This window comes from Lissotriton vulgaris, chromosome 7 (genome assembly GCF_964263255.1).
Source record: "Lissotriton vulgaris chromosome 7, aLisVul1.2, whole genome shotgun sequence".
Lineage (NCBI taxonomy): Eukaryota > Metazoa > Chordata > Amphibia > Caudata > Salamandridae > Lissotriton > Lissotriton vulgaris.
The window spans coordinates 1047471567-1047759924 of NC_141695.1; positions in this window are offsets into that span (position 1 = coordinate 1047471567).

Consider the following 288358-nt stretch of genomic DNA (forward strand, 5'->3'; position numbering starts at 1 on the left):
CATCTCAGATAACACGCGCCTATTTTTTGACATCTTATGTAAGTCCTCTCATATAACTCACTCCCAAGCAGCTACAGCCCTGGATGCAAAGAAGGCAGTTGATCGTATCAACTGGCCATATATTTTCCAAGTGCTCAAGTGGTTTGGCTTTGGTCCAAAGATCATATCTATGATTTTGCTCTTATTCTCTAATCCTCGAACTGCAGTTTTTGCTAATGGTAATACATCTTCTTATTTTGACCTGGGACGAGGCGTACGTCAAGGCTGCCCATTATCTCCATTTCTTTTTAACTTAGCTTTAGAACCTTTCTTATCCAAAATACATCAAAATAATGATATCCAAGGCTTTAATGTTAATGATAAACAAATTAAATTAGCAGCTTACGCTGATGATATATTAATATTTATATCCAACCCACAATCCTCTATCCCCGCCTTTTTAAATGAGGCGGAACTATTTTTTTCTGTCGCTGGTTATAAATTAAATAGAGATAAATGCGAAATATTACCTCTGACTAAATATACCTTTAAAGAAGATTTTGCCGTTTCAAATTTTACTTGGAACTCCAAATATATTAAATATCTGGGATTACTTTTTGCTCCTTCCATTCCAACAACACTTTCTTTGTGCTTAGAAAGTTGCATACAGAGAATTTTTATGTTATTTTTCAAATGGCACCCTCTCTATTTGTCATGGTGGGGGTGTCTTGACACCATTAAAATAATACTTTCCGTTATAGTGTTGTATACAATTTCTAATATTCCAATATCTATCTCCTCAAAATATTTCAAGAAAATTAACTCTATACTGTCATCTTTTTTATGGAGTGCCAAAAAACCTCGTATATCATTACTATGACTCACAAAACCAAAGTCAGAAGGTGGCACTCATTTTCCTGACTTTCCCACTTATCCCAAATCCTTCCTACTTTGTCAATCCTCAAGATGGCTTCCTGATATTCAAGTGGACTGTCCCTTGTGGGTGGAACTTGAAAATTCATATATGCTCTGAGCCTCACATCAATAATAAGGGTAATAAAAAGAGCAACGGTCTATCCTCTATTAGCGATGGCCATCCTAATTTGGTCTACACTATCCCACGTACTAGATGATTGCGATCTCCTTTAATTGACAGGGCAATCGCGCTTTGCTTACTAGAATCACCCACCCGCCCTTCACAGATTAACAATGCCCCCCTCACTCATCCCCCCATTTCACTGGATGCTCCTATCACTAGGCATGGCCTAAACTCTTGGGCCATCCTCTTTCCCCCCTACCTCTCTAAAAATGCCAAGAAAAACTTTAAACACAAACTACTAATTCTTTACCAAGAAACACTATTTGTAGATAACTACCGCAGTCTCACCTCTATCGTAAAAACCAACTATATCTTTTACTCCAGCTCCCCTCTAAATGGAAAAGCACCTCCCTTCACCACCTCCCTGTTACAAAGTCATGCAAAATCCCATATAGCTTGAAACTATATACCTCCCCTTCCCCTACTTTTCGTGGCGAAATAGACATCTCCATTTTCAAATCTGGAAACATCCTCATTCAAGCCTCAAAAAAAAAATCTCACCATCTTTGAACTCCATTTCAGCGCCTTAACTTACCTACTCTCGAGACCATCCTCTGACCCATCACCCTCCCATTCACTATCTGACCTCACACCTCCTTTTTCACCTACTCCTTCCCTCCCTCTTACAGATTGTGAAAAGAAACACCATGGAAGTCTCCCAAGCACTGACTCTCAATCTTTCCCATAACTTAACAACTGTCCCTCCTAATGATTCACCAACTAACTTCGCATCCACCCTTACTCTCTCTCCCCCGCTTGAGACTCCAACATCTTACAGCAGTCCCCCCATTCCATCAGCCTTCCTATCGCAATCGGACCCTACACCACCTCTATCACCTACTCTAACCCCCCTCTAATAGACTTTGAAAACACCATGGAAGTCTCCCAAGCACAGATTCCCAGTCTATCCCCTACCTTAACTACGGTCCCTCTTAATGATTCACCAATTGCCTACGCAGCCACCCTTACTCTCTCTCCTCCTATTGAGGTTCCAACATCTCATAGCAGCTCCCCCTTCCATCTTCTTCTTCCTCCCAGCCCCCTCAATTTGAACTCCCTCCGACTCAATCACCTGCTCCAACTCATATCCCCCTAGCTGACCTTTCTCTCCTTAACCAGGAGGTCTACCCTCCTCACTCCCACCAAGCTCTCTTCCCTTCTCCTGACTCTCCTGTGCCCCAATTGACTTCCTCATCCTACTTCACCTCCCTCCTTTCAGCCATAAATCTGAACTCCCTTCTACACCCCCCACCCGGGCTCCCTCCTCTCCCTCTCCCCAGGCCTCTCGTCTTGACCAACATAGATCATCTTCCAAGTCCCCCTGAACTCGCATCCCCCATACCGTTCTCCCTCATTCCCCAGATGCTTTTTAACATAGAACTCCATCTCGCTAACCTATCGTTTGAACTCACCTCTCTCAGACAAGATGTTAACTCCCTCTCCTCACTTAACCGCCCCAATCCTTCTAGTCCCCTGTGCACTGATCAAAACTACTCTACATTCATCCAGCAACAGGATACTACCTCCCTCGATAATGATACACTAAGAACCTTCTGCGCCCGACCCTCCTCCACGCCTCAAATCTCCCTGATACCTGTAATCCTTACCCCCCTGCTCTTTATCTCCCGACCCTTTGAACTCACAGTCTCCTTTCCCCGTGATCCTTGGGACTAACAGAATTCCAACTTCCCCAACTTCACTAAGACTTCCCCAGCAATTGTGAGGGGGCCTCCCTGCAGTGTACGTAGAGGGCCTCCTCCAGGCTCAATCATGAGCTCTCTGGCCAGAGTGCAGTGCCGAGGTGGCCTCTTGGAGCTTGCCCCCCCCCGCACCGCGTGGGCTGTGGGGGCCTGTGTTACGCCCCTGCCAGCAATTGACCACAATCCACCACTGCCCTCCCCCTGCAATCAACCCTATACCTTTGAATTGCATGCTGGTTAACTGTCGCTCGGCAGTCCGACATGCGATTGAAATTTCGGAAACCATCCTTAGCGAATCCATTGACATTGCCTTTCTTACTGAAAGTTGGCTTAAAGATCAATCCTCTTCCGTTCTTGATATGCTCTCCCCCCTGGCTACTCCATCCTCAGAAAAGATAGACCTGTCAAAACTGGGGGCGGTCTAGCAATAATATATAAAAACGAACTCCAACTCTCCCCTGTGCCTATCCCCGATCTTTCTACTTTTGAATACCTCGGAGTAGAACTTAAAGTGCTAGGCTCCCCTCCAATTAGATTACACAACATCTATCCTCCTCCCTGCGACCCTCTTCCTTTTGTAGAAGAATTGTCTGACCTTCTCACCCAGTCCTCACTTTCCAACTCTAAAAACCTCTTCCTCTGAGATTTTAACCTCCATTGGAACAAAAACGACGATCCTATGGTTAACCTCCTCACTGATCTACTCTACATCAATGAACTAAAACAACTATGCCACACTCCCACTCACTCCAAAGGAGCCACTCTTGCCTCTATCATTACTAACAATGAGTTGGCCTCCCTTTCCTCCATAGTTGCCATCGACTGGTCCGACCACCACCTCATCCTTTTCACGATCACCAATACGGTTCCACCCCCTCCACCCAAAACCATCGAACAAATGAAACTGACCAGGAATCTTCACCTTATCCCCCAAGGCGAACTTGAGGCCAAAGTCAAAGCTCAACTTCAACTCTCTTCTCCCTCCCAAATTGCCAATGACCTCACCGAACACTTTAACAAATTCATCGTTTAGGTCCTTGACTAAATTGCCCCAGCCAAACTAAAACGAAAGAAAAACTCCTCCAATTCCTGGTTCAATCCAGAGCTCAACAATGAGCAGCGTTCACTTAGATAGACTGAACGCTTATGGAGGCAAAACCCTTCCCCCTTTAACCTCTCTCTCCTCAGAGCCGCTAGATCCAACTATAAAAAACACATCCTCAATGCTAAGACATCATTTTCCCAACTCGACAGGGCTAAAAGCAGACCCAGGTAACTCTTCAGCATTGTGAAAAACCAAACTTCCTCTACAGCCCCCAAGGTGATTGCTACCACTGAGAGATGAGAGGAAATTGCCAATTATTTTTCAGAAAAAATCTCCAAAATTGATTAATCCTTCACCCTAACCCCCCTCCTTTTTAACCCACTACCCTTATCAGACATTTCCTCAAATTCTCCTTCACTCTCTATGCTCCCTCAAGACTCCTTATCACTCACTCTTATCCTCCCTATTATTGAACCCGACCCCATCGTACTTGAACTGAAAAATAATGCTTTTTGCCACGACTTCCATCCAATCACTGAACTTGATGTCCTTAACGTCATTTCCAGACTGAACCTATCATCTCACACTAAAGATCCTCTACCTTCCAACCTTGTACAAGATCTAAAACATATCATTGTCCCTCAATCATCAACTACTCTTGCATCCTCAAACTGGGACAAATCACTCCCATCATCAAAAATCCCGCTGGTGACCCTAATTACCTAAATAACCTTCATCCTACCTCCAACCTCCCTCTTCTCTCAAAAGCCCTTCAAAAATGCGTCCTGCTCTAACTAGATAGACACATTGATTCTTTCAATCTTCTAGACCCGCTCCAATCAGGCTTCAGAAAGGGCTGCAGTACAGAAACGGCAATGCTAAACATAATTGATGACATCCATCATGCCCTCGACCAAGACAAATTCTCCCTACTCATTCTCCTTGATCTCTCCATTGCTTTCGACACTGTTAATCACTCTAAGCTACTTAACACACTTAAAGATTGTTTTGGCATCAATGGTTCAGTCCTCAAATGGTTCACCTCCTTTTTCCAACATAGAACCCAGCAAATTAAAATCCACGACTGCCTTTCTAAACCTCTGCCCGTCTCCCTAGGGGTCCCACATGGCTCTATCTTCTCCCCCTCTCTATTTAATCTCTTCATGGAACCCCTCACCCTCATCCTTAAACAAGCGGTGATCAGTTACCACCTATACGCCGATGACACACAACTTTACTATAAGATTCAATCCCGCTCAGATGTCCTTCACCTTAATGATGCCTTGAGTAAGATTCAAGCCTGGTTCCACCACAACCACCTCAAGCTCAACCCAAAAAAGACTGAAATCATTCTTTTCTTCCCTAAGAACAGCTCTCTCCCTATTCTATCCTGGATCTCTGACCTTACAGCACTCAACTGCTCTCTCACTATTTCTAACTCAGTTAAATCCCTCGGTTTCAACATGGACCAGAACCTCACTCTTATTTCCCACATAAAAAACTCGACCAAAAGCGCTCTCTTCACACTCCATCACTTAAAGAAAATAAAACCCTTTATTCCAGCTGACGACTTTAAATGAGTTGTCCAATCGCTGGTGCTGTCAAAAATCAACTATGGTAAGGCCATCCTCGCTGGTACTCCTAAAGCCCACCTCACCCCAATCAAATCGGTTCTAAACCTTGCAGCTAGGCTCATTAGCGACCTCAAAAGGTGTTATCATATCTCCCCTGCCTTTAAAGCCCTTAAATGGCTGCCTGTTGAAAGAAGAGCTTCCTACATGACAGCTTGCATTACGCACAAAGCCCTGCATCAATGCACCCCGCAATACCTCACAGATAAACTTCACTTAGACCTTTGAGAAGCTTCAACACCCTCGCTCTTGTCCCTCCTCTATGAAACAAGACTACCACTCAATCTCGATCCTTTCTGGGAACGCACCTTAGTTATGGAACTCCCACCCCAAAGATCTTCGTTGCAACCCCTCTTACGCCAGCTTCAAAAATGACCTTAAACTTCTCCTGCTTTCCAAATACTGGGGTCCTTAAATGCTACCCTAAGCTCTCTTCCCTCCCCTACCTCCTATTGCTCCCCTCCCATCTCTCATCTTCCTTCGCCCACTAACTCCTCGCTCCAGTCTTTCCTATATGACCTGTCTCGTCACACCTGGTATTACCGAAACCCCCCACCCCCTGCCCCGGCCTCCCTCCATTCCCTTACAGTTCCCCCCTCTTCTCCATCTTCTCCCCAACCTTAGTTGGGATTAGAACCTAGCTCGAAATCACCTACCACAGATCTACAATCCTTTCTTAACTCCAAACTTTGACATAATGATTTTTTGTCAATCCGGGGCAAACCGTTTTATTGGAAGACATGGAGACAAAAAGCCTTAATTTGGGTACATCAACTTTTTATACGCAATGAATGTATGCCTTTTTTGCAGGCTAGTCAGCTTTTTGATTGTCCACCTTCTTATCAGCCTTAGTACATACTCTTAAAACAAGCCCTATTGAGTGCTTATTCTCAAGTTCTGTCTCTCAATCACCCCACATCTCACTCAGTCAATAGGTTACATACATTTTTAATATCCAAGAAGTGATGTTATGCTGTTCCTCTAATGGCAGAGTCACAGAGTCTACAAAAGGCTAGGTCCAGCTACGCCCACATAGGGTCTACAGTTGGAAATCCTTTTGTTGGATTTTAATGCCCTCACAAACCCTCTCAGGTGTCATGCTTCATCATATGGGCTGCTCCTTGTTGCAATACCCAACAGGCTCCCTAAAAAGGGGCACTTTATGGGAGATCTTTTATCCAACAGCCATGTGGTGAAGTGTGGGTGTGGGGCCAACACCGTGTAGATGTGTGGTGGTGATTTAAAATAGGATTGGGAGTACCTGGCACAAATTAATTTTATCCTGGGGGTCTCCTATCCTAGTTAAAAACAGTGAACAAGGCGCTCATCCAAGTGTAATGTCTCGTATTAGAGTGTCCTTTGTTAGAAGATATAGGTCAACATGTTTCTTGCATAATGTGATTGTACTCGCGATTCTTCAGGACCGAAAAAGGAGAAAAATTTCTACACCTGAAATCTACTGATAACACAGTTTATCTATAGCAGAAATAGTGTCTGCTAACAAATGGGGATAGTGATTGGTGCTTTCATGTCTTTTCTTTTTCTCGTTATCTTCTCTCGCTGTGTCTTTCTTTTCTTTTTGTTGTATTATTTTGAAGGGAGGATGGGTTATATTTATCTGGATTTTTTCATCTGTCGTTTCTTCCTACTCCTATCTTTTTGTTCCTTCCTTGCAGTTCATTTCTTTGCTTAGTTTTTGCTGTTTCTGTTTTTCTCTTTTTCTTTCCTCATATATGGTTCTCTCTTTTCACCTCATTTATGGTTCTCCCTTTTCGGTTTCCATCTTATTTGTTTTTGTTATATAAGCAGGGGGGATATGTAGTATCCTAGCTTCCTGTCCATGTTTATGTAAGCCATTTTCCACCACATGCTCAGCTAGTGAAATGTTACAGTGATGAAGCGTTACAGAATGTTGGGAGTCTGTGCAAATCCAGTGGTACAGCAGAAATGCAGGACTGGACTCACCCAATTCAGTAAAATACCCAGGCGTCAACAGTACCCGGTGGTCCACGCATAAGGCTTTGCTCCTATGTGTGTAGGACTGGACATGAAGGAATAAAAATGGTTTAAAGGATGCTAGTTCTTGTCAACTGTAAAATACAGTGAAATAAAGTAAAGCCAAGGAAAAGTGGCGTAAAATTCAACACAATGCATCTTGTTTTGAATTGGGTGAGTCCAGTCCTGCATTTCTGCTGTATCACTGGATTTCCACTGGGGAAATTAGTCACGATAGCTTACTGTGGGGGTTCACCACCTGTTTTTATGAATTGTATTGTCCTCCAACGCACTGGCGTTCACCACAAATAGTAAAGAACAGAGTTCAGAGTCAAAGAGATTCTATCAAAAAAAGTGAATGAAGTGATGATTTTTATTTTAATTTTTACTATTAGAGGTGGTACTAGGCTCTCTCTTAGAAGTGAAAAGATGAGAGCACAATGTGCTTGTTAAAATACCCCTCACACACTAAAAAACCGTTAGTGCCATGCTTCATCATAGGGGTCTTCCCGCACCTATAACGGGACGGGGCGTGCTACGACCAGACGACTACGCGGGAGCACTTAAGTTGTGACAGAGGCTATGTGTGGGTGCATGGGTATCAGTGAGAGTGTAGGGACCTAACACTAGTGAGTGTGAAAAAAGTCAAAAAAGTTAAAAATTCCCTGGCATAGTAGAAAAAAATACACTTTATTAACTTCTCTAGCTGGGAACATTAAGAAGGGGTTGTGAGGTAGAGCAGTAGCTAGCTACCAAGTCAACATGTTTCGTAAGCAGTCCCCTACTGCTTACTCATCAGGACCAAATAGTGATCCCTACTTATAAGTACTCAGTTCTATGAAGATATGCCTACTGTCCTACAAACAATTCAGCAAAAATCGGCTGACTGTTTGAGCTTCGGGGCATGAGTTGGCCCAAATGAAGCAAAACCAATTCAATGAAAAATGGACCCGATGTGGTCTTTTTGTCAGTAATTTTCAGAGCCCCATGAGTTTGCAGGCGAGGGGTATTCTGCGCGGTTTAATGTCCGGCAGATAATGAAATCATTATTCCTACCCCCGTGCTACTCCGAGGAGTACCACTCCTTGGATACATATACTGTTTATGCTGGACCTCCCACTCCCCTGTAAGTGGAAAAAGCCCCACCGTCCCTCTTTTTTGTATACAGTACATACATTTTTACACTTGTGTCCTAAAGCATCTACTATATGCTTACCTTCGTACTTTACACACTAATAGGGAGAAAATCTAGGTAGAACTTTCCTGGGAAGAAGATTTGGATTGAAGTGGCCATTTTCCGTTTGGAACAAAATATGGTCTAAAATTAGAAAATCATCCAGAGCAGCAAACACCACACAGACATTATTTTTTATTTATAATAGACTCCTATTACATCCGGTCACTCTGCATAAGAGACACTCTAATGTCCCTGATACCTGTTGGTCTTGTTCATCCCCATCTGCTGATTTGAAACCCTTGCTCTTTACATGCCCACACGTCCATACCCTCTGGAGAAGCGTCTGGTCTCAACTTAATTAGCTTTTTGATACTAGAATACCTTTTTCTGCTGTTGACATTGTAGTATTGAAGTCCAGATAGGTAGATGTACTTCAAGATGATTTATTGTAGTTGGTTACAAGATATGTAGATAAACCCCACCAGGAGCAGCTAGCATGCTGCTCAGCCCAATCTCAACTGTGGCTTTTCTTCACAGACTCCCAACATTCCGTAACGCATCATCACTGTAACATTCCACTAGTGAGCATGTGGTGGAAAATGGCATACATAAACATGGACAGGAAACTAGGATACTACATATCCCTCTTGCTTATGTAACAAAAACACATAAGATGGAAACCGAAAATGGAGAACCATAAATGAGGTGAAAAGAGAGAACCATATATGAGGAAAGAAAAAGAGAAATGCAGAAACAGCAAAAACGAAGCAAAGAAATGAACTGCAAGGAAGGAACAAAAAGATAGGAGGGAGTAGAGGAAACGACAAGAGAAAAAATCCAGATAAATATAACCCACTCTCCCTTCTAAATAATACAACAAAAAGAAAAGAAAGACACAGCGAGAGAAGATAAAGAGAAAAAGAAAAGACATGAAAGCGCCAATCACTATCCCCAAAACACACCTACTGGCCAGGCAGGCATGCGAAGAGGCAAAGCATAGCACAACACAACAAAACACTGGACTACATCCAGACACACACAAAGTGGTGAAGGAAGAGTAACCAGAAAAGGTAGGAAGAACCCAAAAACGTAGTACGATAAGGGAAAGACAGAGAAGAAAGAAAGACTAACAACAAGAATCAAGAATCCATGCTTGACAAGAAGAAAAGACATCACTAGGAGAACTGAAAAATCGAGAAAACAGAGAAGATAGAGAAAAATACAATAAGATCACTCATACTTCCTCGTTATAAAATAACATTGTAATAACAAATATAAATATAACATTCCATTGCAAAATTGACATTGTAATATAATGAAGGCAAAACATTGAGTAAAATGGGACTGGGACCCATGAGACACACTCTATTTAAGAGTATAAACGTAACCAACATATGTAAAAATGTGAAAGGGAGTAAAACCCATGAAACATCATGTAGAGGTCACAGAGGGGAAACCTCATGGTTGGACTACACCCATTTAACTGCACCTCGAATAAGAAACACATGCAAAAATGGGACTGAAACCCATAAGGAAAGCTGTGAAAATGGATCGGAAACCTATAGAGGTAAGTGCAGCGCACAAATACTACACAACAAGAACAAAGTTGCTTTGCTGGTTTTTTGGGAAAACATGGAGGCCGCTTGCTAACGCGGTGCGCTCGTCCCCGACGGAGCCTCCAGTCGAGATGCCCCGGCTGATTGACTAGGTGTATCGGTCACAGGGTACCTCTCTGTGCTGATTTCTGGCAGCTGGTAGGAGACGGTAGAGAGACGGAATCCGAATCCGAATCAGACCTTTGCGGTTAGACGGATTGGCGGCAGAGCGGCGGCCGAGCCGAGCAGCTTCGTGATCAGCGGTCCAGAGACGCCGGCACACATCAGAACGCCAGAGCGCTGCGGTCACGGTCGGAGCTGCCAATGTGTTGGGGGCGGGCTCTCCTTCCTGCGCCCTACCGCTGGAGAGACGCAGCCGTGGAGCTGCGAAAAAGTTGAAGGGCTGCCACACACAGCGTTTCTTTGAGGAGAGTATCCTCGCTGGCAGCAAATACACGGTGCGGTAAGGGGGATCAGCAGGGAGGGAGCTTGCTGAAGGGAGAAATACAGCCTGCATTAAACTCTGGCTCCGTAGATAACCAAGATTCTAGTTCTGGGCAGAGTATTGAAAAAGAGTTTTACCCAGTTCTTACACCAAATTTGTTTAGCTTTAAGGGAAACCTGCAAGTTCCCCCTTATGTAGCTCCCGCCCAGACAAACAGTAAAGTACTGCCTCTGGAAGAGATTTCAGGAGCAGAGACCGCTGGAACCCTGGGGAAACGAAAGGCGAAGGGGAAAGGGAAAGGGAGTAACAAAGATAAAGATTTAGGAGCCTCTACGGAACTTGGGGGTATAGGACAGTCACAAGAACCCGAAAGAAGCTCAGGGGAACAAACTGTCACAGAGTCAGAGATAGAAGCTGTGCTTGAATCAACACAACCTCTGTCCCAACGGGCGCCGAGGAGGGGCAAGAGACATCAGCCACTCTACACCAGCCCGAAGGAACTACCCCATAAGGAGAGTCAGAACAAGGGCAACTCCAAAAAGATTAAAGCCTCCCGGATTACACCCTCATTGAAGTCTTATTTCAAGGTCCTGCCTCAGGTTCTTAACATAAATCAAGAGCCTCAAGGACTCAATAATACGCAAAACGCGCTTACCACAGTTGAAGTTTTTGACTCTACACTTGCACTCAGTAACCTCGGGGGAATAGCAGTGGAGGCAGCTGGGACGGAGGTGCAGCCTGGTGGGTAAAGATGGGCGATCCAGTACAGCAGGTTACAAATATGACGCCCCCTGTAGACCATCAAGCCCCTAATCCAGTTGAGGCAGAAAGGGTAGCTAAAGACCTAGATCTATGTGCTGGAGGGAATGAAGAAACTGATGGCGATGACACCCTCCAACATATACTTCTTAGTATGCGGAAAGAGATTAGGAATGGGTTTGAGGAGTCAAAAAATGCTTTGAGGAATCGAGACAAAATCAGTCAGAGATCCGTACAATGTGTGAGAATTTGGAGACCAAAGTACACAGGCTCTTTTTGAGAACTGGAAGCTTAGAGGATACTGTTGGTGAACTCAAAGCAAAACTGGATCATGCAGAAACTAAGATCCAGACTCTACGAAGAGAGGGTGAGGCTGTTAAAGAAAGGGTAGAGTCCCTTGAAATTTTTTCTAGAAGGAACAACCTGAGGCTGCTAAAAATTCCGGAGGGGAAAGAGGGAGGGGAGATTAAGAACTTTGTGGCAACCATACTCAAAGACTCCCTTAATCTGGAAGAATCTGTGTCTGAACTGGAGTCTGATATACAGAGGGTACATCGTGACCACTTCCGTCTCAACCCAAGCAGAGCCAAACCTAGAAAGATCCTGGTGAACTTCCTAACATATTCACTGAAAGAAAAGATACTGAACTTAGCACTTAAAACCAAGACCCTGAAAACTTCAGACTTCCCTTTCGAAGTTAGATCTGACTTATCCAAAACCACATTGGATAGGCAATGGGAACTAGGCCAGCGGATGGAGAAGTTTAGAGGACTGGGAGCTACCGTACAGATGCGATTTCCCGCTTTCTTAAGGATAATGTACAATAATAAAATGTATAACATCAAGTCTCCTTTCGAAGCGGATGAGCTATTAGTCTCCATCAGTGAATTCGCAAAGCTCCCTTGACACTTAGTTGTAGCTAGCAAATAACAAAGGGAAAAATATAAGAGACAGAATCACGAACATACAAAAAAAAAAAAAGAAGGGGAAGAGATAAAACATTAAGGCAAAAAAAAGGGGGGAGAAGTAATGAGCATCTGGAAAAAAAATAATAAATACATTTTTAATAGTTTACAAAAAAAAAAAAGAAAGCTAACTGTTAGAGGAAATGAGGTGAAAAATGGGCGGAAAAGAAAAAAAAAAGAAAGGGAAGGGGGAGGGAAAAAAGGGAAAAAAAAATAAAAATCCCATTATCGGATCTCCCTCTCCTTTAAAGTCAATCTTGATAAGAAGTCTCATGCAAGACCAACCCTTTCTATGACCTACGCCTCATTACACTTCTGAAATCCAAGGGTGATTAGAAGTAATAACATATTTAACATAGTTAATATATAATAAATTCAAACTCTCATTACCTATAAAACATTGAGTATATCGACCGAAAATGGAGTAAACGAGGGCATCAGACAGGAGCACGTTGGGGGACGACAATCTGGCAAGACATCCAGCCAGAGTAAGTTGGGGGGGGGGGGTTCCAGGGGTGGGAGGGGGGGGGAGGGGGGAGGGACAAAAAAAGGTTCTCATAAGCTAAATCTTATAATCTTAAAAAACATGGATCCAAAGGCGCGGTACAGTTATTGTTTGGTTAATATAGGAAATGGTAGGCAGATAACTAGCAAAAAAGCACTAGAGCAGTGGGATGATAAAACAAGATGATAGATATTAAATTTTTATCCTGGAACGTCAATGGTCTGCGAGTAAGGGCGAGAAATTATACAGTACCTTAGAGACTCACCCGCGCAGATCATGGCGATCCAGGAGACACATCTAAATAAACAGGAGATTACTGATATACTAAAAAAATTGAAATGGGTGGATACATTCGTAAGTACTGACCATAACGCCAGTATTCGCGGGACTGCCATCATTTTCAAAAAAGGAGCAAGGGCTCAGATTACGGACTGGAAAACAGATGCGAGTGGTAGATGGCTGATAGTCAATGTCCAACTGTACTCAAGGAGTCTCACTATTGTTAGCTATTATGGCCCTAATCAGGATGACTCCTCTTACCTAAACATATTACACAACCATCTGATTACCTGCTCAGACCCCATAATATGGATGGGAGATTTCAATCTAGTGCTAGATCCAAAACTAGATAAATCTCCCAGCTCCAGAGCCGTAGTGCAAAGTAACATGAGGGATACGCTCCGGTGCTGCATGTTAAACCTTGGGCTAAACGAGCTTTGGAGGCAAAGAGCTGGGAAAACCATGGGAGTCTCTTTTCATAACTATAAGTACAAGCATAAATCGCGGATTGATTATGCCTTGTTTAGCCTCTCTCTTAAAGACCAGATAAAAAATGTAACATACTTACCTCTGCACCTATCAGACCACTCTGCTATTCTCTTCTCGCTGAAATTAGAGCAGGAATCTACTCATGCATCATGGTCTTTTAACCGAACTATACTGTTAGAGGAAGAGGAGAGAGAACATCTCATACGTGAAACCGCCTCCTTTTTAGAGTGGAATATAGGCTCTGCCTCTTTGGTAAATGTATGGGAGGCTTGGAAAGCTTATATAAGGGGCTGTATTACTAACAGATTCAGAAAAGGTGGTGGTGATGAACAGAGTGTCTGAATTAAGCAGACCTCTCTTACCCAGTCCAAAGATCAGGGCTTGATCCATCACCGTTATTTAGCTCACTGCACCATCCCAGCTCAGAACTTGGCTATATGCAAATCAGTCTGTCATTGCACCATCAGGATTCAAGCAAGCCGGGTCGACGACGGCTGAAATGCCAGAAACCGGTCCCCGGAAGCTTGTTTCCTTCCCAGTATAAGAATTGGCTTGGTAGTTTGGTTTGCCCTGTTCCCATCATGCACTGGGACAGGAACAGACTAATTTGCATGTAGCCAGGTTCTGAGCTGGGATGGTGCAGTGAGCTAAAAAACGGTGATGGATCAAGCCCTGATCTTTGGACTGGGTAAGAGTGGTCTGCTAAATTCAGACACTCTGTTCATCACCACCCCCTTTTCTGAATCATTTTGTCCACCATAAGCGTGGAAGGGTATACTCAGATGTGAGTCCCTTGCTCATTGCACCATCAGGATTCAAGCAAGCCGGGCCGACGACGGCTGAAATGCCAGAAACCGGTCCCCGGAAGCTTGTTTCTTTCCCAGTATAAGAATTGGCTTGGTAGTTTGGTTTGCCCTGTTCCCATCATGCACTGGGACAGGAACAGACTAATTTGCATGTAGCCAGGTTCTGAGCTGGGATGGTGCAGTGAGCTAAAAAACGGTGATGGATCAAGCCCTGATCTTTGGACTGGGTAAGAGTGGTCTGCTTAATTCAGAAACTCTGTTCATCACCACCCCCTTTTCTAAATCGTATTACTAACAGGGCTTCTTATAGGAAAAAGAAATACAGAGAAGCGATATTAACAATAGAGCAAGATTTGACTCGCTTGGAGTCTGTAGATCAAGTTCCCTAGATAATCAAGAGGAGAAAAGAGAATTAAAAGGTAAATTAGATAAGTTACTGCAAGAAAGATTGAACAAAAGATGGCAGGCCAGCAAACTCTCGCACTTTGAATACGGTGAATCTGCTGGGAAATTGCTAGCCTGGAAAATAAAAGCCGACCAGACTAGAAATTATATTAAAGAGTGGCTGGGGAAATGGTCAATAGGATGATGGATTTTGACATCGGGGAAGCTTTTAGCGATTTCTTTCGAAACATCTACACAGAAGAGATTAACGCTAATTTTGAGGAAAGTTCTGAATGGCTGAATAAAGTAACTCTCCCAAAGCTGAACAGGTCCCAAAGAGAAAACCTCGATAAAGAAATAACAGAAACAGAAGTTGAAAATGTCATCAAACAACTAAAACAGGGGAAGGCCGCAGGACCAGATGGTCTTCCAGGAGAATTATTTCGGGCACTTAACTCTACTCTCACCCCGGTTCTTACGATCCTATTTAATAATATATTAATCAGAGGCTAGACACCACCTAGTTCCTGGGGGGAAGCAAATATAGGCCTAATACTAAAAGTCGGCAAAGATCCAGTTGAGTGCGGATCATATCGTCCAATCTCGCTTCTCAATAATGACTACAAAATCTTTGCGTCAATTCTGGCTGCACGATTGGGTAGCGAGATTGGATCAATTATCCATTATGATCAAAAGGGGTTTATTAGAGGCCGACAACTGGCTGACTTAACATACGATTTAGTGGGAGCCGCTGACATTGCCTCAACTTTTTCTTTGCCCCTGGCAACTATGACACTAGACGCCACAAAAGCTTTCAACAGGGTCAACTGGTCATATTTAAATACAGCAATGGATAAATTTCAACTTGGTCCTAAATTCTGCAGAGTCATAGGCCTACTATATAATAACCCCAGAGCCTGCCTGTTAGTCAATGGTACGCGAACAAATCCCTTTAAAATCAGCAAAGGGACAAGGCAGGGGTGCCCCCTCTCCCCCCTCCTTTTTAATTTGTACGTAGAGCCATTTGCGCAGTCCATAAGAGAGGAATTAATATCCTGCACTTCTCTTTTTATGGTTGGGAGAAGAAAGTCGGGCTATATGCCGACGATATCCTCATCTACACAACGGACCCGGCCCTGGCATTTCCAACGGTTATAAAGAAGGCGGAGGAATTTGGGAAATTCTCTGGATATGAAATAAATGCCGGGAAGACGGAAATAATGGCCTGGAATATCACAAATCTCCAACTCCCGGTAAAAGCCTCAATGAGATACTTGGGAATAACAATCACCAAAGACTTGGATCTTCTGGCTCAAAACAACCTGGACCGGATCTCCCGTGAATCCAAAATCTTGATGAAATCCTGGTCCTTTCTCCCGTTTACCATCTTCAGGAGAACCAGTCTGGTAAAAATGAGTATTCTCCCCAAATATACATTCATTTTTAATACCATCCCACTAACGTTTGAAACCAAACAACTTGCAAAATGCCAACAAAATATTAATTCATTTATCTGGGGCTACAAGTCAAGCAGACTGGCGTGGAGGAAACTAAGAAGAAGAAGAGAAAAGGGGGGGCTCGCCTTGCCAGACTTGGAATGCTACGCCTGGGCGTTCCATTTGACTCACTCCAGGATGCTACTTAAGACCCCCTTGGACAATGCAAATGGCAATATGTTTAAGACAAAGCTATTGGGTTCTGGCCTTCCACTGAATGACTTCTTATTTAAGTTCGGCCACCAGAAATTCATTAAAAAAGTCAGACTAAAGTCACTACTGGGCCCCATAAAAGAATGGACTAAAATCAAATCTAAGGCTGAGATAGGGTATTTGTCTAACCACGCACCGATTTGGGAACTACCTGGGCTCTCACCACAACACTCTAATACAGTCAAAATGGTCCTACAGGACGCTGGTATAACACGGTGAGGGGAATTAGTGGTAGAAGGATCCCTTATGAAATGGGAAACATTCAAGCTCAGGGTAACAACATCACTCTCCTGGCTAGTATATATACAACTGGCCAGTTGGCTTCGAACTCAAACAAAGAAAAAAGCAATAATGGGTGAATACAGCTCCCTAGAAAACAACTTAGTGGAGAAACCCGCGGGAAGGAAGGAAGTTGCACTCTACTATTGGAATATCATAGAGGATGGAGAGGGCGACCTCAACCTGCCGGTAAAATTATGGGGAGGAGAGGGAGAACCCCAGGTAGAAGATATATGGGTGGAATCTTTTACCCTCCTCTACAAAATCATTAAGCCAGCATGGTTGAGGCGCAATCATTTCTTTACACTACATCGGGCGTACTACTCCCCCAAGAGACTCTCGAAATTCCGACCCGGGAAATGTTGTAGTAAATGCTCTTTCCCAGCAGCCTCAGACCTACACATGTTTTGGGAGTGTTCGAACATTGCCACCTATTGGCAAGAAATAAAGGTATCACTCGAATCAATTCTCAGAATTCCTATCCCATTGTCATGGTCTTTAATCATCTTTGGCCTAAACGCGAAATAAAGGTATCACTCGAATCAATTCTCAGAATTCCTATCCCATTGTCATGGTCTTTAATCATCTTTGGCCTAAACGCGAACATCAAGGGATTAGAAAGAGAATTCTTATATTATGCTATTCTACTAGCAAGAAGAGAAATCTGTAAGAACTGGGTCAGTACGAACTCTCCGACACATGCAGAGTGGCTGTCTTCACTATACGTAACATCGAAGGTAGATCTAACTAGAATATGCAGTCGTCGTTCTGTGAGATTCTGGGACTTCTTGATTGAGTGGAGATGGTATAATTAGCCAACCCGAGTTTTTTTTTTTTTTTTCTTATTGGGATCCGATGATTAGGCCTAAATCTCCTTGTCCAAAGGGAGGCACCCCAAGCCATACAGCTGTTGGACTACTTGCCAATAAATGGCTCGAATGGAGACAGTTCGTGCAGGGTTCTTCATTGCCTGAGATACCTTGTTTGCCTTTCTGTGTACTAGGAGACCATTTATTGGTCTCTTGGTGTTACAGTAGAGATTGGGTCTCGTGGTTGGAGCGCCCCTGGATCGACTAATGGCTAATGAGGACACAAAAAAAAAAAAAACAAGAACAAAGTGCAGCAGGGGGCATACGCACAATACGTGACGCACAGGGCGACTTACATACAAACACACGTGAGGCGCAGGGCGAATACACACAGGAAAGAAAAGCGTAAGGCGTAGGGCGACCTATACACAGAACGAAAAATGGGAGGCGCATGGCGACCTATACACAGAAAGAAAAACGTGAGGCGCAGGGCAACTTATACACAAAAAGAAAACCGTGAGGCGCAGGGCGACTTATACACAAAACAGAAAAACGTGAGGTGGAGGGCGACTTCCACACAGGACAGAAAGACGAAAGATGGAGCGCAGGGTGACTACGCATGATATGTCATTATGAAGCACACATGCTTATGTCACTATCTTGCAACATTAGATAGTGACATAAGCATAACTAGTGTCAAGAAGGGACTACTACCCATAAAATGTGAAAGCTCCAGTGAACAAAAATCCACAAGCATCCCTGGTGAAAGGGAGAGTAAGAGGAGAACAAACCTCTGACAACCACCCAAAAAAAAACTAGGACCGCCACAACGGTGGATTCACTAAACAAATGTGCTATAAAACAATTATTGTTGTAATTTGTTAAACTTGAAACACACGCCAGTGAACGACATCTCACCTGAGTCCTACAAGACAAGAGACACCCTTGCGTAAGGGAAAACAAATCATGAACATGCCTAACGGTAAGAACACCAAAACTACTATAAATAGTAAGCATGACACAAAAATGCAATAGTGAAAACATTTGCAGCAAACAGACTGAAACAACTTCCACAAAGTATGCCCTTATAAACCTCCCCAGACACTGTAGCTGCAGACACAGTACATTGGAAATTGGAGCTTCCGAACTCAGACTTGCTAACTCCAGAAACACAGGCAGTCAGAAAAACATGGTGTGCCTGTCACCGAGATAGAGTGGACAAACTACACACCAAGGTTAAGTGCAAGTAGAAATCCTTGGAAAGCATCAGCCAGTCAATTTTGGCTCAAACACAAGATGCCAGCCGAAGGAAAGAACCCCCCAAAAAAACAATCACTCACCACAGGAACTAAAGGCAGTGTCCTCTGACCTCCATGCGTAGAACCTCCATTTATCAGAGATCGTAGTAAGAACCTCAAGTGCTGCTGGAAAACATAGATAAACAAATCCAGCAGAGCATGAGAAACGTTTCACATGTGGGACAAAAGAAGAATAGATCCTTACACGTGGAAAGAAACACCACACTCGCAAAGAAAGACATTGTTGGCAGAAGGCAATCTGAAGACTTCTTGGCTACAAGGTCTTTGTGGATTAAAGACTGCACCAAACGTAAGTTGGAGGCACGCTAGATGATGCAAACCGGATGTCTCACAGCACGTTAATGCAAGAAAGCATCTCTTAGCAGCTTGGAGCGGCTTGGCAAACAAAACAGAGGAGACGGACCTCCAAGTGACAAAAGACAGAAGGTGAGACATGCATGGATTGTCTCATGGTCCCGTTTGAAAATACATCACGTGCTAGAAACGGTCAAACTCCCAACCGCGCACCTTTTAAAACGAATTGATGAAATGTGACTCACCAAGAAAGTGTGTATATCACTAGAATCAAGGAATACGTCCCAATAAATTTAGCACAAATGGCCTTATCACATCTCTTTTGATGATAAGAATGATACCAGCTTGATCCCCAGCGTGAGGAGACTTTATACATAAGATGGTGACAGGAAATATGATCCTGTGGGCCCACATTGACAAGACAATATGAGTGTAGATTGGCTCCAAAATTGCAAACAAGTCAAAGTAGACTCAGTAGAAACACACCAGTGACCAAATCCAACTTGCCCCAGACAAAGTTGTGCACTGTTACAAAGTTGTTATGTGCACACACACTTGTCACAGCGTACAAAAGCATCATGATCCAGAGGACAGCAAAAACACTTAAAAGAGTACTTCATTGTAATGTCCTCTTCCCTTGCTCGTGTCACAAGCTCAGTGGTAAAATAAACGTATACACTCGATCCAGTGTGTGCTGAGCTGTTGAAATAGTTACACTGAAAGTACTACTGGGCAGCTCTTTAAGTTGCACTTTCCCCCAGAGGCTCTTCACCATGCAAACAGAGCAGACTGCAGCTCCAGTACCTCTGAAATAGAAAAAACAAAAACAAGAACTAGCCCACTTTGGTTGTGGGCGCCCAATGTAAAGGTCACTGGTGTGGCTCTGGGGCGCCAGTTTGCTTCAAGATATGTAGCTGTTAGTTACAAAAGAAGTTCATTTACCTTAAGTTTTTCCTGGCTTCAAATTTTTGTAGAAGATGATTCCAAATGTCCAAGCTTTGATCATCAGGGTGTAGCACGCATGTTCTTTCAAAATCGTCGCCAAATAATTGTAGCACTGAAGTACAGACAGGTAGATGTACTTCAAGATGATTTATTGTACTTGGTTACAAGATATGTAGATGAACCCCACCAGGAGCAGCCAGCATGCTGCTCAGCCCAATCTCAACTGTGGCTTTTCTCCACATACTGCTAAGATTCCGTAACGCATCATCACTGTAACATTCCACTGGCTGAGCATGTGGTTGAAAATGGCATACATAAACATGGACAGGAAACTAGGATACTACACACACATTTTTAGGAAGTATCTCACCTGCGTGGGATAATCATATTTGTAATGTCAAGATTGTAGACTTGTTAATAGCTGTTGCCTTTCAGCCAATTACCTTATATTGGAAAGATTTGGCCAAGCTGTCCTTTCAAGCTTGGTGGTACGCCGTGTGTTATAATCATAGATTGGATGCAGCCTTTGTTCATCCTATTCACCCAGCTACAAAGCGCTTAATTTTGTGGGCACCAGTCACAAGATATATTGAGGCGAGTGCTAAACAATTTTCCTCTAAGTCTCCTATCCAGCAGGAAGTTGCTCAACCTCTATGACATTCCTCAATGTATTATTACAGTATTATACATTTTTTGCATCACATTTCTGTATATTGTTCAACAAGGCTATAATATTTTATGAATAATGTGATTATTTTTATCTTTTTTTTCAGGCATTCAATTTCGGGCATGTGTATCTGATATTTTTACTTAAACGTTTTATCTAATGTTTAGTTACTTTTTTGTATTATTATGTTGTAAATATTGTGCTAATGTACATTTTCACTTTATGTTTTCTCAATAAACTCTTTTTTGAACTTAAAGTGTTACTGTACAGTAACCATGACAGTCATGGTTCTCTCCCGTATTCATCTCCTTGATTTACATGCAGGGAAATATCTTTTCCAAAGTAACTAGTGCTAAGACTTCCAAATTATGTTGGTCACCAGCCCAGCTAATATGCTGCCTTATTTTCGCTCTTCAGTTTTCTCTTGCTAGTTTAAATGCATACTGTTAAGTTATGAAACAGTCAACTTACTTCTCTTAAATTACTGCTCCCGAGAAGGCAGATTTTTCCCATTCACTGTGTGATTATCTAAGGTTATTCCCTTTTTCTGCAACTTACTCTCCTGTCACACCACTGTGACACTGCAAGCATGGTCTAATCTCAGTAGGAGAGTCACAGAGGCGAGGCTGGTGTCAACCATGGTTGTAGATACAATGCTCTATTACCAAAGGAGCGACCTTCCAAATAAACATCTTAAGGAAAATTAAGCCCTTCCTTCCCTGTGATAACTTCAAGTCAGCTGTTCAAGCCCTAGTGAGTCCCAGTTTGGACTATAGAAGTACAACCCTCTGTGGTCTTCTTAGATGTAAGCTTGCTCCACTAAGGGTCTCTCTTAACTCCTCTGCTAGATTCATCACAGGATCCAAAAGAATCACTCACATCACTTCTGATCTGAAATCTATAAACTGGCTCTCTTATGAGTCAAGGATTCACTTAAAATTGAGTGTAGAACTCACAAAGCCTTACACTGCAACGCTCGAGATACCTAGCACAAAAGTTGGATCTCTCAGGTGGATGCAGAACTTCTAGGGGAAACAACACCCTACTACTAAAACCGCCGAAATTAGTGAAAAAGATAACATCTAGCAGAGCATTCTCAGGTAGTGCACCAAGAATCTGGAACGCCCTACCTCCTGAAAGGAGAAACATCAGACTGAAGCCCTCAACTGTATAATTCAAGAAATAACTTAAAGTGATACTGATGAACAGATTTCGGCCATGGAATCCAGGATTTTCATACCGGAACAGTATGGGGCATATTTAGAAGCTTTTAATGCCACTGGAGCATCACTCTTTATGATGCTCCAGTGTCATAAAAAAATTCCCCATATTTACAAGGTGGGGTTAAGACACTTAGGGCCCGATGTAGGTAATTTAATTTGACCACTTCTTAAATACCGAATGATACCGAATCGGTATTTAGGAAGTGGTAAAATAGAGGGGGGGGATGTAGGTAATTCAGATTCGGTAAATACCGAATAGTTAAGATTCGGTATTTACCGATTCTGTAAATACCGAATCGGTAATGCCCATTGATTCCAATGGGCATTGAAGCCCATAGGAATCAATGGGCATTACCGAATCGGTATTTACCGATTCGGTAAATACCGATTTCAGCAAGGGTGCAGGGGGTGTCACTTTGACACCCTCTAGCACCCCAATTCCGGACTTGTGTGCCATGTGGCACACATACATGCCCTAAGGGCATGTCTGTGTGTCACATTGCACAGGTGTGCATGCACAGATGTGCATGCACACCTGAATTCGGTATTTTACCACCCAATAGGATTGGGTGGTAAAATACAGATTCTGAAGGGCCAGTGGCACTCTTAGGAGTGCCACCTACATGTGGATTTACCGAATCGGTAAATATACTGATTCGGTATTTTACCGATTCTGTAAATTTACAGATTCGGTAAATTTACAGAATCGGTAAAACATAGGCCCCCTACATCTGAAAACCCATTTACCGGTCGGTAACGGCCGAATTCGGCCGTCACCGGCCAGTAAATGGCCACCTACATCGGGCCCTTAATGTGGCAACGCCACCTTGTAAACATGCCCCTTTTCGCTGCAGTCCTGTGCGGCAAAGAGGCGAGCAATTGGTGTTGCAGTGGGCATTCCACCGCAACACTCATTGCTTTTTGGTGCTGTCCCAGATTTACTATCCTGGGGCAGCGCCAAAAACTAAGACCAGGGAATACGAGGAGAATTTATTAATTTCTCCTCGTTTTTTGCTCTTTCTATGTTTGCTGCATTCTGCAGCACACATAGAAAAACCAAATCGCCATTATTGATTGTGTATGTGCTCGAAGGTTTCCCGTCCTGCACAGTAACAATCAACCCTGCAGCGCAGGCACCCTTGCCACATGGTGGCAGGGTGCCTGCGTTGGAATTAGGCAGCTTTTTTAGAACCAGCACAAGGGGAAACACAGCGGTGCACCATATTCTTGTGAATACAGCGCATCCCTGCGATTTAAAAATGTCATAACGCGGCGTTGCCAAATTTGGCGTAATACCCCGCTACGACATTTTTTGGCAAATATGCCCCCATTTATCCACTTAGTCTTGCACGCATGTTTATCCCTCTCTTTTTTTTATTGTTTCTTATTGTTTTTGGATTCTGGATTTTTGTATACCTTGGACCCTGTGGTGCTCTCTTAGAGGCTTCTATCATAACTTGTTCCCCCCTTGATAATAATGCTGTTCTTTATATTCCCTATCTCATTAAACACTGAAAAGCGCTCTGATACCCGCAAGGATCATGTTAGCGCTATATAAAGCTTTGTAAATAAATAAATAAAATAAATGCCAGACGGATGTATTTTTCATTTGCCAATTTGTGTCAAACTATAGCGTTTGTAGCCAAGAGATCTGTTCTTTTTGCTTAATGTGATTGTATAATTAATCATTTCATGTTTATTCATTCTGTTCTTGTATTTCTTGTCTTCTGTAGAAGGTGCTAGTGTTTTCGGAGTGGATGGTTCTGTGACATTCAGATGAACATTAAAGGCTAAGTGAAAGTTAGAAACTCATGCTGCTTTAGTCTTGCAAGTTGTACTCCCTCAAGGTATATTATGAAAATCTTATTAGTGTTGAAACACACTGCATTAATGGCTTTCATTATATCTGTTCGTGCTTAAGGGGATCGTTTTGGATGCGGCTGAGCAGGAACTCCGTTACTAGTTGGCGCCCAGACGGGGCACCAGACCTACGATGCACAACCGATAGGCAAAGGGCAATATAATCGACAGTCTTAGTCCAAATTAATCTACATTTTCTTATTTAATCAATTTTTCTTCTTCTTTCACTATTTTCTTCAATACTTATTCAGAGACATCGTGATTCCAGTATTCAACAGCATGAGAAATGCCAATCCAGACTTGTTTCTGCAACATGTAAAAATTCACAATTCACCATAAGCAACCATGATTGTGTAAACTAGGGGTCTCCAAACCGGTCCTGGAGGGCCGGATCCATGCCAGATGTTTTGGATATCCCCATTGAGATACATGTAGTAATTTTAAAAATCTGGCATGGATCCGGCCCTCCAGGACCGGTTTGGAGACCCCTGGTGTAAACCCAAGGCATTTCGGGCCAGAGCCTTTAGTCCGGGGTAACTGAAATGTGCAAAAAGTCACATCAGAACCATCAATAATAAAATAAAATAAACCTGGTAACTTGTCTAGCTTGCTTGTGTAGTTAAGCCATGAAACGCATTTGAGTCGTGACTAAAATATCCCCTATGCTATCAGTTGTGTGTAAAAGACATGCTCAATGCCAAAAAACACAGTGAAAAGACTACCAAACATAAAATCACTGTAAACTCGCGGTATAATCATAATATAATTCCGCTGTAGTGTAAAAGCCTTTGCGTCAGCATTGAAACACCGGACATGCCCACCTCATGCGTCAACGATAAATCGAACAAGATTCTCCAGTAATCGAAATGACCAATAACGATCAGCCCATATACAACCCTCCATGAGGAGAAGCAGGTGAAATAAATACTCCTAAATATACCGCGAGGTTAAACTGTGTCACGTGATCCAGAGCCACTACGCATCTAAATGAATAAAGTGCAATAGAACACATCAAAAAAAAATTGGAATTAAAACGCACTAAAGATGGTGACATAGTTTAAAAAAATGCATAATTCAAATGACAAGCGATTTCTGAAATACCTTAACAACCGTTTTCAGAATTTTTGATACATCATTTTCACATATTAAACGTTTATGTTGCAAGTATACATATTTGTTTAATCATTAGCAGATTCATCATTAAAGAAAAAATGTTCAATTAGTAAGTGCTAGTTGTTTGAATGAAAATGAAATGTGATGTAATGTAACGGGCATTTATAAAGTGCTCTTTTAAGGGCCAGATGTATCAAAGGTTTTTACCCATTCTGTGTCTATGGGAAAATGTGTTCAAACATAAGGCCCTTACTCCGGGGAGTGTCCTGTCGCTATGCATCCGAGGTGTGAAGCTGAGTTCTGTTTAAAAAGCCGAGCTTTCAATTTCTTCTGGAAATGGAACTCGCTAATGTACTAAGCAGCCACTATGCTGCAATCCGTAATCATCTATCCTCCAATCAATATTGCCTCGCTGAGATATGCTGTGAGAAACTTAGTGAAAGGTTGCAAACTATCCAGGCAGGACAGAAATATAAACATTAATTGCATAAACGGTAGAATGCACTCCAAAGAATCATCAGTAAATGTGGCTGTCGGTTGTGCAACGTGGGTCTGGTGCACCATTTGGGCACCAGCCTGTAACAGTGTATAATTGCGTGTTTTTGGAATAGAGCACGCACCAGGGTTGCACACCAAAACGTTGCCTTTGATTATTTGCCAGATTTACTGATAATTTTTTGGAGTGCATTCTACCATCTATGCACTTAATGAGCAGGAGCTCATCCATACATCGGCGTGGCTCCCTCCCTGCCAAAGCCCCAGCTTCTCAGCCCCAATAGAGGTGCCATTTTTATCATTTTTGAAACACAGCGGGAGCTTGTCTTAATGAAACCATTGTATCTGCACTCTGTCTGCCACAGGGCTGCTGAGTCACAATGGCACCTGCCTCACCCCAAACATCAAATAAAACACAGGAGAGAGACGAAGGAGAACACAGGACGCTCCTCTTTAAAAATACATGTATTCAAGGTTGGAAATAATGAAGCCTTGAATCTCTCACCTTTTCACGAAATATTGTCAAAGACACCTTTTTTGCAAATGTATCGCCAAAAAGAATAGATCTTATCAGGAATCAATTCAACACTTACATAAAAATATGTGATTCTCAATTTCTTTGAGCTGAAAGACACACATTAACTCGAGAAAACTCTGAATCATCCAAACATCCATAAGTAAATCGAAATTAAACAAGACATTTTTGGACAATTCTGTGATTATCTATTTAGAATCCTACATACTGCATACTTCGTTGCTATACGTGGCATGGTGTGGTATGTCTATTCCAACAGATTTCTATCAGGATTATCATAAAGTCGAATCCCTGTGCGTATACTATAGCACTGAAAGAGTAGCTTGGGACGATGGTAATAAGTGGCCGCTGCTAACATGTGCAGATCCCATTCAACATCCAGTAGCGTAACGGAACATGAGGGGTCCCGCTGCAAAGTACTTGGTGTAGCATCTTCACTTCTAGCTGCCAATGCTGGTGCAGCATCTGCACTTCGAGCTGCCAATGATGGTGCAGCATCTGCACTTCTGGCTGCCAATGCTGGTACAGCATCTGCACTTCTAGCTGCCAATGATGGTGCAGCATCTGTACTTCTGGCTGCCAATGCTGGTGCAGGATCTGCACTTCTGGCTGCCAATGCTGGAACAGCATCTGCACTTCTAGCTGCCAATGCTGGTGTAGCATCTGCACTTCTAGCTGCCAATGATGGTGCAGCATCTACACTTCTGACTGACAATGCTGGTGCAGCATCTGCACTTCTAGCTGCCAATGATGGTGCAGCATCTGCACTTCTAGCTGCCAATGATGATGCAGCATCTGCACTTCTAGTGGCCAATGCTGGTGCAGCATCTGCACTTCTAGTTGCCAATGCTGGTGCAGCATCTGCACTTCTAGCTGCCAATGATGGTGCAGCATCTGCACTTCTGGCTGCCAATGATGGTGCAGCATCTGCACTTCTGGCTGCCAAGGCTCTTGCAGCATCTGCACTTCTAGCTGTCAATGCTGGTGCAGCATCTGCACTTCTAGCTGCCAATGCTGGTGCAGCATCTGTACTTCTAACTGCCAATGATGGTGCAGCATCTGCACTTCTGGCTGCCAAGGCTCTTGCAGCATCTGCACTTCTAGCTGTCAATGATGGTGCAGCATCTGCACTTCTAGCTGCCAATGATGGTGCAGCATCTGCACTTCTAGCTGCCAATGATGATGCAGCATCTGCACTTCTAGTTGCCAATGCTGGTGCAGCATCTGCACTTCTAGCTGCCAATGATGGTGCAGCATCTCACTTCTGCTGTCAATGCTGGTGCAGCATCTGCACTTCTAGCTGCCAATGATGGTGCATCATCTGCACTTCTAGCTGCCAATGATGGTGCAGCATCTACACTTCTGGCTGACAATGCTGGTGCAGCATCTGCACTTCTCGATGTCAATGCTGGTGTAGCATCTGCACTTCTAGCTGCCAATGATGGTGCAGCATCTACACTTCTGGCTGACAATGCTGGTGCAGCATCTTCACTTCTCGCTGTCAATGCTCGTGCAGCATCTGCACTTCTCGCTGTCAATGTTGGCGTAGCATCTGCACTTCTCGCTGTCAATGCTGGTGTAGCATCTGCACTTCTAGCTGCCAATGATGGTGCAGCATCTACACTTCTGGCTGACAATGCTGGTGCAGCATCTGCACTTCTAGCTGCCAATGCTGGTGCATCATCTGCACTTCTAGCCACCAATGCTGGTGCAGCATCTGCACTTCTGGCTGCCAATGCTGGTGCAGCATCTACACTTCTGGCTGACAATGCTGGTGCATCTTCTGCACTTCTAGCTGCCAATGCTGGTGCATCATCTGCACTTCTAGCCACCAATGCTGGTGCAGCATCTGCACTTCTGGCTGCCAATGCTGGTGCAGCATCTGCACTTCTAGCTGCCAATGCTGGTGTAGCTTCTGCACTTCTAGCCGCCAATTCTGGTGTAGCATCTGCACTTCTGGCTACCAATGCTGGTGTAGCATCTGCACTTCTGGTTGTCAATGCTGGTGTAGCATCTGCACTTTTGCTGCCAATGCTGGTGCAGCATCTGCACTTCTAGCTGCCAATGATGGTGCAGCATCTGCACTTCTGGCTGTCAAAGCTGTTGTAACATCTGCACTTCTGCTGCCAATGATGGTGCAGCATCTGCACTTCTGTCTGCCAAGGCTCTTGCAGCATCTGCACATCTAGCTGTCAATGCTGGTGTAGCATCGGCACTTCTAGCTGCCAATGCTGGTGCATCATCTGCACTTCTAGCCGACAATGCTGGTGCAGCATCTGAACTTCTGGCTGCCAATGCAGGTGCAGCATCTGCACTTCTAGCTGTCAATGCTGGTGTAGCATCTGCACTTCTAGCTGCCAATGCTGGTGCATCATCTGCACTTCTAGCCGCCAATGCTGGTGCATCATCTGCACTTCTAGCCGCCAATGCTGGTGTAGCATCTGCACTTCTAGCTGCCAATGCTAGTGTAGCATCTGCACTTCTAGCTGCCAATGATGGTGAAGCATCTGCACTTCTGCTGTCAATGCTGGTTCAGCATCTGCACTTCTAGCTGCCTATGATGGTGCAGCATCTGCACTTCGAGCTGCCAATGATGGTGCAGCATCTGCACTTCTGGCTGCCAATGCTGGTGTAGCATCTGCACTTCTGCAGCCAATGATGGTGCAGCATCTGCACCTCTGGCTGCCAAGGCTCTTGCAGCATCTGCACTTCTAGCTGCCAATGATGGTGCAGCATCTGCACTTCTCGCTTTCAATGCTGGTGTAGCATCTGCACTTCTAGCTGCCAATGCTGGTGCATCATCTGCACTTCTAGCCGCCAATGCTGGTGCAGCATCTGCACTTCTGGCTGCCAATGCTGGTGCAGCATCTGCACTTCTAGCTGCCAATGCTGGTGCAGCATCTGCACTTCTCGATGTCAATGCTTGTGTAGCATCTGCACTTCTAGCTGCCAATGCTGGTGCATCATCTGCACTTCTAGCCGCCAATGCTGGTGCAGCATCTGCACTTCTAGCTGCCAATGCTGGTGTAGCATCTGCACTTCTAGCCGCCAATGCTGGTGTAGCATCTGCACTTCTGGCTATCAATGCTGTTGTAGCATCGGCACTTCTAGCTGCCAATGATGGTGCAGCTTCTACACTTCTGGCTGTCAATGCTGGTGTAGCATCTGCACTTCTGCTGCCAATGCTGGTGCAGCATCTGCACTTCTAGCTGCCAATGATGGTGCAGCATCTGCACTTCTGCTGCCAATGATGGTGCAGCATCTGCACTTTTGGCTGCCAAGGCTCTTGTAGCATCTGCACTTCTAGCTGCCAATGATGGTGCAGCATCTGCACTTCTAGCTGCCAATGCTGGTGCATCATCTGCACTTCTAGCCGCCAATGCAGGTGCAGCATCTGCACTTCTAGCTGCCAACAGCGACGGCTCGTGGAGGGAGTTACGGTGGGGCAGGAGGGCGGGGAGGGGGAGGGGCAGGGCAGAGGTTGCTAAAAACCGGCATATGGATAATTTGAGGTAAGTAAACAATTTAATTAATAAAACGAATTTCGTAGCTCGCACTGCATTGCATTTTGCGATGCTGTTAAAAAGGGTTCCAAAGACAACCGGTAACCAAAAACCCTTTTATGTTGCCCGGCGGTATCGCCTCTATGACCCACCAATATTAATCAATGAAGAAGCAGGCGCTGGAGACTGGAAGGCGGGAAACGAGGATTTTATTCTCTCCGGAGGAGAACACATCAATTCAGACAGCAAGTATCGTCACGAGGTGCTCTAACCACATCTCTGAGGCCGGGCCTCTTATACTAGAGTTTACGACCTTTATTGCACATAACACATTCTCGCAATAATTTAGAACTTGAAAGAACATCCTCGGAATCTCCCCTTCAGACCCGTTCCCACACACATTTACAGTTGGATTCCCCACCCTGGTCACAACAGGTGATGGTCGTCGCACAGCAGGGCATTCCGCCGATTCACGGAATGCATGGGGTTGATCGGATCTCATGGGGTGGGGGCTTTGATCGGTTCGGGGGTCTTTTGATGGGGAGGGGAAGCTTCCTACTGTATGGGGTAATAAACAGTATCCGCAGGGTCAGGTGGCGGCCTGGGAACGAGGAAGACAAACGGGGACACAGGAAAAGGGGGTTTGCATCAAAAGGGTTTGAGGCCATGAAAGGAATGAAGGGAGGTGTCGCGCTGGGAACAGGATGGGATTCCGTGGTGAAGCTGCGCTGGAGAGGGGTTTATGACCCAAGGCATGAGAGAGCGGGGGTTGTCAGCGTGCGGGGGAATGCTTGCGAGGTTAAGAGAGAGAGAGACGCGCTGGCTATTAGTGAGGGGCAGGGAGGCCATGGTGCTCAAAATGGCTGCCGCTTACGCGCACGAATGGGCCTGGAAAAGGGGGCAAGATGGCGCCGATAATGTTGACGTTTCGCAGTCTAATCTTTAACAGTCCTCCCTTTTCAACATATCTTAGCCAACTTGCTTACTCAATGTCAATCTTCATCAAATTCCTAACCTCGGCATCATATATTGCTCTCATACGTTCGTTTTCGCAGTCCACAGTCTTAGGGCAAATACAATTTACACATAATGTACACAGGGGTGGTAGACATTGAATTCCTAAACATAAACCGCATAGTACAACCACAGGAATCAGGATAATGGTGAATAGTCTCCAGCCCCAGTTTTTAACGGTGCTCCAGAACCACCCACCCAGCGACCATTCTTCTTGTTCTTGGTGGACTTCTGAAGAGAGTCTATGAAGATGTTCGATGGCCTTGTACACTGAGGGTGAGTTGTCCGGTATGTACGTACAGCAGCTGGACCCAATAATGCGGCATGCTCCACCACGGTCCGCAAGAACCACATCCAGGACAAGGCGGTTCTGGAGGGCCACCAGGCGGACCGCTTGGAGTTCAGCGGTGTTGTTAGCAAGGATACCAGCCGTGATGTTCATTGTTGTCTCAACTGCTTGAGTCAGATGTCGGATGGCACGGCTGTTTGCCATCGGGCCCCAGAGGGGGACCAGTCCTTTCATAGCATCGATGAATTGCGCTCCTGTTGAATCGGCTTGTTCGATGTCCTTGGCTCGTTTTTGTCTATGATGATTTGCTGGTGCCACATAAGTCGGAGGCAGGATGAAGGAAATGAAACAAGCGCCCCCCCAGCCTTTGGGGAGCCAGGTGTAAGCCTTCGTGCCGCAGACGAAATACATGTTTGGAGATGCCACAAAGGAAGGTGGGTCGGCAGAGTCCAGAGTTCTAGAAAACCGGCAGGCACTGTGGCCCACCAACTGAGTCCCAAGCCCTTCCAGGCACATGTGGCCGGTGACGTTGATGACTGACAGGGCCACAGTCAGAGTGGCAGCCGTTCGTTTTCGCAGGTAGGAGAAGGTGGTTCTGGTTGGATTATTGAACACTTGCATTTCAACTTGTTCTTTAGCAGGGATGTCCAAGTGGATTGTGTTGTTGCTGGTCTGCGGGCAGAAGTGTGTCTTCGTTCTGTTCCGCCAGACACCGTGGTAGAAATGCGTTACCGTTTTGCTGGAGGTGGCATTGTCCTTAAAGCTTTCTTGCAGAAGCATCAGCCAGGCAAGACAGGAGCCGTGAACTGAGAAAGGTGAAGGGATGAATGGTATCGAATGTCCAGTGGCGTGGGGTAGCAACCCACAGATCCAACAGTTGGTGGCGTTGGTGGCAAGGTTGTGCTGGTGAAGTAGTTGCACGAAGGAGTTATTCCAAAATTCCTTTCGCCTCTCTCTGAGTTGGGGAGAGAGCGAAATCAGATAATGTTCCTTCATGGTGGTAGGCTGGACAGTGGTCAGGAATGTTTCGTGAGCAGGTGCATTTTCTTCCACAATCCAAAGTGTGGTCATGAGGAGAAAGCAGAAGAGGATTGTGATGAAGAGCGCAATAGTCTTTGGGCTATGGAGTCTGTCTGCCTTTGGGTTTCTGCGGTGGGTATTTCCTGTTTCCTTCATCATCTTCTTATTTGGCGCTTCCATCATCTTCTTATCTGGCGCTTCCATCATCTTCAAGGGGCTCGGTAGCGGGCAGAACCACAGACTTTGTTTTGCTTCTCTCCGGGTAACCTTTGGTAGTGTTTAGGTCACCGTTCTGAGATTTAACTCAGTCCGTGGTCTACTTAGCCGAGACTCCCTCCTTTCGACGTAGGAAATACCCTTCTCTCGATGGCACTGTGGGATCAGAGAATTTTGAAAGTTCAAGTGTGTCGGTATCAGGATAGCAGGTTAGCGATGGTCGGTCTTTGTTCAGGAGCTCTTCTTGGTTGTCGATGTTTTCGGTCGAGGTCAGGGTGGGGAGATCTTCTTACAGTGGTGTGCATGCAGCCAGTTGCGTTTTCCCTCCACCCGTAGTGCTGTTCGGGTGGTGATGAGGACTTGCCAGGGGCCCGTCCACCGGGGTTCCAGACTCTTGGCACGCTGAAAATTCCGGATTAGAACGAAATCCCCAGGCTGAATGGTGTGTCCGGGACCCCTGGAAGTGTCAGGGATGGCATGCAGCACCTGTTGATGGATAACAGACAGTGTTTTAGTCAACTGACATAAGTAATCAGACATTAGGACGTCCGGGACGTCATGAATGGAAGTTGGTTTCGGCGCAGACCAGACATTCATAGGTCGGCCGAAAACAACCTCGTATGGCGTTAAGTGGTGTTTGGTGGGGGTGGAACGCATTGAAAGCAACGCCAGGGGGAGTGCGTCTGGCCATTTCAGTCCTGTGGTAGCCACTATTTAGGCCAATTTTAGTTTCAGTGTGGCGTTATGTCGTTCAACTAGTCCAGCAGATTGGGGGTGGAAGACTGCGTGGAACTTTTGTTTTACACCCAACCCCTTCAAAATGAGTTGGATAACTTCGGCTACGAAGTGGGGGCCATTGTCGCTCCACAAAATTCGACAAAGGCCGTAACGGGGGAAAAACTCCTTTAACAGTACTTTTGCTGTGGCCATAGCAGTGTTGTCACGGGTTGGATATGCTTCCACCCATTTGCTAAATGCGCATACCACCACAAGTACATATTTCAGGCCTTGACATCTGTCTAGTTGGATGTAGTCCATCTGCAGGACTTCAAATGGGTGATTCGGGACCCCGAACCCTCCCCGGGGTACTACAGTTCCTTTCCCGGGGTTGTGTTGCAGGCATATCAAACATTGTTGGACCAGGCGTTTGGCGGACTCTGTGATCTTATCATTGTGCCAAACTCTGGAGACAAGTTCAATCATGGGGGCTGATCCTATGTGGGCAGGGGAATGTGCCATAGTCAGTATGGGAATCAGGTATGAGTCAGGTAATAACCATTTGTTTGTGTCTTTTGTCCGCCAGCAGCCTTCTTCATCTTTCAATCCCACCCGTGTCCATTCAGCCAGTTCGTGTTGTGTGCTAGCCATTTGAATGTCTCTGATAGTGTCCCTAGCGTCAGACCATTTTTCTGCTTGCGACCTGGTCACGTACATGCGTGTTGTCGTCCTATTTTCGGCTGTCGCTCGGGCGGTGAGGTCGGCTAGTGCATTTCCCTGTCCGATAATGTCTGTCACCTTTTTGTGTGCCTGGCATTTGATGACTGCAAGCTTTTTGGGGAGAAGGACGGCTTCGATCAAGGCGGAGACTAGGTCCCCGTGCAAAATGGGGGTGCCGTGTGAGGTCAAGAATCCCCTCTCCCTCCAAAGGAGCCCAAAATGGTGAACCACCCCGAAGGCATACTGGCTGTCGGTGTAAATGTTTGCTGTGGTTCCTGTTGCTAGGATACAGGCTCGTGTCAGGGCAATCAGTTCCGCTGCCTGGGCAGATCGTTGCGCTATGCGGGCTGTCTCGACTACAGTTCGAGCTGTGGTGACTGCATAGGCAGCTGAAGTGGTGCCATCGGGGAGTTTGATGCAAGAACCGTCCACCCACAGCTCTCCGTCGGGGTCAGGGAAAGCCGTGTCTCTGAGGTCAACCCTACTTCTAGTCTGTTCGTCTGTGAGGGTCACACAGTCATGTACAGGGTGCGCATTAGGATCGTTTTCTGGTAAGGGCAGCAGGGTTGCTGGGTTCAGTGTGGTGCATCTTTTCAGAGTGATGTGGGGTGCGAGCAGAGTCAGTTCGTATCCTGTCAGTCGTGCACTCGTCAGGTGTTGCGTTTTGGTTTGGTTTAGGAGGGTGTCAACTGCATGGGGTACCAGTACTGTGAGGGAATTCGAGAGCACGATCCCCTCACTCTGTCGGATAGAGATTGCAGCAGCAGCTACGGCTCGAAGGCAAGCAGGCAGGGCTCTGGCTACAGGGTCAAGAGTGGCTGAGAAGTAAGCGCATGGTCGTTGCTTTGAGCCGATGGACTGGGTCAGGACAGATAAAGCGCACCCCCCTTTTTCATGGGTGTAAAGGGAGAAGGGCTTTGTGTAGTCGGGGGTACCCAACACAGGGGCCGAGCAGAGGGCATCTCGTAGTTGCATGAAAGAAGCCTGACACTCAGGGGTCCAAGGGAGTGGGAGAGGGATGTCCTTTGCTAACAATGAAAGCAGTGGTTTTACTACAAGACTAAAGTTGGGCAACCACTGTCGGCAGAAGGAGGTGAGGCCTAGTAGGGAGCGGACCTGTTTCTGGGTCTTAGGGACGGGGGTGTCGAGAATGGCTTGGATCCGGTCAGGAGTCAGTTTCCTTCCGTCTTTGGACAAAAGGTGGCCTAGGTAAGTGACCTGGGGTTGGCAGAATTGCAACTTCTTCTTAGAGACCTTGTGGCCATTTTCTGCAAGGAAATGCAGGAGTTGAATGGTGGCTGTGACGGCTAGTGGAGTGGTGTCGGCTGCCAAGAGGATGTCATCGACATATTGCACTAATACCACTCCATCGGGTAACTGGACTTGATCCAGTTGTCTCTTGAGGGCCTGGCTGTAGATGCTAGGGCTTTCTGTGTAGCCCTGGGGTGCTCGGCAGAACCTATATGAGCGGGCTTTTAGGGTGAAACCGAAGAGATATCGGCTGTCTGGGTGGATGGGGATGGAAAAGAATGCGTTTTTGAGGTCAATGACAGTGAAGGTGGTGGCGGTGGAGGGAATCAAAGTCAGGATGGTGGTAATGTCCGAGACCACAGGGTACTGGGGCACCACCACTTTGTTGATCTCTCGAAGGTCAATGATGAAGCGGTATGCTTTCTCATCTCCTTCTCCCTGTTTCTTAATGATGGGCAAGATTGGGCTGTTGCAAACGTTGCTAACTACTTCCTCTACCACTCCTGCGTCTATCAGTGATTGGATGATTTCTACCAATGCCTTCTCGCCTTCGGGCGATATCCGATATTGTGGAAGTTTTGGGAGTGTTGCATCCGGTCGAACAGTGATGTGCACTGGGTCAATCATCATGCGCCCTACATCCGAATCCGTTTTGGCCCACAGATACGGAGGCAGAGTGTCAAGCAGGGAAGTGTCAGCGTCGGTGATGGAAAACATGTGTCTGGGGGGGCAATGTCTAAGCAGAACAGGATTGTCGTAAAGGAAGACTCGGACTCCATCTTGAGAACATCTAATCGTCGCTCGGAAGTGTTTCAATAAGTCGAGTCCCATAATTGCGTCAGGGCTATTGGAGGAGAGCAAAAATGTGGTGTCAGTGGTGTTGTTTTCTAAGTCAAAGAGGATTGGGGCGGACAAAGGGTTAGTGGAGGGCGTCCCATCGAAACCCATCGATGTTATTAGTAAGCCAGACAAGGGTGCCCTTGGAATCAGTCGTTTAGATAACGCACTACGTGTTGCGCCAGTGTCTACCAGGAATGGTGACTTTGTACCCAAGACCTTAGCAGTGACATAAGGGCCTTGCTGGTCAACATGGAGCTCGACTGGATCCCTCCCTTGCCCTAGGCAGTCCTATGCGAAGTCATGAACGTCATCGTAGTCAGATTGCTGGCATTGGTTCTGTCGGGGTCGATCAAATGTGTTTGGTCTACTGGATCTATCATTAGTTGCGTTGTTTGGGGGCCCTCGCTGTGGTCCCCTATTCCTTGGTTCGTTTGCTGAATCTCTAGGATCTCTATTTCTGGTGAGTTCCAAAAGAACCGGGCACTGAGATTTCCAGTGGCCCGATCCTTTACAGAAAGCACACTGGTCCTCTCTAATGTCTGTACGTCCAATGTGGGGAGTTGAAGCACGGTCTTTGGGAGGTGCCGTTTTAGGGACATTCATCTGATGGTTTCCTCAGTATTGGTCTCGTCCCAGAGTCACCCCTTGCAGTTGAGCTATCATCACCCTCTCTTTTAATTCTTTCTTCTTCCTCTCTGTGGTTCTATCGTTTTCGTTTTTCTGATGTTCATAATATTGGGCCATCTGGAGGATAGCCGTAGGTTTGGAGGCTGCCCAACTACTTTCACTGGCCTGCAGTTTCTGCGAGACCTCCGGTGATAAGCCCTTAACGTAATTCTGGACAAACAGATGGTGTCCGGTTGCAGTGGTCAGGTCCTGGCCGCTGTAATCGGAGAACACCGTTTCAAACCGGGAGAAGTATTCCGATACATCCTCCTGAGGTTTCTGGCGACAAGCCGTTACTATCGACCAGTCCACTTTCTTTTCTGGGATCAGGGTTTTTTAATTTCTGCACGATTTTATCCGGGAGGTCTAAAATGGCTTTTAAAGGCTTTTGTCCGGGTTCTCGTTGTCTGTCTATGCCATCAAGTTGTGACCAGTTATGTCCAAACAGCTCAGAGTGGTCGACTTTCCGGATTTGCTTCCACACATCAGCTGGTAGACATAACCCGAAAAACAAGTCGATGTCAGCTAGAGTCATAATCGTCGAACCTAGGGCCGTACCCAACTCAGTATAGAAGGCAGTGGGGTTTTTACGTAGGTCAGGCAGAGATTTCCGGAAGGTCAAAATCTCTTGCCGGTCCCATGGTTGGTAGACCCAATTGTATACTACCCTTCCCTTTGCATCTTTGTTATTTGCGTCATCGTGAGTCCCTTCACCTCGTGGAGGAACCCAGTAAGGGGCAGCCTCTCGTATCGGCATCATAGTGTTAGGTCGTTCAGTTTGTGGGTCGGTTGCTACAGATGTAGTGGATTCGAATTTTGATTTTTGTTCAGTGAGGTGGCGGAGAACCTTAAGCGTACGCGTAAGGAGGTCCGTCACATCACTCTCACTCTCATCCCCGATATCAACCTTCCGATACAGAGTCGTTAGGCTCTGTGGACCTTTTTCTTGATATCGGTCCTCGTACGCATTTAAGACGTGGTAACACAGTTGTACAGTAAAGTGTCGTCTGTGACTCCCAGTATAAGAATTAAACACATCCGTGACGGACTCTTCATCCTCCCTCTTCTCTACCAGTATCTTTGCTATCTTGTCAACCCCTGCTTGTTCATGTTTGTTTAGTCTATATGCTCTAACAGGACCAATCCTTCGGGCTTCTGGGTCGCCCGGCGTTGTTGTTTGCGTAACATCTAATACGAGGAGTTCAGCCGGCACGGAGGCCATGGGGGCTGAAGCCGTGGGGCTACTCTCGTTGGTATCTGGGGATAGTGGGTGTTGGGCTAAGGGTTGGGAAGGGGCATATGGAGGGGGCATGTGGATGATCGGAGGACCTAGCAGCAGATCATCGTTGGTTCGCTGTTTTGAGTGTAATTCGGGGTAGAGCACGGAGGGGGTTCTAACCAGACACTGGCTTGATGTTTCTATTTCTAGCTTCTGTTTGGTATCCTCTCTTTCTTTTATCTCTTTCTCTAGTTTCTGAGCCGCTAGGTGGGCTGCTTTCCGCAGCTCTTTTTCCAACCTACTCTCAGTTCTCTTTTTGCGTTGTTCGGCCTCTTTTCGCCACATGCCGAAGCTGTCAAGCATAGTGGACGTCGTCTTGTTTTTACCAAGGGCTGTTTCTAGTGCGATTATTCTATCGTTTTCGAAGGATCCTATCAGTGGCCACTGACTTTCTCGATCCTTTTTTGTATATTTATGCCACAGCTGGCTATAGGCTATAGCGACTAATCCATGCTTTGTGAACATGTCCTTATTAGGGGTACCTTCCAGCGGAACCGGATGGTTCATCTCTAATAAGCGGTCCGGGCTAAACAGGCTACTAACCAGTGGGGAGAAGACAGGCATGACGGATCACAATGGGATAATAGTCAGCACTACCTATCTTATCACTGCGCGCAAAGACTAGACAGAATATTTCTATTCTACGTTGTTTGCACGTAGTGAATACCTCATGAATCAATTCTGAGCGATCAATGTTAGGTCAAAAAATAAAAAATCAATATGGTCAATGGGGAGAATAAGTAGGCTCGCAAAGGTTCGCGTCACCTACCCTTTCACTATCTGCAAAGAGGGGACCTAATCTTCCCTGTTTGTAGACAGAGAATCTCCAGAAAACAATCTATAACAGTTAATCAATGGGGGGAAGGGGCAATTGTTCAGTGGGGGAGAAAGATAGGTCCGACGGGTGCGTACCTATCCTTCGCTGTTTATAAAGGGAGAGCCTGTTGTTTCTCCGTTTGTAGACAGTGAATCTCCAATAAATTAACAAAAAGTAATACTAGTATTTTCTCAACAATTATCAATTACTTTCAATTATCTATCACTTTCGCAGTTCGTCGTGTTTACACGACCTTACCCGGACCGCATGGACAGTTTCTCGTCTTCCGAATCCAGCGCCCGATCGTCCTCTTCTCTTCGTACTTCTCGTGGCACTCCTGATGGTTCCCAGTCAGGACCGCAGATCACTCGAGAGAGGTCTGTTCGGAACCAGTGAAGTTCGGATGATCGGCTGTCAGACGAGGGTCTATCGGACAGGGTACCTTCCGATCGTTGCAGTCGTTCACTCTGTCGTCGGGACCTCTCCCACTGGATCCACGAGTCGCTGATGGGCCCCACGTTTGGGACGCCAATTGTTAAAAAGGGTTCCAAAGACAACCGGTAACCAAAAACCCTTTTATGTTGCCCGGCGGTATCGCCTCTATGACCCACCAATATTAATCAATGAAGAAGCAGGCGCTGGAGACTGGAAGGCGGGAAACGAGGATTTTATTCTCTCCGGAGGAGAACACATCAATTCAGACAGCAAGTATCGTCACGAGGTGCTCTAACCACATCTCTGAGGCCGGGCCTCTTATACTAGAGTTTACGACCTTTATTGCACATAACACATTCTCGCAATAATTTAGAACTTGAAAGAACATCCTCGGAATCTCCCCTTCAGACCCGTTCCCACACACATTTACAGTTGGATTCCCCACCCTGGTCACAACAGGTGATGGTCGTCGCACAGCAGGGCATTCCGCCGATTCACGGAATGCATGGGGTTGATCGGATCTCATGGGGTGGGGGCTTTGATCGGTTCGGGGGTCTTTTGATGGGGAGGGGAAGCTTCCTACTGTATGGGGTAATAAACAGTATCCGCAGGGTCAGGTGGCGGCCTGGGAACGAGGAAGACAAACGGGGACACAGGAAAAGGGGGTTTGCATCAAAAGGGTTTGAGGCCATGAAAGGAATGAAGGGAGGTGTCGCGCTGGGAACAGGATGGGATTCCGTGGTGAAGCTGCGCTGGAGAGGGGTTTATGACCCAAGGCATGAGAGAGCGGGGGTTGTCAGCGTGCGGGGGAATGCTTGCGAGGTTAAGAGAGAGAGAGACGCGCTGGCTATTAGTGAGGGGCAGGGAGGCCATGGTGCTCAAAATGGCTGCCGCTTACGCGCACGAATGGGCCTGGAAAAGGGGGCAAGATGGCGCCGATAATGTTGACGTTTCGCAGTCTAATCTTTAACAGTGCAAGGCGCACTACGAAATTCGTTTTATTAAATAAATTGTTTACTTACCTGCAATTATCTATATGCCGGTTTTTAGCAACCTCCGCCCTGCCCCTCCCCCTCCCCGCCCTCCTGCCCCACCGTAACTCCCTCCACGAGCCGTCGCTGGCTGCCAATGCTGGTGCAGCATCTGCACTTCTAGCTGCCAAGGCTCTTGTAGCATCTGCACTTCTAGCTGCCAATGCTGGTGTAGCATCTGCACTTCTAGCTGCCAATGTTGGTGCATCATCTGCGCTTCTAGCCGCCAATGCTGGTGCAGCATCTGCACTTCTAGCTGCCAATGCTGGTGCAGCATCTGCACTTCTAGCCTCCCTCCCCCTACCCACAGGTTACTTTTGTGAACTGAGGAAAACAACTGTGAAACAGAAGTTGCCCATTTGTAATGCACAAATCATCATGCCAAAAGCTACCACAAGTTGCCCAGGGAAGAGCTCTGGTAGCCTCTAGGATCTCATAACAATAGGTTGCTGTCTCGATTCAGTAGATTGGAACACCCCCGAGGCGAAGGTCCGATTTGTCACAGTCAGTCTCGGGAGTGGTCTTGATAATAAAAAAGAGAAAATAGTTAACTTACATGTGAAAAAGGGAATGTTGAGAAAATAGAAAATCATATTACAGAGCATCCAAGAAGATGCTGACAGTACAGAGCAGGGGAACTGTTTAAAAAGGTGACGTGAAGACGGGGTTAAGAATAATGAGGTGTAATTGTTTGAACTTGTACTACTCCCTCAGCTTCCACTGATTCACCATACCCTGTTTTATATTGCAAATGAAGATGTATTAAGCAAATGTTTATTAAAAATAATTGATTTTAAAAAGAAGATGCTGACAGCGAGCGTTTCCCAAACATGAGGAATTCATGTATAAGCTGTTGAACGAAAATGGCATCAGCTATTAAATACTGAAAGAACAACACGCATTGGAGATGGGGAACGTCCACCCTTCAGCTCAGTGGCTACCAATTCGATTATCGATTATATGAATGTGTATACTCACAAGTGACAGCATTATGCAGATTTCAAACTAGTCTGAAGACTGGAAAGCGACTGTAACCCAAAGGACTCATCAAAGACTGTATTAGAGGAACCGGAGAAGGCAAAAACATTGCACACTCGCAGGTAACATGACAAAAAGACTACAGGACTATGGGAGCCAAAAACCTTTAAGCTTCAAAAAATATTGGCTTAATCTATACCTAATGGTGCAAGAGAACAATGACAGAATGAATCTCAGAACTATAAAATGTCACCATAATCGAGTTTATTCCACATAAAATACATTGTATGCAACATACTGCAAAGAAAATGTATACAAACAAGTTTACTTACCTCAAATCAATCAAAACGTGGTGCACCAAGTCGAACCTGGGGTCACACAAAACACACACCTATTCATTCAAGAGTACTAATTAGCCAATGTGTTTTCCTGAGTGTAGAGAGAAGAAAGAGTTGCTCCTGGCAGTCTCATAAGAGACTGCCCGGTGAAAAAGTAAACAAAAATACAGGTAGCTGAAAGTTGTCACCGAAAGAAAGAAGGCACCCTACCGGGATTAAAAGTAGTCAATATTCAGGCAGACAGCTGAAGTTTCTAACACCAGAAAAGTCTGTTCAATTATTGTGCAAGTCAAGGGAAACATTAGAGATAAGATCAAAGAAGAAAAAGGAGGACATTTCTTCTGTTAAATCTTCAAATCCACACAAACAATACACTTGCTTCAAATCCCAGATCTGACTGCAGTCCTTTGCACACAAAGGCAATGTAATGCGTGGCCCAGGATAAGCAGTAAGGTCATCTTAAAAGCAGTAGAACGGATCACCCATTGTCATCTATCACAGGCACTAAAAGAACTAAACGCAGGTACAGTTCCGGGTCATAACTTGCTTGCTCAGGTATTTTAGAGGAAATCAGAGCATGTCTTGAGCCAGTGATGTTAAATAACTTTACACCCTTCACAGCATTTATACATGAGAGCACCTTACATCAATGATGTATCACAGGCAGGGATGATCCTCTTTACAAATGCCTCAGAGAAAAGCACTGAAGCTGCAGAGAGAAACTCAATCAACGATAGATCAAGTTATCATCAAAAGTACCACGCAAGATTAAGCAAATGAATTCATATCACCTTCCTGGATTTCATTTTGCCACAGGGGGCACAGCGAGAATTTTTAACAAAAACGAAGGGCTCAGATATGGAAACCTGTCATCTGGAAGCTATAAAACTCTCAAATTAACTTCAGTATTTCTTATCTGGGTAGGATGCAGCGGGATGCAACCTTCAGCAACTTAATAGAAAACAAACTAGCACTCCACACAGAAAAGTCACAAAAGCGTTAATTGAGACCATAAGAAAACAAGCTTCCATTAAGAAGTATCCAAAATCGAAAAAGTAAAATAATTCACACTGCTGGTAGACTGAATGTCAGATATTCTCACTCTGGATGCAAAAAGTCAATCAACCTACAGAAAAGCAAATATATTCACTAGGGAAATTACATGCTCTATCAAGAGAATGAACTCTCGCTATATATTCAGCATCACTACCAAATACTAAAGCAGCAGTACATATGGAGTGTAGAAATCAAGTTGACCCTCCCAGAGCATATTGAAATATTGCGTATCAAACAAAATGCCACTAACACCCACTGTGTTAAATACATTTATTTACACTTAACACCAATGTATTCAAACTATGCAAACAATTATTACATACATCACAAAGACAAAAAGAAACATTTTGTATATAGCATGTTGCATACAATTACTTAATATGACCATGTTCTTCAAAAATATTATAAAGGTTAATATATCCAAATAAAATTAATGACTATACCCATCCCTCCTAATTGCAGCAGTTGCATCACACAGCCGCATGTATGCAAGCAAAAACTTGTCAACATTCATGCTGTTAAACTGATTAGATCATCCTCAAAAATAACATTCAAAGAATCATCAAGAGACAATACTTTTTCCTTCAAGGTTGGAAAAATATGGTCAAATCCATAACATACACAGCTGCAAATAGTTTGCATAAATGTCCTGCACTGTTTCCACTCTGCTCCCACATAATCATCACATTTTCACCTTCTGCAACCGGAGAGCTGCTCACGGCCGGGCTTTGCTCCGCTGTGCGCTTGTGCTGGGCGGCATCATCGTTGTGGTCAGAGGAGGGCCGGGCTTTGCTCCACTGGTGGCCTGGCCGGGCTTGGCTCCGCCGGGTCACGAAGAAACCACAACTCCCAGCAGCCCCTTGCGGCAAGGAAGCCGCCGATGCCCTCGAAACCAGGAAGTGCCTGGGGGCATAAAGGAGCACCTGCGAGAGAGTGCTGCAGGAGCCTTCTGCAACCGGAGAGCTGCTCACGGCCGGGCTTTGCTCCGCTGTGCGCTTGTGCTGGGCGGCATCATCGTTGTGGTCAGAGGAGGGCCGGGCTTTGCTCTGCTGGTGGCCTGGCCGGGCTTGGCTCCGCCGGGTCACAAAGAAACCACAACTCCCAGCAGCCCCTTGCGGCAAGGAAGCCGCCGACGCCCTCAAAACCAGGAAGTGCCTGGGGGCATAAAGGAACACCGGCTCCCTCGTCCCGCGGGACGCGCCCGGGTCAAGGGCGGGGCCATCTGCGGCCGTCAGAAGCCAGAGGAGGCTGGGCTGGGCCACGGACTTTGGCTCCTTGTGTTTGGTCTATGGACATAGAGTAAGCCCTACTTTTTTAATCATTGATTTATGTTTTGTTGTAACAACTTGGTCTTATTGTCCTGATAGTTCTTTTTACCACAATCAGGCTTGACTCTTGCTACCTCATATACCCTAAAAATTTGCATCTGTAGGGCCTCATTATGTCTAAGCTCAGGTCGGCTACACCAGCGGCAGCAAATGAGGTCCGGACAATGGATAATTATCTTGTTAAGATTGTAAGCAAAATTAATAAAGACAGGAGATTATCACTAGGGAGGGGTAGTCCAGATAGTTCACCTGTAAAGCTGAGTGCACCTTCCACACTGTTGCCCCATATTGACAGTGGTTTGCCCGCTGCAAATAATGATGACATAATTAATGACGATTCCATTATAACGCCAACAGAGGAGCGGGAAATTGTAACTGAAACTACCCCTAGTCAGAGATCATCACCCTCCCCAAGGCCCTCTCCACCTCAAACACCTGTACGGAGGATAGTGCGTGCTTGCAGGAAGGCACCTGTCAAAAGGGTGGTGGGTAGGAAGACTAAAAAGACAGGTCCAACACCACAGAATAGGGAAGATAGCCCGGAGCCTGCAAATTCAGTGGGTGGGAGCACTTTACATCCAGCCCACATTGAACTCTTGGTTTCCATTATGGAGACTAAACTAAAGGCATTGATTAGACCCCTGGAGGAAAAGATAAATTTAGTTGCCAGTGAGGTCTCTAGACTTGGTAGTCTTATAGATTCCCACATGACCCGGCTCCCTACTCAGATGAGTCCTTAAACTGGCCTACAAGGTCATTCGGGTAATACTGCAGAGGGACCCGTTGGCCTAGTATCAGTTAGCCCTAGGGATAATGGCCTAGGGGTTACTGCTCAGGTGCCCACAGTTGTACATGCACCGAACATCGCAACTGCAAACCCACTAATAGTGGCAACACCTATAGCACAAACACCAGCACAACCCCAAGTAGCACTAAATGGTACCCAAAATAACCTAGCAGGGGGAGATACGGCCGGGCGAAGTAGGATCAGGAGGAAGAACTGTGTCAACCTCCCACCAGAGTGTGTTCCATACACGGTGGTTTTAACAAATGTACCTGAGGTTGACTCCTGCCTAACAGACCCTAGGCTAGAAACACATGCAGCCTTAAAAAATAAAACCCTTGCTTGGTTGAATAGGAACTGTGGCTTTCCATATGCCTTTTCTAACGATATAATATCTACACGCAGAGTCAGTTGGATTGGCAATGGTAGGAAAAATACAAGTGGGGACTGTATTATTATAAATTTTAAACATCCGCAACACGTTGCAACTGTCCTCCTTAGAGCTGCCTCCCTACCAAACCTTGATAACTCAGTATGTGCTAGACCTCTTGGTTTTTTCTATAATCATCTGGACAACTCCCAACATCGAGTGCCCCATAACCAAAGGTATCTTGCACATGGGCATGGGAGGGGAATGACTGGTTGTGGGTCGAATGCTCCTTTAAATGTACCCCTGCAACACATTAGAGCGGACTCTTACTGTTATCAGGTGGCAAACAGGCAGTTTGATCAGAGTCTACCTCTCTATAATCGTTTTTCTGCCCTGTCATCATTAAAGGAAAACGATTGACTGCCTGTTGTTCCGGAGAATTCTAGTCAGACATTAACTCCGTCTTTTAAAATTGCTACTTGGAACATTGCTGGCTTGAAGAACAAAATTGGGAATGACGATTGGCTACAGACATTAAAATCCTATGATATCTTTGCCCTACAAGAGACTTGGGACCAAACAAATAGTTTTTCTTTGGATGGATTTTGCCATTTTTTCAACCCAGCCAGTAGTAGTGTGGCAGGAAGATCTAAGGGGGGTCTGTTAACCCTTTTCAAATTGGACATAAAAGGAACATTAACTCAATGTTCTTCGGGCTCGGAAAACTGTCTGAATGTTGAACTATCTATTCAGGATAAAACCAAGATTATGTTTGTTAATTTTTATAATTCACAGGCAAATGAGCATACCAGTCAAAACTTGAAACTATTGGATACATTTTTGTCAACGTACAGTACTAATGTAAATGCCTTTGAATTGATATTACTAGGGGACTTTAACATTCACCCATGTACACTACCCTGCATTATTCATGATGCTGATGGTCCCCCCCTCTCCACACCTGTCCATCTGGAACATACTAGGCGAGGAGAGCTCCTCGAAACATTTCTTGCAAGATGGAACCTACATGAATCAGGATGTGGGGATGGGAAAGATAGGTCCCCTACTTTCAAGGGTAAAGACGTGAGCACTATTATAGATTATATTTTTGTGTCTTCTTATTTGTTAAATAATGTGACAAAATACTATACAGAGGTGTCAGTTTTTAGCGATCATAACCCTGTTTTAATTGAAATGATGCATTCGGATTTAATTTCTTTAAAATCAGTAAAAGTTAGAGGGGGACAAAATGTTATGGTAAAAGATCAAAACCATAGGCTGAAATGGACAAAAATAGTCCCTGAAACTTTTCTTCACGAGGTCTTGTCCAAAGTGGAGGATGAAGTTGCAATATGCTTAGCGAATAGAATAGAATGTAAGGATGTTATAGCAGCATTTGATAATATCTGTATTGAAATTAACCAAAGTCTTCAGAAAAAATCAAGGCAGCCCCCGCTACTGGGAAAAAGATGGTTCGATAGGAAATGCTCAAAAGCGCATGGCGTGCTATTAAAAACTCTGAAAGCCATCCCTAAGAACCGCGCAGATATCGCTAATGCTAGGACTGCTTATAAAAAAACTATCCTGGAAAGGAAGAGGGTCCTAAAAGACAACGCTTTGGCCCAGCTTCTTGAACCAGAAACTTTAAAAGATAGTGGCCTTTTTTGGAAAATTATAAACCAGCCACTCTTTTCAGATGAAGAAAATACCCCCCTAGAGGCAAATATTCCAGATGAGGGCTGGATTGAACATTTTAGCCAAATTTACTCGGAAGCTAGCAGTGCCACCACTTCTATTCCTATCACAGAAGCTGAGGAAATCACACCAGCTACCCCTGTGGATGCCGTCATTTTTTTTGCCACAGAAGTGGAAAAGGCGATAGATCTGACCTTAACAAATAAGGCACCGGGTCCCGATGGGGTACCAGGGGATGTCTTTGAAAGTGCCCCGAAATTTTGGTCTAAGGTCTTATGTAATGTTTTTAATGCTCTTTCATCTGATAAAATCCCGGATTCCTGGAAAAAATCCATCATTATACCGGTCTTTAAAAAAGGTAACAGGCAAGACCCATCCTGTTACAGACCTATTTCATTGATAGATTCATCGGTGAAAATACTGGGCTGGGTTATTTTATCAAAACTGAATGATTGGTTAATAGAAAATAGGGTCCTATCAAACGTTCAGTATGGCTTTAGATCAAAAAGGAGCACAATAGATCAAGGCCTTAATTTGCACTTGTTGGTAGAAAAGTATACAAGGGCTAAAGAGGGGTCCATGTACTTAGGTTTCATGGATCTCTCGTCAGCCTTTGATCTGGTAAACCGTGCTAAATTATGGAGAATTCTGCTTGAGATAGGATTAGATAGGGCACTTGTTTGCCTTTTAGCAGATTTACACACTGACCTAATAGCCTCGGTCAGAGTTACCCAGGAGGGGCGTTGCACGAGCCACGTTAAATCAGAAAGGGGGGTTAAGCAGGGGTGTATTTTGGCCCCTCTCTTATTTACAGTCTACATAAATGCCCTGGAACCAGCAGTTAGAGAGGCATCCATTGACATCCCACGTATAGGAGAACTGGGAATCCTGGTTCTCCTATACGCGGATGACGCCGTCCTGCTCTCGCGCACTGGTGTCGGTCTCCAAAGACTCCTAGATGCCTTTGAGGACTTCATGGGGTCATTGGACCTAAAAATTAATGTAAAAAAGTCTCAAATAATGATACTGGGTAAGGGTACAAAAAATAAGCTCACAAAAACATTTACTTGTGGCAAACAAGAACTTTGTAGGGTTGCCACTTTCCCTTATCTAGGTATCACTTTTGATGACAGAGGCACATGGGGCCCCCAGATAAAAAATAGGAACATCTCCCTTGCCAGATCTTCTTCTGCATTGCAGGGCTTTTCAAAAAAACTGGGATCAAGGCCAGTAGCAACTCTTTTAAAAATTTATAAAGCTAAATGGCTTGTCGTTGCTACATATGGAAGCGCTATATGGGGCTATTGTTCCATGGAAAATTTACAGATTACTGAGAACAAATTTTTAAGAGCTGTTCTCTCTGTACAACAGTCCTCCTCAACATATATAGTTCACACTGAACTTGGTTTAGGTTATATTTCAGACCTGATTAAAGTGGCTCCTGTTCTGGCTTGGTTAAAGACATGGCTGAACCAAGAAATTCCCCTTAATCATATTATTCTAAAAGACTGCTTGCAACTGGACAGAGTAAATAAAATCCAGTGGCTAGCCTACATTAAGAACTGTCTTGTTAAAGTGGGGAGACCAGATCTCTTTTCTTCCCCGGCCTCTATAACTGTTAAAGATATTGAGCTCATTAAAGGCCTGATGGGAGAAGCTTTAAGGCTGGAAAGGGAACAAGTAGAGCTCGAAAAACCAACAGTGCGGACTAGTATTATTCTGAGCACTCATGCTGGACCAGAATCATACTTAATTACTGTAAATCAACCTTTTCATCGCTTTCTTTTGACGCGTTTTCGGTTCAATTTGATACATTTAACTCTCGGGCATTTCTCAACTTGGAGTACTCCCGAAAATGCTACGCCGTGTACCTGTGACAATTTTTCTATCCAGAACACTCTACATTTCTTAATGTTCTGTGATCACTACACGGCACCAAGAAGGAAATACTTGATCCCTATCTTAAAGGAGGCAGGTTTTATGCAGGTTAGGCCAGCGCTCCTGTTCCTACAGTTATTACAGACCCCCAGGATTATGTTGCGAGTTTTCTAGTAGGGGCTGTTAGGATCAAGAAAAGGATGTTGCCCGATAATATAACAAATATGACCCCATAAGTGATGAAATCAAATACTGGCCATAGGAAAATGTTTTACAACATGAATTAATATCCTGAAATGCAATATGTATATATGGTTTTAACTTACTGACCTCTTTTTAATACTTTTTTAAAATATTTGAGTCTGTTATATGATAACGTGTTTCTTATCTTTTTCCTTTTGTATAAAACTAGAGAATGTAAATTAATTAAGATCTGATCATGTATAATTATGTGTTGTTGTTTGTATATGATTGCATTTTTGCCTATGTCTTTTTATGATATTAATTTATCGAAAATAAAGTATTTTGACTGACTGACTGACCTTCTTGCTGATACCAAACTAAACTCCTGATAGCCATAAAAGAAGGACGCCCAGCCTAAAAACCATGTTTATGTGTCCGATCTCGTCAGCTAATCCGGTGTAAAGAAAGGGCATGATCTCAGTAGATTGTAAACAACAAGCCTACATCTACAGCATAAGCATACATCTGCCACATACATCTACAGAGGTGTGGTGCTGCGGCCAGGGTGACTGACTTTTGGAATCTGGGGATCACGGTTCAATCCCTGGTGCTGGTGGCAGGTTAGCCCAGCACCATGTGACTCTGGGCAATAGCTTGCTTAATCTTCCTGACGGCCCCAAGCGCTTTCACGCTTTACAAAAGTGGATTATTATTTCTCACCAGGGAAGCCAACACAGATTCCCAGGGAGATCTAAGGAACAACTTTAATCTAAGTACCTCAAAAGGCAGTAAATTATGGTGCACGCTCCATCATACTGAAGCCACTAGTACACCAAGGGAAGAAACTTGCAGTTGGGATAGAAACGTTCTCCGCATGGTAATGAATGTGTACCCCTGCCCTGTGTGCCCAACTAAACTATTGCCTGGATCCCTAATTCTGATTTTTGCTGTCATAGGCAAACACCGACTATGCTTATGCGCCATGACATAAACCTGTCTCAAGGATTGCGGTCTTGTTGGACAAGAAGGGTTACCCAAAGCACTACCATCATAGTGGTGAAAGGCCACTTTTGACTGTTTATTAAAAGTCAGATTGGACTCTCGAGCATGGCCTACTAGTGAGCAATATTTGCATGCGGCCACCAGTGAACGGGGGATAACCCCAACCATATTAAGAGAAAGAGGGTGGGACAAGTATTTACCAGTTAGCTGCCACTAGAGCCAAGACCTTAAGGTGATTGTGTTATTGCTTACGGATGTCGTACTACTTCTCTGAATGCATAGAAGTAGAAATAAAACACTTCTCTTTAACACCTTTGCTGCAGGGGTAATTCCCCCACAGTGCGGGGGGGGGGAGACCCGGTTCTGCTGTGTTCGTGATGAGCCAAGCTCGTCATGAGTCACAGTGGAGGTGTGCTCATCACAACCCCGCCCACTGATTAATTCTCCGCACAGGCGGGGAATCAATCGCGCGTGGGCGGGCCACGGCCGTTATGACGAGCCCAGCTCATCATGAGCACAGCCCCACTGCTGGGCTCGTCATGAGCATGGAAGGAGTTATTATAAAAACAAGTATTTGACTGCCCATTCATTTATTGACATTGCTGAGTTCATTTTGAATTATGAGCCGTGATCACTAGCCTGTTATGTGTTATGTTATGTTAAAAATGCTCTTTTATAGCGCACGGCTACTCCTGGAAGTGTCCCGGCGCTTCATGAGTAAAAGACCTCACCCCCAGGGTTGGGCCCAGTAGCCCCTGTGTTCTGTGGCCCTCTGAAAGTGGTTCTGACACGTGCTCACCTTAACTTTGGCTGGCGGACGTTTCACAAATCTTCTCCCTTTTATAGATATTAAAACGAGAGGAATGTGCACATAACCCTGTCTTAGGCCAGAATTACTAGGCTCCTAATTATGACCACTTTTACCAGCAAGTCTTAACATGCAACCACTGCCCTTATAAAATTAATTATTGATAAGAACCAGCCATCTTGCTATACCCCATTTCAGTATTTTGGCCCAGAGATTAGTTCTGCCAACCTATCAACAGTAACAAAGCCATGGAGAAGTCCACAAATGCAGGATACAATTACCCCTTGTTACCACTGGTCGACTGGCCACCCACTAGTGTCAAAGCCACAACACTGTGCACTGTTAATATCCCTTCTCAGAACACTGTCCGTACAATATGGACAATATAACAGCAATCTAGTGATTTCAGTAGATGATTAATTTCTACGTTTGTAAAGATTTCTACAGAAGGCCACAACATTGATTTTAATCAGTACAGCGAATGCAAGTACACAATTTATCATGCTTAGATATGAGAACAGACTTTTCACACAGGTGACACATTACCAACAACCAAAAGCTACTGAAAAAGAGCAACTAGCAAGGGCAGCCATCCAACCACTGATTAATATCGTGCAAGGACCCATCATCCGGCTCAAAAGCCATTGAGGTCTTCAGAACATTGCACTTCCATAATACCAGTGGAATCACCCTCTATACATAGGGGAGCCCAAGGAGCTAAATCTACCAGTGGACAAGTAGTATTAGAGCCCAGGAATGATTTCACTTGTTCAACCCAAACCATATTAGTAATCCGACCATCAGAATGCATTTCCACATTCTTCTCAACTCCTCTAGTTACATTTTTCAATAACACTGTGTCTCGTGCATTAATAATGTTGAACATCCAGCACCAGTTATTTTATTGAACCTTTTGTTTCCTGCAGATACTGAAGTTCTTGTACCTTCGTCTACTCATCCTGATCTTATCACAGTTAGCCTACTCACAGTTTTGCAATTTTTCTGCATTGTTGTATCTTACAGTAATAAGTTGCATGCTTAGCCCAGACCTACTTATCAAAGATCGGGTGATTCTTCATTTAAGTACTGTGTGCCACCGTATCAGAACTGCACCTTTTTGGGCTACACGACCGAACATCATTAAAGTAGCCGCATCTTATCAGCTGCTGGATGATTCAATAGGCTAATTTGTTCCAAACAACGTTGGGTCGCAAAATATCTGCAAGACTGCTTTAAATCATCATACATCTCAATGAAAAAAATACAGGGCGAGGCATTACGTGGAACGGTTGGGGGTTCACTCACATATCGGTTTTTAGAATTTAAATGGGTGAGAAAGCTGGAACCCTTTCTTGATCTGATAACCAAACCCTTAGACAGAGCGCTATATTTAAAACTAAGGTACGGGACCCTCCCGGTGCATGAATTTACCACGAGGTGGTCCAATTCTGGTGCCCCCTTGCGCTCGTGCCCTGGCTGCTCAGCACCTAAGGAGTCTGTGGCCCACCTATTTTTTGCCTGTCCCGCCTACAAAGTGGCCCGGAAGATCTGGCTGAAACCTATATGCAGGGAGTTGGGGTTGAGGTGTCATAGTTTGGCCTTAAGTGTACTCTCTACCGACTCATCATCCGCTGTCATGATTTGCGGGGTGGCAAAATCTTTGAGTAGTGCATGGCTGACACGCTCACGGCTACTGAAGTTGTACTCTAGGTTACCAATTGATTGACTGCATGTAACTGAAGGCTCCTTTACTTACTTAATCTAGTGACTGTTGAGTATGCTTCATCTCAGGTTTATATCAATTATGCTGGTATATTTTATCACTGTTTTTAGCGGGGGAATTGTATATTTATTGTGTATATGTATTCTTTTATGGTGAACAAATTTTACTGAATAAAGATATTCAAACAATATCAGAACAGACTTAAAATGTTGATTAAATGATCTTGATGATAGGATCAACGTTGATGACCTTAAACAGATGTACACTCAATAATGAGCATGTTCATTCTTCCTGACTTGTCAGCCACATTGTAGTCCCTAGACGATACAGTTCTTCTTCGCAGACTTAGTCAATGACCCTTGACTCAGGTGAAACTCAAAAATAGTTCTGTCCTATAATGTCTGGAGAGCCTTACAAGTTTCTGCCCATTTAAATGGCCTTCAGGTCATCGAAACCTAGAGAGGCACAATAGCCTAAACAGAAACATTCTTCCTAGACCATCAGAATCTCCTAAACCAATAGAATTTTCTGGCCCTCTCTCACATTCTGTGGCCAAATGGTCCCCACCAAATGTAGAACTTGGCTTCTATTAGGATGCAGGCCGCAACTTACATTTATAGATCAGAAAAGTAGCCAAAACCACAATCTTTCATCTAAATCTACTAAAAACGACTACCAATTATATCACCAGAAAATCACCAGTTATTAGATGTGTCCAAGTTAACTCCTGCAAAGACTAGATCAACAACTCATATACCGGCTCTTAGCTTACTGGATTAAGATACTACAAAATCCAAAAATGTCACCAAGTGACAGCCTATTAAAATGACTTGACTGGCTTCCAGTACAGGAAAAAATCACATTACTGAGCGCCTCTGGGCAAGGGGGGCTGAAGTCTAGCTCCAGGTTGGAGCTGGGGAAGGGGAAGGGGAGGGTGAGAGCGCAGAGGGAGGGAGGGGTGGGGGAGGGGGGGGAAGGGAAGAACATTTTGAAAAAGCATGAGATGGAAAGAATACGTTCTATGATGGATATCAGACACGGGGTGAAATGTCAATTTAGGAATTGTAAATATTGTATCAATGTCAGACATTAGGATATGTACTATCAATGCAGGGGGGCTAAATGATTGGAGGAAACGGCAGAGATTGAGTTATTTGGTAAGATCTAATAACATAGATATAGTATGCATCCAAGAAACCCACATTCCCTGGAATAAAAGAAAGCTGTTGGAGATAAATGGGTATACTTTGGTTGGGTGTTCATCACAATCTTCAATGATTAGAGGGGTGGCCATCTTGGTTAAAAATAATCTGTGTGGGGTGAAGCGTAGTAAAACGGATGGCTCTGGCCGATGGGTACTAGTTGAAATGAATATGGGCTTTACGCTCTGTACAATATATGGCCCGAATGAAGATGACCCAATGGTATTCGATAAGCTAGAGGAAGAGCTGGCGAATTGGGCTAACCCGATGATAGTGTGCGGCGATATGAATATCTTCGCAGACTGGCAACTGGGGAGTAACTATACAGGTCGGAAACGAAAAGTCAATAGGGCTGTAAACGCTATGATCCAGTCTCATGGTTTGGTGGAGGTATGAGGGGAAAAAGTTCCCGGTGACCGTGGCTATACATATTTTTCCCATCCGGCACAGAAATATTCTAAGCTAGATTACTTTTTTGTTTCTGCGGGGGAAATCGGTAAGGTTAACATCGCTAAATTACCAAGAATAATATCCGACCATAACCCTTTAATTTTGACATATAAAATCCCTAAGGTACAGAGGAAAACTTCTAGATGGACCTTTGAAAGGAAATTATTAAATGATGAAAGGTTTGTAGTACACATTAAAAATTGGGCAAAAGAGTTTTTTGACTGTAACAGATATAGCGCTTCCAGAAATGGAGTTTGGGAATCCTTTAAAGCTGCATTAAGGGGGGAGACGATCAGTTATGCTGCTAAATTAAGAAAAGAGGATAAAAGCAAGACAGAGAAACTCATTTTAGATCTAGCCGAAATAGAGAGGTGTCATATTGAGGAAATAGCACTTGGCAAGGATAGTGGAGAGACGGTTAACAATATGGCTCGGATTAAGGGTGAAATCTTAAAAATAATTACACAGAAGGAGATAGCTGAATATCAAACACAGAGAGCAAGGAGATACGAGACTGGAGAACAAGCGGGTAGAGCTTTAGCGCTTCGTATTAGGCAAGAATCAAACAGTAATAGAATTAGAAAGATTACATACAATGGGAGTGAATATACAGATCCAAAATCTATAATGGATGTTTTCCAAGACTTCTATCAAAAACTTTATGATCAAGAGCCAGGGGTAGTACCTTATATTCAAGATCAGTCTCCGTCAACCCCAACTCTGAAAGATGATGATAAGGCTAGGCTAGAATTGGGTATAACTGCAGAGGAGATAAAAGCCGCTCTGAATGAACTGGCAGTGGGTAAAGCGGCGGGACCAGACGGGCTACCATTAGAGGTATACAGGGTCCTGGAAGATGAAATCCTCCCTTTGTTTGAGGATCTTTTTAATGGAATAATATGGTCAGGCATTATCCCAGATACATGGAAACAGACCAACATCGTCATATTTCATAAAAAGGGCAAACCAGAAGAGAACCCAGGCTCGTACCGTCCGATATCCTTAATAAATACTGATGCCAAACTGTACTCTAAAGTGTGGGCAAACAGATTAGGACGGATCATTACCCAACTTGTTTCACCTTGGCAGCATGGGTTTGTCCCTGGGAGAGGTACCACTGAACACACAGCAAGGGCAATTTCATTATTTGATGCAGCTAACGTTACGGGTGGAGATATGGCTATGATACTGTTAGATGCCGAGAAGGCTTTTGATCGTGTGGTCTGGGACTATATGTGGGAGGTATTGGCTAGAAGAGGCTTTGGTGAAAAGTGTAGGAAAGCCATCAAAGCAATGTATATGGATCCAGTTGCTAGAATAACTACAATGGGTTTCCAATCAGATGAGGTAGTGATTAGAAAGGGCACCCGTCAGGGGTGTCCATGTTCACCCCTACTCTTCTCATTGTACATCGACCCGCTTATAAGGAAGATTCTTGCCTCTGAAAAAATACCCCCGGTTGTATCTCATGGTCACACCACTAAGCTATTGGCCTATGCGGATGACTTGGCAATTGTTACTACTAACCCGCAAGTGGCAATGCAGGAACTAAGTAGTTTGGCTCAGGAGTTTGGGAAATGTTCAGGTTACAAACTGAATACTGAAAAAACTATAATAATCTGTTCTACCAATATTCAGAAAAGAGATCAGAGGTATGTGGACTCCGCGGTCTACTTAGGAATTAAAATAAATGCAAACGTAGGAAAAATTAATCAAGAAAATTATGGGCCCCTATTAGCCACAATTGATAAAGAATTAAGAAGGATTAATGTACTACATTTGTCATTGATTGGGAGGGTCAATGTGCTGAAAATGTCAATGTTTCCCAAGCTATTGTATTTATTCTGTGCCATACCACTTTTAATTGAGGAAGGTTTGATGAAGAAGATGGAAGCAGTGTTTTCACAATTTTTATGGCAATATGGCAAAGTCAGAAGATCTATAGCCCGACTTTCTGTACCGTTAGAGGGAGGTGGGTTATCTGCTCCTAACCTACGGTTATACCATTGGGTTTGTTTATTATTACGTATGAACCACTTATTGGATTATGATGTCCCTGAAGCATTACATGATACTGATAGAATCCCCACAATTTATGAGCTAGTAATGGGCCAAAAGGCCAGGGGGGTGCTAACACGTGAAATTAATGCATTGCATTTTAAGAGGAGTAAAAGCAAAGTGCTGCTATCTGCCTGGGGGACATGGAAGGCGGTGCGGAAATTTCTTAAGATCCCTAAAATTAATGGTACAATTGATCTTTGGAATGCAGGTCCATTTTTGCATCTTGGACAAAATAGGAATAGTAGGTGTTGGAAAAGGTTGGGCATTAGATGTTTAGGGGACGTCATGGAGAAAGATGACCTCCTGGAGTTTGAGGCTTTACAACAGAAATTTGGTATCCCCTCGAATCACTGGCTGTTATACAAACAGATAGAACAATCAGTGAAGGCATTAAGACCAAGGGTGTCTGTTCAGGAGCCAAATCCATTTGTGCACTACATAATGAGGGGGGGCAAAAAGATTAAAATAGGGTACAATCATCTGTTACAGGGATTGGAAGAGGATATTGGACAAGTAGAAAATGCCTGGGCTGTAAGATTAGGAGATCCTGACATCGATGTGGATTACGCTTTGGCATTAAATAGGAAAATATTAAGAGCGACTAATCTGAAGGCACAACACTATAAGATGATCTTCAATCTCTACTACACCCCGGCTAAGCTGTTTCAATGGGGTAAAAGGGATACAGATAGTTGTCCAAGGTGTAATCAAGGCCCTGCAGATCTAATCCATATGTTCTACTCATGCCAAAATCTCAACCCTGTTTTGAAAGAAATGGAGAAGTTTTTATCAGGGCTGTTAGAGCGTCAAATCTTTTTATCTCCAACATCTGTTCTGATCGGCAGGGATGAAAATCTTAAGGTTGAGCAGGAAGCCGAAGCTTTTATCTTTCTCTGTGTTGCTGTTTTTAGAATTCTAATTGCAGCGGCCTGGAAAGATCCGATCGCTCCCACATTTCAGATGTGGCTTACAAGGTTGCTAGGGACCCATAATATTGAAGAATGTTTATATAAATTTAAGGGTAAGAAAAGTAAAGAACTCGGTAAAAAGATATGGGCTCCGATAAGCAACTGGAGGAAGATAAGATGAGTGATGAGTGTCACTATACTACATATTATGATTTTTAATGTAAGATTATGTAATGCTGGCAATATATGTTTAAGGCTTCTGCAATGTGTTCTGTAAAGGGGCCGCGTAAGAATTACCCCGGATATCTTTGAATATTGTTTTAATTGTTTTAATCCTTTTTCTGTTTTTTTCTTTTTTCTGTTTAAAATTCTGATATGTCAGCAGGTCCAGCTGATATCTGTATCATGTAAAGTTGTTCTTGTTTTTCATTTTCTGATCCATCTCAATAAAAAATAAAAAAAAATAAAAAGGTAAAAAAAGGAAAAAATCACATTCAGAATATTCTGCATAGCCTACAAGTGTATTGAAGGATTCATTCGGAATACCTACAAGATGAGCTAACAACACCAACTATCCTGATTGTCCACTGTACAGATGAACACTTTCTGTTCATATTGAAAAAATGTTGTCACATCAGGCAGATTCTAATCTTCATGAGCATCACAGAAAGCCAATAATTCACACGTTACGGACCCATCATTATTTCTCACAGGAGCCAGACAGCATTTTTTTTACAACTACTGATCTATTACCGCCTGGCGGCACTCTAACTTCATATCAAATGATGAAGTGACCCAATCGAATGTACGAGCAAAACCCATCAAAAAATGAAACATCAGTTTATTTTCCACTGTCAATTTGTTAGCGGTCCAGGCTTCTTATTGCAGGATGACATCAAATTAGTGATGAAAAGAAAGAATGTCTGAGCGCTCAGTATGTCTCTTGACTCCATCTGAATTCTATGAAACCAGGTTAATTCCTTTTTCTCCGGTACATCATAGGTTTGCTACCAATCACGACTTCTATCGATAGCTCCAAATAATACAACCAATCATAATTGGAGGCTCCAAAATAACCTACATAAGAACTTCCAATGAGATCATCCTGAGCCAACCTGACTCACTGTAGTGTTCAGAGCAATACAGTTTTTACCCAAACTGGACAGCAATCAAATTTTAGTCTTTAACAGGGCAAGAGACATCCCACAAAACTCTAATCAGCCTAGTACAACTCTCCGATTTAGGTTTGTACTTGACAGGGACTGCCTCCCACCACAAAGGCTCTCACCACCTGATTTCATCCCAGAGGGCTGTCGCTTGATTCCTCGGAACAGTTTTTACAGAGAACAGGTCATCACCCAATGCACAAATGGGGTCAGTGCCCTCATCTAGGAACCTCCTAATTGTCAGTGACACCACTTTCACTTCAGTTAGCTCAGACCTAGATTTCACAAGGCAGTTTACAAAGCCAAGTGTTGGACTTGGGCCTTTTTGGCAGGTTTATTTATTTATTTATTTAAGGTTTTTGTAGAGCGCATAATAACCCGTGAGCATCCCAGCGCTAGACCTAGTAAATCAAGAGGAGGCGGAAGTCAAGGTTGTGCAAAGAGATCAGGGGAAGAGAAGGGTTTTCAGAGATTTTCTGAAGTGGAGGAGGTTAGGTTCTGTTCTCAATTTCCGAGGTAGAGAATTCCAGTGCTTCGCTGTATTCACAGAAAAGCGTCGTCCACCGGCACAGGCTTTCCTCACGCTGTGTACTACGATGAGGTTCTCGTGGTCTGATCGGAGTGCTCTGGTAGGTTTATAGGGGGTGATACAGCTTTTAAGGATGGGAGGGCCTTCATTATGGAGTTTATGTGCCAGGCAGAGAGCCTTGAATACCACTCTTTCTCTGACTGGCAGCCAGTGAAGTTTCTTCAAGGCTGGCTTCGCTGATATTCTGGCCGGGGTGTCCGTGAGCAGCCGGGCAGCGGCATTCTGGATTTTCTGTAGGGTGTGAAAAGTGGCTTCGGGGGCTCCTAGGTAAATAGCATTACTATAGTCCAACCTGGACATGATAAGGCCTTGGATCAACAGCTTCCGGGAGTTGGGGGGTAGCACTTTCCTACAAGACCTAAGGAGTCCGAAACAGATGCCCGCCGTTTTCTTTGCCTGCGTTCTGAAGGTTAGGTCTTTCTCCAGCCATATTCCCAGGCTCTTGACCTCCGTCTTGGGGATCGGGGGTTCACCCAGACAGGCGGGCCAGATGTTGGGAGGCAGGGAGGGCCCTTTTTGTCCTAGGAGCAGAATTTCAGTTTTAGACCCATTAAGTTTGAGTGCTGAGTTGTTCATCCATCCGTGTATTTTGGAGAGACAGCTGTGGGGGTTGGAGGGTTCTTGATTGGGGTGAGAGAGGGTTACCACCAGCTGGGTGTCATCAGCGTAGCTGATGATCGTCACTCCAAACGGGGTGACCACCTCCTCCAGTGGGGATATGTATACGTTAAATAACGTGGGGCTCAGTGACGAGCCCTGAGGCACTCCACACCGGAGGGGAATAGCAGAGGAGCGGCTGTCATTCTCCCAGACTTGGAAGGAACGTTGGCAGAGAAATGATGAGAGCCATTTCAGAGCCTTGCCCTTCACTCCGATATTTCCCAGGCGCTGAGTTAGCACCTGGTGGTTGACAGTGTCGTAGGCCGCACTGAGATCTAGGAGGATCACTGCCACTGATCCTCCTGTGTCTAGAATGTCTCTGGCCTTCTCCACTGCCGCCAGGAGGGCGGTGTCCGTGCCCTGACCTGGGCGGAAGCCCGTCTGGGAGCTCTTGAGCAAGTTGTTGGATTCTAAAAATAGTGACAGCTTTTTGTTCACTAATTTCTCCGTAACTTTACTGTTCCCTGGGAGGAGAGAGATTGGTCTGTAGTTTACTAGGTCCTCAGGGTCCAAGGAGGGTTTTTTGAGAAGCCCTTTAACGACAGCCGCTTTCCAGCTGGGAGGGACTTCTCCTTGGAGTAAAGAGGCGTTGATAAGAGCAGTAAGCGGGGAAACGATGGTGTGGGTGACTTTCTTGAGAAAGCGCATGGGGACAGGGTCACTGGGGGAGCCACTCTTGATTGAGGCAAGTGTTGCAGCTACCTCATCTATGGTTACTGGACCGAAGGAATCAAGGTGTGGAGCAGGTGGTTTCGGGGAAGGATTCATCCGAGGGGGGGAGTTACCCTTGTCACCTTCAATGGAATCAGCTTCGGTTGGGGGTAGAGAGGCGAGAATTTTTTTAATTTTTTCATCAAAAAAGGTTGCTAATTTATTACATTTGTCCTCCGCTGCGTTGGAGTCCAGATATTTCACTGGAGGGTCGGGGACATGGAGGAGTTCTTTCAAAATGAGGAAGGTTTCCCTAGCAGAGCAGGAGGAATTTTTTATTTTTTCCTCATAGAATGCGCTTTTGGTGTTAAGAAGTGCAAGTTTGTATGTTCTTATGGATGTCCGGAATACGTCTTTTTTGTCTGCAGACTTGTCCTTCCTCCATATGCGTTCCGACCTCTTACATTCCTTCCTTAGAGCATTCAGTTCAGGGGTGTACCATGGGGCAGGATTGATCCTCTTGGCATGTTTGAGGGTGCTGGTTCGGGGTAAGAGGCTGTCTAGTGACTGGATAAGCCAGTCATTGAATTCCATGTCCGCAGTTTTAGGATCCAGGGAGAGGAGGGGGGTGGATTCCCTTAGCTTAGCTGCCCAGTCTTCCGGTACAAGCTTGTGCCAGCGTCTAATGGGGGTCCTAGCTTTGGGCGGCTGAAGCGGAATAGTCTCGAGATGCCAATCCATGGGGATCAAAAAGTGGTCTGTCCATGGAAGAGGAAGGGGCAACCGGGTTTTAAAATTTCGAATATTCGTGAAGATAGGATCCAAAAGCTGGCCTTTGTCGTGGGTGGCTTGTGAGTTCATGAGATGCAGGCCAACCGAAGAGAGGTCCGTCAGCAAATCGACTGCGGAGTTGTCGGTGGGATCCAAGAAATGGAGATTGAGATCCCCTAGGAGAAGGAAGTTAGAGGCTGTGGTTGCTCTCAGGGAAGCGTAGTCAATAAGCGTGCTGGAGAACTCACCGAGTGGGCCTAGTGGCCGCTAGACTTATAGCCCGGAGAGAGAGATTGCAGGCGAGATCTGCAGAGTGAAATGGCAGCTTTCACAGTCTTTGATGTTACCATTATCAATCCTGCAGGTGAGGTGATCCTTGTATACGATGGCTAGACCGCCTCCTCTGCCGAGAGGTCTGTTCAGGAAGTATATTTTGTAGCCAGGGGGTACGGCATTAACGATGTCAAAGTCGTTATTGGGCGTCAGCCATGTTTCTGTAAGAAACAACATATCCATGGTAGAGTTTTGAACAAGGATATTTATCTCGTGAGCGTGTTTGACGAGGGACCTGCAATTGAGAAGGCCAAGTTGGAGGGCATGTGGGTGTGCCTCAGCACACGGCGGGTTGCAGAGGGTGCAGCCCGTAAATGGGTTGTCTCCAGTGAAGATGTATTTACAATTGGGGTGTTTAGTCGGGTTCAGAGCTCGGAGCCTGTCTTGGGTATATGTTACATGGCGCCTTTGAGAATCGGGCATAGTGCTTGGGCCTAGTGCCGTCTGGGCCCGGACACGCCCAGACGGGCTTGCCTTAGGCGCGCCTTCGGCGCGCAGACGGCGCGTCCGCTGCGCGTCCGGTGAAAACACATGATAATATGGGGAGAATAGGGGGAGTGGCCTCAGGAGCGAGGGCGTGTCCTGAACCGGGATTCCCTCTCCCGCGTCAGCGCTGACCTCGGCTGCGCGGGGGGGTCAAGTCAGAGTAAGTGCCTGAGTTAGCAGCGTTTTAGTGCAAGCAGCGAGTAAAAACACGGTATTACAGCAAAATTAAAAATTCAAATTAGCCCAACAGTTAAAATCTCCCGGCTGTGCCTCAGGAGTTTACCAGGTATCTGAGCGCGGCTCGTATTCAGCGCGTTAAGTACTGGTAGGGGGCGTGGCTTAGGTTGAGGGGGCGTGGTTCCTCGGCGGGCGGGAAACTGTGCCAGCACCGGGATTCCCTCTCCCGCGTCAGCACTGACCTCGGCTGCACGGGGGGGTCAAGTCAGAGTAAGTGCCTGAGTTAGCAGCGTTTTAGTGCAAGCAGCGAGTAAAAACACAGTATTACAGCAAAATTAAAATTAAAATTAGCCCAACAGTTAAAATCTCCCGGCTGTGCCTCAGGAGTTTACCAGGTATCTGAGCGCGGCTCGTATTCAGCGCATTATGTGCTGGTAGGGGGCGTGGCTTAGGTCGAGGGGGCGTAGTTCCTCGGCGGGCAGGAAACTGTGCCAGCACCGGGATTCCCTCTCCCGCGTCAGCGCTGACCTTGGCTGCGCGGGGGGGTCAAGTCAGAGTAAGTGCCTGAGTTAGCAGCGTTTTGGTGCAAGCAGCGAGTAAAAACACAGTATTACAGCAAAATTAAAATTCAAATTAGCCCAACAGTTAAAATCTCCGGGCTGTGCCTCAGGAGTTTACCAGGTATCTGAGCGCGGCTCTTATTCAGCGCGTTAAGCACTGGTAGGGGGCGTGGTTTAGGTCGAGGGGGCGTGGTTCCTCGGCTGGCGGGAAACTGTGCCAGCACCGGGATTCCCTCTCCCGCGTCAGCGCTGACCTCGGCTGCGCGGGGGGGTCAAGTCAGAGTAAGTGCCTGAGTTAGCAGCGTTTTAGTGCAAGCAGCGAGTAAAAACACAGTATTACAGAAAAATTAAAATTCAAATTAGCCCAACAGTTAAAATCTCCCGGCTGTGCCTCAGGAGTTTACCAGGTATCTGAGCGCGGCTCGTATTCAGCGCGTTAAGTACTGGTAGGGGGCATGGCTTAGGTCGAGGGGGCGTGGTTCCTCAGCGGGCGGGAAACTGTGCCAGCACCGGGATTCCCTCTCCCGCGTCAGCGCTGACCTCGGCTGCGCGGGGGGTAAAGTCAGAGTAAGTGCCTGAGTTAGCAGCGTTTTAGTGCAAGCAGCGAGTAAAAACACAGTATTACAGCAAAATTCAAATTCAAATTAGCCCAACAGTTAAAATCTCCCGGCTGTGCCTCAGGAGTTTACCAGGTATCTGAGCGCGGCTCGTATTCAGCGCGTTAAGTACTGGTAGGGGGCGTGGCTTAGGTCGAGGGGGCGTGGTTCCTCGGCGGGCGGGAAACTGTGCCAGCACCAGGATTCCCTCTCCCGCGTCAGCGCTGACCTCGGCTGCGCGGGGGGGTCAAGTCAGTTCACCCCTAAACTTTTTGCATTTAGCCTTTGGCATAGTGGTAGTGATTTTAGGCCTCTGCGCACTATAGCACTGTGGCCCAGTGTAAAGTGTGAGCGCACTCTGAGTGTGTGTGGTGAGCTGGCCTGCCCTCCCATAGGAATGCATGGGGGATATGTGTGTCCATGGTAGTTCCTGATATGTGGGGAGTGCAGAGGCAAGTTTGGTATGTGCAAACCTGTGGTAATAAATGCTGCGCGATGGTGTGCGCAGATTTATTGTGTCTAGTATAGAAGTGCCACTTTTAGATTTGGCCTTTCTGTGTGCTGTGGGATGTGAATTGCCTGTCTGGCGTGTGAGTGACAGTGCATGGCTGGTGTGCTTGGCTCCAGTAGCCAGGGTGAGTCTGCCCGGTGGTGAATAGGAAGATCTGCATCTAGATGGGAGGGAGGAATTACACCTGGAACATGAATAGGGCTGTGCCTTCCCTCCACAATGCTGGCTCCACCCCCTGTGGTGCATCTGATGTCCCTGGCCTGACTTGTGAATAGGAAGAGGGGCTGAGCAAAATAAAGTGCTCCAGAACCAGATGCATCTGGTTCTCCCCTTGCCTGAACCTTTGAGACAAAGGAATTCTGTGTATAAAAGAGGGGCTCTGACCCCAAGTAAATGCTCTTGTTCTTGTCTTGGACTGGAATCTGCCAGGGGCGTGCTGCTGCTGGAGCTCAGGGGAAGGCTTGCCTCCCTGGGCTCTGCCCTGCCCCTGGATGCCCTGGAGATTTTATTCCTTTGGGGCCCTTCTGCCTTGCCCTTGATGCCTGGAAAGACTTCTGGGACCTTTTGCTCTATTTTCCTTGACCCCAGGACTTTGGCAAACCTTTTAGTGCCCTGGGAAGACTGGGCTTATTTCCTTGGTTAGCCCTTTAAGAGGAAATCCCCAGCGTAGGGATCGCCCCCTTGACGATAATGGCAGCGGGTGCCCACCCCACTTATTTTAATGTTTAATCTTGCAGGTGCCCACCCTGCATTATGCCTGCTTATTTGTTATTGCCCTGTGCGCAGGTGCCTACCCTGCGTCTTCGTTTTATTACATAATTATTGCAGGTGCCCACCCCGCGTATTTGTGTTCCTTAGCGGGTACCCACCCCGCATGCCAACTTATTTTTAAACTCGAGGGAGCCTACCCCTCGCTTTTCGCGCTAAAAGATCACCGCGGCGGCCCGAGTCTTGAAGGGGGTGGAAGTCAGGCAGCAATGTGTCTGACGGGGGCGGGACTTCCGGTTTCATGAAGGAAGTCCCGCGCATGCCGCTGCCGCCAGAGAAACCCCCAGGAGGACCAGGAGAGGAGCCGGCCTGCGCAGGGCTCCCATGAGTGAGGGAGAGCCCTGCAGGTGCCATCAGGTACAATGTGGAGGCGGCGAGGGCTCGAGGCACATTGCAGGTGCCTGCCCCCACCGCGTGGACAGAGTGCTCCGGCAGAGTAGGAGAGCCTGGTAAGTGTGGCTCACCGAGCGAAGGAGGCAGTACTTCAAGTTCCCGAGTGGAACTGCCTACTGGTGCCAGTTTCTCAGAGCGGCCCCGATGGCAGCGGGCCACTCCGACCTTTACGGACATTAGTTAATAACCGAGCCCCGAGTGGCTCCAAGGCGGGTGACATTTGTTTTTGGGCCCCAGGCGTGCCCAGAGCCTGTGCGTGGCCCCATCACTTGGGACATATTTACTTTAAGGCCCATATTCTTTGCCACATTCTTGCTGCATTGTTCATAGAGCCTGCGGGCTCCAACAAGGCCCCAGTTGATTTCAGAGCCTAGATGGCTCCCCTGGGCACATTAGTTATTTACTGAGCCCCGTGTGGCTCCATCACATGGCATAAGTTATTTACAGGGCTACTGAGAGCCCCTGCCACATTTGCTGACCTTCGCAACTGCCCAACAAGTAGTGGGCAGCTGCACCGTTTAGGTTCTTTCTTTTAGGGGACATGTTCTTTTAACCCAGGAGTGAGACGCACTCCTTCATCCGTACCTTGGCCTGCACAGCTGCGCAGCACTTAGTGCCAGCTGCAACATTTAGGCCCTCATTGAGCTTCCCAGCTGCCCAGCAAGTAGTGGGCAGCTGCCACGTTTAGGCTTGCGCCAAGTGCGCCCCCGTGACTGTCTTAGCATTGGCAGCGCGCCCTGACTTTGGACAGAGGGCATTTGAGCCCTTTATAGATGGACAGTTGGCCCAGGGGACTATGAGGTTTTATAGGCGCAAGGCCCTAATGTCATTTTTATAGGTGCTAGGAAATATCATGTTTGTAGTATGATTTCTGCACCTTGATTTATGCTATAGATGTGCTTTTATGCTTATTAGGTTTTACCTACTGTTTTATTTCTCTACTGTGCTCTAGGTTTGATTTATTCCCTACTGCAGGTTATGTTATTAAGTTTATTTCCTAATACAAGATATGTTTAGGAGATTGTGGTTTATCCTACTTTAGCTTATGAGGGTGGCGCAGAATAGAGTTCTTGCCTTATGTGATACTGTGCCTGTTATGATTTATTTTATAATACAGGTTGACGCTAAGTATAGTGTCTGCCAGTGATTACTGGCTGTGTTCTAAGTTCCTGATTTATTCTTACTTTTACTATTCTTTACCAAGTGCTAATTCTGTCAGTGGCACCCGTGGCCCTGTCATGTGTAAATAATCCCTTGTAAATATTGCCTGTGCCAGTTGGTACAGTGTACATTGTGTGATTACTACCTGATGTTTTTTATTATAATACAAAGGCTATTTTTATATATAGAACAGGTCAAGGGGTGGTGTGTGGCCATACAAGTGACTAAGGGACAGTAGGCTACATATGTGAACCAATGCTGCTGGGGATTATTGGAAACACAGGGCTAGTACAAATCCCATCACACCACCCTTCCGGTGGAGTTTGCGTCACGTGGGAATTGCAGATTAATCCATATCTTGGCCGGCCATATAGTGCCGGTGTAGAACTGGATGTCAGAAAACTAGCCATGATGTTTACCAAGTAGTGGACTAGATAATATGCAGTGCTCGAGTGAAAGTGATTAATAAAATTGACTACACAGGCTCTGAAAGAACATATATACAGACGTCCGTGTGTCAAGGGATAAAAACCGCGCCTGGTAGAACGACTACCCTATGGCGCTTGTGCAGTACGGTCAACATGTTTCAGCCAAAGGGGCTTTTCCCCGGCATTCTTCAGGACCTTAAATGTAAACTAGCTACTGCAACTATAACTACAATTGTTGTGTTCAGTGAAAAATAACGATATGTTTACTAGTAGAAGGATACATATCTACCAGGAACTTTAACGGTTAAACGTCCACTGGTGGAAGAGAAGCACGTCTTCTTCCTATCAATAAACAAAAAAGTATTGTTCAACAACACTAAATTGCACATACACAACCACCTGCATACAAAGAGACTGTATAGACAAGACACACCTGCATGAATAATTGACATTCTGCATATATGAAAAAAGCATAATAGCTTTATCACTTCGAGGCATTTCCTCACAGTGATACTCACCCAGCTTTGTGTGGGTGAAGACCTCACCTCACCCGGCAACCGCTCGGGAGTATGAGGCCCCGCTCTGTGGTGTAGAAAAAGGACACAGTAAACACACAGTTCTACAGTGCCCAAGCCAATTGCTCTACACACAAACCCAACGGACGTGTGATAGGTACCCTTCTGTCAAGCTAAAGTTCACACACAACGCAGCTACCCATGTGTCTTTGATGCTCCATACTCCTTGATACTGAAAGGGCTCCTAATTGAGAGTAGCCCAGTCAACCTTTTTTAGACCATTATCAGCCCCTCTCACTAGTGCCACTAGACTGCAAGTTTCTAGTACAGATAATTGAATGAGAGGTTTAGATACCATCACCAGAGTTATTCATAGGCACTCTTGAGTGTCTGTATTATGCTATCTTTAATGTGACACATGGGTACCTGCGTTGTGTGTGAACTTTAGCTTGACAGTTGGGTACCTATCACACGTCCATTGGGTTTGTGTGTAGAGCAATTGGCTTGGGCACTGTTGAACTGTGTGTTTACTGTGTCCTTTTTCTACACCACAGAGCGGGGCCTCATACTCCCGAGCGGTTGCCGGGTGAGGTGAGGTCTTCACCCACACAAAGCTGGGTGAGTATCACTGTGAGGAAATGCCTCGAAGTGATAAAGCTATTATGCTTTTTTCATATATGCAGAATGTCAATTATTCATGCAGGTGTGTCTTGTCTATACAGTCTCTTTGTATGCAGGTGGTTGTGTATGTGCAATTTAGTGTTGTTGAACAATACTTTTTTGTTTATTGATAGGAAGAAGACGTGCTTCTCTTCCACCAGTGGACGTTTAACCGTTAAAGTTCCTGGTAGATATGTATCCTTCTACTAGTAAACTTATTGTTATTTTTCACTGAACACAACAATTGTAGTTATAGTTGCAGTAGCTAGTTTACATTTAAGGTCCTGAAGAATGCCGGGGAAAAGCCCCTTTGGCTGAAACATGTTGACCGTACTGCACAAGCGCCATAGGGTAGTCGTTCTACCAGGCGCGGTTTTTATCCCTTGACACACGGACGTCTGTATATATGTTCTTTCAGAGCCTGTGTAGTCAATTTTATTAATCACTTTCACTCGAGCACTGCATATTATCTAGTCCACTACTTGGTAAACATTATGGCTAGTTTTCTGACATCCAGTTCTACACCGGCACTATATGGCCGGCCAAGATATGGATTGATCTGCAATTCCCACGTGACGCAAACTTCACCGGAAGGGTGGTCTGATGGGATTTGTACTAGCCCTGTGTTTCCAATAATCTCCAGCAGCATTGGTTCACATATGTAGCCTACTGTCCCTTAGTCACTTGTATGGCCACACACCACCCCTTGACCTGTTCTGCTCTCTTGTATGTTGTTTCTGATAATTGGGGAGCGAGCAGACAGGTCGTTAAATATTCCCCCCGACCCTCCACAAATGTTTGTTTTTTAGTATTTTTATATATAACCTTGTGTGGAGTTCCTTTTGTGGTGTGCTTAATGTGCTGTTACTGTGTCTGTTGTGCAAATGCTTAACACATCGCCACCGAGATAAGCTTAACTGCTCGGGCCAAGCTACCAAGGGGGTGAGCAGGGGTTATCTTTGACGTGTAACTCCCTTTACCTGACTAGAGTGGTGGTCTCTGCCTGGCTTTGGCACAAGCCTTAGCCAACCAGAGATCACCATTTCTAACACCAAGCATGTCTATATCATGTGAGTCAATTACCCTCAGGTTAGAGACATGATGAAAATTCTGCAATCAAGTAGATCTGTTGATAGGCATAGCCTTGTTATGTAAATGGCGGGTAGAAGTATTAAGGATTAATTTCCAGAGTCACATTGATACAGACTGACCTACATATTGTCAAAGTCTTCATCTTAGGTAAAGCTGATTGGAATGCAAGTGCAGTATTTAATTATTCCACACTTCCCCATTGCATATCCAGCTTCTATACTTTAATCTACCATTGGATACCTCCCTGCAAAGAACTTAATGCATAGCTACCACATAATTATGCACAGCAAAATACAACTGCTGAATGGGCACATATCTAATCAACAAATTCTTTCAAGAATAAAGTATTAGAAGCTAAAGAACAGTTGGTCAAATATTTAACCACCGAATTATCCCCTGTATCAGGGCTGAAAGCTTAAAACTGCAACTGGCCTTAGGGTCAACATTAAACATGCATTGACAAAGTCATTATAGCTGGTTTTATTTCAAGTATGTGTATTGGTTGTACTCACCATATGTTGCGTGATCTGTATCTATGCACAGAAAACACACATACAGGCACTCCTGGGCATAGACAGTGCACACATACACATACACACAAAGGAACAGACAGCATCCAAACAGACACACATACAGAGAGACAGCATACATACTGGGACGGGCAGACTCGGTTTGAGAATGGTTGAAAGCATTCATACATTGATGACTACCAATGGGACTACAACGGGCTCTTGATAGTTATAATGAGTTTATGAAAAATTTAGGCCTGAGAATAAACACTACTAAAACTGTTATAATGAGTTGCGGGACAGGTGATAGGAAGCAAAGGGACATCTACATAGAGAGTAAAAAGGTGGAAACTACTATAACGTACAAGCTTTAGTGAATTTCTCAAAAAAGCTAGGAAAGAGACCCCCAGTAGAGTTGATCCATATCTACCAAGCCAAGTGCGTTTGCACGGCCATCTATGGCACTGGGATATGGGGATACTGCGATGTAAACGAAATCCAGAGGGTGGAGAACGCATAAGGTATTTGTTGGCAGTCCTACTCTGTACATCAACATATATCTGCCATACCGAGTTGGGGCTGCCATACATCACAGACATAATAAAGGTGCAACCAGTTCTGTTATGGCACTGGATCTGGTCCTCGATTAAAACCACATTTAATCGAAATGTATTAAGTGATAGTCTTAAACTAGAACATGCATTAGAGATCAGGTGGTTAAAGTACAAAGAAGTATTTATGTCCGACTTGGGCCAGACAGAATATTACCACAATCCTTCTTTGATGGGCTCCATCCCTAGAAAGGCTTTCAAAAAACGCATGACCCATATGGAGGCAAATAGATTTGCTGTTGAGGCATCACGGCCATCGGTTCAAACCAACCAAATGATGCCGTCCACCATCAGCATGCACCCATACTTAGCACATAAATTAAGTGGGTACGATAGATTTGTTCTTGCACAACTTAGACTCGATGTATTCCATCATTTGGTAAGCTTTACGACCATACGACTACGATTAGTCTAAAATCTTACCAAATTGCCCCTGTGACGGAGTCTCCCCGCAAACATCAATACACGTAGTCCTGTTCTGTAACTTTTATTTGGAACAGAGGAGGAGGTGGATCAAACCTATACCGAAATTATGGGGTATGAGGCAATGTCGCCGGCCTATCTTGCATTGCAGCTCTTAGATAATGATTGTTTTGTGAGATCCATCGCCCTATTCTTGAAGCGTACGATCAAACGTAGGAAACATCTATGAATTTGGCCCCATTTCAAAGTATGTTGCTATGCATTAGTTTTTAACTATTTGTAGACTTTTAAATGTTGTGCCAACTTTTAAATACATTTTTTTTAAATATTGTATAGTAATGTGATACATAATTGTAAAACTGTGCTTTTATAGTTTTTCTTTGTGCTAAATTGAAAACCGAATAAAGCTACATTCTGATCTGATCTGATCACTATGTGGTTATACAATTCCATCATAAAAGGTGATTCTACAAAAAGATGCATAGGTCTTCGGATGGCTGTTGGTACATAATGGGGTGAGAGGGGACGCTTGCTTTAGATGAACAAGTCTAGTTGTAGATGGGGATGGAGTCAAGTGTGGGTAGATGGCTGAATACATGGCTGTGGGTTGATCAATGAATGCTTGGGCGTAGATGGATGGATGGATGGATATGTGTTTGGGCGATAAATAGAAAAGAGCATGGCTGGATACATGTGAGGACAAGTGTGGTATAACAGATGAATGTGGAAGAATAGATGAGTCTATACGTGTGGGAAGAAGAATGCATGTCTGCGGTAGCAGGGCATAAGTAAGCCATGTTCTATGGAAATGGTCTGCCAGTGACCAATAAGCATTTTACGAACAAGAATTTGAAATTTGCTCTGGCATTGGGTGTGAGAAACACTAGCTAAACACATAACTTGCTGTGCCCGGACTGGAAAGTTTTGCAAGCCTTACTGCATGTGAACTAACTGCTGGTATTGTCAGCTCTGTGCACCTCCGCTGCGCCTACTGTCCGCAGATTGCAGAGACATACACAAAAATAGCAGAAATTACACAATCGGATACCAAGACTCTACCTTAAATACTGGGCGACTGATATCTTCTCTTTTGTGTTTTCTCACTCTATCTGTAAGACTTCTCTGGACCTAGGGAAAAGTCCTGAGTCACATGGTGCTGGTGCTTCCGCACTAATAGTAAAGGATGTCAGGAGTATATTGTAAACACTGCACTGGACAAGGTTCGGGCCAATGTAATTGCAAAAGTGTTTGATTGTGAGCGAGGACATCCCAAGCTTCCCAGAGATTTGCTTGCTATCATCTCAATAAATAATGCGAATAAAGTTTTGTTTACTCACCTATAGGCATGTCTAGATGCTGGTTTTACCTAGTGGAGAAGTGTGGCTCAAATGGTTAGAGCAGCAGACCCTGATGCAGAGGTCTAGCCCGGGACCAGGGTTCAATTCCCCGCCTCGGCGGGTCTTGGGCTCAAAATTCCACGGACCTGATAAGTCTCGCCTCGGTGCCTGTTCCAATCAGGGAGTCCCACTCTGCAACTCTGGGCAATAGCTTGCTTAATCTCCACAATGGCCCCCACAACGCTAAGGATGCCTGGCCTCCACCTTGGGGGTGCCCAGGAGTGGACGCCTCACAGGGAAAGCCAGGATGGGTTCCACAGCGGTATTCGTACAAGCGCCTTGAGACCCTTGCGGGTGAGTAGTGCGCTATACAAGTATCAATTTACATTTTACATTTACCTACATGTGGTCTAGGGCTCTCCTATTAGTAGGATTGTACTCTTAGACTTGCAACACTTCCGAAAGGGAAGAGTGGTTTATAAGATTTCTAGGAAGCATCTAAACTAATCTCCATTCCCCTGTGGTACTCCTTTCATATTTTTGCACTATCAAGAAACAAGACACACATCAGGACCACTCCCTATTATGAAAAAAATCGGCCTTACTTGACAAAGTGTTCCCTATGCCATCCATTGATTGAGGGAAGTCCTGTTTACATGTATGTTCATCCCACACAAATGTAGAGATGAACCTGCCCTAGACACATAGGAGTCATAGATGTCTCTACAGTATAAGTGGTTAACGAGCAGCCATATATTTTAAACCCGAAGGAAGAATACTCTTGGCACAGAGGGATTCTGCATTTTAGTAGAGCCTACTATCCATATATGTAGACCAGACTTAAAAAGTATTATCATCTATGGTGGTTTTGTATGTAAGGCAGTGTTATAACAGCCCCCCTCATCTCTGTGCCATCCTTCTTCCCCATCTTCCTACTTCAGGAGGCCTCAAAGAATCAGGCTATCCCATACATGCTCAGGATTCAGAATATTGGTCTATTCGTCTGGTGACCCAGAAGGTACAGACTCAGACTTCACACAGCAGAGCTATCTCTCAGGTTACAATGTGAATGCCTGTGCCCTTTAGCAGCAGAGATATACAATAAGTTGCACGGTTTCCTTTTCATGCTCAAATATCTCTTAGATCAATCAGTGACCTGTGCTGGACCACTCCAAAAGCAGCATATCGCTAGAAAAGCAGTATTTGAAACTATGCCTCAAGGCATCTTCCAACCCCCTTACCCACCTGAAACACAACACATATAAGATGGATGATGAATCATGGGTTTTCAATAGTCACATTTTACTTGATTTGTTTAGATTACTATTATTATGACTATACCCACTACTGGACCTGCCCCTCTTCTTGGTGAAGACACGCGTCTTCCCAAGATTTCGTATTGGATACCTATCCTTGGATATCCCCTATGGTGAATACCTTTGTTCAGCTACTAGTGTGTACAATCATATCACATTTTATAAAAAAATATATAAAATTATAAATGTGTGTGCGTGTGTGGCAATGGAGCCCTTTTTACCCTCAGTGTGCATGAAAGACCAGTGCAAAAAAGGGGGAAGGGGAGTTGGCAGAGCCTCATGGGAGCAACACCAGGCAGAGGAGTAGACAGACTGGTACTCGCCTGTGTCCTACCGTTCTCATCATCAGCTTCTGCCAACTGAAACAAAATGGGATATAAAATAGTGTAGAAAAAGAAGAGGTAAAGTACGTGCTCTTGTGCTGGTGACCAAAAAGGTGTATTACAACAAAGGGAGAGGTAGGGAGATTCAAGGACACTCTCTCAGTCCCCGGTTAAATGAGGTCTGGTCAGTCTTAGAACTGCCACAAAACTGGAGCCCGCTCTAAACCTTCGGATAGCCTCGAAACCGGACCCCGGCGATGGTTAATTTTTTTCGATACCCTCTTAGGCACTTTTAATTGTAGTTACTCTCACATCACGCCCTTCTCACACAACCAGCTCCGCAGTCTTTCTGGCGTCGCAGCACACCAAAGAGGCACTCGGCCTCTTTGGTGGGGCCCAGTGATGAAGCATGACACTGACTAGGTCGGTGTGTGAGGGCCTTCCTACTCAACTTGAGTGAGTGTGTGACTCTTCCAAACTTTGCTCCAGTTTTGTGGCAGTTCTAAGACTGACCTGACCTCTCTTTTTTTGTTGAAGTAGACCAAAAAGGTGTGCCAAACTCAGTGCATGAGGATGGAGCACCTATCAATTAAAAGGAGCTTGGCTTCACGGGCTATGTTACTTTATTCCTTGCTGTGAGCCCACTCATTAAAACCATTAAAACCAACATGTTTCATTGCCTATTCAATTTTACCGGCAACTTCACCAGGGTTTGGGTCTGCGTCTTGACTGCACCTTATTTCTCCATTTATTGTACCTGTGGTAACACACAGACACACAACACATAAAACACAAAACACACGATTATATTACACATCTATCAGTGGCTTGCCTGCAACGCCTTCAATGGAAAGTTACGTGTAAAATACACGTGGCATAGATGGTGATGTGACAATTATCTGTCTTACAAGGTTTCTTCAATATTTACCGGGTGGCCGCTTTTCATGCATGTACCGCGGCCCCCGTAGAAGAAATGGGTGGAACTTCAGTGTTTCTATCTATCTTGATTGTTATTGGAAACTGCCTTCGGTCAGTCTACAATGTAAAATGACAAACGTTTATAAAACCATACATCAGGAATGAATTAATGATGCTTCCTTGCTCCCTGGTCATTTTTAAATATCATAAAATCTGGGACGCGAGGAAAGTAGTCCCTATTCCTCGAGATCATGCATCGTGGCTAGTAACCCATTGTAGTTTCCCGATTATGAGCCATTATGCACAATACACATTTTGCTAAATGCCCTCGGACTATATAGTCCCCAAAACACACTGCTATGTATTTCGGACCATTCATCCTTCATCTTGGGGTAATTAATAACGTCCCATACTTCAAATGTTTCAATTTATTGTCATCGGCAGTGAAGCATGGTCCAGCCTCGGCGATGGTGGGCCGTGTCCTTCCCACGATGAACTATTAGGTCGTTTGGTCTAAAATGCATTGGGGATTATGCATAAATATGAACTAGGTCAATATTGAGTATTGGTTATGCCACTAACTCATCCTATGAAACGAAGAAGACATTTAAAGAAAATTACAAAAGTGTGTGACTAATAAATACAGTCAATTGGATGATAAAAGAAGCGTTTTTTCATAAGAAACAATGGTTTCTATATAATTTGACACTGAACTCTGCAATACATATCAGTGCGTTCTGGGACTATATTGTCCAAGAACAGATAGTACATTTTGTATTATGAAAAGATTCCCTTTAAATAGAGGGCTCAGTAGCTCAGCACGCTGAAAAAGAGTTAAATGCCAAGAATTATTAGCAAGCTGCGAAAAAAAGCAGAGTGCACAAGTAAACCATAACTTGCAAAAACCATTACGCACAATTTCACTCCAGATATATTCACCTTTCGCATCTCTTAATCTTTTTTCTAAAAGCCTCTTTACACATCTTCGGCAAACCCAGAAGCTAATGAAACACTTGGTGGATAAACTGGATACCAATACCATCGGAAGCGGTCTTTACTGGGTGCGTAAAAAATACACGATTCTGTTCATCTGAATGTGGATAAAATAGTAAGGCTATGGTATTGCCATTTGTTTCCCAATCAAGTCTATGCGAGTATATCATGTTTGCACAAGGTTCAATGAATTCTGTGAGAAATTGGGTTGTTGGTTGAGTGGGTGAAACCCTACTCAACCAACAGCCTTGTCAGGGTTCACCATAAAAAATCACTAAATCAACCTGTGTCTCACCCTCTGGTAGCTTGGCACAAAAGCTGTCAGTCTTAACTTAGAGGCAGCGTGTAAAGTATTAATGCAGCTCGTAAACAGTTCTAAAGTGAAAATGCAACGTAAGAATTTTTTTAACCCAGTTTAGAAAAATTGAGTACATTTTAATAAAGAAAGTGAAAGTTATGGCCAACCGTGATGGAGTGGAGTTCAGATACACAAAGTGAATTAGCCTACAGCTTTGTCCAGCTTAGGATGTTCAACTTCCATAAAAGAGACTAACCCACAACATCTGCCCTGCCTCACTGAACTTTACATTCTCATGCTCTTACCTTTGCAAAAAGTTAGGAAAAAAATGCATGAGAATGTAAAGTTCAGTGAGGCAGGGCAGATGGTGGTGTCCGAGGAGGAGGAGGCATCGTCAGGGTGGCTCTAGATGAAGTTGCGGTGAAGAATTATATGTTGTGGGTTAGTCTCTTTTATGGAAGTTGAACATCCTAAGCTGGACAAAGCTGTAGGCTGTAGCTGACAAGGGCTCCCAGAGGCCTGATGCCCCTTCTGCGAGGAGCTGCTGAACAGGATTGGCTGCTGTAGAGTAGACCACTTTTTGACAAGACACACGTTTTAGATTTGGCTATCTGGACACCTTTAGCATCACCACCAAAGACTGGAGAGGCACCACTTGGAGGGCCAGTACTCACTCAGACTAGGACCAGGTACAGGTTCAAGATAGTTGGAGCCCAGAAGGCAACAATAAATGTGTGAGACTTGCAAATGTATTGCCTAATTAAAAGGCATGCTAGCCGTAATGTGAGACATAGATTGTTAATGCTATGTAATATGGGACACTGTAAGTAATAGGTAAATACCAGGGTGACGGTATAAGGTTTTTCTTGTTGTTCCTCAGACTGTTTAAGAGAAGATGGGGACTCGTGATGGCATTGAACCTATTTTAATTTGATGTGTATGTCTCAAGTCGCTTGAACACTCTAAAAGATAGTTGAAGCCTTTTCTGTCCCTGAGGCTCTTATCAGAAGGCCAGCCACCTAGCCCCTGGAATGACTGGAAGGTTGGGGTTCAAGCAGGAAAGAAGGTCTCAAGCAGCAGTGCAGGCCTCTGAGAGCACAAGGCAAGCTTCAGGTTCCAGAACAGTCCTCTAGGTGCAGCATTGCAATCCTCTAAAGTACATAGTAGGCCACAGGCAGCAGGGCAGTCCTCTGAGAGTCCCTCTGCAGATCCAAAAGTGAACAGAAGAGTTGTCCAGAGTGTCCTATTTTCATACTTGATGCCAGCACTGAAGTGGAAGAAACAGTGAAAAATTAGTTTGTGAGTTTTTCACTACCAGGACATGTACAATTTAAAAGTACAAGTCCAACTTTTTTAATACAATTCACCCTGCCATATGGGTTGTTTAGGGCATCCTTAGTGACAACTTATATGTATTAAAAAGAGAGGTTTAGGCCTGGCAAGAGGTTAATTTTGCCAAGCCAAATCCGCAGTTAACATTGCATACAGGCTGCAGTGGCAAGCGGCCTGGGGCATGTGTTAAGGAGCTACGTGGGTGGTACAATATGTGCTGCAGGCTCACTAGTAGTTTTTAATTTACCAGCATTGGTAATTTGATAAACCAATTTACTAGGATATTACAAGTTAATTAAATATGTGAGTCAGGTGTAAGCGGATTATACCATGTTTTAGGGAGTGAGCACAATTATTTTAGCACTGATTAGTAGTAGTAAAGTGCACAGAGTCCTATGGCCAACAAAAACAAATACAGTGAAACAGGGGAGGATAGGACATAAATGTTGGGAGAAGACCAACCTAGGCTGACCGGTCTAACAATTTTGCACTCACGGTACCAGTATTGCACCCTTACTTTTTCCGAAACATGTGGCAAGCACTTTCAGCTCTATGCAGAAGACAATCCTTTGATGATTGACCTGGAGAAAATAGTGAGGCCAAAAACAGCTTGATAGGTGCCTAAGTAATGTATATTGGGTAAAGTGAGTGAGCAAATTAGTCCTCAACCATGGAAAGACAGAAATATCGCAAATAGAAATGGACATTCGGAACCCCATCTCTTTTTTCTTAGCCAGTGTTCTTTGGGCCATGAATCAGCCCTACAATTCAGGACTATGGTGTATGTTGACCATAAGCTCTTTATGCATCCATAATTTTTGGTAGTTGTGAAAAGTTCTACGTTTTTGTTCAAATTGTCCAGCAATTGCCTTCCTTTCCTAGGCTTGGCAATTAGTGCCACAATCAGCAGGGATATAATGTTACCTTTTCTAAAGGAAGTCAGTGCCCTTAGCATGGTCATAGGAGCAGGTCAGATTTGTGGACTCCCAGTTGCTGTGCGGAAGATGTCCCTATTAAAGACACTGCTCATGTAATGGGTAACCTCTTTGTTGGAGCAATGATGAGTAGAATTTAGGTTTAGCCCATAGACCTGTTTATGGACCTTGTGCCTTAAGAATCTTTTTTAAGATTTTGGCCTAGAAAATAATGGAGCTCATTGACTCGGGTGGAACTTACCTTCCTCAGGGGAGCCTTGTGTGGCCCTTCTACTCTCCGATGTGCTTTTCTAACAAGTTTGTCCTTATATCACCTCGCTGTCTCTCTTTCACTTGGCTTCCCATTTGTGTTTCACTGTCTCCCTTAGTCTCTGTCTCTTCACTCTCTCTTAGCTGTTTCTATCCCCTGTGTTTGTGTCGCCCATTTCTCGTTGGACTCAAACAGACCTGTTTCCCTCTTTGTCTCTAAAAGCTGTCCTTTTGTCATTTCCCTTTTGTTTAAAAAATGTGTCTCTCGGGGCGTGGCCTGATCAGCAATGGAGTAAGACTTACAACCTGGGAGCTCCGGCCCGCCATCAGCGTTTTAAGCGTTCTTTGAGCAGCCTAAGGGAAGGTACAGGGGAGCTGACCGGGTCCCCCGAGCAGAGGAAGGCGCTGAGGTCCAGCAGCAGACTGTAGTGGTCCCGGACTGATGAGGTGGCACATATCTCCCCAGACGAGCGGGCGACCTCTGTGCGGTCTGGTCGCCATATTGCGGACTGGGGCCAGGGAGCCCCCAAGACCCTGTTGAGGCACCTGGTGGCGGGGGGGAGCGGCGGAGGAGCTGCTGATGTGGTGCGGGTCCCGGGCGGTTCTGAAACTGTTGGTGAGGGGCGGCGATACCTCTGAGCCCGTGACTGCTGTCCCCCGGGGCCTCCATGACCGGCTGCTGGTAATGCTTAAGGTGAGCGGGAACCGAGGCCGGGCTAGACGTTGGGGTGCCCGGCCGCACCTGCAGACAGCCTGTTTGTTGACAGGTGCCGGAGGCCGGCCCACCGGAGACCGAGAGAGTTGCGGGCGGAGGCGGAGGAGCCCTGTTTGCCCTGCAGGTACCGGGCGGGCTGGGGGGACTTAATTGCTGAAAGGCACGCCCGCCATATTGTCCCTGATCGGAGGCGGCCATTTGAGTGCCAGACGTTGCGGTTGCTGTGCGGCGTGGGACTCCGGCCTGTGGTGGCTCAGGCTGTGGTGACCGGAGGACGTCCCCTGCAACGCGAGGGGGGTGAGGAGCTGGGGGCCCCTATGACTGGTGATTCGCCTAGAGAGGAGCTGTCTGCGCCACTTTGCTGCCCATTCCCCACCCGGGCCTGCATCAACTCCCTCTTGGACATTGCCTTAGTGGGGAAGCTGGGGCTGGAAGCGGGGTCAGAGCCCGCATAGCCCCAAAACGCGGAGACGCGGAGTTCGCTGTGGTGTGGAGGCTGCTGCACTGCTGTAGCGGGGGCCGTTGCCCCCTGTGGCCTGTCTGTAAAGTGATCGGTGCAGCTGAGTGTGCCCGGGCACTTTCGAGAGCAGCACGCCTGTGGGCTCCTTTTGGCAGCAGGCCTGTTTGAGGCCAGGAGGAGAGATGCGTGCAGCGGGGGGCCCATGGTCAGCCTGCGGGCGCTGAGGGAGTTGGAATGCCTTGGCTGCTTATGGGCGCACCCGCCATCTTGGTGACCTGTGCTGAGGCTGCTGCACAGTGGAGATCCCTGCCTGTGGCTGTATCAGCGACGCTGAAGGACATCCCCTGGTTTGTGTGGTAGGCGGAGAATTGGGGCCCCCAGATAACTGTTGCTGTGCCTGGGGGGGGCTGCCCGCGCTATTAGCTGTCAGCCCGCCATCTGTGACCTAGGCAGCCTCTCCCTGACCTGTGCATTGGCTGGGGCGCCGCGAGCGAGAGCAGTATCCTCGCCCTTGGGACCCCCCGGGCAGAGGTGCACTGCGGGGCCCCGGGTAGACTCACCCTTTTATCCTGGTTGGGGACATCTCCTGTTGTTGTGGTTCCGTGAAGAGGCCCTCTGGGAGTGTTGGGGCCAACGGAGGGAGGTGAGGGCTCCTCGAGCGCTTGCTAGCACCTCTCCATAGCTGGGGCCGATAGCCTGGTGGTGTTCCCTGGCCACGCCTGAGTAGCGGTTGCAGCCTGTGACCGGGTTCAGGTTTGATCGGCTGGGGGGCCCGGAGGTTGATAGCACAGGCCCTTTCGTGTGACACCTGATCTAGTGAGCGTTGCAGTGGTCCTCTGCTGTTCTGAACGGTTGTTCTGCTGAGGGGTCTCTCCCGTGTAACGATGACACTCTCTAAAGGGAACAAGGATGCCCCGGGGGCAATTCCCAAGGATAACTCTGTAGTGGCAATGTGGAGCAAGATGAATGCACCCGCCCCGCTCGAGGTGGGCCCTCTGCCCGTGGAGGACTCGCCACCCGTCACGCAAGCGTTCATGTCCTCTTTCATGTCGGAGCTCAAAATGGAAATTGGATCTTTGCGCATCGAGGTGCACTCTTGCGTCAAGGAGCTGCAAAAAGAAGTGACGGATCTGGGGGACTGATAGCCTAGAAAGGACTATGGACACCCGCACGGAAGACCAAGAGCAGATATGGCAGCGCCTGACTGCCTTAGAGGAGCAGCATATCGAGCTGCAGTTAAAGCAGGAGACCTTGGAGAACCGGAGTCGTCGGAATAACCTCCGCATCCGGGGGGTTCCTCTCGGGCAGAGGGGAAGGACGCCCTGACATACATGGCTCAGCTTCTGCATGAGGTCTGGGGTGATGAAGACGCCTCGCCGCCGACCCTGGACCGGGCCCATCGGGTGTCGGGTCGGCTGAGAGACCGGGAGTTCTGCCGGACATCCTTACCAGAGTTCACTTCTTTGTGGAGAAGGAATCCATTCTCAAGGCGGCGCGCGCCAAACAGGACCTCACATATGATGGCCACAAGATTCAGATCTTTCAGGTTCTGGCGCCCAACACTCTGCGGTGACGGTGAGCCTTTAAACCAGTCACCAACAAGTTACGAAGCCTGAACATTCCTTATCAATGGGGGCACCCGTTTGCTCTCATCTTTGAGTGGGAGTCCAAGCACAGGGTGGTGCGATCCTACAGGGAGGCAGCCATATTACTTCTCCCTTCCTCACCACTGACCAACCCGTCACGGCCCCCTGTGGTGACGAGGCTTCCTGCCCAGCCAGATTGGTCCACTGTGCGCTATCGCCGCAGATCCCCGCCTATTGACGAGCAAACAGGGTCACAGGCCAAGCAGGACATTATTGCACATATTAGGTCTCTAGAGGGTGACTCGATTGGGTCTGCACAGAAATCGGGGACCCCTTGATTGAACCTCATTAGATGTAATCTGTTCACTGTAAACATCGGGGGCGGGCTCTCCCCCTTAGTGGGGGGGGTCCCCTGAGATACCGGTCCAGTAAGTGTGTTGACTGCTTAATTGCACTGATGAGGAGGCTGGGGCTCCCGTTCGGGATGCGCTGGTTCGGGAGTGCTACCCTCCTTTGCCTGCTCCTGTGAGAGTGACATCTCGGGGACTATCTAACTCTTGGGTGTAGGATGTCCAGACCCTGGAAAAGGACTGTATGGCCCTGTTGGCCACTCTTGAGTTTTTTCCCTTTCACTGCTGTGTGGCCAGGTTGGCCGCCTTTGGGTTTCTTGATCTTTTCTCCTTCCTTCTGCTTCTTACTGGTCCCCTTCTCCTTTCCCTTTCCTTTTTCTGTGCGCGATGGGTGGGGGGTCGTGTGGCTGCGGCGCTTTGAGCGGGGTGGGGTGGAAGGAATACCCCTTGTCTATGTGTTTCTGATGGGGCAGAGCGGAGGGGAGTGGGCGGGGCCCGTTTGGACCTTAACATGACTGCTAACTTGTCTAGCCCCTTAAAGGTCTTAACGCTTAACGTCAAGGGCCTAAACTCCCCCAATAAGCGGAGGGAAACGTGGCGTTATCTCCTCCAGCAGAGCCCCGATATCATATTTTTACAGGAAACCCATCTTTTGCAAGCTGATGTGAGGTGCATGGCACACCCTAAATACACTCTTCAATTTTGGGCAGCAGCAGACACCAAAACGGCGGGAGTTGCGATACTGTGCAGGAATGGCATCAGGCTGGGGGAAACCAAACCCTTTAGGAGCAGGGACGGGCGCTTTCTTAGAGTACATGTGAGGATTGGCAGGCGCCTTGTCACTCTGTGTAATTTATATGCACCCAACCAGATGCAGGACAGATATCTCCGGACACTCCTGAGAGAGCATGTCCCGCAAGGTGATCCCTCGCTGATATGGGGGGGGATTTTAATTTAGTTTGGGACCCGGAAGCGGATCGCAGTGATGCCTCGTTCAGCGGATCAGGGGCCATGTCCTCAGCATTACGTACGCAGATTACAGAATTAGGGCTGCTGGATACGTGGCAATATCACTCTGAGGGAGTGAGGGATTACTCGTTCTATTCCCACTTCCACCGCTCATACTCCCAAATCGATTATTTATTTATCCTGCACGCTCTGATACGGGACATGTTGGGCGCCTCCATATCTGCCATTTCGCTGTCTGATCATGCCCATGTCGAGCTGCTCCTGCAGGACCCGGCCGCTTGCCCTGCCCGAGAGGTGAGGTGGCGCCTGCCGCCAAGTATTCTCCAGGATGCAGCCGGCGTAGAGAGCATCCGGACTGCCATTGACTCTTACTTTGCTAGTAATGATTTACCGGAGACGCCTTTCCCTGTGGTGTGGGATGCCTTCAAGGCCACGATCCGTGGTCATATTACCACTCTCTCGATTGCGCGGGCACGTGAGGCTCGGATTCTGGAGGATAGCCTGGCGAAGGGCATAAAGTGAGCTGAGCAGCGGGATCAGGAACACACTTCACTGGAGTCTAGGCGGCGGCTCGCCAATCTTAGGGGGCAGCTTCGGCTCCTGCGTACCAACAGGGCAGAGAAATCTTTGCTGGCATTGAAACAGCGGTACTTTGAGGGAGGTGACAAGGTGGGCAGGCTGCTGGTGAGGCGGTTGAGGACGCAGGCGGCCAAGGCTCATATCGCCCATGTTCAGCGGTCGGATGGGACGAAGGCTACCTCAGAGAGGGATAAGTGCGAGACGTTTCGGGCTTACTACACTGCATTGTATCAGGTGGAGACACCATCCCCGGAGGTGGTGGCTGACGTCCTGAGTAGATATACGGGGACGCCATTCCACCCACAACATGCGAAGACCCTGGAAGGCCCTATCACTCAAGATAAGGTAACAGCAGCCGTTAGGGACCATCCCCTTGGGAAGACACCGGGGCCGGGTGGCCTACCCCTGTCTTTCTATCGCATGTTCCAGTCACAGCTGCGGCCCCACCTTCTGAGACTGTACAACTCTTTCACTGATACAGAAGGACCGTCAGCCGACATGGGGATGGCGGAGATAGCACTGATCCCGAAGCTTGGGAAGGATCCGACGCTCTGTGCATCCTATCGCCCCATAGCCTTGTTAAATAATTACCTTAAAATGTATACTGAACTGCTATCAAAACGCCTAGATCCCTACATGCCGGGTCTTGTGGACCCAGGTCAGGTCGGCTTCATCCGTAACCGGCAGGGGGCGGATAACGTGCGTAAAATTGCGCACCTAGTGGGGAAAGCGCACCATTGGGGGATCCCAGCCTGCCTTCTGTCGCTAGATGCGGAGAAGGCGTTCGATCGGGTAGATTGGACCTTTCTCCGGGCGGCTCTGCAAAAAATTGGACTAGGCCAGAATATGATCACTAGGGTCATGGCACCATATCTTACCCCACAGGCCAGGATTCAAGTTAAGGGGAAACTCACGGCGCTGTTCTCCATCCATAGGGGTACTAGGCAGGGGTGCCCCCTCTCCCGTCTGTTATTTGCCCTTGTAGTGGAGCATTTAGCGGAGATAATCCGTCAGGCACCTGATATCCACGGTATCCCTCTTGGGGGACGTGAGAATAAGGTGGCGCTGTTTGCGGACGATCTTATCCTAACTCTAACGCGCCCCAGGTGTCCCTCCCGGTACTGCACTCAACGCTGTGCCTTTTTGAGCGGGCCTCAGGCCTTAAAATCAACCATAATAAATCCTGGGCCCTTAATTTCACCATCCCGAAGGAGGAGATCCCCCAAGTGGAGAAACTAGTGTCGTACCAATGGGCCTCCCAACACATTTGCTATCTCGGCCTCCAGTTGACCCCCTCTTTGGACACATGGACACAAGTGAATTGGCAGGAATGTCAGAGGGCGGTTCTTGGAGACTTACGGAGATGGAGACCCCTGGTATTATCGTGGCTGGGCTGAATCAATGCCATTAAGATGTCGATCCTCCCTAAAATTCTATATTTATTTCAATGCCTTCCCACACCCATCCCGCTACACTGTATACGAGGCCTCCAGAGAGAACTATCAAACTTTATCTGGCGCAGGAAACGACCTCGGCTCATGCCACGAGGCAGGGGGGGCTGGCTTGTCCCAACCTTGTGGATTACTACTGGGCATCGCACCTACGATTTGTGGTGGAATGGGTGGTGATGGAGAGTGAGAAGGGATGGCTTCATATGGCTCGGACAGCGACCGGGCGAACCATTTGGGACCTCGCATGGCTTCCTCGGGCGGCTTGCTCTAGGTGTGCTTACATAGCGGTACCCACACGAACGGTCTTGGAGATATGGGATAAAATAGCTGTGTGCAGAGGCCTCACATCGTTTCCCTCACCGCACATCCCAATAGAGGGGAACCCGTTTTTCCCACCGGCTTATCGCACACGTGCCTTTGCTAAGGAAATTGCAGGGTGATTTGCGATCAATATGAGAGGGGCAAACTCAAGACCTTTTCCCAAAGTAGGGAGGAGTTCTGCGTCCCAGCGGAAACGAGATTGCAATATGCTCAGCTGCGGCATTGGGTGTCCGAGGAGATGTATCAGGCGGCTACACGCACCTTCACTCCCTTCGAGTGGCTGGCCCGCTCTTATGTTGGATCAAGGGGGCTGACATCTCAGATCTATCAGATTCTGCAGCACCCACAGGCACTACCATCTCATCCATACCAGCGCCAATGGCAGTCGGCGTCTGGCATAGACATTATGCCCTCACAGTGGTGTTGATTATGGCAGGATATTCCCAAAATTTATCGTAGCATTCCACAGCGGGAAAATGCCTACAAACTCATGACCCAATGGTATTACACGCCCCAGCGTCTCCACAAGATGCTCCCTACATCCTCTCCTCTGTGCTGGAGGTGCCAGTCTGCATCTGGGCACTGTATACATGTTTGGTGGGCCTGCCCATGGTTGACCCTATTCTGGAAAGAGGTCCTTAGCCACATCAAGGGGGTATTGGGGTTCCCTTTGCCTGAAGCCACGAGTACAATCTTACTAGGTGTCAAACCTGCTAGCCTGAAGGCACTCACCCGGAGCGATTGGATTCTGACGCTCCAAATGCTAGGAGCGGCCAAACAGCTTATAGCCCTACACTGGAAAAAAACAGAAGCCCCTCCAATTGCAGCCTGGTTTGTGCGTTTCTGGCATGTTGTCGCGATGGAGCTCTTCACAGCGCGATTGCAAGGGCGAGACACGCGTTTTAAGGATGTTTGGCAACCTCTGGTTAAGTATCTATGTGCTATTGAACATGCGCGCCACATGCCTACCAAACTTAGGACACTGCGCCTCTTCGAGGATGCCATTGTTCCACCTGACCCTGATAGATTGCTCCCGTAGTGGCCCGGTGCATTGAGGTCCCGTCAGTGTGGGTGTTGGACCTAGCCTTCTTTCCTTCCCTCCCCCCTCGCGCACATCACTCCTAGTCTTGCTGTATTGTTTCCCCTTCTATATCCTTCCTCTCTTTTCACCTTCTATTTTCTTTCTTCTCTCCACAATTTCACAGGTTATTGGGCCTTGTTCGGCTGCCTGTTGTTTGAGGGCTGGTTGCCTGTTTGTTATTTATTTATTTATTTAGTTTCTTATATAGCGCAGGAATTCGACCCCCGCAAGGGTATCTCCGCGCTTACGTTCTTACCATAAGCTGAACTAAACAAGGATACACAGGCAGAAATACTGGAAAGACTACCAGGTCAGAAAAAAATGAGTCTTTAGGCATTTCCTAAATGCAGTCAAACTAGAATTTAGCTTAAGGGTGAGGGGCAAGGAGTTCCAGAGAATAGGGCCTTTATAAGATAGAGCTCGGCCTCCCTGTCTCTCCTTTTTGATCCTAGGTACTTGGAGCAGAGCTTGACTCTTAGAGCGCAAAGAGCAACCTGGCTCATAGTCTGAATATTTCGGATAGGTATCTGGGACCAACTCCAAACAGGCATTTATGAATAATGCAACAAATCCTACATTTCACCCTCTGGCGAATGGGTAGCCAGTGTAACTTGTTTAGCAAAGGGCGGGATGAAGATCTGGCTGGGACATTTAGAATCAACCTGGCAGCTGTGTTCTGAGCTACTTGTAGCCTGCCTAACTGTTCTTCATTGGCGGAAATGAACAGACCATTGCAATAATCAAGCCTGCTAATTACCAATGTCTGTACTAAAGTTTTTCTGTGGCTATCTGCTAAATAGGGAAATACCCCCTCAATAGTCCAATGACCCTCAGACAGGATCCTGTTACCTGGGTAGCATGATCTTTAAGTACCAGAGACCGACCAAGCGTGACCCCAAGATTTTTCACTGTCTCCATTGGACATGGGGCAGGGCCTAAGTCAGGAGGCCACCACTCAGGTGACCAGAGGAGCGGGGCATCTCCGAAGAGCATGACCTCCGTCTTGCCCACATTGCACTGTAGGCAATTGGAGGTCATCCAGCTGGATATGGCTCTCATTCCTGCAGCAAAGGAGCTTTTAACTACTGGTGTCATGGTCTGGAAAGGGAACAAAAGCTGGGTGTCGTCAGCGTAGGATATTGGTGTGAACCTGTACTCTCTCACAATTTCAGCCAAGGGGGCCACATACACATTAAACAATGTGGGGCTTAAAAATGAGCCCTGTGGAACCCCCTTGGTGAGCTCCCTAGAGATGGAAAAGTGGGAGCCTAATCGAACACTTTGTGAGCGGCCAGTGATGAAACTCTCTAGCCATGATAAGGCCACTCCATCGATCCCTACCCTCTTCAGAGGACTGATAAGAATGTTGTGTGACACTGTGTCGAAGGCAGCTGACAAATCTAACAGCACCAGAATTATGGAGCCTCCTCTATCCTGTGCCATCCGGATGGTATCGGTCACGGAGAGGAGAGCTGACTCTGTGCTGTGATTTGGTCTGAATCCAGATTGAGAAGGGTCCAGACCGACCGCTGCCTCAATGAATTTGGACACGTGTGTGTTGACATGCCTCTCAGTCATCTTACTCAGATGGGGCAGGAGGGAAACCGGATGAAGGTTGTTAAGGTCTGACCATGGTAGCGCCGTATTTTTACGAATAGGGTTCACAACTGCCCTTTTCCAGACACTGGGAACCTGCCCTTCCTTAAGGGAAAGGTTGATCAGGGTTTGAAAGCTCAGGGCTAGTAAGCTACCCAGAGGGGCTATCATCTTTGCAGGCAGGAGGTCTGTGGGTGATCCTGATTTAATTTGGCTATATAAGGCAGTGACTTCGGACAGGCTAACCTCTGGAATCGAGGTAAACCGGCAGCTTTCATTCGTTGGTAGTCGAGGACAGGAAGAATTAACATTGTTCTTGATATTTGATGCCTTGGTGATTTTGTCATAAATAAGTTCAATCTTATTCTCAAAGAATGCGGAAATATAATCGCATAGAGTTTGAGGAAAATCATCAGGGCTTTCGCACGCTGTGGGCTTAACGAATGATTGGAGAATTTTATAAAGTTCTCTTGCTGAGTTACCTGCTTCTGTTATTTGTAACGCAAGACTATTTTTCCTAGCTTGTTTTATATGTTTGTGATAGTTTGATTGGGCCTCCAGATATAGCTTTTTACTGGCAGGTGTATGTGTTTTTCTCCATGTCTTCTCCAGTCTTCTACATTGCTGCTTCTCTACCTTCATATCTTCAGTATACCAAGCTTCCTGCTTAGAATTGGGATACTGTTTATGCAGTTTCAGCAGTGAAAGTAGGTCCACTGCCTCTAGGAGTGCTTTGTTAAACTTAGTCAGACCTAATTCGATATCATCGTCTTCAGAGAGGGAAGGTTCATTCCAGACTTTTTGAAGTTCTTCTACAGTAATTTTGTGCCATTGTCTTCTCCATACTGCAGGGAGTGGCTTTTGATGTGGTGGATGAGAACCTAGTAAGGTAAATCCTATCACATAATGATCCGACCAACTGACAGGAATTGGGGGACAACATATTATTTTAGAACAATTAGTTAAAATTAGGTCAAGTGTATGTCCACCCGAGTGCGTTGGACCCTTGTTCTGGATTATAAGTCCTAAACTTGAGAGGTCAGCAACCAGGGCCATAGTGTCTGAATGATTAGGTAAATCAATATGAATGTTAAAATCTCCAAGGAGAATAAAATCTTCCTTGGCTTTAAAATAAGGTGCTAAAAGCTCCATAAGAGTAAGTGAGAAATCTGAGCATGGGCCAGGGGGTGCGATATACTAATCTCCCTTCCAGTGAGTTTTGGAGGAAAAAGAGATTTTCAAAATCATTATTTCCATATGAGCATTGCATCTTTGGTCACGTATAGAGACTTTCAAGCTCTCTTTATATACCACAGCTACACCCCCGCCTACCTTGGTAGGACGATCTAAGTTGAGAATCTTATATCCGGCGGGGATGCCTAGCATAATGGCGGGGACTGTATGAGGCTTTAGCCAGGTCTCCGTGAGGAAACAAATATCTGGCATATCTGCATTAATAAGGTCCCATAGCTCCTGGAAATGTTTGGGCAGGGAGCGAATGTTCAACATAAAGCTTTTTAGCCCTAATGACCCCTTTTCTGCAGAGTAGCTACCACGGTGTCTACAAGTTGTTTGAGACAGAAGGGGTATTTGAGGGTGCTGCCCTACCGAGGCTGTAGTAAAGGCGGTTATATGGTTACCACTAACTGAATATAAGGGAGATGCCTGGAAGCGGCAATTTATACATGAGAAAGGACCCTCAAGGCTCGGCCAAGTCTCATGAGTACAAGCTACAGGAAACACTGGTTCTAGACTACGTAGTAACTGACTCGAATAAGAGATTGAAGTGCTAACCTGTAGATCAAAAGTCCTAGGTATGGAGGCCATGGCTCCTTGCCCCGTCCTGTCGCGAACGGGCGCAGACGGGCTTTTCTTCGGCGCTTCTTAGGCGCGCTCGTAGGCGCCCGCCTGCGCGCAACCGCTGCGCGTTTATTGTGAGGGCGTGGCTAAATAGCCCTGAGTAAGGTAGCCACTAGAGCGCTAACCTCTGCTCTAGCGGAAGTGCCTGGCTCTTACCTGTCCGTCCTCCTCTCTACAGCACTAATTGCTGAGTCGGAATGGGGTGGGCAGGCTGCAGTATCGAGCCCAGGAAATGCAGGGAGAGTGTCAGGAGAATTTGAGACAATTGGGCAAGTTGGATTTTTAAAATCAATCACAATCAATAATACGGCAACATTTTTAAAAAGAGCTATTTCGTAACTCCTCGCAGCCCACGCATCAATGCCTGGTAATCCTGTGTCTTTCTCTGCTAGCGGGTGAACAGCGGGTTGGGGAGACACTGCCACCGTCTCCCTACCGCAATCGCCCGATGCTCCTTACGATTTAAATAGCCCTGAGTAAGGTAGCCACTAGAGCGCTAACCTCTGCTCTAGCGGAAGTGCCTGGCTCTTACCTGTCCGCCCTCCGCTCTACGGCACTAATTGCCGAGTCGGACCGGGGTGGGCAGGCTGCAGTATCGAGCCCAGGCAATGCGGGGAGAGTGTCAGGAGTATTTGCGACAATTGGGCAGGTTGGATTTTTAAAATCAATCACAATCAATACGACAACATTTTTAAAAGAGCTATTTCGTAACTCCTCGCAGCCCACGCATCAATGCCTGGTAATCCTGTGTCTTTCTCTGCTAGCGGGTGAACAGGGGGTCGGGGAGACACTGCCACCGTCTCCCTACCGTTAGAGAAGTAGACTTCAGGGGCCTTGCTTTACTGCGGGTCCAGATGGTATTACACTATATACCATGTGACGCGGTCGGCCCCTCAGGGGTCGTAGGCGACAACGCTGTGTACAAACTTACCTGTAAATGTGGCGTATTTGTAAAGCGCGAACAGTGACCCGGAGGTATCCCGGCGCTTGTACTCCTACCACAAGGGAACCCCTCCTGGCTTTTCCTTGTGGGGTGTCCACTCCTGGGCATCCCATGGTGAAACCAGGCATCCCTTGTGTATCAGGGGGCCTTTGTGGAGACTAAGCAAGCTATTGCCCAGAGTTGCAGCGTGGGACCCATGCTTAGAATCGGCACTAAGGCGAGAATATCCGGTCAGAGGAATTTAAGCCCGAAACCCACCGAGGCGGGAATCAAACCCTGGTCCCTGGCCAGCGTTCTGCAGCAAGGTCTGCCGCTCTAAGCATTGAGCCACACTTCTCCACCTTGTGCATTGATCTCTAATGACGCCAGTGAAATGTTGAGTCATGCGGCCGGCCCTGTATAGGGTTGTAGGCTTAACGCTGTGTATCAAATTGACCTGTGTTATGTGTATTTGTCTGGAAAATAAAACAGATTTGAAACAAAAATATGTCTCTCGCCTCAGCTCTCTCACTAGACTCATCATCACTTATCTTTTACACTTGGCAGTTGTATTCTTCTTATAACTGTATCTCTGACCTCTCTGCCTCTACTTTGCGAGTCTTTAATGGGCTTTTCCACGCCCCTCCATCCTGTCTCTCTGCCTCTGGTGTCTTTTCCCCTCTGCTCTTGTGCCAGGCAACAGAGACACGGAGCTGAGGGGCCTCTCTGCTTGCAACAATTATTTGGCAGCATTGTTGCCAATGCTTTGTTTTCACTAGCTGAGGAAGCCCCAGTGATGGCAGGAGACAGACTGGGGCTGCAGAATTGGATGAGGCCCCCCCCCCTCCAGACCAGGTCTGTAACGTTGGCCCCAGCAGCCCATGTGGTGTGGGGGGGAAACCCTTCAGGGCCCTCCAATTCTTCGGGGGCCCATTCCACTCCAAGGTACGGGGGACTCAGTGGCCCCTCTTCACATTCTGCGGGGGCATTATTTTCCGTTCTGTCACTGCTCCAGACTGGGCACCCACACACCATGGCGGATGATGCAGGAGCTTATGTTACACCCTAGGAGTGTATTAGGCAAACGCTCATGAGATATAAGTTCCCAATTAATAGTACCTGGCTAATCACCCTGTTTACTGTAGCACTAGGTTCAGACATGCATTTTGGTTCTCCTTGCTTAACAAGCAGCAGCTACATTTATCATAAATAGAATGAAGTGAGGATTTCTTGTGCGCACGAACCATGACTAAAGGCACTATAAAACTGACAGGATATATCACAGTATACATGTATAAATATCCTACATTTATGACGATGTTGACTTTTGGAAATGTACGTAGGGAGTCTTCTTCATCGGCATCTCCATAGTGGACAATATGGTACCCTTCAGAGAACGCTTTGGTGGACATTATGAGGCGGTGATACCTCCTGAGAGAAGCCAATCACTTGATACACCGAAATCATCTCAGACTGAACTTTGGCTGGGTCAAGATTTGTGTTTCCTTACAACACAGGGGGTTTTGCCTAATGTGTAGCTGTCCTGCACGTATGTTCCAACCTTCTTGAAAGATAGGAGACTGTGATAACATCGAGTAGAACTGGCAATACTTAAAACTGGTGTCGGATGAACAGAGCTCACTGCCAATGCCACCAGCTCAAACAACACACTGCTGTCGTCCAGCAGACAGACAAACTATCAAACCCTCTCTCCCAACCATCTGCAAAACTAACCACAGCTCCTTTTACAGCAGCGGGTAGCCACCAGGAAAGGCTGCCATGCAATGATCACTGACAAATTCTCTAAAGCGGAGATGCAAAAACATGGCAAGAAAGTAGACTTTGCTCATCGTCCATTTCATACCCTATATTGTGGTCTGAATGTAAGTAATACAACATTTATTTGGCAAAGCTGGTTGACTGACCCCCTTTTGCATATTTCCAGGCTGTTCTCTAGCAGGGAAATAATTGGCAAGATCTCACTTGGACAAGTGTCTGCTAGACTCACTGGTAACCCTCTGTAAAAGAAATAGGACTTCCAAACCCTTAATAAATCATGCATTACTCATACTAATTGGTCTATCCGCTACGTTCAACACCATCTCCCACCTCATTCAACACCTGCACAAAGCTGGTATTAAAAGACTTGCACTCCGCTGGACCTATAACTTCCGTACAAGTCTCACCCAATCAGTATGCCTGAGGCCTTTCACGTCAGCCGCCGTCAACCTCATCTGAGGAATATCACAAGGATCCTTACTCAGTCCCACGTTGTGTCACATCAATATAGACCCACTCACTAACATCATCCGTGCCTACGGCAGCAACATTATATCTTACACAGATGACAGCAAGCTCATCCTCTCCTTCTCTTGCAATACACTAAACACTGAGGTCAACTTCTCTTAATGCATTTCTGAAGTTGCCAGATAGATAAAACAAAAACTGCCTCAAGCTCAACACAGACAAGATGAAATTAGTTCAGTTCAGTTCAGTTCAACTTTATTCGGATACAACGGTACCCATAAAAGCACAAAAACAAGTACATCATAAAAAAATTGACCATTAAATTTAAAATAGTTTAAAAATATTCATTATACAATTCTAAAGTGACTTTGTGCAAAGCTATACATCATGACAGTACAGATAGATTGTTAGAATGAAAAGACTATAAAGAAGCGATACAAAACTGTTTATAACAATCTCAGGCATCAATCATAGTTCTGCGCACCCTTACTGCCGATTTTTAAAAAGTGCTAGTGCGAAAAATAAGGTCCACATCGTCTAATGCTAATATAGATCGAAATGCTGCCTCTAGAGTAATTGGGCTTCTTTTGTTAAAATAAGGTCATAAAAACTGTTTAAAATATTCAATATAGTATTTGCAGAATAAATATAAAGTGCTTAATAGTTTGCTCACTCTTCCCGTCACAAGGGCACAAGTTCAAATTTGAGTTAGGACTATGGCCAAGTGGGAAGCAGAGTGCAAAGCGAATTGTGCCAGCTCTTAAACGGAACAAAAAGCTTGTCTCCCATCGACTCATTGGTAAGGACAAATACATGTGGAGTGGATGACTGTACTGTTCAATATCCATGTAGTTGCGCACAGTTATTTTCCTAGCCTCTGCTGCCTCCAGCTCGATCTTATATAGGGAGTACCGAGCATTCTGCATTTACTTTTTTGCGACTGAGGTAGCGAGTGTAGGGTCCCAAAAAATACTTTCCATATTTATATTGCGCAAGCTACTCAGCACACCACTGAACCATGGGATTTCTAGACGCTTAGCACAACCTAGACAGTCCTTGATATTCGTCTGTGTCAAGGAAGCTGCTTCATTCTTCCATACTGCAATCCACATGAGTGCCGGGCGAGCACTAATAAAATCAGTAATAAAATGAATATTGAGCTCTTTATGACATATGTAATGGGAGGTTGAGTTTGGAACATTCAGTAGTTTCTTGCAAAACCTATTCTCCTCCTGCTGTATGCCGGAGCAGTTGACTGTTCCCCATATCTCGGCGCCATATGTGGCTACCAGGGTACACTGTAGTTTGTAAATCTTTTGTACGGCTAATACTGTGCCCGTGGTCTTGGGGCGAGGTATGCTTAAGATCGAATTGGTGGCCTTTGAGAACTTGCTCCTGGCGAGAGCTAAGTGCTCACTCCGGAAGCTGTTCGCAGCAAAGGCCAATCCCAAGTATAAGATGAAAGTAGTAATTTGCGTATGGAAGTAGTCATCTTTGGCTGTGACACCTCTCTATGGGACTCTGCCTGGTGGCCGGCCGAACCCAGACCTGGCCAGACATGCGAACATTATTGGAATAGTAGTTGACAACCAGCTCGCCATGATCAGCCAAGTAAATGAAGTCTCCGCCTCCTGTTCCACACACTCAGGCGCCTCATGAAGATTTTCAGGTGGTTTGCTATCAACACTCGCAGAACCCTCACCCATGCCTTCCTCACCTGCAAGCTAAACTAAGGCAATGTGCTCTGTGTAGGAATCAATGTGCAATGGACCATAAGACTGCAGACCATACAGAATTCAGCAGGCAGACGCACATTCAAACTACTCAACTGCAGCCACCCTCATCCTACCTGCACCTCAAAGACCTTCACTAGCTCCCAGTCCACAAATAGGCACTCTTCAAACTCTTCACGCACACTCACAAACCCTTACACAACATTAGCCGAGTTACCGCAACAATCGCATCAACTTCCACAAACATACTAGACACCCCCGCTCAGATGAACTCCTAGTCAGTCACACACATCCCCAGAATACTCCGAACCAGATCCAGTGTCGGTGCCTTCTCCTATCTCGCTCCCAAAGCCAGAAAGGACCTGCCCCTGCACTTCAGAGCCGCCTCCTCAGTTCTTGAAATTCTAAAGAAACAGAAGATCTAGCTCTTCACCTAAGTCACGCCAGGATATCCTCCTGTGTGAGTCGTGCGCTCTATAAATAACACAACATGATATAACTGCAGTTTCAGTCCATATGGGCATTAGGAGCCCTCTTGCATTGTGTTCCTTATTGCATCGTTGTACAGGGACCCCATGCCTTTTACTGTTTCCGACAATAATGCAGCGTTTGGAAGCGCCTTGAATCACTTTAAACCATTTCATTGTATTTCATTATATTGGTAGTGGCTTTCAGCAGGCTTTTAATGCATTCTTCATTAATATGCAACCCTAGTGCTCATGACATGCCATTTCTGCTCTTTTTGAAAGTAAAGCAGTGGCTTTGTTTGGCCTCTGCAGGTTTTTAAAAGGATTCTCTTTTCTGGCCGAGTTTGATTTACAGACCCTGGTTCCTAGTTGGCACCGGCAGGAGCTCCGAGTCATAGATATGCGGCTCGGCTTTTTGCAGCAGAGGCTTAGAAACAGGCTTTGTCCTAGACGGATTCATTGACACAATGCGAGCTTTCCGCTCCAAGACTGAGCAGGGATCTGCCTTCTGAATCTGTGCTCAAAATAAAATAATGCTTAGATAAACAGAGATGAAGGGCTGTAGCTCTGCACTCGGGACAATAAGCCGAGATGAGGAGTCATTAGCAGGCTCTTTGGTGCAGCCTCCTGTAAAAGCTGCCACTGACAACTTCATTTCAAAATTAACCTAAAGAAAAGCTGAACCCTTTAGTCCCTCTCAGGCTCACAGAAATAAATACTAAAACTGGAGTCAGTTCAACAAAACATGTGCAGTATGGATGTATGTAAGCCTAGGACCGTCCCATGAACACAGAACCCAGCCGCAGAAAAGAGCTTCGAGGGGATCATGCTGGGCCCAGAGCAAGCATCAATTCCTAAATGCCGAAGATGACTAGAGTTTGAGGCAGTTGTTCCTCATCCATCTGGCAACTTCAGAAATGCAAGTAGAGAAGTTGGTCTTAGTGCTTGGTGTATTGACCGAGAGGATGCACTTGCTGTCATCTATGTAGGATTTGATGTTGACTCCACAGACGTGGATGCCTGTATTACTTGCCTGTAATCATTATTCCATGGCCTACTCGTGTCCTCTCTGTCATTACTTATAAGGTGAATACCTGCTCAAGACAGGAAACTCTAAACGCATGCTGAAAATGTATGACTCACTTCCCCTACTGGATACCAGACTTGGGGTGGCATTCCCAGCATCCTCCTGACATATCCAATCCCAACGAAAAGGCTGATCCAGTCAAGGGATTGCGGGGGTGGGGCTAGTAATCACTGAGAGTAGGATGAGAAGGATTAGGATCAATGAAGATTATGGATAGGTCATTGAGGCATTGCTTCTACATCCTTTGTCATAGTCCCAGTTATTACTTTAAAAGGATACCATTACCGCCAACCCAATAAGCAAGAAAGGCACAAAGCCATAAAGAAATCCCAATAGAATGGAACTGAAGGCACCAATGCGAAAATTCGTTCTTTCAACATCCCACCGCTGAAGGAAGCAGTGCTGGACAAAAGTATTGGAAAGGCCTAAGTGCCCATCCAAAGATTTCAGCTGAAGGGATACTCTGAACTTCAGCCCAAGTGGCTGTCAAACTACAAGCTAAACAGTCCTGGATCCCTGCCTCTAGTGCAACACTGGCCAAGGAGTAGGCATGAGCAGTGGTGGAATGGATCTGCCGATTGATGGGCATCAAGGTGACCTGTCAACCCTGCCCAGACACCCCAAAAGTCACAAAACAATTGTTGAGACTTGTGAAGGGGATGGGACAAGTCAAACAGTAGAACTCTGCACATATTCTGTAAAAGTAAAAGTTCTGCTTCTGGACCGAAAGGAGAATTAAACATCATGAAATATCACTTTATGCATCCTACTCGGTCCAGAGGCAAACTTAAGGAAAAGTCCCAGGCCTTGATGAGAACCACCCCACATTCCAAAACCCAAGCAAAGGAAGCCTTGGATAGAACAGGCCCAACTCATCAATCTAGAAAGCTGAGGGCACCAAACATTCCACCATCTGAGTCAATAAACTTAGGTCCACTGAGGACGAGGGACAAGTCCCAGCCATCCATTGGACAAAGAATACCGTTACAAGAGGCGAGCATCAAGATCTCACCAGCCTGCACCCCACCCCAAGGAACCTCAAAAACCTGAATGGACACCCATTGATACTTCAGAGTAAAAATTGAAAGATTAAGCCTGCATCCCTCCCAGATGAACTGCATGAGCAATTGAAAACCGCATCCAAGAGAAATACGGTATTGCTCAAACACTACACATAAAAGGCCCCCATTAGTTAACTTACAAATTCAATGTAGAAGGCCAGCATGATCTTTGGAAGGCCTTATTTAAGCATCATTGGGGACCTTTGTACTGCAAACTCATCCTCTCAACCTGCAGACCAAAGACATGGTTTCCCCAGCAGAATGCAACCCAGGAAGCAAACTGGGTTTGGTACCAACTGCAGTTTCTGAAGGAGATGAATGGACAGAAATTGAAGTGGGTGAAACCACAGACAGTAAAGGCAAAAAGTAATGACTACAACCACTACCAACCTGCTTCACGCGTATCTTCTGGTGGCCAACGGAAATGGTGTAAAAACACAGACAAGCTTCTTAGTCCAGACAAATGACCTGGCTTCCAGCCCAGAACTCCCCGGAAAAGGAGGGCGTGAGCACGTGAAGTGAGCATGGTTTGGAGAGGCAACAGGCTCCAGAAAGAGTGCACTGAAATGGCTGCAGACATTCTGGAAGCTCAGGGTGTAAAGGTGTGTCCACCTCTGTATCAGAGTTGGATTAGTGGTTGATCTTTACTATCACGTACACCTCAAGTACTTCCCTCTTGTCTGAGGTACTTTGCCATTCCCGAGCATAGCTTTGTATCCATTCATCGGGATGTCTATGCAATAGCCATTTGGTAAATATTCTGGTGAGCTATACGTGTTTTGCCTTTCTCTAACCTCTTTTCCCGACCTCAGTAACAGATCTGTCTTGGTGACTTGTGAGAGGTTGGGCGACATGTTTGCAGTGTTTAGTGAACGAAGTCATTTTTCATTGTGAGTGTTCTATGTCGGTAGGGAGATTTTGTTAATCAAAATCTTTGGAAGAATTTTAGTTTTATATTTGTTTGTGAACAGATTCGGATTTGGGTTGTACCAAAAAAAGGAACAATAGTAGCCTAGGCAAACATCTGACTAGGTTTTGCATCCCTCCACCTGTGGCATGCCTGCCATTCGGTGCACTGGCAGGTGGGTTACTCTTAAGAACAGGAGAGTTTAAAAAACAGATAACTGTAAAACCTACTGCATAGCCTGACAATTAACTTTGCGATCGTGAAAAGGGAACTATTGAAGACTAAGGGGGCGGTGGTGGTGCTCCTTTGTACCTCACATTCCCTGACATATTCGTGTGCTTGTAAAGGGAGTGTTGACACCTTCTAGGATCACGTGGACAGACATGAGTAAGTGAACAAAGTGATTTTTGATTATGGATGTTCTTGGTCGGTTTTGCGATTTTTTTATTCAAGATCTTCTGGAAGAACATTCATTTTAGGTTCACTTATGACCAGATTCGGGTGTGGTTGTGCAGAGCTCAGTTTTTTGGTTGTTGATGAATGTGCTATAGAGTCAGAAGGCTCTGTGGTCAATCAAGGAGAGTACATAGCAATAACCACCTCAGCATCCCATCGGGGTATCCAAAGCGCCTGTCGTCCGCAGTCATAGTGCGCCAAGACTAGTGGTGACTTAGCATGGCAGTGTTCCTAGCCGAGTCCCAGAACAAACTCGCAGCTCACTATTCACGTTTGTCAATGAGGGGGAAGTGCAGTGAGATGAGATCAGGGACCGAAGGACACTTTGACCAAGAAGAGGGGCATCAATTCTGCAAAGCGAAGGAAAACGAGTGCTCGCCCTGGCATGTACTTTTCCACACTCTTTGTCTCAAGGGTCGTGAAAGCAGGAGACCAACTATCTAAAAGCCCTGATGGACGTAGCTACAGCAGGTGCAGTGGCTCAGTGGCCCTGGTATATGAGGGACCCTCTTTACGCAAATTCTGGCTATATTTAACTACCCTTCTCCTCCCCCAGAGTAGGAGGCCATTTTATTTGCTTGCTTTCAAGTCCAGTTTACTTTTTGTAGTTTCAGTCGTTGCTCTTCCCTAACTCCCTGAACAACAAATTGCAGGATATTGAGTGCATAAAGGTGGCGCAAGCGATCAACCTTTGTCAAATGACATGTAAGTCACTTGTGCTACACCTGGTACTTTAGTGAATCAATGTCCAGCGATGAAAGCTGGAGCAAGAAAGGGAAACGGAGTAGAGACAGCTGAGGGTGAAATGGGAGAGGGAGAGCTGAGAAGGCCACAGAGAGAGAGACGAGGATGAGGAGAGACGGCGGTGGGCTGAGGTGAATGAAGATAGAAAGGTTGGTTAGAGACTGTGGGACCTGAGAAGAGATAGGGAAAATGAAGAAGGATAGAGGTAGCTACAGGGAGACAGCGAGATAGAGAAATAAAGAGAGTGACAGAGAGAGAGATCGCAAAATGGCTTCTCATGTCATTAACCGGGGCTTGATAAGGGGGGAGGGGTTATAGGTAGTCCCTGGCCATAGCGTGTTGAGAGAGAGAAAAGCAAGGAGAGACAAGATGGTTGAGGAGAGAGTGATGGAGCTGAGGATGATAACTTGCAGAGAACAAACTGAAAAGAGAGGATATTCAAGAAGTGATAACGAGCAGCTGAGGAACTTTCTCACTGAATTTAATCACCATGGCTAATCAGTACAATGCCTCAATGTACATGTCTTGTAACCATGGGGCCAGTTGTGTCTTTTATGCCATGTAAAACTATGAGGATAGGTCATCTAACTTAGATGCAGGGCTGTCTTTAGGGCAGGCGACTGGTGTGGCGGCACTGCGAGCTGACCTGTGAAGGGGCGCTGACTTATGATTAGAGAGATGAGGGGCACCTTTGCCCGGTGGTAGTGAGAGAATACGAGGTGGCGGTCATAGGCTGCGGGGTGCCAAAAATGATTGCCGCACTGGGCGCCACCAGCGCGAAAGCCGGCCCTGTTCAGATGCCATACCCATCAGTAACTGGTCTGTCTCTCCCACAATTTTGTCAAGAGACATTGGAGCCCTTAGTGCTGTCACCTGCACTGTGACAAGGCACAGAAGCATCAGCTGGTCTTGTTAAGTGCTTCCCAAATGTTTTAGACCCACAGCCCAATTTGTAGAACAACAATCTTTTGCAACCCACCTAGCTTTAATAGACATAAGGCAGGCAATTATTTACTATTACTAAAGCTTTGTGTACAGGGCAGTATCATTTACAGACAGCACCGTTTTAAATGAAATGGCCACTACATTGCACGGACATGCAGTTTTAGTGACAAACCTATATTGTACACAAAGGATATTGTGTGGAAATCAGGTTACAGTAAATATGTATCATTTGGGCATCACCAAATAAAGTGTCTTGATTTGTATTAATACAATTAAAAATGTTGTTTCCATCACACTTCTGAATTACAAAACAAAGTGTTTCCGTTTTGCTTTCCTAACAATTGATTTTGCACAGTTTATTTACATGTATTTAGATGTTGTTGTGTGCTACAAAAAAAATCATCCTACAGCCTTTCCTTGCACAATCTCTGTACCCCATCAAGATTGTTACCTAATTCCGTTTACTTTTCTGTCTGACTGCATTGAGAGAAATGTATAAACACCAATCCCATTGTTAAAAAAAAGCTGCAACTTATCATAAGAAGTAGCCTGACATTTGACCTCTGTCTTTGGAGCACAGCAAAAGTGACAAGATAAATGCAGAATTTAAAGAAATCTTTATTTATTGCTTGGACTTTCTTGACCCACCAAAAACGGCACGCGACCCACCAGTGGGTAGCAACCCACAGTTTGTGAAACACGGGTCTAGATGCTGTGGTTTATCAACATCAGTCTTCCCTAGTGTAGGGGTATAGAGGCACCTATAATAGTGGAAATATGCTCTATTAATATCGGTTAGTATCAGGGTATTCAAGCACATCCCCATGGTCCAAGACTGCGTATATTGGGGTTCTGGGCGCCTCTGATTTCAATAGCCAGGTCAGTAATCACCCCGCTCTGGCCCCCTCATCATGTTGTATTGCAATATATTCTTGATAATTAATGTGACGTAAATGAGCCAACTGCACTTCATGGCGTCTCTATATGTCTCTCAGTTTGGGAGATGCGAGAACAGTTGCTGCAGCAGCCAATATCTCACAGTCTAGCATTTCAGGTGATATACCACATGACCATATCCCGTTTCTTAGCACTTTTTTCACTCCATATGAAGTCTGAATAAATTGCCCCTAGATCAGTACATTAAAGGTGTCCTATTCAATACCCCCAGAGATGTGTGAAGCCATTGTTTTACTCAAAGTACCAATCGATGTGTTCACCTATCATTGTGTGCAACAGTGAATCACAGAGCACAACCACAGAAAGCTGCCAAGTGGAGATCTGAGGCTGGGGCCAAGTCCACATCAAAAACAACAGTGAGTTATGATTGGTTACCATCCACCCCAGATACTTCACCTCATTTAACAACAGGGTTTTGTCTCCACCCCTTACAAATAAATCAAGTATATACCACATGCACTGGGGAATAAATTGGGTGGAGTGCCCTTCAAACAGCTGAAAACCGCCACTGCTGGGGGCAAATAGGACATTTTGTGGCAAGAGAAATAGTTTGGGATCAGTGCAGAGGAGGATCTATATTTCTCACAGTTGTGTACCATATTAAAGTCGCCTGTCCACAGACGCGCTGTCAGAGGGTATAGGAGACAAAGAGGACCCAGTCCCTCCAGAAACAGCACCTGGTGAACATTGCATGCATATCAGCTGGCGAGCACCAAGGATCTACCATCCAAAGTGGCCTCCAGAATTGTATATCACTTCTCAAGGTTTATATTTTGGAATCTTGCAACACATACAGAACTCTTGAGTAAGGTTTCCCATAGATCTGCCCAATCCTTTCATCTTCAATTTAGCTAATTCTGGCAGTCATGTGAGTATGCTCAGACGTGAGTCCCATGCTCTCCACACCACTGGATTCAAGCAAGCCGGGCTGAAGACGGCTGGAATGCCAGAAACCGGTCCTCGGAAGCTTGTTTCCGATCCAGGGAAGGCATGGCTTGGCAGTTCGGGCTGGACTGTTCCCATGAGGCACAGGGTCAGACTGATTTGCATATGGCCATGTCTGAACTGGGGTGGTGTTGAGTGCAAAAAAACCGATGGATTTGGGCCCAGATCTCTGTACTGGGGTGAATGTATGACATTGTTCTGCATTCTGTCCATCAACTGTGGTTTTTGCATTTGTCACCCCGAGTGGATGGGTATGCTCAGACGTGAGTCCCATGCTCTCCACACCACTGGATTCAAGCAAGCCGGGCTGAAGACGGCTGGAATGCCAGAAACCGGTCCTCGGAAGCTTGTTTCCGGTCCAGGGAAGGCATGGCTTGGCAGTTCGGGCTGGACTGTTCCCATGAGGCACAGGGTCAGACTGATTTGCATATGGCCATGTCTGAACTGGGGTGGTGTGGAGTGCAAAAAAACTATGAATTTGGGCCCAGATCTCTGTACTGGGGTGAATGTATGATATTGTTCTGCATTCTGTCCATCAATTGTGGTTTTTGCATTTGTTACCCCGTAGGATGGGTATGCTCAGACGTGAGTCCCATGCTCTCCACACCACTGGATTCAAGCAAGCCGGGCGGAAGACGGCTGGAATGCCAGAAACCGGTCCTCGAAAGCTTGTTTCCGGTCCAGGGAAGGCATGGCTTGGCAGTTCGGGCTGGACTGTTCCCATGAGGCACAGGGTCAGACTGATTTGCATATGGCCATGTCTGAACTGGGGTTGTGTGGAGTGCAAGAAAAGGATGGATTTGGGCCCAGATCTCTGTACTGGGGTGAATGTATGACATTGTTCTGCATTCTGTCCATCAACTGTGGTTTTTGCATTTGTCACTTCGAGTGGGATGGGTATGCTCAGACGTGAGTCCCATGCTCTCCACACCACTGGATTCAAGCAAGCCGGGCTGAAGACGGCTGGAATGCCAGAAACCGGTCCTCGAAAGCTTGTTTCCGGTCCAGGGAAGGCATGGCTTGGCAGTTCGGGCTGGACTGTTCCCATGAGGCACAGGGTCAGACTGATTTGCATATGGCCATGTCTGAACTGGGGTTGTGTGGAGTGCAAGAAAAGGATGGATTTGGGCCCAGATCTCTGTACTGGGGTGAATGTATGACATTGTTCTGCATTCTGTCCATCAACTGTGGTTTTTGCATTTGTCACTTCGAGTGGGATGGGTATGCTCAGACGTGAGTCCCATGCTCTCCACACCACTGGATTCAAGCAAGCCGGGCTGAAGACGGCTGGAATGCCAGAAACCGGTCCTTGGAAGCTTGTTTCCGGTCCAGGGAAGGCATGGCTTGGCAGTTCGGGCTGGACTGTTCCCATGAGGCACAGGGTCAGACTGATTTGCATATGGCCATGTCTGAACTGGGGTGGTGTGGAGTGCAAAAAAACGATGGATTTGGGCCCAGATCTCTGTACTGGGGTGAATGTATGACATTGTTCTGCATTCTGTCCATCAACTGTGGTTTTTGCATTTGTCACTTCGAGTGGGATGGGTATGCTCAGACGTGAGTCCCATGCTCTCCACACCACTGGATTCAAGCAAGCCGGGCTGAAGACGGCTGGAATGCCAGAAACCGGTCCTCGAAAGCTTGTTTCCGGTCCAGGGAAGGCATGGCTTGGCAGTTCGGGCTGGACTGTTCCCATTAGGCACAGGTTCAGACTGATTTGCATATGGCCATGTATGAACTGGGGTGGTGCGGAGTGCAAAAAACGATGGATTTGGGCCCAGATCTCTGTATGGGGTGAATGTATGACATTGTTCTGCATTCTGTCCATCAACTGTGGTTTTTGCATTTGTCACCCCGAGTGGATGGGTATGCTCAGACGTGAGTCCCATGCTCTCCACACCACTGGATTCAAGCAAGCCGGGCTGAAGACGGCTGGAATGCCAGAAACCGGTCCTCGGAAGCTTGTTTCCGGTCCAGGGAAGGCATGGCTTGGCAGTTCGGGCTGGACTGTTCCCATGAGGCACAGGGTCAGACTGATTTGCATATGGCCATGTCTGAACTGGGGTTGTGTGGAGTGCAAGAAAAGGATGGATTTGGGCCCAGATCTCTGTACTGGGGTGAATGTATGACATTGTTCTGCATTCTGTCCATCAACTGTGGTTTTTGCATTTGTCACTTCGAGTGGGATGGGTATGCTCAGACGTGAGTCCCATGCTCTCCACACCACTGGATTCAAGCAAGCCGGGCTGAAGACGGCTGGAATGCCAGAAACCGGTCCTCGAAAGCTTGTTTCCGGTCCAGGGAAGGCATGGCTTGGCAGTTCGGGCTGGACTGTTCCCATGAGGCACAGGGTCAGACTGATTTGCATATGGCCATGTCTGAACTGGGGTTGTGTGGAGTGCAAGAAAAGGATGGATTTGGGCCCAGATCTCTGTACTGGGGTGAATGTATGACATTGTTCTGCATTCTGTCCATCAACTGTGGTTTTTGCATTTGTCACTTCGAGTGGGATGGGTATGCTCAGACGTGAGTCCCATGCTCTCCACACCACTGGATTCAAGCAAGCCGGGCTGAAGACGGCTGGAATGCCAGAAACCGGTCCTCGAAAGCTTGTTTCCGGTCCAGGGAAGGCATGGCTTGGCAGTTCGGGCTGGACTGTTCCCATGAGGCACAGGGTCAGACTGATTTGCATATGGCCATGTCTGAACTGGGGTTGTGTGGAGTGCAAGAAAAGGATGGATTTGGGCCCAGATCTCTGTACTGGGGTGAATGTATGACATTGTTCTGCATTCTGTCCATCAACTGTGGTTTTTGCATTTGTCACTTCGAGTGGGATGGGTATGCTCAGACGTGAGTCCCATGCTCTCCACACCACTGGATTCAAGCAAGCCGGGCTGAAGACGGCTGGAATGCCAGAAACCGGTCCTTGGAAGCTTGTTTCCGGTCCAGGGAAGGCATGGCTTGGCAGTTCGGGCTGGACTGTTCCCATGAGGCACAGGGTCAGACTGATTTGCATATGGCCATGTCTGAACTGGGGTGGTGTGGAGTGCAAAAAAACGATGGATTTGGGCCCAGATCTCTGTACTGGGGTGAATGTATGACATTGTTCTGCATTCTGTCCATCAACTGTGGTTTTTGCATTTGTCACCCCGTGGGATGGGTATGCTCAGACGTGAGTCCCATGCTCTCCACACCACTGGATTCAAGCAAGCCGGGCTGAAGACGGCTGGAATGCCAGAAACCGGTCCTCGAAAGCTTGTTTCCGGTCCAGGGAAGGCATGGCTTGGCAGTTCGGGCTGGACTGTTCCCATTAGGCACAGGTTCAGACTGATTTGCATATGGCCATGTATGAACTGGGGTGGTGCGGAGTGCAAAAAAACGATGGATTAGGGCCCAGATCTCTGTATGGGGTGAATGTATGACATTGTTCTGCATTCTGTCCATCAACTGTGGTTTTTGCATCAAGTCTCGGCAATGACATTCAACATCCTGTAATTCTGGGCAAATCACTTAATCTCCCTGTGCCTAACAAAAAATGAATGTGTCTTTGTGTACTGCAACTGGTGCTCATGTAAAGCGCTCTGATACCTGATTCCTTCGGGTCAACTTCACGCTATATAAAACTCCAGAAAACAAGTGTGAGAAGTTGGCCTGATATATAGTGCTCACTATTCTAGTGATCACTGTGTATCATACCAAACGACCCTTATTGATGATTGGACTCCTACAGCAAGACGCGTAAAGGGTAAACGCCACGCTTCACTCCACGCTTCACTCCGCACTCCGGTGACTCTAGGCGCTGTAATAAGTAACAGAGGTTACTACTAGCAGAGTTAGGGGTACTCAGCTGACAGATCTGTGACTGACGGGACCTAGAGCCGGCCTCGGCAAGGAAAGGACATGTGACATCAGCAGCCGTGAACTATTATTAGTCGTATTATTATTACTGTTTTTATTATGAATATTATAATTTGTAATATAATGTTTCTTTGCAATTCTATGGCAGGACAGGAGGCTCAGATTATGCTTTCTCGATTTCTTTACTACAAACAGCAGCCAATAGGAACACAGTAAAGAAAAAGTAAACTACAAATCCCATGAGCACTTAGGCAACCATAGAGACTACATCCCGATATAAACAACCATAGAGGGCAAGACTTCCTCTTTCTTTGCTGCTTCGCAGCCAGTTAAGTCTTTTTCTATACTTCATGTGTGCTTATTGCATGTTCATTGTATATTTGCTTAATTACATTGTTGCGCCGCTTCCGACGCATTGCCTAATTGCTTTCTGCGCTTGTCTGGATTTTGTTTGTCCCGGTTTGGGGTTGCTTGCTTGGCCGTTTATCCGTGGAGAGCGCGGGTCGCCTCTCCTTTCTACTCGGGCGCTTTGTGCCCGCGTTTGCTTTTGTGGAGTGGGACTGGGACTCGGGAGGTCACGCTCTGCAGTCGCGCATCGCTCTGCTTCCGGGTATTCAGGCAAACTAACGCGCATGCGCGTTTGCTGTATTGACGCTCCGTGTCCCTCGCGGAGCCCTGACACGCTAGGAGGCGGCGTTTTCACCACAGCCTGGGCCCACTGCCTGCCGGAGAGTCCCCATTGACGCCCTTTTTTCCAAAATAGAGATTTGGCTGTATAATCAATAGAGGCATTGCCTAGAGTGGCTGTCTGTTGCAAGCCTGTCCCTCCATATTCAATTTCATCTGTTGTTTGGGTTGAGTGTTACTCTGCCTGTCTGGCTTGCTTGGGGTGGTCACTCCCCCTGACAGGGTCATTTTTCTTTCATATCTGACCATTGATTTATTATTCTGTGGGCATTATTTCCTCAAATTGTGCTACAATTCCTTCAGCCATGGCTGGTTATGACGATTCTGAGGAGTAATATTATGATGAGGAACCTGAGGAGTCCTTTGAATATGCTTTGGTTGACGCCCTTGACCAGGGGGTGCAACACTCGGTCAATACAGCGCTGGTCCGCGCTATTGGACCATTAAAACATAATTTGACCGATTATGCTCAACAGCAAGGTTGGATACCGTCTTCCTCTGGCAAGCAATCCTCTAAATCGCCTAAAAACCCTCATAAATCTGACTTTGTTAAGTTGGCCAAGTCCTTATCTGCCTCCATTGTTTCCAAGAAGTCTCGTCTGCCTCCTCCGGACACTGATGATACCTCCTCCCCGTCTTCTTCAGGTCCCTCTGGTCCTCCCCCTGCTAAAAAATCTAGAAAAGAACATTTTGTTGACGACTCTTCCCATCCGCCAGTCCTTACCTTCGAGCCAACTGACATAGTTCACCCAAATTCAAAATCTTGTCTCCCTGCTCCTGAGGTTGCGGAATATATCCAGGCACACATCCGTGAGCCCTTTGATCAGGAGGTTCGATCTCGTCTCCATTCCAAGTGTCCTCGCCCGGAGTTGGCGGATAAACTCGCGGACACACCGGAGGTGGATCCCACTATTCTAACCTACCTGAAGAAATTCACTAAAGACCCCAAAAAGGGCATTGACCGATCTTGGCGCCTGTGCCAGGATAAATTACTAGATCTCCTTGGCCCACTTACCAAAATTTTGGATTTAGGTTACCAGGCTCAGGGGTCTGCGTCTGGCATCGATCCCAATGAACTTATTGGTTGGGCCCAGCGGGCTATTTGTCAATTGGGGAACGCAAATTGTGCTCTATCCACGAGCGTCGGCGTTCCATCCTGTTGAAGATGGACCCCAGATTGACTGAGCTAGCCACGTCGGAGTCGGGGCCCCCTGCTCAGGGTCTCCTTTTTGGTCAACCCTTCCTTAAAGAGTTGACCAAATTTGTGGCCACCTTTAGCGGCCTGGACAAGGCGCAACCTTCACTCCGCAGAGCATTCCGCCCGGTTTTTGGCAGGGCCGGACGTTCCAGGGGACGTTCGTCCGGCCGTGGTTCTGGCCAGCAGCGTGGCCATCAGTCCCAGCAGGGAGGAGGAAATCAACAGTCATCCTATTCCGGAGCCAAGTCTAATTTCTACACCTCCCGCAAGGGTCGTGGACAGGCCAACAAAGGAGGCTATGGCGGAAACCAAGGAGGTCGCCAGGATTTCTCCTCTACAGGTGAGATTGATTCCCTACGACAGTGTTGTTCTGGGGGGCAGGGTGCAATATTTTATTCAAAATTGGCGCACGATCTCCAACGATGCATAGATATTACAGACTGTTCAAGGGTATCGCATCGAGATTTACCATCCTCCCCTTCAAAGTCACGTCCCTTCTCCCCTTGTTTTTTCCCAACTAGATCGGGACGTGATATCCACAGAAATCGAGTCCCTTCTTCTCAAAGGGGCCATTGTGCAGACCTCCCTGCATCCTCAGGGGTTCATCAGCAATGTCTTCCTGGTGGAGAAGAAGGGGGGAGGCTCTCGCCTTGTACTCAACCTCAAAGAATTCAACAACGGAGTGGTTTATCGCCACTTCAAGATGGAGGGCATCCATCTTCTCAGGGCGACTGGATGGTTCACCTGGATTTGAAGGACGCTTATTTGTCGGTCCCGATCTTCCAACCTCATCACCGTTTCCTCCAATTCCAATGGTTGGGAACGTGGTCCAAGTACACGGTTCTCCCGTTCGGCCTCTCATCCGCTCCGTGGTGTTTCACGAAGCTTCTGCGACCAGTGGTGGAGTCGCTGAGGGCGCGCAGGGTTTGTCTAATAGTGTATCTCGACGACATGCTCTTGTTGGCTCAGTGTCCTACCCGGTTACTGACCCATTTGTCCTGGACGATCGAGCTCTTACAATCTCTAGGATTTCTAGTGAATCCTCAAAAATCTCTTTTGCATCCCTCTCAGTCGATGGAGTTCGTGGGCTTCCTAGTCAACTCCCAGAAGATCAGGTCTATCAAATGGGAGTTGACATTACTGTTATCCAAACAGAATGTGTCTTTGAGGTCGATCGCTCGGACTGTCGGCCTCTTGGCTTCATCCATTCAGGCGATCTTTCCGGGGCCCTTACATTATCGGGCCCTTCAACGTCTGAAAATCAGGCATTTGCAGAAAGGTCTTCGCTATTCCGATCTTGTTCCTCTGTCACCCGATGCCCGGTCGGAGATGATGTGGTGGAATCGGATGCCAGTCTTTAGGGCTGGGGAGCCCGGTGCGGGTCCGTGACGACGGGCGGCCGTTGGTCACGGGAAGAACTGAATCTTCACATCAATTGTCTGGAGCTCCTGGCGGGCTCGTTTGTGATCCGCAGTCTTGCTCCTCAGGTTACCAAGTGTTGCATACTCCTCCGCATGGACAACGTCTCTGCGGTTCGGTATGTGAACAAACTGGGAGGGACGAGGTCGAAACTCTTGGCCGAAATTGCAAAAGACTTCTGTCACTTCTGCCTCCGGAGAAAGATCACTCTTATTGCAGAGTATCTCCCGGGTCGCCAGAATCAGGTGGCAGATTGGAACTCTCACCACCTGCTGGACTTCAGCGATTGGCGGCTTCACCCCAGGGTATTTCGGAATCTCTCTCGCATGTGGGGTCTGCCTTGGATGGACCTGTTCGCCTCTCGCCTCAATGCCCAACTACCCAGGTTTTACAGCTGGCGTCCGGATCCGGAGGCTCTGGCCACGGATGTGTTTCTTCAGCTTTGGCCTCCTCATCTCTGTTATGCGTTTCCCCCGTTCGCGATGATTCTGCGGGTTTTGGCTCGGACAAAGCAATTCCAGTCGGAGATCATTCTGATAACTCCTCTTTGGAGGGCTCAAGCTTGGTTTCCGGATCTCCTGGAGCTGAGTTGCTCGACTCCGTTCCTTCTTCCCCAGAAGTGGAACCTGTTGTTAGACCCTCTGCTCAATCCGCATCCTCTGATTCTGTCCGGTCAACTCCGGTTGGTTGCGTGGCGAATTTCGGGGAACGCTGGAAAGTCCCAGGCTTATCTGGAGACGCTGCACGATTTATCGGTGAAGCTTGGGCCCCCAACACGCACAAGCGTTATGCATCAGCTTGGAGGCGATGGTGTGGTTGGTGTTCTGAACGGGACTTGGATCCCGCTTCAGCAGATGTTCCTTTAGTGGTTAATTTTCTGGCTTCCATCGCCTCTTCTGGTTCTACTTACAGAACGGTCAATTACTTTCGCTCCGCAGTTTCTGCTGGCCACGATTTTGTTGACGGAAAGCCTGTTGGGGAACATCCTTTGGTTTCCAGGTTGCTTCGTGGCATTCGGCTGGTAAAACCGCCTTGTCCCAAGTATGTTGCTCTTTGGGATGTCTCCATTGTCTTACGTTTTCTAGAGGCTTGGCCTCCCAATTCCTCTCTGTCTCGGAAACAACTTTCAGCAAAGTTGACGATGTTACTTTGTTTGGTGTCTTGCAAACGCATTTCGGATGTGCGGGCGTTGGATCTCGCAGGGCGTTCCTTCTCGCCGGACAGGGTGACTTTTACCATTTCCCGGCGCACCAAATGTAATATGTCTTCTGTGACATATCCCTCTTTTCCGCAGCGTCCACAATTATGTGTGGTCCAATGCATAAAGGATTATGAGGTAAGTACTGCTCCTTTTCGACAAAATTTGTCTGGTCAATTGCTAATTGCTTTGCAAAAGCCTTTTAAGCCTGTGGCCCCAGCTACTCTGGCACGCTGGGTGCGTTGGCTTATGTCTGAGGCTGGAATTGATGTCTCCATTTTTGGGGCCCATTCCGCTCGAGGAACCATGGCTTCCAAGGCTTTTACTGTTGGGGTGAGTCTGAATGACATCATGAAGGCCGCGGATTGGTCTTCCGACTCTGTGTTTAAAACGTTTTATTTCAAACCCATTGTAGATATTGCTTCTGTTGTGGTGGCTCAGCTTTGAACAAGCATAATCTGAGCCTCCTGTCCTGCCATAGAATTAAAAATTTGCAAACATTCGTGACAAGAATTTTCAATTCTATTAAGGACACGGAGGCGAGGATTATCCCACCCAAATGTATTCTACTGCATTGCTTATGTATTGTATCATTGCTATGATATGGCTCTAGACTGTTTCTTGCATTGTTTTTTCACTACCCTTTGTACTTTTACCTTCCGTGGTACTGGGATGGTGTAGAACGGCTCTGATTTTCTTTCAGGCTCAGACCAGAAGTGAGTTTTCATTGTTGCTCTCCTGCCTCGGTTCCAGCATTTTGGATTTTGGCTCTGCAGTGTTTTCCTGCTCCGGTCTCCTGGTCCTTGGATCGTTGGGATGTCTCCTGTTGGTCGTTTCGCTGTTGCCTTCGGATGTTGCCTCCAGTCTGTTCTTCGGTACCACTTGAATTGACTTTTTGACTGATTCATTTTACTGGACAACGAAAGAGGAAGTCTTGCCCTCTATGGTTGTTTATATAGGGATGTAGTCTCTTTTGTTGCCTAAGTGCTCATGGGATTTGTAGTTTACTTTTTCTTTACTGTGTTAATATTGGGTGCTGTTTGTAGTAAAGAAATCGAGAAAGCATAATCCTCGCCTCCGTGTCCTTAATAGAATTGAAAATTCTTGTCACGAATGTTTGCAAATTTTTAATTATTAATGAGATTATTATTTCTATAGTTAAACAATACTTTACGCCTTGCTGTTAAATTAACAGCGCACTGACAATCACCGGGCTTAGAGCCGCGCCGCTCTAAACATTTTAACGAAGAGCAAAAAAATGCATTTGGGATAAAAACGAAAAAAAAATTCAACTGTTAAACAACTCCGATGGGAATTGACCTCTCTTTTCAATAAAAAAAACACGATGAAGGGGCAGAGGGTGGTCCATCACCGAGCGCCTCCTGAAGGGGAATATGTCAGAAATAACAAATAATGACCGCCTCGAAGTGCTTCTTCGGGTTCGTCAATAAAGAACGGAAGCTTCGGGCACAGAAATTCTTTCAATTCACTATCGTCAATAACAGTATTTATTTGCGTTTTGTTGTATTCTATTTGATGTAAAGTGGCAACTAGTTTTATTCCAACTCGTACAATGTTTTACTAGATTTATTTGGGAGACGCAAACTCTACTTTTTAACCCCTTTACTCTGGCTGGTACCACAACTGCGTGAACATGAAGGTAAAGTTCTGAATTAAAATTTGCGAGAGTCTTCAAATCCACCGGTCGCTCATTTTGGGTCCGTAAAGGATACCCCACAATCACATTTTAACTTCAAGCAAGAGAGAGAAAGGGAGAGAGAGTGAGAAAAGATGAGCACTCAGCTGGGGCAGAGGACTCGGCGACTTCTTCCGGCGACGGTTGGGCGGAAATGGCCTCACAAAAGCGGCGCCATTTTTGTGATTCGGGGGCGTGTATGTTTTGCCTCCTTTCACGTTGCTCTTCACACATTTGCCCCGAGTTTGTCCACACAGTGTCGGTGTTTAGCAGATGGCTGGCATGCAGGGATGGTGATCGAAGCAGAATAGACCGATGATGTTTAACACATATTCTCATACGGTAGGCTTCCAGTCAAAAGCATTTATTCGAATCCATGGACCTCGGTGAGAGGGAGGGTGTAACGCCCACCACTAGAAAAGGGCGGGGCTTAAAAAACTAGAGAAAACCGCCCCCGAATCTGCTCAAGCCGGGGCTAGAACCGAGTGACGCCCCTCTCCTCCAATGGCTGGCCAGCATTTACGAGGCCAGCCAATGGAGGAGAGGGGCGGGTTCAAGCCTCCATTTTAGACATCATTAAATCTTCGGCTCCGCCCACCACTGCTTACAGCAGTACAGACGAGGCCTCGACCTAAAAAGGTACTGTCCTGGGCACTGCCCTTCTGCTACCTCCAGAAGCACCAATATGTGTATGTTAATTCACTGCTATCTACTTCTGGCGTCTTTGGTCTATGCTTTCAACTTAACAAGTTTCCATCCCTACTCCTCCACTGTGCCTTACAGAGTATCAGTGGCTGGCATGACTGACGTCTGTCTGGAGGATCATGTTGGTCAGTATTTTTCCTTTGAGGTTTTTATGATCATCTTGAAGGAGACTAATGTCAATAGTAACTGTGGCAGTTCTTGTTTCCAGGGCCCCCTTAGTGCCCAGTAAGTATCACCTGCAAAAGGCTGCTGCCCGCGACACACGCAGTGTGCCCTTGTAGGAGGGCGGCCCTCTTAGTGCTGCATTAGGCACATCCCAGCACACCAGTCGCTGGGACCCCTTCCCACTGGAGTCTCTCCTATGTCCGGCGCCTCTGCTGTGTCATTTTCGGCATGCAGTGATACAGCCCTCAGGTCACCCGACTCTTATTTACCAAATATACGCTCCTGGGCCCATAACGTTGTTTACCACTATATTTCCTAAATCAGGTAACCTACACACCCCTATCAGTAATCCTTGTTCTTTTCTATTTATTTCCGTGTACCTGACTTACCACTCCTTGTCACTTTTATGATAACCACAGACGCAAGAAGTTTTAAACACCTTTATCTAATTAATCTTCATCATCCAATGCCATGAGAATGAAATATACACAGATCAGAACATCAATAACTAAGATCAGAAATATAGTGTAACTATGAATCAAAGTAAGAATCATCTATAAATGGGAAAAAAGGAAAGGGAAAATAAGGAGCACGCTAATAGTGTCTAACAGACTTTCACGACGTTACTAAAGGTGGGTAAGGAAAAAGGGAACATACTAAGCAATGCTGATTTTTTAATATACTAATCGATTTAGAAGAAAACGATACTTTTCAAGATGTACTTATTTTCTATAGGGAGGGTAAGAGTGGAACATACTAGATATGCCAACAGTTCAGTGTTTGACTAAAGGGAAAGAGAAGATATGGAACATGCTAGAAAAATACTTTACGTGAGAGTCAAATGTCAGAGAAAAGGTACATAGGCAAGTTTGCTTTATTTTAGAAAATGGGAGAGAAAAGATTTAGATAGACAAACACGCACACAGAGATTATATTTACCTAGGACAGAATGGAGACTAACCCTGGCCACGGGTCAGTTGGGAAAGACGGGAGAAGACCCTCAAGGACTTTGGATGCCGGTAGGCAAGCAGGTACAGCTCATGGACAGTCAGGACAGGATAACCCCAGGAGTTGGATCAGGACTGGGCTCACCAAAGGGTACGACCAACACCTGCAGCTTCGGATGCAACGCCTGCGCTACGTCCTCTCTGCAAGGAATCTGCCAATAACCCCGATTGGGTTCTCGAATCTCCCAACAAAGTGCTTCACCTGCACTTAAGGTCTCTCCACCCCAGACTGAGTTTGTGGAAATTTCGGACAGAGTGCTCCGCAGCTCTCTGTATCAATCACCTATCGAGTTCGTAGTGTCAGTGACAGGTCAGCTATTCAGACAAGTTGGACAATTTCTCTAGCTGAATCTAGGCTAGTTAAACTGTTTTCGGGTCAGTGTACCACCCACCAATGTTGCAAGTGAAATGATCCCCAACTTCGGATTGAACAAGAGAGGTGGTTAGGTCATGACACCACCTATAATTTTAACTTTCCCATACTAAATATTCAATTTTCGAACCCACCCCTTACATTCCAGTTCCCATGGCATAGAAATTCAGAATACAATAGAGCATACAAAAAATATCGCAAAATGTAGCGAGTGCAGGTACGATTTGATGTCTTTTCGCTGGGCATGGGTCACTTTCCCAGGAGCATCTTAGCTTCAGCAGCCAGCTGGCTGATTTCCACTGCTGCAAGACTCTCTTTTCCCTCATCACGTGATTAGTACCGCACAGGCTTCAAAGATGGAGTGGCACACCTCTCCCAGGCCCGCAAAGATCGACACATGAAAAGTAAGCGAAAACAATTTAGAAACACAGAAAAAATGAATACACTGTATACCATGATTGGCTATACTACATCCCTTACTTTATAAAAACTATAGCATTAGGAGTTAAGCAGAACGAAACGGCTGAGCAAAAGCAGCAGTGCAAGCGAAGAGCATGTGAGAAACAAAGCGGCCATTTTAGCTGTACTGCGCATGAGCGACAAGTTCCCTCCAGAACTGCGAGTGCGTCACATCACATGGGTATAACCGACGCATACGCAGACTAGAATCCCGCATAGCAGCGACCATTTTAGGTGCAAGCGTAGTTAGGATTAGTAGACACATAGGCAAGCGTCACTGGGACACCCCCGTGTAGTGTAAAAGACCAATATTAATAAGACAAAACGTGTTGGTTATGACGTTAACATTATTCGAGGTTCATGAATACAAGCAAGTCGTGTAACGTGCAAATCCTTGCTCCATCTATCCCCTCTTTGATGATATTTACTATCATCACTATTAATGGAACCAGATGCCAACTTTCTCTTTCACAGTTCACCCATTTCAATTTCTACAAACTTTTTATTGAGCCTTTTTTCTGCATCCTTATTAGGATGGGAATTCTTTGTAAATCTGATTATTCAGTTCTTCTAATTCAAGCTCATCAACATTCTGTTTCACTCCTCTCTTATTCACAGCATACTTCTTTTTGCAGCTTTGACATTTACAGCAAATTATTATTATTAGCACAATTAAACTTATTCCTGCTATTGGCATCAGTATTTTACTCACAAGACTTTTACCTATGTTAGAAAACGAACTACCTACTGAGGAGAGACCATCAGTTAGTCTCTTCCAGGCACTGTCAACCTCCAGTGGTTTGAGCTCCTTTTCCAAATTAGTTATGTTTCTCACATATTTCTTAATTTCAACACTCTTATCGGGAATGTAAGTGCAACAATGTTGCGCTTTCAACATTCTGCAGACTCCGCCCTCTTTTGCCAACAAGGTATCAAGAGCAAGTCTATTTTGTAAAACCATTGATCTGATCACAACCATTTCAGTATTGACCAGTAGGAAACCAGCAGCAGTGTCAGTTGATAACCGATCCACCACTGTAGACAATTTGCAAAGTCGGTGTGTATTCAGAACCACTCCCACTCCAGGTATCAATGCACTAAATATATCACCTAGAATTTCTCCTACACTTTCTCTTCTACTACACGCTAAACCATTCGTATTTTCATTGCTTCCAGCGGCGTCATTCACATGGTATATTTTCCGGAAGACAATTCCAAAATAGCAGCTTCCATACCAGTGATCCGGCAATTTGAAATAAGCCTTGTTTCCACATATATAATAAATTACGGGAAACACAGGTTCTGACCCATTTTTAAAACCCCAACCTCCAATTACCTTGTAATTGTGTTCGCATTCACTGGAACCAATGAATATATTATTATAATAATTGGTCTTTTCTCTATGAAGACAAAGTTTCCCTTTTCTTTCGAAATCCAGTAACAGTGCAGGGTTTGCTTCACCATTTGAGGTGCTTTCCATGTTTTCTGCCCATTTAGGAGTTTTCTGTCTTTTATCATTGGCCTTTCTTTGGAAACTTTCCCTTCTTTTCTCTGCCATATTGGGAAACATTTTTTCTTGTTCATGTAATGAACAGGTCAAGTTATCTCGGTGTGCTTCACCTAAATCTATAGTACCTATTGTCAGAAAGTATTCTCCCATATAACGTGTCACGTCACTTTTAGTATGTACAATATTCAGGTTTCCACGAATAGGAAGTTCAGAAACAATTACGTCAGAGTTAGAATAGTAATACTGTAAAGTTCCTCTATAAAATAAGCTTGCTAAAATACTACAGGAAATTCCATAGGTTAGGGGTAAATGGTGATAGGTCACACCTTCAGCTACAGAAGTGGGTAGCTTCATACAGACATAGCAGTCTTCTATTTCCATGGCTTCTACATAGTGTACTAAAAGGTTTGCAAATACATTTAAATGTGTTCTATTTCTGATTCTATAATAATGTAGTCTTCCCTCATCTGATGCATCTACGTCCATTTTTGTCTGTCTAAGACTAAATGTTTTCTCATGTCTTTCTACACTTCGTGGTGTCTCTTCTGTCGGCAGAACTTCGGTGTCTTTTGTCACTTGTTTAGTAGGATGTAGGTTAGAGTCCTTACTTATCATGAACGGTATTGTAATTGTTAGTCCTATCCATAATATCAATACTATTGCTACACTACACAAACATATTTTACAGCATGTTTTACAGCAATTCTGTCTAGGTCTTACATTCACATTAGAATCAGACATTTTGGCTCAAAAGAAGTTTTCCAATCCCTCTTTGTAACTTTACACTGGTGGCTTACGCAGGGTAACTTTTCAGGTTGGGTCTTCTTCTTCGGAAACTTGGTCAGTAATCAGTTCTTCATCACTCTCGACACTTATCTCGAGGTCTTCAAATTCCTCTAGCACTAGGTAAGTCCACTCGGGACTCCGATACTTTTCGTTTTGGCTTTTTATTCTGCCACTTCTTCTTTTAGGCTTGGCTCCAGCTTTCTCTTTTTCACTGGAGGCCCTTTTTCTGTCTTCTAGCTTTTCCTCTACAGTTTTCAATCTTAGTCTCAGTCTTTTTATGAATCTTGGTTCACTCTTCTTCTTTTTGAGTCTTTTAACTGGCACTGTGGTTTTGCTTTCCTCTAATGGTCGTTTATTTTCGTTTAGTTGTGGCACATTTGTTTCAACACTATTTTCTTCCCTTCCTGTCTGACTAGTTCCAGGTCTTATTTCAGTCTCTTCTGCCTGGTTCCTAATCTGGCCTTGTTCAGGTGTAAGCTGATTGTGACTTTCGTTTGTTTCAAATTCAGTTTCCTGAACACATTCGTCTATTTCTATCTGATCCTGTTCATGCACTTCGAACCCTTGATTTTCTTCCGCATGAACTTCAGCCCTAATTTCTAACTGTCCCTTTTCAGTCTCTGGAGTTCTTGGAGGTGTGTCGATAACCTGCCCTGTCCCTATCTGACCTTCCTCCTCATCAGATTTGACATGGATTTCGATTATCTGATTATCTCCCTCTAGTCCTGTCTCGTCCTCACTCTCCCACTCTCTATCTAAGTAGGTGTATCTTCGGGTTCTTATTGGATCGAGAGTCAGATCGTCTGCTGGGACCCACTCGTCTTGACTGGTGCTCGGTTGTTCATCATCAGCTATTTCAGGACCAACGTCTGGAGACCCTTCAGCTGCACAACCTTCAGCCTCAGTTGCTTCTTCTTCTGTCACCCTCTTGGTATGACTGGCATGGATCCACTTTGGCACACCTGCACACTTCACCGCGGTTGTGGTGACAAGAATCACTTGTCTCGGTTTCCCCCACTTCGGTGCCAGGCAACTCGACCGGGTGTGTTTCTTTAGAACAACCCAATCACCTGGGTTCAGATTATGGACTGGAATTGTTGGCCTTGCGACGGCGTCTTCCCCAATCTGGTGAGAGATAGAACGCACTTGGTCACCCAGTTGCTTGCAGTACTCTAGTACCAAATCATCAGAAATACTTAGTAGTTTGTGTCCTGGTACCCATGCCTGTCGCATCACTCTTCCCATTAGTATCTCATGGGGACTCAGGCCTGTTTTTCGGTCTGGAATACTTCTTAGTCCCATCTGGACAAGGGGTAAAGCGTCTATCCAATTCAATCCAGTAGAGTTACACATTTTTCCCAGTCTTGACTTTATAGTGCCATTCCGCTGTTCTACTACTCCAGAAGCCTCTGGATGATATGCACAGTGCAGTTTTTGTGTAATTTTGAATGCTTCACAGAGCTGAGTTATTACGTCATTGGCAAAATGCCCACCTCTGTCTGATTCAATTGTGACTGGAAAACCGAACCTAGGTATCAGTTCCCTTAGTAACAATTTGGCTACAGTAATAGCATCATTTTTCTTAGCTGGGTAAGCTTCCACCCATTTTGAGAATAGGCAGACTATGACAAGGACGTACTTCATTCCTTTACAATGGGGTAACTGTATAAAGTCAACTTGTAGTCTGATAAAAGGGCCCTCTGCTTTTCCAATTGTACTTGGCAACACCACTGTTTTCTTCCCAGGATTAAACTGCTGACAAGTTAAGCACCTCTGGCAGAGTGCCTCTGCAATGTTCCTGAATTTCGAATTGTACCATTCCTGTTTGAAAACACGGATCATTGCATCTCTTCCAATGTGTGTGTCCCCATGTATCAGTCTGGCCATAGGAGCAATCAAGCTGTCTGGTAACACAGGCATACCATCACTTCAGACAATGACACCATCTTCATTCCTTGGTCGACAACCAGATTTTTCCCATCTTTCCTTTTCCTCTGGTTCTGCTGCCTTTTGCAACTCTTTCAGTTCCTCCCAAGTTGATACATCCTCAAACACCATAAGTTGGCAGCTGTTTCCGATTCCCCCCAAATTGATATTCACTGACATTCTATGTCTTGCACAATGTTGGGCTACTTGGTCAGCATATCTGTTTCCAGCTGTCACATCGTCATTGCCAGATTTGTGAGCAGCACACTTGACCACTGCCAATTCTTTTGGTAACTGGATTGCTTCCAGTAGGTTCTGTACCACTTTTCCATTCCTGATAGGGGTACCCGAGGAAGTCATAAATTCTCTTTGCAGCCACAATTGGCCGAAGTCATGCACAACCCCGTAAACATACTGGCTATCAGTGTATATGGTTACTCTTTTGTTTTTCCCATTTTTACAGGCTCTTGCCAATGCAACCAATTTGGCTACTTGTGCAGACTTTACTCCAAATAGGTAGGATGCTTCTATTGTCTTTTCTAGAGTGCACACGGCATAGGCAGCACTTAGACCTCCATCCCTATGTCTTAAAAATGAGCCATCTACAAACAATTCAATATCTTCTATCGGCAAGGCCGTTTCCTTGATATCTGGGCGTGGTTTTGTGCTAAATTCGGTCAGGTCAATGCAATTATGCTCGACCTCTTCTTTGACTTCTGCAGCCAGAGTATCTGGTAATAGAGTTGCTGGATTCAGTATATTACATCTAGTGATGGTTACATTTGCTGCACCCACCAGGATTCTTTCATACTTAGTCAGCCGACTAGGTGTGAGGTACTGAGTCTTCGTTCGGGTCAGTAGGATTACAACTGCATGTGGGACATACACTGTTACCGGATGTCCCATGACAATGGATTCACTTTGTTCAAGACTCATGCAAGTTGCAGCTACTGCTTTCAGACATCCAGGCAATCCAGCAGCCACTGGATCTAAGGTAGCAGAAAAATATGCCACGGGACGTCTGGTTAGACCATGAATTTGAGTTAGGACTGAGAGTGCACAATTGTCTCGTGTGTCACAAAACAAGGCAAAGTCTTTCGAATAGTCAGGCATTCCCAATGCAGGAGCTGTGCATAGACAGCTTCGCAATTTCACAAACGATGTCATGCTTTCATCATCCCATTCCACTGGATCTTTGGCTCCTTTCTTTGTCATTTTTATTAATGGCTTTGCCAGGACTGCAAATCCCACAATCCACTGTCTACAGTGACCTACGACTCCAAGAAACATTCTGATTTCTTTCTGAGTATTTGGCAATTCCATGTTTCGAATTATCCTAATTCGTTCTGAGGTAACTTTTCAGATACCTTTTTCTATCTGGTGCCCCAGATATTTTACTGAATTTGTACAGAACTGTAATTTGTCTGGTGATACCTTATGTCCTCCTTTACCTAAATGATTCAACAATGCAATGGTATCAGTAACACAGTCTTTCCGACTTTTAGACACCACCAAGAGGTCGTCTATGTACTGGACCACAACTGATTCTCCAGGTAAGACTAATGATTCAAGGCATCTTTTCAAAATCTGATTGAAAATTGAAGGACTTTCTGTATACCCTTGAGAAACACGATTCCAGACATAGACATGACTGTCAAATTCAATTGAGAAAAAGAAATTTGCTGTCTGGATGCAATGGGATGGAAAAGAATGCGTGACATAAGTCAATGACGGTAAACCATCCAGCATTCCATGGAATTTGGTACAAAATCACTGCAGGGTTTTGCACAATAGGACAACAAGGGACAACAATCTTGTTCACCTTGCGCAGGTCTTGCACTACCCTGTACTTCCCACTAGGCTTTTTGATTCCAATTATGGGCGAATTACAAGGACTGCTCATTACTTCTTGTATGATGTTTGCTTCTAGCAATCTTTTTATTTCAATGGCAACTCCTGCTTTCACTTCTGCACTCATTTTATACTGCTTGGTATTTGGGTAAACTGCATTTGCTTTTACGGCTATTTGAATCGGGTCTACATTTGCCATTAATCCTACATCTTTTCCAGTGAAATCCCACACCTCTGGTTTCACTGTCTGTTGGAGCTCTTCAGGTAAGTCTTTTATTGTCAATTTCTTCATTTCTGAGTCAGGCCTTATTAACATTAATTTATACAGCCCATCTTCGTCCGGGGTCTGAATTTCAACGCCTTTTTGGTGTGCAAAAGATGGTACAGTTCATTTTGCACAGCAAATCACGTCCCAATAAGTTCACAGGACTGGAATCACAGAAGACAAATCTGTGCATCTCTTTAAAATTCCCTATTGAAATTTCCATTGGTTCAGTTACTGGGGTACTAGTTATTTGGTTTGACACACCCACTACTTGGATTGCTTCTCCAGAGAGGGGTAGGTTTGGAACGTCTGTAGAACGGGTAGCACCAGTGTCCAACAGAAAGGTGACGTCATTTCCTTCAACCTTTCCTTCAATGTATGGCCCTGTCTGGTCTACCGGTAAGGAGGCGCCAAGTACGCACTCCTCGTCCTCCCCCCTCAGGCCCCGTCAGTAAGGTTCATCACAGCGAAATGTATCATTCAACAGGAATTGCGAAGTTGCTGCATTTCTATCCTCCCTTCCTTCCCATACCTCAAACTCCTCATTCTGCTGAGCTTTGCTCCTATAATTAGGCCTAGGTGCACAAGGCAACTGATTCTGTTTTACCTGTTGCTGGGTCTTTCGTGGCCCCTCTTTCTGCACCTGTGGATTTAAATCATTATTTTGCACATTACCATTCTGTAGCATGGGACACTCGTCTCTCCAGTGCCCTATCTGACCGCACCGTGACAGGGGAATTTCTTCCTGGCTTCCTCTCGGCTCATTTTTACTCGGGGTTTCCCTCCTCCCCAGGGCCTGTATTCGGGGTATTATTATTCAATTTACCTAACTGCTTTTCTTGTTGCTCTGCTAATTTTACTTGTGCCCACATGACCTTTTCTTTTAATGCTTTCCTTTTATTTTCCATCTCATCTTCACAATACTTGGCGTATTTCAGGACCTCATCTATAGGTTTTCCTTGCCAACAGATTTTATTGTCTCTAATCCACTGTGAGATTTCAGGTCTCAATCCCAACACGAATCGATAAATGAAATGGGTCATATCCTTCATTTCAATGTTATCGATTCCACTGTAGGTTTTGAACACCTCTAACAATCGTTCATAATATGAATGTACAGTTTCATCACGATTTTGGGTAGTTCTACCTATGCGGGTCCAATCAGTTTCTTTGGCAGGCACCTTTGCTTTCAGGTGCAGTATCACCTGGTCGTATTTCCTCATTACATCTGCAGAGGGGGCTCCTGTCCTCGGGTCTCGGGGGTACTCTTCGCGTGGCCAATCAACAGCAATTTTACATTCTGTCCATAGGTCTACGGGAACTACAATGTCAAAGAACCCATCTAGGTCTTTCAGGAGGCATTTTTTGACTTTTATAAACCTCTCAACCTGTCTGTACCACTCTACAGGTTTTTCTCGTAATTTCGGGAAATCGTTTGTAAATGACACAGTGTCCTGTCGGGACCATGGAACTTGTACATATTTCCCACCTGGTACTTCTCTCATAGGATACAAAGTCTCTGCCTTGTCAACTTCTTTTAGGACATACTCAGAAGTCATTTGTCTGGACTTACTGTCTTCCTTTTTCTTTGCCCACCTGGCTTTCCATTTTTCTAAATCTCTCCATTTCTGTAAATTCTGATCTGTAGGGTTTTTGCAACACTTTGGATCTGCTGACATCTATTCCCATATTAGCTGCTGTGTCCATTAGTTTCTCATGGAACACTCTGGTGTTTCTGGTAATGCTCTTACATATGAACAGCAACTCTTCCTCACTAAGGGTGTTCAATCTGTCTAGTCCCACGTTTCCAGCCATTAGTTCTTCCAACTCTATTCTTAGCTTGTAAATATCTAATGGTTTGGGCTGAGGAGTTTCTTTTTCCAATTCTATGGTCCATCGATCTATTTCTTCCGGAGTCACTACTGTGGCGCTTCGAGTACCTGAAGCTGTTTCTATCAGGACTTCCTTTGCACTAGTCTGAGTTCTCGTCCATGGAACACTGCTTTCCGGTTCCCTTATGGGCAGATCCATCAGGGAGATCACAGATTCGCATTCACTTGCCTGATCATCAACTATGAGAGGCTCTTTTCTGGGCTGTGCTACAGCTGGTGTAATAACTGGAGTTTTTGGACTAGCCTGTCTATCCCCATAAAGAGGAACAACTGGACCAATAGTTACTAGAATTGTCAGAGCTTCAGGACTGGGATTTAACTGGGATATTGTCTGAATGAGTTCATTTCGCTGTTTAACTAGGGCTTCCTTTTCTCGTTCATGTAAAACCTTTTCAATTGATGTTTCATGTATTACTTGTGGAACCAAAGGAGGGTACAGACTTGGGCAGTTGGGACTGTCATACCTGATCTCTCATCACCGAATGGTCTATAATTGGGACAGTTGTATCAGGCCTGCAAAATCCCTCTTTACTATTATGCCTATTACCTATACCTGCTGTATCTGTTTCACTGGCCCTTCTACTTCTAGGATGTCTGAAGAATGGGGTTTTCGAGCTCAGGGACCTAGAATCCTCATCATATGGTGGTGGATTTTTCATTAATAAATCCTCCAGGTATTCATCTTCCGAATCACCCATAGTCATTAAGTGTCGGGTTTTCTCTGTCCTTTTTCCTCCTACAGGTTCGTCTTCAGGAAGTACTGGAAATAGTCCCTCGACCATCATATTCTGTCTCCACTGTTTCATCTTTTTCTCTTTGGTCTCTCTCTGCATTTTCGGGTACCATTTACTTATTCCCTTATCCATTCTGGGTCTGTCTCGCTCCAAGGCCTCAATTTCCCATTCCTCTAAAGCCTCATATTGCGTCAATCTTGGTCTGGGGTGTAAGTCATTCATTCGGGTCCTCAAATTAAACAAGATTCTACTATTAAAGATACCATCTAGGGGAAATGCTAGGATTCCGTCGTCTTTGGTATACTTTACCCAATTTTCCAACCATACACAGGTATGATATCCTTTGTCAAACATCATAAATGATGCGGGAGTATTAGGTGGTGGAATAATTACACCTTCTCTAGTTATGATGGGTTTGTCTTTCTTGAAATAATTCTTGACCTTATCTGCGAAAGACATTTTTCTCTTACTTCCGTACATCTTGTAAGGTCTGCCTCTTAGCATCTGATCTTTACGAAAACCTAAGTGTTGCGGATCAGGTAAAAATTTAGGATACCACATATACTTCGTAATCTTAGTTTGCGTATGAAACTACGTATTCTTGTTTACAATCCTCTTCCAATGCTAGTGCGTCTTTCAATTTTCAACCACCAATCAACACTATGATTACAATTGTTTCTGACCAATGGGTGCGCGGCCTTTTTCGCGAGACGCGGTCTCACGCTCCGGCACTCACCCCTCCTTTACAATACTAGCTTCGTTACACACCTGCTGTTTCGACCAATGCCAGCGCGGCACAGAGTGACGTCAGCGCAGCTCCGCGACCGACTCCCTCCTTTACAAGGTAACGGAAACTTTGAATTTTTCTTAAAGTGCAAGTGCTCAGTTTAATATACAACGTATAACATTCGCCACTGTACTCGAGTCTCTAAAAGGAAAGATTTGTTTTACTGCAAGTAAACCTCTTATGTCTACTTTTCATACACTACGGATAGGCCCTTCTGCCTACCCTTCACACAAGCATTAGAGAACCTGTTACTTCTTTGACTCATCCACTCTTTCCGGGATATATACTAAGTCTAAAGTTTCACCAGCGAACTCCTTTGCTATCATTCAAGCTCCGATGAACCTACTACTCCTTCCTCGTGTGACCCTTACTAGGTTATATCACAACTGAAGTTTCACTAGCGAACTCGTTGCTATCATTTATTCAACTACTCATTCAGAAAACCCTAATTAGCGCTTCCAGTTCTGCCTAACCATGCACTAATTTTCCTCACAGCCAGTGACCTCTCCGCGGAGTGGATTATACTCACCACCCGCTATTGTATCCCCGGGGAACTTCCAGACAACATATAATAATCACTAACAATTTGTTAATAAACATTTAATATAGCAGCATTTCATAAAATATCATTTCAAAACATTTTCAAAAAATTTTAAAGCAATAATTTTTACAGCAGATCGATCTTAAGGAGAAAAATAATTGTTAACAGTACATTTAAATTTTCATGGTTTATCAATAATTAATTTATCTACCTATCTTAACTAGTCCTAACCATTCTACTGCTACCAGAAAATTACTGATAGAGCGCGCAGGTCACCCGACTCTTAATTACCAAATATACGCTCCTGGGCCCATAACGTTGTTTACCACTATATTTCATAAATCAGGTAACCTACACACCGCTATCAGTAATCCTTGTTCTTTTCTATTTATTTTCGTGTACCTGACTTACCACTCCTTGTCACAGGTACCTAAGATCACAACGGATCAGGAGCTATCAGTGGGTAGGAAGATAACACAAACCAAAATACCATATACAATTTGTAAATGTTTGCACTTTTATAATAACCACAGACGCAAGAAGTTTTAAACACCTTTATCTAATTATTCTTCATCCTCCAATGCCATGAGAATGAAATTTACACAGATCAGAACATCAATAACTAAGATCAGAAATATAGTGTAACTATGAATCAAAGTAAGAATCATCTATAAATCGGAAAGGAAAGGAAAAATAAGGAGCACGCTAATAGTGTCTAACAGATTTTCACGACGTTACTAAAGGTGGGTAAGGAAAAAGGGAACATACTAAGCAATGCTGATTTTTGAATATACTAATCGATTTAGAAGAAAACGATACTTTTCAAGATGTACTTATTTTCTATAGGGAGGGTAAGAGTGGAACATACTAGATATGCAAACAGCTCAGTGTTTGACTAAAGGTAGGGAGAAGATATGGAACATGCTAGAAAAATACTTTACGTGAGAGTCAAATGTCAGAGAAAAGGTACATAGGCAAGTTTGCTTTATTTTGGAAAATGGGAGAGAAAAGATTTAGATAGACAAACACCCACACAGAGATTATATTTACCTAGGACAGAATGGAGACTAACCCTGGCCACGGGTCAGTTGGGAAAGGCGGGAAAGGACCCTCAAGGACTTTGGATGCCAGTAGGCGAGCAGGTACAGCTCATGGACAGTCAGGACAGGATAACCCCAGGATTCGGATCAGGACTGGGCTCACCAAATGGTACGACCAACACCTGCAGCTTTGGATGCAACGCCTGCGCTACGCCCTCTCTGCAAGGAATCTGCCTATAACCCCGATTGGGTTCTCGAATCTCCCAACAAAGTGCTTTGCCAGCACTTAAGGTCTCTCCACCCCAGACTGAGTTTGTGGAAATTTCGGACAGAGTGCTCCGCAGCTCTCTGTATCAATCACCTATAGAGTTCGTAGGGTCAGTGGCAGGTCAGCTATTCGGACAAGTCGGACAATTTCTCTAGCTAAACCTAGGCTAGTTATACTGTTTTCGGGTCAGTGTACCACCCACCAATGTTGCAAGTGAAAGGATCCTCAACTTTGGATTGGACAAGAGAGGTGGTTAGGTCATGACACCACCTATAATTTTAACTTTCCCATACTAAATATTCAATTTTCGAACCCACCCCTTACATTCCAGTTCCCATGGCATAGAAATTCAGAATACAATAGAGCATACAAAAAATATCACAAAATGTAGCGAGTGCAGGTACGAGTTGATGTCTTTTCGCTGGGCATGGGTCACTTTCCCAGGAGCATCTTAGCTTAAGCAGCCAGCTGGCTGATTTCCACTGCTGCAAGACTCTCTTTTCCCTCATCACGTGATTAGTACCGCACGGGCTTCAAAGATGGAGTGGCACACCTCTCCCAGGCCCGCAAAGATCAACACATGAAAAGTAAGCGAAAACAATTTAGAAACACAGAAAAAATGAATACACTGTATACCATGATTGGCTATACTACATCCCTTACTTTATAATAACTATAGCATTAGGAGTTAAGCAGAACGAAACGGCTGAGCAAAAGCAGCAGTGCAAGCGATGAGCATGTGAGAAACAAAGCGGCCATTTTTGCTGTACTGCGCATGAGCGACAAGTTCCCTCCAGAACTGCGAGTGCGTCACATCACATGGGTATGACCGACGCATGCGCAGACTAGAATCCCGCATAGCAGCGACCATTTTAGGTGCAAGCGTAGTTAGGATTAGTAGACACATAGGCAAGCGTCACTGGGACACCCCCGTGTAGTGTAAAAGTGCAATATTAATAAGACAAAACGTGTTGGTTATGACGTTAACGTTATTCAAGGTTCATGAATACAAGCAAGTCGCGTAACGTGCGAATCCTTGCTCCATCAGCAGTGGGCAGGGGACAGGTATTTATACCTGCCCCCACCCACTGGCCATCTTCTTTGGTCCCCGCTGGACACACTGTCACCATTGTTCACACGACTCCACCTTGTCCTGCCCAAAGACCTTTTCCAGGGGGTCTATATTTCACTTGCTGGTGTCGCACATGGTTATCAGTTTCAACCCTCAAATTTGGGACTCATCAAGTAGGGGGGTAAAAAAAGGCTGTCATCCCCCAAATGTAAATGCACATTTGCACACAGTGCACAATGGATTATATCTCACAGAACTGTGGTTACGAAGAGAGGGGTAGTATTTCATGCCCGCGCTCTACTCCCATACAAAGGGAGGTCAGCGAGTAGAGATAACAGCATTGAGTTGACCACAGACAATAACTTATTAACAAATATACTCATGGCCTTGGAAGGGAACTCCACAATGCTTACCAGCGAATTCTGAATTCGGGGCCTGTGCTGTGAGGGGTAAGACAGGGCTCAGCCAACCCCTAGTCAGAAGGCCCAAATTGGAACAGAGAGCACCATGGGGACATCACTCAGAACTGTTGCTAAAGAATAGAGCAGAAGTTCCCAACTTCTGGGGAGGCCGTCGAACATTCCTTCCGGAGGGTAAATAAAGCCATTTACAAGCCCACCAAGCAGGATGGCTTGGTTCAACTCAAATTCAAAATAAAATAAGAAGGGCTTGGTAAATTAGGCGGGCCTCATTAGTGAAAACAACACATGGTACCCCAATATGGATGGGGCATACCTGCCGGAGGTAGTTAGGGAATTGCTCCAGCTAGAAGGACTGGTAACTGCAGGTTGCACGAGGTTATGGATCCTGCCATGGTAGGGGGCCTCGGATATAAAAGCGGCCACAGGCCACATCCTGTGCATTGGCGGAGCTCCAGGGTGATCTGGAGGGTGATTGGTACATAGGGGCACCATCTTCAGGAGCACAATAAGGGTGCCCTATGCCTAACCCCAGGAGGCTTTATGTCAGGACACTTGATGAAAATGTCGGCGCCCCGCTAGTCCTTTGGGCGGTTTTAAGCCTGAGCAACCAGGCGCTTGCCTTGCCAAGCTCTGCCCCTAAAACGGAGTGAATAAAGTTATGGACTTCTGGTCCATGGTATTTAAGGGGGACAATCCCCACATAATTGGTAGCACCGATTGGGTTGGCCATGGTGCAGTTTGGCTCATCAGGCGGGCAGGGCAGCTTAGGTCAGTCACCAATGCCTGCTAAGTTTACCCACCATGTTGGCATACTTCATGTATGAAATAAACCTGCAGCAAACAATTTTCCAACAAAATTTGTGGGGACTGTTTATTTTGTGCAGCGTGACCAATTACTGCTTAGTGGGAAGGGTTGCCAATAGCGGCACTATCAGCTGCCCGTGGTGCACACAGTGTGCCCCTGTAAGAGGGTGACCCTCTTAGTGTTGCATTAGGCACATCCTCGCACACCAGTCGCTGGAACAAGCTCCACAGGAGTCCCTCCTATGTCCAGTGCTTCTGCGGCATCATTTCCTGTGCCCAGTGGCCTGGGGACAGGTATTTATACCTGCCCCCACCCACTGGCCATCCTCTTTGTTTCTGGGAGGACACGCTGTCACCCTCCCAACCATATACACTGCGTGCCAGTGGGATGGCGGGCAAAGGAATTGAAAGTATTAATGTATCTATTTGTGTTGCAGGCGGAGTTACAGGGCGATCCAGAGTTGATTGGTACATAGGGGTACCGTCTTTAGGAGCACAATAGGGGTTCCCTATGCCAAACCCCATGAGTCTTTACGCCAGGACCCTGGATGAAAAAAATTGGCGCCCGCTAGTCCTTCGGGCGGTTGTAAGCCTGAGCAACCAGGGGCTTGTCTTGCAATGCTCCACCCCTATAATGGAGTGAGTAAAGTTATTTTACTGGTGGTCCTCAGTATTTAAGGGGGATTATCCCCACATAAATGGTAGCACCGATTGGGTTGACCACAGTGCAGTTTGGCTCATCAGGTGGGCAGGGCAGCTTAGGTCAGTCACCGCTGCCTGCCCTTGGATCGCCCGTAAGTTAACCCACCATGTTAGAATACTTCATGTGTGAATAAATCTGCAGCAAACTATTTTGCAACAAAATTTGTGTGCACTGATTATTTTGTGCAACGCAACCAATTACTGCCAAGCGGGGAGGTCTGCTGATATTGGCACTATGTCAATGAACCTAGATGAGCTTGCATCCAAGTTAGCCTTCTACATCTGGAAGGACAATGAGTTGCTGCCCCAAGGAGGCAGACACAGTCACCTTGGGAAGATAGTCTTGACCCGGAATTTTGGGTTGTAACATCTCTCATTTCTGGCGTTGACTTGGTCTGGAGGAGCACCGAGCTAGGCTACCATTGCAACAGGTCACGACCCGTGAGAATTGCCTGCTCATCTGGGTGTAGCAGGAGCACCAGCACAGGGGATAAAAAGTCTGGCCAAGTTGCGCCACTCCGAGGTTTGGCCTTGAGTGCCATCACCCAGGATCAGATCTCCATTAAGGGAGGAGGTCTGATTTAATGGTTTTGCACCTCCACAACTACATGAGATCCAGCAGTTATGGCACCTACCCCAGAAGCCGTGTTAAAGCGCAGCTCAGTCCATCTGCAGCCAGGCCACACACCCTTGGGAGGTGCATAGTTTGCTGCAGAGTGGGCATTTATATCATACATCCTACATCCCGTTCCCCTCTTCCCAGTAATGGTAGTTTGCTTCTACTGAGTGCAACATTCCTTCACTGTCTTAACTTGTTGTTAAAACTCCATACAGCAGGCACAGCCTGTGGCCTAATCCTTGAAAATATGGGGTTGGTCTGTGCCGTCTACTTGTGGATTCTGAAGCAGAGTGAAGTTGTGAGCTGTATTAGGATGTATTCTGCTGCCTCTGGGCGGCCTCATATACCCCCCACCCTTGCACCTCAAGAGGAGCTCCTGGAATTTTCAGGCTGTACCTCTAACAAGACCAATTCTTGATGTGGTTTCTTCTTTCGGATGCTGATTTGCCATCCGGCTCCCAGTAGCTTTAGCATTTCATTCATCTGCAGAGGCTTACCTTCCCCTTCTGTTGGTCTGTTATAAAATTGGGAAAAGTGACTTTTTTTTCAAAGGAACACTTGCACACGGTTCATTTGTTACCTGTTGCATCGCTGCATTTTTCTTCTTGAAACTTATTGCAGAATGTGCTTAATGGCTCCTTCTATTCTGAATATTTTTTCTTTCTCCTTCAAATGGAATGTACGCCGTACTACTCACTTATGTCCCTGCATACCGACTCAATAATTGGTGGGAAGCTTTTTTTGTCGAAGAACTCACTGAAACACTATAAAACAAATAATAAATAACTCGATAAAGGGCCATTCGTTAAGCGCTAGGAAGTTGCTGTTATACCTCATGGCCCTTTAAGAACCCTTGGTGACGTCACATAACTTCCATGGGTAAAAGAAGTATTTCTTTCTTCTCTGCCTGCCTGTCAGCTGAGGCTGAGGCTAACAGTGGAGGAGATGTACTTCTAACTGCGGTTACATTTCCATATTTTGTGAAAGCATAAATGCCCCCAGTCTCCTCGGGGTTGCTTTTTCTCTAGAGTACAGTTTCAAAAATCGAAAAATCCTACATATGTACTCGGCTGGAGAGCTTTAAGATGCTATCTATCCAACAAAACAAAGAGCAGAACAGACATTTCCACCAAATGATGTTTTTGCTGATCAGTCCAATTTCACGGCAAATTATATGTTTGAGTATAATCCGGAAGCTTGTAAATTGCTGGGTAGCTTGGTAAATGACACACGGCGCTGTATTAAATTAATAATTCCATCTTGTATTAGAAACGCAAGTGAACAAATAATACAATTCATACTGAGGGATAATATTCAGCAACGGAAGCGAATTTGTCCTTGGGCTGCCTTTGTAAATAATGCCTCTTTAGATAGCTGTGCCTCGCAGAAATAGTGGCTAACGTTGTAAAGACGGGTTTCCAGTCAGAACTCAAGGATGTGTTTTCAAAGCTTCCAAACACGGCTGTGACCCTCTTTGATTTCTGTGCATTGTTCCCTATAACAAACGCGTGCTTGTCCCCAGGCTGATGCTTAGCACAGTCGATGCATTGTCCTAATTACTGTTAAGGTTTTGGCTTTCAGACGATGCGTTTTAACACAGTGCTGCTGAAACGAACATCTTCCTCAAGCCTACAATATTTAAAGATTCAGAAAATAAGCCAGAAGCAGAACCACAGTTTTGGGAAGAAACTCACAAAAATGAGCCTGGCTGTGGTGACCTTTGGGCATTAAAGGTACCAGAGAACGCGGCATCTGAGCTTCCAGAGCTGGTGCCAAAGCCCGTCATCAGTGCTTAATTTGAGCCGGTGGTTGACGGTGGGGCTCACCGGCACTCTTTCTTGGAGACAAACACTTATTTTGCCTCGTTAGATATTGATCCATTGCAAGAGAGACACAAACATACAAACGGGAAAGAAGGAGGAGGGGACAGAAGAACGGGCACAAAGGGACAAAGCACGGCCCTACAGGAGTGAGAAAAAGGGGCTGTAGTGTCTGGTAGTGGATTAAAGAGGCCCGAGGTGGATTCAACCCTATGCAGCCTTGATATTTGCCGCACCAACTTTTAATAAAGCTGGACTTTGGGCACCGTCACTCATTCTTTTACAAATTAAGCATTGCATTGCTCACCACCCCTGCGAACAAGGATATAATGTAATGTAAACAAGGAAAATGTGGCCCCTTGTACTCCCTCACCGGGCACTAGAAGGTTGTTATAATTCCATACTATTTTGCAAACCTCCCAGTGATGGTCACCCCCTCCCCCCCCCCCCCCCCCCGGACATTCCCAGGGCAGGATTCCCTTTGAGTGAACTCAATATAGGGCTGAGGGAGATGCAGAGTGTCACTACGTAAACTGAAACTGCTGACAACGGGGGTGGGAGTGGAATGGAAGCACCGGGGCCTTATCACATATAGGGCGCACTAACCCTGTTTGTGCCACGCCACACCTTCAAACAGGTATGCCGTGCGTAAACAGGGAAAGTGCACCCTATTATGTTGAATGCGCTGACCTCAGGTCAACCGTAAACTCGTGCTGCTCTAGGGGCAGCACATTCAATTGAAATATGGAGCAGCTCTGTGTTTCACTGTGCACACGGCAACCCACCTGCACTTTATTAAGAGAGAGGAGAGAGATCCCCTTACACGTGGGTGCAGTGAGTGCAGTGGACCCCCTTGACCCCCTCCAGAGGAAATCCATAAAGTGGTGCACTGACAGTGCGCTTCCGTTTTGTGGCGCACTGTCAGTGCGCCTCCTGATAGCTTCTTTGCCTTTGTGCCCACGTCATAATACTGCACAGACACAGGTAAAGAGATTCCTCATTTGCATAGGGCCAAACCCCCATGCAAAGGAGGGAACTCCCTTTCGGGAAGTGTACACACAAGCGTCTGCAGCCTCTTCTGTAATACCAAAGTGCCCTGGTGGTGCACAGAGGGGGCGCAAACATCTGTTGCACCCCTGGGGCACCTCTGTAATACAACCTCTTATTTTGTCTACTACTGCTTCACACCACCACTCCAGTGGGTACCATCTTGTTTGGTAGGACATCACCATAGGGAGTTGGGACTATCATGTGCCCAAATTCGGGCTGCACACTACACAGAACCTTATTACCCTGGGTCTCATAATGTGGACCACATTCTCAACTGTTACGAACAACCCAGATTTGCCAGGAATACAGCTTTGCATGTCTCCTAAACCAACACCCAAACTCTCCACTCCTACCTCTCAAGGGCATCCCTACACGTCAGGACGCCATGATACACAGATCACTATTGTACTGGCGAACTGCAGGCATTGATGCGGTGGGGGACCTGTTTTACAATGGGACATTGATGTCCTTCCGGATTTGCAGACCCAGTATGGGTTGCATGGAGGCTTCTTCTTAGTACATGGCATCACCAAAAGCACGCTGCTCCAGCACTGAAATATCAGAGACCTAAAACCAGATACTTATCCACTCCTCCATATATTATAAACCATTGGGCATGGTCACAACCTGGCAACATGGCTACACAATACCTTCCAGTACAACCCCTCCATGGTGCCAGTGCAGCTGCGAGCTGAATGAGGAGAATAACAGGGGCAGGTTTTTACTGATTCTGAATGGCTGCGAGTCCTCAAATACTCCAGAAAAATCTTCAGGAATGTCCGGTTTTGATGCATGCAGTCCCACATCCTACATAGAGCCTATCTAACATGGGTTTTCCACTGCCTGCAGGCATTTGTCAATGATGCCAGTTACTACAACCTGATTTTTTGCATATGTTCTGGTCCTACCAGTTACAGCAATCGGTTTGGCGAGTGGTGCTCAGTGATGTCACACGGGTCACCAAGCATACAGATCTTGCGGACACTGCTTGCTGGGATTGTTTCCTAAACCAAATCGAAAGAAGGCAACAACAAGATTCATGGATCTGTCCCTCCTACTGACTAAGAGAGCAATAACAATGACCTGGAAATCTCCATTACCACTGCAGAAAGCGGAATGGAGACAACAGGTTATATGTTGGACAGGGGTGGAAGGCACGGCCCTCCATAGGGAAGAGATGGGAGGGCTGCACAGATACTTCCTGGCAGAGTATTGAGAAATGATTATGCATGACTAGACAGAACACATACAAAGGATACTAGACCTCTGTGAGGTGGTTGACCTAACGCTTTCAGTCCTTAAGCATACCTATGTGATTCTTCTCTACTTCTTTCTGGGGACTGGTGGAGCTTTCATGCCCTCAACACACTTACCTAGTGGCCCCCAATTTCTCTTTCTGGTGGGACATAGTGGGAATGGGCTGTCAGGTCCGGGTGTCCTCAGGATCGTACGATGCTAAATGGGTTCCACCTCTCAACAGCCCCTGGGTCTGAATGATCACAGACACACAGAAGTGGTCAAGCGAGGGATATCAGGTAGGGTAGGAAGGGAACTGCGGGGATAGGAAGCTGAAACGAGAACAAGGCACTATGAGTCAAGCACACACTTTAGAGACATTTTACCCAGATACAGTGCACAATGTACTTCCACACAAGCTAGAGATATTTGTAGGCTTATTACCTGTAGGGAGGGAAAAGGGTGGCTTTGCCTGGCAATCAGATTTTAGAACATATATAACAAATCTAGAATGCAAGAAACTATAGGTTATCTTTCTGATCAGCTATACATGACCTAATAACACTCTAGTGAATCATACACGTACCAACTGTAATAACATCAATGGCTTCAACAGAGGGCAAATGGAAAATAGCCTGCCAGGCGAAGCTCATTAAACTAGAAAAGGAGGTGGGAGGGTCAAAAGGGGATTTTAATGACCACGGTAGCTCGAACCCCTTTGTCAACCGAGAAAACAAACAAGAGTTACCTGGTCAGATTGTCTACCTACGTGTTGTGTCATGCCAAAAAGACCACTAGATCCACATGTCCTTACAATGATAATACTGGGTTAGAAGAATTCCCATCAGCCCACCATTGTTGGCGGAGTTTCGTCATGTGGGATGTAGACCATGAACCATAGTTTCTCCCAATGCACCTAGTAATGATGCGGAGAAAGGTTCTGGAAGATGTTTGTTCTGAACCACAGTATTTCAGAGGTAGGACCGATGGAGTGCAGTGCTCGTGCAAGAAATGAACAAAAGTGAATAAAATTGGCTCCTGTGACAAAAAATATGTTTATTCAGTATTGTCCAGGGTCAAGGATTAAAACAACGCCTCATGGTTTTAAAGAATAACTATGTCATGGCGTAGTGCGTGGAGGTCGACATGTTTCAGCTGGGAGGACAACTAGTCCAAGCTTTCTTCAGGACCATTAGATGTTAAGCATCTGCACTATAAGAAACATAAAGTGTGTTAACATTTTGGATTTCTCCTACCAGATCTTTGAGCCCAAAGTGTTCCCTGGTATAGATCCAACTGGTCGTGGTTTTCCTAAAGTGAAAAAAAGCGGTGTAAGTGGCATATGTGATGTAATGGCAATTAAAAACACAGCACAACAAGAATAGGTAGGGCGGCAGAAAACTGTTCTCCGCCTTCCAGAAGCTGCATGAGTCTTCTGCTATAGAACTGATTCAGTTACACAGTATTGATTTATCTCTATTTTACTCACCCAGCAATCTGTGGGAGAACGCCTCACCTCACCCGGCACCCACTCGGGAAGAAGGAGGCCCCGCTCTGTTAGGGATGGAAAAGTATAGTGACCTCAATTAAAAGTTCTATTGAGGTACAGAGTGCACGTACTCAACTTGTCCAATTGTATATACTAACAAATACTAGTTGATTTCAGAGAGACTCGACCCAAACAGAAGAATGGTAGTGACCAGGCTTGGGGATGGTACAGATTTGAGGAAAGGTTCTGTAGATGGGCTCTACATATTAGCTCCACCTGCACAGAACAGTTTTTAAGTAAAGTGTAGGGGAGACCAAAGAGTCTTGATTAGTGCATAAGGGGCACCAAGAGTTGGGTAAATAGGACTGATGGTATCCCTAGTGGCTACAACTGCACAGAGCAATTATTTAAGTACATAATGTAGGGGCAGCCAAAGGGTCTAGATTAGTGTACAAGAGGGCAACAAAAGTTAAGTAAAGTAAATAAGACTTAAAAGTGGTATTCATAATTGCTATATCTCCAATTTACAGGAAGCCATACCTGTCCGTCGGTGCCCCAGTGGCCAGCGTCCGAGTAGGAGTGGAGGTGATTGAAGCTGTATGAGCCTCCTTATTATATACCCACTCTGATTGGTCAATTAGGGGCAAAAGAAGCGCGGAAAAACGCGAGAAACGGCACTTGCTATGAAGGGATAGTGCCTATTGGTTAACACTGCCTAACTCTTATTGGCGATAAAAGACGCTAAACGCGCATGTGCCATACATCTTCACAATGCAGGCGTCACTGCGCGAGTGATGTCTCCACATTGCACATGCGCATTACGTTGTAGCTCAGAGCAGGCGCGTTTGACCGAATGCTGCTCGAAACTGCAGGAAACTGCAGGATAGAGTAAGCGGTCAAGCTTTAATCACTGGCACATGCGCGTTTAGCGTCTTTTATCACCAATAAGAGTTAGGCAGTGTTTCTTTTGCCCCTAATTGACCAATCAGAGTGGGTATATAATAAGGAGATTGGAGATATAGCAATTATGAATATCACTTTTAAGTCTTATTTACTTTACTTAACTTTTGTTGCCCTCTTGTACACTAATCTAGACCCTTTGGCTGCCCCTACATTATGTACTTAAATAATTGCTCTGTGCAGTTGTAGCCACTAGGGATACCATCTGTCTAAGTCCTATTTACCCAACTCTTGGTGCCCCTTATTCACTAATCAAGACTCTTTGGTCTCCCCTACACTTTACTTAAAAACTGTTCTGTGCAGGTGGAGCTAATATGTAGAGCCCATCTACAGAACCTTTCCTCAAATCTGTACCATCCCCAAGCCTGGTCACTACCATCCTTCTGTTTGGGTCGAGTCTCTCTGAAATCAACTAGTATTTGTTAGTATATACAATTGGACAAGTTGAGTACGTGCACTCTGTACCTCAATAGAACTTTTAATTGAGGTCACTATACTTTTCCATCCCTAACAGAGCGGGGCCTCCTTCTTCCCGAGTGGGTGCCGGGTGAGGTGAGGCGTTCTCCCACAGATTGCTGGGTGAGTAAAATAGAGATAAATCAATACTGTGTAACTGAATCAGTTCTATAGCAGAAGACTCATGCAGCTTCTGGAAGGCGGAGAACAGTTTTCTGCCGCCCTACCTATTCTTGTTGTGCTGTGTTTTTAATTGCCATTACATCACATATGCCACTTACACCGCTTTTTTTCACTTTAGGAAAACCACGACCAGTTGGATCTATACCAGGGAACACTTTGGGCTCAAAGATCTGGTAGGAGAAATCCAAAATGTTAACACACTTTATGTTTCTTATAGTGCAGATGCTTAACATCTAATGGTCCTGAAGAAAGCTTGGACTAGTTGTCCTTCCAGCTGAAACATGTCGACCTCCACGCACTACGCCATGACATAGTTATTCTTTAAAACCATGAGGCGTTGTTTTAATCCTTGACCCTGGACAATACTGAATAAACATATTTTTTGTCACAGGAGCCAATTTTATTCACTTTTGTTCATTTCTTGCACGAGCACTGCACTCCATCGGTCCTACCTCTGAAATACTGTGGTTCAGAACAAACATCTTCCAGAACCTTTCTCCGCATCATTACTAGGTGCATTGGGAGAAACTATGGTTCATGGTCTACATCCCACATGACGAAGCTCATTAAACCCCTGTTGTAAGAAAATCCATAAAATAGAAAATAATCGTTAGTCTCAGATACCACAATGTATTTGACCTCCGGGTTAACTTCACCGGGAGGGCTGTACTGTGAGCGTTTTCAGCAGGATACTCCAACATAGGAATACTTGACCATACATCTACATGAGCCCAAAGCAAAAGAGCGCTGAATACTTCTTCAGTTTAACTTGTATGGACTTGCTGTCCGAAATGAGCACGTCCCATGTACTCAAAGAACCTCCGTAAGAAATAAACAAAGTATCTCCTATATCAGGGAGCAACACTATAGTCAATACCCCACTGGTCCAGAGGGCTTTGGAAAACAGTGTCACAGATTCAGAGGTAAAGCTTAAGTAACAAGGAAAATCAGTCCGAGGCTCGGATCCGGGCAGAAGCACCACCCAAGTCAATATCGCTATCCAGAACGGAAAGCCCAGCTAGGATACCGCCAGCTGGAAGTCAAAGGACAGAACCTCCTCTGAAACGCTAGAACAGGAGCCTCTGCCGAGGGCTCCACTTAACAAACAATAGCTCCGTTAACAGCGAGCAGTAGGCTCAAACGGAACACTCAAGGAACCAGAGACCTGAAAGGCAAAGTCTCTCACAAAGGATACGCTGGAACTCGGGGAAACAATTATCCTACCGTGTCTTCGATCAGCTCTCAGAATCAACGGCAAAGCGCTGTCGTTCCCAGCTCCGTCTTGAAGCTTCTGCGTGTGACGTCATCGGACTGAGGCGTCGCGCGCAGTGCCAAGGATCATGGGAACTGTAGTTTCCACCTACAAGAAAACGTCTCAAGGCAGTGTTCGAGACTGCCCACCTCCGTGGGACATGACAGTACATCCCTCCCCCGAAGAACACTGACAGAGACATGGCTTGAATGGGAATCGTTTGTGGAATTGTTTTACGTATTTAGGGGCATGAAAACCCGATGCTGGTTCCCATGAATTCTCCTCATTGCCATACCCCTTCCATGCCACCAAATACCACAATCTGGTGCAGTATATCTTGGAATCCACAATACCTCTCACCTCGTGTTCTTCTTCGCCATCTACAGCGACAGCTGTAGGACTAATTCTTTTGACAGAGCGTGTGGGTTTAACTAGAGACACGTGAAATGCAGGATGTATCCGCAAAGAAGACGGTAGAGCCAACTTAACCACCACAGGATTGATCAATTTGACCACCTTGTAAGGACCTATGTATTTAGGATTGAAAATACTATAACGTTTAAAGCGTATGTTCTTGGTGGATAGCCATACGTAGTCCCCCTTTTTATAAACCGGACCAGTTTGTCTGTGCTTGTCCACATAGGCCTTGTACCTCGTTTTGGCCTGTCTTAAATGACCCTTGACCCTCTGCCATGTCTCCTGAATAGTCTGTACTCTTTCCTGTACTTCGGGAACAGGGGAGGCTGATGCAGGATGTTGGAAGGGTGAAAAATTAGGATGAAAACCATATGTGCTGAGAAAAAGGGGCGTGTTTAGTGGAACCATGTACAGCGCTGTTATACGCTATTTCAGCTAGCCATAATCTGTCTACCCAATCCTCCTTAGTGACGTCCACGTAGCATCGCAAATACTGCTTTAAGGTTTGATTAACCTGTTCAGTTTGCCCATCGGTTTGGGGATGGAAGCTAGTGGATGTGCTAGATGTTATTCCCAGGGCCTTACACCATGTCTTCCAAAATCTAGCTGTGAATTGACTGCCCCGGTCTGATACTATCACCCTGGGTAGTCCATGTAACCTTACTATGTTGGTTCGGATTAAACGAGTTAACAAACTAGCAGAAGGAACCCGTTTACAGGCAATGAAATAAGCCATCTTCGTTAAGTAATCCACCACTACCAGGATGGCTGTACACCCATGGTCAACAGGCATGCCCGCCACGAAGTCCATAGAAATGTTTTCCCAGGGTACTTCAGGAGTGGGAAGAGGCTGTAACAGTCCAGATTGTTTGGTATGCAGCGTCTTCATTTGGCTACACACAGGATACTCAGCCACCCAAGCAGCAACATCCTTTCTTACATTAGGCCACCAGAACTGTCTTTGTAATCTTTCCAGTGTCTTACCGGTTCCGTTATGTCCGGCACACGGTGCACTGTGACACCACTGGAACGCCTGCTTCCTTAGTGCCTGGATGGGTAACAATAGCTGTTTCTGTCGCATAGGGAGACCCTGAACCACCTTCCACTCGTTGTGTTCTTTTAACCATTTCTTCCACCCATCCTTCTGTACATTTCTAACGACACTACGTAGAAACACCTGGGTACACGTGACGCTGATAACCTTCTTCGGGCTGATAATGGATTCTTCCCGTACTTCATTTGGTTCTGTCTTGGCGAACTGCCTGGATAAAGCATCCGCTTTTCGGTTATCCTTCCTTGGCCTGAATGTTACGATGAAGTCAAATTCCGCGAAGTACATCATCCATCGCATCTGCCGAGGTGTTAAATGGCGGGCCGCTGCCATGTATTGTAGGTTACGGTGATCCGTATATACCGTTACTGCATGTCGAGCCCCCATGAGATGATGCCTCCATTCCATAAATGCGGTTCTTATCGCCAACAACTCCTTTTCGGCTATTACATAATTCTGTTCAGCCTGATTCAGAGTACGTGAGAGGTAGGCCACTGGATGCAATTGGCCTGTATCGGAGTGGCGTTGAGACAGGACGGCTCCTACAGCGGAATCGGAAGCGTCTGCTTCCACTATGAAAGGTTTGTTGGGATCTGCATGCACCAACACAGGTGCTGAAACAAAAGCCTTCTTCAACTCCTCGAAACTTCTTTGTGCTTCCTCCGTCCAAACAAATGGCACCTTCTTTTTCAATAGTGTTGTCATAGGGGAGGCCATTGCAGAAAAGTTCCCAATAAACCTGCGATAAAAGTTCGCAAACCCAATAAAACACTGGATGTCCCTCACTGTTTTGGGTATGGGCCAATTCTTCACTGCCAAGATCTTTCTTTCGGACATTTCTTGTCCGTTCGGCGTGAGCATCACCCCTAAGAATTCTACAGAGGTAGTGTTAAACTCACACTTGCTGAGTTTGCAATACAGACGATGTTCCAATAATGTACGCAGTACAGCCTTCACATGATCCGCGTGTTGTTCCGTGGTAGATGAATAAACCAGGATGTCGTCTATATATACCACGACAAAGCGCTCCAATTATTCCTTGAGTACATCATCCAGGAAGAACTGGAAGGCGGCAGGCGCGTTACATAGCCCGAAGGGCATTACTAGGTACTTGTAGAGCCCGAAACGGGTCTTGATGGCAGTCTTCCACTCGTCCCCTGATCACATTCTGACTAAGTGGTATGCTCCCTTAAGATCCAGCCGCGTAAAAATCACCGCCTCTTTCACCTGCTCCAGCAGCACATTGATGAGGGGGAGAGGATATTTATTCTTTACTGTGATGGCGTTCAGAGCTCTATAATCCGCACAAGCATGAAGTTCCCCATTAGCCTTGGGAATGAAGAACAACGGGGAGGCAGCAGGGGATTTAGATTCTCTGATAAATCCAAGCTCCAATAGCTTATCTAGATACGCTCGGAGATGTAATGTCTCTGGTTCTGTAAGCGCATAAACACGCCCGGCTGGTATCTTGGCCCCTGGAATCAAGTTGATCTGGCAATCATAAGGTCAGTGCGGTGGTAATACTTCCGCCTTAGCTTCACTAAACACTTCTGCCAATTCCTGATACTCGAATGGGAGTTCCACATCATGTTCTACTGCGGTGGCTATATGATGGATACAAGCTAGACTAGAAGCAGGACTATGCCTTGCAGGGTAACAGTTCTGCTGACAATACTCCGATATGAATTGTAGAGTCTGGCCTTCCCAATCCACTGCGGGTTGTGTTTACGCAACCATGGAAGTCCCAGGATTACCCCATACAGTGGTGCATGAATGATGTTGAAGAATAACGTTTCCTGATGTTCCATACCCATGGTCATACCGAGATCCCTGGTCTGTAACCTGATAGGACCCGAATCCAGCTTTCTACCATCCACAGCAAACACAGCTTTGGGGGTCTCCTTTTCTTGTAGTTCAAGCCCTAAGCCGGTAGCTTTGGTGTGGTCCATAAAGCAACCCGTTGCTCCGGAATCCAACATCGCTCGGATCCACAACCACTTATTGTGTATTTCCAACCCGATATCAACATAGAAATGTAGACCCTCCTTTATCCCATCTCCGTCCAACGAAGGGATGAATAACGTACTTGAAGGGATCCCTTCGTCCACCTTCAAGCCTTCTCGTTTCCCGACCCCTGTTCTGAAGTCACCACAGACACCTTCTTGTGTTCGTACTTTGGTCTTGTTCTCGAAGGACATTCCCTGATAAAATGCCCCTTCCGGCCACAATATAAACACAAGCCTTTCTTTCTTCTGTATTCCCTTTCTTCCGTAGTTAGAGGAGATCTCACTGCCCCAATTTCCATGGGTTCTGGCTTAGATGCTGCGGCCCCCTCTGTGACTCTAGGATGCTCGTAACGTGGTGGTAGCCTGTCCTTCCGCCTGTTTTCTCCCCTCCTGTCGCTGAGGCGATGATCCAATCTCAAAACCAGGCTAATCATATCCTCACAAGTACTGGGCTGAGGATCGATCTGTGCCAATACGTCCTTCATCTCCTCCGTCAATCCCGTATAAAAAATGGCATGTCTTTTCTCCTCTGGCCAATCAGTTTCTGCTATGAGCCTTCTAAAGTCATTGAGATATGCAATCAAATCTCTGTTTCCCTGTTTTAATCCTAGCAACTCCCTATCCGCCGACAGGGTTGCTGATCTACGGTTGAAGGTTTTCTCAAAATCTAACCGAAAAGCCTCCCAATCCCTTAATAGGGGGTCATCTCATTTCACTAATGGTACTGCCCATTGAGCCGCATCCCCAGCTAGGTAAGAAATGAGAAAGGCCACCCTGGCATGATTCGTGTTAAAAACCTTAGGTTTACATGAAAAGTGTAACAACACCTGCGTGAGGAACACTTGTACCTTACTGCTATCCCCATGGAATCTTTCTGGGAGGGCCAGGGGTATTGGAGCGGGTACTTCCACCACCAGGGAGGAAGCCTGCGGAGTACCTGCATCAAAGGGATTTCGACTCCTCCTATCTACCTGTGCCTGCAACGCAGCAGTCTCTGCTCTAGAAGCCTGCAACTCAGACTGCACCAGTGCTAGAGCTGCCATGATATCGTCAATGGTGGACATTGTATCGTACGATCGGGAGGACTTAATTTCTTGGGCCGTTGATTCTGTCAGGTCCGGGTGTCCTCAGGATCGTACGATGCTAAATGGGTTCCACCTCTCAACAGCCCCTGGGTCTGAATGATCACAGACACACAGAAGTGGTCAAGCGAGGGATATCAGGTAGGGTAGGGAGGGAACTGCGGGGAGAGGAAGCTGAAACGAGAACAAGGCACTATGAGTCAAGCACACACTTTAGAGACATTTTACCCAGATACAGTGCACAATGTACTTCCACACGAGCTAGAGATATTTGTAGGCTTATTACCTGTAGGGAGGGAAAAGGATGGCTTTGCCTGGCAATCAGATTGTAGAACATATATAACAGATCTAGAATGCAAGAAACTATAGGTTATCTTTCTGATCAGCTATACATGACCTAATAACACTCTAGTGAATCATACACGTACCAACTGTAATAACATCAATGGCTTCAACAGAGGGCAAATGGAAAATAGCCTGCCAGGCGAAGCTCATTAAACCCCTGTTGTAAGAAAATCTATAAAATAGAAAATAATCGTTAGTCTCAGATACCACAATGTATTTGACCTCCGGGTTAACTTCACCGGGAGGGCTGTACTGTGAGCGGTTTAAGCAGGATACTCCAACATAGGAATACTTGACCATACATCTACATGAGCCCAAAGCAAAAGAGCACTGAATACTTCTTCAGTTTAACTTGTATGGACTTGCTGTCCGAAATGAGCACGTCCCATGTACTCAAAGAACCTCCGTAAGAAATAAACAAAGTATCTCCTACATCAGGGAGCAATACTATAGTCAATACCCCACTGGTCCCGAGGGCTTTGGAAAACAGTGTCACAGATTCAGAGGTAAAGCTTAAGTAACAAGGAAAATCAGTCCGAGGCTCGGATCCGGGCAGAAGCACCACCCAAGTCAATATCGCTATCCAGAACGGAAAGTCCAGCTAGGATACCGCCAGCTGGAAGTCAAAGGACAGAACCTCCTCTGAAACGCTAGAACAGGAGCCTCTGCCGAGGGCTCCACTTAACAAACAATAGCTCCGTTAACAGCAAGCAGTAGGCTCTAACGGAACACTCAAGGAACCAGAGACCTGAAAGGCAAAGTCTCTCACAAAGGATACGCTGGAACTCGGGGAAACAATTATCCTACCGTGTCTTCGATCAGCTCTCAGAATCAACGGCGAAGCGCTGTCGTTCCCAGCTCCGTCTTGAAGCTTCCGCATGTGACGTCATCGGACTGAGGCGTCGCGCGCAGTGCCAAGGATCATGGGAACTGTAGTTTCCACCTACAAGAAAACGTCTCAAGGCAGTGTTCGAAACTGCCCACCTCCGTGGGACATGACATGGGCATATTATATTGTTTGTTACTGAATTTCACAGTCCGTCCCCACTGGCGAGCCTGATTTGGTCAAGAATATTCTGTACATTCCTCCAGAGTTGAAATATTTACTGCGACATGAGACACAATGGGTACATTAAGTCAAGATATATATGTAATGCCAATACTATGCCATGTTTTTATTTCAATCATGTTAAAAAAATTGGATTTCTGGTTGGCAGAGGTCTGCACCCTGTTCAAGCAGGAACCACAATCCTAGTCATGGGAAATCAGATATGCACCCAAAATTAACTTGTGCTCGCCCTCTGGTAGCTTGGCACAGAGCAATCAGGCTTAACTTAAGAGGCAATGTGTTAAGTATTTGTTCAACACCTCAAACAGTAAAACTGTGAAAACACCACACAAAAAGGTGCCACACCTGATTACAAAATAGAGCTTAATTTATTGATCAAAACAAGACCAAAACAACAAAATTCCAACAAGTATAACCAGAGTTATGACCTTTTAAAAAATAAATTGAAATGTGCTGAAAAGCATAAAGCATTATCTGGTTGCGCTAGACTGGGTCAAATCCAAAAGTTCAGGCTGTGATGGAGCATGGGTCAAATAAAAGGACTAGTTTTGGCCCGCTGAAAAAGTACCTTGGTTTTTGGTTGCGTTGAAGATGAGATGTGGGGAGCAAAGTAGGTGATGAGTTGGGGTCAATGCTTAGGAAGCTGACGATGCTTCGGATCTTAGCTGTGCAAAATCGGAGATGTGCCAGGAATGGAGGGGATGCTCCGTTGGCGATCCAATGTTCTTGATCCCCCCAGCAGCGGCGATGGAGATGCGATATCCTTGATACTTGCAGCAGGGGCAATGCATTGGCATCGATGGAGATGCATCCGTTCCAAGTAGCGCAACGGCGTTGATGCATGGATTTTAGCTAAAGCAGCACTTTATAACCATTTCCAAGGGTCCAGGAAAGATCTTGGCATCACTTGGCAGGGAAAGACTCTCACATCGTAGAGTCCAGGTCACTCAGCAATTGGCTCTATTTCCCTGTGACTGACAACATTTGGCCTGATCACATGTGCACATAAACCCAAAAACCAGTGTGCTTCAGTTTAAGGCCAGTCTTTATTTTTCAGTTTTCTCCTTTTATAGTCCCATTTCATTTTATTTCCTTTCCTTTTTTTATTTTGTGTTTTTTATGTGCCCAGCAGTTACCCAGTCAGGGCTATCGGTCTGTTCATGAAAACACAAATGAAGGAGAAGATAGGGGTATGACACTGTACGTCCCTTCACTGACTCAGCATTAACACACAAAAAAGGTACAGTTGCTACTTAAGAGCAAACTAAGTGCTGTACTCCATGATTTGGATTTAATTGATCCAGTACATCTCTCCAGAATTTGGAGGCACTGAAAACTTGGCCCCCTAGCTGGGAAAGGTCATTAGGTCATCCTAGATGGAAGAGGAAACATCACACACTTGATGTGTCATGCTTCATCATCGGAATCCTCTCACCCCCCCCCCCCCCAGTAGGGCAATGCCACCAAGCCCGACTCAACCTCCTCAAAGACTATAATGGAAGGAGAGAGCTCTTAAATAAATCTTACTGGACAAAAAGAAAGAAGAGGGGGATCCAGACTGAAATTAAAAATACCTTAATGTTCCTAAGGTAATGCCTTTATTCAACGGGACACTAGGTATGAATAAAAACCAAATCTGAATGGGTAATGGAGGTCAGTAACTCACACCCATTTCCTATCTGCCAGCCTGTTGAGTCTGCCTTGTGGCATTGCCCAACTGGGGGTGGAGAGGATTTTATTTTTCATATGCTGGCTCTGAGCTAGGCCGTGAGGCGACGCTCCTCTGCCATGGCGAAGCAGGCGCCACTGAGTGCACCACTTTTCACGAGGCCACTACTTCATTGTTTTATCGTTCTAAAATAACTGGCACCTTACTTCTAAACATGCAGCAATGTTGGAACTTTAAGAAATAATCCACTATGCACAATATTATTCCAATATGAACACTCACTACTATGATTCATTTTTGTACTTCTTTTTTATTACAAGCATTTGACAGATATGTTAATGTGGTGGCACTTTCTTCTTTTTTCTCTTTTAATCCTTTGCAATTGGATGTATGACGTTACGACGCATACTTTAACAACGCATACCATTACAACGCAATTTTAACAACGCGGGATCCTTTACAACGAATGCCTTTACAACGCATGACATTACAACGCAGATGCTATTACAACGCATGCCATTACAACGTAAGTATAGGTAAGTATATCATTTTAAATAAAAATGTAATTAATAAATATTAAATTAATGTTATTTATTAAATTAAAATTGTATTTAAATGTATTTGTAAATATATATATATATATATTTTTAAAATAGTGTAGGTGTTTAAAAATAATATTATAACTCCAGGGGGTGAAATAGTAGGGTAAGTGCTGGATAGTGTAGGGGTAAAAATTACTATTTTAACTCCAGGGGGGTGTAATAGTAGGGTAAGTGCTGGATAGTGTAGGGGGAAAAATTACTATTCTAACTCCAGGGGGGTGTAATAGTAGGGTAAGTGTTGGATAGTGTAGGGGTAAAAATTACTATTCTAACTGCAGGGGGGTGTAATAGTAGAGTAGGTGCTGGATAGTGTATGGGTAAAAATTACTTATATTTTTTTATTTTATGAACTTTTTTTTAATAAATATTAAAATTACTTAAATTAATTTATTTAATATATTAAAAGTACTTTTTTATTATTAATTATTTTTATTTGTAATATTTATTAAATTATTAATATTTAATTAATTAATTTTTTTAAATTAAATAAATGTTTTAATAAAATGATATACATACCTATACTTACGTTGTAATGGCATGCGTTGTAATAGCATCTGCGATGTAATGTCATGCGTTGTAAAGGCATTTGTTGTAAAGGATCCTGCGTTGTAGTGGTTGCGTTGTAAAAGTAGTCCGTTGTAATAGTTGCGTTGTAACGGTTGTTTCCCTTTGCAATTATCTTGCACATGCTTTCCGATCTTGTGTGTAAATTTCACTCAATAAGGATGTATGGGTGAATGCAAAAATGAATCAATGTATGGATGAATGGATGTTTGCGTGCAACAATGGGTGGCAGAGTGCCTGTATGATGAGCTATTCAGTATCAAAACACACTACTGACTGGTGTGAAATTTTCAGTTACAAACCAGATCTTATGGCATTGCCAACACTTGTTCTTGGAGTCTATCAAAGGTTAGTCAATCATGTCAATCAATCATGGGAAAGGACAGAAGTTGTCTCAAATATATGCATATCTCTGACATAATAGGCAATTATACATGCTCTGATTATATTGTGCTCAGCTAACTTGCCAGGAACTAAAGCAAAGTCTGTCTGAAAACAAAAACACAGAGAACAGTGTAATTGAAGTCTATAATGCCTGCTACAACACAAACAAAAAGGTTGAATACCTAACTTGATATTCCCATTTCAGCTCATAAATAGACTTGTTTTTCCTCCAGTAGTCAGTCTGCAGATTCATATAAATATCTGAGGCAAAGAGGACTTCACTTACACTTGCCATGCTTACTCTCTGGAGTTTATAAGTGATTATTATTAGATTAGATCTAGAATGTTATTCCGGACATATTAAACTCATCTTTTCGAGCTCCAAAACACTTACTTCTTTAGACTCCATGACTTGGTAGCTCTGAAAATTACCCTATGATTATGCTGACAGGTTTAACAGTTATTGTTTTCCTAGCTGCAAAAAGCAGTTACCCGCTCCGTGTTCTCCATAAACGAAGACTGTAGAGACCGGAGTAGACTACAAGTGACGACCATGTCTTGAAAGGCGAGACAGTCATCTCTCTGTTCAATTTAGAACTTTCTAGAAAATCTAGATACTCTAAATCAACCATTTGCTTCTACCGATACTACTGCTGCCTGAATTTTAAATCTACTACTTCATACATAGGCTGCCTGTCACAAATTAATTATTCAACGATCGCCTGACTCTAAATTTTTTTTCTACTAAAACATAATTTCCAATAAGCTCCAAGCGCTAAACTGCCTCTGCCTCCCACTTTACTAGACAGTTAGCGCTGGAATGCCCCATTGCTGGGGCAGCCATGCCCTCTAAAAATATTTTAAGATAACCTAAGGGGATTACGCATCTAATCAGGAGATGGCTGCCCTACTCTAAGTCTATTACTGGTACCTAAAATAGTTCCGATACGGAGGCTGTCATTGACCTGGAGACTGTGATCACGTGGACTTCTGATTCTAAAGTTTACATATAGTTTTAGGCTGATCATTTAATATTTAGGGCATAATTATGAGTTTGGCGGTTCGAGGAGCACCTCACTTCTGGTGGCGCAGCGGTGGCGGTCCAGCCACCACTGCACCAGTGGTCCGCTTGCCGGATTACAACTTGTGCGGTCGGACTGCCATGGCACCGCTGCAACCACTAGGCATCAGAGATCCCTGGCGGTGATGCGGAGGTCTGAGGGCCGCAATATGCTTGGTGCTGACCTGTGACACCGCCAAGCATATTACGACTTTCCTCACCGCCAGCCGTCTCATGGAGGTTCTAACTCCATGAAACTGCTGGCAGTGAGAAGAGAAAGGGGGCCGTACAGGGCCAGTTCTTGGTCCTGTGCACGGGGTGCATGCAGGTGGGCAAATGTTGTGCACCCCCTTCCTGCACGGCATGGACTTCAGAGTCCATGCCATGCAGGAACATGCACTGGCAGTCCCACAGCAGTGCAGTTTAAGGCTCACGTCTGAGCCTTTAAACTGCACTGCCACGGAACTGCTACGCCGCCTGCCAGACCATGATAGTACTCGTAATCTGAAGGGTGGGCAGCAGCCCTGTTTTGCGGTGTGGGAGAGGGCAGTGGCGTGGAGGTCCACTTCCATACCGCCAAACTCGTAATCGGGCCCTTAGTGTTTACAGCTTTTCTAATTTGAAATAAGACAAATTGGACATTGCCATCTGCCCAATTTAAGACACCATTAACAAATGTGTACTCACATTCTAACCAAATATTCAAGATCAGAAAATGTTCTCTCTTTCACATAGACTTGTTGTTGAAGGAAACAAGATGGGGCAAAGGCTAGAGTCCTGATAAAAGCCTAGCAGACATGTTAGGTGCTGCAGAGAGACTGAAACACGTAGATCAGGCAGCCAGCCTTCACGTCAGAGACCAAGAAACCGATATCCGAAATCCCACAGGGATCGTTCCTCAGCCCCACCCTCTACAACATATACATGACACTGCATGATTGACCTCACTTTAATGGAATCTGTGCTCATCATTAGTGGGTGTGCACTGGTTGAGGATATAGAACTGCTTTGGAGCGTTGGAGCTGCATTGGTGCTTGGTGCTTGGTACTCAGCTCAGTTGGCAGAGCGGTGCCATGCTTTTTCTGGGAGCGGCAGCTGGTTTGGGTTTCCTTTCACGGAGGTGGCCTGAACGTCCCAGGACCGGGTGCAGAAGTCCCACGAGGTAGCTACACCTTGCTCAGGAAAGGCTCAGGGGAAGCTCCTGGTGTGCGTAGGTGGTACAGAGGTGGTTTGCGGCCGACCGGTTTCGGTGGGGCTGTGGAAGCGGCCGGCTTCGGCGCCCAGTTCGTGGCTCGTGGAAGAGAGTTCACGAGTGGAGAGCAGCGTCAGAGGATTAGTGTGGTGCAGAGGACCGGAGAAATGGAGACGCCAAACCCGGAGATGCCTTGCGGGGGCCACCGTTGAGTCACAAGCTCAAAGTACAAGGGACAAGAGACATAGTGCCAATATCGCCCCACTCACCAGCCCTCCCGCAGAAACATACATGTAGCATAAATAAGCAGACAGGACAACTTTTTGGTAGAGAAAATTGCTGCAGGTTTATTAGCATACAAATATGCCAACATGGTGGGTTATCTTACAGGCGATCCAAAGGCAAGCCGCCCCTCGCGGTTTACCACCTGATTGGCCAACTTGCATCGTAGCCTTAGCCAATCGGTGCTTAGCGGCGCAAGGGAGGGGTAGGAGGAACTCGCTTTTGCTGCCAAGAGCCAAAAGTGAGCCAGGAGTTACTGCGGAAGCGGCTGGCTAGGGCCGGGTGCAGCTTGCGGTTCTCCTGAGTGCTCCTGCTTGGCCCCGTGTTACCCTTAGCCAAAGCCCTCTCAGCTGCCACGCCCGGAGAAGGTGCCCAAAAAGTGGTTCTGTGACCCGCAACCCGTCAGACAGTACCAAGCAGGAGTGGGCAGTGTCCGGAAAGACTTTAATAAAGAACTTTAAAAAAAAAATACAATTTAAAAAACAGCGTGCCCACTAGTCTGTTCTGATTGCTTGCCATTTTGTGAACAATTTTTTTTCACTCCGTGCCTCCCCAATAGGTGACGGTAAATTAGAAAAAACAGAAAAATTCGGCCAGCGTGGGAGATAGCTCACTGGGAGTAGGAAGGTGCAGGGGCTCTAATGCCCGAAAAACGTCACTGCAAACATCATCTTTTTTCCGTCCGCCAGAGACATTATCATTTTGCCAGGAAACACATTGCCACAGCAGCGACTGGTGGGACACGGTACCTTGGAGTCTCTCTTGCATCCTTGGATCCTTTTCAGTCACAGAGGCTTATGTTTAAAAACGGCAAAAAATAGAAACCACAAACACAGGAATAAGTAACCACATAAGTCATAAAACATTCAAGATGAGATCAAGAAAGATTCGCCAGGCGGCAATAAGAAAAACCAGGAAAACATCCCCCCCAACGGTACTAACTCCTTCATCAAATAAAAAAAAGGAAGATGACCGGGCTGAGAGAGAGGCTAGTTGCGGCCCCAACTCCAAAATCAACACTCTTTAATTTTGGCAGCAAAAATGAAAAACTGAAATTCTTCTTCCTAAAAGACCCAATATCTATGCCCCAAAGGAAGAGATACCCGGTTTACAAAGCACCAGAATCCCATATAAAATGGACAAAAAAAGTCATCACATATCAGGATTGTTCGAACAACAGGACACGTCCATTTACGTGAATACAAGTCCTCAGATAGATAGCAGTAGAGCTCGAATAGAGAATCGAAATTTGCCTAACTTAGTGACGGTAAATTTCAATTCTATTAAGGACACGCAGGCGAGGATTATGCTTTTCTCTCTTCGCTGTTTATTCTATAAAAACCACATAGCAGCCAGAAAAGCATCAAAACTTGAAAAAACTTCATTTATATCCCCAACACTGGGTTATTAGGAAAAACATCATAAGCGAAATTATATTAGAACTACATATTCCATCAGTCCATCACGCGGTAGTCCTTCTATAGTGTCCATAGTCCCAAGGTAGGGCGTCCATCTTGTTATCCCCTCCTTTTTCTTCGCGCGAGTCACGCCAAAGTCTCAACGGTCTTGCTTTGCACCATCATTACCTGGCGGGAGAAAACACAACAGCGTGAGCGTTGCCAAACCCGCCAGAAATCTGAAGACCAAGGCATAACATGCACTACGACAAATGACTGAAATTCAAGCAAAAATTGTTTACTTACATCTATACGGGGGGATCTCCACAGGAGGTATGGGTGGGATAATCCTCGCCTCCGTGTCCTTAATAGAATTGAAACTTACCGTCACTAAGTTAGGCAAATTTCGATTCTATGTCAGGACCGGAGGCTTCGGATTATGCTTGTTCAAAGCTTATTCACTACCAAACTCGCAATATCCACCACAGGTTTGAAATAGAACCTTTTGAAGGTGGAATATGAGGACCAATCCGCTGCTCGCATTAGGTCCTCCAAAAGTGCCCCCAGGGAAAAAGCTTTTGAGGCCATGGCCCCTCTAGCAGAATGAGCTCCAAATTTTTTAGTATCAATACCAGCTTCTTGTAATACCCACCGCACCCAACGGGCTATGGTGGGGGAAGATACAGCCTTGTGTGGCTTCCTTAGCGCAATCAGGAGCTGTCGTTCACCCGGAGGGCGAAGTTCCACAGTGACGTCCTACGTCCTTAGACACTGCACAACACCCAACTTGGGGATGTACGCAAAGGCCGGATAAGAAATAGACCTTGTTGCGGACTTTGTGCGGCGGCCTACGGTAAAGGTAACCCCATCTGGGGAAAACACTCTCGCCGAGACATCTAAAGCGCGCACATCAGAGACCCTGCGACACGACACCAAACAGAGGAGCATAGCCAATTTGGCTGATAACTCTTTTAAAGAAAGGTATTTGTTATGCTGCCATGAAAGAAAAAGATTCAGCACCACATTGACGTCCCAGAGGACAGAATATCGCGGCTCCGGGGGTAAAGAAAGCCTCACTCCCCTAAGGAGTCTACAGACAAGGGGGTGTTCCCCAACCGGAGCTCCATCCAACTTCTCATAAGCTACTGAGATCGCAGAACGTATCGCGTTAATGGTCCGGTAGGCTAAACCGTCCGCTGCCAACTCCGCCAGGAAATTCAGGATGGGAACGACGCCTGCGACCATGGGATCCAAGTCCCGTCAAAGACACCAACGAACCTACCTGGTCCAAGCTAATCTATACCTCTTTGCGGTACTACATGCCCAGGCTTTGGATAAAAGGTTTTCAGCCGACTCCGAAAGGCCTGGGAGCGACCAGCGTCTCCGGAAAGCCTCCATGCCATGAGGCAGAGAGAACCCTGCACGAGGAGGGGATGAGGGTTCCGGTCCGGATTGCGGAGAAGACGAGGGAGCCGGGGGAGTAGGATTGGAGAATCCCAGGAAAGTTCCAGAAGAACTGGAAACCATACTTGCGATCTCCACACGGGCGTCACCATCACCACTTCCACCATCTGCCGGCGAAGTTGGGCCACCGCCCGCACTACCATGGAAAAGGGCGGGAAGGCATACAGCCGTTCCTGACTCCAATCCTGGAGAAACGCATCCGTGGCCTCCGCCAGAGGGTCCGGCCTCCAGCTGAAGAATTTCGGTAGCTGGAAGTCCAGGCGGGACGCAAACAGGTCTACTGAAAAAGGACCCCACATTGTCGCCAGCCAGTGGAATACTCGAACATCCAGCTTCCAAAGGCTGGAGTCCCGCAGGTATCGCGAATGCCAATCTGCTACCTGGTTGGCTTGTCCCGGAAGGTACTCCGCCGTTACCGAGATCTGATGGGCCAGACAATAGTCCCAAAAATCCTTCGCCAGATCTGCTAGCGCTCGTGTTCACGGACCTCCCAAGTGGTTCACGTACCGAACCGCTGAGACGTTGTCCATTCTCAGAAGAACACATGACTTTGCGGAATCCCTGGTCCAGCAACGGACAGCAAAGGATCCTGCCAGAAGTTCCAGGCAGTTGATGTGAAGCCTTTGTTCGTCGGATGACCAAGGGCCGCCTGTGGAAAAATCCCCGCAGCGGGCGCCCCAGCCGGACCTGCTGGCGTCGGATTCTATCACCAAGTCCGGCACAGACCCGAAGATCGCTCGACCGTTCCACGCCTCCATATGGGCAAGCCACCAAGCCATTTCTTCCTTCACCTCTACTGAAAGAGGTACCAGGTGGTCGTAGGACAAGCCCTTTCGCAGATGATGCGCCTTGAGCCGTTGAAGGGCCCGGTAATGAAGGGGTCCTGGAAAGATTGCCTGAATGGAGGACGAGAGAAGTCCTACCACCCTGGCAATCTGCCGAAGGGAGGTGTGCGACTTGGAGATCGTCTGTCGCAGTTCGCGCTTGATCTTGGCCATCTTCCTGGATGGAAGACTGAGCGAAGTTTGTAAAGAATCCACGACGAACCACAAGAACACTATGTTCTGGGCGGGAGTGAAGACAGACTTGTCCTTGTTGATGATGAACCCCAGTCCCTGTAACAGGGAGATCGTTTGATTGAGTTGAAGCACCAACTTGGTTGGGCTCTGGGCCATCAGTAGGATGTCGTCCAGAGATACACGATCAACCGGATTCCCTGGCTCCGTAGGACTTCCACCGCTGGATGTAACAGCTTGGTGAAGCACCAAGGGGCCGAGGAAAGCCCGAATGGAAGGGCTGTGAACTCGAAGACCCGGTCCTTCCAGAGAAACTGGAGGAAACAACGGTGAGGAGGATGGATGGGCACCACCAAATACTAATCTTTGAGGTCCAGGCGGACCATCCAGTCGTTCGGAAGTAATACGTCTCTCAGTAGATGGATGCCCTCCATCTTGAAATGATTGTATACTAACTAGCTGTTGAAATCTTTGAGATTGATTACTGGTCTTTTGCCCCCGTCCACTTTCTCCACTAGGAAAATGTTGCTGAGGAATCCGCAAGGGTGCCGCGTTGTTCGACAAATAGCCCCTTTTGCCATAGCGCTGAGACCTATTCGTCGATCAACTGCGCATCTGACTTGGAAAAAACTATGGGACGAGGTGCCCTTAGTTGGCGCGGTTGATCGTAGAAATCTATACGGAAACCACGCACGGTTCGAAGAACCCAGGCATCCGCCGTAATAGCCGCCCAAGCCTCTGGAAAACATGCCAGCCTTCCCCCAATTAAAACTTGATCTGCAGGAATCACACTCACCGTGGGAATTGTTGCCTCCTGCGTCGTTCCTGAATCCTCCTCGTCCTCGGAAGCGCTGGCCTCTGGTCGGGTAGAAATTGTTGTAGTGCGCTGAGGTATTGTATTGGCCTCTGCCGGAGCCCTGCCCCCTGTTGTGTTGATTCTGACCGCCACGGCCGGTCGTGAGGCCCCTACCACGACCAGCCCCTCGGGAAAAACGCTGGTGGAAAACCCTTTTAATAGTGGACTGGGCCTTGTCCAAAGAGGTGAATGTAGACACAAACTTCCCCAGCTCCTTGATAAAGGGTTCTCCAAAGAGACCACCTTGCGCCACGGCGCCCGCCTCCGAAGAGGCCAAATCCCCCAATTTGGGATCCAACTTGATTAGCAAGGAACGCCAGCGTTCCGTCGAAAGGGCGCAGTTTGCGTTTCCTAAAAATATGACCGCCCTCTGCGCCCAGTTCGACAACACCTCTGGGGATATTGGAGTGCCAGACACTTTGGCCTCCTCCGCCATATCCAAGATCTTTGTGATCGGGCCTATTGCGTCTAATAACTTGTCCTGGCATGAGCGCCAGGAGCGGTCAATCCCCTTACGGGGGTCCTTAACAAACTTGGCCATGAACGTGGCCATTTTCCCGTCCAACTCCGGGGTCATGGCGACCTTCCCCTCCAACGTTGGACGGGGACACTCCCCTCTCAGAGAACTCCGCGCTTCCTTCTCTAAAGGTTTGCGGAGGTGACCCGCCACAAACTGCGCAACTTTGTCCCCAGGCGCCCAAGCGGCCGACCGCGGATGAATTATGTCATCCGGATCGAGCATGCCTGAAGTATCCTTGGGTAACTCCGTCGCGGAGCTAGACGGTCGCCAAGACCGCACCGAATCCTCATCATCATCATCCGTATCAGCGGGGGAGTTCCCTCCCGGGGAGGAAAGGGCAGTCCCAGCCGATGTTGAAGGATCTTGGGTCGGGAGTGACGCAGGGGCAGGCACGGTCGCCTTAGCCAGAAAAGCGTCCCGTAGGCGCTCAAAGGCATCCTTATCTACACCCTGCGCACCCCGGGAGCCTACATCACTACAAATCTTTTTAGACGCCGGTGGCTTCCCTGGGTCTGACATGGGCGTCCCTACAGGCACTGGCGCTAACTTTGCGCACTCCTCCACTATGCGGGCGGAGAGCCTGTCCTCCATAGGCCCCACTATCTCTTGTACACATTTATATATTGACTGATCCACAGCTGTATAAAACTCATCATCCTCTAGGTACTGATGAGACTCCTCTTCCTCAACATAATACCCCTCAGCCATTATGAACTCTTTAAAAGTATAATTAAAGCTAAGCTGAGGGTATTGTGGCGCTCACTGGGCCAGAATATGGGCCAACCGGTGGTTAGCAAAGGTTTTTGCGCCGGCGGAACCAGGCAATCACAGAGGCAGCACCCGCCTCTTTAGCGCGTCGACCCTCGCTTAGAGACCGGGTCCACGCCGCCTCCCAGCGCGCTCAGAACATAGATATGCAAAACAATACCTCACAGAACGGCCGAGCCGTTTCACGGTGCTCAATTCAGCGCCGCAGGCGTCAACGCAGTTAAAACCGCCAATACAGACCCCAGCGGGGCGTACAAAATACAGGCAATACAACCCAGAAAGGGCGTAAGGGTTAGGCGGCAGACTGGGCTCCGGCGCGGCTCCTTCTCCCCAGCGCGGTTCCTGTCAGCGAGACGAAACTACGCTCGGGCAAACGAGACGCGACGGCTCCCTCTAGCGGTACAATAAACACCGCTGCGCACACAGGGACATCGCGTAAGGGGCGAAAGCGTCCCCGCGATCAAGGGCTCTGTAAAGAAAAACCAGAAACGGTAAAATCTGCCAACAAGAGGCGCACAGAGCCTTTAAACATCACGTATATCACTCATCATGAAATAAAACATTCACACATCGTAAAGAAATCTCCACACACATTTTTGTGAGAGAGAAGAAAATAAAGGCACTTAACTGGCTGCGAAGCAGCGAAGAAAGAGGAGGGGATCACAAGATGGACGCCCTACCTTGGGACTATGGACACTATAGAAGGACTACCGCGTGTTGGACTGATGGAATATGTAGTTCTAATATAATTTCGCTTATGATGTTTTTCCTAATAACCCAGTGTTGGGGATATAAATGAAGTTTTTTCAAGTTTTGATGCTTTTCTGGCTGCTATGTGGTTTTTAAAGAATAAACAGCGAAGAGAGAAAAGCATAATCCGAAGCCTCTGGACCTGACATAGAATCCAGCCCCACAAGGAACAATCCCAACAAGTAAACAGATACAACAAACGCACAGGTGCATCAGAAAGTACCCCCGCCAGGTCAGAATAACGCAATTGTAAGAAGATCACACCTGGGCAACAAAAATGCTCTAAAGGAGGACCTTTTAGATAATATTTGCACACAGGCAGTTCCTTTGGACGAAGCTTGGACCCGTTCTTTTTCCTTATCTAATGATGCCAACTTCCTCCAAATCCTGGAAATAAACACAATAAAACAAGACGCAACTGATTTTACCCTTGGAAATATCTTTCTACTGCTACACCAACGGGAAAGATTTCAGGTGGAAAGCGGGGGGTAGCCTCCTGCCCCCTAAACTTGACCCCATAAAATAACCACAATGGGAACAATCAAAAGATGGAAGCCATTCAATAAAAACTAATCAGATATGCCTGTCATCGCCGATAACAGTAAGCAGAATAGAGTCACAGCTGGGGACACCAGGAAAGCCCTCCTCCCCAAAGAGATACAAATTGCCCCATGGAGCAAAACCCTGCTAAGCACTCTGGAGCAAGCAACTAGGGCTCATTATTTTCAATCAGACAAAATGGAGGTGCAGATCAACCTCATTAATCTGCCTGCAGAACACATAGCAGGAATAAACACAAAACTGGAATCAACTACGAAACTACTTAAAAACAGGAGCAGCATAGAGGTGCAAGTAAGCAACCCACAACAATTGGGTAACTGTGGTTGCGGCAAAATAATTGATGAATTTGTATGCTGCCAGAAATCCTTACAGAGATACTAGGGGCAGTTCAACCAACACGCAAAGTAGAACCCATAATTGGGCACCATAAGAATAATGAGAATGAAGACATAGAAGAGCTCCCAAAGACTACAAAAGTGACACGAGTCGAAAGCAAAAACAAAGTAGAAGCGGAAGTAGAGGAAATAGAGGAAAAGATAGGCACAGGGGAAAACCAAGCTGAGGCAAAACAGATTTCCCTTAATCTTTCGCCAATCAGAAAACCAGCGAAAAGGCAATGAAAACACACCAGGAAGGCCAGGCTTAAGCTTAGCAAACAAATCACCCCAGGTTCTGGACAAAATGACTCAATATTCACTAAACAAACAACGTTTAGTAAAAAAAACAGTATTAACAAAGAAGCAACCTTAGATCCCAATATTTCAGGGTCCAATCTATCTAACTACTCTGTCGACCTCAAAAAAATCTAATAAAATTCAAGAGCATCTGATCAATTCAGCTTCCAGCAACCAAGGGAAAAAGAAATTGATAGACGCTAATATGATTAAACAACAGGAGATTCATCAAGGGGTGCAAAATCATGGACCCGGGATGGCGAGATCGGATCAAACACAAGCGATTAATAACGAAGAGGGGCAGCAAGAACCCCATGGGACCACATAGTGACAGCACCTTCAGGTCGAAGAGACATAAGCCAAGAAAAGGAGGCACAAAGAACCAACACAAAAGAGCTGGAAAGGAAAACAAATAAACCTGCTAAAGCAGAAGAAACACCAGGGGTAAACTTTTCCTACAAAATAAAAGATAAGGAACTTAGGGCCAGATGTAGGAAGCCTAATACCGGTCAGTAACGGCCGAAATTATCGAATTTTGGCTGTTACCGACTGGTATTAGGCTTTTCAGATGTAGGAGGCCAAATTGTAGGATTCGGTAATTTACCGAATCGGTAATTTAAGGAATCGGTAAATTACTGAATTCTTAAAATACCGATTCGGTAAATTACCTAATCATTAATGTAGGGAGCACTCAAATGAGTGCTTTTCTCATTTCAGGATTCGTTATTTACCACCAACTACAAGTTGGTGGTAAATATCGAAAACCGTGAAAAAAGCAATTTTTTGCAATTTTTAACAGTGCCATGTTGCAGACATACATGCCCTTAGGGCATGTATGTCTGCAAAATGTGCACCCATAAACAATTGAGGGGTGCAACAGGGTGTCAAAGTGACACCCTGTCACCCTTCAATATTTTCCCCCTTGTACCGAATCGGTATTTACCGATTTGGTAATTGACATTCATTCCTATGGGCCTCCGACAAGGGACCCCTTGGGCTCCCTGACTATTGACTACACCTGTATCTATAGAGAGAGAGACTACCTTGCTACACTTACTTTTTCTCCTGGGGAACTTTGTACATTATTTGGTTATATGCTCTTAGGACAGGTACACTGGACCCCCGTAAATATTGTCCTTCTCATGTCCCTCTTTGTTGCGGAAAAAAATAAATACATTTTTAACAGTGCCATGTGGCAGACATACATGCCCTTAAGGCATGTATGTGTGCCACATGTGCACCCATGCACTATTCAGGGGTGCAACAGGGCGTCAAAGTGACACCCTGCCACCCTTGAATGTGTTCCCCATTTTACCGAATCGGTATTTACCGATTCGGTAAAATTCATTCCTATGGGCCTGGAGGCCCATAAGGCTGAATGAGAAATACCAAATCGGTAAATACCGATTCGGAATTTACTTAATCTTACTGATTCTATAAAAAATACTGAATGAATAGCTACATCCCATTTACAGATTCTAAAATACTGAATCGGTAAAATTCGGTATTTTAGAATCTGTAAATCTGGATTACCTACATCTGGCCCAAAGTAACCAAACCCCAATAACAGTAACCATAAACAGGAAGGAACGCACCTACAGGCTTTTTTCCACAGAGTCTAAAATTGAGACCCCATGGGCACCAACAAATAAAAAACCAGGGAACCCCGAGGACGAAATTGATGAAGGAAATCTTACCGCCTTATCTCAAGAAAGGGTTCCCAAAGAACTTGTCGGCCAAGAAAATCAAAATGGCTGTAATCCACGCAATATTTAAAGACACCGAACAGCCAAAGACGAGACCATACCACCTCTAAACTACACCAGAGAGACAACATCAAAATTGACATTTGTGCCAGAGTTTCCCAACTAAAGGTAGACAAGACACATTGAACTGAGGGAATTTGTTAACGCTGTTTAAAGAAAAACCAGACCTAAAGGAATAGCATCACGAGATCTTCTAGCCGTAGAATTCCAGCAAACGGCATCTTCCCCAGACATAGAAGAGTCTTTGCCCCCTTGGATCTCTAAGGAACTAGTGGACCGGATTTAAGCAACCAGACAAAATTTGAAGCCTGGGGAATCACTCCAAGGCTCAGCAAACTGCCAAAATATCCATAACCCCTCCAACAGAACACTGTTATATCAAAAAAGGGACTAACCATAGGGAAAGTCCCAAAAACTTGCCTACAGGGCGCTAAAATACTTCACCGCCTGCACAAAAATACGAAATCCAGAAAGATGTAACTGTAAGTCCACTAAATCATAAATGTCAGCCAGGTAAAAATCAGAACTGGTCATGGGTGCCAATGGCTTGAGCAAAAAAACGCACCTGACAAAAATCTACAGACAGATCCTGATGACACCTAGGGGGTGCATCCAGGCAGAATCAATGGGGATGAATTTAAGATCTGTTCAAGGAACAAACTTCGCTCTGGAGAAATGGGCCAGGACACAATCAAGATCTGTTCATGGAATGTCCATGGCTTCAGAGAAATGGGCCAAGGCCATGAAACATTATTTAAAAAAAAAAATACTTTATTGATTTTTCAAATACAGTTATGAGACATTGTTCCCTCTATACGCAATTGCGATGACATATGATAATCAGACAACATACTATACAGTTCCAAAGCTTAGCAGGCTGGTTGTATCCAATAACATCTTGTTAGTGGTCTACAGTTTGTACAGCCACATTTCTATCACCCAAGTTTTGCACCTTCTTGCAGTAAGATACCGAAGTTACCGAACAAATTTACCCCCCACTTAGTCAGCATACAACACTCAAAACATTTTGGGAAGACCAGGCCCAGTCTCATGCAACTATTCAGCAGGACTGTTCGCCCTCATCTCTTGGTCAACAGCCTCAATTGACGTAGTATCCCCTTCCCTGGTTGCCATATATGTTTTGTACAATGCCCAGTTCTTAGGTCTACTACGAGGTGGGAGAAGATCACTGAAGTTCTCAGTTTGTGTGCTGCAGTACACCATGTCTCTCGAACACTGAGCTATTGTAGGGGTCAACCAGCCTACGGACCCCCTTTGGTATCGGCTTAGAGTAGTCCAACAGGGCCAGTGCTGGCTCTGGGCAAAGCGGCAAATCAGTTACCCGTCCTAGCTCTTTAAAGACTCAGGGCCAGTTGTAGGTGGCCCATTACCGGTCGGTAAAGGCCGAAATTAACCATTTTCGGCCGTTACCAACCGGTAATAGGCTTTACTTATGTAGGGGGCCGAAATTAAGGATTCAGTAATTTACCGAATCGGTAATTTAAGGAATCGGTAAATTACCGATTTCTTAAATACCAATTCAGTAAATTACCAAATCCTTAATGTAGGGAGCACTTAAATGAGTGCTTTTATCATTGCAGGATTCGTTATTTACCACCAACTATAAGTTGATGGTAAATATCCAAAACCGTGAAAAAAGCTATTTTTTGCAATTTTTAACAGTGCCATGTTGCAGACATACATGCCCTTAGGGCATGTATGTCTGCAACATGTGCACCCATAAACAATTGAGGGGTGCAACAGGGTGTCAAAGTGACACACTGTCACCCTTCAATGTTTTCCCCCTTGTACCGAATCGGTATTTACCGATTCAGTAATTTACATTCATTCCTATGGGCCTCCAGGCCCATAGGAATAAATGGCAATTACCGAATCGGTAAATACCGATTCGGTAAATACCAAATCTTAACGATTTGGTAATTTTTACCGAAATATTAGCTACATAGCATTTACCGATTCATAAATACCGAATCGGTAAAATTCGGTATTGACGAATCGGTAAATACTATTTGCCTACACCTAGCCCTAAGTCCCAAAATATGGTTATCCCTGGAAAGAGCCAGGCCAAGTGGAAAAAATCAGCCAGCTGTGTACTGTAGCGATCGCAATCCGCCCGTCCCGCAGTCTGTACCTACATAGTCTCGCTGGGGTGTAATAAACCCTTTTTAGATACTTAAAGTGGATCAGCCTGTGAAGAAATGCGCTTCATGTTGTCGCAGCAGTATTTCCACATAGCGTTATCAATGTCCCTGCCCAAGTCTCTCTGCCAAGCCAGGTGGACTTTAGTGTAAGGGTTTTCCCTATAGCCCATGGTAAGCTTCTATATTTTATACACTATCCAGGCCAGTGAGTCAGTTTTTATGACATAGGTTAGCTCCGGTGGCTCCGCCAAGTCGCTACCCAGGATTTTCAGCAGTGCTTCTTGTGTTCTGTGAAAATGACATTTTGTGAGGAGGGTTACTTTGGAATCTCGGGTCTCCATATCTCCCCAGCTCTTTCCTGTGCTCCCCTCAAACAGGTTCCCTATTGTCTGAACCCATATTGAACTAAGAGCTCATGCAACTTCCTGATCCCTGCACGGGGGTAGCCAGTGGCACTAATCCAGCTGTGTGAGCGGGGAATACAAGATGGCTCCCGCCTTGAAGCTTTAAGAGGTAGTGCCAGGCAAGTTTTGTCGCTTTCACTGAGTCAAGTATCCCCAGCCTACGGTCCGCGGGCATAAACATGAGTGCTCGCAATGGAAGAGGGGACGCCACAACTTTCTCTATGCGTAGGTGGGGCGTGTCCTGGGAGCCGTGCATCCAGTGGAAAGCATGCTCACTCTGGGCAGCTCTGTAATATAGGTCCAAGTCAGGCGTGCCCAGCCCCCCCTATTGGTATGGCAATGTAAGTACGTTCCGGCCGAACGGTGCTTGCTTGCCAGCCCAAGCCAACTTGATCATCAACGCTATGAGCTGACAAAAAAAGGAACAAGGGAGAACCAAAGGAATATTAGTAAAGAAAAACAAAAAACGGGGCAGTATTACCATTTTCATAATGAATACTCTGCCCAACAAGGACAGTGGCAACCGAATCCACCTTTCGACATCGTCTTCTAATTTGCTAAACGCCACCCCATAGTTTTCCCTGAACACCACTTCAGAGTCCGTATGACTCTTAATACCTAGGTACCTCACTGGTTCAGTTGACCACCGCAACGGATAGTCAGGTTTGAATGCGGTCACGGCCGGTTTGAGGGGGAATGTTATGGACTTGGGCCAGTTAACACGGAGCCCAGACACCACTCCAAATCTCACCACTTCACGCAATACTGCGGAAAGGTTGCATTCCAGGTCACTTATATATAGTAGCATATCGTCCGCGTAAGTTGATATGATCAACTCGTAATCCGGAAATTGTATACTCCGATATCTGTGGTATTCACGTAATGCACAGGCTAAAGGTTCGGCCACTAATGCGTACAATATCTGCGACAGAGGGCAACCTTGCTGCATGCCTCTAGAAGCGTGTATAGTACCCATCACTAGGTTGCCAATTTTGACTCTAACTGTGGGTGCGTTATATAGTATCCCTATTAGCTGTAGGAAGACACTCCCCAACCCCATCCTAGTCAGGACCTCACGCATGAAGGGTCATTTAACAGAGTCGAAAGCTTTCTCCATGTTGAGGAAAACTGCTACCGCCGGTACCTACGGGCGAGTGTGCTGTATCGTACCAAATACCGTCCTTAAACAGTAAATTAATTTTCTACTTGGAACGAAATCCGCTTGCTCTGGTGCGACCAGACGGGACAAGGCGGTTCATTAAAATGTTCACAAAAATGTTTGTGTCTACATTGATCAACAAGAGTGGGCGATAGGAGGCACGCTTGTCCGGTGGCTTGTCCAGCTTCAGGATAGTGACAATTATCGCCTCTCTTATCTAGGGAAGCATAGTACCTGTCACGCACATTTCGTCAAAGAGTGTAGCTAAATGTGGCACTAGCATGTCCTTGAATGCCTTAAAAAAAGTTACTGTGAGGCCATCCACACCTGGCTCACTATCTGATTTCATGCCTGACAGTGCTGTGGTGATTTCATCGACTTCCAGAGGCCGCATAAGATATTTGCGGTGTTTGTCCGTTAGCCAAGTTTGCTATATATGTGTTAAATAGTCCAAGATTTTCGCCTCAGTGCCACTACTACGAGTGGAGTATAGCTCAGAATAGTATTGCCGAAACCTGCGCGCTATGGCGGTTTCTTCTGTCAGTATGTTCTCCCTCAGCTGTTTTGATCTCAGTAACTATTGTTTTGTCCCGTCGCTTTTTAAGAAGGTGAGCCAAGATCGCACCCGGCCGTTTGCCCTCACCATACGTGCGAGCTGTGGCATATTTACGGAGGTGTTTTATTTCAGCGTCAGCCACGTCATGATATTCTCCTCATTGCGTTTTGAACTCCTGCGTGACATTATCATCAGCCATCACCAGGAGTTGTTCCTCTAGATTTGCAAGAGAATGTTCCAAGTCGCGTACGGATCGCTTCAAGCACCCCAGAGTGTTTGGTCATAGTGATACCCCGGATATATACATTGAATGCCTCTCATACTACTTGAAAGCTGTCCACCGACCCAATGTTACTGGCAAAGAACGTTTCAATTGCTTCCGCCTATTCCTCATTAAAAACAGTGTCTAGCCAAGAGTAAAGTGGTCTCCTCCCCAAAGCTGTTGTCCTTCCCTGCACATACGAACCTTTTCAGGCAATGCAGTGTAAAAGTTAGGATTATCAAAATTCGGGCCGTATATGTTAACTATCAGAAGTTTCATTCCCTTCCCCCTAAATCTGGAGATCACATATCGCCCTTCCTGGTCTGTGTCTACTGGTTTGAGTTTAAGAGTAGTCTTATGGCTCACCCATGTAAGCACTCCACGCATGTGTGTGGTGAAACTCGCAGCATGTATATTTCCTTGCAACTGGTGTATGTATATTTCCCTGCAGTCCCCTGCTGCGCAGCATAGGGCTATTAAAGGGGGGGGGGGGGGGTGTCCTGCAGTAGTGCTACATCAATTTCATTTCTTGAAAAGTAGGCCAGGATCTTTCTAAGTTTCCAGTGGTCATTGAGGCCTCACACGTTCCAAGTGAGCGCTCGTACCGTGCTACACGCTGCTCTAGTACCGGGCCTACTGTGGTCTGTCATGGGGGCGTGTAGCAGCTGCATCGTGTAACCTGCTGCATATACTCATAGACTGTGCAATTACCATGTAAAAGAATGGATACAGTGTGAAAGTAGCCCTACATTCTTAGTCTCAATCCCTTCCTTCCCCCCACCCACGCCAGGCATGCCCCAACTGTGCCTTAACGAAATACCACAAAAGGTTCCCTATTCACCATCTGAGTGTTCAACAACCCAAAATACAAAAGAACTGAACAGAACCTCCCCCTGATGCTACTCCCAAGGTGGGTGGCACACTAGTGGGAGGATTTTGCCATCCAGCAGGATATTGTGACCTAACCGGACTGGGTCCCCCCCCTCCCCCCCCCCCCCCCCCCCCGCTCGCCATCAAGCAAAATTTGAGCATCTGCTATAGAATGCCCCCGATTCCCCACATCACTGTATCTTTTCAAAAAGTGACATGACATAACTCTCACTGAGTGCCGACCACTATGTACATAACACTATAGCATAACTGTCTCTGTGGCACTCACTAAGTGTCTGTCGCATATGCAATTACGCCTTTGCTATGGGTTCCCATGACACCCCATCCTTGCCCCCCGGCACACGCTGTAATGGCCCACTTATCTGTAACTCGTGCAGTCCAATGGTCAGTCCTGATCGTCCAATCTACCACCAGTCGCCTCCTCCAAGGGGCTCCGCTCCGGGCTGCGGCGCGTTTCTTTGGACCACTCCCTCAGGGCTTTCTGCAGAGCTTTAGGATCTGTGAAGATTCGCAACTGGCCCTGATGATTGATGTGTAGCGTTGCCGGATAAAGCATGGCATAGTCCAAATTTTGATCCCGTAGTTGGAGCTTCAGTGGCGCAAACTACCTGCGAGCCTCCTGTACTTGAATCGTGAAGTCCGGATATAAAGAGATACTGGAACCCTCGTACTGCAATGCATGTTTCTCCCTGGCAACCTCCAGCGCAGATTCCCTGTCTCGGCAATTCAGCAGTGTCGCTATTATCAGCCTCGGAGGAGCACCGGGAACGAGGGGAGAACCCAGGGAGCGGTGTGCTCTCTAAACCGCGAATATGGAAGGGAACGTCTCACTTCCTAGCAGTGTTACCAGCAGTTTCTCAATGAATTTTTTCCATGTTGCCGGTCTGTGTCCATTCTGGAAGACCTGTAAGTTGTTCCGGCGAGACCTCAGTCTTATCCTGTAAGACTTGCAGCACCTTTCCTATGTGTTTGTGTTCAGTGTCCATTGTCATCTGGGATTCTTCCACCTCTGTGACCCCGGCGCTCCATCATATCCAGCCTTTCAGCCTGTTTCTCCATTTGCTTGGACTTCTGTCCATCCAATATGAGTGGGAGTCTATTTTAATCCCCAGAATAGATAAGCTGCTCTGCAAACCTTTCTCCTATGCAGCAAGCATGTTACAGATGTCTCCATCAGCCGCCTTGTGGGCCTGTTCCTGCGCATTATCACCTTCTTCTGTGATAGTCTCCCTCGTTTTAGATTTTCTTAGGTGAAATGTAATTTTAGGCTGAGTCTTGTCCACTCAGTGATCTATGTCCACCGGTCAGCAAGCTGGAAATTGACTGTCAGACAGTTCACTCCAAGTTATTACCTCCGCTTCTACCCGTTGCCACAGGCCAGTGAACTGATCAGAGTGGGCCAGGAGCGCGGCGGCCACCCGGATGGGCCTCTCCACAGAACCACTGTCGTCGGCTATCACGGCTATGACGTCAACCAAGCGACATAGCTTCTCCGTCCACACAAGCCACTGGATGAGCCAAAAAGCTCCAGGATATGAACCAGAACATAGAGGGGCACTCCCGGCGAGCAATCACTGTCAGTGTCACCAACTTCAACTTCGACCATGAGTCTCCTCCGCCCTAGATAGTGCCCTGCTCAACCTCTCTCAGCAGAGCTTGCGGTTGTAGGGGCACGTAGCTGGCCTCTCCCGGCATGCACACGAGGCAGCTCTCCCTTCACCAGTCTTAGCGTGTGTCCACTCTTCCAGACCCGGTCTCGCAGTGCTCTTCTGTGCCCGGTCTGCATGGCTATTCTCGAGATCGTCCCTCAGGCTCCACTTGGGTCACAATCAATTCTGGTTGCTAATGGACAGGAAAACGGCACCAGTGTCAGCAGGTGCAGAGGTGTATGCAGCATGTGTCAGGAATCCTCTTACCGTGCCTACCAAGTGTTAAGACTACAACCCCCATGTGCCCTTGCGACAATGGGGTATTTCCAGTCTGCTCGCGCTTTGGAGCACGTGCGTTATTCTGTATTTGTTTCCTATCGACGGCTAGTCTGCTCAACGAGTGGACGCTCATCGTCGATGTCCTGGTGCTGCTTGGAGATCCTGCGTCCTCTCCTCGAAGGTACTGTTTCAGCTGTCTGGTGCATTGGAAGGGCGCTGCCCCTGATGCTTGAAGCGGAGCGCTGTGTGTTTTCCGACCACGCGCTACAGTTGATGCAAGTGGAGACCGGCTGGTTTCCACCTTCGTTTGTGGTTCCCTCAAGCGCGGCTGTGCTTGAGATCACTAAGCGGAACGTAGTGAGTAGGCGGACCACACGTTACCGATTTAGCTTCCACGAACATTAGGATTCGGTCATTGTGTATTGTAGCGGCTGCTACATGTGACTGGACGAATAGCTATTGAACATTGATGACAAACGGTGTGTGTATTCCGCCACATGTTACCGTGAAAGGATGTACATTGGTGTCTCAAGTGTGTTAGGTCTGAGTAGACCTCTCTGCCTTTTAGTTTTGGAACATTTCCACAGGTCACTGTCTGGATTACATGTGGTACTAACATTATTCACGATATATGAATCTATAATATATTGTGATGGCAAGGAAGTCTAAGGCCAGACAAATTCATAGCAACTAACTTTTCCAGGTTGTGTTATAGGAAAATTATCCAAACCCATTCTTTTGAACACAAGAAATGATCCTCTCTTCTTGTATGCCGTGCATTTGGGTTTATACCTTATTTCGTGTCCTGCTCTGCTGAGATTTTTGAAACTTGGTTCCCCATTGCAGGTGTGTTTCCATTCTTCCTTTTGCAACTTCCTTATAGCGAGAATTGATGAGAGTAGAGATTTATGATTAATGTTGTGATTAATGTTATTTGTATGCTTATGTCTTTCAGAGCCTAACATCCCAGCAGTCCCTTCCCCTTCCCTGTTTTTTCCCTCGCCTAATGGTTCGAATTCCCTGTATATACTACTCAGGGAGTTGGTAACATTAGGAGGTGGACCCCTTTGAGCTACATCCGTATCCTGTGGAGCATATTCCTGACACCGTGCTGCGATCCTTCATGGGTGAATCAGCCGCTAAGCTATGTTTTGGACTACTCAGAGCCTGCAGGAAGATCTTCCCCCTGCTCCCTGATACCGCAAGGAGGCTCCTTATTCAGGGTCTAATCCTGGCAAGATTAGACTACTGTAACGCCATCTATCTGGGAGCCCCTGAAGCCACCATGAACTCCCTGCAAAAAGTGCAAAACGCCGCAGCTCGCCTACTCACTGGCACACCAGGCCGATCCTCCGCCAGACCGGCCCTAAGATCTCTACACTGGCTCCCAGTCAGAGAAAGGGTCGTCTTCAAGGCCCTCTGTCTGGCCCATAAAACCCTCAACAACACCGGACCCCCTCTTCTCAAAGAAGTACTAATCCCTTACAAAGCGGAGAGAAATCTCCGGTCCGGTACAGAAAACCTCCTCGCTGTCCCTAGAGCCAGAAAAGCCAAGACCGGCGGCCGTCGTTTCTCGGTTCACACGGCCAAACAGTGGAACAACCTACCACGCAGACTCAGGACAGAACCGAACTATCTCCACTTCAGAAAAGTTCTGAAAACCCTCCTTTTTCCGCAGACATAACTTCATTGACTGGCATTAACCTATGGAGAATCAGGCCAGCGCTGGGATGCTCACTGAGTTACTACGCACTTTATAAAATCATTAAATAAATAAATAAATAAATAACTCCCCAGTACTGCCGGAGTGACTACAATGCAAAATGGATAAACCACAGAGTCTGCAGGTTTTAAAATGACCGGCCTCGTCAGTCACGCTCCCTCTAAGTTTGCGGGCCCACCTCCGCACTCACCATGTTCGGGGGTATCTCCACAAACTGTATGGCCCGCTGCGGATCTCTATAGGGCGCCGTAGCAGGCCCGAATGCCAATCTCATACAGGGAGAAGGCCCCCGCTGGACACCGCACCGTCGCTGGTCTTACCCATCAGGCTGCCCCGATGTCTCAAACTCTCTCTGTGTTGCAGGCCGCGGCGCCCCACCGGCACTTCACTGTCCCAGGAGCGATTTGGCCAACAGCCGCTGCAGCTCCGATGGCTCGCTCCGTGCTCGTCCTCTCGTCAGAAGCGTCCGGGAGCAAAGCGGTTGCTGGATCTCAAACCGCCACCCACCTTCCACGTTAGCCCGGGGATCAAGGCCCAGGGTGAAGGCTCAGCAGGCAGATCCAGCCACCTTGGTCATAAGTGTGGTGTGTGGTCGTAAATCGGCTCACAAAGTTCCAGTTTACCTCCAGAACAGGCGGAAGCCCAATGCGGGTTGAAGATACACCGTAGATGCAGGATAGTTGAAGGATTGTGTGATGGCAATGCGGAGCTTGCAATTCAAGCGGCCATCTTCGTTGCGAGCATGCTCCTCCCCCCAAGACCATGAAACTTTGTCCTTCCTGCAAAATCAAGATCTAATATTGCGCCGAGAAACATGGAACATGAAACCAACTTCAATCCCGGATTATTCCAAACATCATATTCTGGCAGAACATTTTTCTAACTTCGGGCATCCAAGAGGGGGACTATCAATTTATGCTATGGTAAAACACAGCTGGTTAATAGAAGAACTAGATGCTGGAAAAAACTGGTTGCAAGTATTAAAACTCACTGGTAAACTTCCCTCTAATGAGACAAGTTGGCAATTAATACTAATTAACATATATATTCATCAAGAGAAAAAGACAAAGAAGGAAAAATTCTGTATCTTGGTGAACCTGGTTGAGGTGCTCCAAAGAACCCACAAACATAGTAATCTGATTATTTTGGGTGATTTCAATAGCAATTTCATCATGAGCAAGCAGAACCGGAGAAAGAGGAAAGACAACCCGGGAAATCAAATAATAAATCAAGATTGGAAGCACTAAGCTTAACAATCCTTAGCGGAAAAGTAATAGGAGACAGACCAGCCACCAATACGCACCTGAGGGGAAAATGGCAATCAATAATAGATTTAACCTTGGCCAGTAAAAACCTCCTCCAGAGGATTGATTCCTTCCAAATATGTCCACTCCCAGAAAGTAATCATTTCCCACAAATCATGAAGATTAACATCAAATTGATTCAGTTACATAAATTAAAGACCTTAGTTAAATTTCCAGAAAAACATACCTTGAGAAAGTGGCGTGGATCAGATACAAAGGCAATCATGGACACAATTCAAGATCATGTTAAACAAATAGGGACATCGAAAGAACAAGAAATAGTAAAAAATTGGGAACATTTGGGTCAAGTCCTCATACAAAAATTCCCAGTTATTCCCGGAGACAAAAAAAGAAAATTGAAACCAGGAAGGAACGATGGTTTAATATTCAGGTATGAGACTTGAAAAGAAGGATCGCAGGAGAGGTGAGACTTCACGCGATGGCCGTAAGAAAGGGGATAAAAACAGACAGCAGCAAGTTAAAGGAAATGTGGAAAAAATATGAGGAAAAATGCAGGGTACAAAGAAACCACCTGGAACAAATTACTTTGGGCAAGTAACTTGCCAAAAAGTAGGGAATTCTGGAAAATAATAAATAATTTGACTAAGAAACTTGGAAACAACACATACAAAAAATGTACAATAACACTGATCACAATAAGCACGCCAAAGAGATCATGGCACCAGAAACATCTCAAGAGCAAAGGCATGGAGAAATAAAAATCTGTCCCTACCCCCAGGAAGATCGTCATCAAACAGAAACAGAGACAAGTAGCAACAGACAAAACATTCTAACTGATGCTAAACATCTAAGAGGGATAATAAAAAAATTAAAGACAGAGGGGGCAGCAGCGCCAAATGGGCTCCCAAATGCTCTATTTAAGCAAGCACCCGACTTCTGGGCAGACTTCCTTACTCCCCTCTTCAATCACATATATAGACAGAAGAAGTTACCAAACTCCTGGAAAGGGAAAATAATTCACCCAATTTTTAAACATAGAAATCGCAGCAAGCCAGAAAATTACAGACTGATATCCCTGATCGATGTAGAGGTCAAACTATATGCATTATGTATCCTAGTCCACCTTCAAGACTGGATAGAGGAGAAGAGCGTAATTCCAAAGTTCCAAACAGGTTTCAGGTCAGGGATGGGAACAACCACAAACCTGGCAACTCTCGCACTTTTAACAGCTAAGGCAGTAAGAAGAAAAACACGAATACTTGCATCCTTCATTGACCTGAAATCAGCATTCGATAGAGTGACCAGAAATCAACTATGGGAATAACTAAAAACCTGGAGGCTACCAACAGAATTATTAGATGCAATGATCGCCCTTCACATTGAAACCTGGGTGACAGTGAAACTAGGCGATGGGAGCAGAGTATCAGCCAGAATAAATACCCAACACGGCCTAAAACAAGGCTGTATTCTGGCACCGAGTCTTTTCAATTTGTAACTAGTAGACATTACCAAACACATGCTATCAGTTAACAGTCATCCGCCAATCTTGACCAAAGACCCAATCCTCTATCTACAATACGCAGATGACATTGTAGTGTTGAGCCAAAGTCCGATTGACCTACAAAGATCAATAAACAACTTGGTAATCTACCTCAATCAGGAAAGTTTGGAGTTAAACAAAAAAAAACGAAGACGGTACGCCTGGTGGATCCCAAGAAAAACAAGTCCAAATGGTTTGTCAAAGATGGCCAAGTTGAAGAGCAAGCTTCATACAAATACCTGGGCATACAACTGGGGCGGGCATGACATATAAGGACCAGAAAATGGAATTAAGAGCTAAAGCCAAATCACTATTTTTCGCCTTCAATCTGCTCAGCAAAAAAGTGTGCTGCTCGGCCTATACCCCCCTCCTAAAAGTGATGGAAGCACAAACTTTACCTACACTGTCATACGGCATAGAAACATGGCGTGGTAAGGAATCCGAGCTATTGAACGAGCTTCAGACCAAGGTCTATAATGCCGCCTTTTGTCTCCCAAAGTCTGCATCCCCCGCACAGGTCCGGCTAGAATTTGGTCTCCAGAACCAGAAATTCCAAAGCATGAATTCTTTTGTGAAGCGGTGCCATAAACTTCGATTATCTAAACCTGGCACATTAAACAGCTTATGCTGGGTTGAGATCAAAGCTCAAATGGACCAAGATATATCCAACACATGGGGTGCTCACTTGAGAACATCATCAGAGGAACTGGACATTCAATCAGCATGGTATAGCATGGAAGAAAGGGCAAAATTCAACAAGGTTTGCAATAATTCTGCAAAGAAGAAATCCCTCTTGGAAGACAAAAAAACCTTGACCAAATGACGACATGCATGGACAGTGATAAGCACCTACACACACGTAAAGCCCCATGCTTATCTGGCAGCCCACTTTAGTACTGAGGTAAAAAAAGAGCTTAATCCAATTTCGTTTAGGAATGCAGGATTCGACGGATCTTCTGCCATCATGGAAAGGCAAACAACAGGCAGCGAACTGTCGATTATGCGGCTATTTTACTTAAAACAACAACTCATTTGTTGTGTGCATGCCCTGCAGTTAAGGATCTAAGGAAATCTTTTTTTTGTATTTATTTTTAATGAACTAAACATCCTCACATGCAGACAAGCTGTGATCTGCTGGATGGAGGGCTCATCAAATATCTTGTCTTGCCGAGGTGTAAAATATTTTATACAAGTAAGTAAACTCCTCTGGCAAATAAGAATGCTAGCTGAAGGAACAGTTTTATCTACATAAAATTAAAAAAATGTTAAACTGCGGAATGAAAAGATAAAACAAGGAATGTGCACCAGCGCAGAAATGTGGATAAAGTTTTTATTGTATGTACTGCATCCTAATTGACAGCACATAGCATGGTCGTAATAAGGAAACAGATAAAGTGGACTTTATTTTAAATGGGTCCTACTATCACTGCTTGTGCACTTCATATTGTTATATAATTAAGGGATTTAGGCACTATTCATAACTGGATAAATCTACACAGGTTTTGAAGTAGGAAAATATTTTATCTGTTGAACAGGAACCAAATGTACTGTACTATTGTATTGTATCGTATTGTAATTGCATTTATATAGCGCTTACTACCCCTGACGAGGCGTTGAAGCGCTTTTTCGGCAAGTAGCACGCTACTGCGGGACCCATAGAGAATTAGTGTTGAATTTGTGTAGTGAAACATGCAAGTACATTTTAAGTGGTGGATAGGTTAGTCAGTTAATTGGATTTGGATTGATAGCAGAAGGATAGAGGAGGACAAAGGTTTGTATTTATATAGCGCTTGTTGACGCACGCTATTCAGGAAGCCTACAAAGGATTAGTGGTGAATTAATATTGTGAAATATGAAGTAATTTCAGTGGTGGATATTAGTCGGTTACTTGGAGTGAGAAGGATAGCAGAGGGATAAAAGGGGAAGAAAGATTTGCATTCGTAAAGCACTTGTTACCCCTGATGGGTGTTGAAGCGCTTTTCTGGCGAGTAACACGCCACTCCGGAACCCATAAAGGATTACTGTTGAAAATTAGTATAGTAAAAAAAATGAAGTAATTTGAGTAGTAGATATGTTATTCAGTTATTTGGGTAGTATATTAGTATAGTTTAATATGGAATTTGAGAAGTGAACATGTTAGTCTGTTAATTTCGATTGAAAAGGATAGTGAAGGCATAAAAGAGTGAAGGATTTTTTTTATTTTTTTTAGGTCTTAGCAGTAGGAGGAGGCTTTTGGATGAGTAAAAAGGAGTTTTGGAGGGGAGGACTCAGAGGGAAGAGTTTAGAAAGGTTTGTTTTAGGGGATCGGTATAGTAAAAGAGGTGTCAGATGATGCAAGGAGGGGTAGAGTAGGAGAGAGTCTAGAAAGGGTTATTTTGGCAATCATAGTGGTATGGGGTTTGGGATAAATGAGAGAGTGGATGTAGAGGATATATTGATATATGTATAGGATCAGAGATAGGGTAGTGCATTGGAAGGAGTAGTAGAAGAAGTTTGAGATGAGTCAGAAGGTTGGGCTAGAAGATATATTGAGCGAAGTATAGGCTGAGAAATAGGGTAGTGCATTGGAAATGCTAAATTAGAAGAAAGTCATAAATATATAGATTCATAATTACATTGAAAATATATAGATACATAAAGGAGGTAAGTATATGTTGCAGATTAAAGATATTGATAGAGGCACAGGATGAGAAATAGGGTAGTGCATTGGATATGCTTTTTCAGGAGAAAAGTAACAGACACACAGATCCAAGTACATGGAAGGTACATAGATGTACAAGGCAGTAAGTACAAGTAGACCAAAGATGATTTTTATTTATTTATTATAATTTTTTTTTCTCTCAACAACATAATTATTTTACATGTTTATACAACGTAATACACAAAGATAGGTGCATATCTATTGTGAAAAAAATGCTTGTATACAGAGGGATATGCTGTAAATTTCTGTTTGCGTATGGTGCTTATGTGAAGAAGAGCCAAATCTTGAGTAGTTTTCTGAAGATATGGTGGTTGACGGTGTACCTTATGTTGGGGGGTAAAGAGTTCCATAGTTTGGCTGCTTGAACAGAGAAGGATGCGCCACCTATGGTTTTTTTCTTGTATGGTGGGATTTTGAGGCGAGATGCTACTTTAGAGCGGAGGTTCTTTTGTTGAATGTGTTTGGTGATTTTATTCCTGATGAAGAGTGGTCCCATTCCATGTATTGCTTTGTGGGTGATACAAAGCAGCTTGAACGTGGATCTTCTGGCAACCAGTAACCAATGCAGGGCTTTCAATGCAGGGGAGATGTGGTCTCACGGTTTGATATGCAAGAGTAGTTTGGCAGCCGAGTTCTGAATCCGTTGTAGTCTTTTCATGGTCGTTAAAAGTGATCCATGGGGGCGTGGCTTGGACGGCGTTGGTAATGGCCGCCTAACCTGTTCGCTGCTGCGCAGGGAAGCGAACCTTCCAACATCAGGGCTACAATACCGACTCTGCGAACATATTAATGGCAGAATCGACCATCGGAACAGAAGAAGCACACTCGGTGCGAGTTTGGGCGTTCAGAAAGCACTGGTGATACCTTTTTTCCCGACTTGATACGGCGCGTGTGGAGGAAATGAGGATCGGAGCAGCACGCTGAGAGAAGCACGCCGCACGTCGGAACAGCGGAACAAAGGGCTGTACACGGAGGTGAGCCTCAGACAATGCGACCCACTAGAGGCTAGGACGTCGGGGGTGAAGCAGTTTGCCCTTTTTTGATAATTCGCCGAAAAATGCTCCACGATCCCTGCTGCCTTGCCTGTACCTAAGATGGCCGCCCGTAATCTGCCTCACTAATATCGCGCTCTACAACTGATCCCTGGCACCGCTAATAAGCTGTGAAATGCTCCGGCAGCTCAGCGCTTCTGTCCCACACCTGCCTAGAGGAGACCCCTGATATAGGAGGAGTGTTCCTACCTGCCAAAGTGCCTGAAAATCGGAGGAGACTCTGTTAATAGCGCCTGACCTCAAAATGGCGGCTATGGCGGCAATTTGTCAGCTTTATCAGCGCGAAAAAATACAAGCAAGGGGAAAGTAAAAGCCTTAAAAAATCAGCCCTACAGAGCAAATGTGCCCTTCCCTAACCTGCCATTCCTAATGCTACAAGGGGTACAAGTGGCTGCAGATACAACCAGTGCAAGTTGAGAGGGCAAAATTCAAACACGTGTCATTTTTGATAGTGCAAGTTGTCATTCATGCTAGTAAAAAAGCCAAATTACTAACGCAAAGGGGACTAAACCACCACTGGAGCACGCTAACACAGTCTGCTAGTATTCTGCGTTCTAAAACACAGTCTTTGAGTCTCTATTGGCAATCTAACGTAACCTGTGCCCTACCTTCCCACCGACTGGGCTGTCCTTCTTCCAAACTGGAGGGCCATCGCAATAGCGCCAACCAAACACGAAACTCCTTCAAAATGGCTGAAAGAGACGAGAAGAAAAACAACAAAAAGGTGAGGCTGGAACCCTCCCTGTCAGACTCTCCTATTAAAACGAAGGCAGACGTTAATAGTACCCTAGAAGTAATTCTGAGAAAACTAGCAGAAGTACACGACTTAGCAAAATCAACCAAATCCAATACTGACTCTATGCAGCTGGAACTTACTTTAATTAGAGCTGATATGAGCTCTGTACACAAAAGCATAGATGAAGCGGAACAAAGAATTAGTGACCTTGAGGACAGAACCAACACTGCATCCAATACCATACAGAAGATCCAGGGGTCAACAGACTATCTCAGGCGCCAGATCGTTGAGTTGGAGGACAGAAATAGGAGGGGAAACGTACGCATTTTTGGAATCCCGGAAAATGCAGAGAAAGATGCTGATTCCTGTGTAGCCTTTTTGGAAGCTTGGATTCCGACAGTAACAGGTATTTCCTTCCACCACGAACTTGAACTTGACAGAGCCCACAGGGTACCAACCTACATCCCCTACAGATATAGAGGCCCGCGACCACTGATATGCAAGCCACTGCGTTACCAACATACCGAGGCCATCCTTCAATTTGCAAGACACAATCACAAGGTCACATGGGAGGGCCACAAAATAACTTTCACCCAGGACTACTCGAAAGACACAGTTGAAGTCCGAAAGGGCTTCTTGGCCTTGAGAGAAAAGCTTAGAACAAAAGGAATTCAGTACTCCTTTGCTGGCCCGGCGAAATTTAAAATCACCATACAAGGCAAACCGAGATTCTTCACGGACCCTAATGCTTTGGCGCAATTCATCGGAGATTCTCCACCGCAAAACATGGACTCGTCCAACAGCACATCAAACAAGCGGAAGACTGACTCGCAAGAGAATATAAACTCGAGCTCAGGTAAAGGGCGACTCTAACATATTTCCCGGTACCCTCAATCCTGATGTCTCTTACGTCCTTGATGCTCTAGTTCTGTTCCCGTAGGTAGCGAGTCTGCCAATTAATCATCTGTTGGTAGTCGCTCATCCTGCTGTCTCTTACGACTCATTATTATTGGTGTTTTGAATTGATTGACTCCGTCAGGTAGGTCCATTTAGTGTACATGTTCAACGCCACCTGACACATCCATTGGTTATTACATCCCGTGCCCTAGCACATGGCTCGCTTTGTGTTCACTCTCAACCGAATAAGGTGCAATTGTTCTGTTTCATAGTCGATGCCACCGATGCCTTACCAGGTTATAAGAGATGATGCCTTTATCTCTAGAAAGATTCCTCATGTTCTCATGTTTACTATTGCGCTTGTTTGGTCATGCAAAGAATGTATAGAATGCACGACTGGATAGACATGGTTAGCAAGTTTCTAGTTAACAGGTTTCTACCTTACAGTATATAACGATGCTTGACAAAGAATATTAAGGAGTTGGTTATTGTTTCCTGTTAAAATTATCGATCTGAACCCAAACCGTCGCAGTTCCTAAGTTCTTTTGAGAGGGGAGGTGGGAGGGGGAGGGAAGAAGAGGGGGAAGAAGAGGGAAGGGGGGGAGAGGAGAGGGGGGAAAAGGGGAAGAAAAAACATTGGATTGTTTCAGTATGCTTTCTGTATTTGTGTTTAATACTTATTTCCACCTATATGTCTACAAAAGTACTGCTTACCAATAACCTAAGTGGGCCCTCACAGATCACTCACAAATGTCTAACTAACCATATCATGAGCCTGTTCTTTGAAATAGCCCACATTAACAAACTCAACACACACTCAAAATCCGTTACTTCAACCGATTCCACTGTAACATCTGTACATGCGCGACAGAGCCTGCTCATCGAAATAGTCCACTCAATCACACTCAACACACACTTAAAACTCACTACCTTAATCAATACCACTATGCCACCTGATCAGGAGCGACAGCCTAATACCCAATTACTCGTAATGCCTCCATTTCGGAAGGCCTTAATATTGTCTCCTTAAACGTTAAAGGCCTCAATCACCCGGTCAAGAGGAGAAAAGTTCTTGAGTACCTGACCAAATCCAAGGGCGACATCCTCCTCCTACAGGAGACTAAACTGTCAAAGGATGACGCTGAATTTATAAACCAACATTGGATCTCACATAATCTTTGCTCACCAGCAGTTCATAAAAAGAGAGGGGTCCTCACACTAATAGCAAAGAAATCCAACATTTCCGTAGTTTCACACACTCACGATACCGATGGCCGCTTCATCATGGCACACCTTCTGAAAAACGAATATCATTTCCATGTCATGAACATATATGGCCCTAATGGAGACGACCCGGACTTCTGGGATTCATTAGCACCGACCCTAGAGAGCGTACCACAGGGAGAATTGCTAATTGTGGGAGGTGACTTTACCCTGCCACTAGACCCAATCACCGACCGACACTCGAAATGCTCCTACCACCCCACACGTTCGCATGATAGTTTACACCGTCTATGCTCCAGATTCAATGTACACGACTCATGGAGACTCCAACACCCTGACGGCCGAGACTACACCTTCTATTCGCCTCCTCACAACTCCTACTCGAGGATAGATTATATCCTCATTAATAGCCCTTTCACACACCTCATCGAGGAAACTAGCATTGCCCCCAAACTGATCTCTGACCACTCAAGTATTCAGACCAAATTAGCGGGCTCCAGATCCATTTTCCCCCCTAAGAGATGGAGATTCAATGACGAAATCTTTTCTGAACCGTAAAAACAAACAAAAGATCGAGGCTGCCATTCTAGACTACCTCAACCTAAACGATACCCCTGAATCGGAAATTGCGAATGTATGGGAGGGGCTCAAGGCCACTAATAGCGGTGTAATCATTGGCATTCGAGCGCAAGCCAACAAAAAATTAAACAAGGAATTGACCACTCTGGAAGATAACATTAAATGCCTAGAAACCGATCATATGGCAGATCTTAAAAACTCTCTGATTTTAAACGATCATACCAGACTAAATATGAATATAATACGATACTCAGCAGAAGGGCGGGGGTTTGGGTCAATAAGTTCAATGCTTTAAGAACTTGTGAGGGCAACAGAGCTGGAGAAATTTTGGCATCATATCTAAAACACAAAAAAAGCAATTCAACATCGCCTCAGTTAAAGATCGTAACAATGTCATCCAAACGAAGCAGGACCTAATTCTCCACACATTTAAATCATTCTACGAAGACCTACACAAGAATAATCTAGACTTTAACTCGGAAGAGTGTAATAAGTACCTAAGCTCACTAGGCCTCCCAAAACTCAATGATGCAGACAACGCCGCACTAAACTCTCCACTCACTCTACAGGAAGTATCAGCGTCCATTAAAACCCTTAAATGTAAGAAAGCACCGGGCCCTGATGGATTCTCGGCTAGCTTTTACAAGGAACTCACGAACTCCCTTAGCCCGACCCTTCTAAAACTATTCCAATCCTTTAGCGTAACAAAAGGGATAACCAAATCGATGAGTGAAGCCACCAATATCGTTATCCCCTAAGAAGGAAAAGACACTCTTCTAACCAAAAACTACAGGCCAATCTCCCTAATTAATTTAGATTGCAAGATTTACGCAAAGATTCTCGCCACACGGTTAAACTCACAACTTCCAAAGCTAATTAGTACATCACAAGTTGGATTCATGAAACAGCGTATGTCTAACGATAACACAAGGATCCTCTGTCACGTCATTGAGAAAGCCAGATTACTCGCAGCCCCCTCCGTAGCTATTACTCTCGACGCGGAGAAGGCATTCGACAGAGTCTCCTGGCTTTTCCTCAAGAGCTATATGTCCATCTTTAACCTTGGGGAAACCTTTACTGACTTGGTGATGGCCCTATACCTTTCACCAACCGCACGCATTGCTATAAATGGTTCGTTGTCGGACCCCTTTTCTCTGGAACAGGGCACAAGGCAGGGTTGCCCCCTCTCCCCATCACTCTTCCTCTTGGCAATGGAACCCCTAATTGCAAATATTTTAAAAAATGACGATATCAGCTGTGTGAACTTTGGGGGTAAGTGTGTCAAGCTGGCCGCCTACGCGGACGATATCCTGATTGTATCAGAATCACCAGAATCCTCCATCCCTGCCCTAATGACTACTATTGACACTTACGCCACCCATTCAGGGTACAAACTCAATTGTGATAAGTCAGAGGTTAAACCACTCAATATTTTAATGCCCAAAGAAGTGCTGGGAAACTCAGGTCTTTGTTGGCAACCAGAGTTTGTGAAATACCTAGGTATTGAATTCGGTGACTCCCTTATGGAGACCCTCCAACGGAATGAAAAGACAACTCTGAGCAAAATCAAGACCCAATTAGAGGGATGGTCTCCTCGCTTCATTACCTGGTGGGGCAGAGTAGAGACCATCAAGATGATGATATCACCTCTAGTTAACTACCTCATATCTATGCTCCCTCTAACCCTTACTCCAGACTTTTACCACAAATTAGACCAAGCTATCTCAAATTTCCTTTGGAAAGGGAAAAGGGCAAGGATTAGCATAAAAAAGCTCCGCCTAGATAAAACCGCGGGAGGGGTCAATCTACCAGATTTTAAAAGATATGAAGCCGCCTTTTTGGCCAAGCAGGGAGCCCACTGGCTCGCACCCTCACCTGACTATACTCCAGTGTGGCTAGAAATTGAGAAAGAAATTCTAGATGGTATTGCCCCTAGCGCGGCTCTTTCGACAAATCTAAACAAACTAACCCACTCCAAATCAATATTTCATAATACAAAATCTGCTCTTCTTAAGTTTGGCAGAATCCTAGAAAATAGCATACGGGCTCACAATGGGAATCCTTATGGAACAACCGTAACATATTGTACAAGGGTAAACCTCTACACAATGCGACATGGATCAAAAAAGGCATACTGTTCCCTTACCAACTGTTTGCAGGGTCATATCCTATCCCATTCAGTGACTTGCAAAACAAATATGATCTTGAACCAATAGAATTCTACAACTTTTTAAACGTAAAAGCAGCACTGTCCAAAACCAAACTCTCCCTGACACGACCCGCCCTCCCACCCTACCTTGCCAGATTAAACAGACTGGGCCATCAGGTTTCCTTTCTATATAGAGTCAGTCGCCCCCAACAATCTAACCTCACTGACCCAATCACACAATTCTGGAATAATCTCTCGTCCAGGCCAATCACAGAAACAGAATGGACCAGTACATGGGAATCTTGCACGAGACACAAAATCAGCCCTACACTATCCCAGACCAAATACTGGCTCCTTCATAAGGCCTTCTGGACTCCGGCGCGCTTATTTGCACACAACATCAGCCCAGACCCCTTTTGCTGGAATTGCAAACGTGCGGAAGGTGATTTATCACACATTATCCTAGAATGTGACTGTGTGGCACCTTTTTGGGAGAAGACATTCGAGTTTCTCTCAAGACTCTTCCACATTACACCAGCTAAAGAGCTTCCTTACTTAGTTTTCGGATTCTCCCAGGAGAATTCCCTTAACGCAGACGATACTTGCTTACAGCAGCGGTCAAGACAGTCCTTAGTAACTGGAAAGATACCAGCAAATCAACTTCGCAGGGTGGCTGAATAGGATAATCAGCCTACGTGGTGCCGCTAATGTAGCACTCCAACAGTCACCGTGGCGCCCTCCCACGAGAAAACTGTGGTCAACTCTTGACAATTATTTCACGACACATAAGCCACCTTAAACTGGTCCCACACCGTCCACAATTCATTAGCATGTGTCTGCAGATTCCCATCAATGTAATATATATCATGGTGTTTTATGTTGAGTAAAATGATGTTTGAGTAAATTGATTATGACTAAAATGTTGTTGAGTATAAGGTATATGCACCAACACATTCGACAAGATATCAGCTCTGTACTTTTGTATTGACATTCTCTTTTTGCTGTAAAGTAGCGTACTGTAATATTCGCCTGTAAAATGTTGACTCTACTTATACTACTTGATCTATTCATTGTATGTTCATGCTGAAACAACCAATAAAACCTTTTGAAATCAAAAAGTGATCCATGGTAGAGGCTATTGGCGTAATCGAGTTTGGACAGAACAAGGCAGATGGTAGCTTGGACCTTGTGTGGAAATCCAAAATGAGGGATAATTTGTTGCAGTGTTTTTATAGTAGCAAAGCTTGATCTTGCTAGTTCATCCACTTGGGCATTCATCGACAGCTTGGAGCCCATGGTCATTCCGAGGTTTCTTGTAAATTGTAATTGTAATTGTAAAGGCTCTTCTATAGCGCATGGCTACTCGGAAGCATCCCAGCGCTTAGGACTGACCAGAGGGAGATGGATTGCAGAGGATGCAGAGGCCTGTGTTGTCTAGATTTTAGGGAACAGGACAGTTTTTAGCTTTTTTCGGAATGCGAGTAGGTTAGGTTCTTGTTGGAGAAGTGGAGGAAAAGCATTCCATAACCTAGCCGCATTATGCGAAAAAAGACGGCCCCCTGTGCGGACCCTATTAATCCTGGGAGTTACCAGAAGGTTTTTCTGATTCGAGCGAAGGTTCCTGGATGGTTTATATGGCCTGATCATGTCATCTAGAATGGGGGGGCCCCTCCCGTAAAGTGTTTTATGGACTGTGCAAAGGGTTTTGAAGTGAACCCGCTCCTTTATGGGAAGCCAATGCAAGGTGCGTAGCGCGGGGTGGCTGATGTACGATGGCTGATACCCGTAAGTAGCCTCGCTGCAGAGTTCTGGGCAACCTGGTGTTGTCGGGTAACCGAGACAGGGACTCCTAGATAGAGCGCTTTTCCATAGTCCAGCCTAGATAGAATAAGGGACTGGACTATGGTTTTCTTAGCTGTTTCGGGTAGCTGAGGAAGGATTTTACGAATTGTCTTCAGCAATCCGAAACAGGTGGCCACTGTCTTTTTTGCCTGGATCTTAAATGACAACTCTGCATCCAACCAGAAACCGAGACTTTTAATCTCGGTCTTTGGAGTGGGCCCTGAGCCCATGCAGGAAGACCAATGTGTCAAATTATTGAATGTGGCCTTTTTCCCTAGTAGCATCAGCTCCGTTTTTCCCCCATTCAATTTCAGGTGGGACGAGTCCATCCATTTCGCAACCGCCTCCAGGCAGCTGCAAAGATTGGGTGGGAGGGACTCCACCTGATTTAGAGAGACAACTAGCTGGGTGTCATCAGCGTAGCTTACTAGTTGGATTCCATAAGGAGCTACTACTTCCGCCAGGGGCGCCATATACACATTAAACAGTGTGGGGCTAAGGGAGGAGCCCTGTGGCACCCCACACTGTAATGGTATTGGCAGGGAACAGCTATTCTCCGAGAAGACCTTGAAAACTCTGTCGCCAAGAAAAGACTCCAGCCACATAAGGGCCTTGCCCGTGACCCCAATCCTTCCAAGACGAGATAGGAGGACACGGTGATTCACCGTGTCAAAGGCGGCACTGAGGTCCAGGAGGATAATGGCCGCGCTGCCACCCGCGTCCAGAATCCTCCTGGAATCCTCGACCACCCTCAACAGTGCTGTCTCCGTTCCCTGTCCTCTCCGGAACCCAGTTTGAGTCGGATGAAGCAGATCATGGGCCTCTAAAAAAGATGCTAGCTGTTTGTTCACCCATTTTTCAGTAAGCTTACTGATGCCAGGGAGAAGGGAGATGGGACGGTAGTTGGGGAAATCTTCAGGATCGAGGTGTGGCTTTTTTAACAGAGCCCTGACCATGGCCAACTTCCAGTCTTGGGGTACCATACCGGACTTAAGCGAGGTGTTGACTAGATTAGTGATGTGCGTACTAATGTGAGGCAGAGCCAAGTTTAAGATGTTCATAGGGGCAGGATCTAGCGGAGAGCCGCTCTTTATGGAATTGAAAAGCGGGGGTAGAAGCTATGCACTAAGGGGGGAGAAGAAGGGGAGACAAGGCAGAACGGGATCAATATCGTCTATCGGAGAAGGAGTTAGTTCTTCCATGGGTAAGAGAGGAAGGGAAAGGAGGATCTTTTGGATTTTAGCGGCGAAAAAATTTGCTAAATTATCGCAGTGAGCGCCAGATTCCTCAGCGGATGCTGGTGATGATGGCGGGTCCGGGGCTTTTAACAGAGATTTAAATATCTTGAACATCTGTCTTGGGGCATTGGCAGAGACCTCAATTTTTTCTGCATAAAAGGTGGATTTGGCCATATTAAGGGCAGATTTATATTTCTTTATAGTGAGTCTGTGTCTATTTTTCTTCTCTTCATCAAAGTGTTTTCGCCACTGCCTCTCCTCCCGTTTACATTCCTGTTTAAGGGACCTTAGGTCTGAAGTAAACCAGGGTTGTTTAGTGGGGCCTTTCTTATTGGTGATATATTTTTTTGGGAGCACACTATCCAATGATTGTTCAATCCATTGATTAAAGTCTTTATTTGCCCTATCAATGTCCTGATTAGCCAGAGGCTCACTTTTTTTCAGTACCTCTATCCAATCATTCACTTCCAATTTCGTCCAGCGCATACCCAGGACTTTATTAAAATGTTTCGTTAAGCTGGATGTGGGCATCTTCCATGTGAAGGGAATGATCATATGGTCTGACCAGGGGATTAAATATGGTTCGGCTGAGGTTAAATCCGCAATGTTTGAAAATATAGGGTCTAGAAGGTTCCCTTTGGAATGGGTGGGGTGTGAAACTATTAGACTCAGTTCACATGCGGCTAAATCCTTGGTCAATTCTTTTGCAATATTGTCTGAGGGATTATTGAAATGGAGATTCAGGTCTCCCAGTACTATAAAATTCGAGACCGTGCTAGCTAACTCTATGGTAGTTTCGATTATTCCTTCCAGAAATTGTCCTATTGGGCCAGGTGGACGGTAAATTAAAAGACCTGAGAATGACAATTCTGGGGATAGTGTAATAGAAAATTGAGCACTTTCACAATCTGAGGTGGGGCTATCAGTCATACGACAGATTAGGTGCTCCCTATAGAGAATGGCTATCCCTCCTCCAACCTTAGGTCCTCTATCCCTACGTTGAATAAAATATCCGGGAGGGAGAGCCTGAACAATATCTGGGCCAGACGTGGATCCAAGCCACGTTTCGGTTAGAAAAAGGATATCAAGATCCAAATCTTGAATTAATAAGGATATTTCAATTGCATGTTTTGGTAATGAGCGGCAATTGACCAATGCCATTTTCAGAGCTCCTTCTACTTTTGTCTTATTGTTACCCACTTCCGTTGCTCTAAAAGGGCAGTGTTGACAAGAGGGACGACACAGCGCAGGATCCACAGAGTGAGTACAAGAAGATGGAAGTGCCCCCTTTAGGGCAAGAAGTGTCGAGCGAGAGTATGTTTGTAGACAGGTAGTTGATAGAGCAGAGGTCCTGGTCCCTGGGCCCGACCGTGCACGAACGGGCGCAAACGGGCTTACCTCTGGCGCACCTCCGGCGTGCTATCGGTGCGCCCGCTGTGCGCCGTCGCTGCGCGCCAGCATGAGTGGTGAAATATATAGGAGGTGGAAAGCCCGGCCCAAAGACTAGAGCGCCTCCCAGCCTATGGCGGCCACTGGTGTAAGGCCTGCCTCCCCACCCAAGATGGAGCTGTTGTGTGGGGGGAGTGAGTGTTCCTGCTCAAGCGGCAGGTGCCCAATTACATTTTTAAAGTGCAAGTAAGTGGGGAAGTGTGAGCCTAATAAAGAGTCGAATTCCAGATACACGGCGATTTAATTTTAAAAGTGATCGCAGTCACTAAGGAGTGACTTCCTTCGATACTTTAGGCAGGGATCCCAGTTCATCTATGAAAAATAGGGCAGCATTTCTGGCCCTAGTCCCGACCTGGCTCAAACAGGCAGCAGTCCTTGACCTCTCTGCCCTTAACAGGCTCAAACAGGAAGCAGCCCTTGTCCTCTCTGCCCTTAACAGGCTCAAGAAGGCAGCAGCCCTTGTCCTCTATGCCCTTAGCCTCGACGCCTGGGTTGAGACGCCCTAAGCCTGGCCTTTCATAGCCCTAGTAATCAAGTGACCCCTTCAGCCAATGGGACTCCTAGCCCTAACACTATCCAAACACAACACTAGCCCTAAAATCCAGAACCAATAGGCAACCAGGACCTTACAGCCAATATTAGCCCTAGTCCAAGCACCCAATCAGTTCAAAAACCCTGATCTCTATGTCCAATAAAGGCCCTAGCCCTACCAGTAGTCCCAAAACAAGTCCATGCAACCAATGGCACAGGTAGCCCTAGTCCCTACTTCCAATAGAAAGCTTAACCCTACTCTAAGTCCCACACCTAGACCAGCAAGCAATCTCACCAGAAGCCGTAATCGCTACTTCCAATTAAAGGTCAAACCCTAGCCCTAATCCCACCCTACTGCCAACAGCCAATAACATAGGAAGCCCTAGTCCCTACTTCCAATAGAAATCCTAACACTAGCCCTAGTCCCAACCTTACAATGATTGAATCACAGACCCAGAAACCAATCAGAACCCTCATATACACAACCAATGAGGACATTAACCCTAATCCAATAGAAACACCAGATACAACCACCAATCAGTGTAGACACGTACCAACCACTAGTAGACCATATAAGGTCCCAGCAACCTCAGACAAGGTTTGCTGGCCAGGGAGTTGGAAGCGCATTCTCCTGTTCAGAATCTCCTAGGAGACAGACAGGCTCAATCCACACTTTGGACTTCAGCAGGTAAGGGCCTCACTAACTTGAAATCTAACAATACTGTTTGAATAAAACTTTACTCCCTCTGCTGGCCAAAAAACGAAGTACACAGGCCCTAGTAAATACAGTTTAAACAGCTCACAGAAGCACCCTCTGATGTAGAAAATCCCTGTTGCACAGCTACCTCCGGAAGTGGTGTCCCGGCGCTGGGGGCCCTCAGGAAGATTAAGCAAGCTATTGCCCAGAGTCACATGGTGCAGGGCTAACCTGTCACCGGCACTGGGGATTGAACCGTGAACCCCATAGTCCGGAGTCAGGCACCCTGGCCGCTGCGCCACACCTCTTCCTCTTGACATATTTGACATTGTATGCCAATATCATCTGATCACAGTCATCTCCTATGCCAATGACACCCAACTCATCCTCTCTCTGATGGACAAGACAACCACCACCAGAAACAACTTCACCAACTGCATGATCATGGTAGCAGAGTGGATGTGAACCACCTGCCTCAAGCTCAACTCCGACAAGACATAAGTACTGGTACTCGACAACAAGACCTTCCCATGGGATTCAACCTTGTGGCCGGCTGAGCTAGGACCAACACCCACAGACCATGCAAGACATCTAGGCACCATCCTAGGGGATAAGTTCAATATGATGGCTCAAGTCAACGCAGTGTGCACCTCCTATTTCCACATCCAATGCATGCAGCAAAAGATTTTCAAATGGTTGCCTCAGAACACCAGATGGACCATCACGCAAGCACTCATCGCCAGCAGGCTGGACTAGAGTAACACTCTCCAAACAATTCCTACACAGACTCCAAACGATTCAGAACAATGTTAAAAGACTTGCAATCCACCTCCCACGCAACATCCACATCACACTGCACCTCAGGAAGCTGGCTCCCTATTCATAAGTGCAGCCAATTCAAACTTATCACATACAAAGCTCTACAAAACACAGGACCAGATTAGACATTCAGCAACCAACCAGACACCTCTGCTGTGCCTCACGCTCACTCGCACACATTCCCAGCATCTGCAAAAGCAATACTTGAGGTTGCTCAGTCTCTTACATTGCACCCAAGACATCAAACAACCTCCCTCAACATGTCAGAGCCTCCTCATCACTTCTTGAGTTCTGAAGAAAGCTGAAGACCTGGCTCTTCATATAAGTACATTGGGACCACACACCTACACACTTGCACAAGTGCCTGGATACCCTCTTGGGTGATTAGTGCACTATACAAATCAACATTACATAATATAACATAACATTTGACATTGTAAATAATGTCAACACCTCCATGTCTCGTTTTGCTTTTAACCTTATATAGACAGGTATAATTTCAATAAAGGTCACGGAAACCCTTGTCCTAATATAATTTTAACTTACAAAAACCCTCTCTCAAACATTAGAGAATCATTATCCAAAAATAAGAGTTCAAGGTGAGCCCAGCAAGCACCAGTCTGCTGCTGGTGAAGAGGAGGAGCTATGATGAAGCATGTAACCATGAGTAAACGAGGGTACCCTCCTACACAGTTTTTATCTTAGGAGCAATGGTTAGTGGTTGAAGAAGGGATGATATCCCCATTGGAAAGTTCTCTGGTCCACTTTTTGTGTTTAGAAAAATTATCAAACTGACTTTTTGCCTATTGTTTGACAAGTATATTTGAAAAACAAATTCAGTATTCATGAAATTTAATAGAATTCTGCCCCATTACTTTGGTGGGATTATAATTCTGCACACCTCTAGAAATCACGAAGGATGTAACCATGCAAAAGAGCTCGTGATGATCTTAATATATTCCTTGCAGAATTTCAGCATTGATTCATTTTACACATACTTTTATCAAGTTGATTGGGCTGGCGCTACAACTAATTAAGACCATTCCAGTGCAAAGTAGTGGAAGTGAGGTGAAGGTGACTAAGCCTGCTGTAACTGACTAAATGGGAAATGGGGGAGGCCCATATATCCCAAAAGAGAAGAAGAGAGAGACAGTAGTTTGTGGTGTTTGTACGTTAGAGGTAAACTCTAGTTTGTTGAGAAATACTTTTCTGCTAGACATAACATGGCTGTGAGATAAAGATGAGAGTTAATCTAAGCCAAGTAGTGTGAATTATTTTTTTCATATAAAAGTAGTCCACATCTCAGGCTGCTACAAATGTAATTCCAGACACATAATTCAATCGAAAAGTTCTCAGCCCCAGTGGATTCCAGCACAGTTGACATATTTAAAGACATTATAAGTGTACAAGAAAGCCACGGGAAGAAAATATAATTTCAGATTTAATAACAGTATTTCACACTGAAGAGAATATTTCGGTTTTATTCTTCAACACACCTTGGAGCCAGGGTGACGCTATGGTACATTAAAAAAGAATAGATTTCATGCAGATAGTAAACCAGTTTTTTAAGTATTTTTTTGGTCTCGAATGGGTTTTGCTGCACAATCGCAATAAACTTGTGGCACTCTTAGGTACAATTCAATTTTGTGGACTGTTGATAAGGGTGCCTGGGGGAACATAAAGAGAGTGCATTTGTTTGCATTGCTGGAAAGCCAGACGGGAGTCCCTTTTTCCAGAGAAATACCAAGATTTTACTGAAGCATTTATTCACAGAAAGGAGAGCGGTTGACACCTCATCACCCACAAGACAGTACCACAGACCTGGGCCCTCATTACAAGTTGGGACATTTCAGAGCGATACCTTGAGATGAAATACCTCATGACCCGATTCCAAGTGTGCCCAAAACTCCACACCTGATAATTCCATGCCTGGAAACACCAGTCTTTTCAAAGTTGCTGCAGGGCAGTAGCTGCAGGTAGTAGCACTGCCTGGTCCCTCTCACTCTCTGCAGAAGCCTGGTGAGTAGATAATGCTCCCCACCCTGGACAAGCCTAAGCATGCCCTTCAACCCTATACCCCAACACACTTGGCTTTCTGCTCTGAAAAGGCAGAAAGGGTTGTTAGAGGGCGATTTCCTCTTTCAATGTTAGGGGCTCATTATAATCATGGGTAGTTTGCACCCGCATATAATCTTGTATTGTGCTAACATTGGGTCATTAGATAGTGTACTGTAGTAGCATGAAACGTGAGGTGCTAGGTGTATTTCAGTGTAAATGGGAAGAAATTAATGTTGCTAGACAAATATGTGGCTAGACAAAAACCTTATTGTGTAGGGGTCATATATGTAACTAACGAATATTCTCACTATTAATGTGCTTATGTAATGTGTTGATTTGAACGTGCTCAGTAATAACATTCATTTATACGTGTGCTTTATGAAATGAGGTGGGATTTCTGTAGACCTTAATTGTATTTCTCCCTGGAAGCTCTCGCATTAGACTCACTGGGGAATTTCATGTGCATGGGGAATTTTTTCTTTCTTACGATTCTTTTACAGGTGGAGAAATTCATCCTTGTTAGTTAGAATAATGTCTTTGTTTTAGGAGTTCTGCTTGGGGAGGAGAAGATACATTGAACGGCAATGCTGATAATGAGGGACAGTGTACTTTCTCATCGGAAAGAGCCTGGGAATCAAGGTCATCGAGCCAAGGCCTGGGAGCATCACTGCTGCATGGAAAGCTACCTACAAGGAGATGGCATGGTGTGATGTCGCGTTGCATCTTGGAATGATACGTGCAAGTTCACGTATTGAAGTTAGTGACAGAGTCCGGGGACTTCTGCCTTGCCTTCAGAAAGAGAGCATCTTAGAACAAGATCTGTAGCTTATGCTACTTGACCCATTTCAATGTTAGTGGACTTCTTAGAAAGCCTTCAAGTGCTGATACCTTTACAGAACTTGTCTTGGGGAAATGCTAAGTAGGGATGTCATGTTAGTCGTAGTGTAGAAACAGACTAATGCTTTTCACCAACGAACCTCCAATGAAGGGTAATTTGGTTGTCAGAGACATTCTCTTCTGTATTTTGGAACTGGTTATTGTGTGCATGGTGCACCGTCTCAACTTCATGTTTTTTTTTTTTATTAGTTTTAATGTATTTCTACACCCTCATCTTTAGGTGCTTGTAAATCCAACTGTTCTTGGCTTTGTAATAAACTTACTAACTTTACATCGGGAGTCTGTGATTCTTCCAGTCATAGTTCATTGTAACAGCAACGATTGATTGGCTAACAATTTTCCTCCCCTCCTCACTTTTAATACAGACAAAAACAGACATCGGCCTCGGGTTCCAGAGTAAATCTAGAACGTGGAACCCGGCTCCTTCATGGTCAAGGATTTTTTCCCTAAAATTGGGAAAAACTGCACGGTTAAGTGCCCAATAACTCTGGACCCAAACAGAAATACTGGCTTTTAATGTAGCTTCCGGCCTCCATTATCTCTGCACCAAAGTCCGGAAACTCATAATAAGGTCCTTCAACCCTGGAAAGTTCACATAATACCTTTGTGTGAAGCCTATCGCAAGAGGGTGGTTGAAAATACAGCCCAGCCGTATTCATGGGGATTCTACTAAGCTCAAAGGAATTTTTACTATCATGTTCTGACCTGTAATTTAAGTATAGGTCGTCAGCAGATAATAACTTGGAGACTGTTTCGAAAGGACTGTTTGTGACTATATGCTATATAAGTAGTATCCGGTTACAGCCAACACCATTTTGCAGATGTGAAACCAGAGCTGTCCCTTGTCCATATACAAACTCAAAGCTTGGCTATTTCCCCACTCCCAGCGGGGAGTCTGTTGCGTTGCGGTGCTCCCCCACTGGGCTCTGTCCTGTTCTGTGCTCTCCCGTCGATCCCCACCCACTGCAGTGCTCCGCTCCTGTGTCAGGTTCTGGCCACCCATGTATGCAGAGGAGGTGCTTGTGGCGTGCACAGGTGAAGATCTCTGGATCCGTGTATTCCTTGCCTTTGGGCTGTAAGTTGTGGGAGACACAGCAGCCGAGCTGATATCACATACACTCACAGCTACCTCAGGCTTGAATACCTAGTCCTTCTTCCGGCTTTGCTTGTAGCAGGGCTTTTAGTGGGCCAGGTCTCACCGGTGCTGAGCACCGGCAGTTTTTTAAAGGGGGCCTCGAAACGGGTCTCTATCGGACTTTGTTTTGTGCCCTGGCACAGGCGGTCCTTTTTTTTCGGACTGCAGTGACAGCAGGCACATCAATGTGTGCGTGTTCACACTGCTCACTTCTCACTAGTGGAGAAGTTATTGCTTGACCTCATGTCAGGTGAGTGTTGTAGGGGAAGGGAAATCCTTTACAGAGTAATTTTCTCCCTGGGTTTCCCTTCTCTTTTTGAAACTCAGGAGCAGCAACATCGTCCTGGTGTCACCAGGATTTAAAGGGGAAGCTTTTTAGAAATTATATACAAGCCATAGTTGCTGCTTATTTATCTTATGCAACTAACAACCACTGGCAAAACTAATAGTCCTGGCTTGTTGTAGGTATGATGTTACTTGTATCATATATCTGGACGCAATGACAGAAACCGCAAAATACAAGCCCGACACGCACTATGCTAAGCACAGATTTTTAGCTTAAGTGTTTTAAGCCACGCCCTTAATTACATTGGCCATGCCCCCTTGAGAGACCCCCCCAGTTTTTCCATCACACTTAAAGCCCTGGCTTGTAGTATGTGTACTTTCTTATTTCCAATCTATTCAACACTCTTGAAGGCTGAGAGATGAGAGGCAACTCAACTGCTGGAAGCACGTGGTGTACTTCCGACCCGTAGTCACACAGGCCTTGATTCCAATTTCAGATATTGTGCAGGTGCACCCTCTGTCTGTGGGTTAGCTGTCGTCAGCTGCCCCACTTTTCCGCTGCACTATGTTTCTGTTGCTTCGCATTTAGTGTGACAGCAGACATGCCAGCTCACGGGGTGGCATTGTGTGTCACACTATGTCGGCTCCCTCCACACCATGTCCTGCTGAACATCCAATCGGTAGGGTGACCAGAATTTTAAAGCCAAAAACCGGGACATTTCACAAAAATAGAAGAAGGACTATAATTTTACTTCAAGCGAGAGCACATATTGACAGTGCTCCTCAGCAGAGAATTTCAGAACAGGCGGTAAGAACATACATAAAATGCAATTTTTTAAATCCAGTAGCTTGCCTGTTAATTAAATTGCTTTCTTCAAACAACTGATAACTATCCCTGCTTTGTAAAACATTAAAAAGCACCTCTTCTTTTTTTCAGGCGACTCTCTTTAAAAACCGGGACATACGCTAAATTTCCTGAAATCTGCCGGGACAGTTGGTGGAAAACCAGGACCGTCCTGAAAAATCCGGAAAGCCTGGTCACCCCACCAATCTCACACAGTGGCAGAAGAGGCTAGCTGGAAATCAGGGATGGATTGGCACTGCGGGCAGTCGGGCATTGGCCGAAGGGCCGGGGTGTCAGTGTCCACTGTGGGTCGTTTTCATCTTCTTCCCCAGTCCACAGAGGATACTGGACAGGGATAGTAAAGCAGCCTCGCTGGGGGACCACGATCATCTGTGGCCTCCCCCTGACCCCCTGCCTTGCCAGAATATCACCCCTGATGTGGTGGGGTGGGGATCAGGAGATTGGGAGAGTCTGCCTCCCTTTGGGCAAGGCCATTACGCCATTCTCACTTCACACCCCCTGGAGCTCATGCAGCTCCTAAACGGTGTTCGGTGTCGTATTTTACACCTTGCCCACAGCCCTTCTCATTCAGGGAGCATGGTGGGCGGGAAAGGGTGGCGTTATTTTGGGGCCTTGTTGTGGGGGCCAGGTGATGTTCTGTTGCTCAGGTAAAGGAGGGCTGGGGAGGGGTTGAGCAATAAGTAAACTAAGGGGCCTCCCTGTTGTTCTAATGCTCAGGCTGTAGTCCACTTTTACCTTGGCCCCAGTGTCCTTCCCCAGAACAGTATCCTTCCACTTTCATGCCTTGCTTGTGCATAAACATAGGAGGCCTGAAGTTCAGAGTTTCTGAGATCGGGGATCAGTTTCGAGTCCCAGCGCCTGCTCTCAACATCCTGTGATTCTGGGCAAATAACTTCATCTCCAAGGCCCTTAAATAAAAAATCTGATCTTGGGGAATATAATTGGTGCTCATGAATAGAGCTCAAATAGCCTTGGGCTGAGTTCACACTATTTAAAACTGTCAAAAAGAACAATAACTATAAAAAAACATGCATTGACAATGCCAATAGGTATCGCATTTCCAAGAGTTAGAGCTATTGGAGTCGTAAATGACAATGTTTTTTTACCTATGTGTTATGGAGTGGAGTGGAGGTATGTAGGGTTTAGTGGAATTATGTGGTTTGGATTGGAATTGTAAGTTGTGGAATCGTGTGCCGTAGAATTATGTAGCATGGTGTGCAGTGGAATTATGTGGATAGTAATTATGTGTTTTGAGTGTACTGGAATTATGTAGAGTGGGATTGAGTCATGGAGTGTAATTATATGGAATGATATTTTGTATTGTGTAGTGGTATGTTGTGCAGTTTAATTATGTGGTGTGTTGAATTTTGTGGCCTGATGCGTTATTGTGTGGTGTGTATTGGATGTATGTTGGTGTGTTGTTGAGTTGTATTATGCCGTGTGTTGCTGAATTGTATTGAATGATAATGTGTTGCGTGGAACTGTGTGGCGTTGAGTGAAATTATACTGATTAGAATTATGTAGTATGGTGCAGAGTGTATTTCTGTGTATTGTTGCTTTGTGGCATCAAATGTACTTAAAAGCCACGTCGCCTTCAGATACCAGCAAAGCAGTGGTAAAAATGAGAAAACATAAATAAGACTGAGGGCTGCCTTTCAGCCTACAGAATGCATGCTTAATTAACAGTGGCGGTTCCTCCGCTAAGGCGGAGGAGCGTCGACTCACTGCTGCAAAGCAGTGAAAGAAAGAACAAATGCAATGATCATAATTCGAGGGTATTATCATTGTATTTGTTCATGCTGCTGAGCAGCTTTGCGGGGTAGGCAGGCTGCTCTGCAAGTGTTTTGGACGACCCTCTGGGTCCTTCTGTGGCGGCAACGCCTCACGCTGTAGCCCTTCTCGTCCACTCTGTACTTTTCAATGCCAATTCAAATGGTGTTATTTGAAGAGTAGAGGTTTTTGCTGTGCTTTCCGGAAATTCACACTTTTACTGAAATGAAACCCTGGCAGACAAACCATGAAAGAAAGGTTCAGCGTGTTCCACTTCCACAGTCCTCACAGCGCTTAGCTTCAGTTGCCATGCCCTTCTTCCCTCCCACCTAGTCATCAATCCCTTAAACTTTAAGCTCCATCAAACATTAAATTCAAGATATTTGGAAACCTTGCTCGTCTGATGATGCACAGTAATTAAATACCACATGTGTCCCCTTACAGTTGACCACCAGCAGACTGTATATTCAAATATTGTCTTCCCAGTGCGCCCTGCTGTATGGATTCCAATACTTTCATTTACTGACTTCTAATGTACTTGAAAATAAGATGAATAAATAAATGTGTGCCTTCGAAGGTGTGAAGAAACTTAATGCTTGAACGAAAACTGGTATTTTTGAAGTGGGGAGGTTTCAAATCTAGAAAAGTATGTGGGGGATTTGACTGTTGTCTCTTAGGGCCATATGTATGGCGGCAATTTTGGGATTGCAAATGCGATCGCAAAACAGCAGTGTCATATGTATGACACAAAAGTACCCCTCGCAAAATAAGAAATCGCAAATTTTGAGATTCCCTATTTTACAATTTCATTTAAGGAATCGCAAATTGCGATTCCTTAAATTTAATGTAAGAAGCACAGAAAAAGTCCAATTTGGATTTAAGGAATCGCAAATTACCACCAACTTCAAGTTGGTGGTAATTTGCGATTTCCTTGAAAAATGCACTTTTATGCATTTTTCAAAGTGTCATGTGTCTCATATACATGCCTTTAGGGCATGTATGTGCGCCACATCTGCACCCATGCTCATTTCAGGGGTGTAACAGGGTGTCTTTTTGACACCCTGGCACCCTTGAGATTGCATTCGCAATTTGCGATTCTCTAATTAGGAATCGCAAATTGAGAATGTGTTTCTATTCATTCCTATGGGCCTCTAGGCCCATACGAATAAATTGGGAGGTATTCCTTAATTGCGATTCGCAATTTGCGATTCAAAATTAAGGAATATGTAGGATTCGCAAAATAATTGGTTTTGCGATTCTCAAATAGTGATTCGCAAAAAATTGCTATATGAGAATCGCAAATGGTACTTTTCATACATATCACCCTAAGTCATGTAACCTGCATAAGGAGTGCTGTCTGTGGCAGTGATTGGAGGACGCCCATACATTGCCATTGAGATTGCCATGTGTTCGACCTGCAATTGTCGACTTACAAGTGACTTTTGATCGAGTCTGACCGTGTAGCACGCTTACAATGTGGTTTTGGGGTGGGACCAGTCAGTGTGCACAGAGCACACATATGAGCCTAAGACAAATGTGCTTTTTTGGTATTTGATGCAGTTCAGGAAATTATAGGAGTCGTTTGACGCAGTGATTAACTGGGCAAGTACTGTCAGGTGCTGAAAACCTGCACTACTTTTAGAAAGAGAGGGTGCAGGGACTTCTTAGTGCAGGTTCCGTACATTTATTTGCGGGTTTATATCGCGCTAGGATCATCTCCCGGAGGAGTATCTCCGGGAGATGACATTAACTATGAGACTAGCAGCACTACTCATTAGTAAACAGGTGTCCTGGGATAATGAGGTCCTGCGTTATTATTCAGGAACTGGTTTAACTGTAAACAGATTTGTGGTCTTGTCCGGGAACATACATTTACCCAAGATGGGTGGTGGTCCAAGGAGGGTCTGAGTGGCACAAACCGTCCCATAGGCCTCAGGGCTCCTGCGCATTGGGGGCATCTGTCCTGCCTAGGACTCAGTGTGCTGCACTTGGCTGGTTAGCTCTGCAAGTTTAAAGTTGACTAACCCCGCTTGAGGAAGATATTGATGAACTAATTACACACTGGGAATCTTCATTCTTCTGATCCACAGGTCTCCTCGTTACAGGCCTTACAATTTGAGCAACCACAACCCTCGAAAGAGATTCTGGGTAAAGTGTTTTCTTTCGACTAAAAAAGGTAACCTTGTCCATAGATCAATAAATGATTACCTTCCTTCTCCCTGCCATTATCCAAGGTCGACTTTGTGCTGAGGAAAATGCAGGAGGGAAAGAGGAAGGAGGCGCAGGTCTGTCAGGGGAGTACTATGGATAAGGGTAATGAAGATTAGACTACGGATAAGAGTAACGAAGATTAGAATATGGATAAGGGTAATGAAGATTAGACTGTGGATAAGGGTAACGAAGATTACTATTAAGTAATTAGTTCATTCCCCCAATACCCATCCTTCCCATCAAAGTTATAACCATTTCAGGACTAACTCAATATTACAATTTTCTCTAGGGAGCCACTCTTAGGTTTGCAGTTGCCAATATTCTGCCTGTAATGAATCTCTTACATAAATGCTATTATTCTGTTCATAACAATTTTTAAAAATGCTGAATCAAAATTTACAGAATCGTAATTTCCTAAATCTAAACAAAAGTGTTTGTCCACATTGGTGCTCTGGACATTTCTAACAGAAGTACACCATTTGCTTTGGCCCATGATGCAAAAACACCTCAGCTAGATCTGCCTGGCATATTTCCCAGGAATTGTAAGTCCCACAGATATGTAAACATGATCAATAACTTAGCATACCCTCCTGCTTAGGTTTACTTTAGGAATCAACCATTTTATTGTGTGGTAGCATGGAAGTAATTACACAGCTTAGCTTCCTACATCAGAGCGCTTCGTAATATTAACCTTGAACCCCGCAACATTCCCAAAGGCAGTAAGCTCCCTGGTCAGGGACTGCAATGTCGACTGGGGCTGAGTGAGCGAGAGGATGACATCATCGGCATACAAACAAATTTTATGTGTGTCAGCTCCAAATTTGAGACCTGTAATGTCAGGATTTGACCGGATTTGTTGGGCAAAGGGCTCCATATAGAGCGCAAATAAAAGGGGATAGGGGACAGCCCTGACGCGTTCCCCAGGCAATAGGAAAAAGGGCCGATCTACATCCATTGACCCGTACTGCAGCTGTGGGGGAGGTGTATAAACAACAAACCCATAGTATAAAGTTGTCCCCGAATCCAAATGCGCGCATCACCGCATGCAAGTATTCCCAATCCATGCGGTAAAAGGCCTTTTCCGCGTCAATGGAGAGTAGGAGGGCCTGTGTTCGGGAGCGATGTAAGAGGTCAATGCCGCGTCGGTATAAAACCCGATTGGTCTGGGTCTATGATATTATCCATAAGGGGGTTAAGGCATGAGGCTAGGACACATGCAAACAACTTCGCATCAATATTAAGGAGCGAGATTGGTCGGTATGACCCACAATCCTTGGGCTCCTTTCCGGGTTCAGGAAACACAGAAATTGCCGCCTCGGACATTGTAGGCGTCACTTCCCCAGTATCCAGAAAGGAGTTAAAAAGTTGCGTTAAAGAAGGAGCCACCTCCACACAAAATGTTTTATAAAACACAGCCGGAAAGCCATCCGGACTCGGTGACTTAGCTACTTTTAACCTCGCAATCGCCGATATGACCTCTTCTACACGAATGGCGGAATCTAAGCTATCAGCCGAAGATTTGAGTAAGGGAGATATATCGCTGGAATTCAAATATCACCTTGGGTCATGCAGGAGGGTGTCACATTTAGCATAGAGGAGTTGATAAAAATTGCGAAAGGAATCAACGATAATGGTATCTGTACTGTATTCCACTCCCTTCTGATCCCAAATGGAATGGATTGCAGAGAGGTGCATCTGTGGTCGTAATCTGTGCTCTAGCATCTTCCACACCCTTGTCCCCACTGAGGTAGAATTTATGCCGCAATCGCAGGAGAGCATGCTCAGCCCTGTCTAGGTCCAAATGTTTCAGCATGCGCCGTTGGGTCTCCAGCTCCCTCCAAACCCGCGGTGCCCCCGTCCGCTTATGTACTGCCTCCAGCTCTCCCAACTCCTTCTCTAATACCTAGCGTTTCTCTCTGAGTAGGCGTGAAAATGACACAGCAACTGCGATGAATTCGCACAGCACCACTAGCTTCAAAGCCTCCCACACCACTGCAAGGGTTGTACCCTCCTGGTCGTTCTCAGAGAAATAATGTACTATAGTATCTTGGATCCGATTAGTGACCTCGTCCGTATGGAGAAGGGATTTGCGGAGTCTCCAACCCGGCGGGTTTGAACACAAGCATCGAGCCGGCAGCAGCACCGAGATAAGGGCATGGTCTGAAAGGGAGAGGGAAGAGATATCCGCAGAATGCAAGTTGGGAAGAATGGATGAGGAGGCTAAAAAGTGGTCAAGACGCACATATGCTTTGAGGGCCGCTGAAAAGTAGGTATAGTCACGCTCATTAGGATGCTGTATTCGCCACACATCACACAATCCGCAGTCAAGAAGCCATTGCTTCCCAGCCTCCGACATTGCCCCGTCTGATGTGATCTCTGCCCCGACCTATCCAGATCTTGGTCCATTACAACATTTAAGTCCCCTCCGACCAAAAGCGCAGAATAGGGAGAGGCCAGGACCTCAGACAGGGCAAGGTGCAGGAAGGGCTCCTGCCGTACGTTGGGAGCATATAAGGACCCTATTGTCAAATGTGCATTTCCCCGCTGTATCCTGACTGCCAATAACCTACCTTTAACTTCTGCCAATGTGGAGACTACTTTGCATTGTGGTCGCGCACTAAAGAGGATTGCCACTCCATTTTTCTTGGACGGCCCTGAGGACCCGAATTGTTGCGGGAAGTGCTTATCTCCCATGCGTCTGGTAACTTTAGCTAGAAGGTGGGTTTCCTGGAGCAAACAAATAAGTATGGGCGTAATGCACGAATTTGCGGTCCTCATAATCCGCAAATTTGTGCGAATTTGCAGATTTATTTTTTTGGGTGTTCGCGGGGCGCTTTGTGTGTTTGCGGGCCTCTTGCAGCGAACCGACCGCAAAATTCTCCATGCGGCCATCTTGTTTGCGTTGCGTATTTCCGTTTCCGGGCGCTAGTTGCATGCTCGAGTTGTGCGCGGGGCGCGATTACGTGGTCGCGTGCGTTTTTGCATGCTCGCGGGGGAAATATCTCGCAAACTTATCCACGCGGTCCTCAATGGACGCGGCCATCTTGTTTTTCATTCATTGCTATGGTTCTGGCCATGCTTTTTCAATCCTCCCTTTATCTTTGCAATCCTTTGTTTCTTTGATCTTTTTTATCTTATTTACTGATTATCTATCCCTCTCTTTTTCTACATCTATATTTTGTGTTTTTTTCTACTTTTGCTTACTTTAAACTACTTTTTTTAACTCTTTTCTTTTATTTACTTTTTCCCTATTCTTTCCTATTTTTTATTAACTTTCCTGTCCAGGACCATGACAAAGGGAGCCGGGAAGAGCAAGGGGAAGGGTCCCGCACCCCGTACCCGGCTCCCATGCAGGCGCTTAAGGGGGGAGGCAGTAATAGCCTGGGAGATTTTCAGCACGGTGGAGGTGGCCGCACTGTTTTTTTTTGTCCAGTGCCACCTCCCTAAGGCCGTCCCGGCAGGCGGCAGGCTTGGTGCCGGGTACGGGAGCGCCGCAATCTATGGGGGAAGGTGTGCCAGGCCATGTATCATGACCTGCTCGACCTGCTTGGCGTCGACATCCCTGGGCTTGGTGAGTACTAGTAGCTATTTAATCACTACTTTGTTTTCTCCTGCTCTTTGTTATGATATTGCAAATATTAGTTTTTTCCGAAGAGCAAGAACGCTGCCGATTACATTGCAGGTAAATTATGTTTCAAAAGCTTCTCTGATTGCAGATGCTCGCCTGCTCACTGGTGGTGCTATTATGCTTACTTGTTTTCAATTTCTTGCTCATTTGGGCTGGGTGATGATTATGTATCAGTGTACTTTACAGGACTGCATAATGCTAGACATTAGAGACTCAAGTCCAGTCCTTCCTTTGTACTCCTGCCACTAAGAAGAGATAGTGGTGGTGATCATAACGGACTGTGTCTGTCACTTCGCGTGCTGTGTAGTGCTGCCTGCCAGTCCTAGTAGAACCTTTTTGTAGTTGGTTTAGTGAGTGACATAACTTTCTAAATAGACGGTCCGCGAATCCAGCAATACTATATCCTAGTAGACCACATCAGATATGGGTCAATAAATTTTGTGCAATTGTTGTCTATTTCCCCGAAATAATTTGTTATTGTTTTTTTGAAATGTTTGATGTGGTTGAAAACAATCATCCATGTTTGTGTCTTTCTTTCATGTTGTACATCAGCTCCCCCCAGGGGCAAGGGGACACAGGAGGAGGTAGCGGCGCCGGCGGAGCAGGGACAACAGCAGGAAGGCCAGGATCGGTTCAGCGAGGGCTCCTCTGCTAGCCCCAGTAAGTTTTCCTGTTATATTAATAATTATACATCCCTATCTTTTACAGCTTTTACATCTTTTTTCCAAACGTTCCTCGTTCTATTTTTTCCTAAATCGTCTTTGATCTTCTTGTAGACTGTTTCTAAATTCTTATCCTGCCTCTAGTATCACTCCCTGTGGGACTACTAGATTATTATAAGTCTGTCTGTGAAGCTAACTAAGCTTGCACAGTTGGCATAAGGTGTTAAACAAAACTCCTATTCTATTCAGCAATAGCTCTATGCACTGAGTGCAGTCCTCTGGGTTTTCCATAATGTCTTTTGAAGTCTTCTAAATGTTTGTGCTTTGACAATTCCCAACAATAAAATGTCAATGGCCACCAAGAATAAGATACTAGTTTACTTTTTGATTGGATAGGAGGACAATCCATACAACTACTGTTGTAGGGACTATTCTGCACAAACAGAACTATGGACAAGAAATAGGGCATTGGTTATAAATTATAATAGGCGCAGTTAGACTTTCCACATACCTCAGTCATAACAGAAGTTGAACCCCCAATCTCCTTACTGACTAGCTAGTGTGTCAGAGTCATTATAGCTCCCGAATGCAGCGATGATTGATCCCCAATGATTATACAACCCAGGACATAAGACTACGGAGTCAGAGTCCCGATCTCTCTGAGCCACGGACTCATGCTTTCAAATTGCAAACCCTTTCGCTCACTCATTCATGACCAAAAACCACAGAGTCTATGTAAGTTTTAAAGCTTTATTAAAAGTAAAAACATTTATTAAAATCAACTTCATCATATAAGATAAACGGTGAAGGATTCAAAACTGAAAAGTGGCTGATTTCACACATTAATTGTGGGAGAGCCCTCACCTGGTTGGAACTTCAAGTCTTCTTTGTGGGGATGAATCGTTGCTGACTCCGTCCAAGTGATGATGATCTGATCTTGCTCTTGTTCTTAGAAGGGAAGCATGTGTCAGTTATGAGAAAAATGGTGCGTGTTAAAAAGCAAGCATTCATCGGTTGTGCCAAAAAGTGTAGCAAGACATGATACGGCTAAGAATAATTAAAAAACACCCTTCCCTGAAGAAAGTGAAATTTGTAGTTTAGAGACTAGAGAGTCACAAATTATTAAATTTGTTTATGTAGTACTAGTAACATTTTGTCATTCCTAGACAAAATAGGGAGTGGTGTATATGGCATCTAAGAATATGAAATGTATTTTCTAGGCGGATCATCGGCACAGTCATCCACCAGTGCCGGGGCCAGCGCGGAGGTCTGCACTCCTGGGGTTCAAGTTTCAAGTTTCAAGTTTATTTTATTATATTTGATTTGGTTCTCCACTGAGGACCACAAATATTTAGTACCATAGTCAATTTTGAACCGCTTTGTTAAAAGCTTTCGTTCTAATACAAAGATAAAAATGGTTTTAAAAATTTAAAAAGGTTATAACATACAAATTCATTTGGCGGAGCTTTACATAAATTAATCATTTCATGTACTGAGTTGATTCTACATTTAGCATAGACTGGGTGTAGAAACATTTTCCTTGCCTTAACAACTGTTGCATTTGGGCAGGTAAACAAAAGATGCTCTAAGTCCTGCTCTCCACCATTACACAGATTACAAATAGTGCTTTCTTTTGAATGCCACCTAGATGTAACAGCTTTTACAGGGAGTATTCCTAATCTGAGCAGGACAATCGATCACCCAGCCCCATGGTTAAGATTAAATTTAATGTACTGTTGAGGTTTCTTGAATTCGAAAGACTCTGCAACATTTTTGTATTGTGGCAATTTAAGACAATGCTAAGAGTCAAGGCCAAAGCTAAGTCTTGGCGTAAAATGCTTTAAAAAGAGTTTCAGGTGGGCAGGTGTCCTGGATAGTATCAAATTAGTGTTAGTCTCTGAGAGTTTGTAAGCCATTAAAACGTTTCTTGGGAATACATGCTTCGATGATCCGCGTTTGAATGTTTCTATTTTAAGCAAGGTCGGAACGTTCCTTCCTCCGCATGTAGGAGATTGTATGCCCACCTGATTACATTGGCGATTCCTCGGGCGTAGGCACTAGTTAGTGAATACTCTAGGTGGAGGGCTTGTACTGGTACTGCCTGGGAAAACTTCGTTAGTTTCCGTAGAATCTTTCCTTCTCTTAGGTCTAGAAAGTTCCATTGACTTATTGGTATGTATTCCAAAGCGTATGACAGAACTGGTGGAATATTAACGCTGTATACTTTAAGCATGGAGAAGAAGTGTCTTTGTCCAGAAGCGGCGTACAGCCTAAAGAGTGCTCCCACGTGCATATCCGTTTTCCGGGTCAAATTCAGGGTGTGGGGCCTATTCTGGAAAGACTTAGTAAAGATTCGACCTAGATAAGTGTATTCGTTTACGACTTCCACCCTTTTTTCACCTAGGGACCAATGGAATTTGATACTCCTTTTCCTTCCTGAGAACGGGACTATTTTTGTTTTCGCGATGTTTGGGATTAGAAAGTTTTCCTCCGAGTATTTGTGGAATGTCTGAAGGCTCCTTTGCAGACCAAATGGGGTTAGATCTAGTATAATTATATTGTCTGCATATAACATCGTGTGTATTTTGTGGAAGGCAATTTTTGGTGGAAAGTTACTTATCTCCTGGAAACGATGAGGCAGATCACTAAGGTACAGGGAAAACAGTAGGGGAGCGAGGAGGCATCCTTGCCTTAGGCCGTTTGGAGTTGGTTAGAACTAGTGAGACCCTTTTCCCTTCCCATTTGAACCTGGCACCAAGTTTTTGTATGTAGTGATATTAGTATATGCAGTAATTTGTCCGGGATGCCCATTTTGCCAAGTTTTCTCCAGAGGGTTCCTCTATCCACTCTGTCAAATGCAGTGGAAAAGTCGATAAAAGCAGCATATATGACCTCAGATTTAGCAGTCACATATTTATCTAGGATGGTTTGTAACACTGCAATGTTGTCCGTGACCGAATGCTTTGATCTAAAGCCAGCCTGATATAGCAGAATTTGACCACATGAAAAGGCCCAATCTTTAAGATGATCTAAAACTGTTGCAGTGAAGATTTTTCCTGTTGCATCCAGGAGGGCTATTTGCCTATAGTTGCCGGGATGTTGCCTTGTACCCTTTTTATGTTTAGGTATTACTATACTCCCCTTCCATGATTTGGGGATTTCTCCAGTGGTGAAAATATAATTAAAGTGGGGAGATAACATCTTGCTCCATTCTTTAGGGTTGCACTGGAGGACCTTAATCGGTATTTGATCTGGACCTGATGCTCCGGTTGTTCGCGCCTTTCTTATGTGTAGCTCAATTGAGAAAGGACTCGTTACTCCACTATTTAGAGGTTTTGTTTCTGCGTTCATGGCAAGATTATGGATCACTTCCGAATTTGTGTTTAGTTTGTATAAATTGGCAAGGTAACGATCCCATTCCTTTGGAGGGACCGGGATAGCTTGTAGGGCTTTTTTCGTGCCCATTTCTTTGGCGATTATACTCCAATAGGCTAGTTGGTTATTTTGCTTTGCTGCTATCTGCAGGTCTACCCAATTTTGATCTTGTGCTGTTCTCTTGTTTTTTTCCTTTTCTCTCCTGCGTTGATTTTTTAGTTTATTAATTTCTAGTTGTTTAGATGGAGAATTTTCTATAAACTGTTCTCTAATCAGTTTATTCAAAAGTTTTGTATTGGTTGCTGACTTTGGCCTTTTATTTTGATTCTTTGTTATTCTTGATTGCCTTAGTTTTTCCTGCAATTTTAGTGTTAACTTTTTGATGATCATTTCAAAATTTGTTATTAGATTTGCAGAATGGGATACTTGCAGAAGTTGCGTTGAATCTATTATGTTGATTATTTTATTAAATGTAGCCGAATTCCAATGAATACATCTTTGGACTGGGTTCGCCAGTACTGAGCTATGGTTGTACATCATTCAACTTGAGAGTATAGCTAGCATTTTCCACTCTGTTTTTGCTAGTAGAATGGCATGATCACTACCATGAACAAAGTTTATTTTGAGTTGTACAACTGAGCCATATAGGTCGTAGCTACATATCATGTAGTCCAATAGAGATGGACTACTATTACCCTGCCTTGTATATGAGGCGGGAATGTCGCCTTCTACGTTGCCATTCAATATTACTCCATGTAACATAGGGAGTGATGTTACTAGAATTTTTCCTCTTTTATCCGCCTTGTTTTCTTTAGGCAATGGTGGTGTGGAGATTCCCAAGGCCTCCTCTTTGTGCCAGTCTGTCCATTTTTGTAATAACTCATTGGATATTTTCCCATTTAAGTCACCCATAATTAAGAACGATGGATACCCTTGATTTTCTATTGTTTGTTCAATGTCTTTTAGGATTTCTAAAGCGAGTGTGTCCATTTTTGCTCCAGGGGGGATATAGATGTTATAGATTAAAAGATCTTTTAAAGTTTCCTGAGGATTTATCCTGTATTTGACCATAATGCATTGGTGGTTATTTGAATTAGTTGGTATTATTTCTTGGGCCCATTTGAAATCTTCATTTAATAAAATCGCTATCCCTCCTTTCGCATGTCCCCGTTCAACCTGCTCTGCAATGGTATCATATACAAAATATTTCTCTTGGTTAAAGTTTTGTGTAGACCATGTTTCTTGGAGGGCCACTATGGCTGGGCAGTTTTTTGTTATTTCATTCAGTTTTAGTTTAGTTTTACCCGCTATGTTCCAAGAGGTGATCGACAAGCCTGTGCTAAACAGGGGATTTTTTGTCTTTGATTTGTTTATTACAGTTCAAGGTCTCCGAGATCCAGGTCCATGAGTATTCCCCCTTTGTTGTTTCCTCGCTGGGGGTATTTTTCCTCCAGACTTCTCTTTCACCATTCTTTATGGAGACAAATATATTTTTTGCAGTAAGATCTGGGGGATTGGTCATGGTGTTAGAGATTTGCTTCGACCACAGCATTTTAAGAGAGTGTTCTGATATGGGTTTTTTGTGGACTTCGTGCTGTAGTACTGGGGTCAGATCGTATCCATATTTATGGAGGGTCTCGCTCTCCTTCAATATAATTCCTGGTATTACTGGAGACCAAAATTCTACAATTGCTGTTGTTTTTTTTTTAAATTTTTGTAAACCTTTATTGTGCATGAAAAAAGGAACAAATACGGGCCTACAACCGTCAGGCCGGCCACGATACGTTTGGAGCACAAGTGCGGTCAATACAGGTTCTCAGTGACATCACAATACAACTAGACAATCAAGTAACGTTACAATGAAATATTCCGTGTCACCGAGAAACAGGAGCAGTGAAGGTTAATTTTTAAAAGTTTTTTCCGTTCTAAATATAAAGCAATGAAGAATAGTAGCCAGGGAGAGCTGAGTCCGCACAGTAACTTAATAACATGAGCAGGCAACATCAGAGCTTGTGATAACAGCGGGAGCCAACACCCCCCAAACAGTATGACGGTTCAAAGTAGAAACAGCAGGATCGTCTGTCAGCATTTGCGCATCATGTACATAGCCACCCACTCCCTACTAACCCCTATCACGGACCCAGAGCAGAAATAGGTAAGAAAAGCGCAGATAGAGAGAGAAAAATAAGGCCCATAGAAACTAAATAAAGAAATTAAATCACACCCCCCACCCTACACTCATGCAGAGGCTACGGCCTACCCCCCCCCCCCAGCAGTGTGTCTGTCGCCCCATAAAGAACCCGAAATATAGAGACAAGAAAAGGAAGAAAAGAAAAGAAAATTTTAATACTAATACACAAGGAGGGCCAAATCCTAGATCTCCCGGACTTCCCCGACCATAGCATACTCTCCCCCCTAAACGTGGTGACTAAATCAAGGATCATAAAGCACAATAGGAATAGGGAAAGACATCTTATACAGACCCCCCAGGATATAGCGGCATAGATTGTCAAATTTAGCGGCACAAAAATGGAAATTTAGCGGCACAAAAGTGGAAATTTAGCGGCATTATTGCGGCACTGTATTTTATTCGTAATCATTCCTTTTCAGCCTTAAATCAATGTAAACTGATTCAGCAGGGTATTCCACTGTGAAACTGGCATGTTTAACATGTCTGCGGCTCTACGGAAGCAGAGTCTTGTCTAAACACTAACCATACTAATTTTTTTAGGTTCCGAAGTGCATCTTACTTTGCAACTACCTTCCCCAACTTTCAGCTCCGACATTTTTCCTGGCTCACTTTTCAAAATGTGTTACAGTGTGGTGGCATTATTGGAGAAGAACTACGTGCACAGCGCAGTCCTTTACCCACAGGAGGCGAGGGGGAAAGTAGGGGGGGGACGGCAAACAGAACAAGCACCTTCAAAAAAGCCAATGTCGAATCCTACTCGGCTGCCACCACAACTTCTACGACCACAGCTCCAGCGCTCTAATCATAGCTGCCAAGGTTTCAGATTGCTATGTGTGACATTTTCAAAAATGTTAGTGTAATTATGAGTGACATTTCAACAACTATGAGTGACACTTTCTCCCGAGCAAAAATCAAGCAATGTAGACGATTGCAATATACCACCCTTTAACAGTGACCCACAAGTCTCCATAATCATTCTCTCTCACAAGCTTTTGTTTTTTAGAGCTACTCATGCCAGTGTAGGGTGTCAGAGCACTTTATATCACACAGAGACAATGAGTTATATGTGTGTAAAGCAGTGTATAGGAAATGTTACATAAGAGGTGTAGGAAAGGAGTCATAGGTCATTTGTCATTTATACTAGGCATAGTATAAGAGTGCTTGATCTGAAGAAGCAGAATTTAAAATATGCCACTATGGTTGGGGGTTCTCTTTACTAATAAGAATTGATTCTACCCAAATTACCATTTTGAAACATTATGATAATGAAAGTCTGGGGAGAACTCAACTCTTAAACCTATACCTTGCAGTTTGCATGCAGCTGTTTGATAACAGTTTATAGCTCACTGTGCTACATTAGGATTTTAATTTATACATTTCAGCTATTAAAAGGATCTCTCCAACAAAAGCAGTAAGGCACTGAACTATTTAAATTATATGCATTTCTGTGATCTGCACGGTGCTCGTGCTTTGCAGCAAGCATATTAACTTTTACTCTGTGTAAAATTTCCACTAGACAAAACTCTGACGATACCCAGGCGGTCCATTAATCACCAGAGTTGCTGTTTTCTTGGCATTTTTATTGTTGCTTAAAGTTGCCTGGGGCAAGGAACCTGTCTGGTGCCATTGGAATGTGGCAGATATATCGGTGAGCGTGGGATATTGGCTGACATGAGGTCTGTGCCCCTCACCAAGGCCTGCAAATGTGCAAAAGGATGTGGGTACAATACCACCGATCCGCAAGAAGACCCGGGTGGCCTGCGGGGATGAGTCTGCAAGGCGTAGGTCAAAACTCAGGTCAAATCAAATGCAGCAACGTGAACATGTGTGCAAACCTGCTGCCATCTTTACAAACGTTGCTCCATCTGAGTAATTTGGACAGGGGACTATCGTTCTTTAAATCGCTGCAGTGCGTTTGTTGATGTGCTTAACCCCTTTGGATCTGTACCCCAAGGAGGCAGACTCTAACCTCATCTACAGTTTTCAGCTCAATGCTGTTTTCCCTGCTACTGACCCGGCCCAGCTCCCTCCCATCTTCTCAAAGAATGCCGTACTGCCTGGCCAATGCTCCATCCATCTACCACCTGCAGCTCCTCCGATCGGCCTATATTTACGGTGGGTCAAGCCCCTGCACCCTTGGTCTGAACGCGGAGAGGCTAAGTACGGGTGACTTTACTGTTGGGCCTCTTGGACCCCCTCCTACTTTTGCCCGTTACCCGAACTGCTGCCCTCCAAACACACACTAATCTCAGGCACTCCTACTGCTGATCGGATGCACCATCCATCTGCCAGCGCCCCCCACCCCCCTGTCAGGGGCCCTAGGAGCCTGTATGCATACAGCGGATCAAAGGCCTCTCTCTGCCATGATCCCTGCTGCGCTTCCCTATTACATTGATCACTTGTAAAGCAGTTACTTGAAAAACACTTACTCACTGTGCAAGGTGAGTGTGGCGCAGCCAGCGTGGGAAACATCATCCGGACATGAACGAGTATCAGCAATTTTTAATGAGGGTTCCATCGGCCGCTGTGGTCCGCGGTCAGCTCCGGCCAGTATCTGTATTTTCATTTCGTTTTTTTTTATTTACCACGTTGAGTTGAGCTCTGCCTGCCATTACCAGTGCAAACTACGTCGCACAACCACCCGCTCGCGATGGCGCTCTCACTGTTGTGATGTCATCGATCCTGAATCATGCCGCGAGGGTAAAAATGTTACATTGTTGCTTTGCTAGCCAGTCCCCAAGCTGCTAAATTCAACTTAGAAGACGTGGAGGACGTATTGGCTGTCGCCCAATCGAAAAACGGCGGATTTCGCGGCCGGTTTGCCAAAAATCGCAGGATTTGCACAAAGATGCAAATTTCGCGATTTTTTTGCAAATCGCGAAATCGCGATATCCTGGAGGGTCTGCTTATAGCACAACATCACGCGCCGAGGAGGCGTCCCATTCCGAGTCTCAACCCGCCCATCAGACACAGTTCATAAGAATGAGGGCCCTTCTAGCCCTGGAGAGAGCTTGAGCGTCCTCCCAAACATGGCGCCGGAGAAGGACCCGCCTCAGGGAGAACAAAGGGGCAAAATGGCCGCACTCGGCAAGTAAGAGGCCCCCCAAGACAAAATGGACACTTCCAGACACACGCAGATACAGCAACCCAGAGGGGCGCCATTCCCAAGTCCATCAGATGTTGCAGTACACAGTAAAATGGGGCCATAGCGTGTGTGGTATGGGCAATCAAGAAAAACAGCTGCAGCATCAGCGGATCCATGTAGGAGAGTAGCGAGTCTGTAGCCACAATGGAAAGCGTTGGCATGGTAGGAAACAATGTAGCCTCACCGGGATAGGCAGACGGCAGTCCGCTAGAATTACCCGTGCCAGAGGATTGCCCCAGTTCACAAGTGCGCTGCAACAATGTAGCACGCACAGTGCCGAGAGGGGGCCGATCAGCGTAGTAAGGAGAGCAGTAAGGCGATGCATCCCCCAACCCAAGTGCGGCGTCGTTCAGCTTTATGCTCAGTGCTCGAGAGCGTTCCTGCCAGTCAGCCCTTAATTCGGCAATCGCGGCCAGAATGAAAGCACAGGTGTAAACAGGCGGGTAATCCGTCGTGTCCACAGTCTGAAGCACAGTACCGCGTTCCCCACACCGCTTGAGTCCATTCAGTGCCATACAGTCCGGATCCGAGGTAGAGCTCACAATTGCCACGGTGGGGACGGCCGCCATGTTTATGTCAGCAAGGGGTTTCGCGGATAGCGTAGGCGAACCCGACAATAAGCAGGCGGGATGCGATCTCCCGATACCAACTGAGCCCGTCACCCTTGGGCGGCAATTAACGAAAGTTCCCCTCTTGGAAGTTCGGGCAGGAGCAAGCAATAGGGCGAGTCGCAGCAGCCAGTCCCACACACGTAAAGAAAGGAGCAGCGCAGCTCACCTCGGCATCACATAAAAACGGAGCAGCAGAGTAGATCAGCCATCTGTCGATGTATACTTTGCACCTAAGGGCCAGTGTAGGTCCCTCCACAGCAGAGAATCCGGCAGGGGACACCCGCCACACAACTGAGCAAGCAGCCCTCGGAGCTTCAGCCTTCTCCGGCGGCGCGCAGTGACATGGGTTCCGGTTTCAGGGCTCGGCAATGGTCGTCAGATCAGCATGCCAATAACATCGGCGAACAGGCGGGTAGAGACACCGGAGAAACACCCCCGGTATCAGCGCGCTGTCTTCTTCCTCCCGCAGTAACGCTACGCCAGGATAGTGGACAGGATAGTGCTGTAGGAGACAAAGGCTCAGGGAGCCGGGCGACTACACGTCCGTCTCCGCCGCCATCTTGGCTCCTCCTCTGCTGTCGTTGTTTTTGATTTCTCCAGGAACGTAACTAATTTTATTTCGTTACGCGCTAGCAATTGTAATGGTTGAATCTTTTGTAGCAGGCTAATAATTTGGTCACGGTTAAGTGGTGCATCGTCTGCCAGAAATAATTCCGTAATTTCCAGAAGGTTAAGCCTGATTATCTCTGCCTGTAGATGCTTTTTCTGAGAAGAGACCGATCTTTTTGGGATCTTTCTTAGTACCGGACTTGAAGGTCCTTGTCCTCCTAGAGAGAATTTTTTTGCCTTTGGTTTAAATTTACTCAGTTGGTTAACATTAACAGTTTGCGTTTCTACCGATGATTTCTGCTCCTTTGTTTTCATGATCTGAAGGGAATCTGCTCTTTCCTCTTTATCTGAAAATCCGGTTGGTAAAAGGGGATCATTCTGATATATTATTTTACGTGCTTTCTTTTTCTCTATTCTTCTTTGCACATTTCTCCTTTTCAACTTGGTCCTCTTTTGTTTTCTTTTGCCTTTGTTACTATCTTGGCCCTGTGTATCATCGCTTGGTAGCTCGATCTCAGCAGTGGTTTTGCATTGAGATGTGTCAGGACTATTCACCGAGGTTTTTGGTTTGCTTATTGTGAAAATTGGATAGTACGCTTTAGGCTGATGATATGATGTTGATATGGTTTCCTCCTTAAAGAGGCTTCTAAGGGAATACATCTGGTTGTTTTCCTGATTAACCTGAGGTTTAAAAAAAGGTTTCCTTCCGGTTTGAGTTGCGATTTGTTTTTTTAAAGGGAGAAGCGTTTCTGCTGAATCAACTTTTGGAATATAAGAGTTTTGCACTTCACATTTTTCGCAGACTCCTGTTATTTTTGTCGATTTCATTTGCTCTTTCTTCTTTTTTCCCTCTACTAGAAATTTTAATAAACCTATTTGAGTATTGAGGGTTTGGTCAGAGTTTTCCAGTATATTCCCTAGGTGAATGAGAACCGACTCCAGGATATTTTGCAGAGTAAACAGAGATTTGGAGACTGGGGTGTAGTTGTTAGAGAAGCCTGTATTTTTGAAGAGAGACAGATCAGGGGATTTCTCTAGATATCCCTCTATGTCCGAAGGTTTTTGCGGAGTGCTATTCTGTATATTCTGAGTCTCCTTTTGGGGTCCCTTATGAAATGTTAGGTCTTTGATATTGATATCTGGACAAGTGATATTGTATTCTTGAGATTGTTGCGTTTTGGGTGATTCTAGTGTTATTAAGCCTGGCACGTCGTGTTTAGTGTTAGAGTCCTCCAGGGCAAATGGAATACTTTTTTGAGGAGCCTCAGGTGTTCTTTGAATTTGAATGTTGGTTTGATGTTGTCCTTCCTTTACCTCCTCTTTACATCCTATCTTTTCCTTGATTGTCTGGTCTTTTGTTAATTGCTCCTGTTCGTCTGACTTTAGGTTTGCAAAGTACTTTTTAATCCTGGGAGTTACTACAGGCCTTCCTGCTCTTACTGTCTTGCTAGTACTCCTCCGAGTTGCCTCTTCCGTTACCATCCTTTTCATGAAGATGGTTCTTGACCTTAGTTTTTTATATGCCATAACAGTGTAGGAGGTCACTTAGTATTGTTTTGGGTATAATTTTTAGTCGTCCAGTTTATAGCAAAGAGTCATTCCCTAGGGGTATTGACCCACGGTATAGTCAAAATGCTATCGCTTGCTGCCCCCTTATGTTGGTCCAAAGTTGAAAAAGATATTTTTGCCCAGTTCCAGGCCACCCAACCGGGGGGGGGGTAGAGCTCCAAAGTGCCAGTAAACCGGTGCGCCGCTCATGCAACATCAAAACTGGCGCTCAGTTCCCGTTCCCTATCTCCGTTTCTCACGTGGCTGTAAGTTTTCAAGCAAATCTAAACTTAGTTTCAAGTCGTACTTTACTTGGTCACCACTGCGTGTTAATCCAGATAGTTAAAGGTCTGTTTCCCGGTGGAAGTTTATATGGGAGGTGATTAATAAGTACGGTGGTCCACTTAGAATAATTGTATCATAAAAGAGAAGTGGTCAATTGAATAATGTTATGCTCCACGCCATTAGTTGACAGTGTCCTTGATCAGCTGCATAGAGAAAGAAAATTGCAACTCCACAAGGACTACTTTGACGAATCAGCCACGTACCTGTGACAGTTAGTATGTCCTGCCGCGTCCTTGGTACCCTTTCAGGCAACAGCCACAGCTGGCTGAACCCAGACCATGGGTCACTGCCCCCGTGGCTCCCACTGCGTTCGGGGGGCCCCCGGGGCACCTCTCGCGTCAGCCTCTGCACTCTGCACACAGAGGGCTCACGCTGGTCCCTGGTCACTGCTGCGAGCGTTTGTAAAGAGACCATTCACAATTGCTGCCGCGTCCAGGGGTTTTCGCGGCTACTGCCACGTCCGGGGAAATCACGCGGCTCCAGCCGCTCCCAGGACCGGCCGCCCCCGGGACTCCGCTCGCGGATCCTTTCGCAAGTGGCCGAGATACTTTTAACGTCCTGGGTGTACCTCAAAGGCGGGGTAGGGTCAAAAATCAGCCCTGCTTGCCTTTTGGATCAGGTGCAGGCTTCTCCCCGCTTTTCGGTGCCGCTTTTCCGTGCCGGGAGCCAGGAGCTGCAACCGGCGTCTTCCTCGTTTTCCGCGTCTCGTTACTCTCCGCACCCGGACTCGTACAGAGGGCAGAGGCAGTGGAACAGCCATCGGGAACTGCTGTGGGGATGCTCGGGAGTGGCGGGCAGTGGTAAGCTATATTCCTTACTTATTGAGATTGCAGACTGCAGAGTGTGCTCTTTCAACAGGTGTATATGTTGTACAGTTCAAGTGCAGTTTACTGTTAAGAAGACTTTCAAATATAGAACTAAGTTTTTGTCAACCAGGTAGAAGACATTCACCCTAGACTTCGCATTAGCAATAGCATTAGCGGCGGTAGTTGACGAGTAACCAATGGCCTCCTCTAAATTTGACTTCAACTCAGCTGTGAAAGTTTTATCGAGAAGCCAAATCAGATCAGAGATGAACTTGATGGATGAGATGAACGGAAAGGGAAAGAAGGGTGTAAGGAAGGATGAGCGAGTTAAAAGTAATGACTGGCAAAGAATGATACGTGTTTTTAAATGCTGCCCGAAGTGGCTGGGAATATGATGCATGGCCGGTTGAAGGCTGAAGCAAGGATGGGTGGAAGGAGAAAGGGAAGAGGACTGCCTGGGTGGGTGAAACAGAAACTGTATGTGTGCGCAATATATCCTTTGGTTCAAATTCAAATGCAAGTCAAGCATGGATGCATGGCTGGCGGTTTCCAAAATAAAATAAAAAGGTTGTTTTTCCGTGAGCAAAACGAAGGTTTGTCCAGTTGAGACATTAAGAAGAATGATTGACATTTACTTTGAATGGATGGATGCCTGGATCATGGTACTATCTTACTCATAGATAGCATAAGTGTATGTAGACAGAGTAGACAGTCACTGGATGAAGTAAGTGTTACTTTGAAGAGCATGTAACACCACACCCACACATTCATTCCAGTGTAGCAAAGGCAAGGAAAAGAAGTTGTAATATTTCAGAATATTACCATGACTAGTAACAGTAGTTTGCAAGCACAGTATATATCCTGCGATTACGGGGGCCACTCACTACCTCTGTTAATAATTTTATTACAACTCTGTCATTCATGTGTGGCATATCAGTGTTCACTCAATAAAAAACAAAGCACCTAAAGTCATCCCATATGTGAGCAAATATCCTGTGAAGGGATAGATAATCATACATGTATTTATCTTCTTCTTTTTCCTTTTCTAGTAGTCATTGGCACTGCAGGGTGAAAGTTAAATTAATGAAGCAGTAGCCCTTGTAACCGAGTATGGCCAGTGCCACCCGTAATAGAAAAGTAAGAGCTTCACCACCTGCATGTACTAGAATGGTACAGTAACCAAGTATGTGTCATCTTGGCTTGCGTCTGTTTTTCTCGGGTGCAAGTTGACTGCGCTGGGATTATGCCGGCTTCCAGAAGTTTACGTGCCAATTTCCCTAAACAAGAGAGAAGAAGAAGAAGAAGACTGGTGTACTGTCTGAGTCTAATGTAGTGAGTCCATATAGTGCTAGTAGAATTTATTCCTGAAACTCCCACTAATGTTAGAGCAGAGGCCGACGAAGTGGGAGGTTAGAAGATACAGTCCACAATTATTATGTACTGTGCTTGCAAGTTGCTGGTGCTACTGTGACACAACTTTCTGCTGAATTATTTTGTGTTAATCTTAAAGAGCATTGGTTAAAGTATGTTTTTCTTTCTTCATATAGATGCTCCTTCCAAACCAACACGGAAGGAGCTGGCTAGACGGGCCCGGCAAAGGAAGCTGGAGGCGATTGTTGCCAAATATCGGCGGCTGGTGGCCCAGGAGGAGGAGGACACACAGTCTCAGTTCAAAACATCCACCACGACAGCTGCATCCTCCTCCGGGCACCCTGGGTCAGCCAGTCAGCGCAAGCTTCCAATGGTACGGAGATGTGGTACCGCAGCCACCCGCCACCACCAAGCAGCCAAAAAATCAGTTGCCCCCGACAGCAGGTGCAAGGCCTAACCCTCAGGGTGTCCAACCTTGAGCAGGAGATGGAGAGAGTTAAAACCCTGCTCAAGAACCTCCCCAGGGAGCAACGGGACCACCTGGCCAAAGGACACCGCCGGCGGCAGTAGAGGAGGAGAGACTGTCCCTTGCCCCTTTTTAAAATACTTATGGGGGGTGGGAATTGGGAGTTGGGTTTTTTGGACTTTGGGAACTTTTTATTTCTCAGAAATTCTTTGGGGTTAGGGAGGGGGTGAGTCGGGTCTTGCAGGATAGTTTATTTTTGTTAGGGATATAAATAATTATTTACTTTCAACTTAAACATAGCATAAGCGTTTTTACTGATTTGCAGGGGGGGGGGTTAACTGTACGTTTGTTTCCCTGAACCTTAGGTGACTGCTTGATTCAAATTGTCTAAGTAATCGCCCAAATGTTTACAAAAATAAGTGCCACATACAGAGTTAGTGAATTCAATTGTCCTACTACTTTACTAGTACTACCGTCAGTCTCTCCTCTCTCCTCCTACTCCATTATTCCTCCCCCCAAACGCTTATCTTACCTGTGATTCGTGTTTGAGAATAGGGCTAGGCACAGGGCTGGCTGCATGGCAAATGGCGATTAAGGTTGGCAATCCTGGGCGGATGAAATGGCATCATTGTCGTGGTAGTAGTGGTGGTACAAAGTGCCAGTAGCAGCATATGAAAAAAAAGAAAATGAAACCTTGAGTGGCCTGAGCGGAGCATTAGAACAGTACAATAGATAGCACAGTACACAAGAACAGTGCCATAATTTAGCCTAACAAATGCTAAAGTATTCAAAGTATAACTATTAGTTGCGTGGAGTTTGGCTTTGGCTACTACAAGAAATAGTACTGAAGGTGAATGACACAGCAGCGTAATCATTCGCCACGTGTAGGAGGAGGATGTTCATTTATGATCAATCCAGTTGATTGCGCCCATGAAAATCAGATTTGATTTGCAAATAGTCATGGGTCTGTGTCAAGCTTAGTAAGAATATATCCTCGAATTCCTTCACCAGCTGTGAAATTGATTTTCTGTTGCTTTGACCTTATCCTCCCCAGCAAGTGTGTGGAATTATTGTTGTCATTTAGTTACACATCTATGAAAACCACACAACCCACGGGGAAGAGGGTTAGGGTTTGAAAGTTGGATGGGAATGGGTTTTTTTGGGAAAGTTTTGTGGAGAGAGGAAAAAAACAGCATGGACAAACAACAAATGAAGATAAACAAATCTTTGGATACGAAGATATCCATAAATCTTTTAAGGGACATAAAGGAAGTGAATGCACTACTGCATGCATTAAGTTGATTGCTAAATGGATGGTTAGGTTACTTAAACTAAGTAGTACTTTCTGCAACTTACTAACTATGAAGAAACAATGTGACAGTACAGGGATGCAGTAATTACGCAATTTCACTTGCCTATCTGCCCTCAGAGAGAATAAATAACACTTAGAACATGAAATTATTTATAAAAATAGCAAAGAAAAACGTATACAATGGCTGGAGGGATGAATTTGAAGCAGAGAGCAAACAAATGCACAGAGTCACACTCATAGAAGTTCACAATAATAACATTATTTAAAAGATAAGGAGAAGTAAAGAAGAGGATACTGTAACTGTATGTTGTAAATGTCCTGTTGAATTTGGGAAGTTGCTTGCATCCAGCCATTCCTCTTATTCACGGTACTCCTCCATTCCATCTGACGCTCCGTCGATCAATCTTGGTGACCAGACACACTGTCCACTGCCTGCCTGGCGGATGCAGAATTGCGGATTGCTAATGGTAAGACTGAGTTAATCGTTTTTCCAATCGCACAGGGTAAAAGCCGGCCTGTAATGGTTGAAGGAAAAACAGGAAGTGATATTAAAACACCACGGAGAAAAAAATATAAGGTACGCTGTCTAGTGTAAAAATAACACTTTCAGTTTCACAGAGGTGACAGTATTACACAAACATCATTTTGAAAGTGCGTACTCTGAGTCTCCTTTTCAGGGATAATAATTAGTAAGTATGGGCAAATTGTGCAGATCTGCGGTCCGCGAATTTGTGCGAAATCGCAAACAAAATGCGAATTTGCAGATTTTCCCGCAAACTCGTGGATCTTTTTGCGATTTGCATAAATATTACTGGAGTACTTTCTGCTGGCTAATCCAGTAAGTGCTACATCGTTGGGTAAATGTATAGTGCTTTTCCTACACTACAGCTGCGTAAAGTACCAGAAGAGTTGTCTCCAGTGACATCTGCAATAATGCATTACCGGCAATGTTAGCCTAAGGGCCGAAATGCATCTTAGAAACAGGGCCAAATCACCTTTCCCCTCAACTTACAGACAAACTACTATTTTTCCCCTAAGCGAGACCTTCCCACCGTGCCTTCCAGACCCCTAAACCCACTCCCAAAAATCTAGAACACCCCCAAATAGCCCCCCAAAAACATGCAATACTGCTACCTCGCACCCCTTTTCCACCATGGATTTTCTTCAAACCACTTTGCAGAAGCCTAAGTTAAAATCGTGCCAAAACGTACCCTGACACTAGGCCCAAAACACCCCTTTTCCACCATAGATTTTCTTCAAACCACTTGCAATCAAAATTAGACCTTCCCAGCAGTGCTCCCAGACCCCTAACCCCACTCCCAAATATCTAGAACACCCCCAAATAGCGCCCCAAAAACATGCAATACTGCTACCTCACAGAGGCCTATGTTAAAATCGTGCCAAAACTCACCCTGAAACTAGGCCCAAAACACCCCTTTTCCACCATGGATTTTCATCAAACCACTTGCAATCAAAATTAGACCTTCTCAGCAGTGCTCCCAGACACCTAAACCCAGTCCCAAAAATCTAGAACACCCCCAAATAGCGCCCCAAAAACATGCAATACTGCTACCTCGCAGAGGCCTACGTTAAAAACGTGCCAAAACTCACCCTGAAACTAGGCCCAAAACACCCCTTTTCCACCATGGATTTTCTTCAAACCACTTGCAATCAAAATTAGACCTTCCCAGCAGTGCTCCCAGACCCCTAAACCCAGTCCCAAAAATCTAGAACACCCCCAAATAGCGCCCCAAAAACATGCAATACTGCAACCTCGCAGAGGCCTATGTTAAAATCGTGCCAAAACTCACCCTGAAACTATGCCCAAAACACCCCTTTTCCACCATGGATTTTCTTCAAACCACTTGCAATCAAAATTAGACCTTCCCAACAGTGCTCCCAGACCCCTAAACCCACTCCCACAAATCTAGAACACCCCTGAATAGCCCCCAAAAACATGCAATACTGCTACCTCGCAGAAGCCTAAGTTAAAATCATGCCAAAACGCACTCTGAAACTAGGCCGTAAACACTCCTTTTCCACCATGGATTTTCTTCAAACCACTTGCAATCAAAATGATACCTTCCCAGCAGTGCTCCCAGACCCCTAAACCCACTCCCAAAAATCTAGAACACCCCCAAATAGCCCCCCAAAAACATACAAAACTGCTACCTCGCAGAAGCCTAGATTAAAATCATGCCAAAACGCACCATGAAACTAGGCCCAAAACACCCCTTTTCCACCATGGATTTTCTTCAAACCACTTGCAATCAAAATTAGACCTTCCCAGCAGTGCTCCCAGACCCCTAAACCCAGTCCCACAAATCTAGAACACCCCCAAATAGCGCCCCAAAAACATGCAATACTGCTATCTCGCAGAGGCTTAAGTTAAAATCGTGCCAAAACACACTCTGAAACTAGGCCCAAAACACCCCTTTTCCACCATGGATTTTCTTCAAACCACTTGCAATCAAAATTATACCTTCCCAGCAGTGCTCTCAGACCCTTAAACCCACTCCCAAAAATCTAGAACACCCCCAAATAGCCCCCCAAAAACATGCAATACTGCAACCTCGCAGAAGCCTAAGTTAAAATCATGCCAAAACGCACTCTGAAACTAGGCCCAAAACACTCCTTTTCCACCATGGATTTTCTTCAAACCACTTGCAATCAAAATGATACATTCCCAGCAGTGCTCCCAGACCCCTAAACCCACTCCCAAAAATCTAGAACACCCGCAAATAGCCCCCCAAAAACATGCAAAACTGCTACCTCGCAGAAGCCTAGGTTAAAATCATGCCAAAACGCACCATGAAACTAGGCCCAAAACACCCCTTTTCCACCATGGATTTTCTTCAAACCACTTGCAATCGAAATTAGACCTTCCCAGCAGTGCTCCCAGACCCCTAAACCCAGTCCAAAAATCTAGAACACCCCCAAATAGTGCCCCAAAACCATGCAATACTGCTACCTCGCAGAGGCTTAAGTTAAAATCGTGCCAAAACACACTCTGAAACTTTGCCCAAAACACCCCTTTTCCACCATGGATTTTCTTCAAACCACTTGCAATCTAAACTAGACATTCCCAACTCTCATCCCAGCTAAGCAAATCCACTAAGAACCACCTACAACACACTTCAATTGCACCCTAAAAACATGCAATAATCGAAAATTAACATGGGCGCCTATGGCAGCGGTTTCCCTTCCTCGGCTTACCCTAAACACACCCTTCCCATCAATTGATTCCTCCCAAATTTACTGCACAACCACCAATTCCCCCTCCCTACCACTCACAGGAGCCCTGTTCCCCTAGCTCAACTGGAACACCCCAAACACACTTTCTCCTTGGGCTCCCAAACCGCCCATTGAATAACATAGCAAATCGCGCCTTGACAAAAAATTGCTGTTTTCAGCACTTCCACTACTTCGATCCTCTTGAAACTGACCAGGACACTTGTTCCAGTGAGAAGAATCTCAGCAAGGCACAACAAAATCGATCCACTGGAAGGTGTACGACTTTTCACCCAACAAAAGCGCCGGCAAAACACCAAAAAAGGCCATAAAAAGGCCAATTCTGGACCAAAAAACGCCAAACCCCCCTAAAACCTTGCCAACATCATTATGAACGAGCCTGCATCGGGCCCTGAGCCCTAGGCTCCGGGAACCCTACCAAATTAAACCCAAAAACCCTAGTATACAATTTGAATTAAACAAGGTAAAAAAAAGCAGAGTAGACTTGAGTTACATTTAGTGTGTAAAAAAGATTAAATAATATCAGAAGACATATGATTCATTTCATGCACAACAAACAAACAGCAATTGCTTTCATCAGAGCCAGACAGCCATTGATGTCCACTGCATGCCATCTTCTCATTATTCATTACCTGTTCCACTTTTTGTCCGCATCTTCTTCTGGAAGTGAAGGCCCACAGGGCAGCCGCTCCTGTCAATTTCAGAAGTAACTGTCAGCAATCAGCATGTAGTTAGTAATTCCAGTCCCAATTGAGGGGACTCGTCTACGAAGACAAAGTTTCTTGATTCTGCATAATCCAGCCATCTGCCTTGAGGGAAATCGATAGGGGGAGTCTGGAGGAGGAGGATAGAGGAGCATGATTGAGTTGTGAACTTGTGAGCCTCAGGAATGCAGACTGCGGCACCTTCAAATCAGACAGTGCTGCTGATGGACTTGTTGTGATTAGGTGATTAGAGTTTTGTTGTGGTAAAAGTTGCAAAACAAAGAAAGACACACAGGAATAAAAGTGAATAAGGACGGAAAAAAAAGGAAGTCATTTTCAGGCCTCTGTGTCAGGGAAGTAGAGCTCGTCCTCAAACTCTGTGAATTGAGATGGGAGTAGGTCAGCTAACAGAGAAGAACTTCCGTCACCTAAGTCGGTGTCCTCTTCTTCCTGCGTGCATTCACGTATTTTGTAATCTGGTGGTATGAAGTGCTGATTCATCTTGATCATTGTTAACCTCTCCACATTTTTGGGCGAGACGCGGGAAGCAGGTCCTTTTTGAAGTTACAATGGCACCAGCAGCACTGAAAAAACGTTCAGAAGATACGTTTGCAAGTGGGCAAGGTAAATAATTTAGAGCCAGGTTGGTGATCAGTCGCCATAGATGCCTTTTCCCATACCAATACAGCAATGGCTTCTGATTAACAAAGACCTCTGTTGGGTCATCCAGATAGGCCTGCACCATCGACTCAAGGTTCTCCAGGGTTGCTCCACTTTGCGTACCATCTGTGGCCTTTGCATCACTGGAACGAGCAAACCCTTGATGAGTTAGCCAATCCGCTTCCGAAAATATTATGGCTGGGCCTGGTGCAGGTGAGGATGATGATACGGTTGCTTGTGTCATTAACGGCTGTGAGGGAAAGTGACTCCCTTCGGCCACAGATTCAGAAGTAGACCTTGACGCCGGATTGTCTGCTGACTCAGTAGTACTTCTGCCGGTTCCTTCAATTTTCTGCCGCTCTTTTTCAAGCCGAGTGGCTGACAGACATAGCCAATGTTTGTACTTTGAAACATCTGCTTCATGAAAAGGAATGAATGCTTTGGTGGCCACAGCCTTTTTGTACCGTGGATCCAGAATAGTGGCACAAATGTAATGTTGTTCTGTATGTATTTTTTTAAGCCTTTCATTGTCAACTAGGCGGCTTAGTAACCTCTCCACCAAATGATATGCGTCTTGCTTTTCAGCATCATCTCGGAATGTTGAAGACACCGCCTTCAGTTGGTGCTCTAGCATGCGCAACAATGGGATAGCTTTGCCCAAAGTACAGTCCTCCCTGCTGACTTTACGCGGGAAGACCTCAAAAGGACGAAGCATATCTGTCAGGTGTTTAACTAGCTTCCATTCCTCCTACTCTAGCCAAATGTCTTTCATAGAAGAACCCAGTCCATAGACATACTGATTGATTACCACCCACTGCTCAGACAGACGCTCAAGCATGTAGAAGGCTGAGTTCCAACGTGTTACCACCTCTTGTATGAGTCCTTTGACTGGCAATCTTTGTTCATGTTGCATGTTCCACAGCTGCTTCCGGGCCTTAAAAGAATGGCTGAAATCTGTGCAGATTCTTCGGCAGGTGGTTGGTAACTTGCTGATTGTCTTTTCTTTTTTCAAGAAATCTTGCACAACAATGTTAATACTGTGCGACAAACACGGCACTGTGAAATAGTCGCCCTCATGCATGGCCTTAACTATATTACTGCCATTATCCGTGGAAACATAACCAATCATGCGCTTTCTTGGATGCAGCCATTGAAAGACCTTACTGTTAAACTCCTCCAAAATGTTTTGTGCAGTATGAGATTTCTTCATGGCAAACATGGCTACTGTTGCATGTTTCTGAGTAGCTTGAAAAACTGTGTCCGGGTCAACACCTGCACGTAACTTGTCTGAAACCCCTGCAAAAGAGACCCAGTGAGCAGTGATACACATGTAATCAAGGGCTTGGCAACTGGTCCACATGTCTGTTGTCAGGTGGATAGTGTGAACAGCACTCTTCTGCAAAGCTGCCCCAATCACCTCCAGCACATCTTGATGTAGTGCTGGAACCGCAACTCTGGCAAAATAGGACCGGCTAGGAACCTTCCATTAAGGGCAAACTGTTGCCACAAATTCTAAAAAACCCACCCCTTCCACGAAAGAAAAAGGGAGAAGGTCCAGCGCTAGCATTTTAGCCAGCTTTGCGTTATAATGCGTTTAAATGGCGCCACCGACCAAAACATGCTTCTAATGGTGGTCTGGACCGTTTTACGTGATGATTATGATGATGCAGACTTCTTCAAACCACTTAGGCTCATTGAAGTACTTTTTCGCATTGGTGTCTCTCCCAGACTCTTAGTGTGGCTCAAACATTTTGCTGGGGTAGAGGGTGTGGGCGCTACCACTGCAGTGCTGCTGCCAGGGGTACTGGGTGTACCAGAAAAAATGTCTGTCGCTTCCTCACTTCCCCCCTGCACGATCAGCCCCTCGTCATCATCAGATGCAATATGAATGGATACATTTGGATTTATTTTTCTTTTGGCTTCCCGGATCTTCCTTAGGTGCACCTCCCACTGGAAAGTGTGGTGTTTTTGAAGATGACCTCTCTGGCCTCCGGTACCATTGTTGGTACCAATCTTACCCCGACTAATTACTATTTTACAAATCGAACAAGAAGTCCCAAACTGGGGACTGGAGATGTCTGCTGGTGGTGGAGGTGCTACTTTCAGTTTCAATGCAGATGAAGTGGAGGATGGGCGTGGCTGAATTTGACTCTGTTGTGCACTTACAGCACCACTACTTGAGGTAATGGAGGTTGAGCTGGATGGGGGTCCCTGCCGGCCCTTCTGAGTCTGACGAGAAAATATGGGAGCTGTAGGTCGTGTTGGTGTTGTAGTTAACTGCATTGGTGGTGTACCAGTGGCACGCCGCCCCCACATCCCGCTCAGCAGCAATTCGGGATAGGGTAAAAATGTCTGTTGGCTGCATGCCCGCTGGGGCTGGAGTGACGACTGTGATGACTGGGTCGTCGTCAGACTGTTCATCAGCAGCAGAATACACCATTTCTTGTTCGTTGTCATCACCCATAAGTGGAAGCCTTGCAGGAACCTTCCTTTTAGGCTTAGCTACCTTTGTCGGCTCATGGCGTGCCTCACTCTCGGACTGCATTGGTGGGTTCCAATCAACATCAAGATCATCAGAAGGAAGGGGGCTTGAAGAAGAACTTGTAGTAGCCCTCCTTGACCTTTTTCTTGCTGGGTATCTGGAACACAATGGATCATCATCAGGAGGAGTGGCTTCCATGGATGATACCTCCCTTGAATCTCGATTTCCTGATGTGCCCCTACTTCTGGAGGAACAAGCATTGTGAGCAGTTGTGCCGCTCCATGCGCCTCTAGTTGTACCTCTCCATGCGCCTCTACTTGCGCCTCTCCATGCGCCTCTCCTTGCGCCTCTCCGTGCACCTCTACTTGCGCCTCTACTTGTGCCTCTCCTTGCGCATGTACTTGCGCATGTACTTGCGCATGTACTTGCGCTTGTACTTGTGCTTGTACTAGTTGCACCTGTGGTTGTCGTTGCGGCTGTGGTTGTCGAACACTCGGCAGATGAGTTACACCCTGCGTTGATTGGATGCTACGTTCTTGCGAAGAGCCAACATCACTGGTCAATGGTGATTGAGCAATGAAAGTGGCTGTCTCTGCAGCACTCATGGCCTTAGACCTAACCTTGCATGGTGGCACTGAGCACAATGAAGCGGAGGTGCTGCTCCCAGTTTGGTCCCCAGCAGACCCCGCTGCTGCAGGCGTTGTATTTTTTTGTCTGAAAAAAGTGGGCACACCAGTCTCCTTGGTAAGTGGCGCCACTTGCTTCTTCTGCTCCTTCTTACTGGCAGTGGCACTGGAAACTTTCTTGGTAGAGGAGCTACGGCCACATGTCTTTGGGCCCATCTTCTTCAGATGTCAGAACAGCAGGCCGCAGTTGCACAAGTTGCAGAGTTGTCTGTGACCACACGTGACGTCATGTGACGTTGTGCTGCACACACCGCTGCAGGACTTCTTCTCTGGCACTGGTGGTTCTCTTGTACACTTAAAAGCAAAGGAAGCCAGAGGAACATCAGTTAAACACAACCCCAAAGAGTAAAAAAACACACACAAATCACCACAATCCAATGCCATCCATGCCCTCAATGATGTTTAAATTCAAGGCACCCCACAGAAAGACTTGGTCCATGCCCCACTGAGTACCCCTGAGCATAATGGATGAAAGCAGGGTAAACTGGGTGCAGGCCTGAGCACACTGCCTGGCTTCAAAATGGCCCTTGACCCCCAGCCACATGGCCAGGCCCTGCCTGGACCAGGACTCAAAATGGCCCCCACCCACATGGCCAGACCCCAATACCAGCCCAAAAAGTCGAAAAACACACAAAAATCACCACAATCGGGGGGCGTGGCCAGCAGCCGGCGATGGCGGCAGCTTAGGAGGAGAGCTCCGTGACTGAAGCGGCCTCCTGAGAAATCCGACCACCTATCCGTTCATAAAATTTCCCAGGCGGGAAGGCAACGAAGCCCAGGACCGGGCGGCAGAGATACAGACTAGCGGGACTCTAATCCGAGGTCGGAAAGTGCAGTTTTGAAAGGACCCCGTGAGGACCTGTGTGGAGCATCCGGGCCGGGGAGTAGACTGCGCCGCTGACCTGGCAGGAAGTGGACTGATCCGGGCAGAGAGACACCGGAAGTGCCCGCCCGCGGCCGGCGACGACGGAGAGGAACCCTGGGCGTCCTGATATCGCCACCGGACTTCGGGAGCCCAGAGTGCGAGCCCAGGCACCCATCCGAGGTGAGGAGGAGACCTACCCGGACAGCCTACAGGGGCGGGAAGAAGCGCTCAGAGCGGCGACATCGAGAGAAGTGACCGCCATCTTAGGGTCACGCAGAAAGCCCTGCTTCAGCCGCTGCGGACCCGGCGTCGCTGACGGAGCGCTGGGACAGACGGAGAAAGGTCTCTCACCGCCAAATAGACCAAAGTATAGCTCCTGGGCCCCTCCACTGACTAGGGGCGCATTGCGAGGAGGGGAGCCCGGGCGGGCACTGGACCTGGTTGTGCCTCCTCCCAGAGCGGACTCCGGGTGCTGAAGTGCGTCCTCGCGGGACTTTCACCTCGGATCCGGGCTGATTTACCTGCCAGTGCCACGGGCCCTACAACAGTACCAGGGGTACCAGGCGGGAGATTCGACGGCCGCAGTGCAGGGGCGGCACATGAGGGATTGGGGAGGAGCAGCAAACGCTCTTCCAAGAGAAGAAGACTATTGACCGCCCCACAACGGGGTCTGATCCTCCGCTGGCAACTTCATCCCGCCGTTCCTGCTGGCCATTGCAGGAGCGGCGACAGAGTAGAGGGACCCTGTGATAAGTAATATCAGCAGTTGCCGCATGGGCCAAAACCGACTCTCAGGGGCCACGCCGAACCACTGAACGCCACGTGGGCTCTTGGACTGTGCCCAGTGGCTATCCGGGGGAGATACGAGTGGGTCTGCCCCAGCGGAGCCAGGTGAGAGTGCGAACGAACAGGTACACCGGCTCAGGGGACTGGGACACCGGCTACCTTCACCTTTGGCGAGACCCGCAGCCAAGATGGCCGGCAAGGGGCCGAAAAACGTAGCGGCGCAGTCCCGCCTGGAACGGTTTGCATATGAGAAGCCCGTTTCGACCCTGGATGATGTCATGCGGGCCCTCACGCAAGTGCAAGCCACGGTGGGGTCGATCTCAGCCGAAATCACACTTATAAGGGCGGACTTTCATAAGATGCCGGAGAAAGTGAATAATATGGAGGTGGTGACCAAGTCCTTGGTTGAAGATGTGTCAGAGCTGCAGATTAGTATGGAACGCATCTCGAAGGAAAATAAGGAACTGCGTGACAAGCTCGATGACCAGGAAGGGAGCTCGAGGCGGAACAACATCCGTATAATAGGTGTGCCGGAATCGGAAGACACGAGGGCGATGGACCTGTATGTGGAGAACTTAATCAAGCAGAACTTACAGCCCAAAGGACTCTCCGCCTTCTTCACAGTGGAGAGAGCACACAGGGTCCCTGGAGGACGCCAGAAGACGGGCGCTAACCCCAGACCGATCATAGCGAGACTCTTTAATTTCAGGGATCGGGACGCCATCCTGCAGGCGGCAAGGACCTCACCCCCTATTAGGATCCAGAACTCTACACTGGCCTTTTTTCCGGACTACACAGCCGAGGTTGCACGGAGGAGGAGAACTTTTTTCGAAGTAAAGAAAGAACTGAGAGCCAGGGAGATCCCGTATTCAATGCTTTTTCCGGCCAAGCTTCGGATTGTGACAGACAATAAAACTTGGTTTTTTGATTCCCCGGAGATGGCGCAGGAATGGCTGGAGGGGTGGAGAACGGCGGGCCTCCCTCGTCGCTCCAACAGGCAGAACAAACACCGTAATGCTGGATCCCGACCGGGCTCACAATCCACCGGCGAGGATGCGGAGGTACTCTCCCCTTTGACTGAACTTCAGGAGGAGGGCGACGATGGAAAACAGTGATTCACTGCTATTGTCTGGCTGAACTGACTGCAACGACGACCGGCAGTGCCGCCTTGGACACTGGGCTGAGGGCCTCCGCGGCCGAGGAAGGGGGCCGCTGACTCCGGAGAGTCCTTCACCCCAGCGAGCAAGTACTATGTTTTGGGTTGGGGTCAGGCACTCTGCTGAGTTGGGGGGGCGGGCAGTTTTGAGTCCGTTGAGCAGGGGGGCAGGGAGAGGGGGAGTTGGGGGTAGGATGTGTTTTTGGTTTTTAGTTAGTACACAGGGTCAGGAACGATACCATGGGGCACACACGCGTAGAGTAGTAGTATCGCGGCACAGCACACATGCTCACTTCACAAGCTGCTTGGTCCTCCACGCGCACAGATTAACTTTCCGCTCGTCCAAGCATGGTGGGGGGGGCGCTAATATGGGGCAAGCATCCCCGTTGAGCCTCATGTCCTGGAATGTGAGGGGTCTGGGGGACAAAATAAAGCGTGGGCTGGTCTTACAGAGCATAAGGAGGTTGAATCCCACCTTGGTCCTACTACAGGAAACGCATCTCACTGGCACAGCAACACGGGCCCTAGATAGGAAAGGCTACAGCATGATTGTCCACTCTGAGTTTACTAAAGGGTCCCGGGGTACAGGGATATTAATGCACCGCTCGTCCAGGTTCATAACCAAATCCGTTAGCATCGACACTCAGGGGCGCTTCGCGGCGATACATGGGCAGTGGGAGGGGAAGCCGCTCAACGTGGTCTCGGTGTATATCCCGCCGGCACTGCACACCATAGCTCTCCCAGAACTGGGAAAATTTTTGTTGGACCTTCCAGAGGGGGATCTCATCATGGGGGGTGACTTTAATGCGGTGGCACACAACTCCCTAGACCGCTACCCTGTGCGCACACAAACACCAGGGCCCTCCAGATTGCATGACTTCATGGAAGCACAGGGTTTAGTAGATATATGGAGGCGTTTTCACCCAGAGGACCGGCAATACACATACTATTCGGCAGTTCACGATAGCCTATCACGGATTGACTATTTCCTCACGCTGGGGGGGGGCCTCCTCAATTTCACTGACTCTCAGATCAGACCGCGAGGGGTCTCTGATCACTCCCCGCTGACACTGACTCTGTCCAGTCAGGAACAAACCCATAGACGCATCTACCCTATCTACCCGGGATACCTCAGGGAGCCGGTTATAGCCAGAGCTTTGAAAAGAGGTACGCGAGCTTACCTCACCGAAAATGCAGGGTCGGTGGCATCACATACAACCTTATGGGAAGCATACAAGACGGTTCTTCGCGGGCAGGCAATCTCTGTTATCACGCAGCACAAGCACACACGGCGTCAGGAATTGATAGATCTAGAGGAGCAACTTGCCAGGGCAACACAGGACCACGAGAGGAACCCGACCGGGGTTACACAACACGCGCTCCGACTGTGTCAGCAGCGTCATACCGACCATGTGCGCCGCAAGGTAGTGGACAGTATGACAGCAACAACGAGTAGGATATATGACGTAGGCGATAAGGCAGGTAAGCTCCTAGCATGGTTGGAAAAGACACGGGGAGGACAGAGGGCCATACTGCAACTGAAAGACTCTGCAGGTGAGATACATACCAGTCTGGCACGAATAGTAGAACTCCTGGCAGACCATTTCCATTCTGTATACTCCCCTGAATTCGAGGTCACATGGGAGATGGCAGAAGTATCTCTCATAGGGGTACCTACCCGTACTCTCCCTCAGGACAAACGGGACGAGCTTGACTCGGACCTGACGGCCGAAGAAATACAAATAGCTATAGCAGCGTTACACCCAGGGAAAGCGCTGGGCCCCAACGGAGTGCCGATCGAATGGTACAAGATCATGTCCGAAACGCTGTCCACACCCTTACTCCATATGTACAAGGAATGCCAGGAGCGGGGGCAATTACCTCCTGATCAGCGCACGGCCACAATAATCGCAATACCGAAGCCCGGCAAACCCCCTGAAGAATGCGGATCATACCGCCCAATCTCCCTCCTCAATGCCGAAAGTAAAATTTTGGCAAAATTATTGGCCACTAGACTTCTGCCCCATCTGGCGCACCTGATTCATCCGGACCAGTCGGGCTTTATGCCACACCGGAGTACGGCGCTGAATCTGCGACGGCTGCACGGGGTACTAGCACGCGCCCCACAGTTGGTGGAGCCGGCAGCGGTGCTGTCATTGGATGCCAAAATGGCGTTTGACATGGTGGAATGGCGCTATCTCTTTGCGGTCCTGGAACACATGGGTATTGGCTCGAAATTCATATCATGGGTCAGGCTATTGTACACCGAACCCGTGGCAAGGGTGACTGCCAATGGACATATCTCGAGGGAGCTCCCGCTGGCGAGGGGCACGAGACAAGGGTGCCCGCTCTCAACGCTGTTATTCGCCTTAGTGCTGGATTCCCTGGCCACGGTTATCAGAACCACCCAGCTGCTGAAGGGCATACAGTGGGGAGGTGGCTGGGAGGATAGGGTTTCCCTGTATGCCGACGACATGCTCATTTACCTCACGGACCTCACGAATGGTATTCCGGTCCTACTGGCACTGTGTGAGAGACACGGTGCAGCATCAGGGTATAAACTTAATTGGTCCAAGTCCATAATCTATATGATACAGGGCGATCCTCCGACCCTACCTACGGAATGCCAGTTGCTCATAGAACCCCTTTCCTTCAAGTACCTGGGGATCCGAATTACAAGGGAACATGCAACCTTTCTGGACCTGAACCTTAAGCCCCTGCTGGACAGGCTGAAGGCAGACGTGCGCCACTGGAAGACCCTCCCCTTGAGACTGCTAGGTAGAGCGGCGCTCTTCAAAATGATGGCGCTGCCTCGCTTCCCATATGTCCTGGAGAACACGCCGGCGATGGTCCCAATATCATTCTTCCGCCACGTGTCGGCACAATTGTCAGGCCTACTGTGGGGAGGCAAGCCGCCCAGGGTAGCACAGCTGAAATTAATTAGAGACTGGTACAGCGGGGGGATAGCACTCCCCAACCTTGAATTGTACTACTGGGCAGCTCACCTTAAGGTGATCAACCAGTGGATCCATGGTGCAAAGGATGACCCGGCCTACCTGGCGGATAGACGCCAACTGGGCACGAACACCCTCCTGGCCCCGCTCTACAACAAGGGAATGGTGAGGAAGCTGGAAGGACCTACCAAACACACTGTGTCTATATGGCATAAAGCTCAGAGGCGGCTTGCTTGGGAGGGAGTGCTTACCAAACTCACACCACTATGGGATGCCAAGGCCCTAGGTAATCTGCGCAGTTGTAAAGGGTTTGACCAATGGGATAACATCGGAATCTCCACGGTGGGCGATCTATGGACAAGAGATGGCGTGCTCTCCTTTGCGACCCTGAGGGAGCAGTACGATCTTGGGGTGACTGAAACATACAGATATGTACAAGTTAGGCACGCACTCATGTCTGTATTAGAGCCAGGTGTGACAGTTCCGGAGTCTGCTCCGTTAGAAGACCGACTGCTTACGGACTATATGGAGGCAAGTGCTACCTCCCTCACCTACCGTAAACTGCTGAACAACTTACCGGATCCACTGGGGAAGCTGAAAGAAAATTGGGAGGATGAGATAGGGGACCTGGATGAGGCGGACTGGAATGCAGCATTGGCGTCGCCCAGGGAGGCAGGTATATCCACCCGATTTAGACTGGTCCAATTTAAAGTGTTACATAGGGTTTACTATACCCGCACGACACTATACAGAATCCACAGGGCGGAACACCCATACTGCCTCAGAAATTGTGGGGAGGAGGGTACACTGTTCCATACTTTGTGGGCCTGTCCTAATATACAAGATTACTGGAGGCGTGTAACACGCACGGTCAGTCAGACCCTACAGAACCCGTTCACGCCTGACCCTAGGGTTTGCCTACTGAATGTATGGGGCCCAACAGACCTGCCACTGCATGGGAAACGATGGGTGATCATTGGTATGATGTTGGCAAAACGGGATATCGCAAAAAATTGGGGGGCGCAGGAGACCCCGACCCTGGCTCAGTGGTGCAGGAACATGGCCATGCTTATGGTGACAGAGAGGGCGGTATACCAACAGAGGCTTAACCCACGCAAATGGAACAAAATTTGGTCACCTTGGAACACATACAGAGGGGAAATTTGCGAGCCTCTGCCTGAAGATGAAGATGGGGACAGCTCAGGGGAGGACGAGGATATGGAGTAGTAAGGGGGAGCAAGGGAGAAGGCATTAGAAGCAGCGTAATGTACAGGGCCCTATGAACTGAAAATGCAGGCAGGCTTGTTTTTGTCAGTGAATGTGTAAAATGCCCTTAGATGCTTCTATTCCCGCCAAATGTTGTATCTGATTTATGACACGGATCGTATATCTCGACCCTTTTAGTAGTAAGTTAAAAGTTTGGGGGGAAAACAAAAATTTGAAAAGTTGCTCTATTGCTTGAATGCAGCTGAATGTTGACGCTGCATTGAAGAATGACTAACCGTTGTTGTGTACCATGAGATGGCAACAATAAAAACAAATTTACAAAAACAAAAAAAAATCACCACAATCCAATGCCATCCATGCCCTCAATGATGTTTGAATTCAAGACACCCCACAGAAAGACTTGGTCCATGCACCACTGAGTACCCCTGGGTATAATGAATGAAAGAAAGGCAAACTGGGTGCAGGCCTGAGCACACTGCCTGTATTCAAAATGGCTCCTTGACCCCCAGCCACATGACCAGGCCCTGCCTGGACCAGGCCACAAAATGGCCCCCACCCACATGGCCAGGCCCTAAGAACACCCCAAAAAGTCGAAAACACACAAAAATCACCACAATCCAATGCCATCTATGCCCTCAATGATGTTTAAATTCAAGACACCCCACAGAAAGACTTGGTCCATGCACCACTGAGTACCTCTGGGCATTAAGGATGAAAGCAAGGCAAACTGCGTGCCAGCCTAAGCACACTGCCTGGCTTCAGAATGGCCCCTTGACCCCCAGCCACATGGCCAGGCCCTACCTGGACCAGGCCTCAAAATGGCCCCCACCCACATGGCCAGGCCCCAAGAACACCTCAAAAAGTCGAAAAACAGACAAAAATCACCACGATCCAATGCCATCCATGCCCTCAATAATGTTTAAATTCAAGGCACCCCACAGAAAGACTTGGTCCATGCTCCACTGAGTACCCCTGGGCATAATGGATGAAAGCAAGGCAAACTGGGTGAAGGCCTGAGCCCACTGCCTGCCTTCAAAATGGCCCCTTGACCCCCAGCCACATGGCCAGGCCCTGCCTGAACCAGGCCTCAAAATGGCCCCCACCCACATGGCCAGGCCCCAAGAACACCCCAAAAAGTCAAAAAACACACAAAAAGCACCACAATCCAATGCCGTCCATGCCCTCAATGATGTTTAAATTCAAGACACCCCACAGAAAGACGTGGTCCATTCACCGCTGAGTACCTCTGGGCATTAAGGATGAAAGCAAGGCAAACTGCGTGCAGGCCTGAGCACACTGCCTGGCTTCAAATTGGCCCCTTGACCCCCAGCCACATGGCCAGGCCATGCCTGGACCAGGCCTCAAAATGGCCCCCACCCACATGGCCAGGCCCCTAGAACACCCCAAAAAGTAAAAAAACAGACACATATCACCACAATCCAATGCCTTTCATGCCCTCAATGATGTTTAAATTCAAGACACCCCACAGAAAGACTTGGTCCATGCACCACTCACTACCCCTGGGCCTACTGGCTAGTGAGGCTTTACAGGCAACCCCAGAATAATTATTTTTTTGTAAAAAAACACATATAACAGTGAGCTAAAATTCCATGACATAAATGAGATTTAAGTTCAACAAAACTCACAGAAACAGTTGTATCATGCACCCATGACTAACCCTGGGCCTACTGGATACTCTGGCTACCCAACAATATATATTTTTTAAAGTTGTGAAAACGTTTTAAAATTGTAGTTGCAGCAACTGGAATGCCCCAGACAAACAACACCAACTTACTTGCAAAGTCTCAAATCCAAAAGTGATCCAAACTCCAAACTCCAAAAAGTCATCAAATGCAAATATCCAGCAGCAGCCACAAAAAGTAATCCTTCCAGCTCCAGATCCAAATGAAAAGTGACCAGGACATTGACAAAGCACTGGGAGGAGCCTGCTGGACAGGAACAGGAAGTTGGAGACTCTGGGGCACTTCCTTCCTCCCACCCCCCCAAAAATGGACTCCTTGCACAAAAACGTGCAGCCAAATGTCAATCTGAGGAGTTATTCTGATCAAAATCATGATTTTCAGAAGGTTTATGCTGCCTGCGGTGGATTTCTTGTGCAGAATTACAATTTTTGCAAGTTCGGGAACGCGAGCTGTTCAAATCTCCCGCCGGAGGTCAGCTGCGCGCCGCATCTACATGTTCGCAATTGTTTACTCCAGCGATGCGTGATCGCGGGCCCTTATGATGTACTCGCGTTGTCAAACTCTCGCTGTGCAAGATGGCGAGCCGCGATGACGTACTCGAGGTCGAAAAACTCTCGCGCGATCACGCAGCAAGATCCAAAATGGCGCAGCATACGCAAACAGGGAGGAAAACAACTCTTCGAACGGTAAGTCAAAGCCGCACGCACGATATTGTATTTTTCAAGCGCGACCAAGCAAAAAATCGGCAGGCTTGCGAATTTGCAGATTTTTGGACAAGTTCGCGGGATTCGTGGACCGCGAATTTGCCAAAAATCCGCACATTCTGGGAACGGATTTTGCGCCCCCGCTTACAAACAAATATCGCTATCAGCGTTCTCCAAAAGGGAGAGTATTGCAGAGCGCTTCACAGGATTATTTAAACCTCGAACATTGAGACTAACAACTTTCAAATCTCTACCTCTCGTGACAGCGGGGAAGGAGAGAGGCTATGTATTCGTGCAAGTGTAAATAGATCAAAGACAGCAAAGGTTAAACAGCCTAATCGCCTGCCCATCTCATTTTTTTGTCCTCATTTGTCAATATGCATACCATCAGGAAAAGAGTCCATTTCTACTAGGACAGGGGAACCCGGTCTCTCCGTAAGGAGGAGATGTTATAAACATCCCGGGTAACTTAAGGGAAATATCCCCCCCCCCCGGCCCGGTCCAAAGGACTAACTTCGCTGAAACAAGACAAAAGTGTGTCACTGACACAGATAAGTCGAAATCTGTGATGCATGTTACTAATCATAGGACCAGATGTTTTTAGGAAAAAAAGGAGAGAGCAGTGAACAACAGAAAATCATTAGAACTAAAGTCAGGTATTGAGTTCTAAATGATAGTAGACATGGCTAAGATCTAGTTAATTTCTATATGTTTCTAACCATTTATCCCATAGTTCCCAGAATCTTGTCTTCTTGCTTAACCTTATCGCTCGATCAAGAGATGCCACCCTTTGTACTGAAGGAATCCATTCCACCTCTGTAGGGGCACATGGGAGTATCCATTATATACACTTCCCTTCTTGCCAGCAGTATTAAAACAAAAATAATGGATTTTTGAATATTAGTCAAATTACAATTATCTGCCACTCCTGTTAAAACCCCAAAAATGACAATATCCTAGCTCACCTCTAGTTCTTGCTCTCGGACCTCTGATAAAATCTTACCCACTTTCTCCCAGAAGGACTGGATTGAGGGACACTGCCAGAACAAATGTGCTTCATTCGCATTTTCTTTAACGCATTTAAGGCATTTTCTTACTGTTCGGCTTCCCATCTTTGATAACCCCCGAGGAGTCCAGTATGCCTTATGGACAGTAAAGAGATGATTTTTTCCTAGTGGGGCAGATCTCACGTAGCGCCATAAATAAGCCATAGATACTTGCCATAGTGGCTCATGATCTTTATCCCGCAGCTCCCTCTTCCAGCTTTCCATCAGTGCATTCTGGGCGCCTTCTTCTGCCTGAATAAACAGCCAGTACCACTCTGCAATTTCTTACTGTACCTTGGGTCGTAGTTTTATCCTGGATTCAGCCTCAGAATTCCCCTCACCCTTTTCTTCTAATGTTTTTGCCCAGCTGGTTAGTTGGTAGTATTTGAATTTAGAGACCGTGTTATTAGTTACCTCCGACAGCCTCTGCCATGAAATTAAAGTGGAGTTTTCCACGAGTTGATCCCAGTAATTGATCCCACTCTCTCGTAGAGGGATTGCTAATGAGTCCAAAAGACAAGCCAGTGTACGCAGGGAGTCCAAGACAGAGGCAGAAACACTGTAGTACGGTATTTCTAGAGTAAGTCTTGTGTGGAACCAGATCTTGGCTGCATTCTGGAGAATTTTTAGTTTAACTTTTTTCAAAAATTTAGGGTGACCGAATTTAAAAAGGATATATTCTTGTTGAGCTTGGAAGTTCTTTACTAGAGCCTTTAAATAGGGTGCTAAGCTGGACCTATCCTTTAGAAGCTGACGAAAGTTCATTAAGTTAAAGGCTCGATAGTATAGATATAGATCAGGAGTGGCTATACCACCTTGTTCTTTCATCTTGTGTAATGTTTTCAAGGCGATTCTGGGACATTTGTTTCCCCGGATAAAACTGGTGAACTCTATAGGGATAGTGTTGAAAAGAAAGGAAAACTTTGAAAGCACCGGCATCTTTATACGGTTAAATCTGCCAAGAAAAGACAATGGCAGTGCGCCCCAAACCTGCAGTTGTTTTCGCCTGCCCATCTTGCCCGTGAACTGATGCGTATTCCCAAAGTAACGCCACAAAAGAAAAAAAACAGCAAACCCCAACCCTACAGAATAATAAATAGCTAAAGAATAAAGGGGAGAAGGAAAACAAGAAAACATGACAAAAGTTTGTCTCGATGGTTAGAGTCCAGGGGGACGTAGTACAGATCCAGTCAGTACCAAGAATTACTTGACTGTCACTCCGATGATCAGGGAGTAGTGTCACTGCACACAGTCAAGTTGCATCCTCCCTCCGGCGCCAGATGATGAATCCATGTGGATGCCATGCTCAATACATCAAGGAGTTCCAGGAGGATCTGTTACTTGTGTCACTGAGGAAAGGGCCCCCTCTCTCTCCCGTTTGCTAGCCGCCGTATCAGTCCTGGGGTTTGGCATCGATTTCCCGACCCGCTGCCAGTCTGAGGAGCGACGTCGTCTGCGAGGGAGTGGCTTGGTATCCCTTGCTGAGGCAGGAGTCTTCTCGAGACCCAATGTGTCATATGCTTTCTCCAGGGACCGGATCTGCAACAATTTGCCCTGTTATTTAAAGATGAGGCGGAACGGGTGACCCCAAGAGTAAGGAATATGCTTCTCTCGAAGGTGGGTGGTGACAGGTTTAAATTCTCTGCACTTAATCAATGTGGAGGCCACCAAATCTTGGAAGAGTGTAGGCTGGTGACCACAGAACTGCACCGGATTAAGGTCTCGTGCCTTGCGGAGGATACGCTCTTTCAGTTGAAAGTCATGAACGCAGACAAGGATATCAGGGGGGAGCTTTAGCACCCCGCATAAGTCCCACTCGGTACCTCATTGTCCCCAAGGATTTGTATGAACAGGGCACTGATGTAGGCACGCAGGTCATTGCCTTCCTCTTTCCAAGGGACCCCTCGGATCTGGGTGTTATTACGTCTGGAGCGGTTCTCCAGGTCCTCTTGTGGGCTTGTAGATCAATGTTCGGCTCCCGAAGGTGTATCATCTCTTGCTGCAGCTGATGTAATTCTTCCTCTCTGCCCAAATCATGCTCCTCCAGAGTCGCCACTCTTTCTCCAATACCATCAACATCACGTCAAACCTCTCTCAGGTCCGCAGACTGCTGGGAGCGTAGTTCCTGAATATCGACCTTGATCGCCGAGAAGAGCTCAATCATGAACGCCTTAGTCGCCAGAGCATCATCTCCATCTATTGGAGGTGTCTTGGCTTCAGGCTGCAAGGCCACGTGGGCCAATGATTTCTGAAGAAGTTCTTTCAAGGATTTCTCCTTCCGACCTGCGGCCGATGACATGATGGCCCAGGGACAACACCGCCCTTTATACCACTTGCCGCAGCGTTAGAGATAAGAACAGCGTATCAGGTCTGACGACAACACCGGCCTCACGCTGCCAGGCTTAGTATATGTAGACAGGGCGCAGACCGGGTGTAGGATTGACTATAAACGTTGCTCCGACTCGTGTGACAGCGTTACTCCCGCCACTCTCTGTGCACACTGCTCACCTCAGACCGATCAGCACTCCTCCAGGCTGCCCCCCTTCCCGCCACTTAGCTTTGTGGTAAGATAAGAAGACCACTGATTGCTACACCAAGACAATTGGTTCCAGAGGGCTCTGTTACCATGCAGTAGCTTGGTTATGTCAAGCTAACAGGGAGGCTCAACTCCTAGCCACCAGCCATAGAATCCATCCATGGTGGGGGTACGCACAGACACTGCCACCTGCCGCCCTTTCCACAAATCGGCCTGTAGACACCCGCTCATACACTGGGCACTCCCCGGGCCCTCATCAGGGGAGGCCCCACTCACGCTGCCAATCTTTGGTGACAATTACCGGACCCGTATATAAGCAATGCCGTCCGCTGACCCGCGGACCGGAGGCAGATCCCTCTGGACTGTTGATGCAACAGGCCACCCGGTCAAGCTCACAGTACGCCCCTGCCTGAGTGAGAAGCACTGCTCCCACCAGAAAAACTGGTGGGGATCTTCACATAGACCTCTGAAATCTGCCGCTCTACCAGCTGGGCTCAAGGCCGTGCAGATGCTGCACTGTCACAAGGAGCACCAGTACACACAAGTTCCAGGAGCAGGGTGAGGCCCGTACCCGCCCATTACATCGCACGCCCACTAGGGATGACACTCCACTCCCCATGGCCCACAGGGACCAGCGTTGGCTCCCGACCCCGCAGTTCAACGTCCGCCGAACTGCTGACCGGGTCCAGCTAGCTCCCCCGCCGTGCCCCCGTCAGCTCACAAATAGAGCGATAACCCCTCGTTGAGGCCCGCCGTGCCCGCTGCTTCCAGATTAGGCCCATGGCTGCAAGGCCTCCTCCAAAACACCAGGCCCCGCGATCATCGGCACTTACCCCCCCGGGCACTGATTAGGATCCACAGTAGCTCACCACACCGCAGGCCCATGGGGGAAGACACAGCACTTCTCTCGGTCCGCAGCCACCAGCAACGGCCAACGCTCACCACTTCTGGCGTCCGCCGACTGAGTCCAGCTCCAGCAGGCCACAGCCACAGCACCGGCCGCTTGCTCCTCACCTCCAATCTCACGGGGGCCGTCGTCTGCGTCGGGCCGCACCGCAGGGTTGCCCCATAGCTCACGGGCACCTCAGCAGGCCCCGGGCCCATGCACCGGATATGCTCAGGGACAGCCTCTCGCAACCGCTAAAATGGCGCTCCTCAGCTTGCAGTATCCCGGCCGGAGTCCAAATGGGCGCCGGCCCCAGGCCACTCCCATCACATATACGCCTGTGTCGGTAACTAGACATAATATCGAATACAAAATATAGAATAGCCATAATATCGAAGTAAAAATATAGAATGGACAAAATATCTAATGGACACAATATAGTGGTGAAAAATATCGAATTGAAGGTAAGTAATATAATATCGATTTTTTAAATATAGAAAGTCAAAATATCGAAGTATATAATATAGGTGTTAAAATATATCGCATTTTTTATAATATTGAATCCTTTAAAGTGTTTTGTATGTTAGTAGATGTGTGAAAAGTGTATATTATTTTTGTAATTTATTTAAAGTAATGAATTTTATGTTATTTAATTTTTGCGTAATTTAATTCTGTAGTGGGTTGCGGGATTATAGGGGAATAGGGTGGAAAGTGATTTAACAATATTAAATGTAATATTAATTTTTAGAAATTACGAATTATTTTTAATTTAATTTTGCGTTTTTAGTTCTGTACCGGGTTGTGGGTTTATAGGGGAATAGGGTGGGAAACAATTTAATTGTAATTAATGAAATATTTTTATTTATTTTTTGGTATTCATTTTGAATTTATTGTTAATTAATTTGTAATTGGTAATTACATTTTATTAATTGATTAATTGATAATTATGTTATTTTTATTAATTTATTTTCCGTAGCGGGTTGGGGGTTTATAGGGGAATAGGGTGGGAAGTAATTTAATTGTAATTAAGTAAATAATTGGTATTTATTTATTGGTATTGATTTTTAATTTATTGTTTATTAATTTTTAATTGGTAATTCATTTTTATTAATTGGTTATTCATTTTTATGAATTGATTAATTCATAATTACTATAATTGTATTACTTTATTTTCTGTAGCGGATTGTGGGTTTATAGGGGAATAGGGTGGGAAGTAATTTAATTGTAATTAATTACATATTAAAAATATTTTTTGTGCATTGATAATTAATTTACTGTTAATTAATTATTAATTGGTATTAATTTTAATTATTAATTAGTTTTTGTTATTGAAAATTAATTAGTTGTTAATTAATTATGAATAGGTAGTTAATTTTCAAAACTAATATTTATTTGTATTTCTAATTAATTAATTATTACATCATATTAAATTGGTAATTAATTTTAATTACTTTTTTATTGGTATTGATATTTAATTTATTTTTATTAATACATTAGGGCCCCGATGTAGGTAAATTAGAAATACTGACTCTAAATTACCGAATTTTACCGATTCGGTAATTTAGAGTAGGTATTTCTAATGTAGGTACCAATTCGGTAAATTTTACCGAATCGGTAAAATTCGATATTTACCGATTCGGTAAATACCGAATCGGTATTTGCTATTGAAACCTATGGGCCTTGAAGCCCATAGGGTTCAATATCAAATACCGATTCGGTATTTACCGAATCTGTAAATACCGATTTTTGCAAGGGTGCAGGGGGTGTCACTTTGACACCCTCTGGCACCCCTGTTTTAGGCTCTTGTGCAATGTGGCACACATACATGCCCTAAGGGCATGTATGTGTGCCACATGGCACAGGTGTACATGCACAGATGTGCATGTACACCTGAATCGGTATTTTACCATGCAAATGTATTGCATGGTAAAATACCGAATCTTGGAGCCCAGTAGCAATGTAAATATTGCTACCTACATTGCAATGACACATATTCGGTAATTTTACCGGTCGGTATTTTTACCGAATCGGTAAAATATACAGAATCGGTAAATTTACCTATTCTGTAATTTCACCAATTCGGTAAAATTACCGAATTGGTCAAATTACCGATTATGTGTCATTTTTCAGCCCCTACATCTCCATGGCCATTTACCGGTCGGTAACGGCCGAAATCGGCCGTTACCGGCCGGTAAATGGCCAAAAATCGAGACCAAAAGTACAAATTATGTCACCGGGTCTAAACAAAAATGTGGTACTACTAACAGTATGTGAGTGTACTTACATCTATGTGTTTGTAAGATTAGGTAGGCACCTTGTGAGCCTTAACAGGGTACCCATCAGTCACCACTCGGAACCGCCCTTCATCATTTGGGATTCCTGTATAGCCATTTGTTAGGAACAGCACAGTGGAGGAGATGTTAAACCTCTGATGTTACTAATGCCGTCCTGTATGGTCTGAGTCTCACAGGCTATTTTGAAGCTGGAAACAAGAGTGAGAGTGACTGAATGTGCAGTGCATGTGGTGAGAGTGAAAAGTGAAACTAAAATTGGGTGAGAGGGCAAAAAAATTCCTTTATTCCGTGTATTGCTCGCTCCTCCAATATTAAAAAGCAGTGGGGTAAATTAAACAAATATTCACCCAGATGTATTGGTCAACATGTTTCTGCAATTAGTGGACCACAGAGTCCGTTGCATTCATCAGGACCTATCTTAAACTAAAGCTACTGCAATAGTGTGAAGTAATAAAAAGTGACTACAAATATTAATCTGCGACCTTAGTGGAGATCACCTGGATCCTTTAGGTGTCATCTGATTCCGCAGTTGTTGTATGTCACTGGTGAGAAAAACAAACATAATAGAAAGTAGTAACCACATTGATTTGCGTGCAGTTAGAATGTGATGAGTACATTTATAACTATATATCCAATTCCTTTTTCTAAGAAGTCTTTTTTAAGTTTATCAGTTTATCTATCACATAAAGACATCTAATGATCTTTTATGGCAGGTTACTTTATCTTACCATTGTAGACAAAGTAGAAGGCTGCGCCTCGCCTGGCAACGGCTCAGGATTCGAGGGAAGCACTGCTCTAAAAAGGGGAAAGGAAGCAAAGAACAGGGGATGTCACTGCTCCCCTTGTTTGTCCGGTAATGGGGCAAAAGGCAGAACCAAGGCTTTATCAAAGCATTTGAGAAATGAAAAATGAAAGACAGCTGACTGCTGCGTCCGTCTGCCCCGTGCAGCATAACACTGTTGGTTATTACTCGGTGTAGTGGATTTGTTAAATACTACACACAAAAGCGTGCCATCGCGTCCTGCACGACTGGCTTACAGTCGGCGAGTAAACACTCCTTATGAGCGTCTGTCGGTAAGGCACGGTCAAAGCGCAATGGTCAAGCAAAGCTACACGGAGTCAGCAGTCAAAAGTTAGTGGTTGCCGTTCAATCGTAATGCTCACCTGTCCGTCGGTACCTCGCCGCCTTCCTCTGAGCCGATGGGGAGGTAGCGAGGCACCGCGGGTTCTCTGGTTAAAAGCGCTGCAGCGAGTGGTCCGGTGACGATCACATGGTGTCAACGGACCAATCAGCACGCATCTACTGTCTTGGTCTAGGTAAGGCAGTGCGCGCGCCGTGATTGGCTGGCAGGGAGTCACATGGTCCGACATTGTAGCGAGTTCTTCTATTGGTCAAGCCCTCGTTTCTATGAGAACGTGGGTTTAACATAAACAATTGCTGTTTATCATCGTTATATGGGAACAAGAGTGGTTTAACCATGGTAACAAATAGAAGCTGCGAGTCTTGCTAGACCAAGGAGACAAGGGGACAAGTATCTCGTTGTGTAAATAAAACAATCATTTAGGTATTTTGTAAGATGTTTAAGTCGGATTTAGCCCTGAGGTAGCATTGACTGGCGTCACGTTTCTATGGCTGCAGTCACAGAGCTATCTAGGATGTAGGGATTTAGCTATAGGGGTATTCAATGAAATCTTATCTGGCCCGTGGTTCAACCGAGTTGATACTGATTTTAAAAGGCATTTTTCTTGATGAGTCTCTGACCAGTGTATATGTACAGATAAATGTGCCAGTAGTCACTAATTTAAAGGGAGGACCAAGGAATCTCATCATTGAGTCCACTCCTATTTGTGCCTAGCCTAAACACCCACTTTTGTTCCTTGCGCATGAGAAAGGTAGTGTGGTCTGTTACATACTTGAGACCACACGGACATGTGATCAAGTAAATTAAGTTGTCACTATTGCAATTTGTGAATTTTTCTTGTCTCCATGGTCTGTTGGTGCCAATGTCAACCTCCATTGATTTAGTTGTTTGGGGGCAGGCTTGACATGTACCACACGGATGGTGGCCTGTTACTGGTGGTAAATTCCAGATCGTTCCTAGAGCCCTAGGTGTGTTGTTCCGTGGTCTGGTATGGACAATACGATCTCTTAAGTTTGGACCTCTCTTGGTCTCAAGTATGTCGGAATGACTACTCGAAAAGTAAAAATTCGAATTTCCGAACATAAGAGTACTATCCGTCGGAAAAGACAAGCCACCAAACTGACGAATCACTTTTTAGAGAAACAACACGACCCCACTGCATTTGTGTGGACCGTTCTTGAACAGCCATATATCCCACCACATGTAACAGACCACACTACCTTTCTCATGCGCAAGGAACAAAAGTGGGTGTTTAGGCTAGGCACAAATAGGAGTGGACTCAATGATGAGATTCCTTGGTCCTCCCTTTAAATTAGTGACTACTGGCACATTTATCTGTACATATACACTGGTCAGAGACTCATCAAGAAAAATGCCTTTTAAAATCAGTATCAACTCGGTTGAACCACGGGCCAGATAAGATTTCATTGAATACCCCTATAGCTAAATCCCTACATCCTAGATAGCTCTGTGACTGCAGCCATAGAAACGTGACGCCAGTCAATGCTACCTCGGGGCTAAATCCGACTTAAACATCTTACAAAATACCTAAATGATTGTTTTATTTACACAACGAGATACTTGTCCCCTTGTCTCCTTGGTCTAGCAAGACTCGCAGCTTCTATTTGTTACCATGGTTAAACCACTCTTGTTCCCATATAACGATGATAAACAGCAATTGTTTATGTTAAACCCACGTTCTCATAGTAACGAGGGCTTGACCAATAGAAGAACTCGCTACAATGTCGGACCATGTGACTCCCTGCCAGCCAATCACGGCGCGCGCACTGCCTTACCTAGACCAAGACAGTAGATGCGTGCTGATTGGTCCGTTGACACCATGTGATCGTCACCGGACCACTCGCTGCAGCGCTTTTAACCAGAGAACCCGCGGTGCCTCGCTACCTCCCCATCGGCTCAGAGGAAGGCGGCGAGGTACCGACGGACAGGTGAGCATTACGATTGAACGGCAACCACTAACTTTTGACTGCTGACTCCGTGTAGCTTTGCTTGACCATTGCGCTTTGACCGTGCCTTACCGACAGACGCTCATAAGGAGTGTTTACTCGCCGACTGTAAGCCAGTCGTGCAGGACGCGATGGCACGCTTTTGTGTGTAGTATTTAACAAATCCACTACACCGAGTAATAACCAACAGTGTTATGCTGCACGGGGCAGACGGACGCAGCAGTCAGCTGTCTTTCATTTTTCATTTCTCAAATGCTTTGATAAAGCCTTGGTTCTGCCTTTTGCCCCATTACCGGACAAACAAGGGGAGCAGTGACATCCCCTGTTCTTTGCTTCCTTTCCCCTTTTTAGAGCGGTGCTTCCCTCGAATCCTGAGCCGTTGCCAGGCGAGGCGCAGCCTTCTACTTTGTCTACAATGGTAAGATAAAGTAACCTGCCATAAAAGATCATTAGATGTCTTTATGTGATAGATAAACTGATAAACTTAAAAAAGACTTCTTTGAAAAAGGAATTGGATATATAGTTATAAATGTACTCATCACATTCTAACTGCACGCAAATCAATGTGGTTACTACTTTCTGTTAGGTTTGTTTTTCTCACCAGTGACATACAACAACTGCGGAATCAGATGACACCTAAAGGATCCAGGTGATCTCCACTAAGGTCGCAGATTAATATTTGTAGTCACTTTTTATTACTTCACACTATTGCAGTAGCTTCAGTTTAAGATAGGTCCTAATGAATGCAACGGACTCTGTGGTCCACTAATTGCAGAAACATGTTGACCAATACATCTGGGTGAATATTTGTTTAATTTACCCCACTGCTTTTTAATATTGGAGGAGCGAGCAATACACGGAATAAAGGAATTTTTTTGCCCTCTCACCCAATTTTAGTTTCACTTTTCACTCTCACCACATGCACTGCACATTCAGTCACTCTCACTCTTGTTTCCAGCTTCAAAATAGCCTGTGAGACTCAGACCATACAGGACGGCATTAGTAACATCAGAGGTTTAACATCTCCTCCACTGTGCTGTTCCTAACAAATGGCTATACAGGAATCCCAAATGATGAAGGGCGGTTCCGAGTGGTGACTGATGGGTACCCTGTTAAGGCTCACAAGGTGCCTACCTAATCTTACAAACACTTAGATGTAAGTACACTCACATACTGTTAGTAGTACCACATTTTTGTTTAGACCCGGTGACATAATTTGTACTTTTAGTCTGTAAGGGAACATGTCACTGCTAGGTCTTTAAACTCCCTGTAGCCCCCCCCCCCACCCTATTTTGTTTAGTCAAAAATCGAGACCTACATCTGGCCCTAAATCATTACTTTCCCTACTGTTAAACTCACTAGAGAGGGAATAGTAATTTTTACCCCTAGGCTATCCAACGCTTTCCCTACTGTTGCACTCTCTGCAGTGGGAATAGTAATTTTTACCCCACCGCTATCCAACGCTTTTCCTACGGTTGCACTCTCTGGAGTGGGAATAGTAATTTATACTCTCCCGCTATCCAACGCTTTCCCTACTATTGCACTCTCTGGAAAGGGAATAGTAAATGTTATCCCTACGCTATCCAACGCTTTCCCTACTGTTGCACTCTCTGCAGTGGGAATAGTAATTTTTACCCCTACGCTATCCAACGCTTTCCGTACTGTTGCACTCTCTGGAGTGGGAATAGTAATTTTTGCCCCTACACTATCCAGCGCTTTCCCTACCGTTGCACTCTCTGGAGTGGGAATAGTAATTTTTACCCCTACGCTATCCAACGCTTTCCCTACTGTTGCACTCTCTGGAGTGGGAATAGTAATTTTTACCTCTAAGCTATCCAACACTTTCTCTACTGTTGCACTCTCTGGAGTGGGAATAGTAATTGTTACCCTCCCACTATCCAACACTTTCCCTACTGTTGCACTCTCTGGAGTGGGAATAGTATTTTTTACCCCTACGCTATCCAACGCTTTCCGTACTGTTGCACTCTTTGGAGTGGGAATAGTAATTTTTGCCCCTCCACTATCCAACGCTTTCCCTACTGTTGTACTCTCTGGTGTGGGAATAGTAATTTTTACCCCTATGCTATCCAACGCTTTCCCTACTGTTGCACTCACTGGAGTGGGAATAGTAATTTTTACCTCTACGCTATCCAATGCTTTCTCTACTGTTGCACTCTCTGGAGTGGGAATAGTAATTTTTACCCTCCCGCTATCCAACGCTTTCCCTACTGTTGCACTCTCTGGAGTGGGAATAATAATTTTTACCTCTATGCTATCCAACGCTTTCCCTGCTGTTGCACTCTCTGGAGTGGGAATAGTAATTTTTACCCTCCCTTTATCCAACGCTTTCCCTACTATTGCACTCTCTGGAGTGTGAATAGTAATTTTTACCCCTACGCTATCCAACGCTTTCCCTACTGTTGCACTCTCTGGAGTGGGAATATTAATTCTTACCTCTACGCTATCCAATGCTTTCCCTACTGTTGCACTCCCTGGAGTGGGAATAGTAATTCTTACCCTCCCGCTATCCAACGCTTTCCCTACTGTTGCACTCTCTGGAGTGGGAATAGTAATTTTTACCCCTACGCTATCCAATAGTTTCCCTACTGTTGCACTAACTGGAGTGGTAATAGTAAATTGTACCATCTCGCTATCCTACGGTAAAAATATTGTATATTTTTTATTAATATTACATTAATATATATATATATGTAATAAAAAATAAAATTGTACGTTTTTTATAACAAATTAATTATTTAATAATTTTAAGATTATTTAAGTATTTTTAAGTATGTTTAAGTTAAATATATTTAATATTTCATTAACTTTAAATTACTTTTAAGACATTTAAAAAAATTCGATATTTTGACTAACTATATTTTTTACAACTATATTTTTGATTCGATATTTTTGTACTTACCTGTTTGTAGATAGGAATTCGATATTTTTGCATTCTCTATTTTGTCATCGATATTTTGGTAAGTCTATATTTTTGTATTCGATATAATGTCAGTGATCCGCCTGTGTCTTTACTCCTCTGATTCACCTCCTGGAGGAGAGTCCGTTAGTGGGGCGCACCTCTATTATACTTGCCAGATGGGCACATCAGGTGACAATGCCGGGGCTCCGGGATGCCCGCATGCCTACTCCTGGCCCGCCGGGTCGCAGCAATGCCGGGCCGGAGGGGTCACAGACAGCAGGAAGGGGCACCAACTCGGAAAGGAGACCCACCGCCGGCATTGGGGTAATCACAGGAGCAGCCACAACCACCGGTAAGCCGAGATGGGCTCTGATACAGGTGATAATACAATGTTAAGAAGTGGCGGCGCCAGAGGGATAGTAATGCGTGTCCTATCTCGCCGCCATCTTGGCCACGCCCCTCCTTAGGTTCACTTTATAAGGTTTCTTTCTTATATTGCCAGGACCATAGGAAATAAAAAGAGATTCTGAATCCCTACAGTCTTTTGTTCTATCTAGGTAGAGTAAAGGTGCCCTTCTTACATCTAAGTCTAATGGAAGGATAACTTCCAGCAAAGACTGAAATTGTGAATGAATCATTGGTTGTATCTTAGGGCCTCTATTTCTCCTCAACTCTTTGCAGGGGTTACGGCTCTCACATTTGTTGATATCCATTGGATTGATGCTGATTCCAAAGGCTCAAAGGGACCACTTTGTAGCCTCTTTAGTATTGTGGGTAGATCTCAAAGCAGAATCATTGCTTTCTTTAACCTAAAGCTCTTCAGTAATCAATGGAACAATCATTGTAAGTTCTACCCATGAGTACCTGAGAATTTAATTAGATGCCATTTTAGATGGCAAAATAGATGGAGCCAAACCCTTTTGAAAACTGTTCTCCAGGAAATCTAAAATGCTGGACTGGTCATAGGAGAAGGAAATCAATCCTTTAGCTCCACACCACTGTTTAAAACGCCTCCAATATTTATTGTTAGACGAAAGGGTAGACAGTTTTCTGGATGGCTGAATGGAAATTTCCTAAAACAACCACAAGAGTGGAGAGAGAAGAGATGTAGAGGTTTAATCAATCTTCAGAAGATTTGCAAGTATCAAAATAGAAGCATCCTCAATAGTAACCTAAAGTATCCGTCCGTTGCTTGCAAGGACACCCAACAGGTGTTTTAAAAGGACTCACACACATTAGAAGTGTCTTCGGGATGCCTCTGAATTTGTTTAAATGTAGGACATTTGGCAAGATTAAAAACAGGGACAACGCTCTGGAAGTATAACTACTCCAGTGACTCTGTGTCTACATGATGATGGTCTGTATGAATGGTAGAGGAATGAACGGACTGCATGCAAAGATGGATTTTTAAAAAAAAGTGGTTTCAACAAGATTGAGCTATACAAATAAGAGATCTGAGATTGGTACTGAGGAAAGCCGCACAGCCCAGACGGGCACTAGCGGTGGATGAAACATGTAGACCCATAGGCGCTGGAGTAGTTATACTACCAGAGTGTCGTCCCTGTTTATAATCTTGTCAAAGGTCCTCTAAATAAACAAATTCAGAGGCATCATGCAGGCAGTTTTAATATTCTTAAATCTCCTCCCCTAAATATAAGTGCTCCCTTGATGGCCAAGGTAAAGCCCGCTCAGATATGCACGGGCATCTAGGCGACGGCTCTATAATGAAGCATGTCACTAGGAACTTCTAGTGGGTGAGTCTTCCTTTTAAAACACCTGTGTTCTGCCTCGGCTGCTGAGTTGCAGGAGCTGGAAAGGACAAAAGAGGGAGAATCTTCTCGTCCCCCCCTTATATTGGTGTCCACTGCGGGTCATCTCGTATTGATGATGTATGTGACCCCTGGATTCCTTCCCGGGTTAACCCGGAGGGGAAAGGGCGGGTCCACAACTGTGATGCCTTTAAGGTCGCCCCGCCCCTAGGCGTTGGGGGCGCCAAGGCATCTGTTTGGCTAATCCAAGGTGACTAAGATCACTGTTGCATTCTCCTCTCGAATCTTCTGAAGCACTGTTGGAGGAAGGAGAATGATGGGAGGAAATGCATACAGGAAACCTCTTGGCAATGGAATTGACAATACAACTACTCCCTGCGCCTCCTGAGTCCAACTCTCCATGCAAAAGTGGAGAAGAAGTGCACTGGATGAGGACACAAACAAACCCAGCTAAGAATGACAGAAGTAAGTTATCATATGTTGAAATGTCTCCTCCCCTCACAGAAAATTAACTGAGGACGGAATGTTCCTGCTCAGGCAATCTGCATGAAAGTTGTCTTTCCCTGGGATATACTCCTTTATATGGGAAAGATGATGAGTCTCTGCCCAAGAGCAGATGTTGCTTGCTGCTAGAATTCCTCTCTGCTGCTTCACATCACTTCTGGCTACATGATTGTTGTTATATCGCTATCGTCTTTCACTCTTTTTGGCCAGAAAACTCCTGAAGGCCTTTTAGAAATGCTGAGAGTTCTCACTCATTTGAGGAGCGGAGGGATACTAACTAAGACAATGATACCTGAATTTATACCCCCTTTAGGGAGTGGGGAAGAGGAGGACTCAAAGATATTCACTTTTGTAGATTTTCTGTGGTGAACCACCATTGAAGATCTTCCTTCACTTCGCTGTGATACTGGAATCATCACTTTGTAAATCGGAGACGACAGCGCCCAATGAGACAGTGAATGGTAAACGGGTTGAGATGATGCTTCACCAAGGGACTAGAAAAAACAAACAATATCCCAACAGGTATTATTCTGGAGACGATTAAACATGTATGCTCAAGTATGTGCAAGTGACATAGGTGGCGAAGCAAGTGACAATAGTGGACAGCGTGAGCGGTGCAAAGAGAGCAATTGTGCAAAATATATACAATGAGTAGGATCATGTGGCTCAAGGGTAGCTTCAATTACATTAGTGACTGATTTAGGTAATTAACAATTCAAATGAGCCATTGTAGAGCATGCGCCATGTATTGCGCTGTGTTGCACATACTTGAGCACCAAGTACAATCGGGTTGTTATTGATTCTTTTTGTACAGTGCTGCCATAACTGTAAATTTTGCTCCCCGTGTTTCTTGTAAAAAGTATGATGAATAACAACCAAAACTTAATTTGATTCAAGTCTCCTTATTTCTGTACCACTAATGCTTTCAGCATACATGTTGAATCGTCTCCAGAATAATACCTGTTGGGATATTGTTTATTTTTTCTACCTTTCTACCCCGATCCCGACGTGGTTTACGGGTCACACTCCTGTAATATTTTACTGCACCAAGGGACTAGCGCTGATGGTGCTGCCATGAAGCCCTGTATGCTCAACCAGAGCCTGTAAGGGCTTGCGGAAGCGAGAGAAGATGATGTAGATTGTCTTGCAGCGTTATCCGTCTTGCCTCCAGAAGGAACACTCTTCTGTGTTCTGAGTTGAACTGAGCCCATGTAAACAGTCTTCTTTGGTCTGGATGTAGGTTGGACTTGTTCAGAATGAATACCAGGCTCTGCAGGCACTCATGCACTAGTTTCACTTCAGTCTCTCCTTTAGAAAAAGAAGGGACAGAAACGAGGGGCTTAATAAGGGGCCGACATGACAGCCTTGGATGGGGACCCGTTGATCACATTGCTGTACCTTGAAGGCGCTCACTATCGTGGGACGCCTGACCAGCGGTAAGCAGAGAATTTACTAGAACAAATACAAATAAAAGCTGCTGCGTATCTCGCAACTTGGGGTATCTGGCTGGAAACAGAAAAAGGCAGAAAGTGGGAGAGGGCAGGTAAACATTTATGGTTTTCCTGGTTGGGGTGGGGAGGTCTTTTTTAGTCGAAATAGAAAAAGTACTTTTGTGTCGAGAGGGCGTGGCTCCTCGAATGGTAAGGGCTGTTACAGATTTCGAAAATTGATATAACAAATCTCTCACACTGCCTGCGTCTAATCTGAGACAACTTTCACCCTGCCAGGAGATTTGTATTAATCAGCGAATACACTTTTTACTGTAGTGCCTAAATTGCAAAAGGGCACTGCAAAATCTTATGCAATTGGAGCTATTATTATCTAAATTAATAGAGATGTGTGGGGATGGCAGTCTGGAGTCAGCGAACCAATAAAATATATGCATCTTCACCCATCTAGAAGAAAAGAACAATTTTGCAAAACACATAAATGAACACTTTAGGAAATCGATATAACAAGATGTGTCACTGTAAAGGCCACATGAGAAATGTCTTTGCGACTTCAGTCATGCAAGAGATTGTTTTTTACAAGACACAGACCACATCACCTTCTGGGTGAGTGACATAAAGCAAACATTTATCGTTTTTATTGGAACTTATATAAGGAAATCCCTGCCGGCTCCCCAGCAGGAATGGCGCAGAGAGTCATTTTTACTGGTTGCAGTCTTTGTAAAATTCATTTCATATGTGTACAATGTGTCCCTTTCAGAATGTTATGTCACTGTTTTTAGTGATGCTTAAGTCTTTGTCCGCTGTCCACACATACCTCTGAGTGAGAGAGGACGTAAATAGGATTTTTATTGTATTGGCATGCTCTACTGTAAAAGAAATGCGATGAAGTACGTTTACCGTGCTTACTCTTTTTATCTGTGTACTTAAGCTAGCTGTATCCTATGATAAAATACCAATGGTATTTGCTTATTTGTTCATGCAAATAGTCATATGGTTTCTTACTCCAACAACGAGTTACGCCTGAGTACACTATAGATTCAGTGGATAAACTTGTTTTAAGAAATCGGCCTTTTCGGCATGGTCACCCCATATTTTCTGCCTTTTTCTGAAGCCTATTTTTGTTGGACTTATATCTAAGTGCACTGTTACCCCCTGCTAAACAGGAGTAGAGTTTATGCACTCCCCCTGTAATCATAGTTAAATAAATGACAAAGGTGATACCCAAAATACTCAGGAATGCCCTTCACAATATTAGTAATTGCCTAGATCCTGACAACCATCCCGAATTCGTGGTGTCTTCCTTTTTAGATTTTTTAGACTGTATAAGGAAGTCACTCACTGGGAAGATGACCGGTAAACCAAAAAAGGATAAGGGCTGGTTTGATTCGATCTGTTCCAAAAATAAAGAAAGCCCTTACTAAAGCTCTTGGTTCCAAACCAAGAAATTTCTCAGAAATTCCCATTCTCTGTAAGGGATATAAATCAGCCAGGAAATATAGGGAAAAGGCGCTAAGGGAAGAAACTTGGGCCAAATTAGAACAGGCTTCGGCTTCAGGCAAATCAAAGGAGTTCTGGGGAATAATAAATGGCACCCACTTAAAACTCCGAATGACCCAGGGCTTGATGTTAATGTAGGGGAGGAGGAGTGGGTGGCTCATTTTAAAGGGATTTTTGCCCCAAATGATTACCCGATACCACCTGTGTGTATTACCCCTATGGTGCAACTATACCACCCCAACAGGACGCTGATATACATCCATAAACGCTTACTCATAGTGCCCATGATTAAGCGAGTTCGAACAGGAGGTCGACGGTTTTCATACAACGCAGCTAAGTTATGGAATTGAATTCCCGAGCATATTCGCCTGGAATCAAATTATTTTAATTTCAGGAAACAGCTTAAAACCTTTCTCTTATCTTGATTTGTGCTTTGTTGACTGAGGCCCCACATTAAGCGCTGGGATGCCCTCGGTTAGCCATGCGCTATATAAATGCGTATTCATTCATTCATCCATTGAGGCGTGCAGTATTGGGAATACCCCGGGTCCCGATGGTGTCCCTATGGATTTTTTCTTCGAAAACATGGATATATGGGTCCCACTTTTAACCAATGTTTTTCACAAAATCGCTATAGTGGCCCCCGCCACTTCTTAGAAAACCAGTATAACCGTCCCAGTTTCACAAAAAGAGAGATAAAAGTAATCCTAAAAATGACCGTCCAATCTCGCAGATCGATACGATGGCCAAACTCATGGGTTGACTTCTTTTGACGAGATTGGAGGCATGGGTGAGGAGCAAAAACATTCTAATGGAGTCCCAATATGGTTTCCAAGAGTAAAAAGGCACAATAGACCAATGCCTGAACCTGTCACTGATCATGGACAGATATGTCAGAGCCAAGGGTGGGAAGATCTATGTTGCCTTTATGGACTTATCCGCAGCTTTTGACTGTGTGTCCCACCCGAGACTCTGGCAGATTATGGCGGGGATGGGAATAGATCAGGCATTGATCGACTTCATCAGACAGCTGTACTCTGACGCCTCTTCCTCAGTCCATTATGGGAAGAACGGGGAGGGCACCCGATTATTTAAGATTTTAAGAGGAGTAAGGCAGGACTGCGTCCTGGCACAATATTTATTCTCCATCTATACCAATGGTGTGGGAAAACATCTTGAGGGCACAGCCTTGGATGTCCCTGTGCTTTCTAATAATCAGTGGTTACCGATTTTGGCGTATGCTGATGACGCTGTCCTGATGGCCTGAACTGGGATGGGGCTCCAGCACCTTATCTCCGCATATGCGGTTTTTATGAACTCACTGAATTTAAAGCTCAACCAGAGTAAACCTTTCATTGTCATCGCGGGGGCAGGGAAACGTGACAGACCACCTTCTTTTTTTTGATAGATTCTGGAAAAATTGAAGTGGTGGATTCATTTACCTATCTAGGCGCCCTTTTTGATAGAGAACAATCATGGTCCAAATTGCTAGAGGGAAGAGCAATGGGTATGCAGAGAAGCCTAATGGCACTGAAAACATACTCTAAAAAGGTGGGAGCCAAACCTCTAATCCCAATGAAAAAAAAGTCTCATGCAAAAACAAAGGCGGCAGCGGTGTATGGGGCAGGGGTATAGGGTTTGGCTCCCAGTGATTGTTTGCAAACAATTGAGAACACATTTTTAAAGTCTTTTACTTCCCTCCCACAGTCGTATTCGAATTATGTTTTACACATGGAACTCGCTCTACCATATATTATCGATTCTATCAAAATGGCACCACTCCTGCTGTGGCTTTCTATTTGGCGCAGGGAGACAGTCCACCTTACGCACAATTTGATAACACTTATTTTAAAATCTGACAACTACAGCAGGATCAGGTGGCTAAAGAACGTGGAGTCAGAACTTACTGCAATTGGCCTAAGTCGCCTCTTTAATGATCCATCCACTTGTAAGTCCCTAACAAAGCGGAAACTGGTTGAGATATTCATCTTGAGAGCCCAATACTTGAGAAAGGAAAAAAAAATCCACAGCCAGACAGCTCGTCTGTATGAACTAACTCCAGCGCTGGAGGAGGGAAGTTTCTTTTACCTGGCTGATGTCACATTGCCACACCACAAATATATTTTATTAAGATTCGGCTTAAACTTGATTTCATTGATTGTAGGACACCCAGGGAAACAATACAAACACTCTGATCTTTCCATGTGTCCGTACGACAACATGTCACCACAAACTGATCTTCATGTTTTATTTATTTTTGTGGTTTTTACCGTCAAGAAAATACATCATTTTATTGTACCTATTTGCAAGCGCTACAATTTTAAATTTTGTCGTGTGGCATTGTATTTCCTCAAATCGTTGCAGAATTATTTTGTGTGTTTCTCGCTAGCATCATTCTTATGGGCATGTTTGAAAAAGAGAAAGCAGGTTGGCCCATAAGATGAATCAGGGTTATCTATTATAATTTTACTGTATCTAGTTTGTTTATACATGGGTGAAATGGATTTTATGATAAAGTGGATGATAGAACGTTTTTAACTATCAGGATTTCTGATGGTATCTTTTATCTATGTCTTTTTATAAATTGTGACTGTAAGTACTTTTATTACTTTTAAATCGAATAAAGGGTATTGACTTGACTTGACTTACTCCTTGTTGACATATTTAACTTGTCTATAAGTCCCTAGTATATGGCTTAGGAAATTCACCCATGACCTAGAAGTTAAATGCCACTTGTGGACTACTGCACCTATGGCTCCATCTACAGGGTTTGGTTTGTAAAACATGCCATCAGGCCTAATATTTGTAGCCTGGTGGGGCAGCCTGGATACCTGCTCTCAACCTTTAAAAATATCCCTGTTTGACAAGCGGGAAACCTTGCTTTTAAATATTGTTGAGTCACCCCTCAGTACACCTTCTCACTCACAAGGTAGGGTGCCTGATATTTAAAAGTTGAACATGTGCAAAATTAAAGTTGGCTTGTTCCTCTGATGTATAGCCCCCCCAGGCAATTTTGAATATCACCCCACTGTATGCAATGCATGGAATAGTTTCAAACCTAGTACCTACTGTAGCAGTACATACAATACCACAAAGTATTGTTGAATTTTAGGTAAATCATTTGATTTAACACCATATATAAATTCCACATATAATATAAACATGTTATGTATGACACCCACCAACCTAAAATATAACAAGGCAGCCGATAAATAGATTGCAGCAATCTGCTGTCCCCTGCATCCACCTTAAGAGCACCCAACAGAGGAGACACCCTGTCCAGCACAATGGATGTGTCTGAGATCACCTTGGCCCTCCAGCATCCATCTTGCATGAAGAAATGAGGGTGAGAGAGATACTGTGTGTAGCATGAAGGCAAAAGGGCTACTGTCGGTGGCATGAGGGTGAGAGAGGCTTAATGAGTGACAGAAAGGGCTACTGGGTGACAATGAGGATCAGAGAGGACTGCTGTGGTGCTTCATAACATGATATGAGGGTGGGATGAAGGTGAGATGGCAACAGTTATTGACTGGAATAGAAGTGGCTACTGAGTGAAATGAGAGAAATAGAAAGGGCTACTGGTAGGTATTATAAGTGGCAGAGAGGGCTGTGAAATTAGGAGCATAGAAGGGGTTTGTGGGGCGAGAGAGGGCTACTATAGGTGGCATGATGAATAGAGAGTTCGACTGGTTGATATGAGAGGGATAGAGAGGGCTACTGGGAGGACATGAAGAGCATCAGAGAGGGCTACTGTGGGTGACATAAGACAGACATAGAGAGGGCTACTGGGTGAAACTATGAGGAGCAAAGAGTGCTTGTTTATGAAATGATGGTTATAGAACGGGGTATGTGGATTACTAGAGGGTAAGAAAAGGACACTGAAATATATGATAAGGGGCAGGGAGGGCTACTGTGGGTGACATGAGGGATAAAGAGGGTTACTGTGGGTGATGTGAGGGATAGAGAGGGTTACTGTGGGTGTTGTGTTGTGAGGGAGAGGAGGGCTACTGTGGGCAACGTGGGGAATAATGAGGGCTAATATAGGTGAGGGATAGAGAGGGCTAATATGGGTGACATGAGGGATAGAGAGGGCTACTGTGGGTGTTGTGAGGGATAGAGAGGGCTAATGTGGGCAACGTGGGGAACAAATAGGGTTATATGGGTGACATGAGGGATAGAGAGGGCTACTGTGTTTGACATGAATGCTAGAGAGGGCTACTGTGTTTGACATGAATGCTAGAGAGGGCTACTGTGTTTGACATGAGGGAAAGAGAAGGACACTGTGGTTGACATGAGGGATAGAGAGGATAGGGCTACTGTGAGTGTTGTGAGGGATAGAGAGGGCTGCTGTGGGTGTTGTGAGGGCTAAAGGGGGCTACTGTGGTTGCTTGAAGTATGGAGAGGGCTACTGTGGTTGACGTGAGGGATAGAGAGGGCTACTGTGGGTGTTGCGAGGGATAGAGAGGGCTACTGTGGTTGGATTGAGGGATAGAGAGGGCTACTGTGGTTGGCATGAGGTATAGAGAGGGCTACTGTGGTTGACATGTGGGATAGAGAGCTCTTCTGGTTGACATGAGAGAGATAGAGAGGGCTATTGTGGTTGACATGAGAGATAGAGAGGGCTTCTTGTTGACATGAGAGAGATAGAGAGGGCTATTGTGGTTGACATGAAGGATAGAGAGGGCTTCTGGTTGACATGAGAGAGATAGAGAGGGCTATTGTGGTTGACATGAGAGATAGAGAGCTCTTCTGGTTGACATGAGAGAGATAGAGAGGGCTATTGTGGTTGACATGAAGGATAGAGAGGGCTTCTGGTTGACATGAGAGAGATAGAGAGGGCTATTGTGGTTGACATGAAGGATAGAGAGGGCTTCTGGTTGACATGAGAGAGATAGAGAGGGCTATTGTGGTTGACATGAGGGATAGAGAGGGCTTCTGGTTGACATGAGAGAGATAGAGAGGGCTGGAGGGAGAAATGATTGGCATCAGAGAGGAGTACTGTGGGTGAAAGTTGGGTATGGATGGGGTATGTGGATGATATGAGGGTGAGGATGTTACATTTGAAGACCTGGAGCAAAGATAGTGCTACTATGAGTGACATAAGCAGCGCTCGTAGTACTGCTCTCGTAGGAAAGCTCAGTTAATAAATATGATTGTGTAATATAGCGTGTAACACCAGATGGTCACTGATATGAATTACAGGCTGCTCAGTGCACTGGGGAAGAATGACTTGTGTGTTTATACTACCAGGAGGCCCCACCCTGGGTTAGAAAGCTTTGTGCATATGTAGGTCAGTTAAAAACGTATCATGGACACATTATAAGGCTGCCACAAAACGTGCAAAAAAAACACTCTAGAGCTTACAGCGCTTCCAAAAGGTATGTTTTTAGAAATTCCCACCCACACTGTACCTAGTGCACACCTTTGCTGGACTGGTAACATCACTGTACCTCTCAAAAAATTAAAAACTCTGTAACCACAGAGCTTCCTAGGAGTCTGTGAATTAAAGTCTGTACTGGCTCCAAAGCCTCCTTCAGATTTGCCTTTTATGCATATATGTACGTTCCTTTTAGATTGCAGGCACCCTGAAGAAGCTTTTTTCTTCTTTTGCAGCCTATCCCTTTTCTTGCTTCACCGTACAGGAGACCCCCTCCTTCCATTTCAGGGGGGGGCTTCTTGTTGCTCTCCTGGATGGTTTTACACTGCCGCGTTCTCTGGGGGGTTTGCGGGCTTGCCTCGGTCACTTTTTCGATTTGTGTCCCCGTTGCTGACTTTTCCTGCCTTCGTATCCGGGCTCACGGCTGTGCGCCTGGGTTTGTTGGCATGGCCGGGATTTTTGTCATGTTGGTGGGGCTCGCCTGGGTGCTTCCCGATTCTGCTCCTGCGGATGGTGGCTCTGGGTGATTTTGCTCAGTGGTCCGTGTTGTGCCTCTGTGGGCACTGGCTCACTTGGGTCTGGGGTTTCGTATTCTGACACGGTTTTTTATTTATCCCTTGGGGCTTTTTGTTCACACAGTGCTTGTGATTGTCCGGGGGTGCTGGTTGTCCCGGTTCTCTTCCCCGGTCAGGGCCCTGCGCTCCCTGTGTGGATTGGATCTTCTTCTTCTTTGTCCCTGGTTTTGGGGTACTGAGTCCTGCCGGCTCAGGTTTGATCCCTCAGGGTGTTGACTTTTCTTGGGCTCATTCTGCCCAGCTCTTCTGTCTTTCTCACCTTTGGTGGGTTTGGTGGGTTGCTGCCTGTGGCCTTGCCCCTTTGTTTGCTCTGGTTCCTGTTGGATCTTTGTTGTTAAGCTGGATCAGTCCTGGGTGTTGGCTGTGTATTTGGGCTCTTGGGTGCTTGCCTCAGCAGCTTCTTTGCTGCATGTGGAACATTGTGAGCGGTTTGCTTGTTCCCTGCGCTGGGCTGTCATGCTCGTTCGTTCTGCATTCCCCTTCCTTCTGGGTTTGTTATGCTTTATTGTGCATTGGATCCACTCGTGGGTGTTTGCCTTCCTGTTTGGGGCTTGGCCTTGGTCCTGGTCCTCTTCGGTGCCCTTGATGGAGGGGTCGCTTTGTTGTGGTTTCCTGTGGCCCCCGGGGTCTGTTTTGGCTTGCACCTGCCTGGGCTCTATTGTTGCTGTCACGCTCCCATCCAGGTACCCTTTGGGTGGCTGTGATCCATGTCCCGCCTGCCTCTCCTTGCTGGTGGGGTTTGGGTGACCTTAATTTTTGTTGTTCGGGTGGGGTGCTGGTTTCCTTTTCTGCACCTCCGTCCGTTCTTGGGGCTCCTGCCAGTCTGGGTTGGTTCCATCTGGTTCTTTTGCTTCTGCCCTTGTTTGCCGCCTGGTGGATTTTGTTTTCTTCTCCCCTCCGGTCTTTGGTTTGGGGGCGGTTCGACTCTCTCGCAGTTGGTGGTCCACCGTGCGGTGTGAATGGGCTTCGGTCGGACTGTGTCTCTTGCTGCTGTGGCTTTTTGGTTGGGTCACTGTGGTGGAGTTGCCCTCTGTTTCTTCAGTTCCTATAGGGCCCCAGTGACTCATGAACTGTTTAGGCTTTTGCTCCCCTCTCGCTTTGGGCTGTCCATTGGGCGTTCTTGGTATGTTTGGACCAGCTTGTTGCTTTCTGTTCGAGGGCCTATTTGCGGTTGCTTTTGGCTCCGTGTGGTCTGGTGCCGTGCCTTCTCTGTCCTCCTTCGTTCTTTGGTTAGGGCACGTTTTCTGGCACCACTTCATGTCTCTGGGATCCGGGTTTTCGGCCCTCCCGGTGTCTTTCTGTCCCGGGCTGGTTCCTCCTGCTCGAGGTTGCCTCTCTCTTGGGTGGTTCTTCCTCATGTCTGGCCTGTTGGGTTTGCCCTCTTCCTTGGGGGTCCCATTCTGGTCCGTTGGTTTCTTGTGAGTTTCCATGAAGCCGCTTGGCTTTGGTATGTGCTCACTTTGTTAGTCATGTGGCGAGGAAGACTAGTGAGGAGGTAATTCCCCGGTTACTTACCGGTAATCTTCATTACTCTGAGTATAGTCTAGAGTATAGCAGCAGTGATGGCACCGGAGAAGCCCAGGCGCCCGGCCTCCACTACTTCCCCAACACTGGGCGCCATGGTGAAATATAAAGCACAGTGCCTGAGTGCATAAAACCTATGCACATGGCGGCCACCATGGTAAATTAAAACAAGCATTTGCAATGCAATAGGTCTCACATTTGGCATTGTAAATGGTAATATCTTTTCCCCCTGTGTTTTGTTTGAGGTGCCTTACGGAAGGTTTGAGCTATTGGTGTTGCAAGTAATAATGCAACGCTAATTGCTCAAACTCTTGCAAATACGAGACCTCTTGCATTGCAAATGCTTGTTTTGTCTGGGATTACCAGGGAAACCCTGGCAGTCCCAAGCAGAAGCACAAATAAAAGACTTCACAGTTTGGGAGAAAACTACTGCTTTTGGAGTTTGTTTCTGAAAAACGGTTGCTGTAATGGTGCGTTGTACTGGTCCCAGCAGAGCACAGCCCCAGGGCCTTCAGAGGAGCTGTTGTGGCTGGGGTCTCCCAGAGAGCACCGACTGGCACGCGCAGATCTCTCATTATGGGAGGGGGGGGTGAAGTCCCCGCTGCAGGGGGGCACATCCTCCCACTGCCCTGGCAGAGAAGGCAGAGGAGCTCTGTCCCTGGGCACCTGTGCATGGATGAATGGATGAGTGTAATCAACATGCAACCAGGTCAGGGAGTGCAGGTAAAACGTTCCCACAAAACAGCACCATGGTATTCGGAAGCCCTCAGAAACAAAAAGCGCCAATGCCGAAAAATTGAAAGAAAATGGCGCTCAGACTATTCCACGGAGGAAAAAATTCGATATCGGGAGGAAATAAAAGCATATAAAGAGGAAATAAAAACTGCTCAAGCAGCATACTTCTCTGACAAGATCCTAGCTTCAAAATCTAAATCCAGGGAAATCTTTCAAACTTTGCAAAAACTGACAAAACCTCCCCCCCCCCCCCAGTGTATATGAGGAAAAATCTGTCTCCCAATGCAACGACCTGGCGGAATTTTTCCCGGCCAAAGTAAATAAAATATGCACTTCCTTCCCTCTCAGCACTACTCCTCTGACAGTTCAGGATACCATCAGGAGGTCAGACCCTGGGCTAGCCTCTTCACCCACACTTGACCACTTTCCCTGCATGGATCTGGAAGTGGTGGAATCCATGGCTCGGAAAGTAAAATCCGGTTCTCCAACCGACCCGGCACCTCCAGAGGCCATGTTACTCGCATCTCAGACGGTCCTACCTATCATCAAGAACCTTCTGAATGCCTCCATTGCTTCTGGTATTGTCCCTCCTGCCTGGAAACAGGCAATGGTCCGAGCACTGATAAAAAAGCCAAACCTAGACCCATTGGACTTTGCCAACTATCGTCCGATCTCACTGCTTCCCTGGGTGAGTAAAATCGCGGAGAAGTATATCAATCTCCAGCTGGTTAGCTTTCTTGAAGATAACCAGCTGTTAGACTCCACCCAGACAGGGTTCAGACCTAAGCATGGAACAGAGTCCGCCCTCCTAATGGTCATCGAGGAGTCCAGGAAAATTCTTGATCAAGGAGGATCAGTGGCAGTGATCCTCCTTGATCTCAGCGCGGCGTTCGATACGGTCAGTCATAACACCTTACTGAACCGTCTTTCGAGCGTCGGCATTGTGGACAAGGCCTGGCTCTGGTTAAAATCCTTCCTAAGCAACAGGTCGTTCCAGGTGCTTGACGGACAGGCAGTCTCCTCCAGCATACCCCTGAAGTGTGGAGTCCCCCAGGGCTCCTCTTTAAGCCCCGCGCTTTTTAATATCTACATGAGGCCACTGGCTGAGGTAGTTCGTCCGTATGGAGTTAAGATCATCTCCTATGCGGACGACACCCAGCTGGTGGTCTCACTAGCGCAGGAGGCTCAACATCCACTCCCAGGTGGACTAACAAAATGCTTGGAGGAGGTGAAGGCCTGGATGACTCTGTCATCACTAAATCTCAACGGTGACAAAACGGAGCTTATGCTCCTGGGCCCGGCTGATCCGACCTTCTTCAACTCATTATGGCCCACCTGTCTTGGCCCCCCCGGCTCCGAAAGAAAACATCAAAAGCCTAGGGGTATGGCTGGACAGGAGTCTCTCTCGTAACACTCAGGCCACAAAGCTTTCCGCCACCTGCTTTGGACTACTCAGGACATTGAAGAAAGTTCTCCCTTTGCTCCCAATGGAGGCAAAGCAAACAGCCATACAGGGCATAATACAGTCACGACTGGACTCTAACAACGCCCTCTATCTGGGTGCCCCAGAGTACACATTAAAGAGACTACAACTAGTACAAACTGTGCTGCCTGCACTCTACTGCAGATCCCTCGCAGAACTTCAGTCAGGGAGGCACTGACCAGCCTACACTGGCTCCCAGTGCGTAAGAGAGTCACTTTCAAAGCAATGTGTATTGCCCACCAGGCCTTCTGGGACTCGGGGCCCCAAATCACGCGCAGCCTAGTTAGTCAATATCGTCCAGGCAGAGACTTGCGCTCAGGCTTTTATGGCAACAGTCCCTAGAATTAAAAGGACAAGATCAGGCGGAAGGATGTTTGCCTTCAACGCCTCTAAGATCTCGAACTCCCTTCCTTTTCATTTGAGATCCAACCCTGACCTAGCCTCCTTCCGCAAACAATTAAAAACACATCTGTTCAAATCTCCTTAACAACTCAGCTCCACCCCCCTCCTCCCAGTCTGCTAACCTCAATCATACTTCCATCTGGTTCCTCTAGCGCTTGGACGCCTCAGGGCAGCAATTCGTGCTCTAAAAATCCATTTTCATTCATTTTCATTCATTCATTCAATGTAGAGCGTCACTCTACAGTCACACCACTACTCTCTGAAGGTAAAAGGTAGCCATTAGGGTGCAGTGAAAGAACTAACATGTAATGGAATGTAAACAGGTTTCCTTGTCGGCAATAAACTTTCCATGACTTTGAAAGAAGCACAAACTGCCCTGCTGGCCTGATACCTTCTCTAGACATCCGATGCCCCCCCTCAACTCACACACAGACACACACACTCTCTCTCTCACAGCGCCCTGCTGTCCCCACCATACCTGTCAGAAGTGGGAAGAAAGTCATCCCAGCTATGCGGCGTGCACTGCCACCGGCTGAAAGCTGAGCCTGGGACCCGCTTCTTGTTGCTATATGTTGTCACTTGAAGTTGGCACGAGTGCGCCCACGCAATTGTATTGTAATGGTAGATGCAAGTAATTGTGGACTTGGTGCAGTACTGATTCAAGAGGAATGGGGTAAGGAATGGATTGTAGCATATGCTTCAAGAACATTGCGGGAGTCTGAACGACATTATCCCTTAAGTGAAAGAGAGGGGACATTTGTTTGAATCTATCGACGGAGGCATCTGGAAACTGACGGCGTGTGTCAGTGTAACATACCCTGCAAAACCGGCTCGACTTCTCGCCGCACCTGCTCCGCGGGTGCCGCTTCGAGTTGGTGTGCTCAGCGGGCTTCAAGGCGGCTCCTAAGGCGGTCCGGGTGAGAGGCTCGGCGGGGCTGCGAGCGTGCAGGGACTCCAGTGACCAGGAGTCCCTGCGAGACCGGGAAACAGCTGACGGTCCGCTCTCCCTGCTGGCCCGCCCCCCGCCCCTTGTAGCTGGTAAAAGGAGCGTTCTACCTTCCATCATTGGGACATTTGTTTGAATCTATCAACGGAGGCATCTGGAAACTGACGGCGTGTGTCAGTGTAACATACCCTGCAAAACCGGCTCGACTTCTCGCCGCACCCGCTCCGCGGGTGCCGCTTCGAGTTGGTGTGCTCAGCGGGCTTCAAGGCGGCTCCTAAGGCGGTCCGGGTGAGAGGCTCGGCGGGGCTGCGAGCGTGCAGGGACTCCAGTGACCAGGAGTCCCTGCGAGACCGGGAAACAGCTGACGGTCCGCTCTCCCTGCTGGCCCGCCCCCCGCCCCTTGTAGCTGGTAAAAGGAGCGTTCTACCTTCCATCATTGGGACATTTGTTTGAATCTATCGACGGAGGCATCTGGAAACTGACGGCGTGTGTCAGTGTAACATACCCTGCAAAACCGGCTTGACTTCTTGCCGCACCCGCTCCGCGGGTGCCGCTTCGAGTTGGTGTGCTCAGCGGGCTTCAAGGCGGCTCCTAAGGCGGTCCGGGTTAGAGGCTCGGCGGGGCTGCGAGCGTGCAGGGACTCCAGTGACCAGGAGTCCCGGCGAGACCGGGAAACAGCTGACGGTCCGCTCTCCCTGCTGGCCCGCCCCCCGCCCCTTACGTCCCCTATATAATAGACGTAATCTCCCGCAGCGCGGGACGCAGCTCGGGGCGAAGAGCGGGCAAAGAGCGGGCCGTTTGAGGCCGTTCGAGTACGGCAGAGTCCGGCCTAGGCCCACTCCCCCTGGACGTTCAGAAGACCACCCAAAATGCCATTAAGATCAGGGAAGGAACGTACTGTTCAAATCAATACATCTAATGGCGTTGTCTCTGGCCCCTTGGACGCTTTTATCACACGGGCCACTGGCATCTTAGAAAAGGAAATTGCCATGGTTGAGAAAAGGCTCTCAATAGATCTGATTAGTGGAAAACGATCCTCACTGGGGGCGTTAGCTACATCTATCTCCCCTGCACCATCTGTACCCTATGCTGCCTTCAATTGTGTCCATACCACCACTACAGACGCAATAGTCCATATAGAAAATATTGGGGGTAGCCCGACCACAAGGGACAAAATAATGGTAGAAAGGATTAGTATTAACGACTCCAAAGATACGCAGGAGATTGGGATGGAGAATAATGACTCCATGATTAGTGAGGAGCAGGATCTTAGCCAGTTATCCGGAACTCCTCTCCTTAATCAATCCAATATCTCTAACCCTGCTGAAAAAACTAATCCACCTATATCCAATTCTGCCCCCAATACCAAAAAGAGAAAACGGGATTCTAGAATGTCAGGGGAAAGAAATATGAAACCCAATAAAGCAAATACAGTTCAAGGCGAATGGCGCCAGGGGTCTGAGCCCCAACCAAACCTGTTAAAACCCTCGGTGCCTAACAATATGCTATGTCCCTCACTTTTGGCTTTGGGTTCCTCCACTACATGTCCTATGTGCCTCAATAGTGATGAGGCTCTGCTGGCAAAAATGGAGGCCATGTTTAAAACACTACTCTTACCAGTCCTGGAGCGGACTAGGCTCATGACCTCAAAGATCGATAGCATGGAGGGTCTGATTCAATCAAACCACGCAATGTTACAAGAATTGTGTGGCTTAAAAAATAATAAGGGCACTGTTAATGCACCAGCACCAAGTAAGGCACCCAGTAAGGTTACTAGTAAGAATATGGAAAACGGCAAAAATTCCCTCAATAAAACGACAGGAATAAATAAAACCATAGTTAAAGGGGGTCAAAAAACTAATACTTCTTCTACCACCTCTCCTAAACTAGGAGCTAGCTCTCAGACTCAGGTACTAATGCCTCAAACAAAAATAGAGGCTAAACAAAATATGGTTGGGCGTCAACATATGGGTCCTCTAATACAATCTAACTTAAATCGTCCCTCACCAAGCACTTTAAGAACTCAAAATACTGCTTCTACCAGTCGCAGGGAGGGGGGGCGTAAAAGGCCAAAAATCCCCAGTGTTGATCTGCCACCCGAAGCGGCCTTACACACCATCGTTTTGACAGGCGTAGCACCATTAAAACCAGGATCTAGGGAATCATATGGTGACCTTCGTAATAAAGTCACCTTTTGGCTGAACAAAAATCGCCCGCTACCCCCCTCCACTCCTACGGAGATATTGTATGTGAGGAGAGTAGATTGGGTGGGGCCTGAGGCAAAAGATTTAGAAGGAGACTGTATCCTTATATCGTTCAAAGATTCATGGGTAGTAGATGCTATTAAACGAGTGCCCAGATTTGCAAGGCAGGGGGATGTTCAAACATTAGATTTATCCTACTTTTACCCGCGACGGCATATACCCTTCCAATCTTATCCTTTGTTTCGCAAAGGTCCTGACCCCGATTGACGGCCAGCGCCCCTTTCTCTTTAATCATTTTGGCCCACTTACTGGTTTGGAAGCTGTAGATTGACTTAACGATCCCTTTAGTGAGTCTCCGACAGGTAGTGTGATAGCCCAAGTCCCGAGTGATTATAACGTGGTATGCCCAATTCAATTGACCAATCTAGTTGACGGGGAAGGAGGCCGAACATATCTGCCAAACAGCCCTAGACCACACGTAGTTGCCCAGGGGTCCCGGATCGAGGAGAAAGTCATTGCCCCGGTAGACTGTGTTAAGCATCTAGTGGATAATGATGATTTAGGGGCTGCTCATGGATCTGTACAGCCCTTACACTCTCTGTTGCCAGGCAATTTGAACGACCATCTGAAAATTTTGTCCTGGAACATAGCGGGTATTAAGGCACGACTTGTGTCTGCGGATTGGTCAAGTTTTATGGACAACTACAATATTATCCTGTTGCAGGAAACATGGGCAACGGAACCTGTCCATAAGCTGGGCTATATTAACTTTTTCAAACCCGCAACCAAAGGAGGTAAAGGGCGGGCTGCAGGTGGCTTGTTAATCTGGGTGAAACAATCCCTGGGCTTCTACCCAACAGAGTTCCCGGTGGAGAATCAGGATCTGTTATCCATTATATTAAACAAAGGGAACAAGCAAGTTATGAATATTATTAACATCTATGCTAGAGGCCTTCCTGGTGGTCGATGCCCTCCCCTGTTGAACCTTGTTGATCACATGATAATGAAAATGGACGGAGGTATCACTACCATCATTGCTGGGGACCTAAATTGTACTATAGAACCCGTGTTAGATATGGGCGATACATGGACTATGGAAGATGATTCTGCATGGGGTATTCCAGACTTGCAATTGGAGAAGATGGCTAAAGCTACAGAGGCTGCAGTGTCCTGGACGGCCTTTTGCTTACAAAATGGGTTCCGGGCATGTAATGGCCGCTCTGCCTCTGATGTGAAGGGAAAATGTACCTTTGATAATGGCCGGAGGCAAAGCCGCATTGATTATATTTTACTGGACATGGAGCATTGGGCTCTTTTAATTGATATGGCAGTTTTAGAGCGCCCGGAAAGTGATCACAACCCATTGTTCCTATTGTTGAAGACACCGGATCTAAATATAAGGGAGGAACCATCTGCAACCTACACAGGGGATGTCCTACTTACCAACGATAGGAGGAGATTGAAGTGGTCACGGGTTATAGAAGATGAGTGTTTATTAAATAATATCAATGTTGTAGTGGGAAATGCACTTAATGAAATGTTGCAAATAGATATGTCGGGGATGGCGAATGGAGCTGTAAATAGTGTGATGGGTGTTCATATTAAGTGCTTTGATAGCTTAAAATCAATGCTATCCAAACCATGTGGGAAGGCTGTTACTAAAACTAATCCTTTGCCCCAAAAATGGTATAACAAGGACTGTAGAGAGGCTCATACAGCTCTCATTTCTGCAATTAAATCTCGGGATATGGTTAAAGTGAGAGCTGCTAGACTCCATTACAAAAAAACCCTTAGTAAAGCCAAACGGGAGTGGGAGGATGAGTTCTGGTTAGATCTTTTAGAGGCATCATCCTCTAATAACCAGAAAAGGTTTGGGGATTTGGTTAAATGGGGTAAAAACATTGACTCCCCTACACCCGGAAATAATGTGCCACTCGAGGATTGGGTATCATTTTACTCGGCCCAATTTAGAGCTGGGGACGATGAGACTTTAAATCCCTTTAGCAATCCACTCATGCAGACCCCAGAAAGCGGAAAACTCACCTTTACGGTTTCTTAGGTTGAGCTGGCATTGGCACTTACTCTCCGAGGCAAAGCCCCCGGTATGGACCTAATCCCGGCGGATCTTTTTAAATCTAATCCCACTTTGTGGCTCCCGTATATCACTAGAATAGCTAATACTTTGGCACTTGGAGCTACAGTCCCGAAATCCTGGAAGGGGGCAGAAATAGTTCCAGTCTATAAAAAGGGTGATAAATCCATTCCAGCAAACTACCGCCCTATCAGTTTAATTGATTCGATTCAAAAGATAGTGGCGCGCATGGTCTTGGGAAGGGTCCAGGGTTGGATAGAAATGGAGAATATTCTGTCCCCCATGCAGGTGGGCTTCAGATCGGGAATGAGCACCATAGATCAGGTTTTTAGATTCTGCCTGATCTATTGGAAGGAGGTTTGGTTAGGTGGTGGTAACATCTATGCTGCATTCATCGATCTGAAGTCCGCCTTTGATCTGGTGCCCAGGGACAGGTTGTGGGGTGTCCTGATAACCTTGGGATGCCCACCCGAATTATTGGACCTTATTATAAGACTCCACAAGGACAACTTTGCGAGGGTGAGGTGGGGGGGTCAGGGACAAGTCACAGAAACATTCCCCGTAACCCGAGGTGTCCGCCAGGGGTGTGTCCTGGCCCCTACCCTGTTCCTCCTTTTTATCAACCAAGTTGTTAAATTTTTCTTGGATACTCCCACTGATGCCCCAATGCTGGCAGGGATGAGGTTTCCGCTACTCATCTTCGCAGATGACACTCTAATCCTCTCAAAAACACGCAGCGGACTACAGCGGGCTTTGGACCGCTTTGAGGAGTTTTGTGCCATCAACAACCTGGTAGTCAACGTGGGGAAAACAAAATGTATGGTCTTCACAAAAAAACACCCAGTTCGAAGTTCAGTGAAGATGAATGGAGTAAACCTTGAACAGGTTGATACCATGACCTATCTAGGGGTTACCCTTGATAGCCGTCTGAGATGGAAGGATCAGATCAATATGCAACAACTCAAACTTGCCAGGCAGACTGGTTGTCTCGTTAAAGAGCAGAAGGAATCAATCACTAAACGGGTCCTGCCGGCCCTTAAGATCTATGACGTTAAAATCTCTACAGCCATCTTATATGGCGCTGATCTATGGGGTCATACGGACTTGTCTAATCTGTACAAAACTCAATGTAGATTCCTCCGAAACCTTGTGGGCCTTCCACAGTCTACACCCTCGCTCCCTCTCTGCCTGGATCTTGGTTCCCCCCCCCATTAATGAAATGGCAAGATTTAGGTTAGTGGCATTGTGGAGAAGAATATGGACATCCCCAGACTTATTCCTTTTTGCAAAGGAATTGTCGGAAGTTAGGTCTATCAGGGGTTCAGGGAAAATACCATGGCTCATTGCTGTAAAAACAATTCTGATAGACATGGGCTTGGAACATCTCTGGACATCCCCACAATCTAATTCCTTCCCACCTAAAGATGAATTTAAATCTCTATATTGGGCCACCACCCGCCTAAAAAGAGTGATGCTGTCCAATAAAAATGACCTCACAGGCAGGTTTTTAACATTCAAAATTGACCTACTGAGAGAGCCATACTGGGATGTTATCTCCCGACCGTTAGATAAGAAATTGTACCATCAGTTTAGAGTGGGCGCTTTGCCATTAAACATCTTTCTGAACAAATGGTCCACAGGGATATCACCTTATTGTACGTGCTGCTCAGGTCATATTGAGTCAGAAGGCCACTTCCTTTTTGCCTGTCCTAGGTACGGAGCGCCTCGGAAAAAATGGCTAAAACCACTGTTCCAAAATCTACCATACAAAACAGCGATAGATGCCATACAGGTGCTCAGGACTAACACCTCAGAGGTCTTTGTGGTAGCCTTGGCAAAGTACTTGGGCTGGGCTTGGCTCCTTAGGTTAAAAAAGCGTTCACCTTAGCGCCAAGTACAAAAGATGTTCTGCTACTTGCCATAATCTGTTTAGTTTATGTATGCAACTGTTAAACCACCCTACGACTATGTTTCATTAACTGCATTCATTGTTCGCATTCTAGATCTGTAATCCTAACTTTTTAATGCAATATTTTTGTTTTTGTTTCTCTCTATTTTTTTTTTTTTAACCTTATATAAAATATTCAGGTCTCTTTATTCATTACTTGAAATTTAATCCTGTTTTATTCACTTGTTAAGAAATGTTCTTTTGTTTGTGCACTTATGTATCCTTGTGAGTGTCCAAATAATATCTATGTGCATTGATTTTCTTTGGATATATTTTAAATGAACCAGTTATATGTCTTTTATGATTGTTAATAATCGAAATAAAGACTTTAAAACCTGAAACCTGAAAGAGAGCTATTAGCGTCCGTGTGGGTGCTGAACATTTTAGACCATTTTATGGGGAACAAAGTTCACCATTAAGTTGACCATAAGCCTTTGGTACATATATTATCACCTGGTGGTGGATGCACACTGTCTTCGAGGTTGGCTAGACTTTCCCCTAGACTACAAAACTTCCAGTATGTGTGGAGTATGTTCCTGGCAAAACTAATGTTCATGCTGACCGTATGTCAAGATTACCTCTTCCGTGTATGGAATCAGACAGTATCGAATGGGAATAACTGTCCCTATAAAAGTGGATCCCAGGCTCAGCTTTCAGCCGGTGACAGTGCAGGCCGCATAGCTGGGATGACTTTCTTCCCATTTCTGACAGGATGAATGTGATGAATGTGAAGTGGCACATGTTCTGTGCGATGTGAATTTGTTGTTCAATGACAATTCCATTATCCAGGAGCAATTGTGGAATGAAGAAATGGGGAAGTATCAGGAACTTAAAGAAGGGAAGATGTTCATATTGGAAGGTTGGCCTGAAGAGAAAGAACTCATAGGGAGTTTGGTCAGTTATTTCATGGTTAGAGATGAATTGGCCATAGAGAATGATATTATTCTGAGGGGGATACATTGATTCCACCTTTTGGTCTCAGGAAGATGTTTGTTGACATTGCTCATGATGGGCATTTTGGTATCTCTATCACCAGGAGACGCTTGAAAGATAGTTTTTGGTGGCCAGGGATAGATTCATAATGTTGAGCATCAAGTGAGACTTTCGTAATTTGTGTGCTAACTGTGATAGTTGGCTAAAGCTTTAACTGCTATTCCACAACCTGTGGATTTACCTGCTGCACCGTGGAGCAAATTGGGTATTGACATAATTGGCCCGTTTAGTATTTTACCTGCATCAACATTCTTTTGGTATTGTGCTAATGGATTAGTTTTTCAAAACGGCCTGAGATTAAGATGGGCAGAGAAGGATTATATGTTCTGTAGGGAATGAATTCCTCAGGAGTTTGTTACTGACAATGGACCACAATTTGTTAGCAAACAGATGGAAGATTATTTGTTGAGATGTGGTATTGCTCACAAGAGGATTGCACTTTTCCACCCAGAAGCAAACGGTCAAATTGAGAGATTTAATGGGGTTGTCAAGGAAGCTATTCAATTGGCTGTCAAAGGTGGGTTGTGTTGCAACAAAGCTTTACAATCCATGTTGCTATCTTACAGAACATCACCTAATACGGTTACTTTGTTGAGCCCTTTTGAATTATTGAGAGGTCGCAAACCTAGCACAACATTAGTTCCATCGTGGCTAGAAAACAAGAACAAAACAGAATTTGCTAAGATAGACTTCAAGGAAATCCGTCATAAAATGGATGCTAACAAAACCAAAATGAAAGATGATTTGTTAAAAAATAGGACTGTCAGGAATGTTTTTGTTCAGGTTGGAGAGTTGGTACTGTCGAAGAAAGGCTGTTCTGTACGTAAGGGATTATCTAATTGGTCAGATCCGCTGAAAGTGGTGTAAGTGTTTAAGAATGCTGTATGAGTATTAGATGGGAGAGTTTGGAATTTTAATAGAGTTTCAATTTATAAAGGCAAAAGGGATCTTTGTGATAACACTTCTTCCAATGTATTTCTGGATGTGAATAAAAAAACGGTGAGCAGTTCAAGCACAGAATCACTATTGTACAAAAGAAAGGATGGCTGGGTGACAGATGCGCACAGTTGTTAAACAGTAAATTCAATCCAAGTAATAGTAGCTCAAAGGATAAGGTAACGGACATCCACCGTTCACCAGATGGTATAGAGAACCATACCATTAAACCAAACAAAACAGTATATCCTGAGGCTAATACGATCGTTAGGTTATAGAATAGGTATGTTTAAAAATACAACTCTATTGCCTTACTTAATTGTTTGGAATTTCAATACAGGCATTATAGCTATAGTGTCTTTTGAATATAGGGTTACTGATGGATAACAACTACTAGAGGTGACAATTGGAGAGGACATACGACTACGTTCTTGATCTGTTCAACAGATATGTGAGTCTCTTATAATCAATTATGATAGATAGGATGGGACTACGCCTTGTAGATATTAATAGTTGGCGTTTATGTTATATTTCTCTTTTCAGATTCTGGACATTCAATATACTGGTTTATATTGTTATTGCTCAAGTTGCTGGTCATTTAACAAGGCCTTTTACGGTGATTTGGTGAGCTTTAGAATACTGTCCCCTTAGAGGAGTGGTCTTACTGACCATGATCTTGGTATTTAACTGACAGAAGTTTTAGATTCTGTGTGATTAAACATTCACTTACGTGAATGTTTCCTTTTTGCATTCACTGATGGTTCCTTATGACGACTCTGCACATTTCACATTGATTTCTAACTTTGCACTTTTTTCTCTATATTTATTATTTTTTAGTTTCCTCACGTTTATTGGTTTTTGGTCACATATTCCAAACTTTGGTGTGGATATTGGCTTTTCTGAAGGTATGCTTAGGCACCTTTTTATAAGAGTGAGACACTTCAGTAACAATAATGTGTCTCTCTCACGGTTCTTAACTGATTTGGTGAATGCTTTGCCTGGTCTTTTTCTGAACTATGTCACGTAGACATTGTTTTTGAGGTATGTGGTATTTTTTTTGTAACATATATCTGCTCTATGTTCGTTGAGTAGTAATATGATCCTTATGTATTCAAATTTCTAGCCCTGAGGAAGTCTGTGGCTTATACCACACAAGACGAAACACGTGTTAACAGCTAGACCATTTGCTTTGAAGAAGCACTACGAAATAAAAGAAGATTGAGAAGATCAACTTGTGTCTAAGAACTTTAATTATTGAGAAAATAAGCTCAGGATATACTGTTTTGTCAAGCACAGAATCACCTAGCGGCGAACAATGTATATCTGCTTCAACATGTCCTACCAGAAGCTCAAGGACTCGCAAATTACGTACAAAATTCTAAGATTTTGTGCTTAACTAATATGCTCAATATTTATTTATCTAATATTTATTTATTTATTATTTTCTTAAATAAAAGGGGGCAGGTGTGTTACATGTTGTCATTTGAAGTTGGCACGAGTGCGCCCGCGATCGTGTCTACTTCAAATGTCATCTTGCATGGGATGTATTTTTTTTTAATGGATGCTGGAAACATTGTCATGGCGGGTGGCGGTTTGCGTGATTGATAACTGTACCTGTGAGGAGTTACGAGGAATAAACCACGCTCTGCACAGCATCTTTTGCCTTCATCTCTTTTATTGGATTCCTGGTTACCAGAAGACTTTCTTTACACTCGGGGTAAATGATTCACAGAGCCATCTCTCCCTTAATCCCTTCCACAGATGTCACCTGTGCAGAGCATAGGCAGCTGCTGACAGGTGAAGCAACGCTCTCTGATCTTCACTCGTGCCAGCCCTGTTCTCGCCTGTCACCCGTGCAGAGTTGTGCGGAGCTGTGCAGAGAGAGCTGTGCTGCCGGGCTGTAGCGGGCTGTGCTGCTGGCTCCTGTGAAGTAACTCCCAATCAAAGCTGTGCAGAGATGTGCAGAGGGAGCTGTGCCGCCGGCTCCTGTAAACGGACATCCTATCAGAGCTGTGCAGAGCTGTGCCACCGGCCTGTGCAGAGCTGTGCCACCGGGCTGTGCGGAGCTGTGCCGCCGAAGCACAAACTGCCCTTCTGGCCAGATATCTTCTCTAGACATCCGATGCCCCCCCACACACACACACACTCTCTCTCTCACAGTGCCCTGCCGTCCCCACCATACCTGTTAGAAATAGGAAGAAAGTCATCCCAGCTATGCGGCCTGCACTGCTACCGGCTGAAAGCTGATCCTGGGACCCGCTTTTATAGGGACAGTTATTCCCATTGTTTCACTCATGAATTTCCATCAGAGTAGAGTTTACATTTAGATGACGTAATGTGAGACTGGATCATCAGGACAGGCCCTGACGTATGCAGTCTCACCTGCCAGGCAGCGTGTAATGTGTAGAAAAGTGCAGGGACACAAAGATAAGCTGAATGTTGGGGTTATCTAATGCCAAGGCAGCCTAGCGGTGCTTCATCACCACCCTACTTTTCCTTTTTCAATAGCGTACTCTTGAAGCTTCTTTTTCATTCCTTCTTTCTACCTAGATCTCTATGTTGCTATGTTTCTGTTCCTTTTATGCCTCTCTCTTTTGTTACCGTTCAGAATCTTTTAATGAAAAATAAATTGCAGAGAGTTAGACCTGGCACCTTGGCGTGAGTCTTCCTCCCACTTTTTTTGCTGATGTGCCTCAGATGTTTTGCTGGTGTTCGCTGCTCAGGGCACTGCACCACGGCCAATCCATGCCTCGGTGCAAGTGCTCCCAATATAAAGTGTACCTGTAATTGATTTCCATGATTGGCTCATTGGATTTACTGTCAGTCCCCAGTAAAGTGCACCAGGAGTGCCAGGGCTTGTGAATACCAATACTGCTAGTGGGCCTGCAGCGCTGGTTGCGCCACCCACAGAAGCAGCCTTTTAAAATATGTCTAGGGTCTGCCACTGCAGAACCTGCGTGCAGTCTGGTACTGTCATGCTGGCTGGGCAAGTGCACACACTTGCCATCCCCTAAACCTTCCCTTTACTTCATGTGAGTCACCCCTATGGTAGGCCCGAGGGCAGGGTGCATTGTAAGCATAAGGTAGGACAAGCCTTGATGAGTGTGGCATGTCCTAATAGTGAATTACAGCTATTTTTGTTTTTTACTATTGTAAGGCTGCCTGTTCTCATAGGCCAGAATGGGCTGCTGGAATTACTACACTCTATAATCCCAGCAGGCTCAGGGAACATGGTAGAAAGTCAAGTTTAGTATGCCTTAACTCAGAATAATAAAATACTTCTTTTAGTAAAGTTTATTTTAATATCCTTTGTTTGCAAATGCTACTTTTAGAAAGTTAGCATTTGCTTGCCTGACTATTTCAGCCCGCCTCTGCCAGGATGTGTATCTGCTGTCTGGTTTGTGTGAGTGACAGGGCTGGGAATTCCAGGAGACAGTCTGGGCTGCCAGGTGGTGAATAGAGGGATTACCCCCAGGATAGGTGGGAGGAGTGCCCCTTGACTCTGGATAGGGCTGTGCTCTGCCACCACAATGCTGGCTCCACCTCCTGCGGAGCGTCTGATGTCTCTGCCCTGCACCCTGAAAGAAGAAGGCAGCTTCCTGTAAACAGAGTGCTCCAAAACTGGGTTGAACCAGGCTCAGGCCCCCTGGCCTGTAAAGACAAAAGAATTGGTGTATAAAAGAAGGAGCCCTGCTCCTGAGAAATTAGATCCTGTTGACGCCAAGAAGAAACTCTGCCTGAAGAGAAGGACCTGGGAAAGCTGCATGGAGGACTACTGTCTCTAATCCTGAGAGACTGGCCTGTGGTGGGTGCCTTGCTGCAAGAAGGAGAGAGGAAGAAAAGACTGAGAGACTTTTAAATTCTACTTGTGCATTTGACAATCTCCAAGGGCTTGCTGGTGAACTTGCCCCCTGAACTGCGCCCCAGGAACATTGGGTGCTAACCTCCCTTCAGGAAGAGATGATGTTGTGTGGCTTGACCCTACAGCGCTGATCCAGGGAAGCGGAGTGTGTGAGAAATCCTCCCCGCACATTCTGGGAAGCAGTGCACCCCTGTCCCCTGAGCAACGCGACCTCTGCTTGGACGCGCCGCAAGAACAAAGTAAAGCCCAGCCGCACTTGGTCGAGCATCGTGATCTGTGAGCAACCCCTAGCCTACGTGTTACAAAGTGAAGAGGATCCGTCAGGTCTGAGCACCACGAGCTTCCGGCCCCGAGCCGCAGCCCGTAAAGTAAAGACGGACTCCAGCCCTGCATCCTTCTCCCCGCCGTGATCGTATTGAGGAGAACGCCCCACTGCTGTGAAGCGCACAGCTGCGAAGCGTCCAGCGAAAGAGTACTTCCCGTTGCTGATAACCCGTATTCCCGCCCGCACCACCTGCATCCGCTCCCCCTCCAGGGTAGAAGCGTACGCTGCGGGTACGCCTGCCCCCTTGACAACGCACGTTGACGAGCGCCACGTCTACAGAAGCCTCGAGCCGTAGCCGCCGCCTCCTTGGAAGACACCGCGACGTCAGGAGATTGGCCCCCGCACCCGTCCGCCTCGAATCCCCTACGAAAACAAAGGTACTGTAACTGAAAGTCGCACTGACCCCCGACGACTCGCACCGCCTGCATGCTCTGAGGCCCTTGAACGCATCGAGCTGTGCGTGCGTTTTGCCTTGTGAAACATTTGTGCCCCTACGCCTGAAGGTACGAGTCACACAAGCTTAGTACGACTCGTACCCCTTGTCCTGATCAGCTGCGGTGTACGCGTCTCACGCGGGACGCGTGAGATTCAGCAGGGCATTTCCTTTGGGCCCGTACAACACGTAGAGAAGCATTACGAGGCGTTCAGGCCTCAACAAACAGTGCATCCAAGCGTTAAATATTGCATGCAACCCTGTGAAGCCGGTTTGAGAACCTTGTTCCCATTTCTAAGTATTGAACAGTGCCTGAAGAACAGTGAAGTTGTTCTTTAGAAGTATTTAACCCTTTTTAAGACTGAACATTGGATATTAAGAACTGTGGCATCCTAAGAGTAACTGGACTCATCCTGAAATCACTAAGACTGTATTTACAAGCCTGATTGAGAGTTTATATATATATATATATATATAAAGGAATATATTTTTACAAAACTACAGTCTTGTGTCCCTGTGTGGTGGGTTGATGATTTATTGTGTGTGTTGCACTAAATGCTTAACCGTATGTGCTCTGGAGTTTAGCCTTGTCTGCTCGCGCCATGCTGCCTAGAGGTTGAGCAGGGGTTATTTCTAAGAGTACTCCTTTGCCCTGACTTAGAGGAGAGGGTCCCTGCTTGTCACAAGTGAATACTTGCGCCAACCAGAGACCCCCAATTCTAACACAGAGTCAGAAAAGGGTGCCGCTACCGGAAAGCACCAGCCCAAATTAAGCACTGTTTGTAGGTAAACAAGAACTCCATTAACGATGAAACGCTTTGTGTTTCGTGATGCGAGTGAGCCCCGCATTATAGCAACCTATTGACTTTTAAAGCGACTGACTGCCTACTCTACCATAGAAGCATGTTTTTTTTCACATAAAAAAAAGGATGAAATGCTTGCAGAAACAAAACAATGTCTGGAAAATATGCCTTCGCTCAGCATTGACTGCTGTTTCCAAGCAAGCTTATTTTATTAGGTCTTCTCTTTTTATGCCGGAACGAAATCTCAACTTTGGCCGTCTCGTGCCACGATGCACTGGGTAACTGCTGTTCGCGCCCTGAAGAGAGCGCTTCACTATTCTCCCGGCCCGTGTAAATACAGACCGTGCCATTTTAACTTGCCGGGGTTGACTTGGAAACATAGGTCACAAAAGCAATTTGAGCTCAGCTGTGAAGAGCCCTCTAGCTTTGTTTGGCCTCACTTTATTCAGCATCATTAGCAGCATAATGTGTCCACAAGAAAAGGCAGGAGAAGAAAACAAGCAAAGAACCACGCAGCCGGATGGCACCCGGACAGCAGTGGTGTTACTGATATTATAATGGCCTGGAAAGCATACAATGGGTGCCCGGTTTATGGAGGCAACGCTTATAAGCGCCAATGAGTGAGGATTCTCATAACACATGCAATACACACAAACACGACGCACTTAGGAGCATAAGCCCCAGGGCACTGCAGTTTCCAAGCAGGGTCTGTGTGTGGGGAGCTGGCTTAGAAGCTCTAGATGCACTGTGGTGCTCATGTTAATTTTATATAGCAAAAGTTTGACCTAAAGATTTTACTGTGCTCCATATGAAAACCAATTGTATATCGCTTTATATAAAATCCAGTTGTATTACAAAAGGATTTTTTTAACACATGGAAAACATCGCGCCGAAGGTGTGGGGAGTTGGCTTTAAAGCACTGTACACGCGGCAGTGCTGCAAATCAATTTTACGTAGGGTGAACTTAACCTAATATTATAGCACTTCATATCAAAATCAGGTGTATTACAAAAAGACATGTTAGCCTGAACTTAACCTAAAGATTTTGGGGGGATCGTAAACAAAAAAAACATCGGGGCAAAGGTGTGAGGAGCTAACTTAGAACCTGTGCACACACCGTGGTGCTGCGTGTCAATTTCCTATATTAGAAAAAGACATGTTTTTTGGCACGTCAAAAACATTGCGCCGAAGGTGTAGGGAGCTAACTTGAAAGCTCTGCACATGCTGCGGTGCTTTGTGTTCATTTTATATAGCGTGAACTTTACCTAAATGTATTACAGCACTTCAAATGAAAACCATTTAAAAAGTAAAAGTGCACCACCTTTTGGGCCTGTAAATCCACACACCCCTCCTGAAAGTGTTCTTTACGAGTAGGTAGGTGCGATCGTGTTTTGTTTCCCAGGAAGCAGCGGCATGTGGTAGTGCCCGTCCTGCCAAGGATGCCACAAGCCTGTTTACAATAGCTGCTGGTGAGCCCATCCAGAATGTAAACAGGGAATGCGTTCTCACTTCATACGTTCAGAATAGGAAGAGGAGTGTGTCCAGTTACAGACCCAGGGAGTGATCTTCAAAGTAAATAAACAAACGCTGCGTGAGAAACAGATGGCATACTGCAATCAATAAAAACAAGTGCGAACAGAGCGTACGGAAACTGTACTTAGGTGCCGCTGCTTCGGGACTACACGGAAGTAACTATACAATCAACAGCCAGCAGAAAGCACGAAAACAACAGCAATGGCTCAAGTAACCCAATCACAAGCGTAAAAACAAATTAGGGGAAGTTTCAGCCAACATACAGATTACTTTAGGTCTCACTGAGACAGCGCAAGGAGCGCATGCGCTGCCAAGGCGAGACCTAAAAAAACACGTTCTCGGTTCACCATGTGTTCCTGCCCAATACTCTTCGCTGCTGACAGGGGGTCTGTGCTTGAGAGCTGCAGGCATGTTGTTGGAGCACAAACAGGAAGAAAAAAAACACAGCAAGCGCGTGGCAACCAGCGAAGCGGGCATAAAAACAGGCAATGTACTAAATATAAAGCGCGGCACCTAAATACATACAATTTATGTGCGTGGCTTAAGAAAAAACATACAAGGTATATACACTGCTTAAAAAAAAAGTGGGCGCTGTGCTAAATATGAAGCACGGCGCTCGTAGACATACCAGTTATGCGTGTGGCGGCGCTAAAGCAGCCGCTGTGGTGAAAAAAAAAACAGTACAAGGAACACTGGTATGAAATTGTGTAACAAGTAGTCTCCAAAGAACATATAACACTCACCAGTGTAAGGAAACTGTAGTTGGCCAGTGCTCCTCGCCTAAAACTAGAAGTGATGTATCGGAGCGCTAACCAATAAGGAGCCTTGCACGCAGCATGTGGGATTACACTCCGTTGAGTCATTACAGCAGGTCTTGCATGCGCACTGATGCTTGACCTAAAAAGGCCTCCGGTACATCACAAAGCATGCGTGCATGTGGCAGTCACCTTTGAATGTTTTTTCTCGCTGTTCCAGAGTGGTCACTGTGCGAATGCATGCATGGATATGCGTTGCAACGCATGGTTCTTTGCATGGAAGTATCGGTGCAAATAAGCATCGGCAAAGTAAATAGGCCAGCATTCACCATTTAATGTGAAACTGTTGTATCTTATATCTTCCTGCTGCTCAGCTAGAATGCATATGATGTGGAATGTTGGATGAATGGAATGTTAGAGGTTTGTGAATGTCAGTTGGGTGAGGGCTGAGCAGCAGGACAGCTGCTCCTGATGGGGTTATCGCTTTATCTTATCAACATCTTAACTTAAATAAAGTAACTTGAATAATCTACCTTGAAGTACCAGCCCCTTTTTGATTACATCAGAAACCTATTAGCTTTGCCAGTGCTAGCTTATGTGGAGCCCTCGTACCGCAGATGGCACCACTTCAGCCCATATTAGCATTTAATGCCTTTGACTAAACAGTATGTTACATTGCTCGCCAATTGTTCCATTTGTAATTATTAAGGGGATTTCGCGGTTCTACTCTTAGTGGCAAAGGATGCACAGGGACAAGACAAAATCAAAACCTAAAATCACAAGTGTTAGAGATGGGAAAAAGGACAGCGTCACCACTTCTTGCATATTCATTCATAGTGATTATTCTGACCTCTCTACCTTAATTGGTAACCTTGCACGTTTCCGCCTAAGGTTTTTACCTAAACCATTCATGCCTGGGACTTCAATGTCTTTTAGGGGACTGACGAATAGATTTAACCCCGACTCTTCTAACCTGAATGAATTGTCCACCTGTCTATTGTTTAGGCATCAAAAAGCGTTATGAAGCAGCCAAATAATTCAATAGTTTACTTTGCAAAGGCTATGACCAAACACACTACAATTGTATTCACTCGTCTTACAATGAGATTTAGTAAACCTTTCTCTGGAGGTTTTTAATATCAGCGAATACATTGTTTGAAGTAAACACATCTATGGCCAATGCCAGAATACTGAAGATCTATTCAAAGTGATACATTATATGGTAATAAAAAAACAAGGCTTAATGGCTGCGGCAAATTAGACATCTGTGAAATGAGAAACGTTGGACCTGCATCAATTTCGCGAGGGGTAGCAGGAGTATGCCAAAATTACTTCGACAGAAAAAAGGTACATCCTTGCTTTTACAGAAGCGCTCTTGCTGCGAAAATATGACACATTTTAAAATTGGCAGCATGTAAGATGGACTGTTTTATCCTGGATCCAAAATATAAAGTTAAAGTTCTTCCTTGGCTAAATTACAATTTCAGCATACATAAACAGGGCGAGTTGCAAACTGGTTCCAAACAGAGGGTTGGCACTGGGAGCAAGTGATGCAGAGAACATTTTACAGCTTGCAGTCAATTTAAAATATCAAGTAAAGTACAGTTTGTCCTTTCGAAAAAGATGCTTTGAAGGGCTTGGATTATTGATGTATGATGCCATGTTTACATCTTGATGTTCGATTAAAATGATCACTGGGGGACATTTAGCAATGGGGTGTCTAGACCAGACAATTCATCTCTACAAATAGGTGTCAGACACGCAATATATAAAGACTCCCCTTGTAATGTTATGGGCTTGGGGATCAAAGAGGAATAAAGGTGGCCAGATGCAACTGGCTCCTTTTTGTTAATGGGGTCATGAGACCGGTGACGCCTGTGGTTGATCATGGGAGGGTAATGTGTATAGAAAGAAAGCCCCCTGAGAAAGGGGCCTGCAGTGACATGTGCTCATGACACTACAGCCCAGATTTATTGAGAACTTTGCATCACACTTTCCTCTTTAATGCAAACCCAATACACAGTGTAATGTGGTATTTACAATTCAACTCAAACTGTGATTTGCATTGGATTGTAACCAAAAGTAACCTAAAGCTGCGCAATGCGCTGCCTTTCATTCCTTTGAGTCATGGGGGAGTTCCATCAGTGGTGAATGGGTGTTCCTATGCAATCATCCATGCTTTTTTACGCAAATCCCTACCGACAAAGAGTTGTAGACAGCGACTTGTGCTAAAAACCTGTGCCTCCTTGAAGCAGTGTAACGATAAGAAATGTTTTCTTTTCTCCCTCTTTGCATGTGTGCTGCATTCTGCAGCACACATACAAAGTGGCAAATGCCTTAAAGCATAGCTTTAGAACAGGACGGGAATCCTTCCTGTGCAAAAACTATGCTTATCTCAAAACAGACACCATTGCACTATGGTGAGAGGGTGTCTGTTTTGGCACATGGCAGCCAAAAGTACCCCAGTGCACAGAGAGAACAGAACTGCACCACATCTTAGTAGATATGGTAGTGTTCTACTCACTTCCGTTCATGCAACGCAGCTTAGCAAGTTCACGTGCCTCAATTCCTTCTGAAAGCTAAAGAAATGTCAAAGAGCCCAACAGTGGAAAAAGAAAACAAGCAAAACAGGTCACCATGGTTTCACAATCAATTTGCAGAGCATTGAAGGACAACTGGAGGAACAATGCGGGCTGCAATAGTATGGACGCTTTGAAAGACAAAGGTCCTTAGCTAATCAGAACCAAGAACATAAATATAATATAGGCCATAATAGGAGACTATATTGGTCCTCTGTCCAGCCGGACAGGGTATTTATTTAACCACAATGAAAAAACTGATAAATGATTAAAGGCACAGTCCTGTACCTTACTCAGGAGAGACAAACAACATATAAGGAGAAAGGTTTCACAGGCAAAAAAAGAGCAATATTGGCCACTTTTAACTCATTGTTTGATTGAAGTATTGCCAAAAAAATGCTAGACACAACTGAATTAAACACAATGGTTAGGTTGTGAAAGCACTATGTGAAGTCGACATTTCGATCCCTCTTGATCTAGTTACATGGGACCATCATCAGGACTGAAATTGACAACATTTGCCTGCCTGTAATATTAGTACACCTGCCTGTTTAGGAGGAAGAAAGGTAAAAAAAGAAAGGAGAAAAGTAGCCTAAGGCTGAGTTACTGACTAATCCTCCAACGTCCAAGCAAGTCCAATCGTTGGGCACACTTTGCATTTATTCGGATTCGGCTTAACGTGCTCTAGTTAGTGTCTCGTCAGTGTGCAGGGGCAGGGCAGTCAGGATCAAGTGCTCAAGTGACTGGTGTTAGCAAACATTTAAATCTTATTTCACAAATAGCACGTTTCAATTTGTAAAAAACAAGAGATCAGTAAGCAAGGTATTGATGTTAACCAGTATGTGAGAACATAACTAATCCCCATGGTCACGAATTGTGTTTACCTCACATTTAAACCGACGATAATCTATTATTTACACTGTACAGAGACCCTCAAGTGTCCATCCATACGTGCACATCCATACAGTGTATTGAGGTGTATGTTTGTGGAGCCGCCAAGCTGGCTTACCCAATTCTGGGCTTTGCATATCGGAAGCGTGTTGCATGCCAGCCTACGCAGGGGCTAGCAGGGAAGTTGATGTGCTACCTAGGGGGGGAGGGAGATAAGGAGGGGGGAGGGGATTATTTGAATTAACAATCCATGTGGGTTGGTCTCAAGGCAGGGGATGGAGATTTACCTGTATGACCGGGTTCTGGGGATCCGGGCAGATTTGGATAGACTGCAGGGTCCTAGTCTCGTCCACCGGGTGTTTCTATGCAAAACGAAAATGGTTCTGTCAGCCTATCTCTCCTTTAGGTTAACATTGGGATTACATTTTAAAAGTGTAATTTCCAATTGGGAAAAGATAGATATTTCGAGTTTGGTGTCTCTGCACTCACACATTAAAATCACAATATATGCTAAAGTTGGATTTTAAGTTTCAAGTCTGAAAATGGTACTTTTAGAAAGTTGGCATTTTCTTAATCTAACCATTCTGTGCCTTCTGTCTGTCTCGGAATACACTAGGGTGGGTGACAGCTGGGCCTTGTGTGTTCCCTCCAAGCAGTCACACACAATGGGGGCCTAGGTGTGATTTGATTGGCCTTTACAGGCCATTATCTGAAAGAAACACGTAGTGATCAATTGCTTACCCTAGAATTACCCCCAGGCGTCAGACTGGATCCGGAAAGTTTTTCGCCAGCAGTACCCCTGCGTGCCGGTAGGCGTCGTCGTGCAGCTCCACGTGCGTCCTTGGTGACGTCGGCGCCGAGATGACTTTGCTGGAGCTACTTAGACGTGCCCACGCGCGCTGACGTCAGTTCTTTCTTTTTCTGCGCCAGCAAGGGCAGATCCGGGAAGAGCACATACCCCCAGTCATTTTTTGACTGAGTTTTTTCGAGGGCGTTTACCTAATGTCTTCTGAGTTGATCGACTCCTGGTATTGTAGGGATGCCCAGCTGCAAGAACTATGGGACTGTCACTGGATGATGTTGGTGGTGGACCCGTACTGCGTGTATCTCTATTGTCTGGGGCGCAACCACGACTCCAAGTCATGCCCCGACTTTCGGGTCATGTCACCAAAGACTTTGCGGGAGCAGTCCCAAAAGTTGCTGGAAGTCTGGCAGTCGGCTCTGCGCTGCTCATGGTCCCAGTCCCGTGGGAGGTCGAGGGACCGGTCGCAGAGCCGTCACCATCGTTCATCTGGATCTAAGTCTTCGCACTCGAGGTCAGGTAAGTCAAAGCATTCCAAGAAGAAGTCGAAGAAGTGTCTTCGCTCTTCGACTTCCCCTCGCCCGTCACACAATGCGGCTGAGGGTGCGGGTGGATCCAGCGGAGCCTGCGATGTCGCCACCGGCCTCCCACCTTTTCCAGGTCCATAGGCAACTCCTCCTCAGGTGCAAGAGTTTCTTGCTGCCATGGCCCGTCTCTTTGGGCCATCTGGCCCCTCTGGTGCGACTTCGGGCCCTGCGGGCCCGACTGGGGGTCCTCCCCTTCTGACGCCAGTGGCTTTGGCCCCGGCACCGCCGTCAGCTTCGGCCCTGGCGCCACAGGACCGCCCTGGATCCGGGTTCAGATCCAGAGCAACACCATAACACCTCCACCGATGTTGACCGCACCTCTGGCACTACCTCCAACGTCGTCCGGTGCTACTGCCAATGGCGTCCCCCGGTTTTAGCCCTAAGCCAGACGCCGCGCCGGAACGGTGTCACTCCATGCCGATTCCTAGGCCGATGGGGCTTTTCTACCACTACGTCTGTCCTCCTTATTTTCAGCCTGTTTCACAGACTTCGGATGAAGGGGAGGACTGGGAGAGGTCTGAGGACCCTCTCACACAACAGTGTGGTTATGACCCGGACTGGGCAGAGGATTTGGGGGATGCCAGTGGTCTAGACACCTCTCCTGACCATGGCATGCTGTCTCCTCCTGCCGTGGCTACGGAGGAGGGAGCAAGTTACGCAGTGGTGTTGCGTAGGGCAGCCAAGTCCCTCCACCTCGAACTCCCTACAGTGGCCATCAGGACGAACCTCCTGACTGAAGTGCTTCAGCCGGCGGCAACCTCTTCGGAGCCCTTGCTGCCTTTTAATGATGCACTGTCTGACGTTCTTTTGTGCACTTGGTCCAGGCCCAACACAGGGGCCTCTGTGGACAGGAACGTGTCCCGACGCCATCACCCGTCTCCAGCCGACCCCCTCATTCTCTCCCAACACCCCACTCCTGAGAGCTTGGTTGTCCAAGCCTCTGCTTCCCAGAGCGCATTCCCTTCCGCACTTCCGGATAGGGAATCCAAGAAGCTGGAGCAGCTTGGCAAGAAGCTGTTTTCATCTGCCAGCTTAGGGCTGCGATTGGTGAACACTGCATGCCTCTTGGGGTGTTACTCCCACTCTATGAGGGACACTGTTGCGCAGGTGCTGCCCAACTGTCCGGAGGAGGCCCAGACAGTACTCTCCCAAGCTATTGCAGCTGGGAGAGACACAGCTATGTTCACCATTCGTTGTGGGCTTGAAACCGCTGACTCGCTAGGAAGGGCGATTTCCATGATGGTGGCGCTTCGGCACCACACCTGGCTGAAGACAATTGGACTGCTCGGGGGATGTCCAGAGCACTTTGATGGACATGCCCTTTGATGGCATTCACCTTTTTGGCAATAAAGCGATAGTGCATTGGAGAGCTTTAAGGACTCACGGGCTACAGCCAAGTCCTTGGGCCTGTCAGCCACTCTGCCTCCTCCACCTTCTGCTTTTCGCTCCTTTCGCGGCCATGGAAGGAGTGCCTTAACACGTTCATTTCAGAGCCACAGGCCTGCGCAGCAACAACCTCAGCGTGGACGTGGGAACCAACGGGGCGGTTCTGGGGGCCAGCGGGCAGGTCAGTCCACCTCCACCTCGACAGAATACACTTCAAAGCCTTCCTAGTCCGAAATTTTAGGCCCATCAAACGCCAGTGGGGGGGCAGAATAGGCCATCATCTCCCCCACTGGTGCAACATCATCTCGGACAGGTGGGTACTGCAAATAGTCTGAAGGGGCTACTCCCTCCCCTTTGATACTACGCCTCCAGCCATGCCACCTCAGTTCCACCGCATGTCGGGGGACCATCTTGCGCTTCTTCAGCAGGAAGTCACGCCGCTCTTGACCAAGGGGCCATCAAGCCCGTTCCTGGGCCAGAGGTAGATCGTGGTTGCTATTCCCACTACTTTCTGGTCCCCAAGAAGGACAAGGGCCTGAGTCCTATCTTGGACCTCAGGAATGTCAACCAGAATAATGTCATACATCCACCCCAGTACAGAGATGTGGGCCTAAATACATCGTTTTTTGCTCACCATGCCATTCCAGTTTGGCACCAGCCATATGCAAATCAGTCTTGACCCTGCGCCCAATGGGAACAGTCCAGCCCGAACTGCCAGGCCAGGTCCTCCCTGGACTGGAAACAAGCATCCTAGGACCGGTTTCAGGCTTTCAGCCCTCATCAGCCAGGATGGCTTGACTCCAGTGGCATGGAGAGCACGGGACTTGCATCTGAGCATACCCGTCTCACTTGCGGTGACAAATGCAAAAAGAACAATTGATGGACAGAATGCAGAACAATGTCATACATTCACCCCAGTACAGAGATCTGGGCCTAAATCCATCGTTTTTTTGCTCACCATGATGATAGATTAAACCCAGATCAGTTGACTGGGGGTGAGTGTTTGATTTGCTCAAACGCTCAGTCCATCATCCCCTTTGGTATCGCTTTATGCGCACTGCAGGGGCAGCTGTAATCCTGCAATTGAAGGATTCTGCCTCATCCCCCGCCTTCGCATAGCAGCGTTTAAGTAAAATGGCCCTGACATGCAATTTTACTTAATTGTGTGTGTGACGCTCCTCTGCTCAAACGGAGGAGCCGCCCCGTGTGCAGTACCTTCAAGAAATAGAAGGCTGGACACACTAAACGTTTTTGAAAGTGAGAAGAGAAGTGATAATGTTAGGAGTGAACGACGAGCTATGGACCTTGGTATGTGGACTGAGGTGAAGGGTGCTCTCTCAAACCGGGAGTGAGAAGCCTGGGTGTCTAATTAGACATTCATCCCACAGAACAGGGCTACGTAAGAACATTGGTTTTACTTGAGCGCCATGTAACAGATCTTTTCACAAATCAAGACAAATGGTGTTTTTGTAAAAAGGGCCTGTGCCTCCCTGCATATATACGCCATGTATTCCAGCATAGGCAGAATGGGAAAGGAGCCTATTGATGAGATTGAATACTTCACGTCTACCATCCTTCCAAGCCACTTTAGAATACCACCAAAGAGGACTTTCAGTTTACCTCTAGTGCGATGACGACTAAGCATTCCCAAACAACAGACTATGGAACAAAATTAGGCCACTGCTGCGACAACATAACATCTGCCCTCCAAGTCCTGTCTCCAGCCAAACTAGGAAAACCCAAGCTGGTTATCAAAGCAAGCATTCAATAAGTTGTTCAGCAGAGAACTACCTTAGCTGAAACGTGTTAACCACTATCTGGAATGGCAATGGTGCAAGTGAAACACTAAAAGGATAAGACCTGTTGTAAGAGACACCTGAGAGGCTGACACAGAACAAGAAACCTCAGCAAACCCATCATTGAAGACCAAATCAAATTAAAGAAATATTCAACTTTTGCGATGAACAACTCAATCCTAATGACCTGAAAGCCATTTAACACCAGCCAAAGGCCAAGTTGAGTTCTTTAGGTGCAAAACGTCCGAAATCCACAACCAAATCAGCAACAACCTGGAACAACCCTAATTCCGACCTATATATGGAGACCACCAAGATAATCATTCTGGCCACCAAGATGAAAACATCAAACTGCCTATGGGCCAAAGCTCAGCCTTCTGCTTCAAACAATTCCTCCTAACTCTTGCAGTTGACACAGCAAACATTATAAATTCCTCCACCTACTCAGGAGTTGCCCCAGACTCCAACCTTCGCTTTCCCAACAAGGTCCCGGAAAGGGGGGTCACCAGAGAACGCCAAGGGTTTGTGGAACTAAATTACCTCTTCCACTACAGACAGTCGCATTTAGCCCCCCGCCGGCTGTGTTTGTTTCCCCTGCGAGAGTGAGGCTGCATGGCTTCTTCATCATTGGCAATGCCTATTCATGGGGATGCCCTTCTGTGGATTGTTGTCTCTCTCTGGTGAGTGAGTGCCTTTACTAGCGCCCTTCAGCATCCACAGGAAGTAGAAGCATTTCAAGAGATGCTGTGATATTCACCCTCACTCTGTAGGAACACCTCCAAAGGGCTTAGGAAACCACTCCTGCTCGAGGGAGAGACTGCATCCTCCTCTCTTTGGCTACAGGGCAGCAGCCGCTATGTTAAGAGGGGCGGTTGAGTAAAAGAATTACTCCTTTACAGAAGTATGGGTTACCCATGGCAGACCAGTTGGAAGTCTCCGCGTCGTATTATTCACTTGGCTATACAAACGGAAAAGCACGTTCACTTTCCCGAGAGCCAGAATTTATAATACCTCCTATTAGTGGGTTAGGGGGAGATGCAAACGTACAGAGCTGCTCTGTGAGATATGATTACTCCGTACTCATGCGCTGCACTGCAATTACGGGTTTACAATGCCTCCAGCCCGAGCTGTATTTACAGGACGCTATGTTTGTAATCATGGGCAAATTATTGTATTTAACTTCTGAATGCTCCGCGCTGTAGTCGGAATATATCCTCAAGCACTTAAGGAAAGTGTGAGGCCCAGAGAGCCACATTGAAACAGGAGTTAAAATGTTATTTTGTGTTTTGTCCTGGCCGGCTCAGGTCTCTCGTAGATGGCAAGTATTCAAACTTTTACAAACTGCAAGAAACATGGAGGATTGGAACTGTGAATCAGTTCCTAAGTATACAGTTTTCATTCTGAGTTTTGGGGGGAAATGAAAGTCAGTATCTGCAAACATGAAAGAAATGTAGGTCCTTTCTCTGCCTTGTGTGTTAATTTTAATGGGTTGAGACAGATTTGCTGACGGTAAAAATGCGGATACACAACCACAGGGAATTCAGGGGAAACCACAAGCAGAAGTAAGGCGATCGCTCTCAATGTTTTTTATTATTTGGATAATTCATATTGAACTCTAGCAGACATGAAAAAAGGCATCAGTCACATGCTCTCACGATTAACGATTTCATAGTAAATATGCCAGAATACTTCCCAGTGATTTCTGAGAGCTGCTGTCATATACACGCTCCGCGGTGGACTCTGAACTGCAGGGAAGCACCCTTTTGTCAGACAAATCCTAAAGAGTGTTTTAGTGGGTTCAATTCGTCAATAATGTGTTTTATTTATCTTAAGTTGAAGTAAAGCTGTTACATACCTGGCAGCTGACACGGCCCTACCAGGTGACACCGGATATCATCTCCCATCACACGGCCTCCTGGCGAGGAGTAGACATCACACGCTGGCAATGCAGGGAAAACAAGCTGCAAACTACTGTAAAGAGTGGTTTTACAGCTCGTTTTCCGAGGCTTTGAACTGCCGACGTCCATTAAGGGGGTATGAAAACCCCCCAGGACATGGGCACCAGCCACAGCAAGCTTTGCTTTTTCTTGGGAGGGGGCTTGGGGGCGGGGTGGTGTTCAAAAGTGCCTTATAGGTACTTCTCAGAGCAAAGAGAAAAATGCTAGCCCTCAAAATAATTTTTCTCTCAATTTTTTGAGAATACAAACTAGGGAGAACGTTTTGTTTGTATGGGTTACTTTATTTCAACCCTTTTAAGAATTTTTAATCATTTTTAGAAACATTTTTCATGGGTGAGAAAAACACTTTACATAAACATT